At 46.1% G+C, this 260,872-nt stretch overlaps 3 protein-coding genes and 3 long non-coding RNA genes across 10 annotated transcripts; 2 read left to right on the forward strand and 4 right to left on the reverse strand.

Moving 5' to 3' along the window:
• Positions 1–293: 293 nt before the first annotated feature.
• On the reverse strand, positions 294–98,594 carry FAM21 (Family with sequence similarity 21). Its single transcript, XM_089548493.1, has 30 exons — positions 98,302–98,594; positions 97,760–97,891; positions 97,019–97,111; positions 88,227–88,298; positions 88,090–88,152; positions 86,449–86,725; positions 82,673–82,764; positions 80,647–80,884; positions 77,282–77,427; positions 71,315–71,501; positions 69,980–70,045; positions 64,484–64,600; positions 64,174–64,299; positions 61,584–61,669; positions 61,319–61,396; positions 59,731–59,837; positions 58,605–58,769; positions 42,861–42,939; positions 40,993–41,163; positions 39,338–39,409; positions 30,363–30,461; positions 27,930–28,053; positions 27,569–27,639; positions 24,677–24,775; positions 23,345–23,470; positions 18,456–18,707; positions 11,758–11,911; positions 4,114–4,190; positions 1,452–1,617; positions 294–631 (listed from the first exon to the last, which is right to left on the reverse strand). Exons 1-30 carry the CDS (start codon positions 98,308–98,310, stop codon positions 474–476), a joined length of 3,702 nt encoding a protein of 1,233 aa, XP_089404619.1. The 5' UTR covers positions 98,311–98,594; the 3' UTR covers positions 294–473.
• Positions 98,595–99,268: 674 nt separating this feature from the next.
• Positions 99,269–100,250, forward strand: LOC149339831 (uncharacterized). Its single transcript, XR_016283823.1, has 2 exons — positions 99,269–99,498; positions 100,112–100,250. It is a non-coding gene; the product is annotated as an uncharacterized LOC149339831 (long non-coding RNA).
• Positions 100,251–107,843: 7,593 nt separating this feature from the next.
• On the reverse strand, positions 107,844–164,870 carry Sbp2 (SECIS-binding protein 2). 3 transcript variants are annotated; one of them, XM_089548496.1, is made up of 15 exons: positions 164,503–164,865; positions 164,249–164,424; positions 160,167–160,359; positions 157,414–157,504; positions 153,173–153,779; positions 150,961–151,309; positions 147,610–147,673; positions 145,091–145,209; positions 142,802–142,864; positions 132,312–132,419; positions 122,673–122,902; positions 120,461–120,566; positions 117,862–117,976; positions 115,584–115,738; positions 107,844–114,285 (listed from the first exon to the last, which is right to left on the reverse strand). In XM_089548496.1, the coding sequence occupies exons 1-15, from the start codon at positions 164,518–164,520 to the stop codon at positions 113,977–113,979; spliced, it is 2,703 nt and encodes a 900-aa protein (XP_089404622.1). In that variant the 5' UTR covers positions 164,521–164,865; the 3' UTR covers positions 107,844–113,976. The 3 variants fall into 3 exon arrangements, with proteins under 3 accessions (XP_089404622.1, XP_089404621.1, XP_089404620.1); XM_089548495.1 differs by having other exon boundaries at positions 157,414–157,501; positions 164,249–164,870; XM_089548494.1 differs by having other exon boundaries at positions 164,249–164,868.
• Positions 164,871–170,520: 5,650 nt separating this feature from the next.
• LOC149339833 (uncharacterized) lies at positions 170,521–174,288 on the reverse strand. The gene is made up of 5 exons (XR_016283562.1): positions 174,245–174,288; positions 174,132–174,179; positions 172,977–173,135; positions 172,295–172,390; positions 170,521–172,032 (listed from the first exon to the last, which is right to left on the reverse strand). It is a non-coding gene; the product is annotated as an uncharacterized LOC149339833 (long non-coding RNA).
• A 5,705-nt stretch (positions 174,289–179,993) lies between these two features.
• D12 (YEATS domain containing 2 homolog D12) lies at positions 179,994–234,454 on the forward strand. Its single transcript, XM_089548497.1, has 17 exons — positions 179,994–180,383; positions 190,042–190,139; positions 190,749–190,847; positions 191,479–191,697; positions 201,254–201,375; positions 203,594–203,758; positions 205,263–205,374; positions 207,058–207,102; positions 210,460–211,961; positions 214,296–214,378; positions 218,281–218,360; positions 220,441–220,609; positions 221,364–221,402; positions 226,903–227,225; positions 229,917–229,991; positions 232,560–232,633; positions 234,253–234,454. Exons 1-17 carry the CDS (start codon positions 180,284–180,286, stop codon positions 234,383–234,385), a joined length of 3,438 nt encoding a protein of 1,145 aa, XP_089404623.1. The 5' UTR covers positions 179,994–180,283; the 3' UTR covers positions 234,386–234,454.
• A 5,317-nt stretch (positions 234,455–239,771) lies between these two features.
• On the reverse strand, positions 239,772–241,959 carry LOC149339835 (uncharacterized). 3 transcript variants are annotated; one of them, XR_016283825.1, is made up of 5 exons: positions 241,684–241,959; positions 240,977–241,033; positions 240,714–240,864; positions 240,432–240,597; positions 239,772–240,063 (listed from the first exon to the last, which is right to left on the reverse strand). It is a non-coding gene; the product is annotated as an uncharacterized LOC149339835 (long non-coding RNA). The 3 variants fall into 3 exon arrangements; XR_016283824.1 differs by having other exon boundaries at positions 240,432–240,864; XR_016283826.1 differs by having other exon boundaries at positions 240,432–240,864; positions 240,977–241,124.
• Positions 241,960–260,872: the final 18,913 nt, after the last annotated feature.

The raw sequence follows: 260,872 nt of genomic DNA on the forward strand, positions 1-260,872 counted from the left end.
TTTTCCTCTCGCTTACGGCAAACTTGACTGTCGTATTTTACAAAGACAACTACAACCACTCAAGCTGCACTTGTTTGCTTAAAATTGTCACATCTGGTCAGCGGCCTACCAGGGTCAAGTTTGCAACGGTGATCATTAATAATTTACTGAAAATACTAGCTGCTTTCAAGCTCTAAATTGGCTATCAGACTAGCCTCAACGTGCATGGCTGTTTCGTTAAGATGGGTACATATAACTTTTTGTTTTCAAATTTAAGCCTAAAAATTACAATTCTGCGCATCGAACAGACATAGTTCAGGAGAACTCTCCAAATTTTTTTGGTCAGAACTCGAGACACTTTGAATCACATTGCAGTGACGGTAGTTATGACCGCGGCAGGATGTGGCTCGGCAGGTGCACACACATTTGGCTACGGAGAAACTGGGGCCAAAGTACAGCCACAAGTAGTTGAGAAGTGCACCCCAGAAAGCTGGTCACTCCTCGTCATTCAGGTCTCCTAGCAGGGGGTCCTTGAAGTCAGTTGTCCTCGGCAAACACCTTTTAGCAGATGATGAAGATGATGATGGCTGGCTGCCCTTCTTTTCGCTTTTGCTGACCTTTGGCTGCACTAGCTTGGAGCCGAAAATGTCATCTGAAACAAAATGGATGCAGATCTTGATGCCAGAAACTACACCTGCTCCACAAACCACCGCCAGAGGTTCATAACATATGCTGAAGGCGTCATTTAGTCAATTCCTTTGTCATGCTGTCATGCATACAAGGCCAAACTGGCAGATGTCTAAATGTAGGATTAAAAGAACACAACTACAATGTGACAAGGTAGATTTCAGGACATCTGGGAGTTCATTGCCACGACTGTGCATGCACACCCAAGTTCCAAAACACAAGTGTGCTGTGCAGGTGCAGGCACAAAATCACTCGCGAGATTATTGAAGTTGGTCCAATGCTTAGTGGAATCTCCGAAGATTACTGAAGCAGCGAAAATCACAAGCCTAAAAGGCTGCTGTGTCGGTGCTCCTTCTACAGCCCTTTTGGATAAGGAGTTCTTATCAGGAGCTGGGTGAAGGTTGGAGCGGCTGTCTAAGCAGATTAGGCATGAATGCGGACTTTCTCTATGCCCGGACCAGGCTGGCCAGGTGTGGATTTTAATGGAGCAGAAATGGGACATCACATGACGCACCTGGTGGTCTACGAGCCAATGGACCGTTGTGTGAAACCACCTTAATGAGGCTAATGCATTCGCTGCTGCTGCTGCTGCTACCTCCATCAATGCACCCAAATGGCACTGTCAACTGAGACACTGAGGCACTGTTCACAACCAAATCCGCTAAGAGCCCTGTGTTTAACAAGGTGTACCAAAGCACTGAGCTGAATGTTATGCACAAATGATATTCTCAAGTGATCCACTCAGTCAAAAGCACTATGGCAAGAACTTCAAGAGAGAAACAAACCTGTCTCATCATCAAACAGGGTGTCCTGCTTCCTCCGAGACAGCCGTGCACTACTGCTTGCCTTTGCTGAAGGAGCAAAGATATCATTGTCCTCCTCACCATCGTCGAATATGCTCCCAGAAACCCTTTTGGTTGCTTCTCGTGGCAGAACTTCTTTCGCTGTGTCCTGCAGTCACATTTCAATAATCAAATCATTGACCAAGCCAAGGAACTGGCCGAAGAAAGATACAGACACAAAAGCAGCCATAATCAGCATAGCAGTCATCCTCTACCCTTAGCTCAACACAGGACAAGAGTTGAGCAGATGGTACACAGTGTTAGTGCACTGGGTGCACATGGCTTTTGAGAGCATGAATTAGGAAAGCAAAAAGCAGGAAATGTTAGTGCAGTAGAAGAGGTCTCTACATAGTTAAGCCACTCAGACCAGCAAAACTATACCCTACATCATTTGATGGTGATGGCATGGCTCTGAGGATGCTTATTATTAGTACCAAAAAAGGAAAATGCCGACCAAAGGTTTGTGTCAAAAAATGTAGACGTTTCGGCTTCCATATGGAAGCCGAAAGAAGACGTTTCGGCTTCCATACGAAAGCCGAAACGTCTAAATTTTTTTACACAAACCTTTGGTCAGCGTTTTCCTTTTTTTGGTACTAATAATGACCCTGCTACCTGACCAGACGAGATTTCATCAAACTTTAGACTTCATTCTGAGGATGCTGTCTGTTAATCTGACGGCCAACTTAAGTGTTAAGTGTCAGTTTAGAAAAGAGACTGAGAAATGCCTTCCATCTTTCTATAATAAGTTGTACTGATATACATTCAGTTACCGCCTTCTATAGAATCACCAGAGGTGTGCGAATATTTGAATCATCAAATACGAATACAAATATGTTAGATAGTCAGTTCATATTCGATTTAAGAACTGATATTCCAGCTTTTCCAAATATTTGAAAATTTTCGAACATTCACCAGACATTGAACACCGTATACAAACATGTTAGATAGTCAGTTCATATTTGATTCGAGGACTGACATTCGAGCTTTTCCAAATATCCGAAAATTTTCGAACATTCACCACGTACAGAATACCATGCAGACTTTCATAAATTGAACTGTGGCAGAACCACAATAGCTTGGTAAATTATCCAAAGATAATTAGCCCGTTTTTAGAAATCGACAAGCTTAAAGGAGTCAAAGATGTGAAACTTCCAAGTATAGCATGCAAAGTCCTTTCGGGCTGGCATATGGAAGTGTGACGTAATCGCTAATTAAAACTCCAACACTCCTGAACCTTCTCCGCAGCGCGCAACGCCAAGTAAGGGGGGGGGGGGGGGGGGGGGGGGGGCGCATCACAGAGTCATTGACAGTACTGGTAAGTTTCCAATGCAAAAAGGCTCGCATTCAAGAAAAAAAAAAACACCGCCACTGAAGACGAAGGCCGCTGAGCACTGTTTGGCAGGCACAGCAGGGTGTGGTTGAAACCAGCGGAAATTTGAAATCTCAGTGCTGTCACACCAAGCTTCTCTGCACTCCTCCAGTGCTGAAAGGAGAGGCCCAAAATTTAATCGTTGATTACTTTGCTATTTTAAATGCTAGCGCAAAAACACTTCGCATGCTTTACTTACAGCCTATATAAATTTGAATCGTTGAATTCCACAGAATTACCAGAAAAGTGGGGCAGTTGCCCTTTAAGTGCATGTAATGGCAGGCATAACGATGACTGTGGGGTGGGGGGCCGGGGGCGATGAGTTGCGGTCACCCTAACCTTGCTGCCTACAGCTTTCAGACACCAACTGAGTCCTCCTTAGTCCTTTCCTTTTTTTTTTTTCTTTTTTTTAAGCAGTCATGCCTTCCACAATGCCAGTGTGCTTTCCTCTCGCTTACGGCCAAAAACTGTGCCCTCATCACCACCTTTTCGGTGCTTGTGTGATGCAGCCTCCTCATAAGGCTTTACCACATTTTTTGGCATTTTAGGCATGTTTTTTTTTTTTTTTTTTCGGGGGCACGGGGCATTTCATAAATCGACCTTCCGTTAATTCAGGCATTTCTTCCGGTCTCTTAAAATGCTAATTAATGACGTTTTACTAGACATCATTTTACTGTTTGGTGCCAGTCCTGTGCGCCATGGTTTCTATTGTTGGGTGTTTCCACGTAAGATCAAACAAAGGGTGGCAGGTCAACCTCTTCAATGTATTTGAAATTTTTATATATTGTTGCCTAATCACTGAAAAGGAGCGATCCGCAATTGGTTCTGCCCCCCCCCCCCCCCCCCCAGAAGTTTTTCAAAGCACGCGAAATTATTAATGATGGAGAAGTGGAGTTCCGTGCTTCAGTGGTCTCCTGTTTTGGCCAACTTTGGTTATGAATTACATGAAATATATTGAAGCTAGTCACCTGAAAATTGTTTGAGTAAATATATAGATGTTTTTATTTGTGCTCCGCTATTTTTGTCTGTCTGCAAGCTACAGATGTTTTTATAAAATTTTTCAAAATACGCCCAAAGAACGTTTTTTAATCTAGTTTGCAGGTCGTTATATCAAGAACGGCTTGCAGCAGAGTGGCAGTAATTATGCATCATCATCTATGCAAAGAGACCTATCAAACTGCTGAAGTTGATATTTATATGTCTTTTTAACAAAAAGCATGCAGTTGGAGCTCCCACCTCAGAAGGGGTTGCTGTAGTGCTTGTTGCTGTAGTGCTTGACGATTCCGAATTTCCAGTCTGGAGCACGCTGTCACCTGGAAGAAAAGCGGTAAAAAAAGGAGAGAGGAGCAGCTGAGTGTCCACTTCAAGGTTGCACATGAACGCACATTGCCAGCACATTGGGTATCATCACAAACACGCAGACATTCCTTCTCGTCAAGGCCACAGGCTGCCAAGTGCCAAGACAGGTGGCACAACGCCCACATGATTCAAAGAAAAGGAGTGTGGTCAATCTGGCTAACTAGTGCTCACCTGGCATCATAAGAGAGCAAAAAAAAAATCAAAGTGAAGACACGAACAAAGGACAAAAAAAAAAGTGAGGAGAGGTGATACGCAAATGAAAAGCAGAGAGCGCTGCAAAAAAATACCACTCTACAGAGTGGGAATTTCACATGCCCTTACCGGTACAATTAGCACCAAATTTTGTCATACCAGTGATGCATCTGCATTTATTTATAATTCTGGCAAGTCTACTGGCTTTTTTCAACCAAATTTTCATAGCAGCAATTTTCATAGGCTGCGCAGCCTAGCACCGCGCAGCCTCCACGCTCAGTCGAAACGACGACGAAACAGCTCGAGAGGCGTGCTCGGGCTTCACCTAGCTCTGGGATTAAAAGGACTGGCCTCATTCTTGGGTTCTCCCGTATGCCTGCCTGCATGGCTCCCCCTGGGTTGTGACAATATGGCTGCGGAGCTCAAAACATCTTTTGAAATAAGAAAGTCACTTTCTCCTGGTATCTGGTGTCTGCACATCTTGATAACACAGACACGACAAGCGCCTGCCACCTAAGCAATAATGAGGGAGATATGCCTGCACAGACACACACATGCACACACAAGGGCAAACACTATGCCAAGGTGTTTCACCTTAGGCTGTTAGCAATTTCTAAAAAAACATTTTTATTTTAATCAAAAGTTCTTTCTTTAATGTATTATTGTAGGTAGTGGTTCGCATCAGAATATAGCTAAGACCTGAACTAGCAGGGTGGTCAACTATATATCTCGTAAACTTCTTAACTATTAAAGTTAGGCACATTATTTGTTTTGAGGCTGTAGTTCGGTGCAAGCAATATTCACATCAGTTTTCAGATTTTGCACATAATGTGTTGCATGAGTTCAAGGTACATAGAAACCAAGCAATATTGTAGAGGTCACTGCTATGCTCCTACACACATATCGTAAGAAAAAATTCGCACTATGCGTTCAAAATTTCTTCACCCAAACAGTGCATTCATGATGTATTGCAGTAGAACCCCTTTTATGTGTGCTCTGTTCACGTGGAAACGTGCATTTTACAATGAATTGCATAGGGCCAGCGACCCAGCGATGGAGATAATGCACTAAATATCTGACACGTTTGATGCTAGAAACTTATACAGTGAGGCTAGCTTAGCAGTGCTGTTCGAGGAAATGGAGGGTATTAAGTGGGATGTCATAGGCCTTTGTGAGGTTAGGAGGACAGATGAGGTGTACACAATACTAAGAGGTGGGTACACACTGTGCTATCATGGATTAGCAAACAAACGAGAACTACCTGTAGGATTTCTCATTCTCTCAGGATATAGCTGGCAACATAGAGGAGTTTTAGAGTAGTAAAGAGAAGGTGGCAGCTATCATAATAAGGCTTAATAAAAACTACAAGTTGATGGTGGTGCAGGCCTGCACGCCTACATCCAGCCATGATGACCAGGTCGTAGAAAGCTTCTATGAAGACGTGGAATCAGCAATGAACAGAGTAAAATCGTGCCTTCAATAAAAATAGAGGCAAGAAGCAGGCTGGCGACCAGGCGGTTGGAGACTATGGGATAGGTTCTAGGAATAGCAGGAGAGAGTTATTAGCAGAGTTCGCAGATAGAAATAATTTACGGATCATGATTACCTCTTCCGGTAACAAGAGAAAAGGAAGTGGACGTGGAAGAGCTCCACTGATGAGACTAAAATGAAATAAGACTTCATACTATGCTATGAAGGTCCTCGGAAAGGTGCGTTGTAGCGACCATAGAATAGTAAAGTCTCGAATTTGCCTAGATTTGAAGAGAGAAGGGAAGAAACCAGTGAAGCGGAAACCCATTAATGAGTTAGCAGTAAGAGAAAAAGGATTTCAGGATATCGCTGCAGAACAGATATTCAGCTGCAACTGAGAAGACGATCTTAATGTTCACACAATAAACGATAATCTCACAATTATGGAGTATGCAGTAGAAATAGGCGGTAGGACAGTTCGACAGGATGCCGGCAAGCTATCTCAGGAGAAGAACGAACGATCTGATTAAGAAACACCAAAGCATGAAAGTGTATAATGCTACAGACAGAAGTGGCAGAGCTATCAAAGTTAATAAATAAGCGTAAGGTAGCCAACATAAGGAAATTTAATACGGAAAGAATGAAGTGTGCTCTAAAGAACGGAGGTAACCTAAAGGCGGTGAAGAGGAAACTAGGCATAGGTAAAATCCATAAAAGGCAGCGCCGAGCTTTCAATTTTAAACCTGGGCCTGAATTTCAACACTGGACCTACCCTGGATGCCAAAAAAAATTCAGGGGGCACTTTGGCTCTCTAAAGTGCTGCAAGGCGAAAGCATTTCCTGGCGCACTGTTTGTTTTTATTTTTTTATTTTTCATATTTTTGTTTGCTACTTTTCTTGTTTTTATTTTTTCATTTTTATTTTCACATCTTACTTTTATTTTGTTTTTATTTTTGTTTATTTTCTTATTTTTATTTTTTATTTTCTTCACTTTATTCCTTTTATTTTATTTATGAAACAAATGCATTCACTAGATGCGCCTTTATTCATACTCGAACCTTGAGCCTTCGTGGCGGAGTGGTAGCGTCTCCGCTTCAAATGCCAAAGGCCCTGGTTGGATTCCCACCCTCGGCACAATTTTTTTTTTTGAAGCAGTGACGCCGAAAGGCGGACAAATCTGCCGACGCGTCTGTCGACACCGCTGCCGACAGCGTCCGTCGACACGGCTGCCGACAGCGTCTGTCGACACGGCTGCCGACGCGTCTGCTAACGACAGTATGAGGCATTAAAGGCTTTCGCCTTAAAACTCGTGTGTGCCGTAGAATACGCGGTTAACCAAGTTGAACCTTTGTGCCAAGATGAAACAAGGACTCGAGCTGTCAGCGTCCTCCTCTCCAAATACCGCCTGCAGCAGTACATGTCCCTGCTGACTACTGAGCAATGACAAGCTGTCACGAGCCTTTGCAGCAACGTGGATCTGGTTATACTTCCAGCAGACAAAGGCAACACCACAGTTCTTCTGGACCGGACGAACTACATAAGCAGAATGCAAAGCTTACTGCAAAATGACATCACATACTCCCGTCTTGACAAGGAGCTAACCGAAAAGGTGCAGCGAGATTTACAGAAACTTCTTTCTGACGTGTTCAGATTTGTTCCTCCTACCAACAAAGCACTTTACTTCAAGCTGTTGAGCACGAACTGTCTGGCCTTCGCTCTGTACGTGCTTCCCAAGGTGCACAAACCTGGTATGCCGATACGCCCCCATCGTATACTACAGTCGTTCTCCACTTCACAGTTTATTCAGCTACCTTCACCGGATCCTCAGACCATTTGTTGGTCTCATCTCGACGCATGTACACAACTCAACTGATTTCATCAAGAAGGTAAGTGACAAATCATCAGACGATGACGGGCGCATGATTTCGTTGATGACATCGTTGCATTTTACGAGTGTTCTCACTGACCTGGGTACAAGTTCGCTCTGCTGCCCTCGAAGAAGTGAGAACCCTTTACCACAAAGGACCCCCATTGATGTTCCGGATCTCCGCAGACTGTTACAGTTCTGTCTGAACAACACTTATTTCGTCTTCCAAGGCTGTTTTTACCAACAACTTCAAGGCACGCCAATGGGCGCCTCTATATCCTTGACTGTAGCGAATCTCACTATAAAATCTGTCAAACGCTGCACCCTTGAAACATTGCCATCACCAACAAGAATTTTTCTTAGATATGTAGACGACTGCTTTTCCCTCATTCCGTAAGATGCTTTGCTCGCCTTTTCGTCCCATTTGAATTCCATAGAAGAAGCGATTGATTTTACCATTCAAGAAAAAGTGAATGGTGCATTGCCCTTCCTGGACATATTGGCAAAACACAACAGTGAAAATCTATCATTCAGCATTTACAGGAAGCTCACTCGAACCGGAAGATACCTTAACTTCAAATCTGTTCACTCGGCCACCCAAAAGAAATCTGTTGCCACATCCTTGTTCAAACGAGCACAATGCATATGCAGTTTTCGTGAAGACCGGGCAGTGGACTTTGATACTGTACGGCAAGAACTTGTGCACAATTACCCAGCTGCTTTTGTGGCATGCGTAGAGAAGCTGCTATCTTGCCTGACACGTGAAGCACCCGTGTCATCCCCTCTAAAATGTGCCGCTGTTCCGTACACACTTGGAATAAGTGAACCCTTGTCGCGCATTCTGCACACATTCAAAGTTCACGTTGCCCATATGCTGACAAGAAAACTCCAGCATGCGCTGGTTAGCGTCAAGGACATTCCTCCCAGGGAAAAGTACCCTGGCGTTGTTCACAGCGTCCCGTGTTCCGGTTGTGACAGCGTCTACATCGGCGAGACTGGTGATCTTAAAAGGAGCCTAAAAGAACATTGCAACGCTGTTAAAAACCAAAAAGTGAACTCTAATGCTATCGCCGAACACTCCGTACCAACCGGCCACAACATCGACTGGGGTAGGGCACACGTGCTGGCAACTGAAAGGAATCTGTTCCGTCGCCTTCACCTCGAATCATTAATCATTAAACACTCATTTTTTTTCAAATCAATTGCAGAGTGGAATGAATTGCCGAAGTGTGTAGTGAACAGCCCAAATGTAGAAACGTTTGTTGATAATTTGAGAGCCTTTTCTATGTGAAACCCTTGTCTTTTTGGTTTCATTTTTCGCATCATCGTTTGCTCTTGTATGAATTTCGTGCATATCTTGTTTTTTCATTTGTATCTGTGCTCATGCCCGTGCTCATGCCTGCTTAGAGTCGAGCGACTCTGCAGTATTAAATAAATAAATAAATAAATAAACTAACGCCCTCAATCGCAACACTGGAAATCTAACCCCGGCATACGCACGCTCCCTGTGCCCTCTTTTCAAGTGTATTTAATCCCGATGCACTACGTAATTCATCTCATCATGAACAAGGCTCCAGTACATAAGCCGAAACGTCGTGTTTTGTTTTTTGTCATTTTTCCTTTTGGTCCCCGATTATGATTTTTCCTCAACCAGACGAGATTTCGTCCCACTCTTGACTTCAAAAGCCAGATGTATGCGTTAAGAGACAAAGAAGGCAATGTCATTTACAATATGGATAAGATAGTTAAATTAGCTGAAGGGTTCTACAAAAATCTATACAGTAGCCAATGCAATCAGAAAACTAATGGGAGAGGCAGTAGCGCACAGTAATGAGACATCCCGTCGGTAACAAAAGAGGAAGTAAAGAAAGCCTTTGGAGCAATGCAATAAGGGAAAGCAGCTGGTGAGGATCAGGTAACAAAAGACCTGTTGAAATATGTAGGGGAGATTGTGCTAGACAAACTATACACCCTATAGACCAGAATACGCTACTCTCGCACCGGGATCGGTTCGCGCATACTCTCAAACCCAGGCAACAGGCACCATCTTCCACCTAGCTGCCAAATCGCTGCGAAGTACCTTCACGCCGTACACAGCAAGCGAGCTTTATAACCTCTCAGGGCCCTTAAATTTGACAAGTGTCATCTTTCTGGAAGTACAAGAAGTCACCTGGTCATCACTGCGTTGCCTACGCATGCATCAACAGCCAGAGGAATGCTGACCTGCATCAAATACGGATAGCTGCGGTGCAAAGAACGAAATACAAGGCAGGTACGATAGTATGAGTAAGTACTATGTTTGAAACGGTTGACCTAACTGCGTGGCCATTGCATTACGTTTAGCATTCAATGACCGTGTTCTGGGAACATCCTGGTATGCTTTGAGCCATCGGGATGGGGTGAATAAAGGTCTCCTTTGTGGAGTTGGAAGCCTGTTTTCCTGCTGCGAGTTGCTTTGCTGCTCTCCTCCCTGTGGAGGCCGTGTGCGCTGCAGTGGTGCCCATGCAGTCTGAAGCTACACCGTTGATTTTGTGTTTACAGGATAGCAGCATCGATTTATAAGTTCGCGCTGAAATAGTGCGGTGACTTGCAGTATGACCGGTAGAATCCTATGAATTCGGTCGAGTGGGGCTATCCTCCACGAGCCCATTTCGGTCGTTCGAATCGGCTCACATTTGTAGCTCGGGTGCTCATGTGCTATGTGGGCAACGCTTCATGAAGATTTCCCGAATTACGGTATACCTTGGATTTCGTAATATCACGGCTAAACACGTTCGTAACTGGAAGCTCGCAACAAGTGCCAGCCTCAGAGCTAGGGTTTAAGATAGTGGATTGACAAAACATATCAGAAATATTCCCGCATTATCGCTCACAGGGCAGGCATGCAGATGAACAGTTCGTAGCAATGCTTGCTGTGTTATTGAACCCTGCCTCATTGTTAGGTTTGGTTTTATGGGGTTTAACGTTCCAAAACGACTCAGGCTATGAGGGAGGCCTCATTGTTTAGCGAACTTCCAACACATGGTTTGAGAAAATCACATGCGAAGTTCTTGCACTCAGCGCAGGCATTTGCCTTGGTGGTGTGCAAGAGGCCTGCAAAACCCATCGCCAGAGGACACAATGTCCACGCTGAAAGTCGCAGAATAATAAACTCAATCACTGCAAATTATGTCTTCAATTACGTGCAGCGCAGTGCAGTGTTTCCACAGTGCCACTTAGCCACTGTGCGCCCTGTGTCGTGTTGCCTTGTGCAGGAAGCAATCTTTCTCAAATAAGCCGTGCCTCTTTACGCTGGCCAGCCTTTCGTGACTATGCATATGGCCTTCTTGACTGCTTGCCTAAGCGAGCAAGCATATTTAAAGAAAAAAAAAAAGAGCATGAGATAAATCTTTGCAAGGCGATAACTGTCTGCTGGACACTCCTAACACTACATAGTAACAACGGCTTGACACTCATTACTGGCGTATTTGTCAACCGCAGCGCCGTGCATTGTCATCTTGTCATCTGCTATGTGCTAATATTTTTTACACCTGTATATTAGGGTCTTGTTGCCATTGACTCTGTTTCAGGGACGTGGAACTTCAGATCTGCATGCAGCAATTGCTTGTGCTTGCACTCGCAGAATTCCCGTTCTGGATACTGCTCAGGGCTACCCATCTTCACTACCATAGTTGTGAGCAAATTAATGATGGCAAGCTCATTAGCTAATTGCCCGTGACGCCATTAAAGAAACAAGGCAGAAATTTGACCCAGTTGGTATGTGTTCATCTTCAAGTCATCAAGGTATTGCTTCGATTTTCGCCAGGCTATGAGGTTGCCCCAACATCCAGCTAGCATCCAGCTAACAGCCATTGGTGTAAAAAGGGGGAGGGACGGCTCCATAAGAGCAGAGTTGCTGCTGTTGTCATGATGCTAGTCGCAACACAATAAAGCTTCTTCACTTTCTTCGTTCTGGACCTGGGACCAAAAGACGAGAATGGCAACGCCACTAACCTGGAAGTTGACCTGCTTCAAAGATGGCATCAGAGAAGCCGTGGGTGTTTGTCTGCTCATTCCCAGAATTAAGTTGCTGACTTGACCTTGGTGCACAGTTAGTGAAAAGGTCCTCCTCTGTGTCGTCATCAAAGATGCTCCCAGCAAAGAGTGCCTGCAGCAGGAATCAATTCACTTTTTTGTAGCATTTTCAAGCATATTGTTCAAGCAGAACTGGCACGCCAGCTGTACATGGAATAATGGTGAACAGTTAAAAAGGAACTGTAAAATCAATTACAAGGACAGCACAAGTGACGTGATTAAACAAAAAAGGCTTGCAAAAGAAAGAAAGAAACTATGCAAGCAGAGTTTAAAAGTATTCAACAGCAAGAAATCAAAGCAGAATTAGGGTGTGGTTAAATTTGAAGAGTGAGACATCATTCTTGGATAATGATAACTGTACTTCAACAAGTGTCTGTCATAAAAAAAAAAAGAACCATAATTCACATTCATCAGTGGTCAGCACTCCAAACATGAATGCCCAAGCCACTGTGGCTTTATTTAGCTGAAGAGCATGACCTCACAGTGGCAACAACACGCAGACTTCAAAAGCAGCCTGCTTAGTGGGCCCTCAAGTGAAACAAAAGACTCTGCAGCAGCTATACAGCCAAACGTCAGCATGGCAAACAGGTCAGGAATTATTACACAGTCTGACTGAAAGCTGTATAAAAACGTTTTGTCACAGACGCCACCAAGAAGAATGCAGTTTAGTCAGTAACGAGATGGCAACTCAGTGAATGATTACTAGGGAATGGACAGAGACACCTTCTGAATTTTTGGTGTTGTATTAGAGGCAATGGAGCCAGCGCACAGCAGGGGCAAACAAGATGCTGGTTAAGGTGGTTTTGTCACATGAGAGCAGCACTGTGTTAAAATGGGTGCACAAGATCCAAAGTTACCGCCGTCAGGTAGCAACGCCACCTTCACCACTGTAATGATGTGGTCATGTGTACAAGGAAGAAGATGCCGAAGAAGTGGAACGACAACAAGCGTGAGCATCAGAATACGGTGCAGTTGTGAGCTGGGCATAAACAAGGATGTACACCCAGCCAAATCTTTAACTGGCTCGGGTGTTGCACCGCTAAATGCACCTTGTTAAAGGTTCTTTTCGGCTATACCACTGGCATATTAATGCTGTAATTTGAAGCGTGAGATGGAATTTCGTGCTTCCTTTTTGTTCATATGATGTTTTAGTGGAGTATTTGCGTGTTTAGATCAAAGTTATCAGAAATATTCATCGTCTGCCACTGCGAAGAGCCAAAACAAGCGGAATATGCAGCAATGATTCTGGTGGCGCATTTGTGCTTACTCTGGGTAAACTACTATACCGCCATGAAAGGAGTGGTAGTTTACCCAGAGGAGGAGGCCATATGGACCAGAACCACTGCTGCGTATCCTGCTTGTTTCGGCTCTTGGTAGTGGCAGACGACGAATATTTTGGATAACTTTGATCTAAACACGCAAGTGCTTCACTCAAACATTATATGAACAAAAAATAACCTCGAAATGCCATCTCACGCGTCAGATCAGAGCATGAATATGCCAACGGTGTAGCCGAAAAGAACCTTGTACAAGGTGCATTTAGCGATGCAACATCCGAGCCAGTTAAAGATTTGGCCGGGTGTACTAGTTCTGTGTTGTTGAGCTGAGACATGCCTTTCTGGAGCTTGACATCTGAGGTCAGCTCGCCAGGTGCGGCCGGGCACCAAGGTCCAGGGACTGGTCCCCACAAAGCAGCACTGGGCCACCTTGCCCCAGCCGCCCCACTACCAGCCGCCGCCCGCTGCCACCCAGCCCATCTGGCACTCTCCTTCTCTCTGGCTCTGTAGCTACCGGAGCAGCTAGCACTGCCTTCACTTTCCCTGGACTGAATGTAGGGCCGCATTCTGTCCTATGTCCACGTTGTTTTCGTGACCGTCCTCGCTTCTAATACATTTTGCCCATCTAGCACTCTCCTCTGCTACAGCACCTTCAAAGAGTCGGCCACAACAGGAGCCCACCTGCTCCGCTGGATGCCTATTGGAGCAGCCGGTACTGCCTTCCCTTTCCCTGGACCGAATGTAGAACATTCTTCTGTGCTATGTTACCCAATTCTATGTCTGTCCTCACTTCTAATACGCTTGTGCTGTGTGTGGTTATGCTCTTGCTTTGTCCAGAGGTCCTGGGCACACCTGAACCCATTAACTCCATCACAATCTGATTAGAGCGCAAGTATATTAGAAGTGAGGACGGACAAAAAAAAGAGTTTTAAGGATGATTACGATAGTCCCTAATCAGAAATTTGAGTGCAGCTCAGGAGGTGTTGCGATTTTGTGATATACCGAGGTAAAGAATTTGAGAGATACGTGTATGTATGTTCAATTACAAAGCATTCTTTATTTCCCAAGGACACCCTTTCTTCAAGTAACTTTCCTCTTCCAGAATTTGACTGTCGTGAAGGTGGCTGTGTGGTCGGAGAAATGGATGGAGATACGTTCAACCTGCTGCACTGATGACTGGTTCGTAAGCATACTGTTTATACTAAGAAGACAACGCTGTGAGTGGTGTGGGCGACGCGGGCATTGGGTGAGCGGAGCATGGCGTGACTGCGAGGAGGCAACGCACGGGTGCACGTGCTGCCACAGACAAACCTCCCCTTCCCTAGCCACCCTACCTCCCCACATGCAGTGGTGATGGATGATGGTGCGCACGACGTGCTAGAGTCACTGGATAAGTTTTCAGAGTACTGCGGATAAGTTTTGAGAGTCACTGGATAAGTTTTCAGAGTACCACAAACCTCCTCTTCCCGCCACCGGATTTGGAAGCTTTATGGCTGACCCTGGCTGAGGTTTCCAACACTGCAATCGCATCCGTGCTCCTTGCATATCTGCACCTTCACAACGTCATTATTCTAAGTGACAAATTATTCTAAGTGACAAGTTCTGCGTAGTTGGTACCGCTAACTTCATAAATAACATGAACGGACACTCAGAACAAACGGGAGGCAATTATTTTTGTAATTCATTGAAGCAACACCTTGAGCATATATGCAGGTCCCAGAGGTTTTGGAAGCCCGCCGCTCTATGGCAAGTCCTTGCAAAGCACAGTGCTTGCTGTTATGGCAACAATGGGCAGCAGCAGCCATATTTCTTCCAAGCCCAGAGATGTGGGGAAAAGGAACGTGGTACTCCGAAAACTTATCCAGTGACTATACTGCGTGCACCACTCTAGTGCTATCTATGAGCGAGGGGCAGTACTTTCGTTTCCCCAGCACAACCAGTCTCAAGGGCAGCGCACTTGCGCTTCTCTCGCTCTCCTCCCCTCTTCTCACGTTTGATTACAGTGAGGGCGATGCGGCTCAACCCACAAACAGGAGCATACGAGGTGTGCTCTAAAATGACATGGACATTGGTAACATAGCACAGAAGAAAAACGTCCTACATTTGGTTCAGGGAAAGTGAAGGCAGCGCCAGCTGCTCTGGTAGGCACTGAAGAAGGATGGACAGCTGGGAGAGTTGGTAAAAGTTCATTGAGGGTGGTACAGTGCGAAACAGATGAAAGCACAAAAAAAAAAGAGAGATGCCACACACAAATCTGAGCGCTGACTCGCAACTAAAGTTTTTATTGAACAGAACACGAAATTTATGCATCAAAGTCATGTGACATTACAGAGCCGAGAGCACTTGCACAAGCGCTTCCAAGAGGTGACTCTTTAGCCAATCATTTGACAATGAAGTCCTATCAAAACAAGATTTCCCCTTTGCTTTGTTTACCTCAAGTTAAGATCAAGAATTATCTAGAAACAGAACCTATTAGTCAACCAGCAACAAGGAAGGCTGGCTTATACATTGAGACTGTTTTTTATGGATAAGATATACTTCCATTAGTTATTGGGTTGTCTTATCCTGGTGGCGAAACAAAATCTTTAAGTTAGGGACTAGAGGGTGGCATTTTTCTTTTCTTTTTCTTCTTTCCCGCAATCGCGGCAGTGGTCTTTTAAATGGGAAAATTCAGAATCTGACAGTGAACTGAGACGCTCTCGCAAACGAATGCTAATACAGCGACTGGTCTGACCTATATAAACTTTCCTGCATGACAGAGGAAGCACATACTCCACTACACAGGCGCAGTCTACTAACCTTGACCTATGTGATACCTGGAATCTAAACGGGCTCGTGTTAATCACCTTCTCATGGTGATCCCTAATAGCATGGCAGAGCCCACTCAACTTATATGGAGCCGAAAAAGCAATGTCCACCTCAAAGTGTCCAGCCACATTCTGCAAAATGTGTGCAATTTTATGAATGTATGGAATTAGAGCTACTTTCCGATGTACTTTTTCACGTTTTGGATTGACAAACCCGGCCCTCACCATTCGCAAGAACTTTTCATAAGTTGCTGAGATAACACAATCTGGAAAACCTGCGGTTTTGAGCCTACGAACCTCTAGTAGCACACTATCATGAATACAGTGATGGAAAGAGTTTATTAGGCAGGCTTGAGCATATGCAAGACACTGCAGTTCCGTTTTTTGCAATCGTCGAGTGCCAAGATAAATAGTTTAGCATCAGTTTCTGGGACCTTGGTGAATACATCCAGCATATGCGGTCGCTTTTGAAATACACCTTCACACTCACAAACTGGAGAGCATCATTTGATTAAAAAGATGATTTAAAAAGCACCATTTAAAAGACCACTGCTGCGACTGCCGGAAAGAAAAAAAGAGGAGAAGAAAAAATGCCACCCTCTAGTCACTAACACAAAGATTTTGTTTCACCACCAGGATAAGACAACCGGAGAACTAATGGTAGCATATCTTATCCGTAAAAAACAGTCGCGATGTATAAGCCAGCCTTCCTTGTTGCTGGTTGACAAAAAGGTTCTGTTTCTAGATAACTCTTGATCTTAACTTGAGGCAAACTAAGCAAGGGGGAAATCTCGTTCTGATAGGACTTCACCACATGTCAAATGATTAGCTAAAGAGTCACCCCTTGGAAGTGCTTGTGCAAGTGCTCTCGACTTTGTAATGTCACATCATTTTGACAGATAATTTCGTGTTCTTTCAATAAAAACTTTAGTTGCGAGCCAGTGCTCGTCTGTGGTGTCTCTTTCTTTTGTTCTTTCGTCTGTTTCGCGGCGTACCACCCACAATGATCTGGTAGGCACCTGGCAGTGTACGCGGCCCTCGGTTCCGACCGCCTAAGAAGGTGCTGTAGCGGCGGAGAGTGCTGGATGGGTTGGCAGCGAGGTGTCACGTGGTAGTGGGTGTCAGCTGTTAGCAGGGTGGCAGCGGAAGGGCAGCATGATGTTGTGTGAGGCCTGTCTTCAGACCTTGGTGCCCAGCCAGACCTGGCGGGCTGACCTCAGATGTCGAGCTCCAAGAAGGTGCATCCCAGCACAACATGCAGCCACATCCCCATTCGTGCAAAACACACAACCGCACCGCATTCAGCCACTCACACTCTGTTCTTTTTACACTTCTTCAGCATCTTCTTCCTTGTACGTGCAAGCCACCAGAATCCACATCATCGCAATCACCTCCACAACAACTGACTTTGGCCACATAGCCGTACCGCAGGATACTACGGGGCTACAATCTCCCATGCCATTACTTCTGTTGTACTTTCAGCAAGTGCAAGAAGTGTACATGCCTGCAACATCACCATCAGCAATTCATGTAGCGTGGTGAAGCGATAGCTCCAGCTATGGCATCAATTCGGTGTGCACGTCTAAAGAACATCAGAGCACAACTGAAACAGCCAAGTGAATTGCCGTAATTTGAACCTACATGTGGCAACACACAACATCAGTTGAGTGAGACCAGACCTGAACCAGCCTGGCTCAATTTCAATTGCACCAGTTCTTGTGGACATGGTGTGATATGTTGTGAAGTTCTGTGCAGCTAATGTGAAAAGATAGAGCAAAAAAAAAATGTTGGAAAAACTAGATTACATTGTCATACACCAGCATTTGTAAAAAAAAAAAAAAAAACACTTCTGATCATGAAAACATGCGAGAACATATGCATGCTGCAGCTCTGCTCACTCTGCTACCCTCTGCAAGCCCCATTTCTGCACATGTCACATCTACCACACTGATGAAGCATTGGCACCTGCTTGCTTTCTTCGTCTGCATGTTCACAGCCACTTGTCAATGCAATGATGCGTCAGTTGGCACTTCACTTTTTTCTAAAAAATCTGTACACATGAAGTTGCCACGTCATTTTGGAAGTTCTGGGAAGCCATCGATATTTCATGCAGAACCTTGCAGTACTGTGCGCGAGCTTTTTCTGCATGCTGGCAATTGACACTATGAGGAAAGCGCCAATTCATTTACATGAAAAGTGCTGGACTGTATACTGCAACTTAGAAATGACAGAATTATGAGCTCAGGTGAACAGGAAAATCAGATTGTCCAATATCCACTAGAATACTTCAAAAGGAAAAGGGTGGAATAAATCAAATCAATCACTATTTACATACTATTCAAAATTAAGTAGAAGATTTGCAAATCTCTGGTCAAAATTCTCAGTGACTAACTGTCTACATTATTACAAACTTTAATGTGTGGTCTTCCCTGCTACGACAACATGAGCAATGATAAAAGAATGCCTCTGACCCACCAACGTAGCTAACCACGCAGCAGCCGTTAGCCTAAGCCAGAGCACACTGTCATCTCACCTGCGACAACCCGGCTCCAACAGCCGGCTTGGGTGGGTTCGGCTTCTGGCACACTTCAGGCACTCGATGCAAGCTGTTCTCCACCACTGCAAACAGATCTTCCTCCTCAGTCGAAGGCGACTTGACCATGATGCCAGACTGTGGTGGCGGCAGTGGTGCCAATCGACTCGGTTGGTCACGCTCCACCGACTCCTTGGCCACTGTGCCGTCCAATGGTGGCACACAGTGCAGCTGTGGCTCTTCCTGTGTCACCTGCATGTCATTTGTTCCAAACAAGGCAGCAATTTGCAGGCATCTGAAAAAGCGGGTGTGCCTAGACAAATGTCACGCCCTCTCTCCGTTTTAAAGGAAATTTCCATACTGCTCGACCTTAAGATAATTTGGGCATTTCTTCTGGTCCCCTGAAGTCTAAAGGAACGAGGCTTCACTACTCACCATGCTATTTTTAGTAGCCAGTCATGTGTCAATTCATGGATTTCCAAACTGCATATTCCTGAGCTGTCTAATCAATAAGCAATATATATGAGGGAAGTCAACAGCCACCAAAACCAAACATAGGGAAAAACAAACATTCCCCTCTGTTCCTTGATTTCGACGGCTGTTAGCTTCCTTCATAATGAGCCTTTCATTTCCCTTCCCTTGACTGCCCAATAGCTTAATGAGGGCCTCTGTTCTGGCAGTCCTAATGCCATAGGTAGCATGAGAAGGTTCTCGTACAGCTTCCACCCTCATCATTCGATGATGTTACATGTCATACTCGCAGTAATACAGGGCATAATACGTCCCCTGCTATGAACGAGGGTGGCATTGGTGAACACCCTCAAATGTTAGGTTACATGCAACATATATACCCCTGAAAGCAGACTGCTGTAGCACAGTTGGTACAGCACCAGACACAAAATTCGGAGGTTGTGGGTTTGGATCCCACCGGCGGCACGTGGTTGTTTTAGTGCGATAGCACTTATAGTGGCCATTCCTCATGTTTAGCCATTGTGTGTTTGTCTGTCTGTCAGTCTAAAAATAAAGAAGGGTGCATTGGTATTTTAAATGTGTATAGCTCTGGAAAGTGCTGTTGTCTTTCTGTTTCCAATCTCGGGCACTTGATTAATGCGTGTAGAACTGAGATGTGGGTTCCACATCTCGCGTACTGTGGTGCCGGTGCACCCTTTAAAAGATGTGAGTGTGTGACGTATGTATGTCTTATCCTCAGTCTGCAGAGAGCAACTTCTTTGAACCTATTTTGTTTTTCTATGGCATACCTTCAAATCCCTGGTTTTAGTATGTGCATGTTGGTTTGTCCAAATCCTGCTGCCACTCTTTGCTCAGTGCAGTCCTAATATATGGTCTGAGGTCCTGGTATGGAAGTTTGTTAACGTCGATCTGACTCAATTCGGCAGCTGACGCAGCAAGCTTATCAGCTTCATTTCCATCTGTGCCACAGTGACCCGGTACTCAGCATATTGTAATTTTAAGGTTCAATGCGCCTACAGACATAAGGCATTTCAAGAGGGAATTCATAACAAGGTTTTTTTATAGGGTTTCCCAGAGAACAGGGTCATAACCACTTAAGAAATCTAATAACAGAGGTTGGAATTTTGTTTTGCAGGATGGATCTAACAGCCAACAGGATACCATGACATTCTGCAGTAAAGATGCTTGTGTGTCTATTCATTGTTTTTGTTTCAGAAAACTGACAGCTGTGAACTGTACATGAAACTGAAGAAGTGTTGGAGGCATCAGTGTAAAGCTCTGTGCACTGATACTTTGCTTGTAGGTACATGAAATGCTGTTTTATGCCATTTGGCAAACCATGCTTGCCAACCTCACAAAAAGATGTGTCACAGTCAACTGGATGCACTTCCCAGGGAGCAATTGTGCCTTTAGAAGAAGTCAACAGAACATTGGAGACTGGTATGTTCATGTCTTGGACAAGTGTGGTGACTCTAATGGTTAAAGATAGGGTTTCGGACGGTCAGTTTGAAGCAGTGTACTGGTTGGGTTTTGCAAACAGCGCATTGCATGGGTGGTCAGCATGAGATAATACCTTCGTAGCGCATGTTACACTTGTAAACTTCTGCCTTCATTCAAGTGACCGCCGGTCCGCCTCAAAGTACGAACTGGCAATTGGGCTTGAACAGAAAGAACCAGTAGCCAACCGCATACCCAGGTGGTACACTGCGTCGAGCATATTTAAGGTGGTTCTTTGAGCTGACTCATACACTACTGAGCAGTAGTCTATATGAGATAGACCTACGCTATTTAGAAGACTCAGCAGGCAATCTCGATCTGTACCCCAAGACTGGTGTGACAGGATCTTTAGAACATTCAGCGCCTTCATGCATGTGATGAATGTAAGCTTTTCGTCGGCTATGGCGCCAAGAAATTTGTGGTTTTTTTGGACAGCAATACTCTGTCCGTTCAGTGCAATGTCGGGTTCAGGCCTAATACCACGTTATTTTTGTGACGATTACACTGATTGTCTTTTCTGTGTTAGTTTAAATCCATTTTTGTCTACCCACTTTCAAATTTTGTTTACTCCTAGCTGAATTTGCCGCTCACAGATGGACAAATTACATGATTTGTAGCTTATTTGTAAATCCCCAACATAAACAGAGAGGATGTTGATCTAGGTAGGATGCTCTTTAATGAGGAGGGAGGGGGGTTAACGTCCCAAAGCAACTCAGGCTATGAGGGACACCGCAGTGAAGGGCTCCGGAAATTTCGACCACCTGGGGTTCTCTAGCGTGCACTGACATCACACAGTACACAGGCCTTTATAATTTCGCCTTCATCGAAATCCAGCCGCCGCGGCCGGGATCGAACCCGCGTCTTTCGGGTCAGCAGCCGAGGACCATAACCACTGAGCCACCGTGGTGGCCTCGCATAAAAATTTGGTTGATTGAAACACAGTGCAGCAAAACTTATGAACTATTGCTTTGGCCTCTAGCTGGCATGACAGCAATTCCGCTTAAACCATAGGAGACAACTCCAAACTAAAACTCTCCCTAACCCTGCTGTCCTAAGCCATGTGTACCCGGATAGATTTAAAACGGAGTGGAGCAAATGCGGCGGCAAAGCCACCTTAGAGCACGTCTTCTTGGACTGTCCGACAGATCCCCCACCAGTATCACCTCAGAGGCACGTGCACCCGGGCCCGTGGGAGACCTTGCTGCTCAACTCCGACCTGGAAACACAAGTCATGACAAGAGCACGAGAGGTCGCCACCAGTCTCCACTGATGGCCACCTAGCAAGGTCAACTAATCCATTTGTTACTCAAGCCGATAATAAAAGTTTTCCAATCCAACCCAAAAAAGTAGCATACCTGGCATGCTTGAGGTGTTGACCACCGACAAAGTGAACTAGCTATGCGCCTTTCTTCGTGCCAGGCACCCCTGCTCTCTCTCTCTCCATGAGCTTAAAGCAGGAAGGAGACCACGGCGCCTTCGCACTTCAAGCTCATGGAGAGAGAAAGAGACCTTGTCGTGCATCTTAGCCATGAGAAGGCAGAGCGACCTTATAGAACGCCGGATCACTTTGCCTCGTTTATAAAATTACAGCAGGGGTAAGCACTGTGAGTGCCTACTTCGCATTTAATTAACTATGCAAATCGGCTGTAATTTTTTAATTACTACCTACAGTAACGACACTGCGAAGGCACAAGACTGTTAGTGTGGGAGAGTTTCTAGCGTGTGCGCCCCGGTGCCAAGGATTATTGCCGCCGCCACGTGGTACAATGCTGTTCAAACAAGAATCGCGGTGGTGGCGCCAGATGGTGCCACTTGTTCGCGAGGTGGCCGAAAATCCGATATCTCGGAGCTATGTGTCTTACTTCAGTTACCACCTGCAGTTTCTCACTGTCCCGCACGACAGCATGGAGCCCACGTGTGACTAAAAGTTTCCTCAAAAACTGTACTTTGTTTATGTCAACAGAACAGGGGTCAGCACATGTGCATTCCTGCACACGTGCATCTAGGCGTAGCACGGATCACACCACTAATTTTTGCTCATGCATGACATTTTGCTATCGGTATAGTCGTGAACGGATCAATATTTAATTTTGTCTCTTTCTGTAGACATATATGTAAACATATGTACAATCTTTTTCTCACATTCTATTGTTTCAATCTAACCTACCCGCTAACTGACTGTGTGTGGCTTTTATGCTTACTTTAAACACACACTGCCGTATCTTTTCTTTCTGGCTTCTCTTTTTCCCACCTAGTTCTTCTTTGCAGAGTGTGCGACAGCTTCCACATCATGGACCTTTTTTAAGAATTAGAGCCTTTTCAAGCTCACAGAGAAGTGATATGAAAGTTCAGGCTCTTTTCTCAAGCCATCAACCCTGGAAATCCAAGCAACAGGCCATGGCATAAGCTTGTACCCATCAGGAAAAAAACCAATAGCCGGTTGGCAGGAGTCGAACCCATCACCTCCCGAAGCCAAGGCAGGTGCTCTTCCTTAAGGCCATTGTTTGACAGTGTGTGATGAGTGACATCCACTGTACGACAGGGCTCACATCTGGTCGCGCCACACATGGAGAGTAGCTCTGCATGCGCCAGCCGTTGTAGTGGGTGGGCGCCGCTATATAAGCAGGGGCATAAAACAAACACTGATGTGGATGCTGCAAGTACCACACTGACAAAGCCAGTGTTGAGCAGAAGACCAGGCTCAGAATCCAGCATGTGTAAGTGGGTGGTCAGAGCCCAAAATCGTCGTGAAACACACTGGATTGTTTCAGCCACTGAGCACTTTTGGTGTGCTCCAAAATCTTGGGACCCAGTGGTTACTGCGACCACTGTGGCCACAAGAGAAAAGCACAACTGTGCTGTTATTTCTCAGCCAGCCATGTTTCCTCGAAAGAGGTGGGATAAAAGTAACAGAGCCTCACCTCTGCAGAAGGGCCGCGTGACGGCAACGGATCAGTCGGCGGGCTGCCACTCTCACCATCCTGTGAGTCAGCCTGGGGCTTCCTCCGTGAGGGCAGACGTCGCTTCACCTTTACTTTGGCTCGACCCTGCAATGAGAGACATACACATGTCTGCAGGAACAATTTTCACGTGTACAGACCAGGGCGAACGTGCCAAAAAAAAGGACACAGACATGTCCCCCCCCCCCCCCCCCCCCCAAATGCAAAAACATCATGCAAAAACATCAAGGCTCTAGGTGCCTCAGCTGACAAGTGGCACAGGTCAAAAGCAAGTGCATCCCCCACTGTTATGGGTCTCGTAAAAAAGAATTGCTGGCAGTTGAGCATTGCTAAGCACAGAATATTGTGCAAAAGCAGTGTTTTGCAGGCAGACACCATCCCCCTCATACCTGACAGCGCAATTGAGGTGTCCACTGACCCTGGGAGCCAGTTATGTGCCTTTCTTTTCCTTAAAATCAATGGAGTCTACAACATTGTCAATGCCAACGCCAATGAACCCAATGAATGCCAGCGGCCTACTGCTCCAACGCACGTTTCTATCAAAACACTGTCAACGCTAATGTAAGCAGCGCTCATCTATCTGTCACTACCACCACCTAGATCAAAGCACAACTGAAGTGTCCACTGACCCAGGAAGCCAGTTAGGTGTGTTTCCTTTTGCTTTTGTGACTATTGCTCACAGATGGAATTTGATGAAAACGATTGATATTTGGTTGGTTTCTCAGGTTTTAACGTCCCAAAGAGACTCACGCTATGAGGGACGCCGTAGTGAAGGGCTCCAGAAATTTCGACCACCTGGGGTTCTTTAACGTGCACTGACATCGCACGGTACAAGGGCCTCTAGAATTCCGCCTCCATCGAAATTCGGCTGCCGCGGCCGGGATCGAACCTGCATCTTTCGGGTCAGCAGCCGAGCGCCGTAACCACTGAGCCACCGCAGCGAGGCAAAACAATGATGTGGAATGTACAGCACGAGAGTTTGTTGCAGTTTAACATGTATAATCAGCTGCAGCGATACCCTAGTGCTCTCGACCAGAAGCTGATATGTTCACGCCACCACAGGTTCAAAACCCAGTCGTGGCAATATTTATTAACGAAGTACTGCTTTCACACTAAAATTATGAACAAGCAAGTCTGCAGATGCCACCAATGCTGACAAGTACAAGTAAAAACAAGCAGAGCTGACACTGGTCCCTGTGGGCACCTCCAGATTAATTTTCCATGCGAATTGCATTCGCTGGATGCCCTGCCCAGCCAAATTTCATTGTCAATAACCACAATGAAGTACCTTACCTTAGTGGCACTAACAAGAGTTTTGTTCTGGTCAGCAGGCTCGTCAAAGCTCACCGCCATCACCTTTGTGTCTCGAAGCGCAGGTCGGCTTTGGTACTGCTAAAAGAGAAATAAGTCAATGACAAAACATGCTTCAGGTATTACGCACAGAAACAAAGCATCTTTTTGTCTCCTCACCCTGCCTGAATGAACTCAACAACTGTGCCCCTCTCTCTGCAGAAGCACTCAGTGCCATGCCCCAGAAATATCTTGGGAAGGTATGTTTTTGGCACTTGCCTCAAAGGCGATGGCAAAAGAAATGACATGAGGCTTTTAAAGGGACACTGAGGAGAGCTCTATTAATATTTTTTTTATAGCAAAATCCGATAGTTGCCACTTGGCCGGCAGCGAAAGATGCATTTATTTCTAAGAAATTTGGATTCGAAGTTTAAATAGTTTTTCCCGCCGCTCTGATTCAAACTTGGGATTCTGCTATGACGACACAGAACTAAGTGACGTGAAACATGACATTCACATGACGTAACGCAGACTCCGTGATTTCTGGTGGCCAGCAGTGCGGCCCAGCAGCAGCCGAAAAGAAAGCTACCGCCGGCCGCACGTTGAAGGCATCTATCGGCTATTGCGGCCGTCGCTTCGTTTACATTTGCACCGGCGTTTTGCCAGCGTTACAATGGACCCCGTTCTCGAAGTCGTCAACGAAGTTCTCGCAAATAGACGCCTTTAGCATACCGTGTACCTTGTTACCGTTAGCGGAATACCGGGAGCCCCCATACCGCTGAGAGCAAGCGCTGATTGGTCCCGGCGCTGCAGGAGCGCGCGTAGCTATCGGGTACGTGGCGCCATCTGGCGACGTCAAGGAGATTTGCGCATGCATTTGCTGCGCCTCAGTGATTCGTAGCTTCTCGTGTCCTAGTGTTGCTAGAACTATTGGTTCTAGCCACACTGTTTTGTCCTATGATGCCATGAAGCTTGTACTTGCGAGTTTGGCCTGTGGCGGCGATACCTGTATTTTGGTTCTTGTTCTTTTCTATGTTACAGGAGCTTTGTTGTCAGTATGAATGGCGTTTTTGTAATCAGGAGCTGGTATTCTGTCGATGCAAGTCAACTTCAATTTCTCCTCAGTGTCCCTTTAATGCCCCCCAATTTCACCTTAAAAGCCATTTTCTAGCGCCAGTGTAACATGTGTAAATTGAATGCTATCAGTACAAGTCGTGATGACATTAACATTTTCACCTGAACATAGTACTCTGTCCATACGCCTATGACATCCTTTGCAACTGTTCAAACGTAATATTAAGATTATTCTACACAAAGTGATGGAACTCACAATACAACAACAGTGCAGTAGACAAACACAGGCAAATGAAAAGTGCAGACAGAGCAAGCACCAACTTCAACTGAACATAGGTGAACAGAAGGTGCAGCTTATATTTACAGCCAGCACATGCTGAAAAACAAAAATAAATGATAAAAAGCAAATGGCCAATCAAAGCACCCTACCATCAGTGCGCGCACCGCTATTCCCATGACAGTGAGTGTGAATGTGCCACAGGGGAAGAAATTCTGTCAGTTGGCGAAGTAATGCACATCCCTCCTCCGCAAGCTACACTGTGTGAATACACCACGCCCAATAACCTGCTAACGATGAATGTAAACATCGATTTACTAACAACTTCATGCAAATCTTTATGAGGTATGTTCACATTTTTGATTTCACCACTCGGCGGCGTTAGCATCGTTGATTGTGAACGAAAAATCCCCAGAGAAGCAACCTAGTGGGCAGGTGGGCCACCTAGGTCCTGTAACCTTGTGGAGTCATCACAACCTGCCCACCGGATTCTGAGAAAACTGTGCACCATGGCAGGTGGCAGTTAAATTAATGACTGTCTTTTGTGCACTTCATCTACTCAAAGGGATTTAAATCAACCAGTCCGAGCAATAGGTCACCACTACCAATTTTGTCACTTTGTACTTAGGGCCCAAGGAATCTGTGAGAAATCAACCAGTCCGAGCAATAGGTCACCACTACCAATTTTGTCACTTTGTACTTAGGGCCCAAGGAACCTGTGAGAAGTTCCAATACTAGAAACGAGGATATTAATCTAGCTGGCTTTCCTTCCTGTTCACAATGAATGAGCATATTTTTATAAGTTCTGGTCAAATTTTATCTAATAACCTTGATTTTGTGAATAATATTTTGGCGCAAAACAAGAATCACTTATGAAGCTTCTTATTGTAAAAGGTTGTTTAGTTAGTGCCATTCTGATGTATTGTATTAAATTTTAAAGCTGATAGGTCTTGGATCAAAAAAAATTTGACCAAACCCAAAAGAAATCGCTATTTTTGCCAGGCAGAGAAAGAGAAAGAGAACACATTTTCATATGCCTCTGTTTGGCGAAATTTATCACTGAATTTTTCTTCATGCCTTTTTTTTCTACGTGCAGCTGCAGCTGTGGCAAGTCATGTGGTATGTCATGTAGCTGGCACACCTCCACTTGAAGGTCAAATGCACCACGCCAATGACCTTGGCCTGATGAGGCAAGTAAAGCTTTTGCTTTAATAAAGCTTGTTTGCTCTCCCTTCAGTGTCAGTGCTTGCCCACGCCTGTGGTCAAAAGTTGACCAGCTGCAAGGATTGCAAAAGAGCTCGACATTCTATTTCATGCTATATGCCACAGAGGACAGTGTAACTAGCTGAGATGCTCACTAGAACATACTTTGCTGCTGAATATGCTGGCTCACCATGACTGACGGTTGTCCCCTCCATGTAATGAGCAAACAAGAAGCAAACAATTCTGGAAGCACTGCCCAGGAAGTCTGTCAAAGCAGGGCTCTTGGCCAAAAAAACCCTTCAGGCTTCAAAGAAAGAATAAGAAAGCCTGCAGATACTTGCCAAGGCAGAAGACTGGGAAAACAGGGGGTCACCTTCCTCTTGCCCAAGCTCATTTGGGATTTCGGCAGACTCTGCACAAGCAGTGGATGTGTGTTATTGCGGACTGTGGGGTTCTAACATCTTGAAGTGATTCAGGCAAAGAGGCATGCTGCAGTGGAGGGCTCAGAATTAATTTAGACCACCGGAATTTCTTTTACGTGTGCCGACATCATATGGCACATGGGCGTTTTTGTATTTCACATCCACTGAAATACGGCTCGCAACCTAGGGGGTCAGCGACTGAACGCCAAGGCCACTGAGCCACTGTAGCAGGCATGGTTGCATATTATTCAGTGAGCAAGATACAAACAGGCACACGCACCTGCTGCTGGCATGCCACTCCTTTCCAGCCGACTTCTGAGCTCGTCTCCAAACATGCTTGAGCCTCCAAACAGAGAGACACCCCCCGCTGGCTTCTTTTTGGGAGAAGAGTCTGCGACACTGGGCTGCACAACATGGGCGCAACAGCGTAAAGTTTCAGACTGCTTCAGCCCCCACTCTACCACCAAGAAAATGCTCTCATTTGTGATTGAGAGAGGAGTGACTGCACTCAGCATGTTTAAAAATAACTGAAAATAGCCAGAACAAGCAACCGAGAGCCAAGCCAATGTGGGTTACCTCACGAACGCATTTCTTTTCAGCTGAGAACAGAGCTGCTTCTCTCAAAGGTGGCCCTGCCAATGCATACAAGCATGTCACAGAAGCAATACAGGCTGCCCACTACCTTCTTTAAACGTGTTTTTACTCTCTCACTTTCGCACAGAGCAAGGCAAGTTTTTGAGGACAGGACATTCATCTCTTTGCACTGAACTTGCACAACTGAAAAATCACGGCCACATCACTTCAACACAAATTTCCTGTTGCCACAAGTTACAGCTTTCATGTCAACTGTAGGGTCCCAACATGCTACAGGCCAGACAGCTATAGACATGACTAAAAGCATAAGATGATGACCAAGACATAGAAGAACCTAGCATGATAAAGATGCTACCAGCAAAGATCAGTGGAATAACAGGAGTAAAAAGAAAAAGGTAGAAATAATGGCAGGACAATGGCCATGTCAAGGGTTGCCCTACGACTGACACAATGCTTGTCTCAAGAGGTCTACAGAACTTGAAGAAAGGCCGCCTATCTGCGTCATCAAGTCGTCACTCTGCAGCCACGTGCGACACTCAGTTGTGCGGGCACCTAGGAACCATCGAAATCACTTCTGCCTCAATTCACTGCAAGAATAGGATCATTCAAATGGCTATTCTGGTCTTTTTATGCATTGCTTCTGCTTCAACAGAGTGGCCATTTCTTGGTCATTTCTAAGCCAGGAAACCTCATAAGTAATATTTTGAGTCACAAGATCAATCTGAAGTTACCAAGTTTGTCTGAAGCAGCACCTGCATTGTTTCTGTCGTGTTGACCGGTCATCATTATGTCTCTTCATAATAGCAGTACATAACCATTCACGTGGGAATACAAATTATGTCACCTATTGCCAGTACCTGGGTTGGGCCACGGCCTATGGCCAGGATTGGACCACTGTATGAAGGCAGTGGTTGAACAGACACTGATCTCTGTTTTAGGTAATTATACTTAGAAATGCTTGCAAAACCAATTCAAAAACGTTTTAACAAGTTAAGCACTTTTTTGCCTGAATAACTTCAGTTCTCACATTATCGCAGAAGATCAACTCAGCGTTGCATAATAGCTAGCTCTAGTTATTCTTTTAAATAAAGGAATAGATGTTGTAAATCGTAATATTTGATCATAAGAACTAAATACCTGATTTGTAAATATAATACAGTAGAATCCATATGATACGAATCTTACAGGGCCATGAAAATCTTACAGGGTCGTACATTCATATTATCCGTAGTGACGTGGGAGAGTGTTCGAAAGATCCGAAATTCTGCACATTGTACACAATGCCCTCATGCAGAGGAATTTTATGAATTCGTATCATCCTGAAATTCAAGTCAATAGTGTTCGTATCATCACGATTCTAATGTAATGAAGTACATTTCACCATCCATCCTATATATTGAAACTAAAGTACCACAACAACCCATTCATGGCTCATTTCTTACAACTGTAAGTAAACAACCTTCTAAATGTACAGTCATCCATACATTTGTCTGGAGCACTAGAACAACACGATGTTGTGCATTTATGACAATCGCTGCTGCATGACGAGCCCAATACAGCTTTCAGAGACATAAGGGGTTAAACCCAATCCCTGAGAATATGCATGCCATGATAAGGTCAGGTCTCGAACCCTAGGCCACTTGTAAATAACACAAGGGTACTCCTCAGTAAGCTGTTTGAGCACTCTAGACAGTCTTATGGAAGACTGTATTATTAAGGACAAAAGCCTCCAGGACACGCGAGCTGCAATCGAAGGCCATAGCTCTGTTACTACCCGGTGGCTCAAGACTACACACGTCGAAGTGAGAGCACGCTACTGATTTTAGACTACTGCCTATCTTTTGGCAACAAGTCTAAGTAGAGCTGTAGAATTTTTGCAAAATATAGAAATTTAATATAATACATTCTCATTTTCTACCCAAGCCTACATCTTTGTCCTAATAAAGAAGCAACTGACAATATCTCAAGGCCTAACACAGCACGTTGGAATGGTAAGGGAAAGCAGGAATTGCAACACAGCATTTTTTTTTGTCAACTCTGTGCATAACAGTGGCACTGATGCAAGGACCAGAGGGTTCACAAAGCTGCCAAGGTGGGCAGGGAAACGGAGCAAACCCACCTGTGGTGGAGCAAAGAGATCCACATCCACGTTGTTGTCAGGGGAGGACTTGAAGAGCTCGTCCTCTTGATCAAAAAGAAAGCGGCTCCCACTGCGCAGCTGCAAGGAGAGCCGTTTTTATCCAGTTATGCATTTTCTGACAACAAAATGACAAAAGAAAGGTGAAATTGCCCATTGCCAGACCTGTCTTCTTCACCCAGAAGTGCCAAAGGCCAGACCAGACAAAGTGAAAAAGGGGACTAAACAGCTGAATGACTATTGTAAGAGATAAATAACTGCTGACAAGTTGCAAACACCAAAAGAACAAAGTAGGCTGTATCCTCGCGTATTTTAAGGCATATACTTAAAGGGACACTGAGGAGAGCTCTATTAATATTTTTTTTATAGCAAAATCCGATAGTTCGGCATTTCATGGCTTTGTTGCCACTTGGCCGGCAGCGAAAGATGCATTTATTTCTAAGAAATTTGGATTCGAAGTTGAAATAGTTTTTCCCGCCGCTCTGATTCAAACTTGGGATTCTGCTATGACGACACAGAACTAAGTGACGTGAAACATGACATTCACATGACGTAACGCAGACTCCGTGATTTCTGGCGGCCAGCAGTGCGGCCCAGCAGCAGCCGAAAAGAAAGCTACCACCGGCCGCACGTTGAAGGCATCTATCGGCTATTGCGGCCGTCGCTTCGTTTACATTTGCACCGGCGTTTTGCCAGCGTTACAATGGATCCCGTTCTCGAAGTCGTCAACGAAGTTCTCGCAAATAGACGCCTTTAGCATACCGTGTACCTTGTTACCGTTAGCGGAATACCGGGAGCCCCCATACCGCTGAGAGCCAAGCGCTGATTGGTCCCGGCGCTGCAGGAGCGCGCATAGCTATCGGGTACGTGGCGCCATCTGGCGACGTCAAGGAGATTTGCGCATGCATTTGCTGCGCCTCAGTGATTCGTAGCTTCTCGTGTCCTAGTGTTGCTAGAACTATTGGTTCTAGCAACACTGTTTTGTCCTATGACGCCATGAAGCTTGTACTTGCGAGTTTGGCCTGTGGCGGCGATACCTGTATTTTGGTTCTTGCTCTTTTCTATGTTACAGGAGCTTTGTTGTCAGTATGAATGGCGTTTTTGTAATCAGGAGCTGGTATTCTGTCGATGCAAGTCAACTTCAATTTCTCCTCAGTGTCCCTTTAAGACCCATTTTTCTCAGCAGCTACAACATAGCGCTCATTCAGGTTAGTTTCGTTTTGTTACCCATTCTATCATCTTTATACGGAACAAGAATCTTAGTTCTGTAGCAAATGGGCACACTTTCACAATTTTTTTTTAGAAATCCATTAATTTTTTTGCTGTTTTCACATAATAAATCTCTTCAAGAAAAAAATCTATCCCATAGATGTTTACCATTCTAATCCAATAGCTTTGCCTATCGGTGCAGATAAAGGTACATGATAATCAGCCTTCTCCACATTTTGCTAATAATGGGTCAAATGTGTCTGAAGATGACATTTGGAGGCATTTTAAAGTCAAAGCAAAACATACATTTGCTCCAACTTTTTGGCATAAACAACCATACTGAACCATGAATTCAGTAGCCACCAGTACCAGTGTAAACTTTATGCTTTCCTGCTTGTCAGCGTTTCTGTGGCCCCGTTTGTGACCTCCGTGCATCTCTCCCAGTAGGCACTCGTAAATGAAGGTCGTCCTCATGCAACTATATCACACTGCCAAACCTTGGTGATATCCCAAAAGCCTTGGGATGTAAGTGAGGATATCACGTGATGTTAAGTTGGGTCATTATGCTATCATGGAATACGAGCACTATGTCTTGAGTCATCATTACAGAGTGCGCAGTAGAAGAATGTGGTAGGACAGTTCGACAGGATACCAGCAAGCTATCTCAGGAGACAGAAGATCTGATAAGAAACGCCAAAGCATGAAAGCACCAAATCCTAGAACTGGCAGAACAATCAAAATTAATAAACAAGCACAAGATAGCCAACAATAGGAAGTTTAATATGGAGAGAATAAAACATGCTCTAAAGAACGAAGGTAGCCTAAAGCGATGAAGAGGAAACTAGGCATATGTAAAAGCCAGATGTATGCATTAAAAGACAAAGACAGCAATATTACCAGCAATATGGATAAAAGAGTTCAGCAAAAATCTATACAGTAGACAAAGTAACCAGAACATTAAAGAGAGAGGCATCAGTGCAGAGCAGTGGGATATCTCGCCACTGAAAAAGGAAGTAAAGAAAGCTTTAGGAGCAACGAAAAGGGGAAAATCAGCTGGTGAGGATTAATTAACAGCAGATCTGTTGAAGGATGGAGCGCGGAAATTGCGCAAGGAAAACTAGCCACCCATACACCCAATGCTTTATGGCCTCGAGCGTACCAGAATCTTAAAAGAATGATAACATTATTTTAATTCATAAGAAAGGAGATGTCAAGGAGATGTTGAAAAATTACAGACTGATCAGCTTACTATCTTTTGCCTATAAGGTATTTACTAAGGTAATTTGCTAATGCCACCACGGTGGCTCAGTGGTTATGGTGCTCGGCTGCTGACCTGAAAGACGCGGGTTCAATCCCGGCCGCGGCGGTTGAATTTTGATGGAGGCGAAATTCTAGAGGCCCATGTACTGTGCGATGTCAGTGCACGTTAAAGAACCCCAGGTGGTTGAAATTTCCGGAGCCCTTCACTACGGCATCTCTCATAGCCTCAGTCGCTTTGAGACGTTAAACCCCATAAACCAAACCAAACGCTAAACAGAGTCAGGAGGACGACCTTAAACTTCAATGAACCAAACGATCAGGCAGGCCAATAAAATTTCTAAATCACAAGCATTTTTAAAATTACAGCTTTTAAAACTGCAACACTTACTATGTCATTGTCATGCCAACAATTTTTTCACACTCAGGAAAAAATATTGAAATTTCGGTTATGTCCTCATTGAAATAAAGATACGTGGCCATTCCTGAAAATTTTATCAAAATGTGTGCATAGGTTCAAAAGTTGGCTCTCCCAACCTGCATCCCCCCTTAATGGTTAGCATCCCACAAGCCTTCTTTTTTTCAGTTAAAGAATATGGCACGCATGTATGAGATTACTACCGCTAAGCTGCTGTCAGGGCTGTCTTCCTGGTCAGCATATGTTTCATTGGGCTCTTCAAGCCTTCTAACATCATTTTTACCACATCTGAAACGACAGTCCAGGCATAAACAACCCTACTTAAGGGGGGATGCAACTTTCAACACCAACTTTCTTTTTATGGATTTTAATCATAATATTTTTGCATGTAAGTAATACTTTCTAATTAAGTGCACAAAATTTAAGCACAATATCTCAAGAACTTTTTTTCTAGAAATTTTTATACTTCTACACCTTGTGGAAAGCCTGCAGAATCTGTTGAACGTTCACTACATTTATCAATGTATGCTACGCATGATAACAATCTTATATTTATTTTTTCTTTGCACACCACACTTTTTTTTTTTTTTCATTTTTTGCAGGTCAGTTAGCATAGACATGTTCAACTAAAAACAATATGTCACATTGAAATCCACAATTCATCAAAATGAGAGACTAAGATTGTCGTCACCCAGTGGAGTTCTGTGAGTGCAACAAAACAAACTGGAGAGAAAACAGAAATGAAGAAATCTGCTCCACAAGGTGAACAAGTCGGAAAGCCAGATCAGAGAAAAACATCAATTTTTCGTGAATTTCCCCAATACTATAAAGTGGCACTGTGGTTAGTTTTGTTTCTGGTTTATAGGGGTTTACAACCTGAAGTGACCAAGGCTATGAAGGACGCTGCAGTGAAGGCCACCAGAAATGTAGACCAGCTGGGGTTCTGTAACTTGCACTGACATCGCACAGCACATGAACCTCTAGAATTTCACTTCCATCGAAATTCGACCACCACGGCCGGGACTGAACTCGGCCATAGCAGTTGACCGGTGAAGATATGCGGTAAATGACCGCACTTCTTGTTGGATCTCAGCAATGAAACTTTGGGACAGCATTGAAAACGAGGCATACAAGCAGATGTAATAATTTTAAAAAAAAAGCTATTTTTCTTAATTTCCTTGCTTTTCCCCCTTAATGCGGTAGGTAAGCAAAAGCAGCACAAGCAGAGACTCAGTAGTGGGGGGGCTCCAGACTGATATAGACTGCCTGGGGTTCTTTAACCCTTTAGGGGACAGCATATATTTTTTGCAAAATTGGTGAAAAATTTGACCACACAAGCAGATGACGCGTGCAGAAATGGTTCTCAACATATTTCACAGTTTCAGTAAAATAGTTAAGTGGAAAAGGTGGGACATATTTGTCCCATTGGCACTAAATAGGGGTAAAGGAAATGGGAAGTATTTGTCCCTATGACCTACATGGGCTTCCTCACTGAGTTAGTTTCTTCTGAACACTTCAACTTGTTCGCACTGGTTCGCTTGCTGTTGAACTTGTTCACACTACTTCTCGTGTTGTGGAACACCAATGGTGTCTATGCCTTTGTTCGACTTTCACAGGGTTGTGTTCTTTGCCGATGAGCCACCTTCACCCGAAACGCCAACTATGTTTGGCTATTTTTTTACCCTCCATGTTCATTTGGAAGGGCTTTTTGTTGCTGGCTGTTCTGAATACAGTTAAACCCCGATGTAACGAACTTCAATGTAACGAAATCCTCGATATAATGAAGTATTCCAGTTTTCATAACTTTACATCCATTGAACACCTTATATTTTAAGCTTCAGTATAAGCAAGTAGATTTTGCTGAAACTTCAGTGTAACAAAATTTCATTACTGGCTGGAAACAAACCCAAGAAAAAAATGGCTGTGGCTTAGCTTGGCTAGGCTTGGTTATGCAAGCAAAAGCTCTGCCAATCGAACGATATGGCTAGTGTGACGTTCCGTACTGCGAGCACTCACTACTGTCATTTCGTCAGTTCCCAAAGCCATCGTCGAAGTCGAAGGTGAGGCGTCCATTGCCACCTCTAAAGCTCGTCGCTGTCGTCCTTCTGCATCTTTCTTCCGACGCTTAGCTCGCCGAAGTTCCTGTTCTACACTCATTTCAGCCTGGCGCTTTGCGTGCTCGTACTCACATTTCTGCTCTAACTAAACAGAAAGCCGAGCGACATATGCAGGATGGTCCAACGCATCTAGCCGCTTTTGCCACTGGGAACGAGCAGACAACTTCGGCACAGATGGACCAGCGTCCTCGCTCCCTCCCATTCTACAACGGCTGAACTGAAGCACTGGCCTGGCTATAGCGAGAAACTGCAAGGCGACAAATAGAGTGGCGCCGTCTCCCTTTCAAGCGATCGGCGAGTCACGTGGTTAGTGACATGAACACAGCTGGCGAGGCGGCAGTTGGTGCAGCAACGGCAAGTCAAGTGGTATCACTCCTTCATTTCAAGGTCAAACTCTCACACACGCCAAAGTTCGCTCGACTAGGCCAGTAAAGCTTTCTATTTAAATTTGTATCGCGGGCGTGAGTAGTTGAGCGGAGTGCGTGCGGAAGTGTGCATTGGAGCATGAGCATGATATGGGCGCCACCCAGCTTTCACATACAGAGTGCATAGGCAGCCGCAAATACGACTACGATCGTAGCGAAATGCACACCGCTGACCATGCCATCTGGGATAGTATGGGCGAGGCTGGGACAAGCATCTGCGTAGCTTGGCAGCCTGCCAGGCCAGCCCGTGGCTCTCGCTATCTCACCCAAAATCGGCGCCGAATGCGACACACTGCCCGTGCTCAAAGGCATCGAGTCATTTGCATCGCATTTACAAATGCCCAAAGACTGGTAAATGGATTGTTGAGATCAGTGCTGTTGGCACACCCATCAGCTGCGAAGCCCATCGCGTGCTTCATCATCATTTTCATCATCATTTTTATTCCAACATCAACATTACAAATGCTGAGGACCGTGAACAAAAAGCCTCTAACTGGGCTTGACGGGGTTCACGGCCCCTAAAAATCACGGCATTGGCAACAAAACTAGAATAAAAACACAACGCATCAGACATGGGAGGATGTGGCACAAAATCAAGACATAAGCAAAACAATTACAAGATTAGTAGAGTGTTTAATGAAGTATACAATGTACGGTGCAATACAGAAAAAGGTTAGAAAGTGCAATTATTGTGGCTATGATATATTTACAAAAAAAAAAAAAAAACAGTATTGTGGCTATGAAACAACTCGTTTGTTTAGAAGCGACGGGAGCATATTATGTAGCATCTGGTATCCATAGTTAGTGCGTGCTCGAGGTATTTCCCACAGTTCAGTACTGCGGGTATTTCGTGTTTTTCGTTTAGGTGTCAGGTTTGCTATGCCGCCTAGAATGTTTTTATTCTGTTTAATTCCGTTAGAATAACGCTTAAGGAGCATTGTTTCATAAATGTCAGGAAGTGTGATAATGTTTAGTTCCCTGAAGAGAGGTGCAGTATGACTATCGTATGTAGCGTTTGCAACTATACGAATTGCCTTTTTTTGTAGGAGGTGAAGTTTAGTAATATTTGACAAAGTAGTTGTATCCCACACTAGGTGACAGTAGTTAATATGTGAAGTAAAAAGGGCACTGAAAATAAGGCGTTTAATGCAAACAGGAGCAAAATATCGCAATTTGCACAGGATCCCTGTAATGCGACAAACTTTAGTTGCAACTGCATCTATGTGAGCATTCCAGGACATGTTTTTTTCGAACAGAACACCAAGACATTTAACTTGCGACGCTATCTGAATATCTGCAGTGCCGAGATGGAGTATGGCCTGCGTGTCTATGTTTCGGTTTTTCGGCCTGAAAAAAACAGCTTTTGTCTTACTGTTGTTTATGGCAAGCGAATTAACGGTACTCCAGGAATGTAGTTTATTTAGAAGTACATTTGCGCGTGAGATAAGAAGCTCGGCATCAGACCCTATTAAAAGTATGCTGGTATCATCACACCTGACAACCTCGTTTCTCACTCAGACGATGCATGTGTGCAAAAACACACACTCGCATTTACGGCAGGAAACACGAGGAGGGGGTGGGCCTGATTTCACTTAATTAGTTGGTGACTGGAGGCCACTCTTCTTGCTCTCGCCGACATGGAGAAAGAAAGGCGAGTAAGGAAAGGGGGAGGAGCAGGACGGCATAGCCCTCTCTGCAAGGCTGCCGGCGCCGCCGGCCACGAGCTTGCAGCGGTAGCAGCGGCGGAACAAGTCATCGTGTCAACAGTGTGCTCGAGGCACCTACGAGAGGACGATGATGGCAGTAAAACCAAAACTCAAGGCGAGTGTGTCGTCCCTGTCACCCACCAGATGGCTGGCACGGTAGACAAGCTATGGCCGCTTGCGAGCCCGCAACATAAGCAAGACACTCATAACACCATTGCTGCTGGTGAAGAAAGGGCAGAGGAACCACTTTAATCGAAAATAACGTTTCTTTTTTTTTTTTTCCGTGAGTTTCCGTAGCATGTTTTGACGGATTCTTAGCCTGCTAGGAGACGAATTTCAATGTAGTGAAATTTCAGTATTACAAAGTAAACTTCCAATTTTACCGACTTCGTTAAATCGAGGTTTAACTGTATTTGGCTATTGATGATTTAGCACCCAATGACAAACCCTACACACGATGTTTGAGAATTACCACTCAATATTCAGTTGTTAAATGTCCAACTATTTTCAGCATGGTAAAAAAAAAAAGCGCATTCCTTCTGTTGCTTGTTATCTCAAATTTTCGAAACAAGTGCAAGCTGTGATCTAGAGTTGTTCCTCCATATGCAGAAAAAAGGAATCATTCGCGCGCATTTTGATTGTCTTTTTGCCAGATCGAATATAGCCAAAAACTCGCAACGCACCCGAAAAAAAAAGAACGAAGTTTCAAGGCCTCGATTCACTACCTCATCTAGTGGGCCAGGCTGAAACCATAGATAGGTGAGAGCACAACATAAGTGGGGCTGTGTTCCACTGACTGTTATGAGCCCTTTAGTATGGGGGAACAAAGTGGGACGTATAAGCCCGTTGTCCCACAAAAATGAATAGGCACTGACGTTGCACAGCACACGGGGGTCTAAGTATCTCCAAAGAGACTTTCTAGAAGATTTACTCACACAAGAACAAACATTTCTTTTTGCCAGTTGTCTCCAAAGAGACTTTCTAGACGATTTACTCACATAAGAACAAACATTTCTTTTTGCCAGTTGTTGGAAGATTCAAGTAAAAAAGGGGATTAGCTCATCCTCGGCTGGCAAATTGAAAGATCAATGCCCAGATCTTGAAACTGTGACAACTGTTGACCAGAATTACTTTTTGCTTTGGGGCCAAATGTGACAAAACTTTAAAAAATAAAACACATGAGGTGGCTTGTCAAATTTGATTGGTCACAACCCAAAAATATTAAAAAGTATCTACAAATAATGAAGACCTGCATTATGTTTATTCTGGCCTGGAGATGTTCTAACAGGTAGGCTTTTTTTTGTGTGTGTAACGTTAAAAAGACGCTGATGAAAATTTTGTACAGTCTGGCTTTTGGCACTACTGTGTAAAGAACATGTGAAACCAGCCACCCCAAACAGCATGTGTCAACCTGTCATGACACTCCACCTTTTTCTATAAAAAAAACGTAAGGTTACTTCAATGAAAACATTAATGTCAGCAGCAGCCAGCGTATTTGGAGTGGCATACTACACTGGGCTATGCCCCATTGTGCCATGTGGTTGTCACTGTTGAACAGCCATCATGGGGATCTCACACACGAAGACTATCATTTGATAGACAGGACATAGTACTATAGCACTAGACAACAGCGATGAAGGGAGAGAAGACAACACACAAATGCTAGTTCTGCTCTCTCTTCATCTCTGTTATTTAGTGCTAGTACATCGTCCTCTCCACCTAAACACCAACTAGCCCATCTTTCTGCCTTAAAGACCACCGTTTGCATTGAAGTAGTGCTTACTACAAGGGCCACTGCAGAAATAAGCTGTCTCAACCTTCTCACCTTGAGAACAGGTTCCTCCTCAGGCACTGCCCCACTGTGGACCACTGATGTGGGCTCAGCCTCTCCTTTGGACTGCACGGCAACAAAGTACAAAAAGTAGGCATAACCAAAACGCATGCCTTAGTGCAGGGGTTCTCAAACTTTTTTGTCCCAAGGACACCCCTCATAATCAGTCGTCACAAGCGTCAAAACTGGTCGATGTTGCTTGTGAATGGACAATATGTGCTTCTTTCTTGCTGTTTCATTCGCTTTTGTAACTACCATGTTTACACTCGTAATTTGCAGTTTTTTTTTTTTTAAATTAGGGTTAAATTACGTGAACATTTTCTGAACACGTCCTAATAAGGCCATAACACTCAATATATATTGTATATTGCTGCTTGTACGTACACCTTTCATCCCGCACCCCTCGCTGGCCAACAAAAAAGTTTACTCAAATATAAGAAATTTACCCCCTCCCGCCCCACCCCATGTTACATAGTTCCCCACGAGATGACATGATGGCAGGTTAGCAGCTCAAAGCAATAAATGTGCAACAATACAATTGCAAAGCCAGCAAGAGGAAAATTGAAGCCAAGAAGATCCTGAGAAGTCTACTCTACAAGGTTTCTTTTGTCCGCATCCTAAACCTCACCTTCATAAGCTGCCTTCGGGAAATAGCCAAGCACAATTCCATGTCGCGCCATAGTTTCTACGAGAGCGGGCTTCCATGTTATACCCGTTGCTGTTGTTGTATCCTTTACGAAAGCCTCCCTGACCAAATGATCAGGCAGTCTTTCGTAAAGGATACTCGACACTAGACCATATTTACGCTATCAGTAAGGTGATAGAGAAGTGTGCAGAATATAACCAACCCCAACATATGGCCTTCATTGATTACGAGAAAGCATTTGACTCAGTGGAAACCTCAGCTGTCATACAGGCACTGTGGAATCAGGGTGTAGAAGAGTCTTATGAGAAAATAGCGGAAGATATTTATAACAACTGGACAGCTACCATAGTCCTCAATAAAGTCAGCAATAAAAATTCCGATAAGGAAAGGTGTCAGGCAAGGAGACACGATCTCGCCAATGCTATACACCGCCTGTTTACAGGAGGTATTCCGGGGCCTGAAGAGGGAAGAGTTGGGGATAAGAGTTAAAGGAGAATACCCAAGTAATTTGCGATTCGCTGATGACACTGCCTTGCTAACGCAGCGAGCTATGGAAAGAGAAATGATAGGTGTAGGGTTAAGAGATCAGAAGCAGGTGGAGTGGGTGAGGGTACAAACGTGGGTTAATGACATTCTAGTCGAAATCAAGAGGGAGAAATGGGCTTGGGCAGGGCATGTAATGCGAAGGCAAGACAACCGAACGGAGTGGATTCCAAGAGAAGGCAAGTGTAGAGGGGGCGGCAGAAAGTTAGGCGGGCAGATGAGATTAAGGAGTTTACGGGGATACGGTGGCAGCTAATGGCAAAGAACAGGGTTAATAGGAGAGACATGGAAGAGGCCTTTGCTGTGCAGTGGGTGCAGTCAGGCTGATGATGATGATGATGATGATCCGGTATGCAACAAACTAAGCCAAGAGACTGTGGGTGCTAACACATGGGTTCCCACAACAACTTGTTCACAGAGCCGAAAAGTGGCAAAAGGAGTGTGTCTCCTTCCCTCTCACCCCAACGCTCCACGAAGCGCTTTGGACGCTGTGGCTGCTCTGGCTGTCGGCCAAGTTGGTGGGGGGCGTGCGCTCAGAAAACAGGTCCTCGTCATCCTCCGCAGCTTCCTCTTCGGCGGTGAACAGAGAGATCGGCTGAGACACAGCAGGCTCCACGGGGGCCGGTGGTGGCTGCATGTCCCGAGACACTCTTTCTCTTATTTACCAACTATGAAAACAAATTAGGCACTCCACATAACACAGAATAACAATCTACATATATCGAGCAAAAAAATGAGAGAGAATGTTTACAACATTCATATACAGTGCGAAAGCACGGCGTAAGATAGCAGGCGCTGCCCACCAGTGAAATTTGTGCGACCCAGGCTGCTCTTCCAGAGCCACTGTCCTGGAATGGCAGGTGCTGTCACTGGTGGAATTTGTGCAATCCAGGTTGGTCTCGGACAGGCCAACAAATATTAGACGATTCTGGATGGATCAGAACCACCGGATTAGTGCTCTCGCACTAAAAAGAATTGCCCGTTCTTCCATTCTCCTCTGGCGTGAAGCAGCAACAGTAAGCGGTGCACTACAGCACTAATTAAGAAACAACAACGAAGTAAGCACAAAAAAAGGTAGGGATGATGGTGCAGTTACAACCGATGTCTTATAAAAGAATTTCATGCAGCAACATCTACAACAGGCTCCTTCAAGTTAGCGGCAAGCCCACCCTCCATATTCCTGACCAGATACAGAGCCTAGAATATACTGGCTAGTGTGCTGACCAAGAGCACCGAGGCGGCACCAGAAACAATGACCGCCAGTGGCTGCCACATAGGGATGCTGCCAACTGGGAGTATACAAATCTGCCAGGCCATTGACTGAGCATGCTGCAACTTCCTTGTGTCTTTTATTCCTTTATCTTTAATGTACACAAATAGCAAACTTCTCCCATCTAACATCCATAGCACTGACACTGGTGTACCAACATTTTTACCACTTTGGCTAACAGACCTGCTCAGCAACAGCTACAGTCTTATTTTTTACTGATGCAGAACAGTAGTCACTTCATTTGTTGCTCGCTTCTTCACTGTTTATTTGATTCATTACCTTGAAGACATTCTTCCTTTTTGTTTTTCATGAAGGTAGCGGGCTTAGGTTTGTTTAGCATGTTTGCATGAGCAAGGTCAGGGGAAGTGCAAGAAAGTACAAAAATACTGCAACGTGACAAAAGCATACACGTATCCATCATTCATTAACCTCATTAAACCACACATTAACTCAAAATATGCATCACAGCAACAAACTGCACAACTGAAGATAAAAATGGCCACAGTTTGTAATGATTAAAACTTAAGTTCAAGAGCTTCAAACACTGCCTCTGCACTTCATGGTCTTTGTTAAGACCATTGACAAAAAACCTGAACTTAGTAAGCAGGACATAAAACTATACAATATCTCTCATGTTTATCTTTCCTTATCTTGCATCACAAACAAAAAGCGATAAAGCTGCGTGCCAGCAGTTTTGAAGAATGAGCAAACAAACGGTGCAAAGATTTGCGGCAATATGCACACACCAAACATAGGACTGTTGCTGTGCTGTGCTAAGTGATATAGTTTGCTAAGCGAGATCATTTGCTGGTGACGAACACTCCCTGTGAGCAGTACCCCCAATCGGCAACTGTTGGCAGCCACTGGAAACGGCACCACGCCCTTCCCGTGGCGAGCTACCAGTGCTTCGCACACTAGCCAGAATATTCTAGCCACTGTATCAGAGACCCTAAGGTCACATTTACTCCTCACTCCAAAGGCAGAAAGAGCGCATAGCCCATGAGCTGCTTTGGGACGTTAAACCCCACAATTTACACTTTACTGCCAGGCAACCTTACCTTTTCAGATACTGGTGCTGCTGAGACTGGCTTCTCTGGCTCGTCTTCGAACAAAAAGATCCCTCGAGAGCCTGCGCGGCTGCAAACCAAAACAGAGAAGCCAACATCTGTGATCCAGTGACCACAGGTGACTTGTATGCCGAGTAAATGGTCATGTTGCATGTACAGGAGTGTGACCAGACAACAAGCCCTACCCTTCCCCCGGGGCAAAGAAATGAGAACCAAAATATGCCAAACTCCTTCCCAACACGCCCAGCCATAACATGGGCCCACCTGGAGCAGGTGAACAACACAATACTGACTAAGCTGATGCGCTTGGTTCCGTAGAAGGCCTCCCGCACAGCTGTCGTTACTCTGCACCAGGTAGTATGCTCACCCAGGTAACTGGCAATAAAATGATGAGCCTTCAACCAGCCCAGGGAAGAGGTGGATCTTATCTGACAGCACATCACAGTCAGGCCATCAATCAGGCCACGGAAAAACATAGCGTGCACCTACACGTGCCCTTCGTAGACTGCAAGAAAAGCATTCAGCTCAGAAGAAAAACCAGCAGTCCTGCAGCCATTGAACAACTATGTGCCTGCTAGGGATTCCTCACAAAGACTGATCAGTAACCCTAGACGCTCCAAAGTTGAAGCGAGAAAATAGATATAAAATAGGGATGCCAGGAGGTTAGTCATAACCTCATGGCTATTACAGTGGAAAGAATTATACGTGAGGGTTAACAAGGGGTAGCCCAGAAATCTATCCAGGTGAGACATCAAAAAAATGCAGCTCACGACAGGGGCCAGACAGGCAAAGTTCACATCCCCAGGCCCCTTTCCCACCTAGACCACATGACCAGAGCACAGATTCGATAGGCATAGACTGTGGGCTAAAATAACCAATAGAGAAAAATAACCCTAGAGAAATTTCACAGCCCACAGTAAATGCAGCTAGTGGCAGAATGGTAACTCGTGCCACTACAGGTTTTGCCAGCCTGCATCCACTGCTTCCCTTGGAACAGATTTTGAGACAATATTCAGCTGTGAAAAGGCAACAAAGCCCAGCACACTGTCAGCACAGGGTGCCTCAATGTGCACGTCCGCCCCCGCAGTTCAGCCGCTAAAGACGCCTTATCATTCTCTTGGAAATGTAAATCTTTAAAGCATTCCTGCTGTTAGATGAATACCATGCTGCTAGATGCTCGGAGGATACAAAAACTTTAGTGAAGGTCATGCCACCAAAGGGTTTTGCAAAATGAGAATGTGCCGCTTCTCATGGCAGTAAAAGAAAGGCACAAAACTTCAAAACTCACATCCCATTGCGAAAAACATGTTGACGCTACAATGCAAACTTCAGTGAGTGAGTGTGACCTTAGAGTTGAAAGAAACAACAAAAATAAACGACGCTGACCAAAAGAACAGATGATGACGTTCCGGCTTAGAGCCAAAACTTTTTTTTCTTTTTTTTTATCATGCTCCACCCCAACCAAACAGACTTCCGTCTAGTCTTAACACTTGGCGGGACAAGGTTGAATTCATACAAAGGAGTGTGAATGTGCAAACTGTAAAGAATGAAACAAGGAATCAAAGCGTAATGACTGCATTAAAACCTCAAATGTAACTGAAAACTCTGGCTTTCCTCGTAGACAAATATAATGAACTGCTGGGCAAAGGATGGTGGACAATACAGAAACAGCTTTGGAGATATAAAAAAGGGGAGGCTCCCTGGAATTGTTGCTGACTGAACAAGAAAAAGATAATGAAGAACCTCAAACTGCTATTGCCAGCATCAAGCAATATTTTTTAAGGAAGACCATGAAATATATGGAGCTCTTAAACTACACAAGGAAGATCTGAGATGGTCCAGAAGCTTTCTCAAAGATTGCATCTCCCCATGCCTGAAAGAAAAGAAAAAGAAGCTGTGCACAGGATAAAATCCCAAGATGGGAAAGTGGCACCTGTTCTCGTCAGGCTCATGAACATATTGATCACAGAAATGGGTAGCGAAGAAAAGCTAAACTCAGATGACATCTGCATGAATGAGGTTTTGGCACCAAGAGTGACGAAGCTTCTATGGATGAAGAAGTCGGCAGCAAAGGTGAGAGATATCAAGTTTGCCTGAACAAGGAACGGCAAAATCTTGGTCAGGAAGACTGCCAGGGCCTCCGTGATTCAGGTGATAGGCAAGGCAGACTTCAAAAAAATTTGTAAGAATGCCGAAGAGCTCCTACTCATTCAACTGACCTAGAAGTGCATGTGTGTGACATCTTAAATAATAATCAGAGCCATTCAATCAGACTAACCGTTACAGGGGTCAACATTGGGAGCCACTAAAATCATATTTAAGTCTATGCGAAAATTATTCTGGATATAATAGTACTACATGAAACCAATCTGCAGAGTACAGAATGTTGCCTTTATAATGCTACTGACTATAAGCAGTACAGGTTTGTATAGATGAATGTAAAGGAAGAGAAATTTTTAGTTTTTGTGAAGTCTGGACAATGTTTAGAAGTCATTATATGTGTGCTCAAAACTGATGTACATATCAGTAATGATATCACTTAACATCCAGAAAGACAGCTACATCATCTGATCCAATATACAGACCTCCAAGTAGCATGCAGACCAGTTTTTAAAAGAGCTCAGCACACACAGTAAGAATCCAATTCTTCCTGGAAACTTTATTATTGATGTCCTGGGTTCTTGGGAATCTAAATGCATAACTACTTAAAACTTTTCAGCAGCTTATGAACTAAACAATGTGATTGAAGAATACACAAGAGGAGAGGAGCACACGAAAAAATTTACACAAAGAGGCATATAACATACTGACGATTAGTAAGGTTTGGGTGCGGGCTAGTAAGTGCTGCACTTTACGTTTACCATATTGATGCATAGCCATTAAACTCTGGCTGGTTTGATAAGGCAGAAAGTAGCTGTTTATTATTTTGTCACCGCATCTTATTTGAAACAGAAAGATGATCCAAACACAGAAGAAGAGATTAAAATGATGAAAAAAAACAATGTATTAGTTGACAGGCTAATAAAACAATACATATGAAAGCGTTCAAAAAGAAGAAAAAGACCCCCCCCCCCCCCCCCCCCCTTTCGCCCCACACACACAGGAATATACGTAAAAAAAAAAAAGTGTCGAAGCAGTTTTACGATTTCACGGTGCACCTATGATGTCCTTTTGTGAAGAAAGCCGGGGCACACCTTAGAATAGATAGTGAAAGCCTGAAACATCATTTCACAGGCGATGTGTTTTTAACTCCTTAAGGGGGTATAGTAGGGTAAATCAACCAAAAACCTGATTTTGTAAAAAATTTCATTACTAAAAAATATTACACACTGAGCGGAGCAAAACCGTACAGTGGCGAGCGAGCAGGAACCCATTTAAAACCCATTTAAAACCCATTTAAAACTCGAACCCATTTAAAAATGGCGCCAAAAACCGCGCCTCCTGGTATTTAAAAACGGCGAACTCGAGGATTTGTTACATCATGTGCGACGAAAGATGGCGAGCTTCCTCGGGTTCGGGCCGGGCCCGGGCATGTATTACAGAAATAGGGCCGGGCTCGGACGGGTAACGGTAGAGGGTACCGGGCCCGGGCAAGGCCCGTGCAGTGCTCTACATCAGCCACCGCGGAGCGGCGGGGACGCGTAGCGAGGTACTCTATCCAGAGTTAGATGCGCATGGTGCTTATTGCCTCGCTCCTCGGCGAAGGTGCGCGCATAGGGGCACTTTTCTATTAGGGTGCGGCTTTCCTACCCTGGATATTTTTCCGTGCGAGTACAGCGCCAAGAGCGCCGCGTGCGGGCGGCCGAAAGTGCGAGCGGCGGAGACATGCGCATGACGTCAGCGCGCCGCCGCACCGGCGGTCACCGAGTGCGAAGCGGCCGGGAAGCACGAAACGTGTTCCGGTTTCGAAACAAAACTAAAATCATTACTAATGCAATCAGGTACACAAAATATTGCACCTTTATATAATATTTTGAGCCGCCAAACGTGTTGCAATTTTTTCAACGAGTCCGTCAGAATGTGAACGGCTCGTTTCCGTGAAAATACACTTTGGCACGCAATACACTCTTAAACGCATTTTTGGCACCGGAATTTAAATAGCATGGTTAATTCTCACTTTAAACGATATAAATTAAACTCGGGATGTGGCAGGGTTACGCAGATGTGACCACGCATTTACCATGCATCACCACGCAACGCCCCACACGAGGGAAAGGTGAATGCACCTTCATATTAACGCCAGAATAATGGGGGAGGGGCGCAGAGTTCGATAGTCACGCTTCGCTATAAGAGCGAAAGGTTTGGTACTTGCCGTCGATCGAACGCACGCAGCAGTCGCAATATCAAGTCCATGCGTTGGCCGTCGGTGAAGCACAATCGATACTTTCGCTAATCAAATAATGAGCCAGTGCAAACGGCACAGGCGCGCTGGCCTTTCCCGATGTTCAGCGGCGACAGTTCACCCCTGCCTCGAAAGTGCGCCCTTTATTTTTTTTCGATTTGTGGCCGAAGAGTGTGCCCGACGCTCCGCGCAATGCTCGTTCAGCCTGGCCGAGAAAGCGGCCGTGCCCGAACCTGCCGGACCGCCCACACGACAACGACCGTTCGATGGCAGCTAGCATTCCATATGACAATGGAGCGCATGTTGGAACTGCGCAAAACGACGAGGGCGGAAGAGAGGAAAGCACAGGACAAAACGCGGAACCAAGGCGGAACCTCACATTTATACAAGATTCGTAATCACACCTAGACACCATCATAGTATACAGGCACGTGGGCGCGCGTGGCACAAGTTAAATCTAGATAGTTGAATTCTTTTTTGAATAAGGATACTGAAGTGGTACTTATGCAACGGTCATTTTCTTTTTGCCCGCCGCGGTGCCTCAGTGGTTATAGTGCTCGGCTGCTGACCCGAAAGACGCGGGTTCGATCCCGGCCGCGGGGGCTGAATTTCAATGGAGGCGAAATTCTAGAGGCCCGTGTACTGTGCGATGTCAGTGCACGTTAAAGAACGTACCCCAGGTGGTCTAAATTTCCGGAGCTCTTCACTACAGCATCTCTCATAGCCTGAGTTGCTTTGGGAGGTTAAACCCCATAAACCAAACTATTTTCTTTTTTTTATGCACTAGGCTTCAAAAATTTCCCTGCTAAGCTGGGTCGGTAATTTTTTCAGGGCAATTCAGGGCAGGGAAACATTCAGTGGTAGTTAACCAGCCTGCCAGTTAGCATATATGTCTTAGCTGTATTCAGACGTGCGACACTGCTGACAGTGCGCAGTGCTGACACTGCGACACTGCACGCACGCACGCACGCACCTGGAACCATATTATGGAACGATCACAAATCCTCCGGTCAAAAGTTATTAACAGTGATGTCAAAATGATGGAACGATATATAGGCGTCACCGCTTTATGCAACGATTAAACAATTAATTACAGCATGGTGGCGCACCAAGGGAATTTATTTGCCCGGTGAGGGGCTGTCTGCTAATTTTTTGTAGAAAGAGTTACGAAAAACAGAGCAATAAAATAAACAATGTTTTATTTTTCCCAAAAGCTGTGCTTAACGTGGAAAAATATTAAGGAAAACAAGGAAGGTACAAAGTTTTGCTATTAAATTTGCTGGTGCCTACCTTTTGCTGTTGCGGGGGTGCACTGCAGAGGGGGGTGCACTGCTCTGTACACCCACAGGGAGGCGGAACACAAAAGGTTAAAGATCCCTGAAATTATTCCCGAGACCTTTACTATGGCACCTCTTTCTCTCTTTCACTCCCACCTTCCTTTACAACCCTGTCCCAGATATGCCAGACAGATACTGCGCCATTCCCTTTCCTCAAAAACCAATTTACCAATTTTAACTTCAAAGCGGAGCAGACGCTTTGAAAAAAATAGTCGGGGAACTCCCCTGAAGATCGGCGCAGCAGGACGCGGTCACCTCGTCACAGCAGGCACAGGACCATAGCTGCACACCGCTCGGACGGGGGGATATGCTGCAGGCTTCGGTTCAGCAAGTGACACCGGTTCATCCAAGCTATGTGCCAAACGCTACCCCAAATGGTCAGGACGTACTGGCGTCCCAAAATATTGCGGACAGCAAACGTGAGGTGAATGGTGATGTGAGGCCTCAATGAGCTACCTGAACGCTACGGTCCAGTTACTGGACACTCTAAAAAACAGTCTGGCTACCAACAAAGTGTCGTGTGCAACCCTGACAGAAGTCGCCAACAACAGTACGTAGCTGGTCAATGTGCCCAACATGCTCCAGCACAAAAATGTGAACGGTCCCATGCAGGAAGCCGAGAAAGAACCTCATGCAACCGTCAAGGATCACACAACTCAATACGCGATGCTGGTGATGTCCCAACCAGAGTGTCAAGGAGAGGAGCCACCTTGCGTCGGGTGTGGCTCGAGAACTCATCACGTCGGCAATGAGAACCTGGGCAAACTGTCAACAGCCCTGCGGGAAGCGGTTAATCAATGTGCCGCGAGCACCTGGGTTGCTGTACGGCAAGCAAACGTCAACTGAACAAGCAATGGGACTTGTTAACCACGTATTCTGCACCGCTATGTAGTACATGTAGGCCACGCGGAAGTAATACGGCGAAAGCGAGAGCTAATAACTCAATCTCTGGAAACTGTGTACGGGCCACCCAGCAGGCCTCATCGTATGCTCGCTACCCGAGATTACCACTTGTGGAGGGGAGATCCATGAGGCCTTGTTGATAGCCAATGCACAGCTCAAAAGGTGATGTAAACGCAAACGACATAGCTTCCCCGACCTGAGCAAGGGCTGCACCCCAGCAATGATGGATAAGAACGGCATTTAGCACTCAGACTGCCCAGTTTGTTGCAGCGAAGGTGAGCGGAGCCACAAATTCTTTTTTAGCCAAGGGCCCCCGCTATGACCACAAAAACTCACCGAGACCGCCACGGAATGCCTGGACACCATCTGTCCAAAAACCTCAGCACCGCCAGCCTCTGTCAACAGACTGTACGACACAGAAAGAAGCGAACAACACGACACAAGCACCACCGGACGCACAGCATCCACTTCAACAGGCACAGGGGAAAGCCGCAATCCTCACTTTCCCCCATTGGGGCACTGTGGATCAGGATCAGAGTGGATAGGAATGCTTCGCCCCCTACACTGCACCCCTACAATACAGCAGCAGCGTGGTGGCCTTCTTTGCTGACGCCCACTGTGAGCCTGTAAAGGTGCAGGTCGGACTAAAACAAAGATGCCCGATGTCACTGGTTCTATACATGCTTTATATGGCAGAGTTGGAGCACCGCTTGATTCAGTCCGGCGTTGGCTTTGCCCTCCCATACATGTGGGAGGGCATCCCGAAGGTCTGGACTCTCCCAGGCCTTATGTTTGTGGACGACATTTTGCTCCTGGCTGAAGATGAAGCACAGCTACAGCAGCTGATCTCACTGTATGCCAACCACCTAGGACAGCTGGGGCTATGCTTCAACTTGGAGTCGGCTGTGTTGCGCTTCACGGGCTACAAGAGAAGACCAACAGTGCATCTGCCACGTGGAGAGACCATACCACAGACCCTTGAATACCGATATCTCGGAGTCACCCTTAGTGCCCAAGGAGACCTATATACTGCACACGAAGAGCACGTACGACTCTTCTCCCAGCGCGCCTGCTGCATTCTGCGCAGACGTTGTCGACATGTGGGGGTGTAGTCGATGTGTGATGGTTCGTGAGCTGTGGAAGGCTGTGCACGTCCCGGGCCTAACCTTTGCGAATGCTGTCATGTGTATGTCGCCTTTCACATGTGCCTGGCTACAGCGAGGACAACACGAAGTTGGCCAAGTGGCCATGGGGTGCCATGGTCGAGTTGCCGTTGAGGCAATCAGGGCGACCTCGGCTGGTCATCGTTCAAAGCTCGGGAGGCCAGCAGCAAAATCGCCGTCGAGGAGCAGCTGCTCATACTACCTAACACCCAGTGGGCGCGCCGAGTGTTCCGGTACCTGCACTTTAAAGGAACCAGAACACAATGGTGTGCTCGCGTCCAACGGCTACACGGCAAATTCGGTTTCTTTGCCCATTCCATCAAAGAGAACACCGAACAGACAGAATGCACTCCGAGCCACAAGTACAGGCCCAGGAACAGGCAATGGAAACTGCTCAGTGGCAATCCGCTATACAGAAGAAGGCCCAGGAACAGGCAATGGAAACTGCTCAGTGGCAATCCGCTATGCAGAAGAAGGCAACGCTTCAACTGTACCGTGCATATAAACTAAGAAATTGCACCAGAGCCGCTGTACGACACCAGCGGGGGCAGCGCTCTGCTCTTCAAGGCATGTGCTGGGGCACTGCACACACTCGTGTACCGCCGCCACCTCGATCCCTCCACTGACGCGCAAGCCACTATCTGCAGGGCCTGCTGAAAACAAGAGGAGCACCCAGAGCACTTGGTGCTTCATTGCGACATGTTGTCCCCTCCACATCCAGATGGTGCCACCCTCCCACGTGCGTTGGGATTTCAGGCAGCCAAAGAGGAAGACGAGGAAGAGTGCGGTGCAACCAAAAAAGCTGTGCCCATCAAGAAGGCCTGGCTACAGTGCCTAGAAAATATAACCCGGCAACAACGATGATGACAAATGGCATGGTGGTAATAGCGGTGTCCTATTCCGCTGACTGCACCGAACGACACAGACGTAGTCGCGGTGCATCTCTGTGTGACACAAAAGTGTCGAAGGGTGAAGTGTTGCAGTATGTGATGTGTTGTTGCCTGTTTCTTTTCCCCTGGGAAACAGAAGACGACCACGAAGTGCGATTTGCGGGAAAAATAAAGTTCTCTGCCAGCATAAGTGTGTTTTGTTTATATGCACAGCTGTGGCACAGAGGTGACCGTGGGCAACCACCCCTTCTGAGCGCCAGTTTTGCATTGCCTCCGACACCTGCCGCACACATTTGCCCACCGTCAGCTGTGCGAGGCTGACGTGTGCCTCATTACCAACGGCAGCCTGAAAGCTGGCGGTGGCAAAGAACCGAAGAGCACACAGCCCCTGCCGCAGCACCGACAGCGCACACACACGAACACCTCCCAGTTCATCGGTGACTTCGTCGCACAGCCACTCCATAGTTTGCTTCACCAGTTGAAAAAGGCTTAAAAACAGTTCGTCCGGCAAGTCAAACGTGTCTTCATGCGCCCTCCTTCGCGGTTGCTCGTGGCTATTTCAAATGCAAGCGTTTAAAAGCTAGCGAATCCTGCCGCGGCGGCGCAAAAACCTGTTTTGAGTCGTCGCGGCGGTGAGCAGCGAAGTTCCGACAAGTTGGAAATTTTCGCTGCGGCGCACCGCTCAAACGCTCAGTCGCATGCATGTGAGCCAGCCTTCCATCGTACCGCCACATACACCGGCGCCATTTTTTGTCACAAACGCAACGGTCAAACTGACCGCCTTGAGGCGATCACAAAAAACAATCAATCTGCCTGCATAACCCCTTAAGCTGCTGTGTCCACATATGTGAGCAAAATATGGGCACATATTTGAATTTCCACCCTTGAATTCTACGCTCTTACCATTTTGACCCTGATTGTCAAGTTCGTGGTGCCATCTCTTGCAGTTACAGCGAACTGTGTTTGTAAACAATAAGAAAAAATAGACATCACAGCGTTTTTTGGTGAGACGGAATAACTTTTACTTTTGCATACTATCTTTTCAAGTGGTCGTGAATGATGGAATTTACCATTCGGAATGTGTCAATAGGTTATTGTAGAAATGGCACACCATTTCTCATTGTCATAGACGAAGAAAAAGTACTGCGGTGGACTTTCAGAGTGGCGCGTACACAAGCTTGGACATGGAGCCATAATGCCAAAAATATCAAAGTGGTGTTTTCTGCCTACTATGAGCCGTTTTTTTTTGGTCAAGTGTGGTACAAAATGGGCTTATTGATTAGAGGTGTTGAAAACTATGGTTCTACAAGGATGACGTTGGACGACTCAGGTGCTGAAACATTGTTTATGAAAACAGCCAATGAAGAAGCGGCTCCAAAGAAGTGCGGCCGACCGAGCAATGAAGACCCACAGATGGTCACAAAGAACCGCCACTACGTTAAGCCGCTGCCGACAAACGCAGCGCGCTATGATCAGTGCTTAAAGTCAGGGGGTCTCGGAGGGTCTTCGGCCCCCCACCAATTAGTATGAAAAGGAATCTGAGATCCCCCCCTCCATGCTAGAATGTAGACTGCATAAATCGGAAGCAAGAAACCCTATTCTATGCTTCTTTTTGTAACCAGCCGGAGGGACGACGCTTACAGCAGCATGGTCAGTGCAAGAATGAACCACTGTTTATTGAAGGCACAGCTTTTATAGGCACAACGCGCGCCGGCGTTCTGGGCGAGCCGAGCGGGACGCGTGCCGGCGTTCTGGGCAAGCCGAGCGGGACGCGCGCCGGCGTTCTGGGCGAGCCGAGCGGGACGCGCGCCGGCGTTCTGGGCGAGCCGAGCGGGACGCTGTAACCTACTGCGCATTACTGTTGCGCATCGGCGCGATGCAATAACTGATGCGCGGCACTGATACGAACACGACACGTGTCCGTTACATCCTCCCTCGGGAAAGAACAAAATGAGACACTTCAATATAACAGTCACAGTTAGGGCACTTGATTAAAGTGTTCGTCATAGCGTAGCCTCTGTGGGGGCCTGGAGGTCCGAGTTGATCTTCTCACGGTGGGCGACGATGGGATGCTCGACGGAGAATTGTATCCACTTGCTGGTCGAGAAGATTCCTCACCGTTTGTAGCAGAGGCCACTCTAGAGGATTGTGCACCTGATTCAGCTGGTGTCGTAGGTTGCTGTGTACGGGGCTGAGAACCCGAACAAGTGTCGTCGTCGCTTTCACTGGTGTACTGCTCCGCCGTCCTAAGCATATGCCGGCGGTTCCGCCGCAGCATACGTTGATGTTTGGTTTGTACCAAGTAGGATCTTGGAGCGCTTTCAGCAACGACCTTCGCTTTACGCGACCAACCAGCAGCATCCTGAAGTCGCACCGTTGAGCCTCTGTGTAGTGCTGCCAAAGGCTGTCCAGCCCTGGCTTGGTGGCGTTTCCTTACTGTAGTACGAGTCACCCTGCCGAAGTCGGGAAGGTTAGAACGAAGTCGCCTTCGCTGAAGAAGCTCACCCGGAGAATGCCCATCTTCCAGCGGTGTAGAGCGATATGCAAGAAGACCAAGCCAGAAGTCCTCCCGGGCGTCGAGGGTCTTTTTCAGGATCCTCTTCACGATCTGCACTCCTTTTTCCGCCAAGCCGTTCGACTGCGGATAACGGGGGCTCGATGTTATATGATGAAAGTCATATGCTCTGGCAAACGTGGCAAATTCATGGCTCGAGAACTGGGGTCCGTTATCCGTGCATACTTCCACTGGTATACCATACCGGGCGAACATGGCGCTAAGGGCTGCGATCGTGGTTTCCGCAGTTGTGTTGTCGAGCGTGGCGACCTTGGGAAAATTTGAAAATGCATCATACGCAACCACGTACGACTTGCCCGCATAGGAAAAGATATCTACTCCAACCCTGTACCAAGCACATTTTGGAACGGGTCGCATTAGCAAGGGTTCTTCTGGCTGCCTGTACGCGTATTTTCTGCACGTTGCACAGCTTTCCACACGGGCAGTGATGTCGCCATTCAGACCAGGCCAAAAATTAGTTTCCGAGCCCTCTCCTTACATTTTTGCATCCCAAGGTGGCCCGCATGAATTCTTTCCAACATGATTCGTCGCATACTTTTCGGTATGACGACTTTAGTGCCTTTCAGCACTACTCCATTAACGACAGAGAGTTCGTGCGAAAATGGCTTGAGTTCACCTGTCACTGGCTGCCCGTCCACCAAGCATGCTATCACAGTCTGGAGGTAGCAGTCCCGTGCAGTTTCAAGCTGTAGCGACCGCAGCGTTTCGGAGGTGACCATGTAGCCCAAGGACTGGACGGCGTGAACCTCAACGTCGTGTGTTGTGCCACCTTTTTCTTCGACCTGATCCTTTGTTGACCGTGACAACATGTCAGCGAGAACGAGATGTTTTCCTGGAATGTACTGCAAGACAAAGTCGTACTTTAGCAAACGCAAAAAGAATCGTTGCACTCGTGGTGGCATGTCAGCAATTTCTTTCCGTGCTATCGCTACCAGCGGTTTGTGGTCCGTTTCGATAAGCACGTTTCTACCGTACACGAACTCGTGAAACCTTTCGCAGCCAAAACATATCCCAAGTGCTTCCTTCTCAATTTGGGCATAATTCTTCTCGGCTTGCGTTAAAACACGAGATGCGTATGCTACGGGCCTCCACTCACCACTGTAGTCTTGCAGTAATGCTGCACCAACGCCGTCTTTTGATGCGTCACAGGTAATCTTGGATTTTCGTTGCGGATCAAAGATTGCAAGAAGGGGGGCGGTGGTCAGGATTTGTGTTAGTTTTTTCCACTCCTGCGCATGGTTATCTGTCCATTGGAATTCTGAGCGCGTCTTGATAAGCTCACGTAGAAGCGTTGTTCGCTCGGACAGTCGTGGGACAAATTTACCAAAGTAATCAAGTACACCCAGCATTCGCTGAACGTCACTCTTGGACGTTGGTGTTGGTATATTCACCAAGTTTTTGATCAGCTTGGGGTCAGGCGATATGCCCGTTCGGCCTATGATATCGCCAAGGAATCTGACTTCTTTCACCCTAAACTTGCACTTCTGGATGTTGAAAGTCAAGCCGGCTTTCTCGGCGGCTTTTAGCGCTGCTATCAACCGCTCATCGTGTTCTTGTCTACTGGAACCCCATACTAAAATATCGTCAATATATACCAGTACGCCGGGTAGGCCATCAAAGACTTGGCTCATACTCTGTTGAAATACCTCTGGTGCGGAAGAAATGCCAAAGGGCAGCCGGAGAAAACGGTATCTCCCGAACGGCGAAGAAAAAGTGCAGATCCTCGAAGTCCGCTCATCAAGCGGTATCTGATGGTAGCCCGAATTTGCATCAAGGCAGCTGAAGTACTGGGCATTTGTTAAACGGGCTTCCAAATCTTCTCGCCTAGGAAGCGGGAAATGCTGCCTCTTTATGTACTTGTTTATAGCCCTGGGATCCATACACACCCTTAGCGTGCCATCTTTCTTCTTTGCCAAAACTAGGGGGCTGACCCAGTCGGTAGGTTCGTTCACCCTCACAATGATGCCAGCACGTACCATTCGGTCAAGTTCTTTTTTAAGGGGTTCTTCTAGCGCCACCGGAACTCGTCGCGCTGGTTGCACTACTGGTATCGCTTCAGGTGACAAGACCATACTGTACGCCTGCTGCAAACACCCGAGGCCCTGGAATATGTGCCCGAAATTTTTCAGAAGGTCATCAGTTGCGGTCTTGTCTACGGCACATACCCTACGCTGGACTAGCCCCAGAGCTTCACTCGCTTCTAGCCCAAGTATGGCTTGACGCCCATTTTTCACCACAAAGAACTTCACTGTGGCAGAAGTGTTCCCAAGACGGACTTCAAGCGTACACGTTCCAAAACACGTTATGATGCCTCCGTTATACGCCCGCAGGATCGAATTATTCGGCTTCAGTTCTTCTGCTCCCCGCAGTTTTTGGTAAATTGACATAGGAAACAAGCTTGCTTGCGATCCGGTGTCCACTTTAAAACGGATCGCACAGTTACGAACTTGAGCCTTGACCATCCAATCCCTCTCGCGCTTTGCCGTGGTGACTTCTAGGATGTCAAAGTCCGCGTCTTGCTGTTCTCGCACTTCACTGACCCCGGCTGACGCGCAGCAATTTGCGAAATGGTTCAGCTTGTGACACAAACGACACTTCTTTCCAAAAGCTGGGCATTGCTTAGGTTTGTGCCAGCGGTTGCACTTACGACAACGAAACTGTTTTTTTGCTTCTTTCCCCTCTTTCGAGGGAGCCGCGCGCCTCGAAATCGCGTCGACACTGTCGTCCCCTCTGTGCCAAACTTCATTCCGCTGTGCTAGCGTCTCTGCTGCTCTGCACATTTCCTCTGCTTTTTTCAACGTCAGCTGGTTGTCCCGCAGCATCTTCTCACGTAGTCGAGGATTACACGTGCCAAATACAATCTGGTCCCTTATCATCGATTCTTGCAGCGTGCCAAAGTTGCACTGTGCCGCTTGCTTTTTCAAGTCACGAACAAATTTTTCAAAAGGTTCTCCCTCCGCTTGCTTTCTTGAACGGAATACGTATCTTTCATGTACTTCATTGCTAACTTCGGCACAATAAGCATCAAACTTGCTCACCAAGGTGCTGTAGTTCGTCTTGTCTTCATTGTCGCCAAACTGGAAGTTGTTGAAGACGTCCAAAGCGTCGTCGCCAGCGATGCTCAACAGGAGTGCCGCCTTGGATGCATCCGATCTGGGCTGGTCCTTAATCTCCGTCGCCTGCAGAAATAACTCAAATTTCTGCTTAAAACGCTTCCAGTTTTCTGTTACGTTACCAGTCAGCCGCAATGGCTCTGGTGTCTTCAGCAGGTCCATCGCACGCCGGACGCAGGGTCGATTTCCATAGGCCTCAAAGGGCCACTTCTGACACCATGTAACCAGCCGGAGGGACGACGCTTACAGCAGCATGGTCAGTGCAAGAATGAACCACTGTTTATTGAAGGCACAGCTTTTATAGGCACGACGCGCGCCGGCGTTCTGGGCGAGCCGAGCGGGACGCGTGCCGGCGTTCTGGGCAAGCCGAGCGGGACGCGCGCCGGCGTTCTGGGCGAGCCGAGCGGGACGCGCGCCGGCATTCTGGGCGAGCCGAGCGGGACGCTGTAACCTACTGCGCATTACTGTTGCGCATCGGCGCGATGCAATAACTGATGCGCGGCACTGATACGAACACGACATGTGTCCGTTACACTTTTCAGTGGTGGTCTGAACATTTCTCCTCCAACGTTTTGAAAATTTTGCTGTGGTATTTAGCAAGAATCATTAACATTTCTTGAGAAATGTTAATGTTAACTAATGCAAACATTAATGTTAACATTAACCTTAATGTTAAATGAGAAATGTTAACTGACTCGACTGACGCAGGTTCAATCGCGGCCTCGGCAGTCGCATTTGGATGGAGGCGAAATTGTAAAGGCCCGTGTACTGTGGAATATCCGAATACGTTAAAGAACCTCACGTGATTGAAATTATCTGGGGCTCTCATCTAAGGCGCTCTTTACTGCCCGAGTAACATTGGGTCAATGAACATCTAAGCACCAACTAGCCCTAATCATGAACATTCTTTGTGTCATTGCCTCTCTTCCCTTACACAGTGCAACATCTAAGGTGCTCTTTACCGCCTGAGTAACATTGGGTCATTAAACATCTAAGCACCAACTAGCCCTAATCATGAACATTCTTTGTGTCATTGCCTCTCTTCCCTTACACAGTGCAACATCTAAGGCGCTCTTTACCGCCTGAGTAACATTGGGTCATTAAACATCTAAGCACCAACTAGCCCTAATCATCAACATTCTTTGTGGCATTGCCTCTCTTCCCTTACACAGTGCAACAGTGATAAAATCCAATCGGCTGCTAGGTATTGTGGTAGGTACCTCCGTGTGGCTTGGCATAAGCTCACTTTAATGTATGTAAGTTTGTTTGCATTATATCTGCAGTCCCCAAATTACTCAGCTCGTATCAGAGTTTGTCTTAACTGCTCTATTTTGCAGGAGTTTAACAAGTAATGCTCGCTAAAAATCCCTCACCACCATGCAGATGCATAACAACCAAAGAAGCTACCTCACCTCTTTGTGGGCACACTCTCGGTGGCTGGGCTGTCTCCAATGGTGTATGGCTTTGCCTCGTGGCTGGCAGCCTTGGGATTGACACTGCCACTGGTGAAAAAGTCTTCGTCATCCGCATCGAACAAGAATGACTTGGCTGGCTTGCTCTCCGTCTTCAGAGTTCCACTAAAACCAAAAGCAGAGAGCAGCCAGCTTTCCTTCCATTTTATGCCAATAGGGCTTTGTTGCCCATCTTCACAGATATAAGCATCAATACAAGGCCACAAGAAAATTCACAACAGCAAAACGCGAGTTCTAACCATACTACCATACACAAGCCATAGCCACAGGTTGACCAGCAGTTGACCTCTAAGCACAGCCAGCTCAACAGTAGAGGTGCACTATTCATTTGGCTTTTGAGGTTCGAAATGCTTTTGAGGTGTACTTCCACGTATATGACTAGTAGTACTACTCTGTGTCCAGTTCAAGTACGGCACAATAATTTAACCTTTCTGGCAAGGCTAACTTGGGACAATGGTATGCTCCCAAAGAGTATGGTTCTTAGCTAAAATGTCCCCGCGATCCCACGAGTAACAGTGAGGATGACGGGGGCCAGGAGTACAATATGCAACAACTGGGTTTATCAACAGACAGAAGACTGCCACTGAAAAGGTACTGCACCCAAGTTGGCTAGCTGATCATCCATGCAGTCTGCACCTACAACACAACAGTCACTACTGAAGCACACAGGCCCCTGGATAGGCAGAATTCAGAGGACATTATGCAGCTTCACTAAGAGTCCTGCACGGGCCACATCTGATGACCATCAAGCGATATGCTCAAGTAGTACTTTAGTTCAGGCAAGCTGGATTCTAGCTACAGATTCTGAGGATGGCACAAAACAGACAGGGACAAGGAAGGCACATGAAAACAATGGGACAGACGCCAACCCACATGTGTTGCATCACTGTTGTAAGTTGGTGCCTGCTCGTTGTTTCCATGTGCTTGTCCCTGTCTCTTTTGCGCTGTGTGGACACCTTTATGCAATGATGCACCAATACATATCACTGTGTGAATCACAATGAGTTCTAATTTCAAGCCTTCAGTAGGTCAGGCGCATTTGTCGCACAGCCCAGCGAAGCCTCACCTGGCACCTGAGAACAGGAGGTCATCCTCGTCCTCATCATCAAACAGGCTCTGCTTTTTCCAAGCCTTGCCGCTGGTGCCTTCAGCTTTTGGTAGGGGAGGAGGCTCCTGGGAAAAGCAGCAGACGCAGCACAATCAGTCTAGTGTGCTGGCAAGGAATGAAAAGACAAAAACGTTCGGAGCTTTCATCAGCTGTCAGTGGCTGGATAGCAATTTAAGCTTCACATGCACTGTTGAGTACTGGGTCCGGAGGTCAGGCTCGAGAGAAAAACCTAAGAGCAAATCAAAATCAAATCAAATTCCTTCACAATGGGGGGAGGGGGCTGAGATCCAAAAGAGGCATAGAGCTTTCCTACTCCATGGTGCATGAGAGACACTACAGCTTGGGTGTTCAGTGACTCTCTAGTCCGTCACAGAGAAGGCTTCGGGTGGGAGTGGTCAAAAACAGGTTTTTTGCCCGAATATTGCCGCTAAGCTTTGTAGCGTTAATTTACTTGCGATGCGAGGTCAGATTAAGGTATCTCGAATGGCCACAGCCACATGCAAATGCTTCTACACTGTTTGAACTGTAAACACCTAAATGCTGTCAGCCATAAACTTACCTGCTTGAATGCACTGCCTGTGCTTATGCACCAGTTTTTTATATGTTACAAAAAAGAAGTAACTGATTTCAATTACCAATACTTCAGTTCAAAAGTAACTTATTTCAGTAGTTAGTTGCAGCCCCTCAAAAAAACCAGAAAAAATTACAAAAGAGTAACTGATTACTATTACGTTATTTTCATTCTCATCTTTTTAGTGTCAGACGAACATACACGGGCACGAATGAGTCAGTGTGACATATGCTGTTAATTTTAACCAGCAGTTGTGTAGCAAAGTTTTTGATGTTTACTTTTTTCACATTTACGAGTCCGAACATCTGCAGTGAAAGCAAAGAATCTCTCAGTGTTTGCCCTGGAGGGAACGGCAGAGTTGTAACTGGCTCGCACATACACAAAGCGCCACACTTTGTTGTTTGTGCTTTGAGGGGACAAAGCCTAAGCTCAATAAGCATGACATCATATTGTGTTGTCGAGAAGAAATGCGAACCATGGAATATAGGGCTAGTCAAGAGCAGGCCGCTCATGCTTACATGTCCAGACTTCCTGGCTCGTTCGGCTTTTCCGCAAGCCCGACCTTTGTCTCTTTATTATGAAGGAATATTCCACACTAGCACTAAAGTTTGCCACCAAGTTCAGGTTCTCGAAGTTATACCAGTGGCTACAACTTGTTTTCCAAATAGAAAGTAACTGATCATTGGTAATAAATTACAGAAAAAAATAACTGGATTACCAAGAAATTATCCCTTGAAAGTAACCAATGCATCATAAAATTTGTAGGAAATGTAATTTATCACCAGTAGTGTAGTAACAAGTTACGTGTGACTCTGTTTTGCATATAAATTTTGTTTATTCAGAACGATACGAATATTTTTCAACATGCGGAGATTACAGTCCTACAATTTTGGGGGCCATTAGATAATTCAACCTTCAGATATGTTTCTCCTAGTAGCTTGAAGTCACAAAAGAAAAGCAGAAGAATGTACATGCCTCCTTGAGCAGGTCCTTTGCACCGCTGGGCACTACAGGCTGGCTGAAAGGTACACTGGGTTCCTGCTGGGGCACCTTCTGTGGTCGTGAGACAGAAGTTGGCACAGAAATGAGCTCGCCTACATTTCAATATATGGCCTCTATTGCTTTACTTATAATGCATATAATGAATACGGAAAGGCGGGCAGGCTGTTATGCACTTCTCATGGGCACACTGAACCTTAATCACAATGTAGGCTGTAAAATTCATCCTTGGGGCACTCACCGTGATTTCTGCTGATGCCCACAAGTCGTCGTCGTCATCATCTCCATCAAAGAGGCCGCCGGCTGCCACAGTTGGTTTGCCGCTGGCTGCAGCCATAGCCAAAACACACTCGTAGCACACCCCCACTGCACGCTTTTCTGCTTGACACCACATGCTCAGAGAGAACTCATAGGGATAAAAGGTTGCTCTCCTCCACTTAGGCGCTACTAAAACATTTCCACTTTCCAGCAGAGAAAGAATTCAAACATTTGAACAGCTGCCCACAGCTTCACTTTGCCACTCGTGCAGTGTCGTCTCCCCCAGTTTTAAACAAGGTTCACAGCCCTGGCGTCCAGCTTCCTCACACAGCCCTTCAAATTACACTAAGTCTTACATCTTATATCCCATTTGGAAGAGTTTGGCACTTCTTTGACCTTGGTAGCACGACTATTGCTGCGGAGGTGCCTAGCAAAAAAAAAAAAAAGCACTTCATTCCCATGCAGCCATGTATAGTATTTTTATACAGCAAACCTTCTAAGATGCATGTCCTTTGTGAATGTTTTCCCTGGAAGCATGGAAGCAGTTTTTCCAGAACACCACAGACTGGCTGATTTGCCAACATTTCAACACAAAAAGTTACCGGACAATAAGAGGTTTGATGCAACAATTTTGCAAAAGTAGTTGGATTTATCCTCAGTGATTACTGAGATGCTTTTACTCTAGTCTACTCAACGGTTTTACTCCACGACAAGGCTTCACACACGACAGAATTTTTCTGGAGGGTGAAGGTGGGCAGAGGTGGGTCGAGGGGGGAGGCAGATGGACGAGCAGCCACCTAGCTGGAGGGGTGGGGTGGGGATGTGGCTGGTACTTCTTTATGGAGGGCAGTTGGCTTTCCTAGTGCGGCCTGCTTTAAATTCGATTACGCCAACACTTTTACATTCTGCTGCTGGGTGGGCATGTGGCAGGTGTGGTTGGGTTGGCGATGGGTAGCTCTTCTGGAGGACAAATTTTTGGGTGTTTGGATGGTAAATGGAACCGCTGGAGGGTGAAGGTGGGCACTGGCGAGGAGTTGGATCACAGGTAAAGGTGGGCAGTGCGCAGCACCCCAGCTAGGGGGGCGCAGTGGGGAGGTGGCTGGTGAGTAGTTCTGCCACCCAGACCAGCATTTTTGCAGGCTGACAGTAGCCCTGCATTTGCTGTAAAATTTTGAAAAGCGTGGACACTAAATTTGGATGGCTATTGGCTCCATCCATCCATCAGACTCTCCCAAAGGGGATACACAGCTAAGACGCTAGTTTTTCAGGGACCACAGCACGAGCGTCACAGATGTAGTGAATGATCTGTGTGGATCGAAAACAGATTCTCCTCCCTTTGATTCCAACAACTCTCACGGCTCTATTCTTTGCCAGCTGGGTTTAACTTTGCGGAAATGCACCTCTCATTAACTTTGTTGGAAAGTCATCCATCCTCAATTCCTCAATGTGGCCCCCGTCCGAGGAACTTGTGTTCACCAGTTGCAAGACAAAAATGTTCCCTGGCAACAATAAATGCCACATGTGTCTCATTGTTTTGTTCCCAACAGCATGGCTTACCCCATTTGGCTCACATTTTGTGGGGACGGTGACAGTGCGGTTGGGCGGCAGTGTGACTGTCAGCCACGAACAAGCCAGGGAAATATTCATTTTGAAGGAGCAGTGTGCAGGATGGGACCAGGCGAGGAAGGACAAACATACCACTAGTCCCGTGATCCTTCAAAACAAACCAACACTAGCTAGCCCAGCTTTCAATGCCTGAAAGGAAAGTACATTTTCCACTCGCTTAAAAGCCCACACTTTGCAACCCAAACAGGGGGGTGATACAAGGTATCAAGCAGTTAATTTTGTTGCACTGTCCCAACCAAGGACGGCAACTGTGTGCGTGCCTGGCTTTGTTCATGCTGTCTAGTGACAACGCCAGGGTAGGCGAATGAAGTGACCTTCCCCGTGTTTGCAGGACAGAGATCTGACAAGGGGGCACACCACACTGGGCGCCTGCAACACTGACAAGGGAGCACCGACCCCCCGCTGTTTGATGCCAGCGGCATTCAATCCCACAGCCTGCCATCCACCGAGGGGCTGTTGAAACGTGATACAAGCATAATGCAGAGCTTAGTGATTGGTGCTTTGCTTTGCTCTGCCAAAAGAAAGTGCAGAGAATTTGGCCAAGGTATGGTCCCTATCTACTGCAGCAGAGCAATTTCAGCACCCCTTCAAAGATAAAAGAATGGGACAGGACAGGTGAAAGAGGAACAAAAACGACAACACACTAACAACAACACAAGCATTCCTCTTTAACCTGTCCTGTCCCATTTGCGCAGTCTGACCTTTTATCTGGAATAGACCAACAAGCCTGCAAGAGCATTCCACTACACCCGTTCAAGGTTCATCATCATGAGGATCGACTGCAAGCACAATGCTAGAGTACAGAAGCCCCAGCTTGAACAGTGAACGTTTCCAGCTCAAAGTGTGGTGTTATTAGGGCTACTGAGGGTCCTGAACTCTCCACCTGAAAGTCCACTTCTGACAGTTGGGAGGTGCTGCACACAACGCTAGAAGACAAGTTCACTTACAGTGACTGTTCTTGGGCGCAGTGGTGTCTTTTTCACTGCCAAAGATGTTGGCTGGGATCACAGCGGCCTGTTTCTCTGGAGGCGTTTCTTTCTTGAGGCTTCCAAACAATGAGTCTTCATCTTCACCTGAAAGGCAGACCACACAGCAGGCGCTAAGCCCTCAACCACCTCGCAAGGCCCCGAGAACAGCAAAGAGCTGCACAGCTTGAAACAATAAAGACCCTGCCATCAAGCCAGCTGCTAGTGCCACCAAACCCCTGCAGCAGATGACCACCAGACCAAGTGACTGCATCAGAAAAGCCCAAGTCACCTTCAGGCATGCTGCTGGCCAGTTCTCCCGTGCATACAGGATCCCCCGCAGAGGCACTCCGTGCTTGGGCCTCCTGCTTCGTGCTGCTCCTTTCAGATGGCAGAGGCAGCGCGGCCCCTGTCCAAGCAGAAGAGGAACAAACCTGCTACATGGCCAGTCCAAAAGGCATCACTGAAAAGGAACACTGTATGCATGGACAAAACTGAACATCGACACGAAAAGAAGGAGAGGCATGATTACTGACACCATGTTTACCTGTAGTCTTGGACAAAGAACAGCGCAAAAGACAAGACGAAGGAGAAGACACACGACCGCTGACTAGCAACTGATTGTATTTAATGCGTGAGCGTACACAGATGCGCGGAAACAGGGAAGAAGGGGAAGCAACAACGCCTAAAGCAAAAGCACTAGGCTCGTAATCATGACTTAAGATATGCTAACTTGTAGCAAGACAATGATATCGAAGGTTTGCTTGCACGTGAAGCTCCTTTGCGCACAATGATAGGGGCTTCATAGAATTCCCTTGCGCATTGCTCGGAGTAGTATTCGAGGATTGCGCACTGCTCAAAAAGTGGAAGGCAATTTTCACAAGATTTATAGTGGAGCACTAGGTTGCTTTTGGGAACTATATCCTCTAGGGACGATGCATGTTCCCTGAGGCGATCATTGATGCATCGTCCTTTCTGACCAACATACGAGGCCCCACAGGAAAAAGGCACCTCGTGAACTACGCAGGTGCGGCAAGCAACAAAACGCTTTTCATGCCTCTTGCCGCAGACTGCCTTCCCGCATACTCTTACTGCATACTCTTGCCACATATCTGTAGTCTATGCACAACATTAGAAGTGTAATTACAATTGCTATGTTTACTTGGCCATTTCTAGGATTTCTCGCCCATCTTTTACGAGCCTTGTAAAGAACTTGGTCATGAGTTTCTCATGGCACAACAGCATGGCTCAACAGCAAATGAATGCGTTCAAGGCTGAGCATGCTAGGTTATAGAAAGAGACATGAACGCGTTGAGGAAGGTGCCCTAAAACCAGCCCTGTGCACCAACTGAAGCTGGCCTAAATCAATAAATTACCACATTCTAAAGCCTACTAGCACTGAAAACAGGTGTTACACACTAGCGAACACTGCAGAATGAAACAGCCGCTGCATGCCATTTTGCAGTCACGGATCTTTGAGGCCAATAGACTACACTGCCATCCACATCCGAAGTTTGAAACAAGCGGCAGGATCCAATTACCTCAGCCATAAATGAGTCTGCTGCCAAAAAAAAATTACCGACCATTACGTTACTTCCTAATGCGAAATTTGAGCGCAGCAAATAAGCTGTTTCACCTTTTCGATAGATTGAGGCAAAGAAATCGAGCAACACATGTATGCGCTATCACAGAATTTTTTTTTTTATTTTTCACACGTATTCGCAATTTCGGCTCGGGCGGTGCACATATACAGATCCGCCGCCACCGATCTGGCTCTCTGATTGCCACCGCACAGGGGTTGCATTGGAGGAGGAGCGAAGAAAGGAATTAAGTTCGAGCCGGCGCTTTGACAACCGGAGACTCGCAGGAAGAGGGGGGAGGGGGGCGGCGTGTACACCCAGCGGCAAACGATGGGGGCAGAAGCGCGCGCAGCAAGCGGACAACACGATAAAGGGAGGAGGGAAGAGATAGCAGCGACTGACTGATGCCGCTGACGCCGATAGCGCTGGGGGGATGAAAGGGGGGCGGAGCTGGTTACGAGGCCGACGACAACGCCGACGACGACGCGAAACCCAGGAACGGACGCCAAAGAGCTGCGCTCTAAAAAGTGTGAATAGAGCCAAGCTATCCGCTCCTCATAAGAACAAAGAATGGGTGGAGCTGTACCCAGCATGCCTGTCTGGTGCTCAGCAGCAGTACCATTGGACAGCACATGCTCGACACAGTTACCTATCAAATGGTCACTGTTTACAGTGGGCCTCTTCGATTTATCACGCTCGGGCAGACCGTTGGCTGCCACAGCGTTTGCTCCCCGACAGGAAAGCGCATCATGGTCACATGAGCTGGCAACCACTGGAACCAGCCGACCGGCAATCATGGCAGCAAGCCAGTCATGGATCACGGAGGGCAGATGCTCTTCGTAGCTTCGCATTCTGCTGCATCTCGCTGCTACGCACGCGTACGGCAGAAGCAGGCTGCTTGGGACCGAAAACAACAACCTGAAGTTGTTGAGGGCTGCCACAGACTGCAGAACAAACAGCTGATCGTGCTCGCACCCGTATACATCGGCGACAACAATGCAAGTGTGTGCCTTCGGTGCACATTGTGCTGTGTAAGCGTCAAGAAATCCTCAAAAGCAGGCGATGATCAACAAAAATCTAACATCTTTCAGTCGACACCACATCGGTGGTAAAAACTGCCCGTGTGTTTGTTTACTACACAGTAAGTATGACTGGTATTACAGTAGACGATTGACCCTGAATGACTGACTGCTGTAGACGTTACGATTTGCACGTTTGTGAACTGCTTCCTGTGGGCTGTAATCAGAAAAGAATCGGGATACATTCCATTTGACTGTAGTCTGCCAACAAGGAATGGACACATAATCTCGACAAAAGCGCATATCAGCAGGTGGAACGTTCGTCTAGAGAAAGCGGGTGCACCTACTGTACAAATTTAGCTGCGTATCGTGTCTATAATGCTACAGCTTTACCGTAGAGGTGTAGAGGGCTGACACTCAAAACGAAAGGCGCTACAATCCAATCTGGTCTTGCGTATCGGTGCTTCACGTACTGTGTGTGCTTGCATGATGATCTGCACTGGGAAATTCTTCTTTCATCTCTTTAATGAGCAAAACGGGAGGAGATGCATGCGTCCGGTACTTCTCAGATATTTTAAGCATTTGTGGCAGAAGGCCCGAGCATCGAGCTGTATGATAGTTAGCGACGAGAGGATCAGCACTTGCCTCGATCAGCTGCCGTAAGGAACAACTGTGTGGCCACATATATGACCGCACAGATACCTCAAGCAATGTGCTCTTTTAATAAAGGTTATGTTTCAATCAATAAAGCATTTCTCAAAGCGTATCAACCTTTCTACTGCGCAGAACGCAATGAAGACCACACCGCACAAGCACGTACAGGTAATGCATTCGCGTAATAAGCGCGTCCGCTTTCAAAAATCAAGTAAAGTTCATTTCCCCACGCGTTATAAAAGCGCCCGTTTTCATTCTGCAAGAATTAGTTCTGAGACTGCACACAGCCAGGTTTTCCGGCATTGAAGAGGCGGCTTTAATTTAGATGTGACGCACGAGCGCTCCTGTCCTACGCGCATTAAGTAGATGTCACATGCGCCTTGAAAGTGATGATTTGGACGACGCGCGAGAAATCTGGCTGCTCCAACCCTTCGAAGACGTTTTGCGGCGTGCAGTACGACCATGCCAGCAACATGTATTTCTGTTCCCCTAGAACCGCTGTCACTCTCTGGCAGCAGGCAGTAGTGTCTGTACTAGGAATTCACATCATAAAGGAAAAAAAATTAATTCCAGGGGAGCACTTAAGTCTGCTTCAGTGCAGTAAAGCGAAAGCATTTCTCTTACTGCTGCCAATTATGTTGCTGCGTGTTCACTTCTTTATGCCTTCGCTGTTTCTAAGTCGTGTTTTTGCTCTTTGGTTCTACCACATACGAAGATGTGGTCCCATTGCTGAAGCATCTAGTAAGCACATCAAAATACTGATCAATTTTAACTAATTGATTAATCAACCAGTTAGGCAATTGAGTAATTGTATAGTTTAATCAATTAGATGGATTATTTAATTTGATAATTAAGCAAGTTATCAATTAGGTTAAACTACTGATGAATGTATGAAGTAATTCACTAACTGAAGTAATAAATTTGATCTTTAATTAATTACCTAATTAATCAGTGTGGCAAATTAAATGAATGTGACTGTTTAATTATGCAATGAACTAATTTGTGAATTTTGTTGCATAACTGATTAATTTGTGAAGTAACTGATTAACTGAACACATGAATTACTTCAATTAATTACCATCAATGAAATACGAGTCAATTATTAATTCATGCTAATTGCATAATTATTTCATCAACTGTTCTATTAATTACCGCTATAATGGATGACAGAGTTCGTGTGGACATGCTTTGATGACAGGTCATGTACTTACACGCCACTCATGAGATGAGAAATGCTTTCGCATTAAAACACGACGTTCATCTGCGACACCAATGCGCCAGTGGCGCGCTTTCTGCAGCGATGTGCGGCCCACCAGGTGAAAGCACGCTACTCGCTCCTGGCTCACTGTGTGCAGCTAGGCCTAACGTGCTCCACACTGAAGCACCTGCGGAAAACACTTTCAAACTAGTTGCCGATGGTCATAGAAATGTCTAATCTTGTTACCGTTTTGACAATAACTTGATAGTATGAATTTACAGTTGATTTCCCTAATGGCTTCTTCAGCGATGCATTCGAAAAAAATTAGAAAAAAGACACTTCACAAAGTCAAAGACCAAAACGCATTCATTAAATCCACTTTTATTCAGTTCAAACCAACGAGCCTTCGTAGCGTGTTCTGCGCGTGCTTGCCTCACAATCTGAATGACCAGGGATCGAGTCTCCGTATCTCCACAAAATTTTTTATTTGGAGGTTCTTGCGTTATAACGCCCACCACACCGACACCAGTTTTTCTGCGACATGAGCTCCTTAATGCAGCCACGCTAAAACGGGCCAGGCAAGCCATCTCACACTGACTGTTGCGGGTCGTACGTGCAGAGTCATCAGCACAACAGTCACTGCAGGTTGTCATGAGCTCAAAAGTATCGCTGCATGCATGCCTCTTTCTTTATTTTAATCTGGAACCAACTTAGTTGACGTACGTTTGCCAATAAAGTGCTCATCAGTGTCTCTCATTCCGGACGGTTCCCGCCGGCCATCGTAGAAATGGGGCATGCATACTTATCCGTCATATATAATCGAGGCTTTTAATGCATTATCCCTACGGGAGATGCCCCAGGCCCGCGCAAATTCGTCATTAAATGCGGGTTGTCACAGAGCGGGGGACACATAATCGAGGTTTCACTGTAAACATTTTATATTGAAAAATATTTAAATTATTCAAACTTCTGATGTTTTGGCATACATGGGTAAGAAGCTGTGCAGTTGTGTCATTCACAGAAAATGCATGCCAATTCGTGCTTCTCTCTCTCTCCTTCTGATCTCTCTATCTTTTCTGCCAGAGCAGGCTGGCCACACTGGCATCCCTTTCTCTCTTTCCTTTTCCCCTCTCTCAGGTCACCTGCAACTGTGCCCACAAACCTCAAAGAGAAAATTTTACCATTTCATGAAGCAGCACTGACACTTGGCCTTAACAATATTCGCAATCCGACAAAGTTTCCCACAGCAAGCACGAGTTTGTTATATTGAGGTTCCACTGTACGTTAAAAGTTTGGAAGCACACATATCGCCTATCAGCAATGACAAGAGGACTCACCTCCAAACAGGGACACTCCTCCTACAGGAATTTTCTTGCCACTTGCTGTGAGCTTTGGCGGGTTGGCTGAAAAAAAAAGGTGTCCATCCTTCTCAACACCCAGCATTCCAACAGAAAAAATAAAACAAAGCTAATAGCAGAGAAAAGGTTGTAGATGAGTTTGTGCAAATATTCGATAGCCAACCAGTAAAGTATTTGAGAATTGATTTTGTCCAGATGTTTCGTATTCGAAATCTTGAACTATTCGCCCCAAGTGAACAACGTTTCTGAAGCACTTGCTTCCTGTGGTCTCTGTTCAACATACCTCCCACAAGATAGCATCGCAGCATGCGCACAGCTAAAGCCCACCCTGCATGGGCACTTCCTAGGCCTATGTGCCACGTGCCTGCTCGCCCACGCCTCCACGCATTTGCCAGGATTGGTCTGCTCATGCGTGCAGCAGCAGACGCAAGTGTGGTGCCAGATTTAAACCTGCCAGGTGTCAGCACCCATGCTACCTGCACCATGCATACCAACAGGAGGACACACAGCTCCCCTGAGAGCCTGGGCTGACTGCAGCTGCTGCAACCACTAAAGCGCAATGGTGCGAGTGGGAGCCAGCACAAGGCACGTAAAGATGTTTGTCCATTTCTGACGCCTGACACAGGGCAAAGTGGGGTGGCACTGGGCGCATGGACAGTGTACACACCTCGCAGGTGTTTATGGAGTGACCGCTTAAAAGCAACAGCTACGTAGTGTGACACAATCCCAATTAAAACCTGCAGTCTGAGGTCCTACAAATAGGTCGGCTCCATGTGTCGGCTCCTCCAATTTTCGATGGCTATTTTCACAAAAAATAAAGTTCAACATAGCTTTAATGATTGCGAAGAAGCTTCAGTGCACTCTTTCTTGTTTTCATGTACTTCGCTGAGGAACCGTCATGCACCCGACCGATATTTCGGACTTTGTGGAGTCCAAAAGCTCAAATTTTCAGACTAAAATAGACGCCAACAATACTGTGGAGATTGGTTTCCAACCGATATTCCATTATTTCAGCCTAATATCCGCTATACTCGCACAACAGCCTAAGAAAAAGCAAATGCGTGCAAGCACCTTTTAAAGCAGTAGCTAGCGCCACAAGCACCGCTTCACTGCCTCACCACTGTGCCCCTAGCAGCAGTTTCTGTCCTTACACCACGCTTCTTCGAAAGGTTCATGATCAGTAGAAAGGTACTGAAGGACTCTGTTACAACTGAGATGGTGGCTGGGCTGCTTTCAAAAAGCAAACTTGGTGAATTCGATCTCGTGAAAAAGCCAGTGTGGCAGGTGAAGAAAACTTGGTCAGTTTCTGCTCACATGCAATTGAAGGCTGCTCTTTTGCTGTAGGTACATCCCTGAACAGGTCTCGCTGAGGCTGCTCGTCTGCTGTAGACACATCCCCGAACAGGTCTCCCTTAGGCTGCTCCTTTGCTGTAGACACATCCCTGAACAGGTCTCGCTGAGGCTCCTCCTTTGCTGCAGACACATCCCTGAACAGGTCTCCCTGAGAGAAGCAGTTAAACTAATTTAGCAATCCATCAAGTGCAAGGAATGCTCCAGAAACAGACATGCTAACATCATCAACATCATCATCAGCCCGACTACACCCACTGCAGGGCAAAAGCCCCTCCCATGTCTCTCCAATTAACCCTGTCCTTAGCCAGTTGCGGCACCGTATTCCCACAAATTTCTTAATCTCCTCCGCCCACCTAACTTTCTGCCGCCCCCTGCTACGCTTGCATTCCCTTGGAATCCACAATGTTACCCTTAAGGACCAGAGGTTATCTTGCCTTCACATTACATGCCCTGCCCAAGCCCACTTCTTCCTCTTGATTTCAACTAAGATATCATTAACGCGCTTGTTCTCTCACCCACTCTGCCCGCTGCCGATCTCTTAACGTTACACCTATCATTTTTCTTTCCATAGCTCGCTGCGATGTCCTTAACTTAAGCTGAACCCGCTTTGTTAGCATCCACATTTCTGCCCCATAGGTGAGTACCGGTAAGATACAGCTGCTATATACTTTCCTCTTAAGGGATATTGGTAGACTGCCATTCATGATCTGAGAGAACCTGCCACATGCGCTCTAACCCATTCTTATTCTTCTAGTTATTTTCCTCTCATGATCCGGATCAGCTGTCACTACCTGCCCTAAACAGACATATTCTCTTACTACTTCCAGCATCGCGCCATCAATTGTGAACTGCTGTTCTCTTGCTAGACTGCTGGATATTACTTTCGTTTTCTGCATGTTAATTTTTACAATTGCAATTTTGCAACTTTTGCAATTGCAAAGAGCAATTGTCCATCAATCTTCAGTTCACTTCAGATACGCCAATATATGGCAGGTAGAGGTGCCATGAATATTAGAAATTTTGAATATGAACTGAACATGTTTGTTATTCAGGCCATATTCAATTCGATAAATTGAATATGAGAATTTTCAACTATTCAAAAACTTCTGAATACTCGGCCACGTTCAAAAGGCTGCGCCGACTTCTATAAATCTGACCCTTGCAGACCCCACACGCTGGCGTGCTGGCAACGCACTGCAAGCTAGGTATTTCAACACCTAACTTGCTTCACAAAGAATTTGCAGCGGAAGATGGTTAGGGACTAGCTACTGTCTATCATAAGATATTCAATCCTATTATCGGTAAACTATAAAATTCAATAATCTCATTAAACACAATTGCTAAACGGGCGAGTTGGTGGCTACCCTCAAGAATTTCATTTAAACTAGGGGTGCACGAATACTAAAATTTTCTAATATGAATCGAATACAAATATTAAGAAAAAACGCCTTCGAATACCGAATCGAATATCTGTTCATTATGAAAAAAAACATTTCAGTAAATGGTATACAGGCAAATGCTGTGGCACTTATGCTTCTTAAAACAGTGCATGATCTTTGCAACTGAAAGAAATAAAACCACACTGACTCAGTGCCATATAAAAAAACATAAAAACATGATGTGCACAGAAATTTATACTCCTTGTATGAACAGCATAACACTATCCAACCTGTAATGTGGTCATGGAAAATGTAATCTATAAAATGACATATGACTGGGAACTAAAAGTAAGATGATGGCTGGTAAAATCTTATAATTCGGATTTCAGGGGACCGGAAGAAATGCCTGAATTATCTTAAGATCGATTTATAAATTGCCCCGCGACCCCTTAAAAAAAAATTCCAGAAATGCAAAAATGTGGTGAAGCCTCATGAGGAAGCTCCATTGCATAAACACCGAAAAGTCCGTGTTGATCGAGCGCGCAGTTTCGGTGTGCTGTAGGAACAATGCGGGCGTAAGCAAGGGAAACGCATATCGGCATTGGAACAGCGAGACTGCTTCTAAATAGGAAAAATAATTATCAGGGACGCACCAGTCGGCACCCAAAACTGCTATGGAGCTGGGTTTGGACGATGGGCAAATGCACGGGCTGACAGCTACCGTCGCCACGCGCTAGCCATGAAGCTCAGAAGCCGGAACTACGTGGCCAGGCCATTTCTGGCCTGGCGACAAGCGCCCTCCGATCGTTGTCACGCCTGCCGTTAGCCCACTTAGGAGGTGCACGGATCACAATGCACCATGCAATAGACGGCATTTTTACGCGAACGCCTGCCCTGTTGCAATACCTCGATTCACTCCTTCAGGAGCCTCATGCAAAGTTCCGCAGGAGGGCTTTTTTTTTAATGAGATACATTGCTTCAAGGCATCAATGGGGAAAGGTAATGGGAATAGGTTAGCTGATTTTATGAAGTCCAGTAGCAAGTGATGGCATAGTCCTTGCGTCCAGGAAATATATGCAGCAGGGTTGCGCAGTAAAAGACCCGCTACCCTCAGATGCCAGATCCTTGTAGGCTTGAGAGCAGGGCAGTCCCCCAGTAAGTGGTGAACATCGTCTGCAAGGCCCTCGCGTTTACATATCGGACACCCAGGCTGAGGAAAGAAATCTCGACACTGAGGCCCCTTCCGAGTGATGGCACGTGTGAGGGCAATCCCGACCCGGATCCTCCAAAGCACAATCCCCTCTGCACGGGTAAGATCGCAGGGGAGGGTTACCGCACACGGAGGGATGATGTGTCGATCACAAGGGGGTCAATAGTGCTACATCGGAGTAAAGTTGGCGGGATGTTTAATACTAGATGGCGCCTGGATTAGGTCTTTGGCTTAGATCCTTGGCTAAGGTTTTTGGCAGGGTCTTCGGTCCTGGTAGAATGCTCCCACCTTGTTGCCGCATTCGTGGCATCGCAGGTGCTTTCTCTCCCTAGTGCATGCATGCACCATGGTGTGCATCATGTTTGTCGTCTGCTTTGTGCTGCTCTGCTGACGAGTTATGCTGGCTCTGGGGGTTGCCTACATACCGCCTCTCATGACTGATGTGTTGGCTGCATGCCCTCCACTGCACATAGTCCACTGCGAGGTGCATGGATCAGCCCCCTGATCTAAAAACGATATCTTTAAAGAACATATACGTTTGCGTACACAAACAAGTAGTTTTATAATGGCACATGCATGCTTAGCGTATGCAAATGGAGATGCCATGAGAGCCTCAGCTTAAGTGGCACTATCTGGTTTGCAGAAAGGGAACCATTTTTGTTAACAAACTGACTTTTCTCTTGTGGGAATCCTGGCTTCCCGCCGTCGCCTTTGCGCGGCTAGCCGGCCTCCCGCGTTGTTTCTCCTCTTTCCCTTGCTCCCGCCTCAGGCGGTGGAGAGGCGGCTGGGTGACTAATCACTGTCATTTAGCCACAGCTCCGCCCCGGCTCCCCAAGGGCCTTTGCCATTGGCGCCTTTTGGCGGGAATCCGGGACCCGCTCTGGGCGGCCGCGCACCGCGCAACCGTCCGAGCGGGGCCGAGAGAGAGATCCCTCCGAGACAGCGTAAGGTGCGTACGTTACTGTTTGTCCGTGCCGGCTTTGCCGCTCGGACCAGTGCATACTCGAGCTCGGCCGCACGTGTCCGCTGACCTGCAGCGGCTCGAGCCTGTCCAGCGGGGTCCAGCGACCTCTGACAGGCGTACCTTGCGTTGAATGCCCACTCTCTCTCGCAACCGGCCCAACGGTCGACACGAGAGAGAGATCACAGCACTGCCGCGGGGACATTCTCCTGCAGCGGCGTGCTAGCGGCGCACATTGCTCGAGTCGCTTCGTGCGAGCAGCGGAGCCTTGCTCCTCGCGCGCCCCCGGGACGGGGTGACTATTGAGTGTGTGTGTATCAGCTGGAGGACGACGTGAATAAACGTCTCCTTTGTGAACTTGGAGGCCTATTTCTTTGCGGCGAATCGCTCTCCTCCCAGCGGAGGTTGAGTGCACCGCATCGGTGTCCCAGTGTGTGTGTGGTGACGGCTGATCGGGGCCCTTGGCTCGCGCGAAGCTCGAACCCGCGGTGGGTGGTGGCCTGTGTCCACGTAGAAACCCACACTCTTAAAGCCTAGAAGCGGCAAAATCGTTAAACAAAAAAAGGAGCACCGTATTTACTCGCATAATGATCGCACTCGCGTAATGATCGCACCCCCGAATTTTGTTGGCAAAATTCAGTTTTTTTTATTCCCCGCGTAATGATCACACCCCAAACTTGCCGCGGCAATTTGTTGACGATGTCGAGTCTAGCCGACGATGATCGCACTTGCTTATCTGTCTGACAGATGGCACGTGCAGATTACCATCTTGCTCTGCCAGCATTGCAGCGGCAGCCGCCTGTTGGTTGACCTGCGGTCACACGGGCAGTCTAAATGTGGTTATCTCGAATCACGGTTCGCCGTTGTCGCAAGTCTCGCCACTGTTCTGGGTTGCGTTCAACGAACGAAGTGACGCGGTGATCCGGCTAAACTTTATTGTTATCGTAAATAATAAGCCCTGGGATACGGGAACGTCAAAAATTAATGTTCTTGAGGATCGCGAGCCTGTACCGAGTTTTTGGTAGGAGTAATAACTGCGATACTAGCTAGTTTTACGTTCGCAGCCGCGCAGCAGCTGCCGCCGTTGCAGCGCGAGTGACCCGGTCTGCTTGGCCAGTTCTGCTGCGAAGGCATCGCTGAAATCGACCGTATATATTTCTTTTAATATGAAACAATGCGGTTGTGAGTAAGGCAGCGCCATAAGTAGAACATTCATTATAGCGTTAGTCAATTCAAAGGCGCCGTCCACTGTGACTTCGATACGAAACAAGTTAGGCCTAGCGATGACTAGGGAGTACAGAGCGCGCCGTCGTCCGCAGCGCTCGCGGGCGGCACCATTGCGGTAAGCGCGCGGAATCCAGCGCTTCTAGCGTTGCGAACGTGTCACCAAAGTACATCAACGATGCAACAGGGACCAGACATTTTTCGGCGTAACGGCGGTAAAATGCGTAGCTTGAGCGCCGCGGGACGTTGCTGTTGTACGCTGCTGCCGCGCTATCGGACGAGATTGAAGGCCACATAAAAGCGCCGTCGCGCAGCACTCTACCTTCTCGGCTAACGACGTAAGCCGAGATCGCCGAGATCGGTTCGCGATAACCGCGGGTAGCGCGCCAGTGTGATAAGGGTTGTCTGCCTGCGACTTGTTTGCGTTTTCGGTGCTCGAATTTTTTTTTTTTAATTTACCCGGCGTAATGATCGCACCCCTAAATTTGCGTCAATCTTTTGAAAAAAAAAAGTGCGATCATTATGCGAGTAAATACGGTAAATTTAATGTCACAGGTGAGATGAGACGAAGTGAAAGTATGACAAATGGACTGAAAACAGCAATAACAATGAATGCACCTCGCAGCAAGGGTTCACTCCTGCATCAAAGAGTAAAGTGTGTTGGAAGCACTCTTTGCCTATGCACTTCATTTCACGGAAGTGTCGACTGATGGCATGTCAACAATGTCAGGGCTACGAGGAGGGTAGTGAAAAGCTTAACTAACGCTGTTGGAGCGCTGCCATGGCATTATCAGGCCTGAGGGATGCATTGCAATGTGCCCGAGTTAGCGCTCCTGTCTATCTTACTCCATGGCCGGGAGCATGGAAGCTTACTTACGTTTCCCACATTCAACACAATTAGTTTTATGCGAATACTTTTGCAGCCAAAACCGTGTCCAACTGTTTCTATGCCACAAAAATTTAGTCTATTTCTTGATGCATAAAATTCTCCCTGCTATCGCTTTGTTTTCTTCCTCAGGATTTGAGCTACCAAGCCCAAAATTATGTCCAATGTCATTACGGCCCACGCCGTGGCTACCATGGTGCAGGCACCCATCACTTCATTCAGCCTTTCAGCGCTCGAACAAAACAACCACTGTGCAACGCCCACATACCTCATCGCTGTCATCATTGAAGAGCTTCCCGTCACCACTGAAGAGACCACTCTTGCGCACAAACGGTGATGCCTTTTCTCCTTCTGGACTGTCCTCAGTGCTGCTCAGCCCAAACAAGGTGTCCTCTTTGCCCTTGGCACCATCCTCTGCAATAAAACCCCGAGTCTGTTATCAGGCATTCAATGCGAAGCAAAAAGTTCCTTAGTAAGGCTAAAGCCTTTAATGGCTCATACTCGCGGCCATGACTCTGTCCGTCCGTCCATCAATTACATCTGAAGTGAAAGTCAACTAGCCATTACTAGTCACAAGTCATGACTAACTAGTCATTAACCAGTCATGACTGGTTAGTCAAGACTAGTTAGACATTAGCCAGCAATGACTAGTCATGACAGGTTAATCATTAACCAATTATGACTAGTTAGTCATAAATGCATTAGTCATGACAAACTAGTCATTAACCAGTCATCACTAATTAGTCAACCAATCATGACTGCTTAGTCAACCAATCATGACAAATTATTCAATAACCAATCATGACTACTTAGTCATGGGTCATGACTAATTAGCCATGTCTAGCCAATCCAAGTCGCCCCACAGCCGCCTCGTGTGTGCCAACGGCCGCGCAGCCAAAATTGTGTGGAAAGGCTTTCGCTTGCGCACTTTAGATCATCAAAGTGCCACCTGAATTTTTCTGGTCAGCTGCAGTTTGCAGAGCGAAAAGGACAAAACTGTCATACACTGCCATTTCAACAAGTTTGGTTTGGTTTGGTTTATGGGGTTTAACGTCCCAAAGAGACTCAGGCTATGAGAGACACCGTAATGGAGGGCTCCGGAAATTTCGACCACCTGGGGTTCTTTAACGTGCACTGACATCGCACAGTACACGAGCCTCCAGAATTTCTCCTCCAAAGAAATTCTAGCCACCACGGCCGGGATCGAACCCGCGTCTTTTGGGTTAGCAGTCGAGCACCATAACCACTCAGCCACCGCGGCGGTGCAATTTCAACAAGTGTTGCAGTTTTTAAAACCAAGAAAAGCATTTGATATTACCTGTGGCCAGCTACAAATCACAAAATAAATGAAGCACCTAATTGTAATAGTAAAAAAGATAGCTATTAGCTTGCTAGCCAAAATGTCTTAGCTGTTTCCTGATGGTTGCCACTGCTGACCATACTACACCAAAGAAGGCTACAGCAGACTCTCATTAATACAAACTTCAAGGGACTGCAAATTTTCGTTTGAATTACCAGAAGTGTGCACCTTAATACGATTCAAGACAAAATGCAATTCCTTTCATGAATATCCATGCATGCAAAACGTATTTTGGAACATTTTCTCTATACAGACATACTTATAACCATTAGCACAGCCTAAAAAATGAGTGAAAGGAACTGATTTGTTCAATCAACCAGCAGTCCCCAACTGGCTGTGTGGTTGAAAAGAAAAAGTTACCAATATAATGTGTTGGTTTTCTGCATTATTTAGGACTTGGAAAAGCTGGGGAAAAAAAAAGTCGGCAGAGACACTGCTTACATAGTTGCCATGCACTGTGGCATGATACTATAACCCGATGGCATGCAGCTGGCAATTCTAAGTCCGCATGGCTCTACATATCCGCCCCCGTTATGTCACCGCACCCCTTCTGATCTGCTCACTAACGTCGTGAAGGCAGTCACCGCCCTACCGCGACCCGCACTCCACTTAACGATATGATGTGAAAGCAAATGGTTTAGTGCCCCTACATGGAGAATTGGTCTTTCTCTCTACCTAACATTCAGATCTCTGTGAGTCCACATACTACTTCTAGCGCAGTGGCGCAGCGGTTCAATGGTGCGCCACTGCCCTCGAATGGCAGGTGCAGCTACCGATGGAATTTGTGCAATCCAGGAAGCTCTTCCTGAGCAACCTCGCACAACCAATCATTAATTTAACTGCCACCTGCCAGGTTGCATGAGGATGCCATCCTTTATGGGTAACATTGGGTACCATCGAGTATCACCGCACACATGCACACACATCAGGCTAAGCTCGTGTAGAAGCACCTTTACAATGACACACTCGACATGCAGTACATCAGGCAGTCTTATGATTTACAATGATTCTCGAGCCATTATCGCGACCCCGCCATCTTGGGAGTTTCTATCTTTACGGAAAATTTTGTAGTCTGGAGGCGTTATTTCATCATCGTTAATGTCAGAGTGAAGCCAAGTTTCCGTGACTATCAAAACATGCGGTTTGAGTGTTATGGCAATGCTTTCTATGTTGTCAGATTTATTTACAACACTGCGAGCATTTAGATTGAGACATCTGAACGGTTTTCTAGTGTCTACGTCGGTTCATTCTGTACGCCTTTGAACTGCTGTAAGACTGTCGAGCTGTTTCTTTATCAAGATTCTTTGATTTTGTTCATCATCCCATTCAAAAAGTTTGCCATCTACCATATTTACTCGCAAAACAGGCATACTCGCATTAGGCGCACCCCCAGTTTGGTCGCAAAAAATCAGATTTTTTTTTTATTTCCGCACATAATACGCACACCCCGAACTTGGCACTGCGATCCATACTGTATTTACACGATTGCAAGCTGACTCAAATGATCTTTTGGCCCTCAAGTAATTCTGTGAGTAATTCTTCAGTGGTCTGTCCAGGGTTAGGTTCCACATCACTGCAAAGCATTAACAAGGATACAGCACAGTCCCGTAGAGCCAGGACAAGTACATAGGCACTATATATGGGCACATCAGCTGGACAAGTCAACAGTTACTGGATTTAACTGTGATACAGTATACAGTGATACAGGTGTACAGTGAGATGACTTTGCTAAAGTTCAGATCTTTAGCTACCTTATGACACCTTTGCATTACATAACCTGTATATTACATTATGTAACCTTGCAAGCACTTCGTGTTAAGCAGGCTTTGTTACTCTGAGACCTTTGTGAGAGAAAGCACTATCTGTCCTGATCTCTCTTACCCTTTTCTTTACCCACTGCAAAAATGCTCATTCCGGCTCAATGTCCTCAGCCTTGCAAAATTTTTACTTGTATGAAGAGCCCAGTGAGTAACCTATGGGCTCGTTTTATCTGGTTTCCTGGGATCAACAGTCATTAATAAGAAAATAACTCGCCATTAATTCACTTGCAGAACCACATGCAAGCCACATGCGTTACACCGATGAGAATAGAGCTCTCGCTGGCCATTGGGATATGTGCCCCCTTGTTACCATGGCCCTGGAGTTAGCCCTCTTGGCAGTGACATGGCTACCACCTCCGCTACTGGAAAGCCTACCCGGTACCACACGCCCGTTTACTAACACACAAAGCAAGGCACTGGGCAGGAACCGGACTGCAGGCGCAGATGACTCACCGGTTCTTCTTCTGGGAGAGGTGCTCCTCTTGGGTGCGACACCATCCCTCCCCACAGCGGCAGACTCATCCCCATCAGAGTCCAGCTCACTGCTGCTGCTGCTCCTCGAGTGCAGCTCTTCTCGGTCAGCAGCAGCAAACACATCCTCATTGCTCTCCGCTCGGGAGCCTCCAAATTCCCGTTGCATGTAGTCGGCCATCTTGTTGTCAATGGCCTCCGCTGGCTTTTTGGATTCTGCCTGCATGCAATAAATACAGCCATTCCACGTCACCGTCACAATCTGTTACTTTGAACCACCACATCAACGCTGTGCTAAGAGGATCTCTTTGAGCAACATGCTTTTTGCAAAGTATGATCAATGACTTAGAAAGGCAGAGCAGAACTGTAGGCCTAAAAATTAATATGCAGAAAACTAAAGTAATATTCGACAGTCTCAGAAGGGAACAGCAATTTACGATTGGTAGTGAGGCATTGGAAATGGTACTTAGGAGGTATAGTGATCGCAGATCTGAACAACAAAAGCACAATAACTACAAGATTAAGAATGGGGTGGAGCACATTCAGCTGGTACTCTGAGATCAGGAATGGCAGTTTAGCAATAACCCTCAAGAGAAAAGTACCTTATCTGAGCGGTACCTTATCGTTACTCACATATGGGGAAGAAACGTGGAGGTTAACAAAAATGGTTCAGCTTAGGTTAAGGACAACGCAGTGAGCTATGGAAAGAAAAATGATAGGTGTAACGTTAAAGGTGCAGCGAAGAGGAATCTGAACTCGTCTTTTTGCCACGGGAACTCAATCTACACGTTCCGAGCATTCTTAGAGACTTAGATTTATTGCCCTGTGTGGCCGATTTCCCTAATTAAATCGAATTAACGTCCGGCTCCCGCCTTTTTTTTTTTTAATTCTCCCCTGTACGGTGGGCGGAGTTGACCAACGCGTGGAGTGCCTTTCACCCAGTCCCGTGGCGGCTTGCCGCCATGCCATCGGCGGAATAATACGTAGTAGTCCGCAGAAGCAAATAGTCCGCGCGTATTTTTATTTCTGCGGGCTTATTTTGCGGCTATATTATCTGCGAATGAAACTATTTATTCACGGAAACCAAAGAACAAAATAAAGCGAAAGCAAAACCTTCACGGAGCTGCCTGAAAGGCACTCCATGCGTTGGTCAACTCTGCCCACCGTATGGGGAGAATCAAAAAATAAAGGCGGGAGCCGGACGTTAATTCGATTTAATTAGGGAAATCGGCCACACAGGGCAATAAGTCGAAGTTTCTAAGAATGTTCGGAACGTGTAGATCGAGTTCCCGCGGCAAAAAGACGAGTTCAGATTCCTCTTCAGTGCACCTTTAAGAGACGGGAAGTGGGCAGAGTAGATAAGGAAACAAAAGCGGGTTAATGACATCCTAGTCGAAATCAAGATGAAGAAATGGGCTTGGGCAGGGTATGTAATGCCAAGCCAAGATAAGCAATGATCATTAAGGGTAATGGAATGGATACCAAGGGAAGGGAAGCGTAGCAGGCAGCAGCAGAAAGTTAATAGCGCAGATGAGATTAAGAAGTTTGCGGGGATAGGGTGGCTGCCGCTGGCATAGGGCAAGGTTAATTGAAGAGGTATGGGAGAGGCCTTTGTCTTGCAGTGGGCGTAGTCCAGCAGATGATGATGCCTATTAAACTTGTGTTTCCACTGCACAATGAATGTCACCTGGACTATACCCCTCCAAAATTATTCCACAATACTTATTTCACCTGTAACCATCTTGCTATAGTGGTTTCTATTTTTTTCTCCTTACGGTTTCCAATTAACTGCTAACATGAACTAATTCCTAGCACTAGACTGAATACCAACCACAGTGTATGCAACTGGTGCAATATTCTGCGCTTTTCCCAGGTCAATAAAGCCCTCTTGGTTTTTATTAGCTTGTCAATCACTGGCGTGAAGTATTCCAGTACGACTGTCCCACTGACCTGTCCAAATCGGGAATCTTTCTCCCGCCCTCGAGAAAAAAAATGATGGTGTCCTCACCAGCAAGAGGTCGCTGTCTACATCAGACCCATCACTCTCCTCTTCCTCCTCGCCCTCTCCTCCATGGCTGCTGCTCTTTTCGTCCGCCTCGTCTGCACAAAAAAAAAAGAAAAGAAAGCAGCACTGGCATGACCTCCACGGCTCCAAAACAGGCTGCCTAGATTACCTGAACAGGTAAGAAAAAATTGCCACTTGTGTGCCGCAGGACAGCACAAAATTCTAGGGACATACAAATATTGAAACTTTCGAATAGAATACGAACATCAAGAAAAAATGGCTTCGAATATCAAATCGAATATTGAATACCTGTTCAGTACCAAAAAAGATATTTCAGAAAATGATAAACAAGCAAATGTTGTTGCCCTTATTTTTTTCAATACAGTGTATGGTCTTTGCAACTGAAATAAAACTAGATTGACTCAGAACCTTATAAAGAAACATGACATGCACAGAAATGCATACTGTTTGATTAGACAGCATAGCTGTATTCAACCTGTAATGTGGTCATGCAAAATGAAATCCATTAAATGACAAGACTGCCAATAAAAAATAACATGATAACTAGTAAAACCTCATTAATTCAGTGTTCAAGGGACTGGAAGAAATGCCCGGGTTATCCGAAGGTCAATTTATAAAATGCCCTACGGACCTCGAAAAAAAAAATGCCGAAAAAGAAAAATGCAGTAAAGCCTTATGAGGCTCCATCACACAAACACCTATAAGCCCATGACGAGAGCCAAGTTTCACCATGCTGGAAGAAAGCATGAACTTAAATGAGGGGGGAACGCATACCGGCATTGGAACTGTGAGACTGCTTCTAAAAAGGAAAGAAATGACCAGCGAAATGACCAGGTGCTAAAGCTGGAATTGGACTACCCGCGAATGCACGGGCCGACAGCTGCCATCGTCATGAGCACGCGGTGAAGCTCATAAACAAACTACATGGCCAGGATATTTTAGCCGCCGTGGTAGCTCAGTGGTTATAGCGCTCGGCTGCTGACCCAAAAGACGCGGGCTCTATCCCGGCCACAGCGGTCGAATTTCGATGAAGGTGAAATTCTAGAGGCCCATGTGTACTGTATCTGTTTTTTGCATCTGTTGGTTTCTTGTTCCATTTGTGGTTTTATTTTCTCCCACAGGGCAGCACATAAAGTCGCCCCTCGTGCTATGTTTGAGTAAATATGGTAGAAAATGTGTAGCTTTACATGGACAGGAAATATGTGGTGGCATCAATATAGCACACCAACAGGACAAGATGATTTTTTTAGCATCTGAACTATGTGAGCATCCCATTTCACGTGTTCCGACAACATGACTCTATAAATATGTGATGTACCTATTGTTAATTCAATCTTTGTGTATGTCTTTATTTTTAGGTGTGAATAATGTTCTTTTACACTTCTTGGCCTCAAGCAGTTATTAATGCAAAATCATTAGATGGCTCATCAACACGAAAACCCAGCTTCACCCAAAAAGTGGCGTTTTTATAAAATTTGCAATTGGATGAAGCAATGAGACATTATCATAACTTAAGAGGGTAGATGTGTAGGCCAGTTGGTGAGAAAGAAAGGTCAAAAAAAGCATTGCTGCCTTTTAATTCCTCCCACTCCAAGGTGGTGAAGCGGGGTATTGCCTCCTCCTGTTTTAGATCCGCAGTTTTAAAATCATGCACTCATATGTTGAAGTCCAGTTTTTCCCTTCAAGTAGAGCGGCTGGAAAAGGCAGGGTACCCGAGGTTTCTGTTAACTGCGGTTGCTGAAACAGTGGCCAATAAGCTCAATAAAAAGAAAAAAGTTGCTTCCCAAGAACCAGCCGGCCAGAAAAAAGTGGAAGTCATTCCCTATCTGCACAGGGTTTCACATAATCTCAAAAAGATTTCAGGCAAATATGGCATCGACATTGTATTTTCGGCACCCTGTAAGCTCTCTAGATTATGCAATCTAGTGGGAAAAGGGGACTCGATTCGAGGAACTTGCGGCAAGAAACATTTGGAAGAAAATAAGCGTGTCGCATGTGCAACAGGGGTAATCTACAAGATCCCCCTCAGTTGTGGGCGTTTTTATATTGGACAAACCGGTAGGTGCTTAAATGATCGCTTGAGAGAACATGCGCGTTCCTTGGGGGAGGCGGGGGGTTCGAATCTGCCTGTTCATTGCCGCAAGTGTCAGGGTTGTTGCCCTCAGTTCAGCCAGACCCAGATTGTTGGAAGAAGGAAGGGGCAGCTTGAAAGAGAGATTGTAGAGGCCATTGCCATCTTGCGCTCGCAACCGGATGAATGCGTTAGTTCGCCTTCGGTTTCCATCCTCCAAAAAGAACTGGGTTTCCTTGACAGGTAACAGGTTGGGTGGCTTCCTTTTGACGTTCTTTTTCTTCCTTTGTCTTGTGGTTTTCATGCTTCCACATGCGGTCGACGGTTTTTAACACTTATGGTATATGTAGATTGTGACTCGCATGATGAGCATTGCATAACGTTTTAAAGTCTGATTTCTGTACATTGTGACTCTCATATCTTTCCTGTGCATTGTTGTCAGTTAGGTGTTGTTATCTGTTGCTTTTCATTCATCCTTTTTTACCCGATTGCAAGATCACACGTGCCTCTGTCTTTATAAAGCCATGAAGTTTCAAATAAAATTTTAGTTGCAAGTACCGCCCTGTGTCGTCTTCTTTCTCTGTCCCGTGTCCGCTGCGGTGTCTAGCTCCTTCGAGACATTATCAAAGTCAGGAAAACATGAAATGTTAACCAGTAATAGGTAGCACTAGTACTTACAAATGCGCCAACTACAAAGGAATAGAATAGAATCAGAATAGAACTGAAACAGAATTAGAATGAAATAAGAACAGAATGGGAATAGAAATGAAATAGAATGTGGAATGCTTTCGCATTACTCGCAAGTAAGCTCCTCAAGTGCCCCCGTTAAGTTTGTTGGATCATTCAAGGAGTTTTGACAAAGTATTATTCGCAGAAGAAAAAAAAGACATCTACGTTGTCTGACGCAATAAATAGACTGGTATCATCAGCGTACAGCATAAATTCTGCACTTTCGCCAATGAATACAGTATCATTTACATAAATGATACTGTAGAATGGGACTAGAATAGGATTAAGTCATTGCCCTGAAGCAGGCCACAGAGAATTTTCTGAAATGAAGAAGTATAATTATTTACCTCAACACAACATTTGCACCCAATAATATACAATTCTAAATGTGAGTGGAGTGCATCGCGAATGCCGTAATGATGTAACTTTTTGAGGATTATAAAATGACTGATCGAATAAAAAGCTTACTGTAGTGAACAAAAATTCCTAATGTAAGCTGATTTACTTCCACATTTCTAACGATAACTTCTTTGTGTCAGGAGTGCGGATTATGCTGAGCAGCCTTTCCTGAAGCCGTGCTGGTGTTTCATGAGTACAGAATGCCTATTAAAGAACGAGGCAAACCCTAAGAGAAGAATATTTTTACTACCTTGAGAAAAAACCGGGAGGACAGATAATGCTCTATAGTTTGCACTGTCATTTTTATCACCACCTTTAAAAGTTATGGACACCTTTGCTCACTTCGTGTCAGCTGGGAAGCATCTGAATTCCATTGCTAGATTAAAAATATATACAGGGTAGTGGGAGTTAAGGTATACTCTAATCCAACGTGTATGAAGTCCCACAAAAAATGCATAAAACTGTACAAGCATTCCCAGTTACATTCCATTCCTCCACAATCTGCTAAAATGAGCAAAACCAACCCTCGTAGTAACTGTTTCAAGGACCAAGCACACACCTTCACTGAGCAGCTCGCCCAGGCCCACCCGATCATCGGCCAGGAAGCGGTCAGAGCCAATGAGTGGTGGCAGGGGCCGCGCCAGGTACGGGTCCAGGGCCCGCAGGAGAGGTTCATTCCTCTCCCGACCCCCGCCCTCCTCTTCGTCAGAGTCGTCCGAGTCACCCTCCTGGTGCAGGTCAATGACCTCCAGCGAAGAGCGAAGCACCTCCACACCCAGCCGGAAGGCCTCAGACACACGCACCACCAGGGCAGCCTCCTGGTCCCCCGACGGCTGCTGCTGCTGCAAGACAGCAAAGGTCTAGGACTGCTCTGGCTTGGATGCAGAACTCTTCACAGGCAGCAAGGACACAATGCTAACCATGCCATCATGGCACTGGGGCCTGCCAAGTCTGCAGCTTCCCAGAAGTAGAGAAGGAAATGAGGGCCATCACCTTTCTCACTTGTCTCATTTTTACCATGAGTCCACCCTCATCTTGTATTGCTTTTACACTTTTTGTCACGCACATATAAGACAGTGAGCATGCTCACTGGGAGCGGAATTTTCTAATTCACTTTAGTTGTTAGTCGCACTAGTGTTTGTCCTACTTTTCATCCTCAGTGTACCGTCTTGTCATGAACCACTTTCATGACTCCCTGGAAGAGGTGAATACGTTGGAGACGCTGAAGTTCATTGGAATCATCATATACATGGGAACTGTTGACCTGCCGCGACCATCTCTCTACTGGAATGCAGGAATCATCTAATCTGGCCTTCTGCCATCAAAAATCATTTCCCGGAATCGGTTTTTCACTTTGCTTGTTTTTTTGTACATAGCAGACCCGGAGGATTCAATGGTGACAGCATCTATTGGCAAGACCTGAAAAGTGTCCTGGCTTTTGAACCACATATAAATGAAACTTCATCCATCCTGATATTCCAGAGCTTTCCCAAAATGCCAAATTCGATCAGCAGGCGTTCAGGGAGCAGCTCATCCAACAAATCTTAGGGTACGATGAGGTAAAAGAAGTCCATGCCTCCAATCCTCCCGTAGAATCCATTAGTCACCAACCGAAAAAAATGGAAAAGAAAAGAAGAAACTGCAAGCTCTGCTATCAGAGAACAAAACAAGAACAAAGATCAAATGGTATGTGCAGCACCTGTCAAGTCTACCTCTGCTTCACATCTTCACCCAATCGATTTTCACAATGGCCCCACAGTCATGACCCCTGTCTTGACAGGCCATGGAAAGAGCAATAATTTTTCCTCAGAGCTGAAACTAGGAAGAATGAGAGCCATAAACATGTGCAATAGTTTGTACATTCCAGTTTTCCTCTAATCAAGTTCTGGCCTAGTGCAGCCGGTAATTTTTGTTTTTGCTGCACACTTTTTTCATGTTTTTGGCATATTTGACAAATAAATGTTGAAGTACCTTTGCACACACGACTGTTTCATTCAGAAGTGTGACTAATAAGCTACTATTTCATGCATTGCAATACGCACTGGGTTTGTTACTTCTTGTGAAAAAAATATTCCTTTCAGTACAGTCCAAATTGTCCATTTTTCGGCGGTAGCAAAAGTTGATGTCAGTTCAACTGAACTCGACCACTGCATCAGCCAGTGCTAAACAACAAATGGCACGGAACTGAATAGCTGCTCACCTGCACATCCCCTTGCGTGTCCTTCAGCTCGGCCCCATCCTTCACTTCCTCATCGTAGACGCGCTGCACGAGACAACAGCACCTGTCATGTGACTGATGCTGGTCAACAAGTGACGACTTGGCCTCTGCTGACTCACATTCTCAACAAACTGCAGGCTGCTCAGGTGGTTGAAGTCATTGATGACGTTGTTGACCTTGACACTGGATACCTGCAGGGGCATAAGAAATGACACATTTGTCAGTTACCTCTGGAGACTGAAAGCCCACTGGATCACTATGCAGTCTATCAGTCATTTCCCCTCAAAAGCGCTGCTGGCTAATCCATTCTCTGCGTTGCTACATTTTTGCAGCAAGTGCAACAGCTGCATCTTCTCTATTGGACACCTTTGCCTCCTCAGTGTTATGCAGTACCTGTAGCACACAGCAACACAAGTGCATCCCCTTGGTTTTCTCCCCACACAAAACATGAGGAGAAGCCAGTCGAGAAAAAGTGCTCCAACGAGTGCTGGGTAAAAAAAGGAGACACTGAATGTAGAGGACAAGACTTGTTTTCTACAAGTTGCTCAGGATGGGACGAGGTGAACACGCTCTTTACTGCACACAGTCCACAGTGTGCCGCCTGCAAGGCAACATGGCGCGAGCCAAGCGGTGCAGTAGCGGTGATGGTGATACGACACTGCTACACTGCATCACAGCTGAGAGCAGGGGGAACATCTCTGCAAGTCCATTTCACTGCCTGCTTCAGCCCCGCTACAGGTGCTGCACTCACAACCTTCTTCGGTGAGATGACAGGGCAAGCAGGCCAACGACCCCACAAGTTATTGCCAGAAGCAGGGGCGGAGGGCAGCACAAAGAACAGAGCAGCATGCCACCACGGGTGCTAAGTACATGCATTAGAAAATGGCAGACCTGGCACTTCCACTCAACTCACTCTATGCAGTGCCTCGTGACCAGTGTGATTTTAATACTCAATGGCATCCACCCAAGCACAGTCAAGCGGCTACAGAGGAAAGCTGTACAGCTTTCCTCTATAGCCGCTTGGCTGCGCTTAGGTGGATGCCAATGAGTGATTTGCTCCCTTATTACAAATTTATGCCACCTTAACTTTTGACTTTAGGGGTGTCATATCATGCTTTTGGATGCAAAGTAAGTATTGGTTGTAAAGAGGTAGAATATTACAGTGAGTGCTGTTAAATATGTGTATATTGAGTGCTGCTGGGGGTTCGCAGTGCACCTGGCTTCACATGGGCTGTGGGCCCAACTGTGCACGTGACAGATGTTTCACCACAGCTGGCCAGACAGAGAGCTCTTCAGCGGAGTGAGCACCGAGGGATGGGGGCAGCGTTGGGAGAAAGCCAGCGGAATGCTGAAGCTGTTGTACTGCACATAGCACAGCCTGTTGACCCCCATCAAGGACGAACCACAAAGCAGCATTTCTTAGGCATCACATGGGCCACTGGCGTCGAAAGAGGTGGAATTCCAGTGCTTAGAGCAAGGAAACGTACGGAAACACGGGTCTCTGGTGAACCCATATCTCAGCATCGGCGCTGGAAATAACTCGCAGGTAGAGATTGGAGGAGACCACTGACAAGCTTCACATCGGCAGTGACTTCCAGATCAATCCACGCAGCCGGCTTGTGTGAAAGCGGAAGTGGCAACGCTCTTCCCACATCACTGTTCCCACAGTAGGTTCCTGGCACCACCTGAATGGGGGATTAGCTACGGACGGAGAAGTTCTCTTATGATCCAAAATCTCTCTACGCCGCCGTCTAGCGACACTAGTTTGTATGCCCTGATGCGTCTAGTTGCTCGTTTTGGTGTCTCAGAGGCGACTGCATGGTTGGCCACCTGCTCTTACTGAATTTAAACAAAGATAGGCCATAAGCTTAGCTTAGCCCGCCTTTTTTTTTTTTTTTTAAGTTTCAATACAATTGCAGGCAGTTTAGGTTGGAAAAGAACAATTTCTTCGCACAATGCAACTCTGAGAAGATTTACTTTGCACAAATTAGTTTATTTGTCATCACCTCTGCACCATGTAGATAGGCCAAATGCAAAGCACCTAGCTGCTGTCAGCGTGCAGCATCTTTGCAGCACATGTTCACACTCCATTATGCGCCCTTTGCCATCATGGGCATAAATAAATCATGAATAAACACTGAGGAGTCTTCGTTCCTAGGAACTGGTCCCACCACTCTGTTGGCACTACAAAACAACACATGATGTCAGAAGTAGAATAGCCATGACAACAGCAGTCTCGCTGCAGAAGCATGGAATTTATGAAGCCATCGGAGCCACTACACTTCACCAATGAAAGCATTAAGCAGTGGCAACTTAAACAAAATATGAACTCTTTCTTAGTTGCTTCCGAGCGCTATATTTGACAGTCTATGATGTTTCTTGGTAAAATGTAAAGCAATCTTTAAGTGCCAATATGGCTTTAAAAAAAATGTCTGCAGAGAACTTCTAGACATCAAAGATAAAATAACTGAGAACATCGAAAAACAAAAGGTTACACTCCAACTATTTTTAGATTTGAAAAAAGTTTTCGACTCGACTGATCATAAATTATTAATACATAAATTAGAAAACTATGGAATACATGGAGTTGCTAGTCATATAATAAGACTTATTTAACAAATAAAAATCGATTTGTCCACCTGAATGCTGTTTTTTCTGATGCTTTGCCAATACAACAGGGTGTACCTCAGAGCTCAAAGCCGGGCCCCACTACTGTTCCTAATTTATGTAAACGATATTGCTCGAATACCTAACACACCAGATTTGACAATGTATGCAGATGACATGTTTTTTGCATGTAATGACTCTACAGTAAATCTGCTTTCAGCGTAAATCCCTACTGTTTGAAAAGTTGAAAAAAAATTGGCTGGTACTGAACACTGCAAAAACTACGTATATTTTAATCAGGGCTAGTAACAAAATCATTACCAGTGATATTAAATATATTTCAATGGTACTGGAGTTAACTGCGCCAAGGAACAAAAATTTTTAGGCATATGGTTTGAGGAGCATCCATCATGGAATTCACATATAAGACAAATATTTATGCACTGACTTGTCTAGATCTGTTGGTGTCATTAATAGGATAACCCAGCTTATTCCACTTTGGCTCAAACAGCGGTTATATAATGCTCTCTTTTATTTGAAGCTCTGCTATGGTGTGTTGGTATAGAGAACAATTTTGAGAACAAATTACAACAAGTTAATTATTTTACAAAAACGACTCCTTCGAATATACTGCACTTACCATAGCTGCTATATAAATCTTGAAACATCTCCACTATTCCAACACTATTCTCTCCTCCATGCAGACAAGATATACTGCAAGAAGCTTCTCATTACCATACATAAGCAAAAATTATTCCCTAAAAAAGGCAATCATGAGACATCTCGTTACCCGCTATAGTGCATTACCAGACACATTCCAAAAATAAGAACAAATTATAGCAAACAAGCATTTACTTATAAGTCTACAGAAATAATAAAAAAGCTTCCAGAACTATTGGATCTCAGTGTCTCAGAAAATCGTTTCAAGAAAAAGCTGTGTGCCTTATTACTTGTCCATAATATTTGCTTTTGCTAAAAACTTGCTTTATTGGTTGGTTTAGGTTGGTTTATGGGGTTTAACGTCCCAAAGCGACTAAGGCTATGAGAGACGCCGTAGTGGAGGGCTCCGGAAATTTCGACCACCTGGGGTAATTTAACGTGCACTGACATCGCACAGTACACGGGCCTCTAGAATTTCTCCTCCAAATAAGTTCTAGCCGCCGCGGCCGGGATCAAACCCGCGTCTTTCGGGACAGCAGCCGAGCACCATAACCGCTGAGCCACCGTGACGGCTAAACTTACTTTATTGTCTTCACAATTTATATATGTATATATACTGTGTATAAGTAGTGCAAATACAATGCATTTTTGTTATTGTGAATGTGTTTTTGTTTTGATTAAGGTAATCACCAAATGTTCCAATCATGCTGTTATTGCTGTTATTGATTTTATACCAGTGTGTGCTGTAACTACATTCAATTTTTTTAGCTGCTGTTTTTGTTTTTTGTACTTGTACGTTATTCCCACTCCCCTCTGTAACGCCTAACGGCCCTGAAGGTAACTAAATAAATAAATAAATAAATTTTTGTTACTGTAATTGTATTCTGCTGTTCGAGATGTGCCTTTTATGTATGCATTTGAATGCATTATCACCACTACTGTAACTGTGTACAGAAGGGGGCTGGGACCTTTGTCAGGCTTTCTGGACCTTTCGTCCCAGTCTCTTCTCACTTTGTTGAGAAATAAAGCTCTTTTAATGAATAAATTAAATCAATTTATGACAATTACCGCTGTCTGGCGGGAAACAATACTTTTTAAAGACACAAGGAGTTGACCTTGATTCATGTTAATGTACTTGCACGATAAGGTCTTGGTCCGAGCCATATGCCACTCATAAATGACGCAAGTGTAATGCCCGCTCCGCAGGTCATGCGCTCCAGAGGTGTGTGTGGACAACTGCACGTTGTGTTTCACCATTCATGAATATACACATTCACTTACTCGTGTAGTGACATTGTATACATGCATACTGCATCATCTGTATTTCGTGCCAAGGATGGTGGCAGACAGGTTTTGTCCTAATGGGTCACATGATCTTTCGCATTAAAAGCCGGGGTGATACTTAAGCTCAGTCTGTATGATTTTTTTAGTTTTACAGTTTTATGGGGGTTTAAAGTCCCAAAGCTACTCAGGCTATGAGGGATGCCCTAGTGAAGGGCTCTAGAAATTTCGACCACCTGGGGTTCTTTAACGTGCACTGACATCGCACAGTACACGGGCCTCTAGAATTTCCCCTCCATCGGAATTCAACCGCCGCGGCTGGGATCGGACCTGCGTCTTTCGGGTCAGCAGCCAAGCACCATAACCACTAAGCCAATGCGGCAGCTTCAGCGCATGATGCAGTGACATCGACGGGTCCAGTCAGTGACTCCACTTCCACATTTTCCACTAACGGGACCCTCAATGCTGTCATGTTAAAAAATAACATCTACCACTGGTGCACATCACCACTGCTTATGTGCAGATAACTGTGCACATAACAGTGAGACAGCAGAAGCAGCACACTGATAAATTGTCAGTGGTACCCGTCTTACGCTTGAAACGTGGGACCCCGCAAGTCTTTTTATGGCGGGTCATACATAAGAGAAATCTTATCACACCTAAACAGAGCTATGAGAAGAGACGCAATATGATACTAAGCTGATGCGCTTTCTTCAGTTCGATCGGTAATCAGCTGCTCTGCATGTAATGACCACAGATTCCTTAAAACCAGAATGAACTTTATGAGCTGAAATAGCTCGAGTGCCTACTTCTTTAAATATGTGCACTGTATGGCTTTCAGCCAAGAGCAGAAAGGCAGTTGCACCTCACAGATAGCGTTGTGCATGAGGTTATCAAAAAGGCCTTTTCTTTTCCACTGTGTCCAGCGTGGTTTCACAGAGTGCCTCTGTGCTTTATTTATCCTAAAAATTGACTGCAGCTAAGAGTCTAGCTGAGCGTTAACTAGTCAACTAACTAAGAGCTTAGACAATGTGGAACGTTACCTGAGTGAAAAAACTGGCTGCCATTGCTGCACCCACGTGCAACACATTGGCACGATCTGAGAAAAGCTGCCACCAGTTAGTGCTCAGCAAAGACAGCATTGTTACAAAACCTAAATGCCTAATATTGTTGCGGGAAAGAATATATTTACAGATATTTACAAATAGACAAGAACAGCTGCGAGCGGCACCGAGAACACAGTCCGAACTTCGTTGTCGTCTTCTACTCTTCCCACTCGTGCCATCGCTGTTTGTCGTCGTCGTCTACTCGCTTCAGGACCCCCGGCTGCTGAAACGCCGTCTCGGCGTTAGGGCGGCGGCGCATGAGCGTCGTGATAAGGTTTCAGGCGACAGAAGTGGACGATGTCGGTGGTGGCGCCAGAGGACGATGGCGAGGTTTCAAGGGGAGCAATTTCATAGTTCACGTCGGTAACACGGCGCACGACACGGTAAGGGCCACGGTAGTGCGAAAGGAGCTTCTCGGAGAGACCGACGCTGCGAGAGGGCGTCCAGAGAAGGACGAGTGATCCTGGGGTAAATTCGACGGCCTGGTGACGGCGGTCGTAGGCTGACTTCTGGGAAACTTGAGAGGCTTGAAGCCTACTACGTGCTATTTGGCGTGCCAGCGTGGCCTGGGAGATGGCGTCCCGAGCGTAAGCAGTGGTGGGGGCTGAAGAAGGCGGCAAGAGTGTGTCCGAAGGCAAGGTGGGATGCCTACCAAACAAAAGGTAGAAAGGAGAATAGCCTGTTCTGTCATGAAGGGAAGAGTTATATGCAAATGTCACATAAGGCAAGGCTGTGTCCCAATCTCGGTGGTCTGGCGATACGTACATGGCTAACATGTCGGTGAGCGTGCGGTTGAACCTTTCCGTAAGCCCATTGGTTTGTGGGTGGTAAGCTGTCGCGAGCTGGTGCTGTGTGTCACACGAACGAAGAATGTCGTGAACTACTCTGGATAGAAAATAACGACCGCGGTCGGTGAGCAGTTGACGAGGGGCGCCGTGGAGGCAGTCTAATGCATCATTGATCCTTGGGAGTGGATATACGTCTTTTTTTGTGATGCGGTTGAGGTGCCGATAATCAACGCAGAAGCGCCAGCTGCCGTCCTTCTTTTTCACCAGGACGACTGGTGAAGCCCAAGGACTTGACGAGGGCTCGATGCGAGAGGTACTGGGATCGATACCCCGCACCTCCACCAAATATGTTGCGGGAAAGAATATATTTACAGATATTTACAAATAGACAAGAACAGCTGCGAGCGGCACCGAGAACACAGTCCGAACTTCGTTGTCGTCTTCTACTCTTCCCACTCGTGCCATCGCTGTTTGTCGTCGTCGTCTACTCGCTTCAATATGAACAAATGACCATATCTGCAGCTACAGATTTTGCACCAGGTTGATGTGTACCCCATAAACTCACAGTGCAGATCACCCAATTGATCACAATGCCAAAGACCTGTCAGACCTTAGCCAGGCCTATAACGACTCACAGATACCGTGCAGATAGCACAACACGAAAGCTCACCTTGCAGTTGTCACCTATATTACGACCAGTCCACTTAGTGTGAGCACCCGGATATAACGAATGAATGGTGCATGACGGTCACGTTTGTTGTAAGTGGGCTAGACTGTGACTGATCAGCACGCAAGAAACACACCATGCTCAGCCCATGTGGATGAGCTCACGAGCAAAGCATGCCTGAATAGCAGCCCAGTTCATGGCCACCAGAGCATTCTTCCTCTGAACTTCTCAGAGTAGGAAGGCACCCTACAGAGGCTAACCTCGAGGTGAAACTAGAAGGGCAGAACATACCGGAACAAAGAATGATAAGAATACTCGGTATGTGGCTGCAAGGTAGCAGGAAATGCAGCCACACACTCAGCCTGCTACGCAAAGCGGCGGAGCAAGTAGGCCGAATGATAAATAGAGTAGCCAGCAAAAGGCATGGCATGAAGGAAGAAGACACAATCAGACTGGTGAACAGCCTGATAGTCAGTCGAATAACATACTCACTACCATACCACGTAACCATCAAAGCTGAAAGAGAGCAAGCAGAAGCTATCCTTCGCAAGCGTACAAGATAGCCTTACATCTACCAAGGAACACGTCGAACGAGAAGCTAATGCAACTAGGGCTTAACAACACTTTTGAAGAGCTGAGTGAATGCCAAATAAAGGCACAACTTCAAAGACTCAGCGACACAAGAACCGGACGAGCACTTCTGACTAGGTTGGGTCGGGAGACAGAGAACCATCAGAACAACAGGGCAAACATACGAGACGCACTAAGAAGAAACATAAGCGTACAACCCATCCCCCGCAACATGGACCCAAACCTCCATGCCAGCAGGAGGAGAGCCAGGGCAGAATACTATGAAAAAACAATAGGGCACAGGGACAGCACGGTATACACCGACGCTTCCCTGTACTATGGTGAACGAGGAAATAAAATGGTGGCGGTAGTCGTCAACCACCAGGGAGAACACATAACGAGCCTCACGGCCAGGGCATCAAATGTAGCAGAGGCGGAGGAGATAGCGATAGCCCTAGCAATGAGGGAGGGGGATAGAAAGGGGAGACCCCTGAATATCCTAACAGACTCACAAGAAGCGTGTCGAAACTACACAAAAGGAAGGGTAGGCAAAACGACACTCAGGATCCTCAGCGAGGGGACACCCTCGGGGAGGAGAGAGAAACATAACATAATTTGGATACCAGGCCACGCGGGGGTCTGGGGCAACGAAAGGGCGGACGAACTAGCTCGAGGGCTTACTATCCGAGCTGGGGGGTCACAAGCCCCGGAGGAGCTCTGGACTAGCCTAGGGGCTGGGTACTCTGAAACACTAAGTTTATACAGGGGGCTAAGATACAAATACCCCCCACCACACAAAGAGCTAAGCAAGGAAGAAGCCGCAAAATGGCGGAAGCTACAGACAGGCTCCTTCCCCAACTTACATATACTAAGCAAGATGTTCCTGACACAATACCGCGCCACATGCCCTTGGTGCGAAGCGAGGCCAACACTATACCACATAACATGGGAATGCGACAGAAACATATCGTTCCACAAACACGACACACCAAGTGCGGAGCAATGGGAGAGCCGGCTCACCAGCTGCGAGCTAGAGGCCCAAAGGGCACTCATAGCACACGCAAGCGAGGTGGCCAGACTCAGTGGAGCCCTGGACTAGGGGCCCACCCAAGGCTAAGGAGGCAACCTCAAGACTTGAAGAGAAGACTTGAAGAAGACCTCCACCGCAGGCTAAATCTTAGAAATCAATAAAGTTTCTACTCACTCACTCCTCTGCGCAGTGCAGCACTCACCTGCGTTTCATAAACAAGGCTTTCAAGCTGCTTCTGGATTTCACACGTCCTTGCCGTTACACTCTGGGTGAAGGCCTCCAGGTAAGCAAGCATCTGCAACCAGTAGCCGCATTCAGTGAAAGGGAGATGCAATTTATCAAAAGCAATGTCAGAACAAATTAGGAAGCCTGACCAAAGCAACAATTTCTCCTCACGGCCACCCAAACCAAAGAGATGCCAGCCAAGGGCTTTATGCCTCGTGCAGTAGCAATGCAGGTAGCCCGTGCTTTCGATTTTAGCAGTGACTTGTCATGCACTTGCATTACAGATGAAGTTTCAGACTACTCTGCAGTGCTCTCCAGCTGTGGTCACAAAGACCAAACAAGGAAGGTGCTGGTGGAAAATTTTAACTTCTATAATGCATTTTGCTTTCCAGCCCTTCCATGCAAAACTAAGCATGGAGGTTCTCATCATGAAACAAAAAGAAAGCAAGCATTGCGCATTATAAAAAAACACATGAACATGAGCCAACGTAGTTTGAGAAGCCGTACATTTATCTAACCCATCATGAGATGCGACTACAGCCTGCCCACAGAACGATCGGTTCATATGCAGTTTCCCAGACTGGTCGCCTGGGCTTGTTGGTTATTTAATAACGACCAATGACTGCAGCATTCCGAAATCCAGCATGCTTGTGCACTCAACCGACGTTGGCGACGGTGTCGACTAATGAACAACGTAAGCCGCACACGAATTCCTTACCCGAGAGTCGTCAGCCAGAGACCAGTCAGCAGCCCGAGCTCGCATGTCTGCGGTCGTCAGAGGCTGGTCCCACTGCTTCGCCACGGGGCCTTCCTCGCCGTTGGACACCACCTGTGAGGAACCGCGCCTCATCTGACCGACGCCAGTTGTACTCACTCTCTCTCAAGAACGTACGCTAAACAAGAATAAGATCTGCTGCTTATGAGTTTGCAATGTCATTTCCATCTCAGATTGTCGCCGGCTTAACAACAACAGAAACGCCAACACGGAGGAGCTGCATCATTTGCCTCCTAGTGGCTAAGCGGACTTGGCCCAAAACTAATAATTAGCGAGTGCCTCAAATTATACTGGGCAAGCGCCGTGCTTCACGAGTCGTAGCATGTCATGTGCTGCGAAAGTATACACCGCCCCTACTCACTCACTTAGCTTGCAAAAAGTGGCCTGCTAGAGAGACCGAATGCGAAGAGCGATGTATGACAAGAACAGCGGTTCAGAGCTGACTGCACACTAGCAATTAAGTGCAAACTTGGCGCGAAACTCACCGAGTTCATGTCATTCACTACTGATTCATGCCAGTTTGGATACCTTGCTGCGTTTAGAAACTGGAAACAAGCTGGAAACGCCACTTTCTCAGGTTGCCAACGCAGTTGTGCGGGAATGCACTAAAAGTACTAAAAGTAGACCATCATGCTGCAAAGGCTCCATGAGAGTGGCCTCAACTTCCCTTAACCTGGAGACCCTTCATGGGAGTTTTTAAAAATTCCAGCGAAAAGTTATTGTCTCTTCAGCTCATTCAATTCCAGCGATTGGCCCACTGGCCACTTCGCGGATATTCAGAGGGCAAAGAAGGTAAGCTAATGAAAAAGCTTCCATGTGGAGAAGAAGAAGAAAAAGCTTAAAATAGAGTATTGTGCATCTTCCCAAGCAACCACAGATATCCGTCGGACGTACGAGCTAGATCCGAACGTCCTTTGCCGAAATCGGACGTCCGTCGGACGTACGAACACAATCCGATTTCGGATATCCGCATTCGTACATCCGCCGGACGTACGGACAGTGTCCACTTTTGTATATCCGCATGAGAGACGAGGTGTACGTCCGAAGGATGTAAGGCCGAGTATCTTCCCAGGCCATGAGTATGGACGTTTTTTATTTCACAGAAAATTTGGGTCTTTCGTGTATGTATACTGTTTTATTTGCATCAGTTGGCGGATTTGACGCGAAGATGTTTGTAAATTGGTGCGATTCCACTCCTTCCTGCAGTGAGAGCCGCCAACGAGCTAAACTTATCTAAGAGGAGAAGCTGGTGTTGCAGAATTTTGCAAGAACCCAATGACTAGTTTTATATTTATAAAACTTCTCCAAATTAGTGGAGTTGTGCGACATGTCCACCGTTTTGCTAGCTAAACTTGCCATTGAAACCATTCGTAAGTATCAAAACTCCCGTGCATTCAGCTATCACCATCATCATAGATGTCAGTTCGCGGTCAGTCCAATCCAATCCATCAGTACGGCTCCGTAGCGCTGTTGTTGATTTGTCGCGTAGTGTTGTCTCGCAGAGCTTTATAGCTCTGTTATTATAATGTGTGGCTTTGTTCGGTCTGTGGACGAAAGTAGTATGTAACTTAAGCAATTCGAAAGATACGGGAAGCGCCTGAAGCTCTTCTGGAACACCGGAATCCCGTACTGCGTCGACCTTGTTTAAAGAAGGCTTAGTGCACATGTGATTGCCTACGAAGGTATGTATCAGTACACTTCTTGGAACTTGCTTCTAGGACAATGCAGCATGCTCATATAACATTCGTTCAGAGGACAGTGGGAGCAGTAAGCGCGAGGAGATGGCTTCCACAAGTGCGTGTTGTTCTCACACTTTCGGGAGCCTACATCACACAGCTGTGGGAGCCCTCAACTCGCGCGGCTAATTCCCACTCCTCTTCAAAGTTGCGGGACAGAGTATTTTCACATCTTGTTAATTTTTAAGGCATCGCTAGGTTCACTGTGCCTATATAAAGAGTGACAACGCGCGAAAGGCAGACCATAGAAAGCACGTGCAGTTCGCAGTGGTTCGCAACGGAAGCTTTGCGGCTTTCTGTGCACAGTCGCGTACAGTGCTGCGCAGGTTAGTGCCCTAGGGCCCATGAGAATAAATAACAGATTCATAGTCAAATATGATGTGGAAAAGTGAGAGCTGTTATTGCCTTATACTTATTGAGTTGTTTGTTAAAGTGCATTGTCCGTTATAATTGCAGCATTAAACACTTCTATTAATTGGTTCCAATGTTTTTACTTGGGCTGCTGCATTGTGCCATTTGTTTTACATGACTGATGTTTGCCGCGTTCTTTTTATTTCAGAAATCCTGTGGGTGGGAAGATTACGGATGTGTGTCCCAAGCTTGCCACATTTGAACAGTCGCATTTAAGAAATTTTCCGAATATAACCCATTGCTCAGCTGATGTATCATCAACCACAATAAAATATGCGTGCTATGCATCAAATTGTTTTTGGTTTTATTGCATCGGGCGGAGTGAAAAAAGCACGCATGCACCATATATGCGAAAATCCGAGAAAGATCCGCCAATGGACGTACTCAACTGGACGTCCGTCGGCGGGCGAACCGTATACCTTTGGCCACCTTTTGGACGGCCGACGGACGTCGACCGGCTGTTTGCGGATGTTCAGCGGACGTACAGAACATCCGAAACAGACCTCTGTCGGCCGTCCGAAGGATATCGGTGGTTGCTTGGGTTTATCGTCAAGATATCTAAAAATTTTCTCGCCTCAACCGCTGGCTCGGCTGTCTCGTTTACGCTGAAAATGCGCGCAGAACTTAAATATTGCAGTAACTTTTGTCTCGTATTAAGTCAAGAGTACTTACCTGGTTCATCCGCGCATGATGCAAACACGTAATTAATCTTCTGTCGCAAAATCGACGAACTCAAAGCCGCCACTTCTTAGCATCACTAGAAGGCATTAGTGGCGCTATCTGTTATTTGAATAGAAAAACTCCCTAAAGCGAAGGGCACCGGGGCCTGTATTACAAGCTGTGCAGGTCCTTTGATGGCGCTACTGCCGCGCCTTTCGCGGAAACTCGACCTTTCCAACCTGGGCGCTGCCATAATAATTGTTCCCTGGATTGCAGAGGGCACTACGCATGGAGGGCACTACGCCAGCTAGTTTTGCCAAGCTAAGTTTTCTGTGAGCATTAAAAACCAGTTGAAAGAGCGTCTTCAAACCCCCCGAAACCCCCTCCTTTGCTGATTCTTCACGACCAACAAACGAGAAATTTCTTTCGTCGTCGCCGCAGACGATGTGAATATCCGACTTATTCTGTTCGAATCAGGTAAGTACCCCAATCAAACGTGGTATTAAACAATTCTGCCGACCAAATGCCATTTTTATGCGAAATTTGAGCTCGAACAATGCGCCCGTTTAGCTGAAAGAAGCATTTTACGGGGCGCGTTTATTTCCGCAACACGCATTTTATTAGCGATAGTACCGCTATCGATAGCAAGACTATAGTGAAACTGTCGGTGGTAAGACTATTGATATCAACAACATTGTTATTATGCATTTGTTGGCCAGCGAAAACATTTGCGATACCTGATTGGTTTCACGGTACCATGAGGCACGTCCCAAGACACTCAATCTATGGGGGATGCCGTAGTGGAGGCCTCCGGGTAAATTTCGACCAGCTGTGGTTCTTTCACGTGCAGTGGGGCAGTTCGGAAAAGTACCTGGAACTGCATCCGATGAAAGAACAGCACTGGCTTACGTACGCGACACTATCGTGCACTGCAGACGTCGTAATTCCGTAACCGCCGCAGAAATGCTTTTTTCATTCATGCTTCGCAACTAGGACATTTGCACACCAACATTTTATCCAGCATCTTCACCTCTAAAAAACACACTCAGGAAGCCAAAAAGTGTAGGATGCAGTGCTGGTTGATTTTATGGAATTGATAGTACTATATATATAACAAGTAGTATCGGCACGGCTATCGAGTACTATGAACAGAACTATCGAAAGTACTATCGATAGTTATCGATGGCAAAAATAGTTCGATAGTGACTCGATCAATTCGATAGTAGTATCGATAGTACTATCGATAGTTTTGCATCACTAGTACTAATGCATAATCTCGACAAGAGCGCGTTGAGCTTGCGTTGAGCGCGTTGAGCTTGCGTTGAGCGCGTTGAACTTGTTGAGCGTTCGTATTGAACAAGCGGGTGTACTGTACAAAATTTGGCTGCGTATCGTATCTGTAATGCCACAGCTTTACCGCAGAGAACTGGCACTGGAATGAAAGGTGCTACAATCAAGCCCTGCGTGCTGCCTCACGTACCACGTGCGCCTGCATGCGCTGGGAGATTTTTTTAGAGCGCAGCTAGGCGCCAGTTTCGCGGCGTCGCCGTTGCCGTCACCGTTGTGCGTTGTAACCAGCAATGCACCCTTTAAAGGGACTATGCAACGAATTAAAAGTCGCTTGTAAATGCTTTCAATGCTTAGAAAGGATGCTAAGAAGCATTCACACCAAGTATGAGTCTTCAGAACTGAGCCGGCAATTTATTATTTTTTAAAAACCGTGTTTTTTTAAAAATTCGCGGGCCGATTGGCGTCCTCGTAGTGACCGATTTTGAAACTAAAATCGGGAAAATAGACGTCACTAGTCCCGTCATGGAGGGAAAAAAAAGGAAAAAAAATTTTTTTTTTCCTCATGAGTCCCGTGAAGTCGGCAGGCCACCACACATTCACTGGAGCCACGGCCAACGTTGCCACGGCAGCCACGACGTCAAGGACACACTTCCGGTAGCCGTGAAAATCGTCTGCTCGTGCCGCCGCGCGACCCCTTCTGGCAAGCGCGAGCCACGGCATTGCCTTCGCGCATATGGCTTCAATTTACCTCTGCCGTCTCTTTCTGTCGAGAGTTCCGGAGCCACTCGCAGTGTCTTTTTCGTCCGTCCGAGGCGAAGAGAGACCAGAGAGACGCTGCCGACGCTGCTGCTTGGGTGCTGGGTGCGACAACCGGAAGTCGCAAACCGTCAGCGAATGACGTATTCACGGGCAGGGCCCAGTCCCAGAGCTGTTTTCTTTTATGAAGCGAAAAGCTTCACTACGCTAGTCAACGCGCTTCGCGTGAGCCGGCGTATGTCAGAGCACGAGTTATGTCACGCACGGCGCAGGCTACTGCACATGTGCGCCGCTGCTTCTCCTCCTTGCCACCGTTTGACCTTTCGCCGCAGCCGTGCGCATTTGAAAGGAGGGGTTAAAAGGCTCTGCCGGCCGCTGCAGAGAAGGGAATGTATGATTACAAGAGGGTGTCTGGCAGCTGGAAAATTCCTCTCGAACAATCTGGTGGATAGTGGAGGTGAAATCACTCATGGAAGCAGTGTCAATCGCTGCGACTGTTGTCACTCTGCCCGAGCAACCAAATTTCAGTGTTATTTGCACATTTTCAAATTCTCAAATGTTTGGCAGCGCTTTACAACATCGGCGACAAGAGTTCAGACTGTCCTTGCTTATACACCATTTTACGAGGAGCGGGCAGGAGAGGGAAAAATACTCTCAAACACGTGTGCTGCGCGACACCCTGTTGCCGTCCTCCCCTGGGCTGATAATCCGGCGCTCGGAGCAACGTCCGCGGCTGCTTAGCTACCGGTCAAGCGCGTGTTTGCGTCTGTACAACAAAAGCAGCAATGTTGTACGGAACACCAACGTCTTCTAGACATCACTGTTTTATTGTAGGTTGCGGAAATAGTAGACGAAAGTAGAAAAAAACGCCGCCAGTATGTACGCGCACCATGTTATGCGAAGGTCTCATCACGTCTGCGGTGTCCATTTCTTCACCGCTTTTCCGCCAGTCCCTAGTTGCATTGGCAGTGGACGTAGTTGGTGAACAAAACATACTTGCGCCAACAAAAAGCTAAACGCTAGCGCAGTTTGTGAACGAAATGCAGACAGAAACAAACCCTCTGCCTGTGCCTAATATAGGGCGCGGAACGAAGCGCAGCGCCTGGGTTACCAAACTATAATCTGTGCATAATTTTAAGAGATCAAGTATTTGGACGGCCTTGGCAGAGCTCTTTTTTAATTCAGCAGTACACTATGCGAGGACTTCACAAATTTGGCCGCAATTTCTTTTCGCCGCCCCACATGATCGTCAATATCGGGAGGGTGTGGGGATCGCCACCTGAAAAAAATAAACATGTCGTTAGTGCAAAATTACTAATTTAATTTGCACAGCATGGCATGAATAGAAGCGGCGACATGAACTTTTACCCAACTGCAAAGTGAGAAAAAATGCAGCCATGGCAACGTAAGATGAAAAAATACACGACATGCACAGGACGGTAAACTCTGTGAAATCGCATCGAATGCACTGTAAAAAAATCCGCACTATGCATAACCGTGCCAGAGATACAAGAAACGCAGCGACTTGAGCAGTGCCCCGACCCAATTGAGATTGGAATTCTCAACACAGGTCGGCGATTCTGCCTGTCAGTAAGCGGTAATAGCATTCCGTTAGCGTACCAACCTATTAGATCGTGTAATTGCACATTTTCTGGTATTTGTGCACCAGTAAGTGCTGGCGGGAGCGGAGAAGGCGAGAATGCGAATCGCTTTCAGTCAACTGGCTTGTAACGCTCGTAGTACGAACAGCAAGCGGCAGGAGGGGCTGAATTTCAATTTCATAGCGCGTATCTCCGCAAACAAACATTCTAATCATCAGAAGTGGATTCGTTTCGGTCATGTACTCGCTGTTTCCAAAATGTTCAGTTTGTAAACGGGGTACTCTGTCGCAAGCTAAGCATCTAAACTGTCACACTCGCCATGTCCAAGCAGGCAGCGAAAGCGTTCATGAAAAACTGCGCTCCACGAAAAACTAGATAATCATTGCCCTCCGCGATCTTGTGTTTCAACACATTTTGCTTCCATTTTTCTAACATGCAACACCGTACCACGTTTGCCCTACAGGCAACCGGCGACAAAAAAGCACGCGTGAACTGCGAGCTTGGCCCTCACCGTGCTGATCGTTCGCTGCGTCGAGGAATGGTCGCTTGCTTCCAGTTGGTTATTGCAGGAGCTAATGGCATAGCACACACGAGGATGGACACGAGGCGAACGCCCACCCAAAATTTCTAGGCTTGGCAGGAATAAAACGGGCGAATGACACTTTCAGAGATCGCACGCTGCTTCGGCTGCAGCCCACCGGCTGCAAATTATCAGTCCAAGATGGCGTCGGCGGTAGGCGGCGCTCGAGTAAAACAAACATGGCGGCGCCCAGGTATCGAAACTAAAATCATGTATAAGAAACGTACAGATGTCTTCAGCGAAGCTCTTAAGCAAATGGCCAACCTTGTCTTCGTTGGACATACGAGGCGAAGCTACTTTGCAGAGCTTGAGTATTGCCTCAATATAATGTATGCAAGTCTCACCAGGAAGCTGAGCCCGATGAGCCAGTGTCTGCTCAGCCCTCTTCTTCTTCAAGGAGTAGTCACCAAAGCACTTTGTAAGTTCTTCCACAAAGCACGACAAGGATGTCAACGGGTCTTTGTGATTTTCGTACAATGTAAGGGCCACATCCATGAGCGAGAAAACGACGTACGTTAGCCGGTTGTTTGTATCCCGCTCATTGTCGCTCACTCGGTAATGCGTGAGCCACTTGTCCATGTCATCACCAGCTGTGCCCGCAAAGGTGCGAGGTTCACATTATTGCAGCCAGGTGTTGCTGAGTGCAGGCATGGGGGTGGCTTCTCCATCTAGGGACATCTCGGGCATGAGAGGTGGTACACCGGCAAGACATCAACTCCGGCGAGGCTTAGGTGGGTGCTCCGTTGTTGTAAGGGCGTGCCCAGCAAGCCTCCACCAAGTTATGAGCCTTTACTCCAGGCTGATTCACACCAGGTGTACCAAGTCAATTCCTTGATATCATCCAGCTGACCCAACTTTCACCTCTTTTTCACTTCTGCTTCATCTTTGCTTGGCCGTGGCAATATTATGGTGCAGTAATGCCCTCTTCTTCCATCAAGAGCTGTTGGGGTGTAACTATTTGCCTTCAGGTCGTTTATCATTTTTGACCTTTCATGGACGTTTCGCAGTGCATTCATTTTTCGTTCATTCTAAATTATTATAAACTTGCTCTCATTTTCAGGTGACACATGTTGTGCAGTTACGTGTATTACTGCATACTTTTATAAGCAGTGGGCAGAGTGTGAGGTTAGCATAACGTCACCAAGGCTGTTCAAATGGCAACTATCCATGGCCGCAACTATGGGATAAAAGACCATCAAGTTTCACTGGATTTCAGTGCGGCGCAGTCCACACCTTCACACGTTTTCAAGACATATAGGTCTAGAGGGGGTTTGGTTTTTGACCTTTGAAGGAGACAAGCCAGAACAACCAACCAAGTTGCCAAGAAAGACATTGTTCGCGCGAGTCCAAAAAACTATAGACTGAATGTTATAGACATTTCAGAAGATTCAGTCCTGTTACCAGGCTTTACACTAACTCCATGGACTATAAGACATCGTGTGCAATGTGCTGAACTTAACGACAGGACCCCAGCTCCAACCCTTCACATCTATGAAAAGGACTGGGTTTTCAGGATGATGTAGGTGAAGGAACACACACTGTGGATATGTCACGAATGGAAGAGTGATTTCATTAGACAAATCAAAATTTTTGCCGTGTGTGAATGATAAGATTCGTTGTATACGTCGCCCCAAACGGAATTTTTATGGACCTAGTTATACACCTCCCATAAAGCATAGAGGAGTAAGCGTAATGGCACGGGGCGAATTCGGCGCTGGTAAAATTTGTTTCCTTGACCCAATTAAAAAAACCATGAGCAAAAAGGTCACTCAGGACATTCTTGAAAAGGTTATGCTTCCATAGGCAGGGAAGAGTCTAGAATATGTGTTTAAACACCTTATGAAGTGGCCAAGCAGGGCTACTCAGATTATTTCAACTGAATATATTTGGATAAGCATCACGCATCGTTGGAGGGACAAAAAAGGCAATAGCGTCGAGCAGAAAGTTGAGAAGTTGCAAGAAAAGTGGATAAACATGGACTAGACAAGCAGTGATCGCCAGAAAAGGATCGCATGTGAAGTACTAATGTATTAGGTTATTGTGAAAAGGCATTCTTTAAATTGTCGCCACATTTTGTATTAAGAAAAACATGTAATCACCGCTACTTTCATGCAACACAGAAATCAGATCTTTATTAAATATGCTATGGGAACAAATTGTCACCGAAAATGATGATAAAAATTTGTGGCTGTTGTGTAAAATGTCTGGAATCGCCATCCTACCTGCCTCAAGCGCAAGCTCCAGTGCGGTAAAAAAATGTCAAATTCAAAAAACAGAAATATTATATCCTTTCGCCCACTAATGTAGGTGAAATGGTAGAAGCCCGCATACTATGCAATATTAGGGCACATTAAAGAACCCTAGGTGGTCAATATTTTCCACAGCCCTCCACTACAGCGTCCTTCCTAGCCAGAGTCTCTTTGGGACATTAAATCCCATAAACCAAACCAAACCAGTAATCAGAATGCAATTAAGCATAACTGTAAACAAATCAGTTTTCACCCTTTTTTTTGAATCACAAAAGATTAGCTCACAAAAAATTGGTCCTATGAATGGTATGACGAAAAATGTTGGCGATCGGGGAAAAAAAAAATGCGTGGTATCCACACATTGTGCCTGGTTGCAGCTAGAAGTAATGCAGCGACAACTCCGCATTGTCAGTGTCTCTTCCCAAAGAAAATGCAAACTCATTTCTGAAAATGGCTCTTTTCCTAGCTTACAGCTAGTCCATTCAGTGCATGCAGCTGCAAGAGACGCACTGAAAGGACAACCTTGCTGACAAGCTCGTCAAGTTCCTGTTCCCTTTATGTCGAGTCCCCATCCTCTCCATGAAGTGTCTTGACCCCAAAGGATGAGCAGAACCGATATCAGAGCTTTTCAGGACTCTGCAAGTCAGACTCTGTATTCAACGAGGTGACTGTACAAAGTAAATGGGAGTTTGTGCCCTCGCTGAAGCTGGGGAATTCAGCAGGTGTTTTAATTACTTCTGAAAATTTCAGTCAGTCAGTCTTTTATTTTTTGATATCACTGTGAAAAAAAGCCAAGGGAAAATCTGTTTTATACAGCACTCTTTTGCTCCAGACGGTGTTGAAAGGGGAACACCAAGTCGTCTGCTCTTTGTGAAATTTAGTGCTATGAATTATCCTTAAACTGCAATATCAGCTAAAGTTTAAGAGCTGTTTGAAGCAAATAAAACAGCTGTTGCGCATCACATTGCCACAAAGATAAGGAATGTTGGAAGGAGCAGTCAACAGAGGTGCAGCTTATGTACAGCGGACAAAAGGGATCTGCAAATCAATTTGGCATCACAGCAGCTTATCCTTGAGAAATTTTATCAAGGCAAACTACTGGGAGGCAAGCAGTATGTTGCTGATTTTGTTGTATGGAACCATGGCAAGAAAGCCTTCTCAGTTACAGTAGAGATCTGCACACCTAGTATTTTCCGTTCTCACAGCTTGGGTGTACAGTGCACGCAAACTTTGTAACAGGTCGTCGAAATGCAAGAAGTAAACATCACTAGCGATACGCAGTCAGAAGTAGCTGCATTCAGCACACGTGATGCCAGACGCGGGTGAGCATGGACCATTAACCCTTTCCGGTCAGGTGTAGTTTCCCAACTGACTACTGCACCGGTCAGCAATCTTTTAGACATTCTACCCCCTCGCAAAGAAAGGGAGTGCCACAACATGATTTGGTTATAAACATTTATTGAAAGCGTATCTTTTTCAGTTTTCATTAAAAAAAAAATTCTGGAGGTTGTCAGAGTATAATTTCCAAGAGTCACTTCCCGGTGTGTTTTTGCTGCTGATTGTGCTGCTGCACTCTTCACATTCGCTGTAGGAACTTGTGTCGAAGGAGGCACATAGTTGTCTTCGTCACTAAAATCATGTTCGCTTTCTATAAAGTCATTAGACAATTTTCCGCAAAATACGCCTACCGGAATAGAACTTGTGGCATACGAGAACCAGCCAGACATCATTGCCCGGTGTCCACAAATATATATATTAGGCCCACTTTACCAGGCAGAAAACCAGACTGCGTGCCAAATCTCTTCTGCCCGCATGCACGCGTCAGTTGTCGCTCGTCGTCTTCTTTTTCGACCGGACCATCATAGCAATCACGTGGTAGGCCGCTACAGGGCTCCCCGTCTAGCGAGGAAGCCGTGAGAGTGACGAGTGGGAAACAGGGCGAAACGCACCGGCCCGGTCAGGAAGGGAGTGGCAGCACAATTAGATGAGTCTTCAGAGTTGAAGTAAGCAGGCTTTAGGCGATCAATGGAGATATTGTACTCCCGGTCGTTGAGAAGCAGCAGAAAGTACTTGCTGTGCCACAGGAGGACCTTGAACGGGCTGGCGTAAGGGGGACGTAAGGGAGGATGCACGGTGTCATTTCGCACAAAGACGTGCGTGCAGCTCTGAAGGTCGGGGTTGACGTACACATGACGAGTAGACTGTCTTGGATGAGGAGGAACGACGTCACGCATAGCGCTGCGTAGACAGCAGGCACAGTCAAAAATGTCACTAGGAAGGGTTATGGAGGGGTCGAAGATTTCACCTGGGATGCGAAGAGTGGTACCGAACGTAAGCTCGGCGGCACTGGAGGAAGAGTCACTGCGAAAAGTGGTGCAGGTGCCAAGCATGACGAAAGGAAGGCGCTCAAGCCACGTTGTAGGGAAAGTCGAAGACATGAGTGAAGCCTTCAGTTGTTGGTGAAATCGTACGATGACGCCGTTTGATATTGAGTGCTAAGAGGTTTTTTTTGAAGTGGTTCACGCCGAGCAGCTGAGAGAGGTTAGCGAACAATGCAGATTCAAACTGACCACGTTCAGTCGTAATGGTGAAAGGTACATCAAAGCGGCTAATCCAGAGAGTGAGTAGCGCTTGAGCTATCGACTCCGCTGTGACGTCCTTGAGGGGCATCACTTCGGGCCAGCGGGTAAATCTGTCAATGCAGGTTAGCAGGTATCGATGGCTCTGGCAGAGAGGAAGAGGACCGACAATATCAACGTGGAGATGGCTGAAGCGGGCGTCCGGGGATGGGAATTCGCCCAGAGGACTCGTAGTATGGCGATGGACCTTAGCTTGCTGACAGCGGAGGCAAGCGTGCGACCAGCAACAAACGTCTACATTGATGCTGGGCCAATTGTAGCAAGATGTGACGAGCCGCTGAGCAGCGTGAATTCCAGGATGCCCTAAAGAATGAAGAGCATCGAAGACGGCCCGGCAGTATATGCGAGGCACGTAGGGTCGATGTATCGCAAACGAGGGACACGGCGCAGTCAGGGAGAAAGACTTCAAACACCAAAGTGTCGCTGCATGTGCGAAGCACTCTGAGCTCGTCATCGGTACTCTGGGCGGCAGCCATGGCTGTGACACGGGTAGGGTGTGGGCGAATGCCTTTGGCGTTTATGCGATGACCGAGGAAATCCAACTCCGCAACACTGGACTCGCTCTTTGGACTGTTCACCACAATGGCAAACTTGCCGAGGCGTGCAAGCACTTGCCGTAGGTGGAGCTTGCGAGCCTCTGGAGCTTGCGAGCCTCGGTGGTGGGGCTGAAGACGAGGATGTCGTCGAGGTAGGCAAAGCAACATGTGAGGCGTCGCAATTCCTGGTCGATGAAACGTTGAAAGGTCTGGGAGGCATTGCGGAGGCCGAAAGGAATGCGGAGGTATTCGAACAATCCGAAGGGTCTTATAAATGCGGTCTTCAGAATATCTGAGGGCTCCACAGGAATCTGATGGTATGCTTTCACCAGGTCGACCTTGCTGAAGATAGTGGAGCCGTGCAGTGCCGATGTAAAATCCTGGATGTGAGGAATAGGTAACGGTCTGGTACGGTGGCCTTGTTTAAAGCACGGTAGTCGCCGCACGTTAGCCAGTCACCGTTCTTTTTGGGCACCATGTGAAGTGGCGAGGCCCAAGGAATCGAGGAGGGACGATGAAACCCAGGTCCAGCATGTGCTCGAACTCCTTTTTGGTGATGGCCAGACGATCTGGTGCGAGGCGACGAGCCCGAGCAAACACGGGAGGGCTCATTGTGATGGTCTATCATGCTGTGGGCGACTGATGCGTGAAGAGAGGGTGGTCAAAAAACGTCCGGAAATTCGGCAACGACGCCTGACCAAGGGTCAGAAACGGAGGTGTGCGCCTGGAGAAGCCGGAGCGGTGGAGCTCGACAGGAAACACCTTAGACAGCTAAGCCCGTCTCTGAGTCCAAGATGCGGCAATGCCACATGTCGACGATGAGCTTGTAGTGCCATAGAAAGTCGGCTCCGATTATTGCTCGGCACACATCCGCGATGACAAACACCCAGCGAAAGATGCGTTTGAGACCAATGTCGAGAGTCACCGACTTTTGACCAGCTTTGACAGCGGTGAGCGGAGGCGAAGCAGGAGGACAGCGGTGCTCAGCCAGTGTAGGAGGAAGGACACAGAGCTCGGCTCCAATGTCGATGAGGCAGCGAATCTTGGTGCTACAGTCGGTGACATGGAAGAGGCAACCTGATCTTGGGCCGAGAACACCGGTCGCCGTCAGCATTTGGCCTGACCGTTTTCCACGTAGGAGCAGGGCTGGCGGCACGGCCGTGCACGAGAGCCGCAGCGATGGTGGTACCAGCAAATCGAACCTGAAGGGGAAGAACGGCAGCTGGCACGACTGAGGCTGTAATGGCGATGTTGCGAAGAATGCGTCCGGCGTGTGTGGATAGCAGCAATATCAGCTGTAAGCTGCGTGACTTGCCGGGCGGACTCCACGTTAACATCGAGGAGATGGGAATAGAGATTGCCAGCAGCCGCACCGGCGGTCAGAGAGCCGGGAGGATGATGCAATGTAGCCATGGAGGGAAAACCGACTTCCATGATCTTGTTGGCTAGCTGAGCCAGGGAGCCCAAAGTCGTGGATGCAGACACAGTCAGCATCATGTGCACCTGTTGTGGAAGACACTGCAGGAAAAGTTCCTGCAGAAGGGCGCTGTCGGCATGTGTATCCAGGTCTCCAGCCAATCGCGCATGTGACGTAGTAAGTCTGTAGGTTTCTGGTTACCGAGCTCATCGTAGGCAGTAAGTTGCTGCAATCGATGCTGTTCTGTATCGGTGGTGCACTCGATGAGCATAGCCTTTAGATGGTCGTAACGTCGCTTGGCTGGGAGGGAGCTTAGAACATAACTAACAATGGCAGCAGTAGTAGGCGTGAGCACTCCGACGACATGGTCGTACATGGTCAACACCGAACTGACGACGGAACAATGATTCTATCGTAATGAACCAAAGTTCGGTGTCCGAGGACCAGAATTCGAGAAGCTTGAAGACACATATAGGAGTCGGGAAGGAGTGGCTGGGGTGGCAAAGAAGGCGGCGCATAGGGGGTAGAATCCGAGGCCATAGCGCACAAGAGGTAGAAAAGACGAAGTGGGCGGGGCTTGGGCTCCGAGCAGTGGGAGGCCTAGCAAAGCAGCTGAGGCAGAGGCTGGGCGAGAGTTGAGAGCAAAGGCACGAAGTCTGCAGTCACCAATTTGTGGCGTATGAGAACCAGGCAGATATCTTTGCCCGGTGTCCACAAATATATATTTTAGGCCCACTTCGCCAGGCAGCAAACCAGACTGTGTGCCGAATCTCTTCTGCTCACGTGCACGCGTCAGTTGTCGCTCGTCGTCTTCTTTTTCAGCCAGACCATCGTAGCTATTGCGTGGTATATAGGCCGCTACAAACTCTTGTCACGAGTTTTTGGCGCCTATTGATAACCTTGACCAAAAAATATTTTCCAGCGGTATGGTGCTGCCATTTCTCGATAGAAAAGCCAAATAGCTAATTTACAGGTTACAACAAATCTAACCAGATGGCGCGCGAATTTACCAACAAAAACAGTAAGCAAAACGTTGTGTCAGGCCATGCCCAACAACTGACTGGACGGGTACTTTTCCACTGTCGGGTGATGCCCGACAGATGACCGGAAAGGGTTAATGCAGCAAGGTGACCACATGACCAAGAGCAGCCAATGGACTGTCATGGTGGTAAAGAGAAAACTGACGGCACTTTTCCCAATCCACTGACTTCAGCAGAGGCCACTTTCATTATTGGGTGATTGAAATTTGATTTCTGCCATCTTTTCATCTGCTTCTAGTGTGGATTTCACAAGAAATTGAAGTTAATTAACATATGCTGATTTCACTAATTCTGTTTGCAATGGTATCAACAACGCATGAAGAACTCTTAAGTGCAACAATCACCAGTGAAAAAAAAAAAAAGTCCCAAGGCCCCTCTAAATGCATGAAAATGACTGAATGTCGGCTGTTGCTATACACGAGTAATGTGATTAAGTATGGGCCTGCTTTAAAAATGTTCCCAGTGTGTAAAAACTACTGAAATACACTGCATAAAAATGAGATCTCACTAGTAAGCTATGCACATTATATAGCCACATAACGGTAGCCAAGAAATCTAGCACTTAGAGTGAGCGCAATCAGAGTGCCGATGCTGCATGTTGATAGGAGCAGGACTCATCCGTTCAGAAAGCAATCTGTTGCACCATATATGAGCACTAATTTGCTCTTAAGATCACAGACAGGTCGAGGCTTGCATACCTGAAATGAATTTTACAATTTAATGGGGGCCCGACAGGCAGCGTCGATCCAAATAGAGATCTTGGTTGCAGCCTCCTCAGACTGTGAACAGCGGCACAAAGCTTAGGTCTGCCTGCTAAAGCAGAATGCACTTTTGAGGTGACATGCTGCACATTTACAGTCTGAGACAGCATGAAATTTGGTTCCACAGGAAGACAGTTTTCGCCAGGCACGACCTCTTCAACCTGTTGTGCCTGCAAGAACACGGCAATGAACTGCACCATCCGTGCTGGTGCAGCCCAAGTTAATGTCTTTAAACACGTCGTGAAATGCCACATCAACGCAGTGGCAATCCAGAAAAGTCTTTGTGCGGAACCGTGATGCTCTCCTTACCAAACCACAATTTTCAGTTCGTGCTACACCAAAATGTTCCACTGGGGGACACGAAACAGCCCACTTTACAACAATACCACCAAGTTTCTCCCAGACATGCCACTTTCGATGCTACTCCACTAGCTCACACAAGCACACAACATACACATGAATTTACACAAGCAGATGCCGTAGACTATGATTCATGGCCAGCAGCTCTCAGCGACTGGGCCAGTAACTGAGTGACCTTGTCCGTGTTTGCAGATGTCTTGGCCTTTACCGCTGAAAGTGGATCTTCCAAGTCCTCTGTATCGGACTCTTCGTAAGTGGTCACCCAGCCATCATCCAGGGCTGCATGATGCTGAGTACTGTCCTCAAGGGGTGCGGACGACATCTGGGACTCCTCATCACCTTGTCCCAAGCCACCGTCAGTGAGTTCCTCCTTGAGCGCCGCATACTTTTCCCTCGCCACATTCACCAGCTCGAGAAGCTGCTTGAACTGCGCCTGCGAGCACAATCAACAAGCTGGAGGCTCTGCATGTGATAACCGAGCGCCTTTTGGCAGCGCCTGCATGAATGAACTGCATCTCTTCATTTTCAATTTTACTGGTAAGCTCCAAAAGTGAACAATGTTTATTGCTAAGTGTTCCATCAGTACTGGAGAATCACGCGGATTGAGAAGGCAGAAAAAAGGCTTGCAAACAAAACTGTTTATTGGGAAGACCTGCATCCACAAAGAACTGAATTACTTGGTGGCAGTGTAGCAGCAAGCATGCTCGGCGGTCTTTGAACAGAATGCCTGATTTAAAGTTGGCAAGGAACCTTCGAATAAGGAACCAAAAGCAATTACAACATTCTGGAAAAATGTGGAAGCAGCTGCGCGTGGCCACATTCAATCAAGATAACTGGGCGCATCTCACGTCACAAACAAAATGATAAAGCCACCTGCTGGAGACTTGAACAAACAAACAGTTCAAAGATGCATGGCAATATCATAATTATGAACCTATTTCCCCTTTAAAAAGATGTCTTCTGTGTTTTTCTTCAAGAAAAATGTCCATGTCATGATTTTACGTGCATATGCACGTGATATACATGCATAAAAACTTCAACGATGGTAACGGGAGTGGTGTTTTGGCTACTTCCATCAATTCTGTACACCGTGCTATTTTTCCTCAAAAGAGAAGGAATATCAAAACACTCACATTCAAGGTCCCTATCCATCCTCAATATGAGGACAAACTGACCAAGCAACCGCAAAGCAGAGTGGCCAAACATTAAGCACCCCTCCCTTCCTCAGAAAAAGGAAAGCCTGTGATACTGGGTGTGGACCTCTGAACTGAGTGCAAGTCCGAATACGAAGCCTAGCAACGAAGATTAAAAAAAAAAGATAAAATTGCCCCTTAGATCATCACCAGTCAATATTTTTCTAGCCTCAGTCCTCGGCATCTGAAATGCGATTAGCAACTTTGCAGCATTACAATTTCAGCAGCCTTATATGCTTTGCCAAATGTTGGTTCACCTGCGATATCTACAGTCATTACTATCTTTACTGTCTTCATCTGAAGCCATCGTCGGCGAATATAGGGGCAGTCTATCGATGTCGTGGCTACCTCTCCTGCTCCTCCTCCTCTCCTTGGGCTTGTCCCTGCCTTAAAACTGCCTGCAGCGCGAGCAGGAGCAATAATTCCAATAATGATGTTAATCTGGGGTGACAAGGCAGTGCTGAAGTCAAGGTGTGCAGTGGCAAAGAAAAAAGAATTTCGTGCAGCTTTGCCGCTCATTCTTTTCTGCAGCAAATACCTCTCGTGCACTGTAGTCGAAGATGCCGACACAGCTGACTGCCACACTCTTCTTGGCCAGCCTGCCCAGAAGGCGGCGCCTCAGGGCGAACACAGTTGGCACGAAGTGCGCCCGCGCGTAATCAATGATGGCGCTGAGTGAGTGGTCGAGGCCTCCTGCGTATGCATGGGTGAAAAGAAACAGGCACTTTCTGATGATGACTGGAGATGTTAGCCTGGGCCAGTGTCGTATAATGACTGCATTTTGATTCCGTTGCTCTCTTCTATTTCTCGCTTCCTGCAATTGGCTGAAGCGACGCCACCTCCCTCTTCGACATGGCTCAAGCTCAGCGACAACAGGGGCATGGCATCGAATAGAATCAATGGAATCATTACATTATATTGGCCTTGGTAGCATACACGGCAAGCTCAGACAACACATCAAGTAATATGTACTAACAGACACTATGCTAGGGTGCCTACAAGTTCATAGTGTCATGTGGTGGTGACAATGCCACAGACAACAGATCAGCAGGAGGCTGGCGTAGCAGTGAGATGAACTGTTGGGCTGGCTTGCACACTCAGTGCAACTGAATAACTCAGCGGTGTCGAAGATAAAATTCACTGCCACTCTCGGCCGCACTCAATTTAAAGATGGCGACAAACTTTTGGGACATGCTGAAAGCACCCACGACAATCTCGAGCATCGTGGAATTAGGTGTGCATGGCTACAATCTTGCCAGGGAAACTGGTCATGCTGTTGTGTCACAAACAAAGGATCAAGGCTGTGTACCGGCACCTCCAAGCATGAATAGCATGTTCCCTATTGTGCTTTGCACAAAGAGCGAACATGTAGACAGGCTTGCACATGCCTTTACTGAATACACCCAGGCAACGATGCAAGCTCCAAAATCCCTTTGAGTTGCACATGCAACATAACGCAACCTAATTTCGGACTGGAAGCAGTGACTATACAGCTCTCAACAGCTGAGCCCAGGGTTGCAGAATCAAATTTTGATGGATACGAAAGTCATACGGTGACGGTGTGCTATGTCAATGCATGTTAAGGAAACCCTGTGGCTGAAATTAACCCATAATTTTTCACTATTTCACTAAAGCACTCTTTATCATCTCTGCCAAGCTTAGGCTCCCTCCATCATCTCTTCCCTTACAGTGCAGCCGAGGTGTCCATAGAGTAGCGAGATGGTCATCATCATCATCATCAGCCTAACTATGGCCACTGCAGGGCAAAGGCTTCTCCCATGTCTTTCCAATTAACCCTGTCCTTTGCCAGCTGTGGCCACCGTACCCCATTAACTTCTTAATCACATCTGCCCATCTAGCTTCCTGCCAGCCCCTGCTACATTTGCCTTCTCTTGGAATCCACTCCGTTACCCTTAAGGACCAGCAGTTATCTTGCCTTCGCATTACATGCCATGCCCAAGCTCATTTCTTCCTCTTGATTTTGACCAGGATGTCATTAGCCCCCGTTTGTTCCCTCACCCACTCTGCCCACTTCCGATCTCTTAACGTTACACCTATAATTTTTCTTTCCATTGCTAGCTGCGTTGTTCTTAACTTAAGTTGAACCCTTTTCGTTAGCCCCTACGTTTCTGCCCCACAGGTAAGTACCGGTAATATGCAGCTGTTGTATGTATACTTTTCTCTTGAGGGATATTGGTAAGCTACCATTCACGATCTGAAAAAACCTGCCATTTCTGCTCCCCTCCATTCTTATTCTTCTAGCTATTTTCCTCTCATGATCCAGATCAACGGCCACTACCTGCCCTAAGTAGACCTATTCCCTTACCACTTCCAGCACCTCACTGCCAATTGTGAACTGCAGTTCCCTTATGAGACTGTTGACATTAATTCGGTTTTCTGCATGTTCAAGACCTACCGTTCTGCTCTGCCTGTCTAACTCACTGATCATACTTTGCAGCTCATCTCCTGAGTGACTTAGCAAGGCTATGTCATCAGCAAATCGCAAATTAGTAGGTACTATTCTCCATTAACTCTTACCTCTAACTGTTCCCCATCCAGGCCTCGGAACACATCCTGTAAACAGGCGCTGAATATCATTGGCGAGATCATGTATGTCTCCCTGCCTGACACCCTTCCTTGTTGGAATTTCATTGCTGACTTTATGAAGGACTGTGGTAACTGCGCGGTCGTTATAGACACCTTCCAGTATTTTCACATACGATTCTTCTACAGGTCATTATGTATTAACTGTCGTTATAAAACATTCCCTGACCATGCGAAAAGTGGTATGTAATGGCATATGGCATGGCACCTACCTTCGGCCTTGACTTCCTCGATGTCAGGGGCAAAGATGATGCACTTGAGCTTGTTGAGCAGCAAGTACTTGTGCACCTCCTTTAGGCCGTAGACCAGCCGTCGCTTGGATCGGGCCTGCCTCAAGCAAGGAAAACAGCAACAAAACATTACAGTAACCTAGTACACGTGGAAGCAGCAGCTCTAGTAAGCTTTTAGGTCTAATGAGCATTGAAGGGTCAGTCTACTGAATTTTATCGACCATATTTTATTTGCAGCAACCGATAGCTCTTTACTCAAATTACCGTTTAGCCAGCTGTGGTGCCAAGGAGTGCGGTAGAACATTTTAAAATAGAATTTATTAATGTGGGAACACATCTGTATGAGATGGTAGTCTCATCTGGCAACCATCTGGATTTCCGCCGCGCGGCGACAAACATGGCGGCGCCTATCGAAGCCGGACCTCTCGCTTCGGACTGAATTCTCGTTGTTGCTGCCTTTTTCAGTGCGTTCAGTGGCCATAAATGGGGCGCCTGTCTTTCGCTTCGTCTCATCTCGCCTATAAGAAAACATATAAGAGATAAATTTGCTTTATTTTAATAATTAGAGTGACGATTCTACCGCTCCTAGGCTTAAGTGGAGAGTCGGTTTGTTTACAGCAATGGTTCCCGTCCTGACGACCAGATGGCGCCACTATAGGCTGAGTTTATTTTTGCGTCTCTGCTAGCATACGCTGAACTAAAAGTGGGAATGTGCCTGCGTTTTGCGTACGTGTAACTATAAATATTCATGTGGTTTACAGAAAAAGCGAGCGGTACGCATTCTACAGTTTACTAGAACAAAACGTGCGTTTCTCTGACATTGGGGCATACAAATGGTACGTAGTATATTCACTTATGCTTCTACAAAAAAAGACTACCACTTTCTTGAACAAAATGAACGTTTGGGGTCGCCACCATGCTTTTTTATGCGACTTTTAACGCCGAAATAAAATATAAATTCCTGCCTAAACCGGGCGCAGACCCCTCGTTATTGATGTTCTAGGGTGCCAACTACCAGAATATGCCATTATTTATACACTCATCTAGGTGAGTAGACTGACCCTTTAAGTGTGTTAATGTCCAGCTGGTTTTTTACAGCAGACTGCCTTGAGTTCTCCCAATGTAATCTGCCCATCGGGTCACAAGAACATCCAAAAATGTGATGCACTTTGATCTCCCACTGTCCCAATCAATCACAATGCGTGGTCTTCCCTTTGCTTGTTGCATTCCTTCAAAGAAGCTCGCAAGGAAACGCCATGTTCACTTAAATTTCAAGTGTTTCCTCTGCTGCAATTTAACACTGCTCAAATAAATAACTGAAAGATGTGCAAAAAACACTCAAGCGATACGGTCGATCGCTTCGCCTAAATGCGTTAGCAGCTAAATGTTTGTTATATCTGATGTTGACACACTTTAGTTATATCCGAGGTAGTACACTAAAGTTTGATATATCCAAGGTCAACACACTAAGTTCGCTACACCCGAGGTCCAGACAGAAAATATTGTTATGTCCGAGGTTCCACACTTAGCATGACTAGAGGAAGCAGCATGAAAAGAAGAGGATGAACACAGAAGCTGACAGAACAGGCGCCGAACTGTCCTCTGCTTCTGTGTTTGCCCTCGTCTTTTTGCGCTGCTTCTTCCAGTCATGCATCCAGACTAACAAGCCCCAATCACTACTCTAGCATACTTAGATTTATTACATCCAAGGTAACACACAAAACTTCTTTATATCCAAGGTGGCGTACTAAGGTTCCTATGCCCAAGGTTCATTCATAGCCGTTCCACTGGCAACTGACAGACGGCTTTTGCCATTTCCACTTGCAAAGGCCCTTGTAATGCTAACGCATTAAAAGCTTGATTTCACAGGGGTCATACAGAAGCACCAATGGTGCTGAGGTGGACTCTTGCTGCCAGAAATGAGTGCGCCTATTGGAGCAGTCATATACTTTGTGTAGCACGTCAGACAGCCAATGTAATTTACATGATGGTACACGCCACCAACAAGGGACTAAAGGCCAGACAGGCCAGCATGTTACCGCTATAGTTGCCTGAAGGGGTTTGGTCAACAGAGCTTGTTTGTCAAATGAATGTTTGCACAAAAAGAGATGTGAAATCAAATGCTCATTGCTTCAGCAAGGGTTAACATCTGTGTCAAGACAATATTTTTTTTACTCCGGAGCATCCTGTTCTTAAAAACGATGCAAGAGCGATGTCTGCAAATTTGTTTCATCCCAACTGTTGCCATCATGGTACCGATTGGAATCATGCAATTTGAAAAGATCACTGTTTCCACATCAGCATACTATGCACTGAACCCGCATCAGAGCACAACTATGTATGTGGAGAGGGTGTCAAAGGGAGTGTGGTAACCACTTTCTCTGCAGTGTCAGTATTTAGCCTTGCGTGGCTAGCCTACGGAGTTTTCCTTACCTTGGAGCGTTCCAAAAAGCCATAAGAGTATTACGCCGACTTAATGTGACAATAAACCAATCCCAACAAAACTGAGTGGGGTTGGTTCTCAATTGCTCTTACTCCTGCGTCGCACTAAGGGTGCTCAAACACCCTCCCACAGACACACCTTGATGGGGTCCTTTTGATACAGCCGGTCCTGGAAGAATACCAGGTCAGTCAGCAGGGTCCTCGCAGTCGTGTTGATTTCCACAGTTTGAACGTGGTCGCAATAGCTGCACATGGTAGAAAGGAAGAAGTGAAAACTCAAGCCTGTAACCTTGATGCTGCAAGGCATGCATACTGTGCGACAGCATAGAAGTCTCGCAGCAAAAACTCGCTGTCTGCCGGCACAGTCACACCCTCAGGGGCTGTGAAGCAAAAGAATAGAATTGCCCACAAGTGGGGAACAATGACGGTGCGAAGATCAGTTTCGCTGGCCAGTGCATTAGACCACTACACCATTGCTGAAGCTTACCATCCTGCATCACATTCTCTTGATTACAAGTAACACTGACCAATAAAAACTAAACAACCACCAAGTGCAGCTCAAAGAAATTATGCACATGTAATGAAACATGCACGATCCACAAATGTACCAAGTATGCTCGAGTGTCGTCAATTTAGACCGGCAGTTACTGAGCCTCTAGCGCCATTTTTGTCATTTTTGGTCCTTTTCAGAGTGCCAGTTCTAAATAACTACCCATTGGATCCAAAAACGGGTCCCTATTTAATGAGATTAATGTTTCATTTAAAGAGTGCAGAATCAGTCCTCTTCTTGGCACAATACTTTATCCGAAAAACGTCATGCCAGCAGGCAAGTTGAATAAAAGTATTGTTTTATGCACTCTGTTTTTTGCTCAGTTCACTCATGTCATGAATAATTTCTATTAACCATGCACACCATTATAAAGTAAATTCATTTCTCTTTCTAATGACAAAGTTGTTTTTATGCGCCATATAAGCTGAAGTGCCACAGCGATCGTGCAAACATTGTGAAAAATGGCTAGTGGTCATGCAAGCGTGGGCCTTGAAACATATGCACGCACACATGCATGCACACCTGGTCAATGCATCAGCCAGCGTTTCCTTTGCTAGATGCTGAAAATGACATACGTCTGGAATTCATACCAGAAACTGTTGCTGACAACAAACAAAAAAGCCCGCCTGCACAACAAACTAAAGCTACAATTGAATGAACGATGCACTGTGGTAAATAGAATGCAGAACCAGTGCAATGCAATAATCCCTCGTCGAGTGTGTTTCAGTTTTATTCGTTTCCAGTGATGGGCTCCAGCATGCCGCGTCCCCGTTCTGTGTTGATCATTGGTTGGAGCCAAGTGACAATGTGCTGTAACATCATTAGAACCAATCACAGAAGGACGGAGAAAGACAAGAAAAATGAAAAAAAAAATCGAAATGAAGTAGCATTACACCAGTCAAGCTATATAAAACAGTAAACAAACCCACAAGTTGCACACAACAATCGGGCACCTCTACCATAAACAACTATTTTCTAAGCAAAAAATATTTGCAGTCTGTCTCGTCGTAAAGAGTAGGCATAAATATGAAACACACTGCTGGAAAGGCATGGCACAATTCAAAGCACTTCACAGATAGTAGTAGCCGCACTCAGGTATTCAGCTCTTAGGTTTTTTGTTTGCACGTGCGCTTGTGCAAGAAAATGGCTTTTAAGCATGTGGATGAGTAAGAAATACGTCAGTTGAAAGTCCAGCGTCAGTGTGTGTTTGTGCCTTCTCCAGCGTCTTTGTTTTTGCGGTTGTTTTGCTAGAGCAAAACTTTTTTTTTTTTTTTACTAGGCAGCACGGTGACAGCCCCTCGCTACTTTCACTGCTTGACATGCCACAAAACTAACCCGTTACCTTTTGCTACCGTCTCACCTTCGTGCGCGGCTACATAAAGCTGCTGCCAGCAATACAGGTGAGCCTTTCAGTCTCTTGGCTACTGATTCGGCCCCTTTGCAGAGATATGCGCCCACCAAACATTTGGAAGCACAGAAGGAAAGGATTAAAAGTGCACCATTAAAGCACATAGTGAGAGGGCACTGCAGCGACGGCCCCGTGCTCTGAAGCACTGGGAAATGAAGCTGTCCTATTTGTGCCGGCATTGGTTAAAGCCCGCTCGGGGTGCAAGGATGGGGAAGTTTTGTTTGTTGTTTTTTTTTTCCTGCTGGATAGCATTCAGAAGAAAATTTTTGGAACGCTTTGGCCTCAAGTCTGGCTGCGGTTTGAGGACAATGTTAGTTTCCCCACAGTGGGAAGAACTAAAGGCAATTCATGCCAAGTCCTTCACTCCAATGCAACTGAATGCGGGGCGCTCACTCTCTGAACCGGGTGGAGTGCAGGCGCCTCGTCTCAAGTTTCTCTGTTTCTTCCAGCAGAGGGAGCTGCATTGCTGGGTCACCATCTTCGAGGCCGCCAGACTCGGGCACTGGGCTCTCGTCCAGCTCGACCACCACTCTGGGGATGGCCAGGAGGCTCTGTCGGGCTGCCGAGGCAAGCCGCAGCTTCTCCTGCCGCTGGCGGCGTTCCTCGCGCTCTTTGAGGACGATCTGCAAGGGACAAGCAGGAGTGGGGGAGGAGGAGGAGGTAGAGAGGGTGTACTAGCACACAAGTTAAGAGAGTACACATTATTGTGGGCATGGCAATAATGGTACAAAATACAGTACAAAGCAGAACAGAAAATTCAGTGCAAAAGTTTGGAGATACAGCCACGTATCACTGGGTGAAGCTGCTGCAGAAATGCATTCCCACCAACTGAGCTTGCCATTGGTGACAGACTGTGTTAAGCTACAGCGCCTACAGCACCGGCGGCTCCTTTCCCCCCCTTTTGCCAGTAACTGCTGTGTCTGTTGGAAGTCTGGAGGGGTTGAGAATGATGACAGAGTGTCGCGCGCTTCGGACGCTGTCCAAGGCCGCGGGGAAATGGGGAGCAAGACTGCGAAAAGCCTTGTCGGGGTCACAAAGGGCCGATGACCGTTTTCATCGAAAAGGGATGAGCTCTCAAGTGTGAGGGGGGGTTAAATAAGGTCGGCGCCTTGTGAAACCACCTGACTGTCCAGCGAAGCAATGGAGTTCTGCTTTACTGACGCCTCGATAGGTTGCAGGTGTATCGAGATACATATGCGAAACCACGCACCCTGCATGTTCCAGGAAAAGTGCGCGGTCCGCTGAGTCGGGCTCTGGCGAGCCCTGGGCTCCACCCACTTGTGTGTGTGATGCCATTGCACTAGTATTGGTCGGAATTGGGCGAGAGCAGATGTAGTAAAGCTCTGCCCGATTATCGGAGGGTTTAAAATCTAGCTCCAACAAAAGCGCTCAGGAGGAGCGCGCTGAGTCTCAGTCTCGGCAGCTTTTACACGGCTCCTCTTGCAAACAGCCTTTTCTCTTGTTGCTTTTATTTTGGTCTAGTCTTCAATAAATCAGTTTTTTCTGTCAAGAAGTTGGAACTGCTGCCCCAACCGGCAACGTGTCGTTGGAAGAGTGGACGAAGACGTGAATTGCCCAGCATTCGACCAGGCCAACCGGCCATTCTGACGTTTTACGGAAAAACTTAACTGACTGCAGTGCCTTTCATCTGTTCTTGGCTTCGTCCCTTCCCTCATGGCGTCGTTGAGGTGACCTTTTTCTCATAACCGCTCATTTTTTATTTGTTGCCATTTTGTACCTCACGAAAAAGAATAGGTCGGCCAACTGAACTCAAGAATCAAATGGGTGAGGTACGTTTTCAAAGTGAACACAAAGAACCACGAGAAAACTGTCCGCCAGCTATTTCCAGTTCCAATTTTCTCCCACACATTGCCTGTTGAATTGCATTCACCGTGCACGTTGCCACAGAGATACGTCAGGCCTTGCTGCTGGACTTCTGGTTCCGGCCAGCCAAACTAGCGCAGCAAACGTGTGCTCTTGTCACCTCCCCCAGCAAATTCCCGGGGATAGCTTTGCCCCAAGAATGAGGCGAGTATAAGTTCGCTGCCGATGCCTCTAAGTCGCACTCTCGCCCCAGCTGGTGAGTCGTAAGACCTTCTTATGCAGCCTTCTATTTCCGAGGAATGCCTCGATGTTCCGTAGCTAGCTGGCCTGCTCTATGTATTAATTGCAAGTGTAATAAATAATATATATGTGTTCACGCTTTGTCGTCCCTCCCTTCGTTCCCTTGAGCACAAACCCCTCCGCGGTTAGCGAGCGAGAACGCTGCATCCGCGGAGTGAATATTTCCACAAAGTTGGTGGTTTCTACTTCGGTTGGTGGTTTGGCACCAGCGAAGCGCACAACAACATGGTCGCCGCTTCTCCAGCATCCCAACACTGGGACTTTGCTGTCAATACCGTCGAGAATCTTGGATTCGGAGACACTGCGGTCAACTGCGAAAATGAGGCCAGTGGATGTCCTGTCACCGATCTGTTTGGCACAGACTTTAAAGCCACAAAGATTGTCCAACTCCAGGATTGGAGTGAGATCGGCTACAGGATGGCAATCAACTACGCAAACATTGCGGCACTGATTTACGCATACAACAACAGCGCCGTGCTCTTTAGACACGAATGATGCAATGACATCTCCGGCAAAGCCAAGAAAGTTATCCTTATTGCCATGTGGGAAGAAGAATATGGTGGTGGTGGGGCCTGACGACGACCTGTCGTAGAAAGCTGCCTGTGTGTGTTGAGTGTCGAGAGGTTTCTTGAGATGCGACAGTAGAGGATACAGCTACGCCAGAACGCATATTTCCGCTTGCAGACGACGCACCAGAAAGAAGGGCCTGCTCGAACGGGTGAAAGGCGAGTCACCCACCGCGGTGGTTCAGTGGTTAACGCGCTTGTTTACTGAGCCGGAGTACCCAGGTTCGAACCCGACCACGACAGCCACGTTTCGATGGAGGTGAAATGCAAAAGGTGCCCGTGTGCTGTGTGATGCCAGTGCACGTTAAAGATCCCCAGGTGGTCTGAATTATTCTAGAGACCTCCACTACGGCACCTCTTTCTTCTTGCACTCGCACCTTCCTCCCTTCCCTTACATGCGCAGTGAGTTATGCGAGAGATACTGCGCCATTTCCTTTCCTCAAAAACCAATTTATTATTAGTCGGTAGTGCTCCGGCCCATGATGCTTAAAGTGCCCATGGTGGCTAGTCTGGAAGCTCCATGCAAACTCCCATATACAAGGTAAACTACCATAACCTACCAAGGTAAACTCTACCATATAGTAGCTGAAGTGCAGCGCACCCAGCTTTCCCTCTATGTCGAGTACCGAATGCGGCTGACACAGCGAATTCAACGCATCATCCAGAGGAAATGCGACAGAATATGCAGGACTTCAGGACATGAGAATGCATTACTAGAATGAGAAAGCATTACTAGTCCCATCACAAGAAAAACTGGTGGCGCGTGTGCGTGTACTCACAATAGGGTGACGTCATCAAGAAGCTGTATGACGCAGACTGCAAGACAAGTGTCAGGCTGTGACGTCAAGGAGATGCGGCGGCGCTGGCGTCAGCAGAGACTTTCGTTGTGTGGGCAAAAGGCGGGACCGTCCGCTTTTGGTTGTGTGCATAATTCACCACATGCCGATAAATTGTGATGTGGTTAATTGCGCCGCAAGGCAGATTAAAGGACACAGATAAGTTTTCATAAGTTTATTGCAGTAAGATAGGCACGAAAGCAACAAGCGCTGTGGCCGAGGAGCAGGACGACTGATCGGTTTCGCGGCTAGCATTGCATTTCTGCATTGAAATCGGTCAGTCCGCCTCTTAAAGGAGAACAGACACCTAAATTTTGGGTGCGTGTTTTCTTGTTTATAATGATGCGTAAGTCATTAGTATACACGGATTACCACGTGATATTCTCCTACTACCGCTAAGTAATAGACGATATCCGTAGGGTGCCTTGATGTCCGCGCGACATTGAGGCACCCTAGATGTGCGAAATGTGCAGCGCCATCTCTCGGCGCTCCGAGAACTAAGTCCTCTATGTAGGTTTGGTACAGAAAATGAAACCGCGGCCTAGCGTTGGGTTAAAACGGCTGCGTTTCGTTTGAAAAGTAAAATGCCAATGCACCCTTACGCTACGATGTCCACTATGCAAAGACACTATGATGTGTGCCACAACCAGATGCGTTCCACCTTTTCTCTTTTTTTTCTGGTTTGGTTTAGTTCACGGGGTTTAATGTCCCAAAGCAACTCAGGCTGCGAGACGCCGTAGTGAAGGGCTTCGGAAATTTCGACCATCTGGGGTTCTTTAACGTGCTCTGCCCTACGTTTTAGTAACACCAAATGCCATGCGAGGTATGTGTCACTCAGTCGATCAGTGCACGGGTCTCGCTTTCCGCTGATTTTTCAGAAAGCTTTCTAGGTGATTTGTGTTTAAATTAAGACAGAGACCAGAGCCTTTGTTGTCTCTGATCAAAATTAGAAGCCGATTTCGCGCACTATTAAGTCTCCAATAGCACACAGTCGGTCAGTTGTGAATATATAACGTAATAGAGAAAGCAAATTTTTTGAGCCGGCCTACATCTGTGTTCTTCAAGCGTGTATTCCAGTTGCAAAGAAGTGCGTTCATTAATGTGCAGGCAAATTGTGGCCATGGGCACTCAGTGCGCTCCATCTACAAACACGAATAGCTCGTGCCGTAGCGAACTAAGTGCACTCGAAGAACCACACGCCAATTATTGCTAAGTTTGCTGCGTGTTCAATTAGTTTTAGCAGGGCTAGCAAGCTCTCTGAACCATGTTGCAAGATCCCAAGCACTGTTTTCTGCGATCGCAGCCGCATATATGTTATGTGCGCTTAAGCATCTTTGTGAAGAAATACACCCTACTTATAAAAACTCATGTGTGAATGCTTTATTTTTTGAGGATTCCTACATTCGATATCTGCAGTGATGAAAGTCTGTGAAAAAAAATTGGATAATATAGGTTTGGTTTGGTTTATGGGGTTTAACGTCCCAAAGCGACTAAGGCTATGAGAGACGCCGTAGTGGATAGGTACTTTACTGTGAAGGAGGGACGCCTTTCCAAGCTTGTAAGTATGTGCTCCAGTGTTCTGAAAATGCTTGAGGCCGTCTCATTTTTTTATCGTTGTGTCAAGCACCAACAGCTTGCTTCACAACGAAGAGATTTGTCCAATTTGGACCGCTGCACACACAGCTTTACAAGCGTGTCGAGTCCGTGCATGCACCTACAGCTGTAGCATCTTTCTCTAATCAAGCCGCCGCGGTGGCTCAGTGCTTATGGAGCTCGGCGCCCGAAAGACGCGGGTTCAATCCCGGCCGCGGCGGTCGAATTTCGATGGAGGCGCAATTATAGAGGCCCGTGTATTGTGTGATGCCAGTGCACGTTAACCCTAGGTGGTCGAAATTTCTGGAGCCCTTCACTACGGCGTCCCTCATAGCCAGTTCCTTTGGGACGTTAAACCTATTAACCATGTAATCAAGCGCGCGCTTCATGGCAGCGCGGATTAACGTCCAATCCGCGCTACAGTCAGTGCTGTTATTTAAAGATAGGTTGAGAGATCGTGCTTTCTTCTTACGCAACTTTTTTCCTGGCTTTTCTCGCAACATTCATTCAATATACCGTATTGTGCGTTTTTATCGTAAAGACTTTCAAAAATTTTCCCGCCTCAACCGCTCTATCGTTTGCGGTGAAACTGCACACAGAGATTGCGCAATACGGTAACTTTTGTATCGTAGCAAGTTTTACAACGGTACTTACTTAGTTGAGCTCTGCATGATGCGAAATCGTAGTTGTCTGCGTTCAAATCGTCGAACCAAAACTCGCAGACGCCGTTTTTTCGCTGAAGGGCGGCGGTGGCGCCATCTGTTTTCAGCAGTGAAAAGCGTCACGACAAAGTGCCGCGGTGATTTTGCAAATAATATCACCTGAAAGGTAAAGCCTCGTTAAATCAGTTGTTCTGATATTTTTTTTCGCTCAGTTAGCCGAAAAAGCGGCACATTCAAAGGGCACGCGTACAGTGTAGGCACGCGCTTCATGCAACGCTCACCTCGGCTACCTCAGCGCCTTGTCGTGACGCTTTTCACTGCTGAAAACAGATGGCGCCACTGCCGCCCTTCAGCGAAAAAACAGCGTCTGCGGGTTTTGGTTCGACGATCTCTACGCAGTCAAGTACGATTTCGCATCATGCACGGCTCAACTAAGTAAGCACCGTTGTAAAACTTGCTACGATACAAAAGTTACCATATTGCGCAAGCTCTGTGCGCAGTTTCACCGCAAACGAGCGAGCGGTTGAGGCGGGAAAATTTTTGAAAGTCTTCACGATAAAAACGCACAATACGGTATATCGCAAGTACGAAAACTGAAAAAAAAATAAAATAAAAATAAATAAATAACTGCGTCTTTGCTTACAATATTTTGAATTACATGTGCCTCCTTTCCTCTTGTTAATATCGACTGATAACACGCAATACTGGCTTCAACGGCGTTTAAGCAAGACGAGGTTTCAACGAATTGTGGCGAAAATCAACCGGCGCCGGGCTCTGAAACGGTGACGTCGAAAACCGCGGATGTGCATTGCACATTGCAGTAAAGGAATGGCATTACACAGCTAGTCGAGGGTCTTGTGTGATTATACTGCAGTGCACGAAACTCCTGGCATCGGCGCGAACGAAAGTTCGCACTGCCACAGAAGCTTGTCAACACATCAGCGCAAAATAATCGCTCGCTACCCTACCCGATGAATTCGCGTCCACCTGAAAATAAAAGCCATGATAATGCGCGATGCCTGAACCGGTGCTTTAATGCGCGCATTAAAACATCATTAAAACGACAACGGCACATGGTTCGACTTTCCAACCCACTTTCGAGTGCCTGTTCTTGCTATCATCAGCGCCAGACTTCACGCGGAGCTGAGGACTCGGCAGGAGTGAGCTGGCGCGCTTACTGAAAGCACCTACATTTGGTAAAGCCGTGCAAGCACCGCAGCACCTAAAGCTCGCCTTTAAAAATTCCACTCGCAAGATTCATGACAGCTATACCGGTATCGAGAAAGTACGCCCAGAAAACGATGAACCATCGCGGCTCGACCAAAGATGGAAACCGGAAGCAGTGCACGTTGTTACCAGACCACCAAGCAGTTTCGCATATCGTCGTAGTGTTTCGGTTTAACGTGGACTGTTACGTCAAAGTGTCGGATACCAGTGAAGCTCCGCCCACATTCAACCTCCGCGCACAGAATCCCTCCACGACAAAAAAGTAGTCCGCTGGTTAAACGTTTCTTGTTATGTAAACAAGAAGCTTATCACAAGAAAAAAATTATGAGCTCTAGGATTTTGACACGTGGATTGTTCGATATAGTCAAGCATTTAAAGGCTGGTTTCGTTTACAGTTGCGGTTGGCCTGCGGAGTAATACAGGGCGCCGCGGATCACGGCCCAGTGTTAGCAACTGCTGTTTTTTTAAGTTGTATCCTACCACGTGTGGCATGAAAAAACTGCAATATAATCATCGCTTTTACATTCGTTGTCATTCAGACTCTTGAGGAAGGCTGGCTTCAGCACTTCGTGAATTAAAACGATGAAGCAGCGATTATATCGACGGTTTTCTCTCACTTCACATATAACCACACTTTGACGTCACAGCTATCATAAGTTTAGGCGCAATATTCCGTGTGCTTGTAATCGTAAATTGAACGCAAGGGACCATTTTCAAATGATAATCACCCCGGACAACGTGCCCAGTATCAATTCGCACGAAAAGACCAAACAGCTGCTACCGGTCGCCTTCGGCGTTCACAGCGAGCCGCTAACGCGCGACGTTTGAATCAGCACCGGATTCTGTAACGAGTTTTTCTTCTTCTCCATTTTCATTTTCGCGAGCTTCAACATGTGTGTCGTTTCAACATCGGTCCAACAACACTAGGATCTCGGCAAAGTCACGCAGTGTTAGTTCCTAGATTAAATTTTATTCATTGTAGGTCGACCAGAGCCTGGCGAACACAGCAAATACTACACCAAAAGCCACTCCGATCAAGCAGAATGCGCACTTATGAATCTAAGTTCTAAAATAAGAAGAAAAATATTTATAGTTTACCAGACTGAAAGACTGAACGTAAATTTCGTTTGGAGCTCGAGAAAAACGGCTATGCATGTGCTCGCGCAGATCTCAGATCGCATTTGCCTTATTCAAAATAGAAGCGGCTCAGCGAAGGTAGGAACCACGTACTAAAAAAGGTTCGGCATATTTCAAATCTGATTCGCGCCGTGCGTCGCCCCATCTTTCAGCAATCGTTTTCACAAGAATACATCCCTAGACGCATGCCCATACAACTAAAGCATAAGGTCGCCTTGTTTTCAAAAAGAAGTAAAACATTTGAGTGTCGGATGCATCTGAATTCTATGGGTGTTAAGCTCAGAATATTTACGCCAAGAGTTTTTATTTAAAGAGTTAAAGAGTGTAGGTAAGCTATGGCAAGGCATTTGAATTTGAAGCATTTACATTCAAACAAGTATCCCAGTAATGTCAACATGAAATGGAATGGTACTTATAACACCAAAACGCTCACTTACCTGCACTGGCAGATGGCCTGGCAAATGCATGATGCCTGTGGACTCTGTCCCTCCTACCTGTGTGTCATGTTTCTCACCTCACATATGCGTTGGCAAGGCATGTCTTTCTCTAAGAAGTGACCTTAGGATGCTGACCCTCCGACATGGAGACAGCAGTTCGCTGCCCCAACGCATGGCCTCTGTGATCAAGCGCAAGTGCGCTTATCGCAGAGGCCATGCCCAACGTGAAAGGTGCCGATGTTGCCACCGCTGTCAAGGGCCCACGCGAGAATGCGGTGGTAAAACGCACTTCTAGAGGTCATTTGCATGTCTGTTCTTCTCCGAGTGGCAACAATGTACGGTTAGGGCACGGAGCTTAGACATTTGTGTCGGCACCGAAAAAGTTGTGGGATGCTTGCAACTACGAAAAGCATGAATTTTCATGCATCCCGAGCAAGCAGTCCAAAATGGTCCAGACTGCACTTGATGGGCCACTCATGCACTACACCCGTCGATTCCAGCCGTTTCTACCCAAGTAACGCAGAATTTTGCCTCAACGTTGCCTTCAAGTCACAACTGCCACGCAACAGTGAGCAACAACGTTGGCCAAGGTACGTTAGCATGATGTTTCAGAATTACACCATAATAACATTAATGGGCATTAAAAGTTGGGTACAAGCATCTCGCCAACGCCAACTTGAAAATAATAAATCCTACTGCTTCTCGTGATCCCAGTGAATGCAATGCAACAGGAGGATACCAAAGCAACTTAAGACTACAGCTCGGAAAGGCGCTTTCTTGATAATGATTTGTAAACTTAGGTAGTCCTCTTTTCAAACTGAAGGCACAGCGCATAAAGGACGGGACTAAGAAAGAGACAAACACAGCGCTGTGCATTAGACATTCCAAGTGAAATTTTCTCTGAACATGAAAATGTTCTCTGGCCGTGGAGGAGTGCCACCTTTGCTTTATGGACGATGAAACACACAGACTACATTTTTTTAAGACAAATTTAGGACTCCATGAACAGCCTTTTGCCCATGTCTATGTCATCCTGTCACTCATCTGGCGCACAGCCATGCTGTCTCCCTCCAGTGTAGCTAATTGCTTGGAGAGTTGGTTCCAACAGTTGCAAATAGCCCCTGTGAATACTTTCGTCAAGTCCTGCTCCTACTGCACTAACAATTTAAAAGTCTCCCTTTCTAAAACCATGCCAATGAGAGAATTCACACCTTCAGTTGAAAATCTTTTGTGCCTTCTGGCTTTGCAACAGATTATTTACACCAACACCGGTGCACATCATCAATCCGCTGAGGATGCCAAGTGCCATCCTGTCTCTACAGCCCTATGAAGACGTGTTTGTATACCTGCGCTAATATATACCTCGTACATGTACTCCGTGCTTGAAGAACTCATTTTTTCCCCCTCTGCTATGCGCAGGAAAATATCTTGAGGAGGAGTGCTTGCCTACTTTTTTCACGACCGACAGCTTTCTGCGGGCCGGGGTTTCACGCTCTTTGCCACGCTTCTTGCTTGGCGCAGACGAGTCCAGCTGGTTCGCCACCAGGCGCCCCCTGACCTGGGGAAGAATGGCAGCCGCAGGAACGCCCAAGGCGGCAAGCGACCAGTCAGTGCACAGTGAGAGCATCAGCATGTACGTTACACCTAAGCATCGATACGTAATTGCCAAAGCGTAGAGAAATCCCTTCACATACAACATTACGCTGCGATTCTACAGGACTTCTGGCGCACAAAGACGTCAATGCTTGAGGCTTTATACTGACCATTTTTCATACCCTGTTACGTTATCCAACACTCTAGCCACTGTCTCAATGACATAGTCAGGGACCCACGCCAATCTAGAAGTTTGGTTTGGTTTGGTTTATGGGGTTTAACGTCCCAAAGCGACTAAGGCTATGAGAGACGCCGTAGTGGAGGGCTCCGGAAATTTCGACCACCTGGGGTTCTTTAACGTGCACTGACATCGCACAGTACACGGGCCTCGAATTTCTAGCCACGCAGTTGCCTGTACGTGCATGTCGTTGACTATGTGGCCCCCAACATCCAGGATGAACCCTCATGTATGCTTTTTCGCAACACTGATCACTGGATGGGCATTTCCGACATGCTGTGGCAACCAAACACAACCTCCGACAAGGATTTTTCGAAAAGGGAATTTATCAAGCGATACGAGGCTGAAATTTAATCGCAACTCTTGCCTTTCTATGCTGGACATTTGTCATCGAGCAAGCACGACAGGCCCACAGCCCACTATCTTGTTCCTGATGGGTGGAATAACCACAGTTGGTCGGCTGCTGTGGATGTGCTGGAGAGTTTTAGCTCATGAAGACGCACTAACACACGTCAACACTGATGTGGTCTGCGCCACTCTACCGAAAAATGCGCATGTGGTCAGTCGCCCTGCAAATAAAGCGACAACTCGACATAACAGCTGGGTTTTTAGAAAATGCTTTCGCGGATGGGGAGCCACATAGAGGAACCAGATGGCTGCAGTAGAATTTGTTTTTATTGCCTGGTGCGCACAACCAGAGTGTTCTACATAAGTGCGACACAGGCTGCATCTCTCCCGCTACGTTAAACTGAAGATGCAACAGTGCTGCCACCAGATAACCGCACGCAGCAGGCAGAGTCGAGCAGAACCTTTGCAAAAAGGCCCTGCTGTCTTTGTGACGAGAGAAAGCTGGATTAGACTCCAAACGCAGTTTCGGTTTGGCACCCCGCAGAGTTATTTCCTCAAAACTGCCTACAAAGGAAGAGAGGACAGCAATGTTTTGCAATAACTCCAGGCTTCTAGGGTCATGGAATTGTGGCGATGTGAACCCGTGCATTTAAAAGGGCACTTTTTAGTGCTTAAAGGCCAATTACATGGCTCTTTCGGGGTACGCCGAGGCTTGTATCACAGCAAAATACACATTTGTCGCTGAGAAAACGTTCCCGCTAACCAATTTAAACTCATGATGTCTACATAAAAAAAGACTCCCTGATCATCACTTTACCGTGAATGGCTGTGTAGCCTAACCGTACCAAAAAAACTGCTGACAAACCATAGTTTACTTGCAAAACTGGCCAGTGGTGGAGACACCTAGATTTCATTTTTCGACCTTTTCTAGCTTATAAAGGCGCAGTTTTCAGTGATAGTAGTGTCTTTGTTGTTAGAATGTGGTAATCTATCGATACAGGCCTGCTTGAATTCCTCCTTGGCGTCCCTTTAAGAAACATAAGCCCTTCAAGCTAGCACCGTAACTGGCATTCGTTGGCTGGACACCTTTAGAGCGACTTTCATGAGCAGAGAGATTGCTGAAGGCAACTTCCATGGTGGCAAGAGTTTTACAAGAGAACTGCCACTTGATAGCTGCCATGTTCGCAAAGATCACTTTTGCATGTTTAACCATCGCTGCTTCCAGAGAGACATAACTCTAGGAACAAAAATAAAAGCCGGCCATGAGACATGTTTGCCACACACTGCGCAATTTTTGAGAGCAAGCACTGCGTTTTGTTCCTTTTGTGTGCAGCAGGGGCCGTACAACAAGCAATAGGCGTGCCACTTCCACCGCCGCCCTGCACCACAGCACGTGAAAACCTGCCGTCATTTTGAAAAACAGTGAGCGCATCCATTCTGCAGAAGTAACAATGTGCGCATAGCAAGCCTACGACTTTGGTCCACACATCTTGCTTTCCAGGACGGAGATGTCGGAAGGCAAAATGTGTAGAGTTATGAACCCACGCTGTTCAGTATGCAAAATCAGAAGAATGCGGCAGTAAGAGAAAACGTACGAGGCATTGCAATTCCTTTCTCAAACTATCATCAACAAAGCAAGGTGTTCAATGCCTGTTCAATGCACGAGTAGAGGGGAGGCTTACACACATATACGCATAAAGTTAGTTATATGGGGTTTTATGGCGCATAAGCAACTATGGCTATCATGCGCCAAACACAAGGTTAGATGATGTTATGTCAAGTGTACAGAGGTTACAATATACACATAAAGTAGTGTTTGCAGATAAAATAAAAATAATATTGCCCAGACCGCACCGCCTAAGGCACAGGGGTAGAATCGATTCACGGGGTCGTGATAAATATTCGTATCATCCAAAGCTAACAAAATCTGTATGCAGAAGCACTGGAATAGCATTTACGCAGGTCTGTTTAGAACTGACAGGATTTATTTGCGGCCTTGCTCCAGCACTCATTGTTTGTGGTGCGTACTGCTCGAATAGGAAATGTGAAGTCGGCACTGTATGTATAGGCCGCATACCACTGCTCACTTGTGACGTCAGCAAATGCGGGCGACACGCCAGTGCTCATTGCTCACAGTGTGGGTACCACACGACTGGCGATCGCAACGTGTGGGTGTTGGGGGGGTGCAGACACGGCTTGCACATTCGTGCCATCCGTAGTGGCACAGGAGTGTGTTCGGAACATTTCAGAATTCTGTCCACAGTACACAATGCACTCTGGCCACTGAATTTTGCAAATTTGTATCGTGGGATTGTATCATCAACATCCTACTGTAGCGCGCTATTTCTGACAGGTTTGTACTACTGGAGCAATTCTTACCTAAAATGATGTTGAACACCATGTGAAACAGAGTGCTAACTGCCCTCATCATGTGGACCGCAGGCAGCAACACAGCTGCTCAGAACAGAATAAATGCTCTCAGTCAAGCGTGAACGCTCTTTTTGTACTCAGCAGTTCGCACATGGTTGCAAAGACTGCACTGCTTTTGCACAGCACCACACCAAGCACATCCCAGTAGCCACATGGTTCATATCACGTCACATAATCACTATGATATGTCCATGAAAACGAGAATAGGTTTGGTTTTAGGGGGTTGAATGTCCCAAAGCAACTCAGGCTATGAGAGACACCATAGTGAAGGGCTCCAGATAATTTCGACCACCTGAGGTTCTTTAACATGCACTGACACCGCACAGTACATGGGCCTGTAGTATTTCTCCTTCACTGAAATATGACCACCGTGGGTGGGATTGAACCCGAGACTCCTGGGTCAGCAGCCAAGCACCACAAACACTGAGCCACTGTGGCTAAAAAATTAAACTCCCAGGAATGCTATATGGACATGTAGAGTAAGCACGGAGACAGCCCAAACAATACTGCCAGTGCAAGAACAAAAGTTATGTCTGCAGATGTCATTGAGACACAAATCTCCAGCTTTACTGCATGCAGGCTCTTGAGGTGGCACGACAAGCATGCAATAACTGGTGGGCTGTCGGTAGGTAGAAGTGAACTCCAGACGTTCTCACCCAAGGATAATGTTTGCTTGTTTGTTAGTGGGGGTTTAACGTCCCAAAGCGACTCAGGCTATGAGAGACGCCATAGTGAAGGGCTTCGGAAATTTCGATCACCTGAGGTTCTTCAACGTGCATTGCCGTCGCACAATACACGGGCCACTAGCACTTCAGCTTCATCAAAATCGGACCGCCGCGGCCGGGATCGAACCCGCATCTTTGGGGTCAGCAGCCAAGCACCATAACCACTGAGCCACCGCGGCAGATGCCAAAGATAACGGTGCAGCTGATATCAGCAGGACATGTCAATAATGCTATACTGCAGTGCAAAATGGTCCTGCAGCAGAAAATGCCTTTCATACAACGAAATTCAGAGAATAGTCTTAAGACAGCTGCAATATGTGTCTTGCAGACATCACTGATGCACCTATCAACTTATATAAAGGCCACAAAAATGCTGCCTGAAAGCACTTAACTAACTTGGGAAACAGTGCGCACTAATGACAGCTGCAAGAACGAGCTGCTGGGGATCAATAAAACAAAGCCGAGAGGTGGTGAACAAACTGGATATTTCTTTTAAAAATTCATGCACCAAAAACATGTCATGTGTATGCACATAGAGAACAGGGCAACAGGTGACTAACATGATTACAAAAGAAAATCAAAGCTAAAACAACACCAAGGGCAATCAGATCAATGACTGCTGCTACAACCACCTAGAAACTTAGTTCACATAAAACCATGACCATGTCTGTCTGACCTCCAAACCCCTTCACTGTCAATCTAGTACACTACTTCCACCAAATTAAGTGACAACCGCATATCACACTGCAAATCAAATCAAAGGAATTTTTTGTGCTAAGGTCTAACATTTCTCGGCACATCACAAGAACTTTTAAAAACAAAATATAGTAGCACACCAAAAACAAGCCACATTGCTATGACAAAAGCTGCAGCAGCATACATCACAAGATAGGTGAACAACTATATATACAAACACACCCTCTACGACACCATAACTTCAACATAAAAACATCTCGGCCACAAACTAGTACAAGATGAAACCGTTAGAATTATTATTGTAAAAAACGCTGTTCTATACCACAGAAAAAAAGTTTTTGCTTATGAGAAACCTTGTTTTCTTTACTGCAGTACTTCTTTCAACCTTTCAAAAAGCTACAGAAATGGCTGCAAAAGTTGACTTGACAATGGAGAAAGGCCGCAACTTGCAAGCAGATAAAAAATGTAGCTGATTGTTGTGAACAAGCCGGAATGCATCCATTGACAACTTCCTGTATACCAAGATAATGAATAAGGATATGTTGCTTGTTCTACGAAAAGACATTTTCTACTCTCAGTACTGTAAAACTGTCACTTAGCTCAAGCCCCTACACATCCTAATACCACTGTCCACTCTATAATAACACATAGAAGTAGCTATGCTTTTGTTTAAATAGTTTCCTAAGTATCTGCACACGTAAATATATCCTCTGTGAAACTGCCATGCTTATATCAAACAAAAGCAAAGATAAACTCTGCATCACGCATAGCCCTCTTTGGCCCTGTGCCCCACCACACTTCACAATAGCCTATGTGAACTTGCTATTTAACAAAAAAGGCAAGGCTCCCTGATCATTGTTTTGATACAACCCGCATAAACACATTTTACTAGGCACAGCACACTTTAATAGCCAACTCGCCCACAGCACTTAAAATAAGCCATGCTGTTGGAGATGCTGGTGGCAAAGTGCCGCTCCCCCCTTTCAATCACACGAATTCATCTCTCACGCGCGTCTGCTATGGTGCTCAATCAATCTTCAAGTAACAGCGCAAAAAAACACAGACGGGACACACATAGAACGAGAACGCACAACGAGCGATGTTGTGTGTTCTCGTTTTATGTGTCCCGTCTGTGTTTTTTGTACTGTTACATGAAGATCAATAACCAACAAGCCCAAGCTGCTGTTCTGGTCAATCAATCAGCTTGTCCTGCCACATCTGTGCCGCTAGTAATGGCTAATTAACTCTTCGGGGGTAATCATACTAATCTGGTTTAATGTCAGCTTGAAATTTGCACCCTGCCATTGAATACGTCATTTTTGTCCAAATCTCTGTAGCTCACTTGCTAATGTCTCCAAACAGCGCAATGCTGTGCCAGATTCAGCAAGCTGCATTGCTGAATGCTTTGGGTAAACAAGGTACAGTGGCCTGAATCGTCCAAAGCCACCATGTGCCTCAGCATAACAATCAGCCTGAACAGGTCAATACATGCTCAATATGTTGTGCAGTGTCAAAACAACTGTAGCATGGAAAGCCCTGTCAACAACTAACTCCTCGCCACACATTATATTCTAGATAGCATCAAAACACTATGCCTCTAATCAGACTCTCTACTGCGTTCTTTAGACTTCCTAAGCCTGTAGAAACATACACGCATGCATGCGCACACACACAAACCTACACAACTATGTCCTAGTTACAGTTTGATAATAAACCTAGTTTCGCTAATCGACGAACTAGCTACCGAGGTGAAGGAAAAAAATGTATGATGCTCGGGTGGCAGTTGCGTTAGCCAGCAGTGCAAAATGCTTTTCAAGTTGCTAAGTTTGTACAAAAAAAAAAAAAATCTTTTTTTGCACACAGATGAACTCTGCCTGTATTACGTGCCAGTAAAGGTGTTTAAAGTCTGAAAAAAAAAAAAGAAAGTACACAAATAAACTTTTAATGGCAGGTGCAGTCAGTCTACAAGGGCCGCACAAAATGACCTCAATGCCTCACTGAAATGGGCACGAGCCTTCATCATTCCGCCGATTTTAGCTGTGTCGCAAAGCTGTCGACATATATATATATATATATATATATATATATATATATATATAAAAACAAGAGAGAGAGAGGACAGGGGACGAAGATGACTTTTCAGCTGAATGGAATGACCATGGAATGACGCAGTAAGTGGCTGAATAATCCGAAGAACAGAAATGGTTAAAAAATAAAGGGGGAAAAAAAAATGAGGCCATATCATTTTCACACTTCTGGCCTTGATGGCCCATGTGAATTATGTTTAACTTCCCTGGCCACAGAAAAGTGAATCTCAGGCAAGTCATCAAGTGCAGCTTGCTACAGTTGGCACTATGTAACAAACAATCGAAAAGAAAGGCATTATAAAAGTACAAAGAAACAAGTGCAAAAAAAAATAAAAAGCATTACTGTACAGTAGGCCTCACTTGACTGCTGGTAATCACAGAGGTAAGTCAATAAAACCTTCTTACAATCACAGAAACTCAAGCATGCCTTTTACACAAAAAACAAATGGATAACTAAATAACAGCATAGCTAAGTGAACATCTCTAAGCTGGCTATTGTGGAGGCTCTGAAGAGCTGCAGATACTAGATACAAACTTCTCCATAGTGCAGGAAGGTGCTCGCACACACACAGCGATTTCAAAAACTGTAGAAAACACAGCAATGTGGCAAGGAATACACAATGCCTGAGCCAGCCTACACTTGCGGAGGAGTTCTAGGCTGGCCCATAATCAGGTAGCTCCAGTCCAGGTGATGTGGAGAAACATGGAATCAGAATCACGGCAGCACCACTCGGCATCAATCCAGGTGCTATATTTTGCGTGCTCAGTATAAAGATTAGATGTCAAAAAAAGGGACAGACACGCCGAAAACAAAAAGATGACAAGTCCATTGCTGAGTGGAAATGACATCACCACCACTAAATCTCGTTTGTGCAGGTATGCACACATGCCCACATATGTGCACACATGCCCACATATGTGCACACACTATGCCCTTGTTACCAAAAAGGCAGGCAGTTGAAGACCACTACTGGCTTGCAATCCAGAGGCGCAAAGTCAGCATGCTACCTTTAGGGCAGTACTGCTGCTAGGAAAATGACTACCAGTGGGGGGCAGTCTTCTTTTACGTCGAGGGTAAAAAATTAAGGTCCGCTGCACCAATGTGAGCAGAGTCGAAATGAAAATCCCTTCCCTGTTATATTGCACACCACCCTTCGCCAACACGGCTTGGAAGGGCAAGCGGTCTCAAAAGAAACCAACGTCTCTAGATACTACTGTGACATCACAAAGATATGGGACAGCAATCGCAAAAAAACTGAGTGGTTCCACATGCCTTCAAGCGTGCTAAGGAAGAATCTTTACAATGCCACACGGTTTAGGACCTGTTGAAATGCATGCCATCTTTTTCATACTCCTCCTTCCAAGCGAGACCTTCTTGATACCACCTCAGCTGCCATGTTCAAAAACACACTGAATGCTACCACTGCTTGCCTATGACAGACTCACTAAATGGCTAGAAGCGAAAAGGGCAGCGCTCAAATCAAAAAACCTTTTAGAAAACATCTAGGCCTGTCCAGTAGCCAAACATAAGCGAAGACACCTCAGGAAAGCCACAGGTGCTAAACATGACAGCAATGAATAACAAACGAGTGCACACACAGTGAAACTGAACATCTAATACTAATGCAGTACCCTGTCCGCTACACAGCAACTGCACCAACATGGTGGTTAACTGGCTCATGAAACAAACATTTTATCCAAATGTCACAGCACACATCCAACTTGCACAAGGCAGGCGCAAGCGCAGTAGGCCAAGGCAGAAATGACAAGGCAGGCAATGAGGGGAGTGCAAAGCTTGGGAAAAGCTGTCTTAGCACTGAAAGCATGTCATAAATCCTATAACTGTACGAAGACGAAAAATGGCTGTGGCTTAGCTTGGTTAAGCCCGGTAATTGCGAAAGCAATATCCGTAGCTACGCCATGGTTCAGCTGGTAGTGTAGCTGGTGGTGGTGATTGTGGTTAGACTTGTGGTAATGCATCGGTTATACAATCCAATCCAATCCAATCAAATATGCTAATATGGTAGCTACCGGCCTCGCTATGCGACGGGCTGAAAGTGAAACTAGTATTGTTTTCGCAATAAAAAAAAAAAAATTTGCCCAAACAGTTGGCTACTTTGTGCAGCTTCGCAGCTCTCTCAGGCTTCCACCAAAGACAGTGCCCCAATTCCACACCAATGTCCTACTGGCACTCTAGGTATCTGCACCGCCACTCCACCCAGACACAGTTTGTACCTCTTAAATGTTGAAATTTAAAAATAGACAACCCCCCCCATCTCTGCTATCAACCACTCCCGCCATATCTGTGCCACAACGCAAGTGCACATGTGAAATGCACACGCACGCACGCACACACACGCGCGCGCACGCACACGCACGCACACACACACACACACACACACACACGCGCGCGCGCGCGCGCACACGCTTCATTGGCACAGACCACTACGCCACGAGTGGAACGCTTGAAAGAAGTCCGTCAGGTAGCGGCGAGCATTTCAGTACGTCAGTTACTGCAGTGTCTATCGAATGGCAGCAAAGTGGCACTGGCAAGAAGAGTAGGTGGCTCCAGGCACACCAGGTACAAACACTGAGCAGTGTCACAAAAACAGTAATAAACAAGAAAAAAATTCAGGCAGCAGCATTTCTGCAAGCTCTACCTTACAGGAAGAATGCAAAATAACCTGCTACAGCACTACTGGTACTGCGCTTACATGCAAGAGTGCAGAAACACATGAAGCGGGGGGGCTGCCTGAAACTACAGCACTGCACTTGTGAAAACTTAAAACTTCACTCACAGAAATAAACAAAAAAGCTCAAAAGAGGCAAACCATTTGGCAAGAACGCAGTACTAAAAAATGACATGGACAAGATGCTCGAGTCGTACACAAAGCCCAGTTTGGGATGGTCACCTGCAGTGACAGCCATTAAAAGGTATGTAGAGGTATCGATGCCTCCCTTAAATTCTTTAGTACACACACACACACACACATGCACGCACACGCACACACACATATATATAAAAGAGGGCATGCAGGGCAACAGCAGCATGGCTAAAAAGCAGATTGCACTGCATGCTATACATACACATCATAACATCAAGCCGCCTAGGTGCATGTCAAATTATTTCATGGGCACAGATGAACAGGACTCCAAAAGGCAGCCATAAAAGAAACAGTCAATGACAAGTAACTTTAAAAGAATACCTCAAAGCCAGCAAACAGACAGCTGCGGAGATTTCGTCAGTTATGATTCCAGGATGATAAGCATTGGTATATTGCTCGCCAAAAAGGATCTGGTACCCCTTGCCTCAGACACCCAACTCTCGCCAAGCCTATTATGGAACCAATTTAGCCATCTAGAAAACTCAACATTCATCAAGAGAGGGTGAATTCTGACAATTATATAAGCCCTGTGCAGCAAAAGCTGGTCCGCACTGACCCTCTCAAATAATAGGCTCCCAAGAGGCGTGGCGAGAGTTGCATCAAAGGTGGCCGATAAACACAATGAACCGACATCGCAACAATGGCATTCGAAAAATGTAAAGTGCTTTCCCCACAGCAAGACGGGGGTGTAACTGGTGCCCATCTAGCTGCCTTTATCCTTGGGCCAGGCGAGCCATGCTTCACTGACTTGCCCTCGGAACGTGTGTCTAGGTAGAAAGATGTACAACTGCTCCCATGGGTGCCCCTGGCACAAGCAACGATGAGCTCTGCCAGTCCGGTGCAAAAATGACACAATGGCAGGCGGCGGTGGTGGCAAGAGAAAGGTTACACGCGGCCCCTGCTGCTTGTGCACGAACTCAGGCTGGCCAGCTGCCTACCTCGGGCTTCTTGCTGCTGCGCTCGAGCAGGTTCTCTTTCTCTTTGAGCTTCTTGGGCTGCCTCTGGAGAGAGAGGAAGAACCAGATAAGAAGAGCCAGGGCTGCCACAACCATACAGATCATGCGTCTGTGCGCCCATGCATACAGCCCACCGCAATTCGTTTTTTTTCATGCTGTTTTACTTTGGGGGCACCTGTATAACCAGTGGGAAAACGAGAAAACAACAGGTCGACAATTACAAGCACATGCACACACATGTTCCAGCACTAAAACACCAACAGTGTACTGCTGCACACTGACCAATCCTGACCATCATCATCATCAGCCTGACTACACCCACTGCAGGGCAAAGGCCTCTCCCATGTCTCTCCAATTAACCCTGTCCTTTGTCAGTTGCCGCCACTGTATCCCCGCAAACTTCTTAATCTCATCCACCCACCTAACTTTCTGCCGTCCCCTGCTACGTTTGCTTTCTCTTGGAATCCATTCCGTTACCCTTAAGGACCAGCGGTTATCTTGCCTTCGTATCACATTCCTGACCAACACCAACACAATCCTGACGTACCCCAAGGAACCTCAACAGCCTTTAACGTTGTCGGTCGTCCCAACATCAACATCGGTCGTCACAAGCATCAGAATTAGTCGATGGTGCTTGTGAATGGACCATATGTGCTTTTTTCTTGCTGTTTCATTCACTTTTGTAAGTACTGTGTTTACTCTCGCAATTTCCGCACTTTTTTCTTTTTCTTTTAGGGCTTCCAAAAAGGGGGTGTGCAAATCACGCAAAAATTTTCTGAACACGTCCTAAAACTCTACAAAGGTCATAATGCGCAATATATACAGTATATTGCCACCTATTTATATGCTGACCTCCCATCTCATACCCCTTGCTGGCCAAGGAAAAGTTGACTCCAAATGTAAGAAGCATACCCCCTCCCACCCCACCCCACGTTACGTACTCCCCCGCAGGATGGCATGATGGCGCGTGCGCAGCTCAAAGCAATAAGCGAGAAACGATACAACAGCAAACCAGCAGTGGGAGGTAAAGGAGATAACAGGCGACAGAGTGACCCTGTCGCATGCGGCTCGGCTGACTAGCGGCAAACCGAGCTGCAAACAGTTTGGTAGTTTCGGATCTGGGCGCGCGCGCGCAACTGCTTGTCTCGGAAAGTGACCGCCAGCATGAGCAAGCCAGGAAAATGACGCACAATTCGTGCCCTCGTCACTCACATGCATGCTGGCGGCCAGTGCAGCAGAGTGCGCAAAATGTGCGAGTAATAGTTCCTTTTTTTTTTTAAATCCGAGTAAAAAGTTGGGGGTGAACAAATTATGTGTGGGTGTAAATTACGCAAGTACATACAGGATTTTATCTTATTTTTTTTAACTTTCAGCTATCAGTTTTTTATTCAATGCCCATCTCTTGCTCGTGCTCCAACCTTTAACCCCCTGAAAAAAACAAAAACAAAACAGAAATACTAGTCCCGTTCCCCAGCATTCGCACACGCGTCGGCTGGGCTGCACAGAGAATCATGTGACGCCTCGTCTGGCTTTCAATGGCTGTCTGCCGCTCACCGCTCCGGCATCAGCGCAGCGTCAGACGCAACCACGATGGCAGACTCAGTGTTGATGTTTGCTGTGCTACATGCGGTTTTTTTAGAGCAGGCTTGTAATTTGGTAGCACAAAGCAGGGTCACCCTTTTGGCGCAGTGTGCCACAGCAACCTCGTCACTGTTATGTTATGTACACACAAATGTTTGTGCTCCCCCAGCTGTAAAGTCATCAAGGCAATGGAGGTATTCATTACATAAAAATCCTGAGGGCACTTTAGTCTGTTTATGTGGAGGAATGCAAAAGCAGGTGTTCTGAGGAATGGAAAGGTTTTTGAGGCTCTCACATCTTGACATCTCAGTGGACACCTCAAATGCACCTATGATGTCGCTTGGTATAACGTCATAGTCATATTACATCGTCGCGTGACTAGGTATGACGTCACATAAATTGTTGTCATGTTACCTGGTATGACGTCACACTCACATGATGTCAACGCTAATTATACTATTTAGTCGGGATGTCATTAATTACATTAATCTTCACTATTAGGTGTGTTAATTAGCAGTGATTAATCATGTGACGTCATTATCTTCATCATGTGACTCATCGGCTCGTGATGTCACATGGTGCCGTTTCTTATGGACATGAGCCATCTAATGCTCTCGCATCAATAAAAAATGTTCTCTGCTGTACAACTGCTGTCCCCTAGCATGTGACATGGCTTCTGAAAAGCCTCACCTGCTTGGGCACCATGATGTCTGCTATGGTCATGCTGATTGCAGTCTTGTGCTTAGGCCCTGCCCCACTGCCTCCATTGGTCGATGCAAGGGGCTTCACAGGTCCGCTCGGCTTACCCCCTGCACACCCATTCATTTACCGAGTGAGGGGGAGAAGGAGGAATGTCACAATAATACACCTCCAGACATTCTGACTATACAGGCTTACACAAAAAATGTCCCAACAAGGAAGCCATGAAAGAAACTACTCTCCTTGCTGACCGAGAGCGGTACTTTCCAGATTGATGTATGCATCCAACACGATACAGAACACAAGCAAAATGCATGCAACTTGGCATTACTCACTTTTCGACTGCGGGCAGGGCACTATTTTTTTTCTTTTTAAAGCCCTTTCTAACATACGTCAGATAGTGCCAGCCAGTTGTGCCACCTGGCGGTGCGGGCAGGGCACTTTTATTTTTCTTTCTTTTCAAAGCCCTTTCTAACATACGTCAGATGGTGCCAACCGAACTACCAGGCCTTGGCGACCATACATATTGACTTCTTTTTTCAGGAATAAGACACACACACGTAAAATCATGCGCGTCTTAGAACCTTAACAATATGATATAGGCCCATTTAGCACCCTCCATAATTCGCAGACTTCACAAGTCCTGTCATTAGTAATATCATCATCATCAGCCCGACTACGCCCATCTTGGAGACCATGTCTCTTCAATTAACCCTGCCCTTTGCCAGTCGTGGTCACCGTATCCCAGCAAAATTCATAATCTCATCCGCCCAGATAACTTTCTGCCGCCCCCTGCTACACTTGCCTTCTCTTGGAATCCACTCTGTTAACCTTAAGGACCAGCGGTTATCTTGCCTTTGCATTACATGCTCAGCCCAAGCCCATTTCTTCCTCTTGATTTCGACTAGGATGTCATTAACCCACGTTTGGTTTCTCTCTCACTTCCAATCTCTTAATGTTATAGTACCTACAATTTTTCTCTCCATAGCTCGCAGCATTGTCCTTAACTTAAGCTGAACCCCCTTTGTTAGCCTCCATGTTCCTGCCCCATAGGTGAGTATCGGTAAGATACAGCTGTTGTATACTTTTCTCTTGAGGGATGTTCAAACTGCCATTCATGATGCGAGAGAACCTACCATATGCGCTCCATCCCAATCTTATCCTTCAAGTTATTTCCCTCTCATGATCGGGATCAGCGGTCACTACATGCCCTAAGTAGACATATTCTCTTACCACTTCCAGCACCTCGCTACGAACTGCAACTGCTGTTTTCTCGCTAGACTGTTGAACTTTACTTTGGTTTTCTGCATGTTAATTCTACTAAATAATTTAAGCAGGCAAACTGTACCGGGTTAATTAGGAAAATACAGGTGCTGTGTGAGAACACCCGAGGTGAACGCTGCATCACACCACTTATACATAAAACCCTTCATTTTCAGGTAAAACCCATATCAGCTCCATTGTGCAACCTGAACAGATTCCATAAATATCGGATTAAACTCGATTTCTCCCCTTTGAGAACACAATGAGGGGTTCGTTATGACATATGCATATATGAAAGGGCATAGAGAAAAGATGTTTCCCGAACACAGCTGAAGACACTGCAAGATATTTAGCAAATATTTATTTATTTAGAGCACACTGCAGGCCCAGTGAAGGGGCCTGGCAGGAGGAGCACAATAGCACAAAACAAAAAGTCCTATGCTTATTCCAAAGGAATATGCTCGAGAAAATCCTGCTTCAACAGATTCTGCTGCATCTGCAGCAGATTTTTCGGTGCTTCCAGCAGTGACTGACGATGATATTGCATCCACGGAATTTGATTCTGAAGAAACTGTGGAACCTCAGCACAAAACGTGGACACCTGTCCACCCATAAGCTTCGTTTTCCGTGTCTCTTTTTCATTCATGAAACCGGTTTATAGATCCCAGTGATGTCATAAATGATATGCCTCGTTTATGTAGTGTCTAGGTGTAACATATGCATGAATTACTTCCATCCGCCTCAAACAGTATAGACTTCAGGCCAGGTAGAGGTCAGGGCACGCAACTCGGATTGACGCTTCGTAACATCCCAGAGTTGTGTGTGAAAGCTGTGGATGTCTTCTGACTGGTCCTAAATAGTCCGAAGCATCTCCCGAAATAGTTTCTTGTAAAATAAAAGTATTGCACATTTTGAAGCAATTTCCCATGAAACCCTGTTATAACGCAGACAGATATTACTAGTTCTGGCTTTGTAAAACTGTTCCTAAATATTTTCAATGAACACATGCATTTCTTAATTTATTATATAACGAACGTGGTTTCCCATAAAACGGATATATCGAACTACCAAGTGCCAAACTACAACTGCTTTGCCTCACTATATGAGTGACATAAAAATTAAAAAAAAAAAATCAATGCAAACCAGTGCACAAGGAAAGGCTTTCGCTTTGCAGCACTTCAGAGAGAGAAAATGCCCCCTGAATTTTTTTTATTAAACCAAGGTTCCTCACACAGATGTTAGTTTACCTTTATCCCTGAATGATGACTGCTGCTGCTTTGGAATGTTGTCTCCAGCTTTAGCCACCGCATCCTAGAACAAAAGCAAGCAGGAACAGGGGAGCTTAAAACTACACTTGGCCACTGCAAAAGAAAAGAACCGTGCCAATAAGACCTGCACAGACTATCACATCACGAAGAGATATTCAATTACAGCACAAACATATTCACCACAGTTGCTGCCACTTCACAACAGCAGCAATGGGAAGACACCATTCCACATTCTGTCCAGCAATGTGAGCAGCTTTCTTCTCTGCCCTGTACTCCTCTCGATAAAAGAAGGCACATCATCTAATGAAATGAGTCATACCACTGCTTGTCTAGAACAAGTCACTGATCCTTAGGTTTGATGATCAGAGTATCTTGATCATTTCTGCAGGTGGGTATATTCAGCAAGCACCAGAGGAGTTCTGCCCATGAAGAGAGTTCTTTTACTCACTATGCAGGAGAAAATTTGTAGACTCCTTTAAGAGCTTTCTGCAGTTCAAGGTGGACCCTCTAGGTTGCATACAAAATTATCAGGCATGTGTGAATGGTAATTTGTTTCGAATAATTTTGAATACTTTTCGCACGCAAAAAAGGCTGAATGGCACAATAGGCATTTTCAAAATCATGTATTTTTGCAACATCCAAGGCCACTGCATGAAAAAAAAGAGTGCAATGAAGCTGTGTCGACTTTCTGCACAAACGGCCGTCGGAAATTGGAGGAGCCGACCTACATGTGGGGCCTCCAAGTGCTGCCCTTAACCTTTTCACTGCCAGGTTTTTTTACTGACATCTGCACACACCTTGCCGGGTTTTTTTTGCATGTTAGTTTCCTGGAAATTTTTTGCTAGTAACGCACTAAAATGCTCTGCAGGACATGTAGACATGTTTATTCAGGATAATCTTATAGATATTATTAGATGTAATGAATCAAATCTTCCAGCACCAATCTGGCCTGTCGAATTTCCTCTTCTTACGCGGATTTTTCGGTGGCAGGGGGACTTCATCGCTGTCATCACTCGACAAGGCTCTTAGGTGGGCTCCTTCCTCGTTCTCATTATCATTGGACTCCGAATTCACAAGCAATTTTGAATTTCTTCGTCCGTCAAAGCGCGGACGAGTGTGGCACATAGCCTCGTGGCTGCTGTGCGCAGACCAAAACGAAGTGACTCGGATGTGGAAACAAGGGCGCCATCTGTTGTTTAAAATTTACTCTACGAAATCTATGAATTTACGGAGTCTCTCCATAGATGGCAGTACATGTTTCCATAGTTTTCTTTTACATGAGTATTATGGGGAGCGGCAGGGGGCGAGTTAAAAAGCCAAAACGAGTTAACTCGGGAGAGGCAGGGGGTGTGCAGATGTGGTAGCCCGAGTTATCTCGGGAGTGGCAGATTAAGGGTTAATAGCGACTATGTTGTTGTGCAGCTGTTCCTTTTAAACGGTGACTCCATGACACCCGCTAGGCCTATTCTCTCTCTGACTCATAGTCCAAGAGAGGACCTGCGCATCCTCCGATTACGTCCAAAATAGCGCATGCGTTCCACTTCTGTGGGGAGCCCCTGCACATGCGCAGACTGCCCCGAGGACTCCACAGAACATGGAGGGAAAAAAAAGACTCAGGGAGGAGTGTCCTGCCTAGTCATAGAAAGCAGAAAGGAGACAGCTGGTCCCACCTGTGATCACACCACATCATTATGCGCGGTGATGTTTAACCCCGCTGTGCGTGCATGCGCGTACCAGCGCAGCAAACTGGCTGCAGATCAACCTCCTTGATATGGACGCGTGCACTAAAATGCACCAACACAGAAACATTAGGGGCTGACTCAGAGCGAAAAACAGGGGGGCAGCAGCTTGATTGCATTCCTTACTTTCCTTTTGCGGACAGTGCCATCGACAGCATAGCAGTGAGAACAGCTCGTAGCCGAGTGGTCAGCCCCCGTTTGCGCCTATTGCACCCATAGATAGTGTCTCAGAACCAGCGACATGGCGGTTGTTGTACCTGTCCAGCAGCCCTCCTCTGTTCACGTCAACTGTCCCGCAGCGCAGGTGGTGACAATGGCGATACCTTTCGTCCTGGCGTCTGATTTTTTAAGCGACACCGCTGCGACGTGAGGAAGCCGTATTATCTGGCACTTGACGTGCCACTGCCACCTGCTGCAGTGCTTGGTGGAGAGGCCAACCTAGCTGACTTTTGTCTCTCTATTATTTTTTTTTTTGCGGCCTCTGTGATCGCTGCGAACGGCTTTTAAACAGTGCTAAAGCTACAGAAAGGGTTTGGTTTATGGTTTTCAGTTTATAAGGGTTTAACGTCCCAAAGCGACTCAGGCTATGAGGGATGCCGTAGTGAAGGGCTTCGGAAATTTTGACCACCTGGGGTTATTTATATTTAACGTGCACTGACATCGCACAGTACCTGGGCGTATAGAATTATGAAATGCTACCAACAAAAAAACATCAGGGAGCTTCCTTTGACGAGTTAGTCACCCCTGTCCTGTCTACAGCGCGTACACAGAGGAATGATGCCAACAAGGCATGGTTCTGATTGGTCGCATCCAATTTTGGCGCTGGGCGAGTAAAACACTTTTTCGTCTGAATTTTATTTTAAATTTTCTAAGTGCAACAACTTCCACCTGCTTGCTCGAATTTCAATTACTTTTTTTTTGCACTGGTCTCTAGTACATATGAAGAATCCATTTAATGAAATTAATTCTAACTGAAAAAAGAAAAAAAATTGCAGTACCTTTTCAATGACGCTGGATTATTTTGTGTCAATAATAAGTGTATGCCTCCCTCAATTACTCTCTTCCATGCAACATTATATAGTCATCTGTTTCAACTTATTCAATTCAATTCTTTATTAATTATCATTTCTTCAGCACAGTACATAACATCACTGTCTGGATCCTTAGCCAAAGGTTAGTTATAGATCCATGCAACAAAAGCAATGAGATTATTGAGGACAAATGCTTTCTACTGCATGCAACTTATGGCAATTACGAAGCCTCCATCACACACATTCTATTTCCAGAACTGCTGTTCATACACCGGAGCACATAAATGTTCTTTTTGGTACAGTAGGTGGCTCTCATCATGAAGATGCACCTCGAATGTGAAGGACACCACAGCGGAGGACTCATGGGTCAATTTTGACAGCCTCTGATGCACATTAACATTGCACACCAGAGGAATGTTTTTGCACACCACCTCCAACGAAGTGCAGCAGATATAATTCAATTCCATGAGCTTGAAATTTCTCACTTCCTGTTCCACAAAAAGCAAGTTTGCACCTACTTTGTCTGGGCCTCTCAGAGCAGTCTCCAAAAGCAAGCTCACCTTTGCCTCATGTTTTGCTGTCCGTGCTTCTGATGACTGCTCCGGGGAGACATCGGGGCTGCTGCCTAGAGGTGGGTACTCGTCTTTCTCCCTTGCGGGGCTCCCCGCTGAGTTCCAGCTCTCGCGCCTTCCTTCATGCAGAGCAGAGCCCTCCTCCTCCTCTCCCCTTGATGGCCCATTGCATGCTGCATCCAATTCCTTCCGGCCACCACGACTGCCCTGCTGCTGGTGCCGGCCGCCGTCTCCCCTCAGCACTCCGCGCAGCAGTGACGAGTGCCGTGTCTCCCGTCGCCCTCGGGTGGCACTGACCCGGACACCATTCTGGTGGGGTGTCCGCCCACTGCCTGCCCTGTGAGCCACGTGTGGTGCAGGGGTGGTTGTATCCATAGTTGCATACACCATATCACGGGGTTCTCAAACTGGGTCGCTACCTGGAGTGCGTCCTCAAGCAACTAAATCCATGCGTGCTTCAATCTCATGTAAACAATCGCCCAAAGTGGGTGAACGCTCCCTTTTGTCTTAAGGAAATATGACAAACAACTTCAAATTTTCCGGGGCAGTCTAGATGGAAATGTCCTGGAAGTCACGGGCAAGGTCACTTTTTTTGTCAGTGACAGGAACAAATGCCATCCAAATACTACTGAAGCAAGGCCCCCTACAGACAGCTAACACCGTGCCACACAAGGGTGATATGCAAACAGATGAGGGGTTACACCAATTCAAAATATACACGGCTGAACCCAGTTATAAAAGACATGGATGCAACAGACAATCGGGAATGAGAGACATTTTACACTGACTCGGTTGGCTGCCCTGTCTTTCTTTCCTGTTAAAAGAGTTCAGTCACCAGATTTTGGTTGCGTGTTATCTTCTTTGCACTAATGTGCAAGACATTACTATTCATGGGACACCATGTGCCATTTGCCTACAACCGCTAAATAATTTATAACAATTTCTTCTCATGCCTGTTTCAGTTTTAACAGCTGATGCGTTGCGTTGATGAGACATGAAGAAGGTCAGATCACTCACATGATATATTACGACCGAAACCAGCACAGAATGGGCCAGCTAGATGCAAAAGATCAACACGGGCACATTAATTTTGAGTGCTGCGCGAAAAATGCCTTCCAAGCTACTGGCAGGGAACGGGTGCAAGCGTACAGGGCCTGCCTGCACTGAGAATGGCGGTAAAAAGTTCAACCCCCCCCCCCCCCTCCTAAAAAAAAAAGGGGGGGGACATCAGTCTGCGGTTCACATGACCTGCCTCTGCTTCCGGCTTTGAAGGTCAGCAAATTTCTAGCCAAGTCCAGTTTATTTTTCTTTTCGTTGAAGAGCCAGGACTAAAAGCTGTGAAGGACAGCTTGACAAGGCCCTGGCCCCCTACAATATTTGGCAGAGCAACAGGTAGGAGGCAAATCAGTTTGGAATATGGTGCAGACCTTAGAGAACTTGCAGCGGTTAGTCCATTTCCCACGGTAAGCCCCTATCGTATGGTGCCATCTGTCCATGTTCGAAAGAAGCATAAAAAACAGCGAACAAGATCTAGTCGCGCCGCCGGACGCAGTGTCAGCACCTAAATATATTCTTACACCGTGACCGAAGGCCAGCTTCAAGCACACCCCCTTCACCTCATCATACTTTTTTACAGCACTAGAGCTGTCAGCTAGCGCCCAAGGCAAGTACAGGAGACCCGGCTATGAGCACAAACAGCTATCACGGGAGCACATTGGGAGAAGCACCACTTGGAGTGCAGTTCTGTATATCAAATGTTCCACTGAATGGGGGGGGGTTGATAAATGCAAACACTGCTATACATCAGCATGAAATTTTTAAGGGGATCTTCTGACGGTTCAATACAAGCAAATATTTGGTATATACAGGACAGACTATCTTGGGAAGTTAGTTAGCCCGCTGTTACCACTACATCAAGGGCAATATAATTAAATTAGATTTCAAAACACAGTATAAAAGCTGCGTTGTCAGCTTGTAGTAAGCAGTTGCTGGTCAAAACAAGCCGTGTTTGTGCACAAGCCTCCCTTCCGAACACAAATGTGCCACTTCAATCGGGCAAGCAAGCCATATTAACAATCAAGTACACGAATCAGTCTACAAGTGGCAGTGGGTTACTTCTTAAGAATGGATAAAGCAATGAGATCTGTCAGTGATCTCTCCCAATTTGCGACAGAGGAGACAAGCAAAGAGGCCCACACACCTGGAGCTGTTGGCGGCAATGGTTTCCGCTTGGTGCCTCAGCTCCGACTTGACATCTTTCTCGGGCGCCTCAAACTGGTGCTTCTCAGCACCTCCATCGATAGATGCCAGGGCCATCTTCCCTCCTTTCTTTGGACCTCTCCTTTCCTGCTGGTGGTGCTGACATCTCGCGGACGGCTCCCCATCTTGTTTCCCCCCTTCACCACCACCACCACGACGATGTTTGCGCGAACCACTGCCCCGCTTGTGGTGTCTGTTTGTGTCACTACCAGCAACATTGTTGCTGCTATTCCCACAACGTCCCTGTTGCTGTAAACTGCGCACATTTCCCCCGGACGACGCCGGTCCTTCAGAGTTTGCCACCACCACTGAGGTGACGACGGGCGGTTTGTGTTGTTGCAGTGCGGTGGAGTAGCTGATGCCCGATGGGGACTGGCGCTGCGGAAGGTCCTGCACGGGCAGTGATGGGAACTCGGAGCTGCTTGAAAAGTCGGGGCTGGCCACGCCTCCTCCCTGCCACTCTTCCCTTGCTGCACCCGCACTACTCCTCAGTGCAGCTCGACCAAAGTCAACATTGCAGGGGTCTGTGTCGGCCACTGATGCTGGTGCTAAAAAACAAGTGAGCCCATGGATTAGGGTCATCGTGATGAACACGTCCGATTCCCACAACAAGGCAACAAAAGAAGGGTACCCTCATGCTCTCCCCACATCTCACTAAGAACACTGCCTCCAGCCCTCAGCTTTCATGCAATTAGCTGGGCACTGCGAGCACAAAAAGGAAGAAAATGCACGCGTATCTGCAAAAGATCCATTTCGCATTAACCGACCGTAAAAACCAGTGTACAATATGAGGTTTTCCTTTCCAGATTTTAGCATGAGAAATTTCTTGTCATATTACATGTAGATTCAAACAATTTTCCGCTCAGATTTGCAGTTCCAGTCTCATTATTATCATCACACTTCCAGTGAGAGGAAGTGCTATTTAGCAGTGGCGCCTGTTGGCTGTTCCAATTTTGACGCTGTTTCACCTCGTTGACCTCGTGATAGAAATAGGATTGCATCCTGCATGATGTGGACTCTGCCGCTTTTAAAAAGGAGAGTAATCATAGGTGCCGAAAACATCGGCTCGCGTCAAGCACTGCTGCTTGGATTGGATGAGGTAGGGAGAGCCAGCAGTCCACGCCACCGATGGCTGAAATGGACCTCTCCAGTCGTGCTCTGCACGTGAATCGCGGACACTTGGGCCAGCATTCCGAGGAAGCTTGTTGGTCAGGCTTTCAAGAAATGCGGGATATTGAACACACTCCATGGTACTGAAGAATAAGTTTCTATGGAAAGATATCCCAGACAAGGGACTCTAGGAAGACTGCACGCCAATTCACGATGATCACTAAAGCCTAGACTCCAAGGACACTTCAGAGGCCAGGGTGCACGCACTTATGCCATGCTGGTCTGAGCAGTGTGAGACTCAAGTAGGCGTGAACGCAGCGCCCAGATCTGGACATGCGCACAAGATGTCGGCACCTGCCCTGCCATCCAGCGCATGCATTGAAAGTGGCACACCGGTTTACGACGATCGGAGGACCGAGTGGCTCCTGTGAGGGTGAGTTACTCTTTTACTCAGAGCATGAAATTATCCGATAAAGTGTGTTGCCGCGAGAGGGTGACCGCACCAGGCACATGGAGCCGCTTTTCAACGCACAGTGCAGCACATACACCTTGCAAGTGTCCACTGAGTCGAGCGTGAAAAGCGTGAAGCTTTCCTTCCTTGCATGATACGCGAATGAAAACTTTTTTTTCCTTTCTGTTATCCCCAAATTACACCCTGTATTACATGAGGGTCAGTATTATAAGTGGGTTTTTACAGCAACTGATAAGTTTCTTAACCCATACATGCCTTGCATCCTACTTGTAAGACACTGCTGCTTTGCGCAGCAGCTCTAAAAGTTTACTGTGCAAAAGCTTGTGCCCGCTAGCATAGGTTCAAGAGGGTCTAAGCTTTTCCTATGCAAGATTGTGTTAAGTCAGTTCAGTTTTGCACGTTGTGCGCGTTTGCAAAGATCCACTAGTCTTCTCTGAACACCATTTCTGAAATTCGACCACATCCACTACATTGTAATTCTGCAAGAGAAACATTTCTGGTGCACTGGCATAAGGTAACAACCACGCACAGTAAGAAATTTGGTTTCACGGTGAATGTCAAATGTCTGACACTTTACCACATGCAACGGGCAGCAAATCTGCCCGGTGTACTACATTGCAGAACGGCTTGAAAGTCTGTGTTCAGGGAAATCTTTCTAGCAATAAAAAACAGAGTCTGAATTGTGAAGTGAAATAAACCTTTTATATTGAAAACTGTAACAATTCTTTCAAATTTTCGAAGTTTCGGCATATACCGTATTTATGTGCGTAATAGGCGCACTTTTTTTTTTTTTCAGAAAATCCAGCTCAGCTCAAAGCTCAGGGTGTGCCTATTATGCGGGATAACATTTTTAAAAATTTTTCGGCTCACATTCGTGCGCTTTAAAACTGCACATACCGTATAAACGCACATGTGTACGGGCCGCACTGTTTTTCCCTGAGGGAAATATAAAAAAAAAAAATGTGTAGGGGCCGCACCCAAACTTTCCATGATCCATGCAAGAACACCCTTCGAAATGCACGCGCCGTGGCCTCCGTGATCAGCTTCAGCTGTGAATACCATTGTGCTTGATCAGGGAGGCCACACACCGGCACAGGAGCTTCCAGGTGCCGCCCACAGATAGCGCCAGAGACCGTGGACCATCATCATCATCAACTTTTTCCTCCGCCACGAGCTCCTGCTATTCATATTGGCATCAGTATCACCAGCATAGCTTTCTGCGGCTGTCAAAGGCACAGGAGTTGTGACAGCGTGTTAGTTCACCGTAGTTGTAGCTTTTGTGTGCTGTCGCCAAGCGTTGCAATTTTAGCATGACGGGCAAGCACCTTAATAGCTACACGGCTGGGAGTTCGCTCTCGAACATGCAAGCGTGCAGCGGGCGGAAATTCGGCGTGGCCGAGGAGTGTGGCAGTTGTGACTGCGGCATGCCTAAATTTTCGTATGTGACTCTAAACGCAGAGGTTTTCATAGGTAAGTCTGGAAGATTTCCGGCTGGAGATGAAGCTTTCCGAACAGACGTGTGAAGCGAGCATCCCTGAAAATGGTGTGCGGAATTTGGCATACACAGCTGTTCCCCGTGACATCGTTGTATGTGCTGTGGGTCCGCAGCAGCTGCGATGGCAGCAACACTACAGGACTAGTAGTCAGTTCAGCAAAAACTTTGTTAAAATAAGCTTGGGTAGTGGAATGTGCACGTTTTTTTGTTGTTTTTTTTTCACCTGAGATATGGGGGAGGGGGGGGGGGGGTCGGCTTGCAATCGTGTAAATACAATACTGACCACAGTGCCAAGTTCGGAGTGCACCTATTATGCACAGAAATAAAACAATCTAATTTTTTGCGAACAAACTGAGCGTGCACCTATTATGCGAGTGTGCCTATTGTGCAAGTAAATACGGTATAGATTAAGCGCACTGAAAGACTAATCCCAAAAAAAGAACACTGCATTTCAACAAAAGAGGGCACAAGGTGGTTCTTTGAAGCACAAACTTAAAAAAAAAAGGGGGGGGGGGAGAGAGGCAAGTCCCAGTCCTGAAGCCTCAGTGTACTAAGGCTTTATTCCTGCCCTCTGAGTTTGCAATACCCAACAAGCGCCACAAATATACTTGCAAAAAGGAATAAACTTTGAAGCATAATGCCTGTGAACTCTAAGGCACCATGACTGGCAGGTGGCATTATTATTTGTCTACACTTTTCACAAATACGCACACCAGACTTGATTCAAGTGGGGTTCCTATGGAGAATGCTCACATAGCGTGCACGAGTGTAGAAATGAAGCTCCGTGCAGCGAAAATTTCAGTTTTGGCACATACACACCGGTGGAAAAAAAGTGTGCCACAAAAGCTGGCGAGTGGCAGAAGTTTTCTATGGCACAGAGCTACTTTCTGCAGTTTGCCATGTGCAGCACAAATTGTGCCATCAGCCAAATGTCGCTTGTTTTTACCCTAGTGCCTTCAGAGTTCAGCAGCTGTCCTCAAGTTTTAATTATTTATATATTTATTATTTTTTTTTGGGGGGGGGGGGGGGGGGGAACTGACTTGCATTGACACTCCTAAAATGAACGTGCACTAGCTGGCCCAAGATTCAATTTCATTGAACTCACAGGAATCCTTATGCGAGGCATTGTCTCTCCTGCGTCCATTTCTATTTTTCTTCTTCTTTCCTCGGGGATTTTGTACCACTGGCTGCTGCTGCTGCATGTGGAAAGGAGAAAGCAGGAAGCAAAAGACATGAATAAGTGCATATGCCAATGCAAATAGCCTCACTGCAGAGCTCGGCCAACACTGCGCATCTGACTGCAGATAGGGAACTGAGCATAGTATCACGAAAATGAACTTAAAAGGTGCCCTATCCACACTGCTAACCCTACCCGGAAAGAGCCAAGGAATGCTCTGACTCACTACACAGCTAGCAAACAGCTCGGTTTATGGCTGGAATCGGGCATCTGCAAGATGCCCGATTCATGCCCTTTCATAAAACCGAATGGTTAGTTGTTTTGTTCGCTGTACAATTTACACAAAAATAAATACGAGTGCATACAGGACTCTGAGGACTTGATTCATACAAAACGTTTATTCTAAAAAAAAAAAAAAAGAAAACAAACAGAGAACACTTGCACAAAAAATCGTGCTATGGGCAATATTTTTCACGTAATATAAAACAACACAAAAGCTTCTGCCCTACAACAAAGTCAGCAACGGCAGATGAACGGTATTTGCCACAACTTCTACCCCATGTATGTGAAGCTGCGCCCAGCCGCAGGGTGGTTTTAAAAAAGAGCTTTTTATTTTCACAATAGTTTACGATCATTTGAGGACAATACAAAGGATTAAAAAGTAGGCTGATGTGAAAAGTTATGTTTAATTGGGTGAACCGCGCCTACCATTAAAAGGAGTGCTTTATGTCATGCGATGGCGAAGAAGGGCATCTCTCTTCTGCAATAACTTCCGCTTCCTATCCTAGAACCCCGACTACGTACATCAGTCTTTTCGAAAATAAACAACAGAGAACGCAAATGCATCGGAACATTCCTGAATAACCACTGAAATACAAAAACAGGGGCCACTGTTGAAATTCAACGAGGAACTGTCGGGTCAGGAAAAAAGCGCTTTTAAAATATGGTCGCGGCAATGCATGAAACTTCTGCAAGTTTCTCTACAAGCTGAACATTACTTAAAATCATCCGTTCACCTCCGTGACTGTAGAAGGGAGGGGAGGGTATGCAGAGCTCAGAAAATTTGGAGGTGTGTTCTGACACCGAACCCCCCCCCCCGTTTACGGGCAACGACCCTCGCAAAGAGCGAGAGGTATCCTACGGCATGACACAAGCAGAAGCAAGTCTCTCCAAAAAAAAAAAAAAAAAGAAAAGCTCCTTCCCACATCCTCTGCAGTGGGTGGTGTCATCCAAGTTCCAAGTCGTGGCAGACACTGCAGGTGTTTGTTTGAAGGCTATCATGTGCTCTTTGTAGGCTACCTCAATGGCAACAAAGAGCACGTCATTATCTCAAGTGGCAGCAATGAAGTACAAAAGGCCAAGCCTATCCAAGCAAATCAGTCTGACTCCGTTTAGATCCAAGCTGGTGCCTTTTGCTGCCGGTGAAGAACCGGTTAGTTGCGACAGCAATGCCCATTTATCTATATTAGGCAAAAAAAAAAAAAACTAACTTTCGTCTGAAAAAAGATCCCCAAAGCATTGCTAGCGCCTATTTAAACTCGAAAAATTGAACTTTTGGACTTCACAAAGTTCGGAACATTGGCAGTGAGAATGTACACATTCAATTGAGGTGTCTGACAGTTCCTCAGCAAAGTCCGAATTACTGGAATCCGAAAAATCAGTTGGCTACTGTGCCTGAATGAGTTGGCAAGCACAGAGCCTGATAAGGTAGCCCCTGCTGAAGTAAGCCTGCACAGTACCGTATTTACACAATTGTAAGTCGACCTATTTTTTTCATTTCAAAGTCCGAAGTTGCAGCGTTGACTTACAATCGAAACTAAAGCATAGCACTGTAAACAAAGGAGAGACAAAAGAGATATCAGGAATGCTACAGTGTGGATGCAATTTTGTTTGCTAGACAGCGCCACTCAATGATATTAGGCTATTTTGTGCGCTTTTTTGCAAGGATTTTTCTTTTCTACTTTAAACTGCACATTCGGCGCTCAAGGAAGTATCAATAGTTGATGGAAGGAACGCTGTTCCAATCGTGGCGGCACCGCCACTCGGAATGGCAGCGCCTCCGGAGAGTGTCGGCAGCTGATGGAAGAGCCGTTCCTGCTCAAGCATAGCACACATAATTTCTCTTTGGCTCTGTCGGACGCATTTGGCGACTGCTGGCCATGTTTTACCAGTTTTTAATGTGCTTTGTCAATTGTCATTTGTGCTCCAGGTCCGAGATAAGCGTCCAACACTCGTTCACGGCTACATTCAAGATGGTTGTCATTCTTTACGCTGAAGAAACAAACAACTGCGCGCCGGGCTTAAGTTAGACGTCTCAGAACAAAACCTCTGATAGAAATGCAGTGCTGGAAATAAATGTCCCCAAAGAGCAACAAGACCACAATACTCAACTTTGCACAGTCTCCTAGGTTTCAGCACAGTTGAACGCTAAAACCAGCTTCACTTTTTTAAATCATGCTGAATTAAAAGTCTCCCGCTGACATTATATACATGCTGCATTGGCTGTCATCAAAATGCAGTTGCATGACCTAATGCCAAGCTGCTGACTTCACTGCAGACACCGGGTGATAAATATGTTTGAAACATCCATGACGCTGTGCTCAGCAGATTTCTCTGGCAGTGCTTGGCATCAAATGCACTGGCTCTGCAACACAAAAGAGTCACAGCAAGGCGTCACCCACCACAGAGGCTGAGGCCACAGTGGGAGGGGCCACCAGGGTGGAGGGTGGCTCGTCAGCTACTGCCGGCACGCCCTCCTCCATGGGGCAGCAGACGCCCACGGCTGGTGTTGGCTGGTACAGACACTGGTACTGCATCGTGTAGAAGGGCACCGCTGGCGTCGGCACATAGGGAGCGTAGTAGCCTGGCAGGCCCCTGCACACACACACACATCCCCATCAGCCTGATTACGCCCACTGCAGGGCAAAGGCCTCTCCCCCATCTCTCCTATTAACACTGTCCTTTGCCAGCTGCGGCCACCGTATCCCCACAAGCTTCTTAAAGGACTACAGACACCAAAGTTTCTTTGCTTCTTTCAAACGACACGCTAGACACTGGTATACACGGAGCACCCCATGGTATTCGCTTATGACGGCTAAATAACTGATAATGTAATACACCAGTTATACTTTTCTCTCGAGAATATTGGTTACCTGCCAAATGAGTTCCGCCCCATACTTATTCTTCATGTTATTCCACTCTCATCGTCCGGATCAGCGGTCACTACCTGCCCTAAGTAAACGAGCACCCTAACGACTTGTAGCACCTCGCTGCTATTCGTAAACTGCTGTTCCCTTCAGAGACTGTTGAACATAAGTTTCTGCATATTAATTTTTAGACCCACCATTCTGCATTGCATGTCTAAGTCATTTATCATGCTTTGCAATTCATCCCCTGAGGTACTTAGCAAGGTAATGTCATCAGCAAATCGTAGACTACTAAGGTATTCTCCATTAACTCTAGTCTACAACTGTTCCCAATCCAGGTCTCTAAATACCTCCTGCAAACAGGCGGTGAAGTGCATTGGAGAAATCGTGTCTCCTTGCTGACACCCTTCTGTATTGGAATTTTATAGCAGTCTTAATGGAGGACAATGGAGGCTTTGCAGCCATTATACATATTGCCCAGTATTTTCCCATTAGGATATTCTACACCACGATTTCGTAATGCCTACATGACTGCTAGGGTTTCGACTGAGTCAAATGTTTTCTTGTAATCTATCAAGGTTATGTACAGTGGTCGGTGATATTCTGTGCCCAGTGGCAGTGCAAATATGGTCTGTAGTTGAGTATCCTTCACAAAAGCCTGCCTGGTCGATTGAAGTCAAGGTTGTCCCAGTTCTATTAGCGATTACCTTAGAAAATACCTTGTAGGCAACTGACAGCTGATCGGACCAATTTCTCAAGTCCTTCACATCCGGCGCAATCGCCCCATTGTCCAGCAATAGATCTGCTGTTACCTGATCCTTACCAGGTGCTTTCCCCCTCTGCATTGCTCTTAAGGATTTCTTTGCCTCCTCTTTCCTTACTGGTGGGATGTTAATTGCTTTGCACCACTGCTTCTCTCATATATGTCCTGATTACATTGCAAACTGCATACATTTTTGTAGAACTCTTCAGCTGCTTTAACTACCTTCTTCATATTTCTACTGACATTACTACCCTTGTCTCATAGTGGATATATCTTATCTGAATACGCCACCTAGTTTCTCTCTTGACCGCTTTTAGGCTACCTCCGTCATTTAAAGAAGGCTCGATTCTCTCCACATTATACTGGGTGAGAGGTATTTGAGAACACCTTAGAGGTATTTGCGTCCAGGCACAGAACAATATGAGTAGTGCTGGTGAATGTCCTATGTGTCTTCTACTGCTTCCCTTCTTCACATCATACAGCCCCAACTAGCTCTCTTGAACAGAACCGCATCTCTAGCAAAAATAGACTTAATTCCACCACTTTGAGAACTGCTTCTGTTAATGTTTACTTCCAGAATTACTGAATGAGCCCACCATCCACAGCAACAACCGATTCAAATGGGCTTCAGAAATGACTGCATGCTCAAATCAGGTGATCCTTAGAGATGTTGACCATTGAGTAAGCAATGGCAGCCTTCAGCGAGCCTTTCGAGTTATGTGGCTTTTTGTAGGCCTCCTTCTCAACCACACTCCTCCAGACGACACAGTTGTTCAGTAGGTTTAAATCTGTAGAACTAGGAGGCCACAAGTTGAGAGTGACATGGTTGTGGAACTTGTAGGCCAGCCACTCCCGGGTAATGCAGGCAGTGTGGGCAGAAGCTGAATCTTGCTGAAAGACATAAGGTATTCCTTTTGAAACAGCCTATTCAGGCCTTTACAACGATGTCAAGTACCTCCACATACACAACAGCATTTATGCAGAGTCCCTCTGCAAAAAAGTGTGGTGGCATGACACCACACTCGTTGCTGACGACGACTAACACCATTATAGACAAGGAAAATTTTTTATGCATCACTGTCGGCACGTCATCAGCACTTGAACAAAGCCACCTGTTATGGCAATGAGGTTTTTGGTCTAGGTCAAAGTTCATTCATCTGAAAAAAAAATAAAGTCAAGAGCATTCCACGTTTCTAAGCCTTCTTCAGATTGCTTAGCAAGCTCTTGGACTGGAACCGAGGATCCTCTCGAGGACATGAATTGCCCCCTCCTCCTGACGAAGGGGTGGCACCTCAAATCATCATGCACAGGAGCCCGACAGTCAACTGCACATTATGAGTGATAAGGTGTCAATATACAAGAAAGTGCACACCTAGATAGATGTGGTGAGACTGCTGGTGCCTATTGCAATAAGGAATAGAGTTCTCAAATACCCCGGGCACCCGGTACTTCCTTATGTCAGTTTTATTGATTAGCCGCACCTCTTTCTCTCCTCTTTCAGTTGCACCTTCCTCCCTTCCCTTCCGGCAGTCCACTGAGATGTGAGACAGATACTGCACCATTTCCTTTCCTCAATAACCAATTATTATTATTATTATTACTTAATCATGAGTGCACGACAAAAGCACCCAGCATTAAGACTGTACGGTTTTTATAGTGGTGTATACTTAATCACTCTGTTCTGGTATATGTGTGAAGGTAACGCAAATCTAAACTAGAAAATACATAAAGTGGGTTGAAAGCTTAAGACTGAGTGGCTGATTCTACGTGAGCAATTTGTGCCAAAACGTGAAATGTCCCATGCAATATACTGTTACACTATCTATGCATGCCCTGTTAATCCGTACCTACCTAAACTGCACAGAGGTTTTTTTTTTTTTGTTTCAGGCAAAGAAATGTTTCATTTGACACTGATTTGACAAGACTCTCCGCATATCAAGCCTGCACACTTTCTGCGCCAGTAATGGTGCTCTAAAATTAGGGGGCGAGGAGAAGGCACACGCCCTTCAACACGCATCACCATTAATGCTGACTAATGCCATTTCTCGTGCTAGTCCATGTTTCAGGCTAGTGACCAGAGAACAAATAAAGCGGCCCGATTCACTCATGCTGCAGACAGCAGGCATGTGATGGTCCGCACGTGATTTCACAACACACGCGTGACGCTTTGCATCTTTCCGCTGGCGCAGCGCCTTTAGGCGCGCAAATGCGGCACATGCAAGGAAAACAAAGTGATGGGGCAGCCGACGCCAAACAACTGCGACGTAGCAGCAAGGAAAGAGAGCGCCCTTCCTTATCAGCTGCACTTACGACACGCGCAGTTTTTTAGGCGGCTCGGAGGCCAACAACGCTGCTGTAGCGCTCGAGCTATTTCACGACCGCGTATCACCACCACTACTCTCTCCACTCATGACATAGGGTTCAAAGAATCGTCGCGGGTTGCAGTGTAGAGGTAGAAAACCACTGTGCGACTGAAATCTGAGGCACGATCGCTCTCAGCACCAGTGTATTTTAGATTATGCCCGAATCACATTCGCTGCATTTATCGTTCCCCGGACCACACTCGAGAAGGACAATGCGCCACGTTGCTCATGCAAACGTCGCTACAATGCGCGACACGAAGCGATCGTGCTGTGCCTTCAACGTTCGAAACAGCGGCCTTTTTTTCTTTTAACAGCGCAGGCGCGGGCAGTGACCAAGACCGCACGTTGCTGCTCTGGGTCGTGTTGCAGCTTCGTTCACTGCGAACCCCGTGCAACACACCTCAACTCGGCTACGGGGAAAACCGAGCGAGGAAGGGGAAAGGCCGCGCTGTCCGAGCACGGTTGCGGGGGCTATGCAAAACGGCACTTACGTCACGTAGATGGTTTGAACGTTGGCAGACAAGGTTGGCGCGTACGACATGTCGCTATCGGGGACCGTCGCTGTCGGCGCAGCCGCAGCAAAAGGCGCTTGCGGAGCAGTCGCCACGACGGGCAAAGCGAAGTTCTTGGGCACGAAGGGTGACGCGTTGGGAGACAGCGTAGACCTCTGCGCCACGGGAAAAGAGGGTTGCAGCGGTACGCAAGGGTCCGCCGCCGTAGGCAGGCCGAAAACCACGGCACTCACGATTCCATTGCCGGACATGATGCGATGGAGGTGGGGGACGTCGCCGATGGGTCGTCGAACGGAAGGGGGGGTAGTGGGGGGATCGCAAGTAATCGCAAGCACAGTGGCGCGTGCCGCTAGGGATAAATGCAGCTCATGCCAAAAGACCACTCAAGTCGGGCTTTAACGTTAGTATGGGATACAAAGAAGCTCTTCAAGCTAGATGGGGCATCGCTGCGGGCAAAACGCGGACAACACAAACAATTCACGAACACCGTTTACACGAACAGGCGACGGCGCGGTGGCAAATTTTCACCCGAAGCGTCCGCCGCGCCACCTACCTACGCGCGAGGAATCTCGGGTGGCTCGAGCTCGGCCATCAAGTGACAATTTTTGAAGCCGGAAACGCCGGAAATGAGTTTAGCGCCATGTTGTCCGGGCGCGATCTTGTTTGCAAACTTTTCTCGCGCGCGCGTTTCAAACCCAGCGAAGGAGCTGGCTCTAAAAGACTCCGGTGCGAGTGGCGCTTGGTTTCTGACCGTTTTAGAGCGCAGCTCTTTGGCGTCCGTTCCTGGGTTTCGCGTCGTCGTCGGCCTCGTAACCAGCTCCGCCCCCAATGTCACGCTTTTCAATTGGTCGAAATGCTCGTGACGTCACAGTGCGCGAATTTCAAATGGGGCCAATTGTACTTTGGCTAGTAACCATGCAACCAATCAAAGGGATCGTATAGTGATGCTGCAACTAAGTTGGACTGAGTTTAGTTAATTGCTTAATTAATCAATTAGCCTAATTAATATAGAGGTGAATGAAGAGGTCAGAAGAAAAGAAAAGAAAGACGCGCGCCGCAGCGACAACAGCGTCCGCGGAAGGAGACGCTGCTGAAAAAAACAGATAAGTACGAAGCCGCGTTCCCTCCACCACCACGCACTTCCCCACTCAGTAAGACGTTGCTCGTTTCATATACGTTGTGTCGAACATCCTAGACAGTTCCAACAATTGACAGGTTAATGACAGAACACGATGGATAGAAATACAATAATATAAATATGAAATAGCCTAATTAACCTTTCTAGTTAGACCGCATAAATCAATAAAACCGAGAACGAAATTGGTCGAGTTGGGGAATCGAACCAGGGTCTCCGGAGTGCGATACGAGCACGCTAGCCACTCCGTAATGCCAGCTGAATGGTTTGGAATGAACAAAGGCGCGTCTAGCTAATACGGCGTCTTCGTTCACTCCCATCTTCCCCCTTTCCCTTACGGCGAGGTGCAGGTGTCCACCCAGATATGCGAGAGAGATACATTTCCTTTCCTCAAAAAATAAATTTACCGTCCAGCAAGGCGTCCAGCAAGGCGTACAGCCGAATTGGCGATGGCGTTCTGTGGACTCCCTGGCAGCGTTGCAAGACGCTGTCGCGTTCCACTCTTACAGGCGAAGCTTAACATGTTAACCACACATCAGTAACACACGCAGACAGCCAATGGACGCGTCATTCGCTGGCAGCACTTGATTCATCATTCACAACCACATTCTTAACGTACGCTCCCTTGCCGCACATGCCAAGGACGTACACCACGATCACATTCTGCGCCATTCCTCTGTACTTTGCTTTGCTGAAACCTGGATGGATCCCGAAGAGCCTCTCGAAATCATAGATTTCCTATACTGCTGTGGTGCTCGCAGAGACCACAACAGAGCGGCGGGAGTCGCTATCTACTTGCGCACAGGTCTCTCTGCAATACCAGTCGAAATGTTTGGCACGTCACATGAAGTTGGCGAACTGTGCGCCGCAAAGTTGCCCAACGGCTTGCTGGTAGTAGCTGCATGCCTACTTCGCCCCTACCGCACTCACGAAAGACGTCATGCACTTCCTGCAACTCGCATTAACCGTCCATCGATCCACACCGATGTTAGTAGTGGGGGACTTTAATGTTGACATAAAGACAAACAGCAATTTCCTAACACTTATGCGGGAGAACATCCCGTTCCTCTTGCTCGTAACGCGTCCCACGGCTGTGACAACCTCGCGAGGCACTTGTATAGATCTCGTCTTTGAGAATCAAGCATTGGTGTACCAAGTCGAACATATATCAGTCTATTTCTCCGACCACAAAGCTTCCTTCATGACTGTCAAGAACTGTTAGTGCAATCTTTGTTAAAGGAATACGTGTGAAAAATAAAAAAAAAAATCTGTGATAGCGCATACATGTGTTGCTCGATTTCTTTGCCTCAATCTATCGAAAAGGTGAAAGAGCTTATTTGCTGCGCTCAAATTTCGCATTAGGAAGTAACGTAATCGTCGGTAATTTTTTTCATGCACTGAAGACATCGGAAATACTCGTACGAGACATTCGGCTGCTTCCAGATATTGATCTTTGCCGCGTCGTCGCCGCGTCATTCCTGCTCTCTTATTCGAACGAAACAGTCCGACCTTGCATGGTCATAATCAAGTAGCATTCGGCGAACGCGCTTATTGCAACAGTGGTAAGCCCGGGAAGGAATTTTCACTTATTGCGGTGGCCTAGCTTGGTACGCAGTGTCTTTCGCCGCTTTTGCCTGCGTCGTTTTGCCACTGCGGAGATATGTGCCCCTGGGTTCCTTGCAGGTTGTACACTTACATCCGGTCCATCGTAATCTCGTGTTAATCGCATGACTAGAAGGTTCATTTCACCAGATGAGATGAAGGGCACAAAATTTTAGTTGAGTGAAAGTGTGTATAAATAAACAGCTGCCGCCAAAATATAGCAGAAGAGAAAACCAAATCTAGTGTACACTTTGAAGAGCATGCTTGCTTGTGTTCTTTTTTTTCTTATAAAAACTGTTACACATGGTGCCAGTGAACTAGAACTTGTTACTGTATGCCATGTATCATCTTTAATTTCTTTTTTTTTATGCAGTGTGTCTTGGATCGCACAGTGTATTTCATGATGCTTCCAAACCAACTATTCTACCTTAATGCAGTGTAAAGTACTGCCTTTAAACTTAACTAAAGTGGCTGTTTGGGCTTGTTGGTCATGGTTAAAGAATGCAGCGCGAAAAGACAAGGACAAACGAGTGGACGACTGGCGCTGACTACCAACACATTTATTCAAAGAAACGAGCAGCTTTTATAATGCCATCCACGACCCACGTGACCAGATAAAGCAGCAGGTGTGGGAAATCTAACACTGATACACATATCATTGCACACAACATGGAAGAAACAGCACATCGAGGCTAAGCAACGTCACCCCGGTACCTAAAAACTGCATGACTAAATGACCAGGAAGAGCCAAAATAAACGAGTAACAAAAGAATAAATTACCGTCTATTGCTGTCCACTCATCGTGAGGCAATTGGCAGAAACAAAGAACAGAAGCCAAAACAAAACCGCAAAACTGTGTAAAAGTCGAAGCAAAGCAGAGTCAAAGAGACAACACAACAAAAAGGAACGCTACGCGAAAGCTGTGTCAAATGCTGAAAGCCATACAGAGTCTAAGAAAAAGTTAAAAAGTTCTGAAGAACATGTAAAAAGTTCTAAAGAACAAAAGTCAATTATAGCGGACCTAGAAAACTCAACTCCTTGTCTAAAAGTAAAATTGAAGGGGTGCTAATGCACTTGTCTCCAGCTTTGGCAATCAACCGTGCCTCAATGATGACCCTTCTATTTCGGTCCTCACACGTGCTCTGATCACTGTGCTGCTTTATCTGGTCACGTGGGTCTTGGATGGCATTATAAAAGCTGCTCGTTTCTTTGAATAAATGTGTTGGTAGTCAGCGCCAGGCCTGTCCACTTCTTCGTTTGTCCTTGTCTTTCTGCGCTGCATTCTTTAAACCTTAAGCTTCCTGAAATGTTTTAGTATATGGCTGCCCTGGAAGCCATACATGTTCAGCTTGCTGGCATGAGGCTTATATTTGAATGGCACTCACCAACAATTTCTATTTGAGACCATAATGATTTTTGAGTGCACAGCTGTCAAATGTGCTCTTGAGGTTGTAAAAAAAAATCTTAACTAGAATGAGTTTAGAGCTTCATGCATGAGGTCCCCAAGCAAGGCTATTGATTTTGGGTTGTTTGCATGCTATGCTTGCATAAAAGTGTCCCACATACTGGCCACACTTTAATTGCGTTCTCTGGTGGATAGCACAAACCTCTGTTTTATGCTGAATGAGCGCACACGTCTGCTTTCAGCTCAGTCGTGAACAATGCTGCTATGCATGGTCACACCCCACTTAGTGTTCACTGTTGCTGAATATTGCAATCTGCTTCCATTGCATATGTTTGGGAAGCTGGCTATGTCAACAATGCCTTCTGCTGCAGCAGTGAGGATGAGAAAAGTCCTGCAGTATTTTGTTGTTGGTCTTAAATACTGTATTTATCTTCATAGTATGTTTTCGTGTGGCTGGCCATGCAAGGAATGCTTTCTCAAACAGCAGTGAGGATGGGAAAAGTTACTAAAAAGTTTGAGTTCTTGACCCTGAACGCAAAATGTAGTATCATAACATCCCAGACAACACACCTACATCCTAAGGACGTCCTTGGGAAGTCCGCGGCAGGACTTTACGCACATCCCGCGGATGTCCCGAAAAAATCCTGAAAACATCCGAAGTGAAACGCCGAAAGAAGTCCTTCGGATGTCTGACGAGTACATTTTTAGGACCTTCGTAGGACTGCAATAGGACGTTACTATTTTTATTTTTTCCTTTGCCAGGACCCAATATAACCTCGCGTCCTTTTCAAAAGTGTTGCTACTGGTCACGCATGACTGACCAAAATACCAGAAGCAGAAGCAGTGCCTCATAGCCGCAACAGAACCAGCTTCCGCTTCTGGCATTTCGACCAATAGCATATGGCCAAGAGTGATGCTATAGTAAAAACGACACAAAGTTAGAACACAGGCCTGGATTATGCTGCACAGTGATTTAAAACACAAAGCTTTGCCTAAAATAGTTTTATTCAAATATATGGGGCATGCTGATGATCAGGCCGAATGCTGATTCACAGCTGAATTTTATTTTTTAATAACAGCACATGAAACAGAACAACTCACATAAAGGAAGCACCAACGCAGCTTTAACAGCTCCTCTCAGGCATTTCTCGTTATTGATAGCAAGGTCATGGATGGTGTGCACATAGACGTTCCTTCGCAATGTGTGTAATAGGCTTCATTAATTTTGTTTAGCTTGTCTGGTTAGTATGAGTCAAAATTATCACGTTTTCAAACTTGAAGCAGTAGGATTCCAATACAATATATAAGTAGCCAAGCCAACCCCAGATGCAGAGTTGCAAAATAGAGAGATGCAAAATAACTATACGGCTAAAACAGCAGGTATATACATATAAGTCATGTAAGGTCTAAACAGGCTTCGGGATGATTATCTTGGTCAGAACAAAAAATATTAATTGCACTGCAAAGGCCATGACATTAAAACAAATAGTAGCGGCATACTGTAAGGCATAAATATCACATGACTGTCTTATAAATAATGAACACAACAAAACACGAATATGCCACTCAGTGCCTCATTGATCATATGGTGCTCGGCTGCTGACCCAACAGACGCGGGTTCGATCCCAGCCATGGCAGTCCCATTTCGAAGGAGGCGAAAAGTTAAGAGGCCAGTGTACTGTGCGATGTCAGTGCACGCTAGAGAACCCCAGGTAGTCGAAATTATATGGAGCCCTCCACTATGGCATCCCTTATAGCCTGGGTCGCTTTGGAATATAAAACGCCAAAAAACGAAATTAAAAACACTAATGCAACTTTTTTTTACTGAAACAATACAAGCATACGCAGCAGAGGTGAAAAAATCTCGATCACACTGCACATAGCATAGCTAAAATGAGGCAAATTATGTGACTGCAATAAGGCATAGGAACTATAGTCTTATTTCGAATAATCAATGTTCTTAAAACACAAATGACCCTTTCTTGCTATAACAGCAATACAACCCAACTACACAGATAAGAAATTAAAATAATAATATAAGCACTATCTGTCAGGATCAAATTTCAGCAAGCATGCAACTAGAGATAAAAACAGGCATATAGCTGTGCATAAGTAGTAGGTGGCCTTCACGGCAATTAGCATGGTCAGAAGATAAACATTTCAGTCAAGCTGCATGTGGAATGACTAAAATAAGACAGGTTGTCTGACTGCTACAAGGTACAGGAACTATACTTGTCTCACTCAAAACAATAAAGATTATTAAATCACAAATGAGCCTTTTTTTGCTATAACAGCAATACATGCGCACAGATCAGAGGTTGAAATATTGACACAAGCACAACCATTCAGAATCACATTTCAGCAAGCACAGGACTAGAAATAAAAAGCAAGTATAAGTGTGCATAAGGAGTAGATGGGCTTTAAGGCAACTAGCACGGCCAGAAGAAAAAAATCTAAAACACGCTGCATATAGTATGATATTAACATTAACAAGTTATAAGACTGCTACAAGCCACAGGAACTATGGTCGTCTCTTACATAGACAATAAAAGTCATTAAAATCCACATATCCTCTCTTTTTTCCTGGAACAGCAATACAAATGCACTACGGGGGTGAAAAATAACTCTAGTACTAGCAGTCAGGAGCAAATTTACACAAGCATAGTGGGACTAGAGACCAAAACAGCAAGTATAACTCAATACAAGCAAATTTCAGATGGGCAACAAAATGCCCAGCTTGGTCAGAGAAAAAAAAATTGTTCAAGCACAAAGCATCGCATTTCTAGACACTTAAGTATACTACAACTGCTAGGTATCAATAAAGTGACACGTTTTCAAGATATTGCTTGGCTTCTCATTCTAGGCAGTCTTCTTTTCGGTTCTGCTATAGTGCCATCGAAAAGAAGAGTCACGTATACATGTAAAGCAGAAATCCTGCCACCTGGGCCAATGCTGAAAGAGGCTGTCTTGCTGGAAGGAAGACAAAAAAAAACCAATAAATATAGACACTTCTTTCAGTTCACCTTTTTTTTCAATCACTGACTGCATTTGAAAAAAAAGAAACTTGCAGCACAATACACAAATTGCAGCACCTTCACATGGTGTTGGCACCAAATGGTACTTGCGGCAAGGAATTAATCCTTGCACAAGTAAATGTACATACTTCCAGGAGTAAAACCACCACAAACAGACAGCCAAGTAAAGAGAGGTGCGTGAGGACTTAGCAGGCTAAGAATACCCAAGTTAACTTAAAGATACATTTCATGATTCTACCTAACTACACAGTCTGATATGCAGAAGTTTTCACAGTATCTATTGAAATAATCTACTGAATTCTGTGCTCTCTCAAAATCAATCATCTCTCAGCACAGTGTCACAGGAAAAATATCAACAGTTTGGAATGAAAAATCCTCAACCCAAGATGTTAATATCAACAAAAAATGTAGCACACTAGCAACACACTCATCGTTTAGTTTTGCTCAGGAGCACAGCTTTGTTCGCCAGTTTTCTTGCGCATTACCCGTTCAGTTGCATGTCGAAACCATGACATGGCTGCCTTTTTGATTTCTTTCAGCGTAGTTTGCTGTGCCTGAGTTAAGGTCTGCTGGTCGGTTAGGCAACCTATATACAAATGAGAGGGTATATGTTATGTATTTTTTATAGAAAAATATATCTCACCTCTAAAAATTTTTGGAGCCAAACTTTACTGCATTTCCTTACTGTTGAATCAGCAGGCAAGGGGCATGGGCTTGAGTAACAAAGGATGGCATATTTCTACACATCTTATTACCAATTCCATTGCTGGACTATGCCTTCTGTGCAGGCAGTATGAAAACAGTCCCAAATGCACACTATGAAAGCTGTAATTCTAGCTTGTTCTAACCTGTGGTAACATTCATGGCACTGCAGCCATGAGCCAATGAACCAGATGACAACAAAAATCCATGTGGCTAGTTGTGAAGTGCGTGAATGTGCAGATCTTAAAATAAACAATGAAAATTTGGCATTTTTTTTTCAAAGCAAATATCACTGGTCATGACGCAATCCTACCAAGACCTACAAATTCAATTATAAACACTTAATGTAGATATTGATTCTGTGATCTGATTTATATTCGAAGTCTTAAAGGGATACAGACACAGTGTTTTGGGGTCTTCATTTTTCTGCTTTTAATGAGACGTAAAAGCCTACTGATCATGGAAATGAGCTTAAATATCTAGTCCACAGAGCGAACAGTTAAACTGTTTTATATAAGTACTTTTGGTCTCTGTCACGTCAATGCCAGTGCTGGAGTCCATTATGGTATCATGTGATGGCATGGTTAGGACTTACCCCATGTTTTGCTAGTGACTCTGCCAACCAGTCCATATATAGATGATAGATGTCAGCATTGGCTAACAGCTCCTTTGTCAATGATTTTCGGCATGTGGAATCAGTGAAATCAGAGAATTTGGAATAGTAAAACCCTTTGTGCCCAGGACACAGATAGGATCACTTATTGAGTTTAAAATTTTATATCTGTGCTCCTTTAAGATTTGAAATAGCTTCCTCTAAATAATACTTACTGCACATGATTTTGCATATATTCAGCTCACAGAGCCTGTTCTTCCCTTGGCACCATACCAGCTGTAGCTAGAAGCCAGTTCAGATGTTAGAATACTTCGCACAATGTGAGATGTCTTTTCTCTTGCAGTGTCTCCATCTCGCACAGTCATGTGATTTCTCTAGATCAAAACAGAATTAGGTTCGAAATCAGACCAAGAAAATAAAATCAGGATTTCTCAAGTTAACAGTGGGGAACTCTATTGCTATAGTCAGTTTTTACCATACTGAAGGCAGCTGGCATGCTGTTGTGAAGTATCCCTAGGTGGTACAATTAAACATGCATATGCCCTCCATTACAAGCCCTCCATATGACACAGGGGCAGATTTGGCCCTCGCGAACAAATCATATGTAAAAACATGCATGACCTCATTTTTTAGATGCAAAACGCCCAAACAATACATATAGTTCAAATGAAATTGCAATAGTTCTCTTCAATACTATATATATCTAGGTTACAAACCAATAAAAGAAAATCTGTGCACATGCAACAGTTATAAACAGAATACAAAATTAAAACAGCCCCGCCCCGGCTCAGTGGTTACTGCGCTCGGCTGCTGTCCCGAAAGACGCGGGTTCGATCCACGCCGCGGCGGCCGAATTTCGTTGGAGGTGAAATTCTAGAGGCCCGTGTACTGTGCGATGTCAGTGCACGTTAAAGAACCCCAGGTGGTAGAAATTTCCGAAGCCCTTCACTACGGCGTCCCTCAGAGCCTGAGTTGCTTTGGGACGTTCAACCCGAACAAACCAATAAACCAAATCAAAAGTAAAACAGGAACTTTAGGCGCATATTCAGTCGAATGTTGAAGGCACGGAACATGCGACGAGCTAGGATCTAGTTGCTTTTGCGAGCAGCCAAGTATGTTTCTCTATGAGCAGCCGACGCTATTAGCTCAATGTCACGACGTGCCTCACGTGCAGGCGTGCACGCCTGTAAGCAGTGCTCCTCGGCACCGTAGCCATTATGCTGTCACCAGATTAATATACTGGCCCCCAGGAAGCTTCTGCTCATGTTGAGCCAGCGTCAGTCACTGAACTTTAATACCGCCGCTAAAATTACTTCAAAAGCTAGAAATAACGCTACACGGCTCACACACGACTACCGACTGCCACTTACTTTCACTTGCCGCATGTGCCATCCGTGTTTCCCGCTGCTGGAACCTTGCTGAATACGTAAAAAAATTTACACTCGTTACGCAACCAACATGCAGTAAGAACGTCAATAATTACCTGAAATTTTGGTCCAAAAAACGGAAAACTGGCTAATACACGCCTCTAACCACCAAGCTAAGCAAAATAACTTGCATTGTTTCAGTAGTGCGATGACGATGGTGGTGCCATTGAGCTAATGAGCTAAGAGCCTTTTTAATGTTTTTAAGCAACATGCACCTAAGACAAAAATAAAACTGTGATCCTAAATGAACAAAAAAATAACTGCAAAAAAAGATGTGTGTTATTAAGTGTCATGATCACTGCTCTAAGAGCACGAACAAGTGGCCAGTTGTTTTTGCCACTGATCTCCACTAGGTGGCTGGATGCCGCATTCCCGCTTTCCGAGACGAGCGCGAGTGAAGCCACCGGAAGTTGGACCGCTTGTCCCGGAAGTCGGGTGTCTGCTGTGTATTTCAACGCAAAAAGTCGCGTCTTTCGCCCTTTCGTTCTCAGTTTTTTGCGTTGTTTTCGTGTGATGTCTGCTGTTATATGAAAGGAACAAGCAAGCTGAACGCGAGAAATGTGAGCATTGTGTGCAGAACCCTGTAATTTCTGCGAAAGTGAAGAAAACAGGCATGCAGGTCTCACCCTGCCTCGGCAAAGGGGTACGTGCATTAAACACTATGTTCTTGCCTGGTTCTTGTATTCCGAGCGTAAAGGAGAAGTAGTGGAATGACGATGACCTTAAAACCGAATTTTCGTGCAGTAAAGAAAAGGCACAGCGCGAGAGGAACGACTGACAAGAAAGGCGAATGATGCAGTGCGCGTGAGAAGCGCTGTTAGAAGTCAACTGCACCAAGCACCACGAATTAAAGACCATTCAGGCTTAACTTGCTACAACATGAAACAGTACATGACAGGCTCCGTCGAAAAAGCAGTACCATACCTTTTGGAGGCGCTAATGTGAACCAACCGAACACCGTCGACACCTCACAAGATAGTAGCCTAGCCCTCGCTCCGGTTCGGTCTAAATATAATTCGGTAAAATGGTCGCTGCAAAGTAAGCTGCCTGGTGAATGTTTCAACCTATTCTTTCTTATATTTATCCCCCATTGATAGCATAACTTGGGCTTGAGCGTGGGAACAAGCATCGCAGTAAAGAGCACAGTTGGCGAAGCTAGGCAAACGAGACGACACCGAGCCGAGTAGACGAGGCTCCATACTTGCTGTGCGTAGCGGCGTCCTGTCGTCTGCTAGTGTCGCCCCATTGAAATGCAATGGGCCCTTATTTTTGAAACGTCCTTCTCGAAGACTGCGCTGGTCTCCTCGCTCAGTTGGCGGCGCAAAAGGTAGGCATTGTCATGGAAAAAGACGAGAACGGCGAAAAGACGAAATGCTAAGTGGGAAAACAAAACTGGAACTGAAAAACCGTGCGGAGGTCAGATTTCATGCACTGCCAAAGGCTGACTTCCGGGACAAGGCCGCTTACTTCCGGTGGCTTCACTGGCCGCATTTGTTTTTCCAGTCCCGGACTACTTGCTGGCAGGTCTCGGCTTCCGCTCGGACAGGAAAAGCGTCATGGTCACATGACCTACTTGCCATAGGCTGCTTTCTAACACGGCGCGAGAGTCGGGCTCCCCCTCGGTTACTGTACAAGGACGCTGTCATCTGCTAGCAGACGATGCAAGCCACTGCCACTACGACGCCGAAGCAACGCCGTGCGCTCGATCATGATACTGAGTCGATTTAAAGACTGTACTGTCAGCTTAGCGTAGGTGCATTACAGAACTCAGCTTCGGAGGTATGCTCGCCGCTACTGCTTGCGGCGAAGTTCGCACAAAGTAGCCCAACTCGTTGCGGAAAGGCGGATAGACGAAAGCCTCCGCAAAAATGTTGACAACAAGCTCTATAGCTGCTCCAGTATACGAGTGGTTCACCTGCGATGCTTTCAGGTAAGCGTACAGACAGCATGTGGCAAAACAAGCGAACAAGAACCTCTTGACGACACGAGCAAACAATACGCGCTCGCAGCTCCGAACGCGCGTCCGTGTGCGGTGGATTTCAAGAAAATAAACGAAGATGCAAGAACAAAAAGTCTTGCGATGGCTCACAGAGGAGCTACGGAGCTCATGTGAAGGTTTAACGCATGATATCGACCTCCAGGGACACGAAAAGCACTCAAAATGCACACGGAGTCTAACTTAATATGGCTGCCAGCGCGGCGCGCAGCTATCGTCTGCTGCCTTCTCAGCAGCCCCAAGCAGCCCGCGGACTGCCATAGGCTAAAAACGAACGCGTTGCTATGGCGATGCAAGCAGGTGGGCGGAGCTTTCGGGCTGCCCGAGAAAAACAAATACCGGACTCGAGTCCGCAAGTAGTCCCGGACAGTCCGGGACTGAAAAACAAATGCGCCCACTTTCGGGCGCCCGATGCGGCATCCAGCTCCCCTAGTGGAGATCAGTGGTTTTTGCTGTGGTGTCACTGTCATCGTCAGTGGCTGTTATGGTCGGAAGGCGGGAATACAATTGGCGTCAAGGTGGTTATGTTGTGATCTTGGAGGAGAAGATTGTGTAAGCACACCCTCGATAGCTATAACAAAACGGGAATTAGACTATTTGAGCCAGGTTCAGTTAAAGTAATTAGGTCGCCCTTCCCTAATTTCGAAGTTTTAAAGTTTAGGGTTTCTGTATTCAGCTAATGGCCCTCTGCTTTTAACGGTTTTTTGGCTCTTTCAAAAAATAAGTACTGGGTTGTGTATTACTTTGTGACATCTTGCGCTTATACATCGCATGGATTATTGTTTACTTGTTCTAAACAGCTGTATCAAGCCCGCTAGCCAAAGACGTCGGAAAAGGACAGTGGAGCGTGCCACTCGAGCGCTCATGAGAATTGTATGGCCATCTGCACGATTCACCCTCTGAATATAAACACTTCCTTATAACAACCGATCTGCGACTGTTTTCAAGATGATCCCAACGCGGCTTTTATACGGACGTCATGTCCGTATAACGTTCGAGCCGCGACTGTTCCCGGGATAATCCCAGTGCGGACTTCATACGGATGTCCCAGGGACGTCCTGTTAGGGATGTGGGACGTGCGTACATTTTTGGGACGTCCTACGGACCTTTGGTGTTGTCTGGGATGTAATGGTGGCCGTGCCAACAGTGACTTTTTATTCACAACTCCAAGAGCCAGTCACCGAGGTGACAGAAATGGTGAGGGCCACAGTCCATACAGTAGACGGCAGGGGAGGATTTATGGGGGTGGGGGTGCCGCCCCCCTCCAAAAGAATGAAACTTTACATAGGATAACCATTCTGAACGCCTTTTTCCGGATGAAAAAAGTCCAAGAAATACATGTTTTTGTGCAGCTGGCCATGCAAGGAATGCTTCCTCATACAGCAGTGAGGATGGGCAAATATACTAAAAAAGTTTGAGTTCTTGACACTGAACCACAGTGGAAGATATATAGGTGAGTACACAGCGGCCCGCACCTTTCTCAGATAAAATCCCCTAGTTTCCAGAAGTGCCACGAGATAGCTGCTCGCTCGGCGGCCCGGGCCGGCCACAGTGAGAGGCAATGCTTTTCTATGGGGAATGTGTGCTTTGTGAACGTCATTTTCCCGAAGCCTGTTGCCAATGAAAAGAAGAAAACACTTTTGCCGCTTTGTTTCTGTACCGCTTCGTTGTCAACTTCAGTTTTATGAAGCAGCAGCTTCGCGCTAGTTTAGTTGAAGGCGAAGAAGGCAGTGAGTTCTGGAAGGTTTTTTTGAACCTGCTACACGAATAAGTGCCGGCGCCCTGATAACCAGCGTAACCATCGCTTGTCATTTTTGTTCTCTTGACCTTTGGCTCGTTGGTTGGTGAGTTGGCCCGTTCATTCGTTTGCCTGCTGTGTGCCCTGCTCGTTACTTTGCTAGTTAGCTCGTTAGTTCGTTCCTTAAATAATTGTAGCATTTGCTATAGCTTTTGTGCACGCCGCTCGTTGGTACTTAATTCCGTGCACTTGCTTATTATACCGTTCGTTTACTCAGTCGTTTGCTTGCTCTTGATTTGTCCGCCCATATGGATGTGTTTTGTTTGACTTTCTCCAGATAGCGCACTCAAGCACGCACATGTTTTACGCAATTTTTTTAGCAGTGCGCGCTTGCTTTAATTTACGCTAACAAAAAGTAACAAAAAGTTTTTTACACTATATATCTTACACGTTTCCAGAGAGCCTACTGTAAAATGACCATGATTCAATTGTCAGGTGATATTGTTACGTGGCCCGAAGTCTATGTCGGCACAAGGACGACCGGAGCACAGGGTCCAGATCACAGCTAGCCCCGAGCGGCAAGCACGCACACACTGGGCACTTCCTCTGCGTCGTCTTCACGGAGATTATCCGTTGCATGGCCCCCCGGTCGGAAAAGCACCGTCTCGGTGCTCATCACGGCAGTGAGGGGGACTGCAAGACGTAGGGCTTGAGGCGAGAGACGTGCACAACATCGGTCTGATGCTGAGAGGACGTGGCACCGGGGAAGGCCGGAGCGATCTCGTAGGTGACTGCGGTGACTTGGCGCAGGACACGGTACGGGCCGATGTAGCGGGACAGAAGTTTTTCAGAGAGCCCCACGCGGCGAGATGGCGACCAAAGCAAGACGAGGGAGCCAGGGGTGAAGGAGACCACACGGTGACGGCGGTTGTAGAATTCCTGCTGAGAGGTCTGGGAAGCGAGGAGCCGGGAGCGTGCGAATTGGCGAGCGTGGTCAGCGCGGGTAATGGCGTCGTGGGCGTAAGCAGACGGCGGAGCAGTAGAAGTGGGAAGCAGCGTGTCCAGAGGCAGCAGGGGCTCGCGGCCATACAAAAGATAAAAAGGGGAGTAACCGGCAGTGTCATGGCGGGAGGAGTTGTAGGCGAAGGTCACATAGGGGAGAGCGGTATCCCAGTCGCGATGGTCCGGAGAAACGTACATAGCCAGCATATCGGTGAGAGTGCGATTGAAGCGTTCTGTGAGGCCGTTCGTCTGCGGGTGGTAGGCAGTGGTGAGCTTATGTTTCGTAGAGCACGATCGAAGAATGTCAGCGACAACTCTGGACAGAAAGCATCGGCCTCGATCGGTCAGAAGTTGACGGGGAGCTCCATGATGTAGGATAAGGTCGGTCAAAAGAAAGTCGGCAACATCAGTAGCCGTACTGGTGGGCAGTGCGCGTGTGATCGCGTAACGTGTAGCGTAGTCTGTGGCAACAGCTATCCATTTGTTGCCTCGAGCAGTTGAGGACCGAGCAGTTGAGGACCGCAAATGCTACGCCGCGGCCCTCTGCTACCGTTTGCAAACAGCAACTACGACTCCGTTGCTAAGCTGCGCCCGGACAAGATGGCCTCCCGATTGAGAAAACCACGTGATTTCCTTCACACACTTCTCCCAGGGTGCTGTATGAAAAGAGCCTCTCCCATGGAGGAAGGAAAAAATCTTCCCCCAAGGCATGGAGAAAGGAAAAAAATTGCTCCAAGGCCTCTCCTGAGTTTTCCTTCCAACTTTTGGTAGCTTTACTCGCTCTCGTCTCGGAAAGCGAGAATGCGGCATCCAGCCACTTAGTGGAGATCAGTGGTAAGAAACTCTATGGCACCTGCTAGGCCAGTAAAGCTTGTTAGAAGCGTAGGACTTAAAATGTACTAACATAAAATGGTGAATTTTAAAATTAATTTATAACACAGTTAAATAAAAATAACGAAAAAAGGCCGAGCATGGTGGCAACTGACACTACCCGTTTAAAAGGACCAGTCACCCATTCATCCATCCATTAATCCATTCAACCATCCATGCATCTATGCTTTAAAGATGGCGGCGCCCAGGTCACTCATTGTCAACACCTTCAATGAGACTTTGGAGTTACTGTGATAACACTTGGTGTTTACTAGCTGCGCGAATGCCTTTTAAGACAGTCATTGACTTTCTGGCTACATAGAAAAAGAACATAAGCTCGCAGTTGCTAGCTGCTGAGTTCTTGTGGCTGGTTTTGCCTGTAAAATGGAGTAAAGACGTCCTCATCGTCCCCGTTTCTCGAAGGGAGGCCCATCCTCCACTCTGGTTTATGTTTCATTTTCCTCGCCGCTTGCGCTGCGCCGACGCAGCATGTCACAGGGGCAGAAAAGAGTCATCGATCAGGACCCCGACTACGAGTCTATTCCTCTTCATGCCCAGCAGAAGAGAATCAAGTTGCACGAACAAGATGGTGAGTTTACGGCAGGAGAACGGCTGGCAAGCCTTGTTTTTTCTCACTTGCAAATGCAGAAAACACTCGAGAATAACTCACCGGGCAAATAGAGTATCTCTGGCCACAGTCGCTGTTTGGTATATGTTAAAAGGCAACTTGCAACAACCAGTGCCTTCTGTGACATTGGTGGTGGCGTTTATTTCTTTTTTAAGCTTGTGAGCATAAATGGCAAAATTACATTTTGAAAGTAATTAAATTGCATTACCAGTTACGGCTAAAAATATGCCATTACTTTAAAATTACTTTCGAAATGAAATTGAAATTATTTTTAAATTACTTTTTAATCTTTGACTTATACCAAAAAAATGGATGCAGCTCCTACAATCATTTTACATTTCCCAATTTACTGCATATCAAGAGCAGCTAAAGCTCAGCTTCAAGGGGGCGATGGGCCGGAGGGGGTCAAAAATTTTGCTTTGCTTTGGATATGGGTTGCCCTTTGCTGTGCCATTGTAGCCATTCTACTGATGCGTCTCAGGGCAACCCTCTCTTGTGCATGATTAATAACTTTTTCAGCCTTGGATACAAATAAAAAATCGTTAAAGCAAGTGTCTGTTCTCGTGCCTGGCTTGCGTCGCCGCTCCACTTTATTTTCATCTGCCGAATTGCGTAGCTGGCACCAAGGCACTAGATTAAAGCGTCACCGCATTGTGGCGTCAATGGGCGCTGCAGGACAGGTACTGTACCACCACCTCCTAAAGGGGCTTCGATATTGAAATTGGTTTTTTAGAAAGGGAAATGACGAAGTAGCTGTCTCACATATCTCGGTGGACACCTGAACCACACCGTAAGGGAAGGGAGGAGTGAAAGAAAGAGAGAAAGTGGTGCCGTAGTGGAGGTCTCCGACATCACATAGCACAGGTTCGAACCTGAAAACACCGGCTCAGTAGACGAGCGCCTTAATCTAAACTGGTTTCAGGCCTGCCCGTCATGTGTCATGACGGGCAGTCCGACGCCGCCACGCCGCTTCGAACATGTTTTCTACAGAGCAAGTCTGTATGCTGTGTTGAAAGCTTGTGTGTCTGTTAATGAAGTCTTTCTCAAAATAATTATCTTTACTAGCACTGCTACTTGGTCTTTTGCAAGTGCTGGTAAGTGACGAAACACGCTTTGATTCCAGTAGAGCGCCACTCCATGCATTTGACGTTGTTAGTTTAGATACATTTATACAAGGGCAATAAGCACACAACAGAAATGAACCCTACATAAATTACAGTGAAGGCTTCACTTCGATGTCAATTTCTACAGTTTTCACACTTTTGCTTCGCATTTTGCAACAGCAGCCGTGTCATTCCGTTGCTTGCAGTAGTTGTTTAACATGATATTTGTCAAGCACTTGGCAATAATACTTATTGCCAAACCTGGGTCATGCCCATTCAAGCATGTCACAAGTGTGCATCACGACAGTAATGACACATGCACTTGGGAATTTCAGTCCGCCTCAATTCAGGCTAGCTAGCAAAGAGCGAGCATCGGCATCATCATTTTCTGCTTTTTCACAGTCCACAACAAGCTGCTCTCGGCAGAAAGTGCACTTGAGGGCTTTCATTACAAAATGAGCTCAAAAGCCACCTACATAGCTAAGCACAGGTGTGCGTGAACTCAATCTGTCCAGATCTTCTGCAAACACAGCAGTTTTGAAGGAATGTGCAGCACTTGACAAATAACAGTCCTCATCGTCGTTGAGGTCACCGGCACAAATCAGAGGAAGTGTGTTTTGGAGGCGAATTCTGCCTTTGCACTCGTAAAGCTGTCATATGCTGATGTGGTCAAAATCTTGGTATGGGCTAGTCGGTGGCTTATCTTAAGTCTTATCTTAAGGCTCATTTTCGGGCTGTATGTTGTTCACACCCTCTGTGATAACCGTTTGAGTGGTTTTGATGCTGGTGAGACAATCATGCCAATTCATTCTCTACTTGGCCATACGATGGCCTGTCTGTATTTAAATATGTGCTGTGTTCATTAAAATTTCAGTCATTAGTTCAGCGCCAGATTTGTTGTTTGTGTCGTCTCTTCTGTACCTGTTTTTTGCGCTACGTATACTTTTACTTAAGCTGATGTGGTAGTTACTGGCAGCCATTTATCTGTACTGACTAAACCTGTTCTCCAGGCTGTCTGTGTGTACCTTTCCTAGTAGCACATACTTAAAACTGAACTCACAGATGCCATACTTGGAGAGTTCGAATAGAGCATATGCTGAATGCCTAAAAGCATTCAAAGTTTCCTTTTGTGAGAGTGCCATTGTCGCGTTTGTAAAATTCTGATACTTCAAGCCAGGTCACGAAGGCGTCCAAAAAGGATAGCTTGAGGTCGTCATTCTGCGATAAAATTGGCTCTTCATATACGTCACGACGGTGATAGCCCTTGTGTGGTGCTTTCACATTAACTACCTTCCACCAATGAATAATTAATCTGATGAAGTTGGCAGTTTCTTCATCACGTGAAAGTATGGGCAAATGGCAGTGCGCATCCAAGGCCTCAGCCACAAAGGTGTTGAAAGCCTGTAAGGCTAGCTTAACATTTTGCCTTTCTAAATTGCTTTGGTCTAAAGCCTTCGAAGACAGCTGATAACTGTACGTCAAGGGCTGAGAAGCTTCAAGTTTGTGAAGCTACCTGAGATCCTTAAATGAGGTCCACTGTGTAATGTCAGGGTGGACGGAATTGTCAGTGAGGTTAAGCATGGGAAAATAAAAGTTGGTTCCAGGACTTATTTGGTAAAGTCAGTTATTTCTAACTCACTTTAACAGGTTCACAGCATCTACGATGTAAAACATATGCCACATTGCATCAGCTGGATGTGTGCTTATTTCCTCATCTTATGCAGTGTTGGGAACATGCTTAAAGCCTTCCTGTTGGTTAGTTATTATCTGTTACTACAACTAAAACTTTAAAACCAATTCTTTTCATCCCAAGGATTGCTATCTTCAAGACAGCATGAGGTGACTGTGCACTTAACGTTCCCTCGGGGAGTGTATGTACAACCTCTCGAAATGAGCTTAGCATACTTTGCATCGTGAACACATGTGCAGTAAATGCAGCTTCATCTGTGATCATTGCTGCCCCTGCAATCTTTCCTTTGTAGTCCATAAATGGCAGAATGTGAAGCTCATCTACCATTAAAATAACAGCACTCTTGTGCGATTTCAATTTGCTAAACCTCTGGCCAATGTATTTAAGAAAATTCTGATCGCCTGATTCGTTCTCAGGGGATAGGTGGAAAGATGAGCAGACGTTTCTGATGGTACTTGGATGCGGCAAAGTCGAAGAACCACAGAGCTCCTCAAAAACTTGTACACATGAGGTGATATAGTATGTGATGTGTAAGCAAGCACCATTGTTTTGAGATGAGTACTGCAATCTCTCTTCCTCAAGCAACAACACTTGTTCTCACAAAAATTTAACAATGTCCTTTCTGTTTTAGTGGAGGCTTTGCTCAGTCTTTCCCAAGAGGTTTACTATCAGGCCGGTAAGGCCATTGGATGGACCTTTATCCTCAGGAATCTGCTGCAACTTACATAATATATCAAGTAGACCATTGATGTCACCGATTTCGTCAGGCACAACAGAATCTCGTAAACGTTTCGCTGCGTTGCCTCGAAAACATGCAGTGATACAAAGATCTGCGAAAACAGTGACAGAGGACTCTAGAACCAGCGCAATTTCATTTGCGATATTCTGGAACATGGTACAGTCTGGTTGATTAATAACAGTCTGTTCAACTGGAACACACTTGAGTGCTCTATCATTTCATGCAGTGATGAAAATTTGGGATGCATTTGTTCTTGTCGGTAGCAGGCGGTGGAAGCTTCAATAGCACGAGCAAGACATGTTACCTCCCAGTGCATTTTTGTGGCATCTGGGGAGTGCCTTGCTGGCATGGCATCTTTCATTGACAAATACGAGGGGCAGCCAGGGAATTGGGATGGCACCGATCCAACATGCAGATGTGGCACTTTTAGTGGGACTTCGAGCACATTTCCTGTCCGAGGATCGGTGCATGACGAGGTATGTTCGAGGTATGACGCGTGAAAGTGTCGGGTGCACATCTGCATTGCAATAGCAGAAGTGCGATGCACCACATTACTAACACAATACAATCTAATATTGAGGTAAAGCTTAATTTTTGTCATGGCTCCCTTAAATACTGTACATTTGTGGCAACAGTAGAGAAAATGACTTTGCACCTTGTTGTTGGCAGTAGGCACAAAATCCTTTCGAGGAACTGCACAGAGCCACTTCTTGTAGAGCTCTTCATCCGGTGGGAACAAAAACACTTGAACCTTGTTCCCCTTCTTGTAGGTGCTTGAGCACATAGGCACACAACACTTGTTAGGCATGTCGAAGCCTGCATGCCACAGAACGGGTGAAGCCTGCATGCCGCAGAATGGGCGCAAGAAAAAGAGCACTGAAGCAACTGGCTTGATAAACTAGCTGCATGCAGCAAAGAGGGGAAAAATGTGCCGGAAGGTGATGGAAAGGTCGGTACAGGGAACTGGAGACAGCAGCAGAGGTAGGTCAGTGGCCAGGTGGGACGGCGGGCACTGATGTCACTAGAGAGGGCGCAGGCCTTGAAATTTTTAGGAGGCGTTGGTTGTACAGGGCTTCCCACCTAGATGGAATGGTGAAATGGATGTGCCGACAAGGGAGAGATGGGGCCGTCTAGGTGACAGGAAGATCGGTGGATGCACCGGCGATTTCCGATGGGAGCTCCATGGCAGGTGTCTCGGTGTAGGCCTGGTTTTGAGACACTCCAACGAGACCGCCTCCTTGGGATTGTTCAGGAGGATGGTCGCGGACATGGGCGGCTTGTGGAGGACGCGGTAGGGCTCTTCGTAGGAGTATGTAAGAGGTGCCTTTACAGCGTCTCGCCGGATAAAAAAGTGCGTCGAAGACGCAAGGTCGGGGTGCACGAAGACACGATGATCAGAAGATGAAGGTGGAGCTGGACGCAGATGTCGATTGCAGTTCTGTAAGCGTTCGAGGTAGTGCAGAGGTGGTGGTGATGGAACTGAACAAGTCTCCTGTAAGCCGCAGGGGTGCACTGAAGACGAATTCGACTGCTAAAGAGCCAAGGTTACGACGAATGAGGGTGTAGGCCAAGAAGCACCATAGCCAGGTGGTTGACCCAGTGCTCTCAGTCAAGGCGTGCAGTGAAGGCAGCCTTGAGCTGGCAATGGAGCTGCTCGACCATGCCTTTGGCACAGGGATGATATGCTGTAGTATGGCTGTGCTTAGTGCCAAGCGGACAGTTGAAAGAGGTAAAGAGGGCACAGTTAAATTGCCGGCCGCATCTGTTTTAACAATGCCAGGGCGGCTGAAGCGGGAAACCCAATGCTGAAACAAAGGCTTTAGCAACCGTTTCCGCAGTGATGTCCGAAATGGGTACATCTTCAGGCCAACGGGTGAAGCGGTCAGTCATTGTCAGAATGTACCGGCACTCCTGAGAGGGAGGAAGCAGTACAACCAAGTCAAGATTTACATGGTCAAAGCGACAGGTAGGAAACGCTGGATGGGAGTCTTCATGTGTCGGGTCACTTTGCCGGTCTGGCAAGGAAGACACGATCGAGTGGGCCCACTGGCGAACTTCAGTGTTAATACTCCGCCTGATGTACTGCTGGGTAACGAGGTGTTGCGTGGCTCGGATGCTGGGATGGCAGATGTCACAAAGTGAATGGAAAACTGCTCAACGAAAGGTAGCCGGAATGAAGGGGCGAGGTTGGGCCGTTGACGTGTTGCACCAGAGGGATCCGGGCACAAACGGATGAGGCACCAGCTGCAGATGCAAGGAACGGGGTTGGTCTCGCAGGATTTGCAGCTCAATGTCCTCTATCTCTGCCTGGGCCAGTCACTCCAAGTACACAGCAGATGAAGAAGAGTCAACTTAGGTGATGTGTGAAAGAGCGTCAGCTGCCTCGTTTTTCGGTGCCTTTGATGTGGCAGATATCCGTTGTGAACTCCGATATATAGGCTAGATGACGGAGTTCTCATGCGAATTACTTGGAAAAGTTGATAGGGAATGCATATGCCAGAGGCATATGATCGTTCAGATAGTAAAATTGCTGGCCCTCCAAGAAATGCCGGAAGCGCTGTATGATGGAGTAGATGGCCAGCAGTTCACGGCCAAAAACGCTGTAGCGGGTCTTGGCAGGTTGGAGCTTCCAAGAGAAGAAACCCAGTGGGTGCTACTCTGAGTCGATTTGCTGCTGGAGAACAGTGCTGATGGCGACACTGGAAGCATCCACGCAGGAGCAGAGCCGGAGGTATGGCTTGTGACGTCTGACCACGTGACTCGCCGCAGCCGCCGCGGCGCAGCTCTGACCGTGGTGCGCTGACCGCTGCTTTGCCAGCTGTGGTCATGTGGTTATGCACCTGACTCGGCGTTCGCTTAAGGAGGCGACGCCGCTCTCGTATGCAATTTCACCATTGATGAGGGCATGGCTGAGGTTGTGCCTGAAATGCCTGCGAGGTGTTTCAAGTGACGAACCAAGCATAGCGAAGTGTAATGGATCTTTCGCTCAAACTAGGTTTAGAAGAGGTAAACCGCTGCCAGTTTTTTTCAACGTGTGACAGTGCACGTGCATTTTTGCATTTCGCCTTCATCGAAATGCGGCCCTCAAGGATAGAATCGAACCCACAACCTTGGAATCAGTAGCCGAAGCTCAACAGGCACTGAGGCATTTTTTTTTTCTTTATTGCACCGCTGTACCAACGTGAGGGGCTTTATTTAGTACCTGCTGTCTGAGACAAGGAACGCTTACAAAAGTAAATGTTACACTACTTACTATGGTGGCTCAGTGTTTAGGGCGCTCCACTACTTATTCGGTGTACCCGGGTTCAAACCCAGCCGCGCTTTGATGGAGGCGAAATGCAAAAGGTACCTGTGTGCTGTGGACGTCAGTGCACATTAAAGATCTCCACTTTGTCCATATTATTCTCTTTCTTCTTTCACTCCCACCTTCTTCCCTTCCCTTACAGCACGGTTGAGGTGTCCATCCAGAAGTGAGACTGTTACTGCACCATTTCCTTTCCTCAAAATCCACCACCACAACGTTGTTGGGTTGTTGTGCTAATGTCTCATATATTTGTGGTAAATGACGCTAAGAAAGGGAAGGTATTCTCGATTGGTGCTTAAAGAACTATAGACACATAATTTTATTGCGTGATTTCTTTCAAATGATGCGTTAGATATTAGAATACATGTGTCACCGTGTGGTTTACACCTAGGGCCGCTGAATAATTTAGAAAAGAATTTATTCTTCCATACTGTTTCGGTTTTATCAACTGAACGATGGCTGTGACGTGTAGTTGAACTTTAGGTCATGTCAGGCACGGAAAAACTGTAATATAAATGCTGATACATTGTTTTGACTCACTACTGCACATGAACCAGCTTGCTTCAAGAGCTAAAATTACAAAAAATGACGTATTAGCAGTTATATTACCGTTTTTTTCATGCCTCACATAACCTAAATTCAACTACACGTCACAGCCATCGTTGTGTTGAAGAAACCAAAAGAGCCTCAAAAAGAAATTCAAATATAAATTATGTATTGGTCGTAGGCGAATACCAAGGGGTGCTCCATGTATACCAATTTCGAACGCATCGTTTGAAAGAAAAAAACATGCAAGAAAAGATTTGGTGTCTACAGTCCTTTATTGAGTTAGAGCAGTGCTAACAACTTGATTCAAACCATACATAAACAGGTAAAAGGGGAGGAGTAATAACTCAAGATTTCACATAAACCTGACACACAGTGCCTTAGTATATTAGAGATGAGTCAATTAGGTTTCTTCCCAGACATCACACTTCATTCAATTTTATTGTCGCATATACTGGGTGCCATTTTCACACTTTCAGCGCAGGCAGTTTTAGATGGGTAAACCTACGCACTAGACCATCTCACTTTGTCTGAAAAAAAAATAAAAAAATACGCCAAGTTGCAAAAAAAGTGAGGCTGAACTGAGTCCCGAACTGGTTCGGAATGGTTCCTTTGAATCGTTCCAGTCCGGTTCGAGTTCAGTTTCAAGGTGGCGAAAAATTCGGTTTCGGTTCTGGGTGAAAACTCTGGGTTCAGTTCTGGTTTCAAGTTCAGGTTCGGTTCCTGTTCGACACCCCGAATTTAATTACTGCTATGTCTGCATATGAAAAGGCTGTTCGATTGCATGTAGTCACTGCAGTGGAGCTCGGAAGTCTTTGAGGGGTTGGAATTATTTCTTAGCCTAGGTTTACAATGGCCATCAAAGCCCTGTTGTTCTATGGTGCATGCACACCCACAATGAACTGTTTATGGATATGGCAGTATTAGTTTTAAAAAATTAGTTTCATCATTTTCTTTCCATTCATTTTGAAATAGATATATGCAGTCTGATTGTCCTTGTGAGAATTACACAGTGCACTATTAAACCTCAAGCAATATGCTTTGGATGCAAAGAAATGAAATTTTTTTTAATTTGATGGCAGGTGTAGTACATTTCACTGGCTGCATTCGATGCTGGCTTATGAAGTGAGGAGCGCGCTCGCAACTTTTTTTGCAGTATGGGAGGCAGCATCCACTGGTACAGTGTGTCCTTGCAGTAGTTGGCTCCTGTGTATAAATTAATGAACTGTGTTGAGAGTGATAGGAAGCATATTACAGCACCGCTAGCTGCTGAGGGAAGATTGAGTTCATGTAGTACATCCAACCATGTGTAATTTGATAGCAAAAGGGACGATTGTTGGGCTAGTTGGTTCATGATACTGGAACAAAACAGCACGAAAACACGGGACTACAGAATGGAAGAACACAGACACAGCGCTGACTTACAACTGGGTGTATCTCTTGCAAAAAAGCATTAAATATAGAAAGCAAGTGCAAGAAAAAAACGCAACACACTACTGAAATCATTTTCTAGTATCTAAGAAAGCTGTTTCTTTCACTGCTAATTGAAGAGACGGTTCGCTCAAGCATCCACCTCCTCTGCGGCGGATGATAAAGGCTTCATAGATCTCCCTTTGTATCTGGCTGCTATATGTGGGCAGCACTTTGCACTGGCCGAAATCAGGAATGCAACCACACATTTGGGAATATCAACAGCTTTGCTGTACCTCAAGTCATTTGCATGCTCTCTTAATCTATCGTTAATGCAACGGCCGGTCTGCCTGACGTAAATGGCACCGCACGAGAGAGGGATTTCATAGATCACTTTGCTTTTGCACTCCACATATTGCGTCACGTGCTTTATGTTGCATTCAACCCATTTTTGCTGATGACAGTTTACTTTTTTTGCACAACGAGCTCAATTTGTCAGGAGCTCAGAAGAACAGACGTACTCCACCACGACCCACTATATTTTATAGCCAATGGCTAACATCATGCACATATGGAATGGAGCTATCTTCGCGGAATTTCGTTCAAAAGGTTTGGAGGGATCTCCGCGAGGGATTTCTATATGTGCATGGTGTGCATGTGTCTTTGAAATTGATTCGTAAAGCGTATTTATCTTCGAGCATTGCTTGGATTGAGTCAAGTTGTAAGTTAAGTACGGTGCATTTGATTTCTTTTATATTTCCTCATTTTGTTTGTGCTGCATAAATAGGGCCACCTTTGTGTGGTTTTGTTTCCTTTTTCTCTCACAGCCAAGGAAGCTGCTGTCAAGAAGATTGAGCAAATTGTCCGAAGCCAGTTCTCCAATGAAATCTCTGCAAGAGAGTCTGAACTCGACCTCATTAACCAGGTTTGAACTCATCTGCTAATGAGTGCTTGGAATTCCAAACATCCTCTGAGGCTGCTATCACTGTGCAGTACAGCATCTCTTTGGTATGTTTCCCGCTTGGCGTATGAGTTAGAGGAGAACAAGTTTCACTCCAGTGCCAGAAGAACTTTTCTTTGAAGTGTTTCAGGTGCCGTCTGCAGTTGTGTAGCTGTAGATTCCCGCTGTATAGTTTGCATTTTGATCCCAGCCATTGCACGGGAGTCTGACGCACTCTGCTCTCCTTCTGTTTCTTATTGTCACTTGTGTGACTTTTCATTGCTGAATTGTGGCCAGTTTAATTTCTAGCCCTTCTTTTAGACTCAAGGCCTTCTAGCCAGACATCAGTGTAGAAAAAGACCAGGTGTTGTAGGCACGATGCACGTGCACGCAAAATGAGGAACAAAGGAGGATAAAGAATACAGGACGGCTTGAGTGAGGTTGATTGCTGTGTCTGCTGTCTTCCTGAGTCGTAGTTATGATACAACAGTCAGATTTTTAAGAGAAAGCATAGCCAAATGCAACAATTGAAGAGCGCAGTTTATCCGTTGTGTGTGTACTTTATCACAAAGAGGCCTGTCTTTTGCTGTGCAGAGGATCTATCAGCTGCAGGTGATGCTGGACCGGCTGCGTGTGGGCATCATCACCAAGTACTATGCCAATGGAGTGCAGGCTGCTGCTTCTGCTGACGGTGTATGTACCCTCCTCTCCTGTGAGCTCAGCACAAAAAAAAAAGTGGTTGGGTTTTAACCTAGGTAAACCAAGAGCAGAAGCATGTGCTTAGCCTGGTCGGCCATGGTTTTGCTTTTCTGGGTCATCAGCACATCTGAAGACGATATTAATTTGTTCATAGTATTAATTGAAGACTGTGCGAGGCACAGCGCGAGAGTGTGTTGCAGTTTAATACGAGCCGTGATCGGCTGCGGCGATACCATAGTGCTCATGGGCAGTGGCCAGTGAAGCTAATCTGTGTATGCTGCTGTGGGTTTGAATTCCAGTCGCGGCAATATTTATTTTGTTTTTATTTACTTACGCTAGGCCAAGGTCACCCTCAAGGTCAAGCTTCACATAAACTTGGTGAACCGGTTAGACCTCATGAAGTAGTGCTTTTGCACTAAAAGAAACTCTTTTCAAGTCTTGATGCATCCTGTCTGGCTTTCTCTCTCTCACTGCATGTGTGCGTGCGTGTGCGTGTGTGTGTGTGTGTCAAACATGCACTGGCCAGCTCACATTCCTGCCATTTTTCAGTCGGTGAGTCATGTACCTAAGGTGTTTGCAGTAGACAGTTTCTTTTTTGTTTAGTTTACATTCATGCCTGGCACAGTGTTCAGCAGCGAGTGGAGGAGGCTGGGAAGACAGTCAGCAGGCCTTGGCCAGCGTCCACCCCACCGTGCGTCAGTTCCTGGGCAAGGCGCCGCTGGCCACACAACTGCCACCACCTCGGTCAGAGGAGAGCCAGGCGGAACAGAGGACTCCAGTCACTGTTGTCGCTGGAGACAGCAGCAATGTGGAAACAGCAGTGGCGTCTGAACTTGGTGCTGAGGCAAGTCTCCTGGTTTGGACTAGAGGAGCATGTCTGGCCACGCCTGATTGTTGCATGATGATATAGTTGTAAGGGTTTGAACAAATGAATAATCCTTTTGCCACTTTCAAGCTAATGCACTTTGAGTTGCGGCTGGTGTGAATACTAAATGGGATAGAGTGATAGAGAGGGATGGGAACTGGGAGGAGAGCAGATTGAGAATGCATTGCATATGCAAGAAAACATACATGCAAGCACATGTGTACTCGAGTATCAAAAATTCACAAACACTTTCCCTGCATAGGTGATCAACAATTTGAATTATGTCAATTTTTTTTTTGCAAATTTGAACTGAATAAACTAAAGCTGTACCAAACTTTTCCAGTGCATTTACTCACTAGTAATTTTTTATGTGACTATTGGGGCAGTGGACAGGGCGAAGATTCACAAGGCTTAGGCCACATTCTCACAGCCGGTTTTTCCCTTGCTCCGTGGCCTCTGTTGCGCTGGCAGCCGATGGAGGGGGCTGCTTTTGGACCGTTTTCCCCCCCAAATTGGGCGGCCGGTGCCGCCGGGTCTTGCTCTACGTTTCCGTCGAGCGACGGCGACAGAGCCCTGCCCCACGGAGAGCGCGCCAGTCGCAGCGCGAGCTCGCTTCACGTGACTCACCGCTTGCTTGCTGCGACCAAGAGATGGCACTGGCGACCATTGCGGCTTCGGCGGCGATGCGCGGGTGCGTGGATGCGCGGCCACGAAGAAAGCAGCGAGCGCCCACCCAAACTGGTTTTGCCGGTGCCTCTTTCGATTAGAACACCACTCCGTTCCGTTGCGGCCGCGGTTTCCGTCTCCATCGCCGCCGCGCTGTAGAGGAGACCGGCTGTGAAAATCAGGCCTTACAGAGGTGCTAACATTTGTGAAAATGGCCTGTGGCACAGATTTTCTTATTTTCTTTTTCAGCCTTTATTAACTTGTATAAGTGCTCTGTTTTCAGTTAATTAATTAATTAATTTATTTAATACTGCAGAGTCGCTTGACTCCAAGCAGGGGCGAGCACAGATACAAGTAAAAAACAAGATATGCACGGGTACCATGCAAGAGCAAACAGATAATGCAAAAAAAGAAGCCAAAAAGACAAGGGTTTCACGTACAAAAGGCTCTCAAATTATCAACAAACGTTTCTAACATTTGGGCTATTCACTACGCACTTCGGCAATTCATTCCACTCTGTAATCGATTGAAAAAAAACTGATTGTTTAACTGCATTAGAGTATACATGAAATTCTTGCAGCATTTTTCCATGGTTATAACGTGTAATTGCTCGTGAAACAGGAGTAATGTAATCATGGGTATTTATTCTAATCAGATTATTATATATTAGGTACAAAAATTTCACCTTGCTTCAGTGCGCCTTGTCTGAAGAGATTCTAGGCCAATAGAATTGATCACAGTTGTTACACTATCTGTTCGTTTGTGTCTATTTCAAATGAAATGGGCCGCTGTCCTTTGCACTCTTTCTAATTTGGAAAATTCTTGGCCGTAAATGTGTCCCATAAACAACAGGCATATTCCAGACGAGACCGCACCAAAGCCTTATACGCTGCCAGTTTCACATGTTTTGGGGCCTTCGGCAGTTTACGCCTCAAGCACCACAGAGTCTTCAGAACTTTCCTGCATGTAATATCGGTGTGAGCATCCCAGTGTAGGCGATTAGTTATCTGAACTCCAAGGTATTTCACAGACGAGGATTCTGGAAGTGGTACTCCAGCTATACAATATGGATGTATCAGAACATTTTTGTTTACAAATTCTAAGTACCAAACATTTATTAACGTCAAGAAACATACCCCATTGGTTGCACCAGTTTTAGTTCTTCTGCAGGTTACTGTTAAGTTTAATTTGGTCCGCTGCGGAGTTAACTAAGGAGTATAAAATGCAGTCATCTGCAAATAGTTTATAGTTTAACTTCAGAATCAACCACATTAATTATGTCATTTACATAAATTAAAAATAGGATAGGGCTCAGAACTGATCTTTGAGGAACACCAGATGAAACCGGAAGTGCATTGGAATGTGATAGTACATCAATACAGACCAACCTCAGTTTGTTTTCTATGTGCCCATATAAGAATGCAGGTGTGTTCAATGTAGATGTAGAAACATCCACCATCTGATCGCTGCATGGCAGTGCAGAAGCCGAGCTTGACATGCTAGTAAATGGTGCATTACGGCTGCGACATCTAATCTGGAATCATGACAATTCTGTGGACAGTAAACGCTTCGTTTTTTGAATCTGAGTACCATTTTATGAGGAAACCAGAGAAATCAATTCACTTGGACAGGCTCATGTTATATTTGGTCTTCTATGGCATGCATTATCAAGCTGGTTAAAGCTGTGGCCATACAGCCCCAGGACACTTACTTACCTATGGCACGGGAACAGGGTTGCTGCAGGGCGTGGTGGTAGAGTTTACAGATGGGCCTGAGTTTAGAGCAACTTCCTACTTAGCCTGCACCACCACTGGGATGAAATTCTGCTCCATGTTTTCATAGAAAGCTACGTAAAGACTAATAGCAGTGGCATATGTCTCCAGTGTCCTTCACAGGACATCGTCCACATGCTTTGTGCAAGTTGTTAAGGATTGGGAAATAGTTGCTAATGTGAATGCGACCAAGTTATGAGTTATGACCAGTATTAGGGGTCCCGGTCTAACGTAGGACATCTATAGGATGCTTCATATGCATGACCAGAGCATAATTAGCATTCAGAAGGTTGCAATCCTGCTTTGCAATTCATGGGCCCTCTGTGCTGAGGTTATGGCTACACCTTTTTGTGTCTTGCGAGAAAGGCCAGCAAATGCATACAGACACTCACCTTTCTGCTTTATCCTTGGACACCTTATGTGTTATGAAGATTGGTACTATTATTTGGTTATTTATAGCACTATTTTATCTATACCTCACAAATTTATTTATGCTCTTCAAATGTATATTTTAAGGAAAGCAGTCTTAATTTTTATTTTTTGACATTCACATACACTTAGGTGTGATCAATCAGGTGATAGAGAAATGCATAGAATATAGCCAACCCCTATATATAGTTTTCATTGATTACGAGAAAGCGTTTGACTCAGTGGAAACCTCAGCTGTCATGCAGGCATTGTGGAATCAGGGTGTAGAAGAGTGTTATGTGAAAATATTGGAAGATATTTATAACGATTGCACAGCTACCATAGTCCTAAAGTCAGCAATAAAATTCGAATAAGGAAATGTGTCAGGCAGGGAGACACGATCTCGCCAATTCTATTCACCGCCTGTTTACAGGAGGTATTCCGGGGCCTGAAATGGGAACAGTCGGGGATAAGAGTTAATGGAGAATACCTAAGTAACCTGCGATTTGCTGATGACATTGCCTTGCTAAGTCACTCAGGACATGAACTGCAAAGCATGATCAATGAGTTATACAGGCAGAGCAGAATGGTGGGGCTAAAAATTAACATGCAGAAAATCAAAGTATTTTTCAACAGCCTAGCAAGGGAACAGCAGTTTGCAATTGGTAACGAGGGGATGAAAGTAGTTAGCGAATATGTCTACTTAGGGCAGGTAATGACCGCTGATCCGGATCATGAGAGGGAAATAACTTGAAGACGGGTCATGATCAGCAGTTTACCAATACCCCTCAAGAAAAAAGTATATAACAGTTGTATCCTACTGGTACTCACCTGTGGGGCCATAATGTGGAGGCTAACAAAGGGGGTTCAGCTTAAGTTAAGGACAATGCAGCGAGCTATGGAAAGAAAAATGATAGATGTAACGTTCAGAGATCGGAAGCAGGTGGAGTGGGTGAGGGAACAAACTCTGGTTAATGACATGCTAATCGAAATCAAGAGGAAGAAATGGGCTTGGGCAGGGCATGTAATGCGAAGGCAAGATAACCGGTGGTCCTTAAGGGCAACGGAGTGGATTCCAAGAGAAGGAAAGCATAGCAGGGGGCGGCAAAAAGTTGGGTGGGTGGATGAGATTAAGAAGTTTGCTGGGATATGGTGGCCCCAGCTGGCAAAAGACAGGGTTAATTGGAGAGATATGGGAGAGGCCTTTGCCTTGCAGTGAGCTTAGTCAGTCTGATGATGGTGATGATGATATTAAGGAGTGTCATAATATGATCACGTCATGATGGTGGGGACTCGGACAGAGATTGGAAGTGTTGTGCCTGCTTATCGGTGAATATACAGCCCCCAAAATCAACCTTTGGGCTTTGAGAGCTGTTGGTGCAGGGACTACTGCTGCCTCCAAAAAAGGCAGTTTTTCTTTCTTCAGGAGAAGCATAATGTAATGATTCAGGCTGCTTTCAAAATTCATTGTCTTGTTTCAGCCAGGTGGTGCTATGGCCTTGTGCATTTGGTGGATGTAGATTAGAAAGTGTTGGAAAGATTTTAGATAACAGAAGGCTGGTCTTCCTTGAAAGTGTGGTACCATCTGACAAAAAAAATTCGCAGCAACACTTAGTTACTTTATGTGTTGGCAATGCGATAGCCTTAAAAGCTGTTTATGCCTTTACCGGAAGTGAGGTCATTTCCCCCCAGCCAGTGGGTGAATTTTATACTCCTGATGAGGGTTTTAACACTGTCACTTGAAAAAATGACCTGACAGACTTTCTATGCTCAGCTCACTGAAGGTATTAAATGGCATTAAGCACCACTGCGGCATCTGCTCTGGCTTCGACAGTTTGAAAAGGCGATTTTAATGCAGCCATGCATTTAACGCTACGTTTTCCTCTCTCTTTGTCTGCAGGTTTTGGTCTTTCTGTCTGTCCACACCACAAGAAAACTTGAGACACCCCTTATACACCTTCCTTTTCAAATATATCCAACTAGGCCATTACCACTGCCTCGTGCAGACAGATGGGGTTTGATAGAAGTAGGTTCCGAAAAAGAAAGAGTGTAAGAATAGTCACTGGAACAACATAACCCCTTCTTCTGGTATGCGGGTAATGGAAACTTGTTTAAAGGACACTTGCTCATTTAATAGCTTGCTTGCAATAAGTGCAACAAAGCAGCGACAATGTTGCTTTAAAAAATTAGCTGCGGTTTAACTACTGCTGTACTTGGTTAGAGAGCGAAAGTTATGGTGCATAGGGCAACTATATGTGGCTTGGCGTCTGTAGCATCAAGTGCGTTCCGGACACTGGATAGGCAGCGCACCCATCTTGCCTTGTTAACGGTTGATTGCGAGAGCTTGCTCACTCAATGAACCCTGTGGCCTGTTGCTGCAGTGCCACGTGTCTGCCACAATGTTGTCAGTGCTAACGCATGCAGCCCACATCTCCCCAGGTAACCACCCCACGTACCTCAAAGCGCGATTCAGGTGTCCGCTGACCCAGAGAGCCAGGTATACGCTCTACCTTTCCTTAATATCGTCGGAAGTCTAAAATGCTGTCAACGCCAGTGAACACAATGAATGCCCACGGCCTGTGGCTTCAGTGCCGCGTTCCTGCCACAACATTGTCAATGCCAATGCATGCAGTGCACATCTCCTCTGTCTCAGGGGGCCAGTTATGCGCCTTGCCTTTGCTTTGAAGCTTCTGCTCTTCATCGGTTTCCTAGCTTAAAGGGTGACTAAAGTGTCCACTGTCCCAGGGGGCTAGTTATGCACCTTTCCTTTGCTTTATCTGAAGGTCAAATGAAGGTGAAATATTCAAGCACGGTGACCTTGGATTTACCTAGTAGTGAAGCTTTCGCTTCAAAACTCTTCTGGCTCTAATTTTGTATGCAGTGAAGCACAAGGAGGAAAGCAAAGATTTATATTAGGGGTTTGTGATTATTGAAGTTTTTGAATATGAATTGAATACAAATGAGGTAAAAATGCCTTCGAATATCGAATCAGATATTGGATATCTGTGGAGTACGAAAAAAAAAAAGTTTTGGGGAAAAGATAAGTAGACAAACATTGTTGTCCTGATTTTTTAAAAGTGTATGATCTTTGCAACTGGAACTTGACAAACCTATACTGACTCAGCAGCGTACAACAAAAAGTGACTAGAGCAGAAATGTATGCTACTTGATTTGACAGCATAACAGCATGCAACCTGTAATGTGGTCTTGTAAAATGAGTGAGCAAATTAAATCCTTGAATTGACACAACTAGCAGCTAAAAATGATATGTTGGGTAGTAAAACCTCGTAAATTTGGACTACAAGAAATCGCAAAAAATGCCTGAATAATCTGAAGGTCGAGTTATTGAAGCCCTTTTCCCACCACTCCCCCCTCCCGGAAAAATAATAGGTGCCAAAAATGCACAGAAGGAAGAGGAGGCTTCGTCGTGCAAACAGCTAACAGTTCCTGATGAGCAGGCAGTCTAGGCTTGCTGGAATTAAGAACAGCACGGACGTAAGCGAGAGGAATGCACATTGGCACTGGAACGTTGAAAATAAAAAATAAATGACTAGCAGTGTGCCTTTCGGTTTCCGAAAGTGGCGCACAGCTCTGTTCATACTGCTGGCATACTGGTGGCCAGATCACAGCTCAGAAACTGAAACTATGTGGCCAGGCTTTTTTTCGGCCAAGTGACAGGGGCCCTCCTATCGTCGTCATGCCTTGTGTTGTGCACACAGCGTATGTGCACGGGCTACAACGCACCATGCAAAAGGAGGGTTTTTTCTGCACGATTGCTTGCCCTACTCATTACACCTCAACTAGGTCACCATTCGGGAGCGTCATGTGAAATTCCGCAAGCGGGCTTTCCTGCACATCACAGTTGACCTGAGCGAGAGGACGAGTGCTATAGGTGTGGCCGTTAGGATGAAAAACAGCACATAAGGATAAAGCAAGGAACTGTGAACTTTCGCTTTGCATTTGTCCGGAACTGTTAGTTGGTCATCTTGTTATCATGTGTGATATATGGGAGAGTCCACTTGCGGAATTTCGCACAAGGCCCAAGCCTACCGGTGTCTGAATGTGAGGAGTACACACGATACATGAAGGAGAGAAAGTGAAAAGATTGTCTTTGTACCAATTCCCTGACACTTTAAACGCGGTCTTTGGATCATTTGTCTAGCTATTGCCACAGTCAGATCCCTGAAAGTCGGCGCAGTATTTGATCGCTGCCGATGTTCGGAAATTCTCGAATATCTATTTCTCGAATCAAACGTGAACTGAACACCAAACATATTCATATTCAAAATTTCTAATATTTGCACACCCCTAATTTGTATAAAAGGCATCGTATGAGAGACAAATTTTATCCTCTTATGAATGCACAAAATCCTCGTGAGATGACAGACTTTTTGAAAATGTTGCAGCTTTTTATGTTTTTGGGACGTGCAGAGTGCCTTTCTTTGTCATGCGTTCTCTGTTGCATTCATGCACAAGTTCGTAGCCTCCCTCGCATGGGCTCTTGTCTGTGCTCGCATGTGCTTGTAGCGTCCGCGTTTCTCTTTGAGCGTGATAGTTTTGACGTGTCTGGTTAGCTTGTCGCGTGCACAGAATGTCTAAAATATGCTGAAACATTGAACAGTTTGCATGCATTTCTACAGTAGGGAAATCTAGGCATAGCACGGAGTAGACCACTAAATTTTTTTCCACGGATTCCTTTTTGAGCCTCAGACTGGTGAAATTTCAATATAAATGTTATATAATGTTATAAATGTTCAATACAATGGTTAACAGTATCAATAAATAAAATGTGTGGTGACATACAGTTGTAGGCCAGTGGCTAAAACTGCACTGGCATAGATTTACAAGCATTGCTCGTGTTTACACTCCTTGTGAATCAGAGTAGAGAAAGCAGAAAGGCAAAGAGTCGAGTGGGCAGATGGGATGAGGAAGTTTGCAGGGATAAGGGGGCCACAGCTGGTACAGGGCTGAGCTACCGTATTTACTCGCACAATGTGTGCACTTTAAAAAAAAAAAATGCGGAAATTTAGGTGTGCGATCATTACGTGGGGTAAATTTTCTGCAAAAAATTTTTGAGCACCGAAAACGCAAACAACTTGCAGGTCAGACCACCCTTGTCACATGGGCGCACTACTCGTGGTTACGCATTACGCCGCTAAACACGGTTGTCGCGAACCGAGCTTGGCGACCTCGGTTAATGTCGTTAACTGAGAAGGTAGAGTGCAAAAAGTGCATGAGCTGGCCCACTTCAAGAATGTACTTTCTTCGCACTAAATCATGCACCAAGGGCAATGCATCAAAATAGGCAGTGTGTATAGTGCCACGTGACGGCGCTTTTATGCAGCCTTCGATCTCGTCCGAAGGCGCAGCAACACCGTACTGCAGCAACATCCCGCGGCGCTCAAGATACACATTTTACCTTCGTTATGCCGAAAAATGTTCGGTCCCTGCCACAGCGTTAAATTAGGTGACACGTTCGCTACGCTCGCAGCACCGGATTCCGTGCACTTACCGCAATGGTGCCACCCGCGAGCGCGGCGGACGACGGCGCTATGGTGTGCTACTCCCTAGTCATAGCTAGGCCTAACTTGTTTTGTATCGAAGCCACAGCGGACGGCACTTTTGAATTGAACAATGCTATACTAAATGGTCTACTTATGGCACTGCCTTACTGACAACCTCATTGTTTCATATTAAAAGCAATATATACGATCGATTTCAGTGACGCCTTAGTAGCGGAGCTGGTGTGCAAGCAGATCGGGTCAGTCGCACTGCAACGGCGGCAGCTGCTACGTGGCTGTGAACATAAAACTAACTTTTATTGCAGTTATTACTCCTACCAGCAACTCGGTTCAGGTCAGCTATCCTCACGGAGGATTCATTTCTGACAGTCTCGTATCACAGGGCTTATTATTTACGAGAACAAGAAAGTTTAGCACGGTTTTCTGACGCTGGCACCAGGGATCCGCCGTAGAGCTGTTTCCTTGGTGCAGGCGTCTTGCGAGCGGTGTGGCGATGTATTCGGCTGTAGAGGCAGTGCTGCAACAGGACAGCGCCGTTGGACGACACTCTCGACACTGTGCAAACTGCACTGCAAGATATTTGCAAATGTCGCTTCGCTCTGTATCACCGTGTCACTTCGTTCGTTGCACCGCAACCCAGAATGGTGGCGAGCATTGTGACAACGGAGAACCGTGATTCAAGATAACCACAGTTAAGTTTGGTATCCGCGGTTAAGCATAGCCGCATTTAGACTGCTCGTGTGACTGCAGGTCAACCAACAGGCAGCTGCCGCTGCAATGCTGACAGAGTAAGATGGTCATCTGCACGTCCCATCTGTCAGACAGATGGCAAGTACGATCATCGTCGGCTAGACTTGGCACACGACAGGTTGCAGCGGCCAGTTCAGGGTGCGATGATTACGTGGGGAATAAAAAAAATTGAATTTTGCCAACAAAATTCAGAGGTGCGATCATTATGCAAGTGCGATCATTATGCGAGTAAATACGGTAATTGAAAGTGTCAGCCAAGTGATGATGATAACATCGAACATTTTTTTATCTTAAGGGAGGTTCAGTATGGAAAGAGAAACAGGCACAACTCTTTGCAGAAGTGACTGGCTGACAGGTGCTTGCCATCCCAGCATCTTGCACCTTGTAAATGTGGTTGTATACTTTTCCTTCTGGCAGCCTGGAGAGCATTGCAAGAAAGGAGGAGGAGCAGCAGCAGGAAGTGAACCTCCTCCTGTGAGAGTTGGAAGGGGTCTGGGCTGCAAGAACAAAGTGCGGGTCATTGTCGGCAACGTCTCCAAGTGAGTGCAGCCTTGGGGACTCAGTCAGTAGGTTTGGGCCACGTGGGTGTTTTCTTGTGTGCGAGGTGCTGCCTCGAGTACTGGCACCATTCTTTTGATGTTGACGATTAAATTCAATGGCTCAAGGGCAGCTTGGCTAAAGATTGTTATCCCAGTTGTTATGCCGGCTCACCCACTTATAGGCCGATAACCAGTCTTCAATGTTTTGGTCACTGCTGCCACTAAAGATAATGGGGTCCCATTGGTGCAAGGCAGCAGTGCAGGTGACAGTCGGAAGCAAGGACGGGGGCGGCTGGCATGGCTTCACCATTGGAGCAGGTACCGTGCAACCTCGGAGTTGAAGGGCGATTTAGGGGGTGAGAATCCGCCTAGTGAAGAGGGGATTTATTGACGGGGCACAGCGACCAAGGCAGGCAGTAGTTAGGGCACAGTAGGGCAGAGCAGCTAGCGGGAGGCAACAGCTTCAGCACAGGGCTCGCGCTACGGCAACCAGTGATGGCGACGAAGCACTGCTGCGCTGAGTGGTCCTCATCTCCTTCCTTACAAGGACATTAATCAGAGAAGAAAGGTCAGTAAGTGATCGTTTTAGATAGAAGTCAATTCGAAAAGAACAATTTTATGCTTAGTTTAGCAACATAGCAAAGTAGATGAATCAGTATTGCTTAGTGAACTCAAAGACAGCATGGAAGACTCCCTCTGTCTATTTTATCACCTTTCACTCTTTCTTTCTCGCACACAGTATGTTGAAGTTGAGTTCTGTGCAGCAGTGGTGGAGTTCTTTGTATCAACAGGGCAAGGCTAGCTTTGGAATGCCACTGCACCAGTGAACTGAAGTGGTCTGTACAATCATTTTGGGTGGAAAAACAGCGCGAAAGGGACGGAAGACAAAGATGAAGGAAACCACACGGACGAGCGCTGACTCACCACTATTTTTTATTCAGGAAAAACAGACATTTATAGTTATGTGCACCGAACGGCTCATAATCTAAAAAAGGTGGCGGGCAGATTTGATGTGAATGTGGTGTTTTCTGCGCCACACAAGTTGGGGGGGCTTTGTCGCATGATAGGGAACCGCCATGACAACATATCAAGAATTAGCCGATTTCGTTGTTTGGTTTCCCATAGATCAAGGTGTGTAGAGTGCGCATGTTCAGTTGTGTATGAACTTCCTCTTTCATGTAAAAAAGTATATATAGGACAGACCGGCCGATGTATCAATATTCGACTTAGGGAGCATCTTCGTTCACTATCAGATTCAAACTATTTGCATCTAAAAGAGCACTGCAAAGCTTGCAAGAATGAAAATAAGAAAGTATACAGACCTTTAGTCGCGCACACACATATTTTATTTCGCCATAGAGATAAGACGACAAGGGAGCTCATTGAGGCATATCATATTCGGAAAAAACGGGATGAATGCGTCAGTCAGCCTTCCTTATTGATGGTCGATAAAGAGGTCGCGTTTCTTGACAACACTTGATTTTTGTTTTGTTTCTTAGTGCTTTTGTTTTTTGTTTCTGGCTGTCTCGTGTTTTTCGGTTAATCACAGTGTTCTGAAATTGCGTCGGAAGGTGACTCAAGGAATCTTGACTCATGGTATAGTTCTTAGACTGTTATACTCTGGGCGTGTGCACGAGTGACGTCAGGTAATGTGACTTTTTTAACTATAAATGTCTGTTTTTTCTGAATAAAAAATAGTTGTGAGTCAGCGCTCGTCCGTGTGGTTTCCTTCATCTTTGTCTTCCGTCCCTTTCGCGCTGTTCTTCCACCCAAAATGAACGTATACCAACTCGCCCAACTTTCCATTCTACTATGGTCTGTACAAAGTGACTGGAGAAATGATAGACAGGCTGCTAAAGCTGCTTGATTTTGCACCATAGGAACTTTCCTAGTGGGCTTGGTGGACAGATATTTGTTTGTTTCGCTAGTCTATTTCTGCATGTGCCTTCCCTATATTAATGGACCATGCATTGCTTTGAAGGAAAGTGGGTTCGCCTGCCACATTGTATGCTCTTACTGTAAACCTTGCGTGTAATCAGTTCATTGATCTTCATACGCATCTGCACTTTTGCATAGTGTATAGACAAGAACAGCATAGTTCCTCAAAGCCTAAATAACAAAAAATTTGCCTTATTCCTGCATACACACTGTGCGATTAAGTTCCAACGTAGTCCATGCTTCAGTACATGTGAGCGGACAGTGATGCTCTCCTCTGCAGGTACATTCCACTCGACAGACGGGACGGTGGAGAGCAGGCCACACACAAGTGGCTGGCATACGTGCGCACGGCACCGGAGGTGCGCCGGTCCATAGCAGATCTCGTTCGACACGTGCGCTTCTTCCTGCATCCCAGCTATCGGCCGCATGACCTGGTCGAGGTTACGTGAGTGTCTACGCTTTCGCTATTCTCTGCAACAGCCTTGCACAGACTAGGTGCAGTGCCAAGCACGGGGAGTGTAGTTCTGATGAGAGAAGTGATGCTTGTTGGGCAGGTTGGTGATTGGTGATTGAGACAAAGAAGAAACATGCGATGACACGGTGTTCCTCCTTAGTCCCATTTTGTTGCATGTTGTTTTACCATCTGGTGACAGGCTGGAACTTGATGCTGGTGGAAAGACAGACTCGTAGGCATGTACGTGAACGCATTGCTTTGTTGCATAGCATCGTTCATAATGCACACTGTTTTACCATCTGATGACAGGCTGGAACTTGATGCTGGTGGAAAGACAGACTCGTAGGCATGTACGTGAACGCAGTGCTTTGTTGCATAGCATCGTTCATAATGCACACTGTTTTACCATCTGATGACAGGCTGGAACTTGGTGCTGATGAAAAGACACTCATAGGCTCGTATGTGAACACAGTGCTTTGTTGCATAGCATCGTTCATAATGCACACTGTTTTACCATCTGGTGACAGGCTGGAACTTGGTGCTGATGGAAAGACACTCATAGGCTCGTATGTGAACACAGTGCTTTGTTGCATAGCAGCGTTCATAATACACACTGTTTTACCGTCTGATGACAGACTCGTAGGCTTGTACGTGTTCATAATGTTTTGTTGCATAGAAGCGTTCATGAAAGAACAGTTGTGGAAACACCTGTCTCGTCTTACTTTTATGCGGACTAATCCCTCCACTTGCTCAACTGAACAGGCTTGCCTGTTTGATAGCTTTCTTTATTATGTGTTGGTGCACTTGTCGATGTATTTCCTGTTTTTTTCTGTCACCATGCAGTTGGGAAGTGAAATAATGGTGAAGATTTAAGGTGTAATTTGCATACTAATGTTGTTTTTAGAGTCAAATTACTCAATCATAAATACGATATCACAACTCTGTATTTTGTGCTGTATTCAGTTGTTTATTGTGTTATTACTCACAGGGTGGTGCAACTGAGTTATGGCCCTGGATTAGGGTGACTGTTTTTCTTAGCTGTGGAGTTCCTGTGAGAGCTGTATATTTATTTGTAGCTGTTTCACAGGCACATGCTATCGAGTAATTACTCCCTTGATTGATGCCCACTCCATTCCGAGGGATCCCTGGGAGTATTTTGTTCTAAACTATGTATGTATGTGCCCATTCTTACAGGTCCTTGCCTGCAAGGTGATGGTGTATATAAAGAGTAACAGTCAAACACCGTTATTTTTTTTTAGCCTGTTTGAGAGGCATGTATAGATTTCAAGTCAAGTCTGAGCTTAATGCATGTAGCTGAATGTGCCACGGACGTCATATTTGGTTAAACACGCGAGATGATGATGATGGCTAGAAGCACAAAAATGTGTGAAAATGAACCTGCCTGCTTGAGGGGTACCATACCTCACATCGCACAGGAGTGTGACCATATGCAGGCAAGTGCTCCTGTGCTAATTTTTCTGGATGTGTGTTTCAGGGAGGCTCCCTTCCAGGTTCAGCGGAAAGGCTGGGGTGAATTTCCATTGCGTGTGCAGCTGCACTTTCATGACCGCTGGACAAAGCACGTGGACATCATACACCACCTCAAGGTTTGGGAGCAGTCTCTCTTTCTCTCCCGAAGGCAGCTTGTGTGATTGCTTGGGAAGTGTAGTCCGTCGCTTTCTCTGCATGAAATCACTGACAAGGTGTGGGCAGGGCATGTAATGCAGAGAACAGATGGTCCCTTAGGGTAACAATGCAGTAGATTCCAAGAGAAAGTTCATGTAGCAGGGGCCAGCAGATCGCATTGGGGAACTTGTGGGATAGGGTGGCCACAGCTGTCGCAGTACACATTTAATTAAAGGGCACCTTCGCGATTTTTTTACCTCCTCTCATTTTCTGAAACTTTCACCGTACATTCTCCAGAGCTTTCTGGTACTTTGTACTAAGTTTCGCAGTGAGGTGACATTTGTTTAGTTTAAGCGCAAATTAATTTTGAAATTTCCCATTTTGTGCTACAGGCAACCTTGTGCATGTGATGTTACTGGACGGACGCACGGCTGTCGATATTTGCTCTGTGTTTGCTGAAGGACGAAATTTCGAGCTAGCGTTTGGTCATTTCAGACAAATAATGGCACAAGCTCTCACTTACATCTGCCACTTTAGGCAATATATGCGCACACAACAGGTTTTGTGTCATCATCTGAGACGTCATAGGATGGGCGGTCACGACGTGGTCTTTTGGTCAAAACCCAGTTTCGTTTTCGGTTTCCTTGTTTTTTATTTTTTTTTTAATACTTCTACATGGTATTCTGAAAAACGGTTTTTCGTACTGTAGCGAAGCGACTCGAAGGAATGTGCTGTGGTTATCAGCTCCAAAAATCCTTAGAGTTGGCCTTTAAGGACCACTGAGGGAGGTCTAGTCTTACAGTGGACATTGCGAGGGTGATAATAATGATGGGGATAATGTCGCAGGCTAAACATTTGGCTGGGGTATTCAGTGGGAGTGAAATCTGGAATGTGTCATTCGTTGTAAAAATATTACAGCGCTGACCTTTTTCGCCCTGGGCTCTTTCGTTCGACCTTTGTGTGCTGCTTGTCTCCTTGTGCACCATGGGCCCAGCTGGTACTTCTGAGCAAGCAGAGCATGTTAATGCAGGTTTAGTGTAATAATCAGGGGCCGTCCTCACTCTCACGGTGTGTTTGGCTTAATAACTTTTGTAGGAATTTCTGGTGGGCATGAATGAAGATGCTTGGTCACATCAGAGCAGGCAAGGTGTAGGTAGGAGCATCAGTGCCAGCTAAATTCTTGTGCTTTCTGTGTCGAAAAGGCTCACTGGGTTGTAAGCTGTCATGCCAAGCCAAGTTGTCATAGTAAATGCTGGTAGCCTTGTTCAGTGCTGTGATATTCACCAAAAGCTCCTGCTGGTGTGATCTGAGCTGGAAGCGGTGCACCTTAATAATGAAATGAGGGAGCCTTGTTGCTACAACCTTGTGAACATACAGTCAGCGGCAAAAGTTCATAGGATGCGAGCGTAGAGGAAAAAGTTATCTCGACACTGTCATGAAAGCCAACCACCAGAAGTGCCTGGTTTTTGGCAGAACTCGGCTAGGTTGTGGGGCTGTACTGCAACAGATTTTTTCCCGAGCACATGTATCCTGTAAACTGTTGCTACCAAGTCTTCTATGTTGTTTGTGTTGTGCTAGCAAAAGGTAGAAAATTGTGGAAATGCATTAAAGTGACTGCACTGTGTTTCACATTCTTTTCATTGGACCTTTTTTGTTTCTTTCAGCTGGACAAGACTTATACAGGGCTGCAAACACTTGGAGCTGAAACGGTGAGAAGGTGAAAGGTGCTGTAGGCTGTGTGCCCGAAAAACAAATGGTCTGAAATGGCTAGTTACTATGACGTGATTTGTCTCGTGAAGATAACAGATGGACGGTTTCTGTTTTTCCATCAACATAATCTCTTTTGCTTCCATCACTGAATGAATTTAAGCCCTTTTGTAAAAAGTGTATTAGCATTCAGGCTGTCATCTCTCACAACTGGATATGGACCTTTGCATTGAATGAACATATGTAAAGATCTATTTGAGACAATGGACGACAGCACATTGTGGCTTGAGGAGCATGGGAGCAGGGTGAATTGTAGGATGAGGACGTGAAAAATCGTTCTTGGCATCTTATCAGTGGACCCGGTCACTGTCATGTGTTTTAGAAGTACGAAAGTACGAGAAGGCCAGTTAGTCGGACATACAAGACAGGCGCTATGTCCTGTTTTCGCCTTTTCTGTGTGCTGTCAGAATGCTATGTTCTTCCATCAAACAAAATGAGATTTATTGTCACTGATTACACACACACATGTAATGCAGCAGAGCCCTGCTGTTACGTTCCTGGGTGCTGCGTTTTCCCGGCTGTTATGTTTTCGTCAGCCAGTCCCGTCCAAGCTCCTATAGAAACCCATGCAATGTAAACTCGGCTGTTGCATCTCAACTGTGGCAGCTTTCCCGCATGCTATGTCACGAATGTCACTTCGTGGTAGTGGTTTACCCTGTGCCAACATTTTGACAGCCTACATTTAGCATGCACGGAACGGCGACAGCTTGGTATGGCCAGCAGCCAACCAATGAGAGCGGTTCGAGAAGTTTGAATACCAGCCTCGAGGTATACCGTATTTACTCGCATAATAGGCGGACTTTTTTTCCAGAAAATCCGGCTCAAAGTTCGGGGTGCGCCCATTACGCGGGGTAAAATTTCCGGAATTTTTTCGACTCTCAAAATTGAACACACCGCGTAAACGCACTCGTGTACGGGCCGCACCCCGTTTTCGCGAAGAAAATGTTAAAAAAAAAAAAAAGTCCATGTAAGGGCCGCACCGAAACTTTCGGAATGCACGCGCCGAGGCCTCTGCGATCGGCTCCGGCTGCGCGCAACGGGCGCTTGATCGCGGAGGCCACACACGCGCACAGGAGCTTCCAGACACCGCCCAAGGCCAAGCTCATCATCATCATCATCGTTTTCCTCCGCCGCGAGCTTTCGCTATCTATATCGCCATCAGCGTCTCCAGCTCGTTTTTTTTTTTTTTGTTGTTGTTGCTGTCAAGTGCCGGGATTTGCGGTAGCGCGATAGTTATCGTGGTTTATGGCTTTGCCGCGGAGCGTTGATGTTTTAGCTCGACGGGCAAGCACCTTAACAGCTACACGGCTGGGAGTTTGCTCTCGAACGCGGCAAGCGTGCGGCAGGTCGGAAAATACGACGTGGCCGAGAAGTGCGGCAGTTGCGACTGCGGCGCCCTTAAATTTTCGTACGCGACTCCAAGGTTTTCGCGGGCCTAAGTCGGGAACGTTTCCGGCTGGAGATGAAGCTTTCCAAACAGACGTTTAAAGTGAGCATCCCTGAAAACTGTGTGCGGCTGTTCTACGCGATGTTGTTGTACGTGCTGTGGGTCCGCAGCAGCTGCGACGGCAGCAGCACTAGTAGGGACTAGTAGTCAGTTCAGCAAAAACTTTGTTAAAATAAAGATTGGGAAGCGGGGGGTGGCGAGGCGTCGGCTTGCAATCGTGTAAATACAGTATTGATCACAGTGCCAAGTTCGGGGTGCGCCTATTATGCGCGGAAATAAAAAAATCTGATTTTTCGCGCCCTAACTAGGGGTGCGCCTATTATGCGAGTGCGCCTATTACGCGAGTAAATACGGTATGTTGTCAGTCTACCCAATGACGAGATGTACATCTCCTGCTCAATCGAATCTCCACATTCTGCGCTGCTGCTGCATGCAGAGAGTGTGCAGTCTTCGTCATTATTGTGTAGAGCAGTTGAGCAGTGCACTCCAATTAATGAAGACTAAAACCTGACAGAAGTCGATAGTTTTGAGGTAAACTGCTAATTTCCGCTTGGTTTGTTAGTCTAATTGACTCTACTTTGGTACAAAGGTTGCCTCAAGAACCTAGTATCTGCTGCGAGGTGTTGCTTTATTTTGAGTCCAATGCCATGCTGGAGCATTTTACACAAGGGTGACTCATACTGTACGTTTTGCACGGATATTCGCTGCAATGCTTTGTAGCCGCATCCTTACAACTTTGTTCAGGATCATAGACTAGGATCTCGACCTACCACCAGTTGTCATGAATGCTTCATTCGCTATTGTTATTATTGTTTCTGTAGAGCGGCTCGGCTACAGAAAGTGTCTTGGCCAGGAGCATGCTGGAGAGCTTAGAGAGTGGCTTGATAGTGTCTGCTTTGAAGAAATAGATGTACACAACTAACTTTTTGAGGAACTATAAACTCGTTTTTTTTTTGGCTGTAATAGGGTGAGTTCACTTCTATGAAATTTGGATACAATGAACACAATCATGACAGCCAGATTTGCTGTAAGTGTGCTCGACTGTATGTGGATTTCAGTGTATCTGAATTCCCCTAAAAGCTACGGTCAGATAAGAGTGAAGTTACGTTTTTGCATGTTTGTGGCCCCGTCTCCTTGAGCAAACTGTGTCCAGTGCGGTGGCGCATTCACTGAGGCTTTCTATAGAGAGAGTCGTGATACTGGCACCTTTATTATATTATGACACTGGCATTGTTTGTAACAGTAGTGGCAGAAAATGTTTTAAGAGTTTTGAGTAAAGGCCAGCATTCATTTTGGGGGCTTTGTCTTGCTGTGGTATCAAGCTGTTCAGGAACGAAAGTGGCTGGGTCATTTGGTTATATGGCTGCGCCCACTTGAGGGCACGGTCACTGCGGCAGTTGTGGAACGGGGCACCAGAGAGATTGCTGTGTGTCAAACACGCTTCATTCTGCAAGTAAAGCAAACACCAGGGAGCTGCAGCTCCATTCGATTTTCATGCAGGCAGTTTTGGAGTACGTGAGGTGTGTGTGTTTCAAGACTAAGCTTATATATTTGTATGTTATCATTCCTGTGGAATGAGTACAAATGGTTCCAAACTCGTGGAATTTAAAATTTTCCTGTGCAGAAAATTATAAGCTCTTGCAGTGGCTATGTGATTGCTGCCTTCTGACATAAAAAACACACAAGTTGCCATTGGGGCTCTGTTGATTGTATATAAATTAACTTGCAATTTCTGCTTTTTGTGATTTCAGTTCAGATGAATAGTTCTACCGTTAAGAGGTTTCCAGCCAGCTGCCACTTTTTTCACCTTTTTTTTTATGGTTTTGGTAAACCTTTCTTTGCTTTGCCGCAGGTTGTCGACCTCTGGGTTCCCTCTTCAGCAGCCAGAACTTCTGAGAACTCATACAGTGCAGCAGATGACACCACTGGGCCACATGGGAACCTTAACACAAATGCAGAGTCACTGACGACAGCAGCAGATTCAAGTCTAGCGGCCGACAGCGAAGCCAAAACGGCCAATGAATTGGAAGCTGCCGTGAGCAACAAGGGCACTGCTGCTTCACCAGATGCTTCACAGCTGTGCTCACAAACTGGTGGCACAATAGCCCATGTTGCGCCTATTGTGACATCCGCCTTGTTGGACGAGCAGCCTTGTGGAGTGGCTGGAAGCAGTGTCCCAGACAAAGGGGGGCCCTGTCAGCTTGTGGGTGGCTCTCCAAAGCCAGAGGTAAAGAGCAGCAACTCAACCAGTGATTTATCACCAGCTGTGAGCACAACTGCTGATGCTTCACTGGGCAGCATTGCATCCACAGTAGTGGCCCCCAAGAACCCCAACGGAGTCGTCTCCTCGACATTTGTGAAATGCACAGACACTCTTGGCAGGGTGCTTCTCATCCCAGCAACGTCACTGCTCTCACCACCGTGCAGCACCGTGCAGCAGTCGTCACTGTTGCGACCTGCCTCGACAGTTGCAGCTGGAACCCCATCACTGGCCGCGTCTGGCACGGCCAGCACAATGAACCTCACTGCAGGTGGAACACCACCTGCAGCGAGCACTTCAATTGGTATCACTCGTCAGCAAGCGGCCCCATCGTCCAGAATATTGGGGAAGGCTTCCACGCGCGCACTTGTTCCAGCCACTGTCACGAATGTGGTGTCTGAAAACGCCCTTCCGAACGTTGCAACTTTCACAGGGTCCACGGCCAGTCCTTGGCTCACAGCACCATCTGGCACTGCTAGTGTGAAAATTGCACCGGCTGCACCTAGAGCCATCAGGCCTGCTTTGACGCCCAGGACAGGCTTGCTGCCGGATGTGCCTCGAGCCATGGCGGCTGCAAACACTTCGAGTGTTGTGTGTGTGACACCAGTCAAGACTGTAGTGCCAGCAGCAAACAGAACACCCAACTTGATTAGTGTTGTGTGCAACAAACCTGCTGTGACTCCCATTGTGCCTGCCACTGCAGCAGCAGCATCGTCGATGTTCGTGGTTGCTGCACCAGTAGACAGCACAGCGGGTGTTAAGACTGCAGGGATGGAAGTGGTGCCCCCCATGGCGTCACTCACACTGTCTCCCACTGTAGTGAAACCCACAGTGCCAAGTGCCTCCACCTACACCCTGGTCATGCTGCCTGCAACTGGCAGTGGCCAGAGTCAGATAGTGGTGCTCCCCACCAACACCCTCAGGCCGAAGGACACGGGGGCACAAGTGCAGCAGTCCCTGCTGTTGCCGGCCTCGCAAGAAAGTGGCAGCAGCCAGACCACGTGTGCTGTGCCTCCTGCAGCCACCGCCTTGCCGGAACAGCCCGAGAAGGTGGATCCTGCAAGGGAGTTGCGAGACAAGCTGGATGCTATCAGGCAGGAAATCTGAGCATTTTTGGGGGGCTTTCTGATGGCATAAAGAGCTTGGCCATTTCGCCATCTGTGAGTGTTTATGGTGTGCAGAGTGTTTTGGCCAAGATCAACAGAAATTGATGAGGATGGCATATCACAGGTGGAATTTATTTTTTTAACGCATTATTAAAGGGACACTGAGCAGAAATTGAAGTTGGCTTGTATCGGCAGAATACCAGCTCCTGATTACAAAAACGCCACTCATACTGACAACAAAGCTCTTGTAACGTAGAAAAGAGCAAGAACCAAAATACAGGTATCGCCGCCACAGGCCAAACTCTCAAGTACAAGCGTGATGACGTCATAGGACAAAGCAGTGTTGCTAGAACCAATGGTTCTAGCAACTCTAGGACCCGAGAAGCTACAAATCACTGAGGCGCAGCCAATGCATGCGCAAATCTCCTTGACGTCGCCAGATGGCGCCACTTGCCCGGCAGCTACGCGCGCGCCTGAAGCATCGGGACCAATCAGTGCCTGCTCAACGGCGTTAGGGGGGCTCCCGGTGTTCCACTAGCGGTAACAAGGTACACGGTATGCTAAAGGTGTCTATTTGCGAGAACTTCGTTGACGACTTCGAGAACGAGATCCATCGTAACGCTGGCAAAACGCCAGTGCAAACGTAAGCGAAGCGACTGTAGCGATGGCCGCAATAGCTGATAGATGCCTTCAACGTGCGGCCGGCGGTAGCTTTCGTTTCGGCTGCTGCTAGGCAGCGCTGGCCACTAGAAATCAAGGAGTCTGCGTTACGTCATGTTACACGTCACTTAGTCCTGTGTCGTCATAGGAGAATCCCAAGTTTGAATCAGAGCGGCGGGAAAAACTTTTTCAACTGCGAATTCAAATTTCTTAGAAATAAACGCATCTTTCGCTGCCGGCCAAGTGGCAATAAAGCCATGACATGCTGAACTATCGGATTTTGCTATAAAAAAAATATTAATAGTGCTCTCCTCACTGTCCCTTTAATGATGGCAGCTATCTAAATAATGTGCAAGGTAAGCTAATTAACCAAAATAGCTAGCATTCTAATAGGTAGTTTTAAGGCATATACAGTAATTACACTCTGTATTTTAAAAACAGCTGGTTACTGAGATATTTTTGCCACTGCACAAGATGAGCAGCTGCTTGAAATAGCTCTCTTTATAATTCTTAATAGGGCTGGTCATGATGGTTTACCACTTGTAACGCATGGACAGCACTACTGGACAGGGTTACCACTGTTTACTTGTGGCATGATAACAATGTGAAGCATCGTGTTCTAAGAGAAGATGAAGAACAAAAATGCATGCGAAGGGAGAAGGCACTATGGGGCAGAAAAATTAATTTAATATCAGAGCCACAGTAAAGGTCTTCACTTCTGCATACAGGGCACTTTCTTTTTTTGCTGTTGTTTACTGCCATCACATTGCACTGAGAAACTAAGAATTACAAAGGTAACAAGGAAATGCTGAAAAAAGAAATGACACGAAGAGCAAGAAATGGAGTGGATTGGAGGAAGAAATAACTTGTACAAAAAATTTGGGGCCTGCATCCCTTTGGCTTGTCTTTGAGCTGCATATGTTTTCTTTTGCTGCTTCAGATTTGTACCACATGCAAATTACAGTGAAGGAACGCAAGAAACGATTCCATGAAGATGAAATTGAGTACAAGCATACTTGGGTTCTAACCCGTGGGGCACCTGTGGTATTGTATATGATACGTAGAAGGTTAATGAAAAGCCTTGAGATTAAATTGTGCACCTTGATATGTACATTGGTAGCATTGAGAGACCAGGGTGCGCTGAATTCAAGAAGCAAAGATGGACATGGGCACGGCACGAAACAAGGGAGAAAATTCTGAGGGGAGGTAAATGCAGCAAGGGATGGCTGAGAGTTATGTGGACTGAAAGTTGGCTGGAAGTCTGTGGCAGAGGCAGTGGGCATAAGAGGAGCTGTTCATGATTATGACACTTTGGTTAAGGATCAGCGTAAGAAATTGGCTCTGAAAACATTGGTTCATTCCGGCAGTTTGCAGTCGTGGCTCAAAAGAAGAGATGAATTGGATGAGAAGCCTCAAGCATGACGCATTGACAGTAGCATTATGAGAATGTTTTAGTTACAGTCACCTGGCAAGTGGCTGAGAACAAATGAGTCGTCGAATTTGAGCAAGAATCCATGCTACATGGAAAGTGTAGAATCAACCATCATATCTTAGCAGCACCTACAAAGCTGTAAACACAGCTTCGCAGTGCCTTGATTATGTGACTGAGCATTGTGCAGGTGTAGCTTGCTGAATGATTTGTTGTTTTTTTTTTCTTTGCAGGCTCTCAGAATTCAGGGACATAAGGGAGGCTCTCTTTGCAGTCGCAGCACATTTTCCTCTAGTTGGTGTCACTGAGGCTGAGAGTAAGTGGCTGACATGCAGTTCATGTGTAATCTTTTCTTGCTGTTTGTATAGTAAAACCTTGCGGATATTGTCACCGATAAACGGTTGAAGCACACAGACCAGGTTTAGTTAGACGTGCTGGGAGTGCAAGACAGAAGGGGCTCAAGTGAAGAAGATAACAATCTTCTGGCCCCTCGAATGCCCAAGGCATGGCAAGTCCCAGCTAAAACAGTTCGGCCGTGGTACGGTGCCACTGGATGGATTCGTACTGTCGCAATACGTTCCCAGTACATCCACTCAAGATCGTGGGTGTTCAAAAGTGTCCCGTTGTATTATTTTCTTCTTTGTTCACATGTTTCCAGATAGCATGATTTCGCAGCTAGTGTGTTTAAAATTTTGACAAATTCCGGTCATATATGTTTAGTGACCAGCCACTCATGAGCAAACGTACAAGTGGGCCAAACACGGGGGCATGGAACGTGAGCTGAAATGCAGCAGCAGACATTTGCCGTGGTGGCTTCTGTGCATTTTCTAGACGTAAAAGGGCAAAGCACCAAGAGGGAGAGAAACAGAAGAACGGAAAGGGGTAACTCAGTGATTTCCAGTATACCCTGCACGTGGGAAGGGGAACAAAGGGAGAAGTGGGAAATGAGCTGTTCCTAGGCCTTTATCAAGGGGGCACACAGGCGCGCACTGAAAGTTTAGTCTTGAACTCAACTCTTGAGTTCCTTATGGATTTCAGTACCACCTTCACAGCTTTCCTCTGTGATGAAGCTTTAGTACAGGGCCCCAGGCGAAGCACCAAAAAAGTAAATTATAAGTGGCGTGTTAACATATGAGTGGGCCGTTCGTGCAGGGATGCGATGTGAGAGGAAAGTATAACAGTGCTCTTACATGGAAGCTGTCTGGGGAAGGCAGCATGAAAAGCAAGAACACTGCGACAGCCACCGTGGCGGCTTTCCCGCTGTGCCTTTGTATAAGAGGCGAAGTATGTGAGAACTGAGCCGCCATGGTGGCTGAGTGGTTATGGCGCTCGGCTATTTCAATGTAGGTGAAATTCTAGAGGCCCGTGTACTGTGTGGTGTCAGTGCACGTTAAAGAACCCCAGGTGGTTAAAATTTCCGGCGCCCTTCACTACGGCATCCCTCATAGCCGGAGTCACTTTTGGATGTTAAATTCCCATAAACTATTAAACTAGAAATCATTATAATGTTCATACTACAGTAAAATCTTGATAGTACGACTCACACTACATTCCAAAAACTGTACTTAAATTCGTGTTATCGAAAAAGTGAATGAAGTCTGCATGTTGAAATGCATTGGTGCAAATTTATTTCCTGTTGCATCAAGACCTGGGGGCTGTAATTGTTCTTTTCCGACCATTCCCAGTGGCTGCTAAGCTGAATCCACCAGCGTACGCATTGCCATTCAGGGTGGCACAGCAGCTTCCATCACTCATTGCTCATGGGTGACTGCTGCGTGGTTGGTGATCAGAGCTTTGGAGATGTTCATTTATTTTGAAAGTGTGACATTTTTGCCCAGTTTATTTGATTGTCGACGTCACCGTTACTGTGTCAGAATTTGCCGTGCTGCTGCAGCCAAAGTCTCTAATCTCTGATGGCCCCCTCGCCACATCACTGCTGGTGTCATCTGTAGTGGCACAGAAATGTGTTTGCAGCACCTAAGAGATTCTGTGCATTGTACGCAGTGTGCTTTATATTCATTATCTCAGAGATTTCATCTATATAATGTATTGCCGAAGTAGTAGCACCTTTGCTTGATAACAGTAACTTGCAGTATCTGCACTTCACAAATGTAAATTAACCACACGATTACTTTGATTCATCAAGCGGAACACATCTGTTTCTCGTTTCTAATCCATCACAGTATTTTCCTTAATCACGCCTTTGCGAGTCATTGATGCTGTGTTGCGACTAGATGCATTTCCGAATTTGTTGCCTCCATTGCTCACAGAGATGTTTATGGGGTTTCTCAGAGTGAGATCTCCCATAGGAGCGGTCTGCCGAGTGTGCCCTGCTGCCGTGATGATAGCCGTGGCACTGGCTATCGTTGAGGGAGTAGAAGTGATGGTGGGGCAGTGGCCGCATGTGTTACCGAATTACTGCGTGCAGTTTTGCGATAGGCAGTGCGATTCCCAGCATGCATGGTTTGTTTTAGTGCATGAAGTCTCTTTTGGAACCTTGCCAGGTCAATTCCTGTGACTAACATTGTTAATATGGTACAGTGAAAGCAATGATTTCTGCGTGGAACCCACAATTGCTTGCCTGTTGTTCTTCGCGTCGGTTTTTGTTCTCTGCCGTGCATTCTTGTATTTTTCTGTGTTTGACTATTATAATTTATCCTTGATCTCTTGTGCACGCATATTGAACCGGCTTTCTTGTTTTTTTTCTCATGTGAGGTCCCCCCACAGCTCCTGCTTTGGGACCTCTTGCTGAGTAATATCTGTAAAATTGCCTGTATTGGTATTTATTAATGAAGATTGGTTGATTGAGTATAGCACGCAGCAGTTTTTGGCTGCTCTTTAGAAAAGCCTGCAGAGAATGCGACAGAAATATGTAGTTTCATGACTACGTAGGAGCCTGTGCTGTAAAACTTGTCTGAGGTATATATTCTTTCATCCTTGATAGTAATCTAGGACAGCACACCATCAGTCCTGCTCTTTGCAAGCATGGTTTGCAGCAACAGCGTGGAATAATGCAATGCATGCTAATGCTTGACTGACACTGTTCCCACCTCGAGGTATTGATTAATTCACTCTCGCCCTGCCATTGGCTAGTTGTCCCGGCTAGCTTAATTGATAGAGCGACCGCTCCGGTGAAGTAGTGGTTCCGGGTTTGAACCCTGGACCAGGACGAATTTTTCTTTAACTGCGAAGCTTCTGCGGAGGCTTTATAGCTTTCCTTTGTAGCCGTATGGCTGCGCTTGGGTGTATGCCAATGAGCAATTACTCCCATATTACAAATCGGCTCCACCTTGGGAGATTCCCCTGAACATTTGACCAACACATGCAAGAAACTTAAAATACCCCTTCCGCACTTGCATCTGCACAAAAAGAAACAAATGTAAACAGGAGACAAACAAATGCTCACTAGCTACAACACTCACTTCACTGTTATCTGTACAGGGCTTAATTTTTGTGAGGATCTTCCCGAAAAAAATGAACTGTCTTTTCTAGAACTGCTCTCGTCACTTCGCATGTTTTGATGCTGAGAGGCAAATGTTTAAAAGGCAGCTGAGCTTGTCCTTTTCTTCTCTGCCCGTTTGTGCCTTCTTGTGCCCCTCTCCTTTCTGTGAAATGTTTAGAACCCAGCAAAGAGCTCAATAGCCGTCAGAGCTTTTGTCAGCTTTTCTCAGTAAGGTTCTGTGCTGGCCGTGTGAGCGAGGGGAGTGTACGAAGATGAGGCTGTGGATGCAGAGTTCGAATTGCTTCCAAAAATGACCTTTTCAAGAGGCATGAGCCTTCAGCGTGCTTTCTTTTTGGCTACTGCTGAGGTAGGTTGCATGAAAGTGTGACACAGTGTAGCATGAGCCACGTATGCCTGCCAGTGCTATAGGACGCTTCGCGAAATTTAGAGCTCAGTTGTTTGCAGTACTTAGGCGTGAAAAAAAAACCTTTCAATGTACTTGTTTTCGACATAAAAAGAATAAGCAAATGCAAGAGGAATTACGCGCATGGCTTCCAGACTGCCCACCTCCCGAGAGCGTTGCCGATGCCGATGAGCGATGCCGAGTGATGCCGTTGCTGATGCCTTGGCAGCCGCAGCTATAAACTGCAGCATCATACCCTCTCAGCTTGGCCGGCTGCTCCTACAGGAGATCAAGTGGCTGTGACACTTTCATGCATGCTCTCAGCTTGCACCAGTCCTGCTGTGTTTATTTTGTCTCTATCACTCGGTTACAGAGCTGAACTGCTTCCCGTACGCTGCCACCGATGGGGCAGCATATTTTTCCTGGCCCCTGCCAAAGCAGCGAGCTTCCGAGGTCAGTGGTCCTCGTCCTTCTAATCACTTTGCCGTTGTTTTTTTTCATCCCTCCAGAAACAAATGCCAAACACCTTTGCAGCATCCTGCAAGAACTCTTGCCGTATCTTTCCGCTGTAGTGCTGCCATGAGCCTTTCTATGGGCTGAATTGATCACACTGTCTCGTGACTGTGATGACAGCAATGGACAATGTCGTGGATAACTGAAAGGCAGGTTAACAAATGTCCTTATGCTTTGCAGCTAATGGTGGCAATATAATGTGCAATTACAGGCACCAGCCACGACTGGCCACACACCTATAATGCATTAGCACATCTTTTCCTCTTAAATTCTGTTGCTTTTAATGGTTATTATCGTCATCAATGAAAGCATAACAAGGGTTGAGCAGACAAAAGTAGGGCCAAGGAAAACGTAAGGGAATGTTTCTGTTTTTAATTTTTGGTGCTGATCAATGGGAAATGAATACCTTAGTTAATTTACTTTATGATAGCTGAGAGGTAATCTTAGAAAGTTGAAGAAAAACAATCATGTGCCGCCAGTGGGACCTGAGCCATGATAGACCTTCGTACTTGAAAATCAGAGGTCACAGGTTTGGATCCCACCAGCAACGTGTGGTTGTTTTACACTATAGCGTGTACAGCTTGTTCAGTCGAGAAGCCGTCGGCGTAGTAGTAGTCAGCACTGTGTGTTGGAAATAATCAGGGACTGCGTAAAAAATATCGTATCATGCCAACCGTTTGCCGCTGAATGTTCTGGTGGTGTCATACAATTCAGCATTTTGCGCAGCATAAACTAACTAGTCAAGTTAAAGCCTAGCTTGCGGCAGGGCTTTGAACCGGCGACCTGTAATAGGGGGCTGCGTAGAAAAAATCATACCATGGTAATTTATGGTTCTCGTGATTGATAATTAATTGGTGTGTGAGAGGCGATGACGAGTTGAAATTGTTGTAATTAATTAATTAATTAAAGAAATGAAAAATGAAAAACAAAAATTGGAAAAAGGGGGTTCAAAGGTATCAAAATGGTAAGAATGAAAAGCCAATACATGATGGTGCTCATTAAGAAAATTTAGTATGTGTAATTGATCAATTATTTAATTGCAACAGTTAAAAAAATGAAAAATGGGTTCAAAGGTGTCAAACTGCTCAGAATAGAAAACCTAAGCCACTATGCTATCGCGTCATACCCTTAAGGCGGAGCTTGTGTGTCCTCTCCAGTTTTTTATTCTGCTCTCTAATGATTATCTTTCAGCCATAAAGTAATTACACTATTAATTTCTCATTGATCAGTACCACAAAATAAAAAAGAAGCATTCCCATATGTTTTCCTTTGTTTCAGTGATTGTTGGCTTCTTACGTAATCACAACTTTTCAGATTTTTGAATCGTTGGATTTGTTCCTGGAACCTAAGATACTGTTAAGTATTGATGAATGATCCCAATAGTGTGGCTTTCTCCAGTTCGCTGACTACAACTTTGTCTACATTGATTTGCTTGATAGGCCTCTCAGAATGGCTGGGGATAGCACACAGTTTGCCAGTTACTACTGGGAACACTGTTGTTGGCTTGTGCCATAGTCTCTGTAGCTGAAATTTTATATACTTCTACTTCCTAGTGTTTTTTAAATTACTTGTGCTCAACACCACCCACTTTTTTTTGTGATGGCTAAGTTGTGTATATCATGCTCCAACACCTTGTCCCTTTGAATCCAAAAGTCGCAAAATATATTCATTGTCATCATCATCAGCCTGACTAGACCTACTGCAGGACAAAGGCCTCTCCCATGTCTCTCTAATTAACCCTGTCCTGTGCCAGCTGTGGCCACCTTATCCCTGCAGTCTTCTTTATCTCATCCACCCACCCAACTTTCCGCCACTCCCTGCTAAACTTACCTTCTCTTGGTATCCAGTCCATTCCCTTTAACTACCATCGGCTAGCTTGCCTTCGCATTACATACCCTGTTCAAGAAGTGCTGAACGACATATGGTTCCATCTGCTTTTCTTGTGCGGAAACATTTCTGTGAGATTCTATATTGTACAGTCTTTTTGTGTCTTGCCAATGCATATGGGAACAAACAACAGTGGATGCGGGCGTGCGACGTGCGGAGGGCTCTCCAGCGTCTTGTCGAGTGCCAGCAGCCAACCTGGCTTTCATCATCTCCAGCAACAAATGACTGTCAGCGCCTCCTGCCCTCGCGGAGGAGCACTGTCCTGCTATGTCGCCATTTTGGCTTCACACCACTGCACCCCGGTGAGCAGGGAAGGGCAGCCTTTGTTGTCATTTCTCGTTGTTCTTTCTTCGTGCTCTCTTCTTTCTTGTTTCTTTCTTTCATCTTTTTAAGCATTAAATGCCATACATTTGTGGGGCCTTCTGATTCAGTTCCCATATGCACAGCTGATTTGGAGGCTGCCATAGCAACATTGAAAAACAACATCAGATTACGAGTCTTGTTTGGCAAAGCATGGTTTGAAAAAAATTGCTAGTATGTTTAGGCTGAAGATGTGGGCCAGAGATGATATATCAAGGAACACGCAATAAACTGTCGGGGTTGCAGCACTTCCTGGTTGCGAATATAGCTTGTTGATACAGCATGATTGGACGACACAGCCAAAGTGATGAGGGATGCAGAGAAGGTGTCGCAGGGCTTAACTTGCAGCAGCTTGTTAGGAGTGCCTGTATGTTTGCAAAGTGCACGTGATAAACTGTCGTAAGTTCAGCACCCATGTTAGTTCCAATTTCTGTGCATCCCCCATCTTTGTCTCGTATTGCCCAGTTATGCAGCACTTCAGTGCAGCCGGCATTTTGCCTGAGGGAGGCAGTCCATTAACATTCATGCATTCGTTGTGGCTCGATGGTCCCAATGCAGCCCCTCATTTTTTCACTGTCCACATATCAGTGCATAATTGACTACTTAGGAACCATTAAAATTGTGTTCAGTACATCATATCGAGTACTGTCACTTGCCTCTCTAAATTTCTGTTTTGCTTTTTAAAATTTTTTTCAGACACTGATGCTGATGATCTTCAAGACACCGAAATGGGCAGTGAGTATTCCGAGCTTGCTGATTCATGCAATATTGTTAAAGCTCTTAGAGTAATCAATTTGAATAATTTCTGTTAATTCTGCTGGCTCAGAGGCCCTTTTAATTCCATCACAATGCAACCTGCCAAGCATTGCATCATAAGGGATTGTAGTTTGTTAATGCGAGAGTATTATTTGGCTCATTGTGCGAAAACCTCGCCGTCATCAGAAAGCCATGGCAGACATGTGTGGCAGCGAGCCGCGAATGACGTTATCATCTCTCCTGGATCAGTTGACCATTACAAGGCAGGGGTAGGTTAAGAAAGGCAAATAGACTTCTGCGGTGAATGGAAACAGGTTTGGAGGCTCCCCTCGTCCTCCCTATGGTGCTATACAATACCCTCTGAGCTGGATAACAAAGCAGAGTGCCCTCAAGATAGGGCAGAAATGCGGCCGGCAAAGAACGTCTTCATCCCGCTTGGAGCAGTCGGCCATCGCAAGGCAGGGGTATGCCAAGGCAAGTTGACTTTTGCAGCCAATGGGAGCAGGTTTTAGGCACCTCTCCTCCTCCCTGCAGTGGCCATACAGTGCCTTCTCAGCTGGATAAAAAAGCAGACTGCGCTCAAGATGGGGGTGGCTGGACCCCTGGAAGGTGGTCACTGTCTCCACAGACTTGATGTGGTATCGTACACAGTGGCATGTGGGCCCCACTAGGAAAAACAGTGCCTACTGTCACGGCTGGGTGTAGTAGTGAACACGGCTTATGGAGTCTTCATCCAAAGTTCAATTGCTCGCGTCCACATCAGGGGAGACGGCAAAGCATGGCCGGAGGTGGCAGTTCACTGTGGACCAAGTACGAGACCGTATTTGAAGCAGCAAAACAGTGTTCATCCCCCCCCCCCCCCCCCCCCCCCCAAGCCCCGGCAACAGTTGAGCAACACACTCGGCAATAAGTATAAATGTGCTCGCATCCCGGCCACCTGCTGTTATGGTCCATGTGGAAAGTGTGGTTATGAATGAGTGTGTGTTTGCTTAGGTAGAGTAGTCTTGCTGCCTGACACTTCGGGAACAGGGTTTAGTGCAGAGACTATGCTGTGCACGTCAAGTTTGGTCGTAAAATTCTGATTTCTGAAACAGTGATTTTTCTAAAATAGTAGTGAGATTGCTGCATCAATTGCGCCAACCTGCATCATTGTTTTAAAGCTGCTACATACTGCTACAAATAGCTTGTTTTTTTTTTTTGAAATTGCGCTAATCTCGCTCCATTCGAGCAACCAAGAGCTCAGGCGAATACGAGGTGCTGGATGGCATGATTCTGGCCTATTCTTTTGAAATGGGTTGCGAAAGATGACCAGTTAAACCCAACCTTGCCCCGTTTTGCTTCTTAGCCTTTCACAATCTAGCTTTGGGTTCTAAAATTTCTGTTTCAGTGGCACTGCCAACATTGTCCAAAATGAGTGCAGCGCGTCCACGCGCAAAAAAAAAAAGCATTGTTTTGAAAAGGCCTGAATGGTGCTAAATATAGGCCTTGTAGATTTTTTGGGCTTTTGCGCAGCACTTGCACGCATCCCACTGCATCAGTATATGAGGGGGGACACAAAAAAGGCTGAACTGAGAGCGCGCTGCCAGTCGTAGACGTAGTAGCGAGTTCTACTGCTAGATGGGGCTAGTAGAGAGCTTCACAAAACAGCTGTGCAGACGGTGTCATTTTGTAGGTTAAAGTTTGAGCGTTGTGATGTGTTTCTCTTACTGCTATTTTGTTCCGCCTGCGAAGTCATTCTGGCAAATTTAAAAGAACGAAGAGTGTATTTAAAATAAAGTTTTGTTTCCTGCTTGAAAAATTGGCAACGTAAGCTTACCAAATGTTGCAACTGGCTTTTAAAGAGGATACTATGAGCTGCACACAAGTTTTTGAGAGGTTTGGGTGCTTTAAACGTGTGAGATGAGTGCTGAAGACCACGCTCGTTCTGGGCGTCCTTCAATGTCTCGAAACGATGAAACCGTTGAAAAAATCCGCCAAAAGATCAACGAAGATTGTTGTTCCACGATCGACCAAATTTTAGAAGAGACAGGTGTGAGTTGGAGCTTGTGCCAGAGGATTCTGACTGAGCAGTTACAAATGAGTCGTGTTTCCGCTAAATTTGTTCTTCACCTTCTCACACAGGATCAAAAAAAAAAAAATTCGATTGAATTTGAGCCAGGACTTAAAAGAAGAGATTGAAAGTGATCCAAACTTTTTGACCAAAGTCATTACAGGTGATGAGAGTTGATGTTACGGGTATGACCTAGAAACTATGCAAGCGTCAAGCCGGTGGAAGTCTCCCAACTCTCCCAGACCAACAAAAGCGAGACAACTGAAGTCGAATGTGAAGACACGGATCATTGTTTTTTTTTGATGTTGGTGGAATTGTGCATTGGGAATTTTTTCCCCCTGCTCAGACTGTTAACGAGCACTTTTATTTGGAAGTTTTAAGACGTTTGCGAGAGGATGTGCAGAAGAAACGCTAGGAAATTTGGCGATCAGGTGACTGGTTCCTTCATTACGACAACACCCCTGCACACGCGGCCTTACGAGTGACCCACTATTTGGCCCTTCAGGGATCACCTGTCGTTCCCCACTGCCTGTATTCACCAGACCAAGCCCCGGCAACTTTCTTCTCTTTCCGAGAATGAAGAAAAATCCAAAAGGGGAGTGTTTTGTTGATGTGGAGGCGGTAAAAACAGCTTCGCAAAGGGCAATGATTGATATCAAAGTTGAAGAGTTCCAGAGATGCTTCAAACAGTGGGAAAAAAGACTTGGCAAGTGCATCGCATTTATGGAGAGTACATTGAAGGTGACTGGGGGAATTTTGCACAAAAGTTAATAAATAACGTTTTTATGCAGAAAATCCGGTTTCTTTTGGGTCCCCCCTCGTATATTACCGCGAGTATGGTTTCATATGCATTACAGCTGATAGCTCAACTTCACTGGCCTTGCGACTTTAGAATGGTGCCATTGAGCTTTGTCTCTGTTTGTACAGTAGAACATGTTCATTTGAACTTTCGGGGTAGATGGTTAGTTTGGGTAAATCGGAGTTTTGACTAAACTGAGCCACTCCAATTATGGGATGCTATTCTTCTTGGGTTGGCTTACAGTGATCACATTGCTCATGCAAATGCATTGCACACAATCTTGAGGTTGTGTTGTTGTTGGACATCTTTTGCCACTTGAGCTAAAATTGTAGTTACAGTGTGAGGAAATAATTTTAACCGAGTTCTTTCATTGCAAACACTTGATGAAGTATTCAAGGGTGTGGGATGCACACGGTAACGTTGTGAGCATGATGCAAGGAAAATGGCAGTGCTTATGAGGAGGTAGACCGTGCAGGTGTTGTGTGAAAAAATGCTTCGTTGCAAGATACGTGGCCATGTTGCACAGCAAGAAATAATCTGTGTTATGTCCTGAAATGGCTGCAGCATTGTGATTCTATACAAAGTGAAAAGCTGACTGATGGCCTATTTATTCATTGCAGCATTCCGTAACCGAGTTTCTGCTATTAGAGAGTGTTGTAGGATGCTAATTGCTTGTGATGCTGGGAGGCATAATCACGTGACAGACTTTATACTAAGCTTAACAGGTGCTGGGTGAACCCCATCCTTCACATATATTTTAGGGCATGCTGTGGTACACTTTAATCAATAACCCCTAAAGATACTGCTACCTGTTTATGTAGAGTGTCTATGACCCAGTGTGCACAAAAAGCCTCATCGGGAAGAGCTCTCTGGAAAAAGGCGGTTTTGTTCTGAAGTGGCACCATTGTCACATGGAAGCTGTTTTTTTTAATTGTGCAAGTTGTGGTTAGGGCCAGTAAAAAAATTCTTTCCGTAAAAGGTAGCTTGGTACAACCAAGCTTGGTACAACCAACACTCAGCTGTTTTTTCAAGCTGATCTACAACTTCTGTATGGACACTTCGTTCCTGAAGCCAATAATTTAAAGGTTAGCTGATTAACCTTTACTAATTTATAAAGTTTGGAGAAGGAAAGGCTATTGCAGATTAGGCCAGGTGACTCTCAACACATCTCTGTTGGTTTCACTGGGGCTAGGATACTCCGTGCTTTCTGAAAGCTTGGTTACATTTAGCTGGGACACCTGGCATAACACACTGGTAAACTGCCAGTTATTGCTTTACCAAACAAAAAATGTTGCCTTGATCAAGCAGTGCCAGGACTATTGTTCTTTCGATGTACTATCAAGGTAAAGGATTTAATTTTCTTTCTCAAAATCCTTGACAGGAGTGCTAGACTAGAAGTGAGACGTACAAAAGTGAAAAGCACGATCACCATGGAGGCTCTGCTTACGCTATGGATTTCTTGTACTTTGTTGAAAAAGTCGTGGACAGTGGGATTTTCTAATAGAAAGTTTGTCATTGAGTTGAGACCAACCTTGTTTTTATGAGTAGCTGCTCAGTGAGCCTTGCTTGGCTTCTTTAATTATTGGCATATTTCAAATGGGGATCCAGAGCAAGTTTTTTACGCTCCGCAAAGCCAAAGAGCACGTTTGAGTGGATGATTTAGATTTAGATTCTGAACTCTGATTGGAGTTGTTTTGCGTCTGTGCGAATTTTAGCGGCCGCAGTGGCTCAGTGGTTATGGCGCTCGGCTGCCGACCCAAAAGACGCAGGTTCGATATCGGCTACGGTGGTCAAATTTTGATGGAGACGAAATTCTGTGCGATGGAGACGTGTACTGTGCGATGTCAGCGCACTTTAAAGAACCCCAGGTGGCCAAAATTTCTGGGAGCCCTTCAATACAGCGTCCCTCATAGCCTGAGTCACTTTGGGATGTTAAACCTCCATAAACCAGAGCTATTCCAGATCACCATTTTGAATACACTGAATGGTGTACCCCTTGTGAATTTCCACTCCTCTGCTTCTATTTTTCCTTCTTGGGAAGAACTATTTCTTGCCTCATTTCAGCTCTTTTTCGCTTTCCTGTAGGCGTAATCCTGTACCTCTGCCTTAAGTCCTCACTGCCGTGTTTTATTACGAATACTGCTTCATGCTGCCTTCTAAGCTTCTCATCAGGGTCCTTTGACAGCTCCTTATGGTCATGAAGCTTTCCCCACAGCTTCGCACAGAACCAGTCACTCTGAAAGCTGCCAGTGTTGTTTGGATAGGGGAGAGATGTCATCCTGCCTTCAAAGAATCCTTGCACATGGAGAGAATTTGCTGTGTTGGGAATGTCATAATGAAAGCATTTGTAGCTATGCACAGAGCGGAAGACAAGTGGGAAATGTATCTTCCTCACAGAGAAGGCATGGTTTAGAGGACTAAACTTGTGCATGTTCTAGAGGACACGAGGTCGGCGTTCTCTAAGGCTGTGTCGGAAGAGTGGTGCCAATTTTTCCTGTCTGCTTTTCCAGTTGACCTGATGCTGCAGTGGAGTCACACTAGGCAGCATCTCTTGTAGTGTTATGCACAAGTTTCGTGACCAGGAGGGAAGTGCAATGACCCTGCTAACTCCTCTTTTTCTTTGCCCATAGGTGAACACATTGGCATGCACAACAGCTACTCGGAGCCGTGCGAGCTGGTCTCACGGCTCGCCAATGCTGTGTGCACTGTGGGAGGTGCCCAAGAGTGTGCACATGTCGCAGAGGAAGAAGTGGATGTGGACGGAGCTGAGGACACCAACAGTGGGCTTCAAGAGGGCGCTAAGGTGCCGAACTCAAGGACTGAGTCTAGTGCTATAGCAAGCGATGGCACATTCTCGGAGAGCCCTTCACCAGGGAAATCGCTGCTGAGAAAGGCAAAGGTTCACTTGCCACTTTCGCCAATGGCTGCCTTTGTACGAGAAGCTGCCTCAGAGGTACGTACACACACCTACAAACGTGCCATTGAAAATGCAGTTTATTTCTTTACTTATTGAAATTAAAGATGCAAGGAGGACTTGTCACTTCTCTTACTAAAAAAAAAATTTTGTGGCGATTACACGTTTGTGGTGCTGCACTTGATGAGCATCTGCAGGTTTACCGCCGTTGTGCTTTTGTGAAGTATAGTTTGGGGATTTACTATTTAGCAGATCAGTTGTGACGGATGCACTGCTATCACAGACAGATGATGAGGGTGCGGACATCTTTCTTGGGTGGCTTGGAGCTTGCGTGCCTGCACCTTGTTCCGCACTTTTGGTCATTGCTCTGCATGCAGATGTGTGACAGCCCTTGTTCTGTTTGTGCCTCTTCCCTCTTGCGAGCCCTGGTCGCCTGTTTACGCACTGTGTATTTCGCCCGAGCTTCTGCATGACATTGTTCCTCTGTATGAGTAATGCTAGCTTCACCCGCACACGGCAACTCTGAGACTGGCAGCAAAACAACAGTGCTCCCTGGCAATTGACTTTCCCAAGCCGGCAGCAGCACTAGCACTGTAGCTGTGAAGGGCTGTGATAGCGTATAGCCTAGCGACTGAAGCAAGCAACTTGAGTAGGTTCTAGAGCAGTTTCGAGATGCCATCAGTCTTAGCACAGGTTGGGACATGAATGTCATGAAGTTGTCCACAGAAATGCCAGCGATTTTTTGGAAAGACACCAGGCTGTTTGCTATTCAGTGCAAGTCAAGACAGCTGCTAACAACTCGTTTTGCGGAGTAGAGTAAAACAGAGCAACAACTTCTACTGAAAAAAATGCAGCCTAGTAACTAGTTGTCACACAAAAATTCAATGATATCTAGGTTATTTCTGACAGTAAACGGATCATCTGCAACCAATGTATACAGCTGTTTCAGTAGGTAGCACCCAATTTTGTTTTTCCAGGCACCTCTCTCACTGACTATGTGCCTGTGCGGAATATGTTGATCCGGTGTTTTTGCAGTGAAAGAAAATGTTCAGACCGTTAGTCGTACAGTCCCAAATACCGTTTGTGAGTTTCAGGAAACCAACGTCTTCACACAAGGAAACAGCTCGGCTGTATACCTTACCTGGTTTGACTTTTGTAGCTTTGAAGTTTCTGTGGAAGGTCGTCCAACAGGGCCGGATGAGAGGACAAGTGAAGGTGCTGGCTAGATGGGGTTATCAGGACGGTGCCCTACAACGAACCCTACACGATAACACCAACGAAACATGTCGTGAATTTTTAGGGACGACGACCTTTGCTGCTGTGGACAAGGGTGGCATGAGAGTGAACACTCTCAAGGTTCGCTTACACTACACATAAACACCTCCGAAAGGAGAAGATTGGACAGCTGTCGCCTGTTGCTCAGTTGGTAGAGCACCGGACGCGTAATTCGGAGGTGGTGGGTTCGCATCCCGCATGCGGCGTGTGGTTGTTTTTTCTTCTGCTTCTGTCAATCTCCCAGTGATAAAAACTACGAAAGTTAAAAAAAAAAAGATATCCCCTCTGCTCCTTGGTTTCGGTCACTGCTGGCTTCCGTCATTTGTGTCATCACTAGCACCTCTTTCCATTCCCTTGTCTTTCGACTCATGCAGACCGTTAAAAAAAGGAAGCTTTGTCGCCATGCCATCTGAAAAGCTCCCCCCCCCCCCCCCCCCTCCCTTTCAGTTTTAAAGGGCATGGCCACTAAATCCATTATCAGCATCATCAGATCAGCTGTCCGCGGGCGCCCAGATTACGCAGCATGCGCGCTGTGCTCTCTCTTCGCTCACACGGCACTGGGGCTGCGCATGCGCTGGCTTCGCTCACCATGGGACTGGGAAGACGCTGGTGACGCATGTGCTGCTCCAGTGGCAGTGCGGCACTTAGGCACCAAATGGAAGGTGTCGCTGAATTTCGTTCAGCTCTGTGTTCTCCCTCCCTCTGTTCTGGCACCAAGGCCACCTGTGGTGCCCCGACAAGAGCTAAAAACACTGCATGCTTAACAGAGAAGGGAGACTCGCTAATAATGACGCAGACGGTGCAGCCTGCGCAGCTGCGAATGTGGCTTCTTGGACAAAGTTCATGCAAGGAAATCGTGCAGTGGTGAAAGTGCGGGAAGCGTTGGTGCTAAGCAGCCGCCAGGCAAGATTTGCGACCATTGACAGCTCTCGCTGATCTTTTAACTAAGCCATAGCCTGGTTTAGCCAATTCCTTTTTTTTTTAATTGCTTCACTTCTGTATGGGTCTCTCCTGCATTGTTGTGATAACTTGAACTTATGCAAATCAGCAATATTTTATTATTTTTTCTCTCTTGTCAAGGAAGTCCATACTATTTGTTTTTGTGTTATATTTTTCTGCTTTTGTTATGTGCAGTAGATGCCAATTCAAATTGCTGATTTAACCAAACTGGCATTTTGTTCCAGTCAACGTCAAGTGTATTGAAAAGGCTGCCATTTTCTGGAACTGCATGTTGCAAACAAATTTTTTGGTCCTCTTTGAATTTTAATTATTGAGTTGACCGGCCTAAAATAAATCTGAATTAAGCCAAACTTTAAAGCCTTTTGAATGCTCTTGACAAGACACCCCTCCTTTATTTTTTTTTGCAGAAATTTATACTTGGTGGGCTCACAGGTGACTAGCTAAGTAGTTGTTCTACTTCTGCACATTTTCCCATCGTCTCATTTCCTCTCTTAGGTTGGCGTCCACCTCACAAGCTGCGAATTGGAGCCACGTGTTGATGTACCAGTTGTGGAGGAAATGATTGCGTCCGTAAGTATCTGCAGTGTTCTTTAGCTGAGTTTGGCCCACTAGAGGGTTTGTTTTACTGTCAGCTAAGGGAGAATCTGGGAGAAGGTCAGGTAGGACAGATAGAAAAGAGAAAAAAAGAAAAGAGAGAGGGTAGAAATTGTAGCAAGCTGAACATCACACCTGGCCTTAAAAGAAGCTAGCACAAAAGGAAACAGAAAATAAAACAAAAACAAAACCAGAAATGCACAGAAAAAAAAAAGATAGGAAAAAGAACGTATTAAACAAATGGTGAGGCTCTTGCTGTACAGTTGAGTACCAAAAGTGTGCAAATAATAAATAAAGATTCTAAACCAAAGATTGCAGCTGTGGTTACCTTGGAAGAATGTAACGCCACACGGGTCACGCAGCCGAGCGTGTTCCGCGTTAGCCTTGTCTTGTCCTTTCTTGCAGTTGTTTCTTGTGTTAGGTGAAGGTCCATACTGTAACCTCTCTGCTCCTTGGATGGACACTGTCCTGCCTGATGTGACGCAGTTCCTGTTATAGTAGTGCTGGTTGGGAGCATTGCCAGTTGTGTGGTGTTCTAAGTGCGGTGTTCTCATCTGGCTTATGCATGTTGTGTGCACACTCTTAGTGAGCATCCCACTTTCCCCTGCTGACGATATCAGTTGCTGCTGTAGCGCCATGATTGCGCTGTAGAAGCTACAGAAAGTACTGCTTTGATGAAAAGTTTTCAGGCCACATGGTGCAATTTTAAATCATTTATGGAGGCAATTATGGAAGCCCTGAAGCTGTTCTTGAGCACATTAAGTGAACGGTTTTATTATTACACTTATTATCTTGTTAAAGACCAGGAGTAGATCCAATGTATGTCATAGCATCTTGTGTGAGTGAATTCTGGTGTGGTGAAAGTCTGTTTGCCCTCTACTGCTGTTGCTGTGCTTTGTCTGCTACTCTCAAGTTTGTGCTGTGCACGGGAAGAATGCTGTCAATAACTGCAACACCAGCTATTGAGGCTGCATATTGTGTGCTCCATCCTGCACATTGTCCCATCAAAGGGGTACCAAGGACAAATTGAAGTTGGCTTCTATTGATAGACTACGGCATTCAACAAAGGGAAAAGAGAGCACTCTTATCGAAGACGAAACTTTTATAAGCTAGGAAAGACCCCAAAATGCAATACAGGTGTCCCAAGTAAAATGCGTGAGTTGACATTGAATTTTCAGGGCAGATCCCGCAGGCTATGCTGTACTGCCGTTGACTTCAAAAAGGCTCTTGCCTGGTGTGGACATCATGAGTTTGAATTGAGATTTTTAAATTTAATGTTCTCAGCCATAAATTTATTTTTACTGCTGTACAGACGTTAACGTGCGTGCAAAGGATTAATTTTTGCTAAGAACATTACTTGGATAGAAATGTCCCTTTAAAATGGCCGCAGAATATTATAGTAAGTGGTACAATGCATATGCACCGCTCTTAAAAGTGTACGGTCTCCAGCAAAAGTTTACATAACGCGTGTGCTTCAGCACAAATTTTCTGTCGTGTTGGTGTGCGACCGCATGCACCTTGTATTGATGCCAGTGAGTGAGGCATGCATGCCTCCTCGTGCTTGCCGGTAGGGGTGTGCAAATAGTAGTTTTTCCAAACAGAATCAAATATGAATACTGTAGCTTTGCTACCAAATCGAATACAAATAGTTTAGCCGAAAATCGAATTGAATAGGGTTCAAATATTTTTCTGAATATAGTGCGAATATTCAATGAGGAATCATGAGAAACAGCGAAGTCTGCTTTAGCAGTTATAGCTGTATCTGTTAAAGGATGCAATGCTGATCTCCATTGGGGGTCACAACACAGTTAGCATTTAAGCTTTATCGTTGTCATGTTATGCACATAGAAAAAGCGCCTTTTGTCATTGATAATGGAAGGTAAGGGACTATCACCACATCTCTATGCATGAGAGAGGTGAGAGCTACGTATCAGACATGGCCTCCGGGGTCAGGCATGAAGGCTGGTGTTGCTGAACCTACCTGGGCCCTGTTGCATTGTCCAATCCCTGAGGCCATGCATGAGGATCATATACACTGCCATGCGAATGGAGCGCACCTCCATCCCAAGCATACCAGTCGTGGCAGCATGGTACGAGGTGTGTACGGTCCCTGTTTTTGGAGTAGTTGTGGAAGAAAAATACTGCAGGCCTTATTTGAAATTTGTGCCAGTTATTCAAAACATATACAGTTTGTTTCAAATAATCTTTAGCGTACACTGTTCGAATAACTGAACGGCAGGATATTTGGTTCGGTATTTGAAATTTCCGAATATTCGCACACTCCTACTTGCTGGCATTTTTTTCTTACTGCACAGCCACATCCCTTAAATTGCTGGCAACTGTACGCCAGCCACCATAAAAAAGAAAATTAGGTTGGTGAGAAGTGAAATGCGTAAACTGTTGAAGGAGGAAGTTCCTGTGTTGCACTAACAGCAAGACTTGGATGGTGCTCGAAGCCCCAGAGAAATTAAGTTTTCTGGCAACTTTCGTGCTCATGCATTCTTGCCGTTTAGTTTTATTTTAGTATTGATCTGGGATTTGCAGGCATGTAAAAGATTTGCCACAGCTTTGCTGAGGAGTGCAGTGAATATGACCTTCAAGAGGGTGCATTATGAAAGGTGGGTCCTATTATTTTGGTCATGACATAAAGATTTGATTTTATTTATGGGGGTTTAATGTCCCAAAGCGCCTCAGGCTATGAGGGACGCTGTAGTGAAGGGCTCCGGGAATTCTTTAATGTGTAGTTCTAGTGAATTCTAGTAATGTGTAGTTTAATGTGAAGTTCTTTAATGTGTACTGTGCGATGTCAGTGCACGTTAAAGGGACACTGAGGAGAAATTGAAGTTGACTTGCATCGACAGAATACCAGCTCCTGATTACAAAAACGCCACTAATACTGACAACAAAACTCTTGTAACGTAGAAACGAGCAAGAAGCAAAATACAGGTATCGCCGCCACAGGCCAAACTCGCAAGTACAAGCTTCATGACGTCATAGGACAAAACAGTGTTGCTAGAACCAATAGTTCTAGCAACACTAGGACACGAGAAGCGCGAATCACTGAGGCGCAGCAAATGCATGCCCAAATCTCCTTGACGTCGCCAGATGGCGCCACGTACCCGACAGCTACGCGCGCTCCTGCAGCGCCGGGACCAATCAGCGTCTGCTCAGAGCGGTTTGCGGGCTCCCGGTATTCCGCTAACGGTAACAAGGTACACGGTATGCTAAAGGTGTCTATTTGGGAGAACTTCGTTGACAACTTCGAGAACGGGATCCATTGTAACGCTGGAAAAACGCCGGTGCAAACGTAAACGAAGCGACGGCCGCAATAGCCGATAGATGCCTTCAACGTGCGGCCAGCGGTAGCTTTCTTTTCAGCTGCTGCTGGGCCGCACTGCTGGCTTCCAGAAATCACGGAGTCTGAGTTACGTCATATGCACGTCATGTTTCACGTCACTTAGTCCTGTGTTGTCATAGGAGAATCCCAAGTTTGAATCAGAGCGGCGGGAAAAACTTTTTCAACTTAGAATCCAAATTTCTTAGAAATAAAGGCATCTTTCGCTGCCGGCTAAGTGGCAACAAAGCCATGAAATGCCGAACTATCGGATTTTGCTATAAAAAAAATATTGATAGAGCTCTCCTCAGTGTCCCTTAAAAGAACTCCAGGTGTTCGAAATTCCCGGAGCCCTTCACAACGGCGTCCCTCATAGCCTGAGTCGCTTTGAGGCATTAAACCCCCCATAAATCAAATTAAGGTTGCCAAATTATGAAATGAGCAAGCATGCATTTGATGCTTCTGCAAAGTAATCTTCGATCTTATGCTTCTAGTACAGTCATCAGGGGTACAAACGTGTGAGCATTTGCATGAATGGTAGTCTCAATTCTTTCACCTTAAGAATAATACTTTGGCTAGCTAGAGCATTTTTCTGTATTGTTCGAGCAATTCCAACTGCATTTTCCTTCATTTTAAAGAACCCTTAAATTGAGAAAAAAGAAAATGAAACATTACTGCCATAATAATGTAGAGTGCAAAAACAATGCAAAAACAGTGCAAAAAATGTTAATGCAAATTTTACGCCACAAGATCTAGTTGTATTTGCATGTTCACACTTATGAGGAGTTTCCCCTCATTTCCAACCTGGCTTCTTGTCTTCAAAACAGCAGTAATAAATGGAAGTGTTCTTTCTGCAGACTTTTTCATGGGCAGTACCAAATGTCTTTTTTGTTTTCTTTGCAGTATACCGTCTGCAGTGACATTGGAGGACACATACAATGGAATACTGGACCTTGGAGAGTGCAGTTTCTTGACCAATGAGAACCTCGGTATAGAGGCGACCAGGGAAGACAGCTGCGATGATGCCCATGTGTAAAACATTTCTAGCACATTTAACTGCCATATTGTGCCGCAAAACATCATTAAAAATCAGATTAATTGCTAACGCTGGGGAGTTTTCGTTTCACTTTGTTTGGGAAACACCTCGGTGAAAAATGGCAAATGAAAGAAGCTGCCACTCCTATCACATATGTTGGTTCATGTGTTTAAGCTCCGCCTTTACTGCAGCGATGTTTTTCCTTACCAAATGTTGCCAGTGTTATGAAAGTCACAACCACAAAAGTGACTGCTGCTGCAGGTTTTTGGGCATGACAGCCTCGGATTTATTTGATTTAGCAGAATGTATACCACCCTCTCACACAAGTGCCAAACACTCGAGCAAGAGTGTTTGGCACACGTTTTTTACAAGTAGCTACATCTCATAGCAGCTTTTGTAGAACCCTCTTACACTCAAACGGCAAGCACTCGTGCAAAACAGTGTTGCAAAAAAAGAATTGGTTAAAGAACAGGTGCAAGGCCGGCTGCTTTGCGCTGACACTTCCCATCTGTAGCCCCAGTGTGGCCCTTCCGAAAGTTGAAGGTTCGCCCTCTACACGTTGTTGACGGCGTTGTGCGAGGTCTTCGTCACCCGCCCTTCCTCAGATCGGCTTCTCGCTCGGCGATGAGCTTTGCGAGTGCGAGGAGCGTCCTTTTCATTTATTTGTTTTGGTTTTAAGCCCGGAAAATTTCTGCTGGTCTGGGACTAATAATAAAGTAACGGGGCAGCTGCTGCACCATTCGCGCACACTGGTTCATTATTTCTACAGGCGTCCGCAGAGGAGGAGGTCACAGAGCTGATTAGACCGGCTCACCTGGCGGGTGGCCTCCTCAGCTCCGATAGCGGTATCACTTCGTTTATCTCGTCTTTCAATAACAGTGTCCCTCTATTTCCTTCTTACTCCCTCCCATCGTTTCTTCATCTTTCCTTCCTGCCCGTTTCCATCGGTGACCTTGGACACCCTTGATCCACGGGGTGGCTCGAAGTGAGCACATACCTAGCACACTAAAACACTGGAAGCCTGGCAGGTGTTGGCAGTTAATGGTTGATCTCAAGAGTTTGCTGCTCAACCAATGAGTGCCATGTACTTGCCACAATGTTGTCAGAACTATCGCATGCAGCTCACATAATCTCTCTCTCACCACACCACATACCTAAAAGTGCTATTCAGGCGTCCACTGATCCAGAGAGTTGGTTATGCATACTTCCATTCCTTGAAAATCATCGGAGTTTAAAAAATTGTCATCACCAACGTCAATGAACGCCGATGGCCTACACTGTAAACAAAAATAAACCCAAATGGGAGTTTAAATGATGGATGTCCACCTTTAAACTCCATATGTGGAAACATTTACTCCATCAATATGGAGTAAAAATGTTCTAAATGACCTATTTTACTCTCTGCACTCAGTAATGAGGTATAAAGGAGGATTCTCCTCCTTATAACTCCCATTTATGAATGGAGTTTCTTAGTCTCAATGCACCCCAAATCCTCAATGGAGTATAAAAAGAACACAATTTTTTGCAACCTACCCCGCCATCTAGCGTCTTGTCTGCCTCTGGCTAGTCGTCTGATAATGGCGGTAAGTGATGACCGCTTGGTTACCATCGTCGCTGGATCTCTGCTCACTTCTGCTCCTTCACAGGTGCCTGCCGCAGTACAAGATACCGGCTTGTTGCTGTTTTCCGCTGCAGTAAGCTGCATAATTGAACTGCTCCTGTGAAGCCTCCAGTGCTCTAACCATACCTGACCTTCCTTTGTTAGTGTTGTCACCCTGTTACAGCCCCCGCTTAGGCCTAATTTTCAAAGCCTTTTTCAGTGTGGTTCCCGCGGTGTTGCAGCAGATTATATTGCATTGCTCGAACATGGAACTGTGACAGAACATACTTTCAACGCTGAGCTCTTGATTGAGTTTGTGAAGCTATATTTTTTCCTAAGTTATATTGGAAAGGGAAGCCTTAATGAAGTGAATATGAAAGCGAACACTGCCATTCCAAACTACCATCAGGGGGTGTTTTCAACATTTCTGCTCTGGTTTTTAGTTAAATATAGTGTGGTGCATGACCGTGAAAACTACCCAGTGACTCCTTTTGAGTTTTGAAGTATTGATTATAAATTTCTCTACGAACGCGACCAACCAAACGAACTCGTACAGCAAAAGCAGACGACAGGCAGACAACTACTGCCGCCTACGCCGCCGCTGGGCTTGCACAGGGCGAATTTCCGAAGTTGGGTTGCCGGCTGCCCCCGCAGCTACTGCCCGTTTCCGCCGCTGTCACTGCTGTTAAAGTGAGCCTGAATTAGGATAAATAAACATGGCGCCATTTTTGGGCTCCATTTCTGTGGGTAAAAAAAATTTTACTCCTTTTTACGCCTAAATACCAAGGAGGATTATAATTCTATATATCCTCCTTGCTAAATACCTTCCTTGTATAAGGGAGTAAATAAAATACTCCATTTATATGGAGTAAATAAAACCTCCTTTTGGGTGCGTGATAAAGGACAAGCCATGCATTTACTTCCTTTTGGGTGTTTTTTGATAACAGTGTATGACTTCAGTGCCGCGTTTCTACCACAATGTTGTCAATGCCAATGCATGCAGCCCTCATCTGTCATTAGCGCCACGTAGCTTAAACCACGATTGAGATGTCCACTGTCCCAGGGGCTAAGTTATGCGCCTTTTCGTTGATTTCGAAGCTGCCGCTCTTCGGTTCGGTATGCTTAACGCGCGAAAAATTCAGGGGGCACTTTGACTGTCTAAAGTGGGTAGAGGCGGAAGCGTTTTCCGCACCACCTCCGCTGTTTCTGTGGCACTGGTGGCGTCACATATAAGTGAGTACTAATTACTAAGTGATGACAAATCACTAATTAATGGTTAATTGCTGATTAATGCCTGAATACTAATTAACTTCTAATTAATGACGCTTAAGCTTCGCCTTTAGGAGTGGAACGCGACAGCGCGTTGTAGCGCTGCCAAGGAGTCCACGGAACGCCAACACCCGTTCGGCGCGATGCCTTGCCCTTTGAACGCAACGCTTTTTGAGGAAAGGAAATGGCGCAGTAATTCTCTGTCATCTCGGTGGACACCTGAGCCGCACCGTACAAGAAGGGAGGAAGTGTGAGTGAAAGAAGACAAAGAGGAGCCGTAATGAAGAAAATGAAAATTGTATTTGAGGAAAGGAAATTACGCAGTAACTGTCTCACAAAATTCAGGGGGGCACTTTTTTGACCTAAAGTGTGGTCACTGATGTGTGCTTAAGATATTAAGCTTCGCCCCTAAGAGGAACGCGACAGCGTCTTGCAACGCTGCCAAGGAGTCCATAGAACGCCATCGCCCATTCGGTTCTACGCCTCGCTCGTCGGTAAATTGGTTTTTTGAGGAAAGGAAATGTATCTGTCTCTCATTTGTCGGTGGACACCTAAACCTCGCCGGAAGGGAATGGAGGAGGATGAGAGTGAGTGAAGACACCGTATTCACTAGACGCGCCTTTGTTCATTCCAAACCATCGAGCTGGCATGGCGGAGTGGATAGCATGCTCGTCTCGCACGCCGAAGACCGGGGTTTGATTCCTGAGCTCGACCTATTTCTTAATCGGTTTTATTTATTTATATGGCCTGACTAGTAAAGCTAATTAGGCTAATTGGGCAATTAAGCAATTAACTGAGCTCAGTCCCACTTACTTGGAGCATCACTATATGATCCCTTCAATTGGTTACATGGTTACTAGCCAAAGTACAATTGGCCCCGTTTGAAATTCGGGCACTGTGACGTCACGACCGTTTCGACCAATTGGAAAGCGTGACATTTTCTGTCGACAACTGCTGCTTACAACGATGAGACATAGCGTCCGCCTTAATAATGTTTCCACTGTCCTAGGGGGCCAGTAATGCGCCTTTTCGTTGCTTTCGAAGCTTCCGCTCTTCGGTTTCGTAGCTTAACGCGCGACTAATGTTTCCACTGTCCTAGGGGGCCAGTTATGCGCCTTTTCGTTGCTTTCGAAGCTTCCGCTCTTCGGTTTCGTACCTTAACGCGCGACTAAGGTTTCCACTGTCCCAGGGGGCCAGTTATGCGCCTTTTCGTTGCTTTCGAAGCTTCCGCTCTTCGGTTTCGTACCTTAACGCGCGACTAAGGTTTCCACTGTCCCAGGGGGCCAGTTATGCGCCTTTTCGTTGCTTTCGAAGCTTCCGCTCTTCGGTTTCGTACCTTAACGCGCGACTAATGTTTCCACTGTCCTAGGGGGCCAGTTATGCGCCTTTTCGTTGCTTTCGAAGCTTCCGCTCTTCGGTTTCGTACCTTAACGCGCGACTAAGGTTTCCACTGTCCCAGGGGGCCAGTTATGCGCCTTTTCGTTGCTTTCGAAGCTTCCGCTCTTCGGTTTCGTACCTTAACGCGCGACTAAGGTTTCCACTGTCCCAGGGGGCCAGTTATGCGCCTTTTCGTTGCTTTCGAAGCTTCCGCTCTTCGGTTTCGTACCTTAACGCGCGACTAAGGTTTCCACTGTCCCAGGGGGCCAGTTATGCGCCTTTTCGTTGCTTTCGAAGCTTCCGCTCTTCGGTTTCGTAGCTTAACGCGCGACTAATGTTTCCACTGTCCTAGGGGGCCAGTTATGCGCCTTTTCGTTGCTTTCGAAGCTTCCGCTCTTCGGTTTCGTACCTTAACGCGCGACTAAGGTTTCCACTGTCCCAGGGGGCCAGTTATGCGCCTTTTGCTTTCGAAGCTTCCGCTCTTCGGTTTCGTACCTTAACGCGCGACTAAGGTTTCCACTGTCCCAGGGGGCCAGTTATGCGCCTTTTCGTTGCTTTCGAAGCTTCCGCTCTTCGGTTTCGTACCTTAACGCGCGACTAAGGTTTCCACTGTCCCAGGGGGCCAGTTATGCGCCTTTTCGTTGCTTTTGAAGCTTCCGCCCACGAAACACAAAAAGCGCTAATAGACGTCTAAAAAAAAGTCCTGAAAAAAAAAAAAAGCTTGACATGTAAAAGAAGTTTCAGCTAAGCAGTTTTTTAGACTTATACGTTTACTAGCCCTCTATTAGCTCTGCTAACTACGCTTGTATACGGCTAGAAAACTTCTGAGGCAGAACTTTTCTAGAATTTTTTTAGACACTCCTTTTTTTTTTTGAAATGGGTGCCTGGATAATTTTACACATTTCAAGACTGATTTTAGTGCTGTCTTTAAACCCTCTAAAGCTTTAAAAATGTTATAGTTCATTTTTCTGGTATACACCACTCAAAAAAGAACTCAAAGCTGATTTGCAATGACCCGAACAACGAGCCCACATTACAAGGGATGTATGGCTGTAGTAATAAGGCATAAATGCATGTGCTAGCACACTTTTCAGTCACTGCGTTACTTTTTATTGAATCCAGTGCATACATCCACACAAAAAAAGAAAAGGACCATGAAATTAATGTTTGAAGCCACGAAGGAGGTAGCTTCGCTGGTTTGGCTGACATTACAACGGTAAGCACTTGGATGGCGGGAAAGTGTTGAGCAGCAACCAATTGTTAAATCAAAAATTCATTCGGCCCCGGGCCTTGTTCACAACGGATGCGTTGATGAGCAAGTTGCTGATGGCAGTGATGAGCTCGCTAGGTGTTCCAAAAATCGCTTTTCTTGCAAGGAGGATGCCAATTAGACGGTAACAAGGGGAAGTCAAATCCAGCTTTGTTCAGCAGCCTGCAGAAGTGAAAAATACTAGAGCAACCAAAAGCACATTCAGTCAGGTGCATGTAGAATGGCCAATGAGGAATCGGAAGCAAATAAGACCAGGAAATGGCAAGGAGTGACAGCACAGGCAATAAAATAAGCTAACTAAAAACATAGATGCATATGATGTCATTGCAAGCGGCATTTCAGCAGAGTGCTACGGCTCACCACAAACTCAAAAAGTCAATCACTGTAGGCCTTTAACAGAAGCAAAATTCAAACAGCGTGCATGGACACTGAAAGCCAAGCAGTCAATAGCAAGTGCACTGCCTTACTGTGATGCACACTGTACTCACAGAACCTCCTAAGCCGCATCTTGCAAACAGGCTTTCTCTTACCTGCAAGATGTGGCTGAATCAAAAGTGGTTGATGGCTGACATTTTGCACCGTCGCATGAAAACATAGCAGAGATGCTGTTGTCCTGGTAATACCTGCATCACTTCAGTATACACCAGAGATGGGTTAAATCTTGGACCTTACCTTGACAGCCACACAGGGGCACATCTGAAAGATAAGACAAATAAAAGTGCGTGTGTATAAGGTTCCTAACACTGCATTGCCAAAGAAGCCCTTTCTAATCTGTACGATGAAGCTCAAACAGCGGGCAAGAGATTACTTACACCACTGCACAAGAAGCATTAGTCCAGATTCCAACCTCAGAACTGAAACAATCTCCAGGCCAAGTCGTCTGAACAACCAAGTACAAGGTGCTGCGATTAATTTGCGTGAAACTAGACCAGGTCCTTGCTCCTCCGGCCAACAGTTGGAGTTCTAAAGGACAAACAAATAATGGGGTTTGTGGAATGAACATTAGCAAACAGCCTAGACCTATACAAGAAATCATGAAGTGAAAGAAAAGGTGTCAGCTGCAAAGCGTGCTTACCAAAACTTGAGAAGTTGAGCAGGCAAGGAGGTCCTCTGAAAACCACTGTTGAACAGCCTGTACCCAAAACGAAATGTACACAGTGAAGCAGGGACAACGCCAGCTGTGCACGGTGCAATGGTTTTCCAAAAAATAAAAGCTGCCATGCCTGCACACATACAGAGCAGCACCACTGAGTAAACTACCTTTGTGCCGGGGCTCTCAATCGTAATGAAATAAAAGCTTGACGCAGTTAAGATAACCAAAGCCTCTTTAACGCGAGTTTCACTGACGGCAATCACAGCAAGGAGAATTGGAGCACACAGGTGGTCAGATAAGAGTCCTTGGCAAGAATAAAACCCTGTCAGAATGCAATAGAGCACGGACTTTAATCAATATGTAGGAAAAAATTCGCGCCTTATCAACGTACGCTTAAACAAAGCTGGTTGGTTTGAAGCTATGTCACGTTCACCTTGTCACCGCCTTGGTAAAGTAAGCAACTCGCATGCGAGAGCATCCTAGCTGTATCCACTTAACAAAAGCTCAAATCCATGCAAATGCCCTGTTTTAATACATTCAACGCTGCACTTTGGTATGTAATTTGGTATGCAAAACACTGGCTGATAGTGTTTTGTGATTTGTAAACCAAAGGTTCAATCAGGCGCGTTAGTGGCTTAGCCGGCAAGGCCGACACTTTCACCACAGAAAAGAAATGGAAGGTTACTTACTTTTGCGGAAAACGAGGCTCACATCTCAGTGCAACACTGGTAGTAAACGATACCGCAGAAAAAGGGGGAAATGCAAACTGCAGCGGCGTGAAGTGCCAACCAGCGCGTAAAAAAGTGCGCAGCGAAACGTACAATGTACGCAGCATATCCACTTCGCGCGCGTAGCTATCGCTAGCCCCTTCAACGCCAAATGACCAAGTAAAAATAAACAAATCATCAAAGAACCAAGAAAAAAATTGAATCTAATACTTTCATGTAAAACTAAGCACTTGCAGCTTTCACTAAGATTTATTTCTGCTTGAAACGGTTAAAACCACTTTGGCAAACTAGCCTGCATCGGCACCGTGCGGAGCGACAGCAAGCAGCAAGCTGCGGCGTGACTCAAGAAAGATTATTGAATTTTCCTTCCTCCAAGGATTATTGCCTCCAAGATACGGCGCCACGAAAAGATAGCGCGCGGGTGATCTGAGCGCTAAACTGCGCGCGAGCGAGCTCGGCGAAGGCGGCGGGAAGGCGGCGAAGGCAGCGTGCGCTGCGCCTGTCAATACGCGTGCTGCCGCCAGCTAGCCGAGGCGTAACAGGGGAGTTCGCAACATGAAGCAAATTTTTTCACTCGCGTAACTACCGTCGGCTTTCAGGGCCATTATATGTTACCGAAATTCAGCCTTACGAGTGGCGGGCTAGCTGCACTCGATGTGGAACGTGATTCGGGCTCCGTAGGAGAAAACGCGCTTTCTCTGTTCGAATACAAAGAGCGCGGTCTTTGCGCCGGCGCGCCTGCTCTTCGAAACGTCAAGCAGGAGAGCCATCTAATTTATGTGCCGTGATTTACAGCATGTTTAATCCACGGCGGCAATTCGCATGCTGATTGCTGGCGCGTCTCCTTGACGTGGTCTCAAGTTGCACGTGTTAAAACCAAGTCTAGAAAACATCTGACTACAGATGTTTCACATAAGTTTCACATAAGTTTCACAGCAAACGTCTGACTGCAGATGTTTAAGAGACGTCGCAGAGGAAACTTCTTGTCGACATCTATGAGATGTTTGAACGCAGCGAAAGACGTTTGTAGTCATTTGGAGCTGTTCCGTTTGTAAGACGTTTTGTGTTTCGTGGGCGCTCTTTGGTTTCGTATCTTAACTCGCGACTAAGGTGTATACTGGCCCCCTGGGACGATTGTTACGTACAAGCGTTCTTACGTACACACACAAACGAGAGTCCACACACTGAGGAATATATCTGCAGGCACGAAAAAAGAGGAGGCAAGGAAACGCCAATGCTATCTGTTGTAACACAGCTAAACATAGGCGCCGAGTTTTCACTCTTTTTCATAAAACCAGTGACAACCCTGGAGACTGTTCTGGTTTTAGTATAGATGTGGAAGATCTGTTCTTTTCTCTACCGCATGTGCCTCTCCTGCAATATGTACAGCAATCCATTGAAGATCAAAATGACGAGCATGCTTTTCAAGATAGATGCGGAATTTCTACGGCATCCTTTCTGGAACTCCTCACCTTCTATCTCAAGAATACGTATGTCTCTTGGGAAAACCAAACAGTCTTGCAAAAGTCTGGCGTGTGTATAGGATCTAAAGTAGCCCCGGTGCTCAGCAGCATCTTCCTTAGTCATGTCGACAAGGAAGTGGCGAATGAATTGGCAGGTGGTTTTATACGCATTTTTAGGTATGTTGATGATTACCTTGTGATTGTGAAGTCCCCTCAGGCAGAAACCGTGTCAAGTGGTTTAGATTGTTTTGTAAGGAAAGGGTCCGGACTGAAATTTACGCATGAAATTCCTCAGCATAACACATTACAATTTTTGGACTTACTGCTGGTCTTCGAAAAAGACCACGTGTGCTGGCAATACTCCCCTCGGAGTGAGAAGCCCCTGCTGAACTATAGGTCTTGCCACTCGAAACTAGTAAAAAACGGGATAGTAACAGGGTGCATGAGTATGGCGTTAAAGAAATCCTGTTCTCATAAAATGAAGACTAGCCTCAGCGCCCAGGTACACCGCTGTAAGCAGGCCGGTTTCCCAGACTCAGTTCTTGTGTCGTGTGCGGAAAAGATCCTGAAGAAATTGAAAACCTCCGAACGTGACTCTGAGCAGCGCGCCAGTGTGGACGATAGAACAAAGAATATAGCTGTAATGCCGTACGTACATTCCCTTTCGCACAGATTCAAGAAAGTGGGGGCCAAGTATGGTGTCAACGTTGTGTTCTCGGCACCTAATAAGGTAGGCAAAGTGGGGGCAGCTGTTCAAAGGAAGAGGGATGGAATGGGAAAGAAAACAGGGTGTAAAATTAATCATGCAAACAGGTTCGTCTCGTGTAAGGTTGCTGTGGTCTACCAGATTCCTCTGTCCTGTGGCCGTACTTGTATTGGCCAGACAGGTCGCTGCATTAATGTACGGCTTTTGGAGCACCAAAATTCTTTGGGTAAAAGTTCAACAAACTTGGCCAAGCATTGTTTCGAGTGTAAGTGCACCCCGTTTTTTGTTGACACCGAAATCTTGTTCATACATAACGATCGTAGCACGAGGGAAGTAGCAGAGGCATTTCATATCTTGAGGAAAGGAAACAGATGTGTCAGCCAGCCTTCAGTAGCATTGTCCTCTAAGGAAATGAAGTTGCTAAACAGTGGTTAGCACCGATAATCACACGTGCCTTTAGGAGACATTTTATTACCCGATAAGTGTATCTTTGACAAAGCGCATGCGCGCGCTTTCTTGACGCCCTGCCTTGAAAAGCAGCGTGTTTTTCCAATAAACTTGGTTGCAAGTTCAGCGCCGTGTGTGTCTACTCTCCGTTCTCGTCCTGTGTCCTTGCGCTGTTTTTATTACAAGATGCTATTTCAGCAGCGTCGCGCTCAGCGGCTCGCTTTGAACGCTGGAGGAGAGAGATAGAGAGAAAAACTTTGCAGAAGAACTTGCCTTGGGGCTAGTTGGTTCATGATTGTAGTTCAGAATGGCGCAAAAGACACACACACAGGAAAAAAGGGGATGACACAAAGAGCGCCTACTACCAACTGAATTTATTTCAGAAACACCCTCTTTTATAAGGCAAGACATATCAACCACGAACCGGAAGCAGAAAAAACACATATTCATGGTTTGAATTCATATTTCGAAACACCATCGGCAGAAAGGAAAACCACAAGAACAAAAAAAACAGAAACTAGAACTACACGTGCCCGTCCAAGAAACCCAGCTCCTGACGGCATAGAAAAACTTTATTAGAAGAGGAATTCAGGTCACGCCCCAGGGTCCCCGCACGACCCCACTGCACTCAAGTGTTTATGTTCCTAAGGTCCATAACACTGGCAGCCCGGCCGGTGGCGATGGTCGGCACGGCCGGGTCCTTCGAGCGCAGCAGGTTCTCCCAGTCCTCCCAGGTCTTGAGGTTCTCTAGGTCCCGCGGGGGAGGGTCCGTCGGGCAGAGGGAAATGATGTGGAGGGAAGAGGCGGATGGTTCTGGGCATAAGGCGCATGCCTCAGTGGGGAAGGAGGGATGACAGTGGGCTAGGGTAAGGGGTGAGGGAAGAGAGTGTGTCTGTAGTCTGCGCCAGAGTGTTGCTTGTTTGTTATCTAGGGAGGGGTGGGGCGGCGGGTAGAGCTGGCATAAGGCTCTGTAGGCCCGCGTAAGCTCGCTGAATGAGTGCATGCGCTCCTTAGTGAATCCCGGATCCGAGGCCACCTGAGCCCGGTTTAAAGAACCTCTATAAGACGCATCACAAACCTGAAGGACATCCTGGTGCATGCTAGGCTCGGTAAGAAACCACCACCGACAGTAACTTCATGCTCTCGACCTAGATGCAAGACATGCAAACATTTACAAAGGGACACTACGGTTAAAAGTACGGCAAACGATTTCAGTTTCGATATAAAGACTAGTTTTGACTGCACATCGTCCAATATTATCTACATGCTCCAGTGCTCCTTCTGCCAGAAACAATATATCGGGGAAACTGGGCAAACAATGAGTGCCAGATTAAACGGGCACCGGGCTGACACAACACGGAATGAACAGAAGGCAGTGTCTACCCATTTTAATCAACGCCATCACAAATTCGACGAACTCAAATTGTTCATTCTTCAGTCAGGCTTCAAATCGACTAGGGACAGAAAATACAGAGAAGCATTCCTAATCCACAGATTTAAAACACTGCAACCAACAGGGATTAACATGTCTAGAGGAAACCTGGAATCTCTCAGGTACATTCCAGGGTTAGCATAATTTTAAATTAACAAATGTCTTGCACGTGCTCAGACCATTTCCTAGAACCTCGCATAAGTATATTATCTTTTCAGGAGGACACAGGGGCGAGATGGGGGGCATGGGCGTGGAGGTAGACAGGGACAAGGGCTTGTCCCTGTCTGCTTCTATGTCCGGGTCTTTTGTTGCGCCCCTGTGTCCTCCTGAAAAGTTATGAACCAACACGGCCAAATACAAGTACTTCTGAGTATACTATCGCTCTTTGCACCCTTCCCACGTCATATCTTCCACCACGTTTCCGGCCTTCTCACCGTCTCCCTGTGACTCACACCCCCCTTTTTTTTTCTTTTTTTTCTCCTAATCCCCTACTATCAGTTCTCGGAAACCATGACATTCCTGTTACCCCCTCCGCCCCACCTTTTTGGCTTTCTCTGAACTCGAGCCATTCCCCCCCCCCCCCCCCCCGCCTTGTCCTTCCTTGGAAATGCCCCTCCTTCCAGTGCCAGCCTATGTTGTTTGCCTTCTTCTCATTTCCCTGTACCACGCTGACTAATCCTCTTATCTGAGTTTTTCAGGTCCTACAGCGCCTCCCCCCGTCGCAGCCCCTTCAAAGCCTTTGTTCATTACACACCCCCCGAATATAAGTTTTTCCACTATTGCAGCTTAACGAATCAAGGTTCACCTCCCTCCCCTTCCTGACACGCATCCCCTCTCACACCACTTTCCTTCCCCACCCCCGGGGCCTTCCTCCTCGGAGCGAAGGCCCTATTTAATCCCTGCCAATGATGAACGCTTTGCCCAGACGAAGACAAGTCCCCTTGTCGAAACGTTGGCTCTAGCAACCTGAGGTTTTCCCCTCCCTTGTTCATTTTTGTGATCGCAAAGGACCATCAACCACACCCTCTCTCTACCATGGACTCGGCTAATAAGGTTGGCGGCCTCGTTTCCGGGATTCCCGGAGTGCGCAGGCACCCATATGAGCTCCACTTGGCGTGGTGGGGGTGCACCGGGCGAATCCAGTATGCCAAAAGCAGGGACATGGACTCGGCGTCGAGCAAAATTTAGAATCGCAGTTTTAGAGTCACTTAAAATGTACCGGGCTTCCGTGCGGGTGTTAGCAAGTGCGATGGCGGCTTCCTCTGCAGCCTCTGGGGATGTGTCGAGGGAGAGGTAGTGTGAGGAGGGTGGATAAAGAGGAGTCTACCACAGCTGCTGTCGCTTCATCACCCGTGCAGGCAGCGTCCACCCATAGGGCGTCCGGCTCGGAGCAGTACGCTCGATGGAGTGCCTTCGCACGGGCTCTGCGGCGCTGCTCATGGTGGGACGGGTGCACATTCCTCGGGAGTGGCCTGATGAGAAGCTCCCGGTGAAGGGGTTGTGGGATGGCGAGGAGGGTTGGGTCGTTGGCCGGTATTCTGATTCCGAGGGAGTCCAGGATATACCGACCTGTGGAAGTTTGTGTGAACCTGATGTATTGGGCCAGTCGGTGGGCCTCCACCAGTTCCCCGATCGTGTTGTGGAGGCCTAGGCCTAGTAATATGTCTGTGGGTGTGTTGAGGGGAAGACGAAGTGCAACCTTGAATGCCTTGCGAATCAGAGCATCCAAGACGTTTATGTCATGTTTGGATAGTTGTAAGTATGGGGTAGTGTACAGCACACGGCTGAGGACAAAGTCATGAATGAGGCGACATAGGCGCTCCTTCATACCTCTATGATGTTCCGAAACCCTGCGGATGAGGTGCGATATCGCGCCTACAACCTGCTTGAGTTTTTTTTATGGTGGCGGTGTTTTTGCCATCCTTCTGGGTGTGCAGGCCCAATACACGGAGGGCGCCAACCTCAGGTACCGGGTCCCCATTCAGTTCAATGGAAATGGGGAGCGGGGACAGCGGTGGTTCTTAGGTCGGATGAGGAGCAGTTCGGACTTATCTGGGGAGCAAGACAGTCCGATGGTCCGTGCGTAATTTTGGGTGAGGGTGGCTGCTTCCTGTAAGGTAATCTCTAGCCGCCGTCACTGTCGTGGGTGGTCCACAGGGTGCTATCGTCGGCATAAAGAGTGTGCTTCAGGTGGGGAATAGTTGCCAATTTTCGGGCGAGGGTGATGAGGGTAATGTTAAAGAGAAAGGGGGAAAGGACCGACCCTTGAGGGGTGCCGATACTCTGAAGCGTGTAGGAGGGGGAAGACAGAGGGCCGAAGTGTATCTCAGCAGTGCGGTCAGTGAGGAATGCTTGCATGTAGGCATACGTGCGCACACCCACATTCAATGGGGATAGGGCAGTCATGATCGCTTGATGTTCGATGCGATCAAAAGCTTTGGAAAGATCCAAAGCTAAGACTGCCTTGGTGTGACCTGGAAGAAGCGGGTCGAAAAGGTCGTGTGCGAGTTGCAGCATGCTTTTAGGACAATGCAGCATGATCATATAACATTCGTTCACAGGACAGTGGGAGCAGTAAGCGCGAGGAGGTGGCTTCCACAAGTGTGTGCTGTTCTCACACTTTCGGGAGCCTACATCACACAGCTGCGGGAGCCCTCAACTTGCGCGGCTAATTCCCACTCCTCTTCAAAGTTGCCGGACGGAGTATTTTCGCATCTTGTTAATTTTTAAGGCATCGCTAGGTTCACTGTTCCTGTATAAAGAGTGACAACGCGCGAAAGGCAGACCATAGGGAGCACGTGTAGTTCGCAGCGGTTCGCAACGGAAGCTTTGCGGCTTTCTGTGCAGAGTCGCGTACAGTGCTGCGCAGGTTAGTGCCTTAAGGCCCATGAGAATAAATAAAGAACAGATACATTGTCAAATATGGTGTGGAAAAGTGAGAGCTGTTATTATACTTTTGAGGTGTTTGTTAAAGTGCATTGTCTGTTATACTTGCAGCATTAAACACTTCTATTAATTGGTTCCAATGTTTTTACTTGGGCTACTGCATTGTGCCATTTGTTTCACATGACTGATGTTTGCCGCGTTTTTTTTTTTCAGAAATCCTGGGTAGGAAGGTTATGGATGTGTGTCCCAAGCTTGCCATATTTGAAGAGTCACATTTAAGAAATTTTCCGAATATAACCCATTGCTCTGCTAATGTGTCATCAACCACAGTAAAATATGCCTGCTATGCATCAAATTGTTTTTCATTTTATTGCATCGCGCGGAGTGAAAAAAGCACGCATGCACCATATATGCGAATATTCGAGAAAGATCCGCCAGTGGACGTACTCAACTGGACGTCCGTCGGCGGGCGAACCGTATACCTTTGACCTCCTATCGGACGGCCGACGGTCGACGTCTACCGGCTGTTTGCGGATGTTCAGCGGACGTACGGAACATCCGAAACAGACCTCTGTCGGCCGTCCGAAGGATATCGGTGGTTGCTTGGGTGCGATCGCAACAGGCACTAGTAGTGCTCTTGCAGTACGCGCATGCGCATTTTCTTGCAAACGGGGTGAAAGTATAATTGGTAGGACAAGTTAAAATGTTCTACTGTCGTAGTATGCGCGCAGTGCCTGCGCACAGCTAGCTCGTGATGCTAAATGGATGCTCGTGAATTAGCCAGCGTAATATTGCGCACAGATTGGAGGAACTTCTGCCCTTTCTTCTCAAAACACTCTGGTCTCCGTATTCCTTTGTAATCACCCCCCTTCATTTAGGAGTGCTTGGCTAGCGTCCGCTCAATTGGAGAACCAGCTAGCAGGCCTTGGTGTTTCAAGCCATGAATATTTTGAACACTCGATATCTGCTCTCAGATAAAACAAATTATCTCTCTGCATTCTGCACCCAATGTTTATTCGTTACAGTGCGCTTCCGTGCTGACACACGAAGAAGTTAATTTAAATGACCGGTTTCGAGCTAGACTAGGTCGAGCTATACAACATTCGCCGCGTCGTCGGTGAAGGCTCAGAAACGCTTCGCTGGGGCATCAAGCTGGGGCACAAAGCGGGCCTTTTGTGGTCGGTTCCCATTTCGCGCGGGCGACCTCTTTTACTGCCGTGATGAATTCTTCCACCCTCCCTTTCTGGGCGCGCTTGTCCGCGGCAGGGAGGAAGCCGGCAAACTGTGAGATTAACGCGCGCTCGCAAAGGCGGTATTGCCGGGTTGACGGGAAGATATATGCTGGCCTCGTCGCTGTGGGCCTCCTCCCAGCATTCGCTGACTGCCGTCTGGGTCGCTGTAGAGAAGCAACGAAAAATACGCAACAAGCGAATCCTTGCCAGAGTGATGTTCTTATTAGGTGCCTGAAAAAAGGAACTGAGACTGCGGCGGGCTACTGGTCGAGACTGGGACACTTGATGCGAACTTCTAAGACGCATCAACTGAAGAAGGAATGTACAGGCTGCGAACAAGAAACCTGAAGAACAAACCAGGAATTGCTGGGAACAGCACGTAGCTTGCTAGGATCAATTTTTGTCTGTGCATGTTTTTTGCTAAACATCAAATGGTACATCCCAAAAGAACATGGACCAAGACCGCCACATCAGTTGTGGCATCTGTTTCTTCTCGGTCCATGTCGTTCTACGATGAACGCGTTGACCGCGTATAACTGCAATGCTGCGCCCGAATAGGGTATTTAAATACATAGGAACGTGAGCATCACGATTTTTTTCCGTTATTCGATGCTGCTGCTGTCACAGCTTAGACAGAACAGAGCACATGAGGGATAAACACCATCTGTCGGGCTAGTTGGTTGCGATCCATATGTATCAGCAGCGCGAACACCACACAGGAAGAAGAAGGAGAAGAAGGTAAAGAGCGCTGAACTTCCAACTTTTATTTGAGCAAAAATTGAACCCGCACTTTTATACACATACCAGGTAAAATCCCACCAGGGGGTAATCAAGGCGTTCTATCGAATTGGGACCAACACGATGTCCAGGGCATCAAAATGATAACTACTATCACACTATTCAAAGACTTCCATGAAAAGCACGAATGACATGCGGAAAAAACAAGACAATGTAAAAACAGGGCTGAGTGTGCGCGAATGGAAAAATGGAAAAACAGGGTTGAGGGCGCGAATTTTGCTAAAACCATGAGAAGGCAAGAACACGGTAAAAAGGTAAAAACAGGGTTGAGTGTGCGCAAATGGAAAAAATGGAAAAACAGGGTTGAGGGCGCGAATTTTGCTAAAAGAAACAAAGAAAAAAAAGAAAAAAAAAACATGAGAAGGCGAGACACGGTAACAACGTAAGCGATGCGAAGGGATGAGCGCCAACAATTAACAGAAGTTGTCAGATTCTTGCACGAATTAAGAAGAAGTTGTCAGATTCTTGCACGAAAACAGAGCAAAGTTGTTCAATGGCTTCTCCATTGACATAAAGGACCTGTTTTATTCCATTCCTCAGGATGCCCTCATACAATGTGTTCGTGACGCCATCGATAGACACGGTGTGGTGGCCTTCCAAAATGAGTGTGGCGTTTCTGCGGATGGCTTCATTGAATTGCTATGCGCTTACCTAAAATCAACAGTGGCAGAGTGGAACGGTTCGAGATTCATACAAAAGCAAGGCATATGTATAGGGTCATGCATCGCCCCCATTTTGAGCGACCTTTTCCTCGCTATGCATGACAGATCCTTGAAGGACAAGCTTGAGTCTTCAAGCGTTCTAAAAAATTTTCCGGTACGTCGATGACTTCCTGGTCCTCTTAGATTGCGACACTGAAGCCTTTAAAACAGAAGCAACTCAAGTCCTCCACATTTTTTCTAATACTATATCACCTCTTGAAGTTACTCATGAATTCCCAGAACAAAACGCGATGCGGTTTCTAGAGTTAAAGTTGTTTTTCGGAGAGAACCATGTGTGCTGGTTATTTGAACCAAGAGCCAATAAGCCCATCCTACCCTACGATTCAGCCCATTCAAAACTTGTAAAAAGGAACATAGTGAAGTCAACTTTTAAGAACGCACTCACAAAATCGTGTCACCACAGGTTACAGGACAGTTTTTCGAGCCAAGTGCTGAGGCTGAAGCAATCAGGATACCCGCAATCTCTCCTTTCGTCTGTTGCAAAAAAAGTCCTGATAAGTATGAAGCATGAATGTGAAGCCCCGGATGATACGCGACAGCGGAACAATAGGGTCGCCGTTCTGCCATACCTGCACCAAATCTCGCATAATCTGAAGAAAATTGGCAGAAAAGCAGGCGTAGACGTAGTCTTTTCAGCCCCTCTGCGCCTGTCAAGCCTGTGCAACAAAGTTAATAAAATGAAAAAGAATAGTGGCTGTACAACCAGGCACCGAGATCCTTTTGTACCTTGTGCGGAGGGTGTTGTATACTCTATACCTTTAGCTTGCGGTAAGGCGTACATAGGCCAAACAGGAAGATGCTTAAACGAAAGGTTAATGGAACATAGGAACGATCTAACTGGGGCGCCGTTGAGGAACCTGCCCGCCCATTGCAGCGTATGTGACAGCCAAAAGAAGTGCATTCCTCATTTTAAGAAAGCAACCGTCTTAAAGAAACATAAAAACCAATTAACACGCGAAATCATTGAAGCTACCTACATCTCAGGGCTCAAAGAAGGTTGCGTAAGCACCCCTTCCATCTCATTATCTGAAAAAGAAATCACCTTTCTCTCTGGTTTTACCTGATTTTACCTGGTTTTTAGGGGCACCCTGCATTTTAGTTCTAGCCGTGTTAATTGTTGGCGCTCATCCCTTCGCATCGCTTACGTTGTTACCGTGTCTCGCCTTCTCATGTTTTTTTTTCTTTTTTTTTTCTTTGTTTCTTTTAGCAAAATTCGCGCCCTCAACCCTGTTTTTCCATTTTTTCCATTTGCGCACACTCAACCCTGTTTTTACCTTTTTACCGTGTTCTTGCCTTCTCATGGTTTTAGCAAAATTCGCGCCCTCAACCCTGTTTTTCCATTTTTCCATTCGCGCACACTCAGCCCTGTTTTTACATTGTCTTGTTTTTTCCGCATGTCATTCGTGCTTTTCATGGAAGTCTTTGAATAGTGTGATAGTAGTTATCATTTTGATGCCCTGGACATCGTGTTGGTCCCAATTCGATAGAACGCCTTGATTACCCCCTGGTGGGATTTTACCTGGTATGTGTATAAAAGTGCGGGTTCAATTTTTGCTCAAATAAAAGTTGGAAGTTCAGCGCTCTTTACCTTCTTCTCCTTCTTCTTCCTGTGTGGTGTTCGCGCTGCTGATACATATGAGGGATAAAGATCGTACAGTACTATTGTATCTGCGGTGCTTGCAGTATTAGTTGCCTGCTATTTTCTTTTCGGCAGCTGCCTGGCCTTCTCACCTGGCTCTCTCATTATGATGGTCACAGTCACCTGAATACGCCTCCAAAGAAAAGGAATGAGGGCCCTGGTACTTTCCAAGTCGGTATTGGTTTCCCACCGTGAGGCTGAATTTGGCACGTAAAGCCGAACAGTGACAGGCAGAGAACTCCCTCCATACTGACCCTTCGCAACTGTTGGATTGCCTTTAATCTGCACCCGTATATAGCCCGTGAGCCATCCGGTAATTCATAAAAAAATGTTGCTTGTGGTAGAGAGTTTCTGCATAGATACATCGTATCCATTTAGTATCACGAGCTAGCTGCCCACAGGTACTGCGTGCATACGCTGACTGTAGAACACTTTGACTTACAGCTGCGGTCCTACCAGTTATACTTTTACCAAGCTTGCAAGAAAATGCTCATGCGCGTACTGCATGAGCGCCACTAGTGCCTGCCGGAAGAAGTAGCAGTATACGATAGCTCCGTGCTAAAAGTCTCTATAAGTAAGTTATTTAAAGTATGTATCAACGAAAGACAACCAAAATAAACACAATGAACACCCTTGAATTAAATCTCAAGCGATGACGTCAGATTCCTCGAATTGAGGAAAGCTCAGCGAGCTATGGAAAAGAACATGATAGATGTAGCGTAAAAAGACAGAGAGAGCGGAATGGATCAGTGAACAAAAGCAAGTTAATGACATCTTAGTTTAAACGGATAAGAAGTGCAGGGCGTTCAATGCGAAGGCAGGGTGGTTGTTAAGTGAGTTGTTTCCAAGAGGGTTAAAATGAGGGATGAGGGAGAGGCCTTGTAGTAGTAAACCTGCTGCTGATGACGTTAAATGCGTTCTGAGCTGCGACGTGCCCCTATTATGCACCTAAAAGCACGAATCGAGCCATTGTACCGGAGATGAATGAATATATTCAATCTGCCTACTGTGCACGAGAATAGTTCCTGTGATCCTCACAAGGCGGATTTGTACAACAGGTACTCGTCCGAAGTTCTGAGCACTTGGTAGGGTTGACGGTATGTAATCACCAGGCAGTGAGGGCCATTTGCACATTTAACAAAGGGGATGTTTGGTCTCGATGCTAGTGTGAAAGCCTTGCTCGTCCAGTACGTGTGGTTCATGCATTCATACGCAGTCATCATAGTCCTACTGTGCGCCTGCGTTTTTTTGTTCCTTCTTTCTGGAAAGCTTAGCCGCTGACTATAATTCAATCCATCACGCAGTTTTTGGCCACCAGAGTCCTTTTCGCTATGAACCGTGAGTGCGCAACGGAATTTTTTTCTCTTCTTTCATTGCAGTTACAATGATATGATATGATATGATATGATTTATTTCCGTCAAAGCGGTAGGGGCTCGAACAAAAGTGAAAAATAGGTTTGGTTTGGTTTATGGGGTTTAACGTCCCAAAGCGACTAAGGCTATGAGAGACGCCGTAGTGGAGGGCTCCGGAAATTTCGACCACCTGGGGTTCTTTAACGTTCACTGACATCGCACAGTACACGGGCCTCTAGAATTTCTCCTCCAAAGAAATTCTAGCCGCCGCGGCCGGGATCGAACCCGCGTCTTTTGGGTCAGCAGCCGAGCACCATAGCCACTGAGCCACCGCGGCGGCAAAAGTGAAAAATAGTTCACTTGACGAAGTTCAAGCCCCTCTTTACAAGGCATACAACGGTTGCGCAACGTATTTACATAAGTAGTGATTAATTTTCCGGACACACTTTACACACACAAAAAAAATAATAATAAATGTGCAAAGCCACTGCACGAACTGAAGCAAAATAACAAAATAAGAATATTGAATTTTCATGTCGGAAGATAGCATAAGCACAATACATATATAAAGAGCAGAAAAAAAATACATCATTATACAATTCTTAGTGAAGGTACCATCTCTATTATGAGGAAAAAAAAGTCTTCAACATTGACATGCTAAAATTTTCTAAATTGATGTTATGACTGTGCAGATAGTTAAGTAACGATGGAAGGGAATACTCTAACATTTGACGGCTAAAATTTGTACGCAAAAAAGGAACCTTCCAAATTTCTGGAGACCGAGACGTCAACCTGCCTTCTCTTAATTTTAAGTTTGCTATGGATGGAATAAGAGCCTCCTCGCTATGAAGATCTTGCTTATATCTTCTGGCCAAGGTGAAATAATAAAGGCTATGTATGGAAAGTATTTGGAATTTCGTGAAAAGGCTTCTGGTGTGTGTATTTGCCTCCACACCTGCGATTAGTCGAACGGCTTTCTTTTGTAGAATTTGAATTTGATTTAAGTTTGTAAATGCAGTGTTACCCCAAACAATAAAACAGTAGTTCACATTAGACATAAATAACGCATTAAACAAATGAAGTTTAACAGCAGGAGGTAAGAAATTTTTTAATTTAGCTAGTATACCTACGGTCCTTGAAATTCGAGAAACGACGTTATTTACATGCACATCCCAGAGCATATGTTTATGAAAATATACACCAAGAGTTTTAACTGTATCGACAAGTTCTATTGCTGTGTGACCAATAGATAAATTGATACTTTTTGTAAATGTAGACTGTCTTGGGGTGAAAATTACTGCCTTTTTTTTTCCCATTTAGTTGTAATGAATTTAACGTGCTCCATAAACTTAAGTCCTTGAGAGTTCTGTTCATGTCTCTTTCTAGGCAATCATAACTTTGACTACGAAACAACAAGGTTGCATCATCTGCATACATGATAAACTTGGCATCCGAGGTGATATCTGTGATATCGTTAATATAAAAATTAATTGGTAAAGGTCCCAGGATGTCTCCTTGAGGTACTCCTGTCGAAACTCTTTTATAGGTCGATAAATTTTTGCCTATTGCTACACATTGCTTTAGATTTTGCAAGTATGATGTCATTAATGCTAATGGAGTTCCCCGTATGCCTTATAATTCTAATTCCTTTATTAGTGTTGGATGATTGAGACTGTCGAATGCCTTAGAAAAGTCAATGTAGAGGCCCGCTGCAATTTTCCTATCTTCAAATGACTTCAGGATTATTTCTTTTTGTGTTAAAAGTGCCAGTTCTGCAGATCTCCCTTTACGGAATCCAACGCAGATGAAGAAAAGAAACAGTTGCCCGAGTTTATTTTGTCAGTTGCACATCATGAAAAATAATGACCCTAGAAAGAAACAACTAAAAAAACACCGAACTGCTATAAATTTCGTTTTCGTGACATCACCAGTGCTTCACCTCAGTAATTCAGATTAAAGATACGTGACAAAAAGTCACCCTTGGTCCCGGACGACTGTAACATCCCAGAGCAAATCTAAGCCCCGGAATAAAAAGAGATGACAATCTGCGGTCCTAAACGATGTGCCATTCAGCCCGAGGACATCATCATCATCATCATCGATGGCCAGGTGTCCGGCGTGAAGGACTTTCGCTTCGTTTCAGAGCGCAATGAAGCGTTCACATAAGCTTTCTGCGAACGCTGCCAGGCAGCACCCGCATTTGCCGCCCGGGTTCATTAAGGAGGCCTGCACTCTTCGGAGCAGCGTGTTCACCCGTCGCTCCCTCATTTTTGTTTGGTTCACGTTCAAGGCCGCTCAAGGCTGGCCAGCGCGCAGCAATTAACGCTGCCTCTCATTACTCACAAGGGCAAATTCGGTCGCGCAGGCCCTGAGAGCGCCGGCGTGGCGCATTATCGCGCTGACGTGCTTTTGTGCCGCGAGGCCTGACATGCCGAGGCGCAATCATTGCATGCTGCCGCACAACGAGGGGGCATTGCGTCAGCTCCGTTGCCCCCACTCTTGGACAAGAAGGGCTGCTTGCTTTGCTCGAAGGACGACTCTGGAGACAACCTCAGGCATTGTAGAGTCCCTTATACAAAGCCTCGAGGTAACGAGCATGGTGGCAGAGTTGCAAACAAACACGCTAACGCTGTAGTTAGGTTGCCAGTCGGTCGGCCATCCTTGAGCTGCTCTGGGTTTTAGTCAGCTGCCGCCTTGGACACGTCTTCTCATATTCTTAAAGCGGAGCGCTCATTCAGTCATATTGGATTATTTTCCTTGACTCGCGATGCTTGTGCCAGTTTTGAAAAATACTGCTACCCAGTCGGAATATTCCGATCCTTCTTCCCTTTCGTTCTTCGGTCGCCCCTAATTTTTCTCCCCAGCCTGCAACTTACATCGTTCACTATTTGTTGGCAGTTTCTGTCCTGCACGCACTTGTCAGCAGCGCTTTTCGCCGATTTTTCAACGGGTAGATAACATACGTTAAACCTTGATTATGCTTGCAGTTTTTTCGGGTATGTTGCTCACGAAGGCTCAGAGGATAGCTTACTGACTATGTCTGAATTTGGGCCATTAAACGACATTTAGCTGTTTACTTTGGAATTACCGAAGCAGTTATTTAGTGAAAAAAAAAATCTTTTGCGTTACTCACAGCGAGAGCGCGGGCTGAAAGTGATAGGCAAGGCGCCTCTTCCACAGCAAAATAAGTGGAAAGAAAACACTGGGCACAAAAGAAACTCATTCAAAAACCTGCTTATAGACTGCGAACACATTTGCTCCAGCTGTCGGGAACAGAACCATCAAGTGGCTGGGAACCGGCTGAGCCCGAAGCGAGCTGCTTATCAGACAGCTCCTGCGATAGCTCAGCCTGCATGCGGCGCTACTGGTGACATAAGCTGTGCTTTGTGTGGCCGCTGCTGTTTGGGCTCCTCTGCCGCAGCTAGCTCGTCGTTCGATTTAGAAATGGATAATTTTTTCTCCTTGCCGCCAGATTCAAACGCGTGACGTCAGTACCGAGAAGGATTCCGTGATCACCATTTTAAAGTGACGGGCAGTGTACTGACCCCAGGCATTCGAGAAAAAAAAAATGTGGCCGGTGATGGCGGTAGCTGAATTTTTGCCTTTTAAAGCTTAAGAGCTGCTTTTCAGTGAAGGTAGCGTGTTTGCCGTTAGAATGCAGTTACCTGGGCCAACCCCGGTGTCCATTTAGGCTATCCAGAGTAGAGCACTGCACGGGCCTCAATCTGAGGCCCAAGCCCGGCCCGGGCCCGAGACGTGAAGCCCGAGCCCGGCCCAGGCCCGCGGCTTAAAGCCCGGGCCCGGCCCAGGCCCGCTAAATTATCGCTCTAGCGGGCCCGGCCCGGCCCGTGAATCCCGGAATGAAGCCCAGCCCGAGCCCGGCCCGGTCCATTTCACAGTAACGCTTGAGATATACTGCTCACTCTGAGCAAGTAGACTGCTACTAGACCGATGAGAAAGTGGCCGACAAAGGTTCTGAAACCACAGTTTGGCTTGCAGAAAGTTGGCTCTTTTTAACCCAGAAGGAAGTGGTTAAGAGTAGTGCTCGCCAGGCCCGTTTTTTGAACAGTGATCTCGTGTAGGTGCGCAAAGATAAACTCGGAAGTTCCGAGAGCCAAATAAAAATGGCTGCATAAGCGCGTAATAGACTACTTTGCATTCCCCCATGATTTTAATCAGTTATATTTTTCCGCCCGGAAGTATAAACATTAAAGCTGCCTAGCAAGCTGTGGGATAACATTTTTTTTAGTGAACGCGATCTCATATAGGTTGAACTCATGTCCGAACTGGTCGCCTTTCAGCAGAAACGAAAAGCTAAAAGGCTTGAGTGTTTCATGGTGTGTGTTTTGAAGACTATAAGCGTCCTGAAGCCATATGTTCTTCCCGAATGCATTTCTAATAGTGTATAGGTATGTTTTGCGATGAAGAACGATCAATGGTCAATTAAAACCGGTTGAATTTTACTCGCACTGGTGGAGCAGAAGATAACGCACGGACCACGTGACAACTTACAGGGCAAAACACTTGTCATGACAACCAAGCTGAAGAAGCGAGGAGGGATAGATGTGGTTATGAGATGAGATTTACAAACTCTCGCGAGCTTATGTGGCTATTTCATTTATGAGACCTTCCGGTCGGCTGATCGAAAAGAAAACCAAACGCGCTTTACTTTGTGAATTTTCTCAGATGAGAAAAATATAGCTATAAAATAAAAGCTATATCTTTGGGCCTTAAGGGCCCAAGGGGAGTCAGGCTGTGAGAGAAACCGAAGCAGAGGGCTCCGGATCATGTCAACCACCTGGGTTTCTTCAGCGAGCAACGATACTGCAAAGTGCATGGCGGTCATGCTTGCCGCCTCAATAGAAATGCGGCCGCAGAGGCTAGGAGCAAACCCTGGTTCCCCGGCTCAGTAATCAAGCACCCTACCACTAAGCCACCGCGGCGTGGAAATAAGGAAAGAAATAAGTCAATGAGTAAAGCTTAGTTTTTTTTCTCAGCGCGTACTATATATAACCCATAGTTCATCCATGTCGCTGCTCCAATGGCGCAGTTGTGTACTTCACTCTGCAAAAGTAAATGAATAGTCGGACACCAGCCGTTTCTGTATGAACCCAAGCACGACTCGGGTCCGCAGCTTTAAGCCCGAGCCCGGCCCGGGCCCGCAACTTCAGGCCCGGCAAAACAGATCATGTCTCGGCCCGGCCCGGCCCGCGGGCCGGGCCGGGCCCGGGCTTTTGGGCTGGCCCGAGCCCGTGCAGTGCACTAATCCAGAGCACAGCGGGAATAACCAATAGACATGAGAGTCCTACAACTGTCTTTAATAAATCGGAAGAAAGAGGCTCCAAAGCACATTTAGGTGAACTCAACTTGAAAACTAGACGTCTGCATCAACATTCCTTTATTGCAGCTCCATTGTGTATGCTGAGAACAAAAGCGTCAACTCTCGTAAAAGGGACACAAAACGCACACTGTAACATCGCTTCAGAAATGCTGATGTTGCCAGCACGTCACGAAGAAGTGATGACTGCAAGCGGAAGCAACGATGAGTAGGGTCAGTCTACTGAATTTTATCGACCATATTTTCTTTGCGGCAACCGATAGCTCTTTACTCAAATTACCGTTTAGCCAGCTGTGGTGCCAAGAGTGCGGTAGAACATTTTAAAATAGAATTTATTAATGCGGGAACACATCTGTATGAGATGGTAGTCTCATCTGGCAACCATCTGGATTTCCGCCGCGCGGCGACAAACATGGCGGCGCCCGTCGAAGCCAGACCTCTCGCTTCGGACTGAATTCTCGTTGTTGCTGCCTTTTTCAGTGCGTTCATTGGCCATAAATGGGGCGCCTGTCTTTCGCTTCGACTCATCTTGCCTATAAGAAAACATATAAGAGATAACTTTGCTTTATTTTAATAATTAGAGTGACGATTCTGCCGCTCCTAGGCTTAAGTGGAGAGTCGGTTTGTTTACAGCAATGGTTCCCGTCCTGACGACCAGATGGCGCCACTATAGGCTGAGTTTATTTTTGCGTCTCTGCTGGCATACGCTGAACTAAAAGTGGGAATGTGCCTGCGTTTTGCGTACGTGTAACTATAAATATTCATGTGATTTACAGAAAAAGCGAGCGGTACGCCTTCTACAGTTTACTAGAACAAAACGTGTGTTTCTCTGACATTGGGGCATACAAATGGTGCGTAGTATATTCACTTATGCTTCTACAAAAAAAAAAGACTACCACTTTCTTGAACAAAATGAACGTTTGGGGTCGCCACCATGCTTTTTTACGCGACTTTTAACGCCGAAATAAAATATAAATTCCTGCCTAAACCGGGCGCAGACCCCCCGTTATTGATGTTATAGGGTGCCAACTACCAGAATATGCCATCATTTATACACTCATCTCGGTGAGTAGACTGACCCTTTAAGCGCACATTTCCGACACACCGTTTCTCGATGTAGCATTTCTAGTATGC

The sequence above is a fragment of the Amblyomma mixtum genome, chromosome 6 (genome assembly GCF_055824585.1).
Source record: "Amblyomma mixtum isolate Tamu chromosome 6, ASM5582458v1, whole genome shotgun sequence".
NCBI classification, from domain to species: Eukaryota; Metazoa; Arthropoda; class Arachnida; order Ixodida; family Ixodidae; genus Amblyomma; species Amblyomma mixtum.

Excerpts from the sequence above, each read along its gene's own strand:
- FAM21 (XM_089548493.1), bottom strand. Across the intron at positions 82,765-86,448 it reads GGGCGAGCTGCTCAGTGAAG|ACGAGGCGGACGAAAAGAGC; the intron begins GTGTGTGCTTGG and ends TTTTTTGTGCAG. Across the intron at positions 41,164-42,860 it reads CAGCACCAGTATCTGAAAAG|CCACCACCGGCCCCCGTGGA; the intron begins GTAAGGTTGCCT and ends CGGGACATGCAG.
- Sbp2 (XM_089548494.1), bottom strand. The coding sequence starts at position 164,520 with ATGTCCGGCAATGGAATCGTGAGTGCCGTGGTTTTCGGCCTGCCTACG. Across the intron at positions 132,420-142,801 it reads GCAGCAGCAAGAAGCCCGAG|GTCAGGGGGCGCCTGGTGGC; the intron begins GTAGGCAGCTGG and ends ATTCTTCCCCAG. Across the intron at positions 115,739-117,861 it reads CGAGGAAGTCAAGGCCGAAG|GAGGCCTCGACCACTCACTC; the intron begins GTAGGTGCCATG and ends ATGCATACGCAG.
- D12 (XM_089548497.1), top strand. The coding sequence starts at position 180,284 with ATGTCACAGGGGCAGAAAAGAGTCATCGATCAGGACCCCGACTACGAG. Across the intron at positions 201,376-203,593 it reads ATTGTCGGCAACGTCTCCAA|GTACATTCCACTCGACAGAC; the intron begins GTGAGTGCAGCC and ends TCTCCTCTGCAG. Across the intron at positions 218,361-220,440 it reads CAAAGCAGCGAGCTTCCGAG|TGGATGCGGGCGTGCGACGT; the intron begins GTCAGTGGTCCT and ends AACAAACAACAG.